The sequence below is a fragment of the Anabrus simplex genome, chromosome 10 (genome assembly GCF_040414725.1).
Source record: "Anabrus simplex isolate iqAnaSimp1 chromosome 10, ASM4041472v1, whole genome shotgun sequence".
Classification (NCBI taxonomy): domain Eukaryota; kingdom Metazoa; phylum Arthropoda; class Insecta; order Orthoptera; family Tettigoniidae; genus Anabrus; species Anabrus simplex.
The window spans coordinates 31,090,606-31,344,513 of NC_090274.1; the positions used below are offsets into that span (position 1 = coordinate 31,090,606).

The 253,908-nt window shown below is 39.1% G+C and overlaps 5 protein-coding genes across 6 annotated transcripts; 3 read left to right on the forward strand and 2 right to left on the reverse strand.

Moving 5' to 3' along the window:
- Positions 1–10,114: 10,114 nt before the first annotated feature.
- On the reverse strand, positions 10,115–93,012 carry Ltn1 (E3 ubiquitin-protein ligase listerin). The gene is made up of 23 exons (XM_067154218.2): positions 92,829–93,012; positions 92,427–92,633; positions 89,611–89,877; positions 85,898–86,013; positions 84,320–84,506; positions 83,077–83,250; positions 77,822–78,018; positions 70,207–70,333; positions 61,383–62,021; positions 60,863–61,052; positions 57,889–58,225; positions 52,223–52,967; positions 49,740–49,861; positions 43,537–43,654; positions 38,466–38,650; positions 35,291–35,679; positions 33,093–33,306; positions 29,978–30,283; positions 26,653–26,821; positions 19,363–19,539; positions 15,664–15,855; positions 12,852–13,019; positions 10,115–10,276 (listed from the first exon to the last, which is right to left on the reverse strand). Exons 1-23 carry the CDS (start codon positions 92,874–92,876, stop codon positions 10,217–10,219), a joined length of 5,334 nt encoding a protein of 1,777 aa, XP_067010319.2. The 5' UTR covers positions 92,877–93,012; the 3' UTR covers positions 10,115–10,216.
- A 56-nt stretch (positions 93,013–93,068) lies between these two features.
- On the forward strand, positions 93,069–97,364 carry PIG-F (phosphatidylinositol glycan anchor biosynthesis class F). Its single transcript, XM_067154690.2, has one exon. The coding sequence runs from the start codon at positions 93,429–93,431 to the stop codon at positions 94,161–94,163; it is 735 nt and encodes a 244-aa protein (XP_067010791.1). The 5' UTR covers positions 93,069–93,428; the 3' UTR covers positions 94,164–97,364.
- Positions 97,365–113,680: 16,316 nt separating this feature from the next.
- Positions 113,681–126,490, forward strand: LOC136882242 (UPF0389 protein GA21628). The gene is made up of 4 exons (XM_067154795.2): positions 113,681–113,889; positions 114,454–114,641; positions 116,175–116,268; positions 120,761–126,490. Exons 2-4 carry the CDS (start codon positions 114,476–114,478, stop codon positions 120,951–120,953), a joined length of 453 nt encoding a protein of 150 aa, XP_067010896.2. The 5' UTR covers positions 113,681–113,889; positions 114,454–114,475; the 3' UTR covers positions 120,954–126,490.
- Positions 126,491–131,269: 4,779 nt separating this feature from the next.
- Ccdc58 (Coiled-coil domain-containing 58) lies at positions 131,270–159,455 on the reverse strand. The gene is made up of 4 exons (XM_067154766.2): positions 159,389–159,455; positions 156,759–156,884; positions 156,517–156,663; positions 131,270–137,006 (listed from the first exon to the last, which is right to left on the reverse strand). The coding sequence occupies exons 1-4, from the start codon at positions 159,446–159,448 to the stop codon at positions 136,893–136,895; spliced, it is 447 nt and encodes a 148-aa protein (XP_067010867.1). The 5' UTR covers positions 159,449–159,455; the 3' UTR covers positions 131,270–136,892.
- A 50-nt stretch (positions 159,456–159,505) lies between these two features.
- Kap-alpha1 (karyopherin alpha1) lies at positions 159,506–225,842 on the forward strand. Of its 2 annotated transcripts, none has more exons than XM_067154763.2 (9): positions 159,506–159,588; positions 160,091–160,267; positions 183,384–183,599; positions 183,837–184,057; positions 185,347–185,610; positions 205,795–205,999; positions 211,132–211,275; positions 214,426–214,585; positions 221,989–225,841. In XM_067154763.2, exons 2-9 carry the CDS (start codon positions 160,091–160,093, stop codon positions 222,177–222,179), a joined length of 1,578 nt encoding a protein of 525 aa, XP_067010864.1. In that variant the 5' UTR covers positions 159,506–159,588; the 3' UTR covers positions 222,180–225,841. The 2 variants fall into 2 exon arrangements, with proteins under 2 accessions (XP_067010864.1, XP_068085483.1); XM_068229382.1 differs by lacking the exon at positions 159,506–159,588 and adding an exon at positions 159,776–159,919 and having other exon boundaries at positions 221,989–225,842.
- Positions 225,843–253,908: the final 28,066 nt, after the last annotated feature.

Genomic DNA, 253,908 nt, shown 5'->3' on the forward strand with positions numbered 1-253,908 from the left:
ACAGGAAACACACAGGAACAGAACTTATCAGCACACCACATATAACTCTTTGTTAGCATTGATATGAGTACGAAGACTCTCTGCACCTTATACTGCAATACATTGCGAAGGCAGGTTGATGCTACTATTATACTACATTATTTTTACGGTTTTCGGAGACGCCGAGGACCCAGAATTTTGTCCCGCGGGAGTTCTTTTACGTGCCGGCAAATCTACCGTCACGGGGCTGACGTTTTTTACACCTTCAAATACCACCGGACTGAGCCAGGATCGAACCTGCCAACTTGGGCTCAGAAAGCCAACGCTTCTGTCGGAGCCACTCAGTCCAGCGCCAACAATACCGATAGTTATGGATAGTTATGTACTACACGCGCGTCGTGAACATTCTAAAAATCATGTTTCATGATTAATGTAGCACCGACACATATAGATCTTAGGCGACGATCGGAGAGGAAAGGTCTAGGAGGGGGAAGGAAGCGACCGTGGCCTTAATGTACAGCCCCAGTATTTGCCTGGTATGAAAATAGGAAACCGCAGAAAACCGTCTTAAGGGTTGCCGACAGTGAGGTTCGAACCCACTATCTCCCGAATGCAAGCTGATAGCATTGTTTCTCTATCGCGTTTGGACAAAACGAGAAGAGACTTCTCATTAAGGAAGACGTTCAAAAAATCAAGAGACAGATACAATGAAACTGTGAAAAGAAACAGACATGTAATGTTTCGTTTGATTTGCGCAGTGTGTTACACATGTGTCTGTTTACTGTGGCAAATATATGGAACTATTACATCTCCTTGCTCAAACTCATTACAAATTCGACCCATCATTTGAAGATTTATTGACGTGTTCGTGGAAAAGGATCGACGAATTGAATTTAAGTACAAGTGGGTGCAACACAACTTCTGGCGGATCTTCAAATGCAGTAATTTCAGATATTTTTTCCACATTTATTATCATTATTATTATTATTATTATTATTATTATTATTATTATTATTATTATTATTATTATTCTATACCTTGGATACTGTATGAGGAAAATATACGGCCGCAAGAACTTCATTCATCCTCTCCTCGACTGCATCAGTTTCGAAACGGGAAGTGCCACGCCACGCCACTGTTAGGCTATTATTTTCTGTTGACATTAAAATCATGGCTTAGGTGGCAACACGTCGGCCTCTCACCGCTGGGTTCCGCGGTTCAAATCCCGGTTACTCCATGTGAGATTTGTGCTGGACAAAGCGGAGGCGGGACAGGCTTTTCTCCGGGTACTCGGGTTCCCCCCTGTCACCTTCCATTCCAGCAACATACTCCAATATAATTTCATTTCCTCTGTCAGTCATTAATCAGAGGAGTGCGACAGGCTTCGGCAGCAGGCACAGTTCCTATCCTCGCCGCTAGATGGGGCTTCATTCATTCCATTCCTGACCCGTTCGAATGACTGGAAACAGGCTGTGGATTTTTTTTTCTTTACGTCGCACCGACACAGATAGGTCTTATGGCGACGATAGGACAGGAAAGACCTAGAAAGGGGAAGGAAGCGGCCGTGGCCTTAATTAAGGTACAGCCCCAACGTTTGCCTGGTGTGAAAATGGAAAACCATCTTCAGGGCTGTCGATAGTGGGATTCGAACCCACTATCTCCCGGATGCGAGCTCACAGTTGCGCGCCCCTAACCGCACGGCAGGATTTGCATTAAAGTCATGCGCTAGCTTTCTTACAACGTTATAATAATGTTATTGGCTTTACGCCCTACTAACTAGCTTTGACTGTTTTTGGAGACGCCGAGGTGCCGGAATTTAGTCCCGCAGGAGTTCTTTTACGTGCCAGTAAATCTACTGACACGAGGTTGACGTATCTGAGCACCTTCAAATGCCACCGAACTGATTGTGAGCCAGGATCGAATCTACCAAGTTGGGGTCAGAAGGCCAGCGCCTCAACCGTCTGAGCCACTCAGCCCGTCTAACGTGCAGAGTTTTGCTATTGGAACATATAAATTAAATTATATCCGTTAAATCAGTATTAGAAAATCTGAAACAGTGTCGTTTAATAAAATTCAAACTTAATGATACCATAGGTCTGTAATGAGTGTAATGACAAAGCAGACCGCATGCCATTACGAAGACTTCGTTTTTAGCCACCTGAGTCCGAGAAAACGTTGTTCTAGATAACAAATTATTATTATTATTATTATTATTATTATTATTATTATTATTATTATTATTATTATTATTATTATTATTATTATGTCCGACTCGTTGGCTGAACGGTCAGCGTACTGGCCTTCGGTTCAGAGGGTCCCGGGTTCGATTCCCGGCTGGGTCGGGGATTTCAACCTTAATTGGTTAATTCCAATGGCACGGGGGCTGGACATCATCATCATTTCATCCTCATCACGACGCGCAGGTCGCCTACGGGTGTCAAATAGAAAGACCTGCACCTGGCGAGCCGAACCCGTCCTGGGATATCCCGGCACTTAAAGCCATACGACATTTAATTATAATTATTATTATTATTATTATTATTATTATTATTATTATTATTATTACGGTACTATTACTTAAGCGAAAGGTGTACATCATTTACAGAAACGACACTCAACATGAAGCAGAACATTCAGAACGATAAATTTCAAACTTGTCGCAGTAGCAGTGCCGGTATAGCACATAAACTTAACACATGGTGCCATGAGAACAGTACGACCATGTCTCAAAAACGATTCAAAAACCTAATTAACTGATAAAATTACACCTCTTTTCCAGGAAATCAATGGGGCATTATTGTTATTCACGCGTAAATAATCCTAAAGCAACTAAAGCGTTAATGGCATGCTGACAGCGTTGGACGGTCGCCAGACCAACTGCTCGGAGGCTCTTTTCTTTTCTTTTAAGAAGGGCCACAAAGCGCGGTCTGTGTTTACTGTATTGCGTTGTCAAAGGAACATTCCTCAATGTCCACGTCACGAGAGGTCGGAGCAGTTTATAAAGCATTCCTCTACGTAGGGTTGCCAGGTTTTTCAAATGCTAATAGGGTACAGATCATGTCGACACGACATAACGACACTGTTTTGCATTTGCTCAAGAAAACACGTAGATATAATTTACCAGTGTGTACACAGAACAGACATTTTTTAAATGTGCAAGTTGCCCCTGAGTCGGTTAATCCCCTAGAGTCCTGCACGGATGCAGATATCCGCGAAGTCAGTGTCTTGGCGGATACAAACTGTATGGCAGTGCGGATAATTTTGCTGATAACTTCTAAATAATGAAGTTTATTGATTTTCACTCAGGTATACCTTTACTTTTGCTTGTGGTTAGGCGAACGTTGACATTAATATGGGAGAATGGTGATATATAGAGCCCGGATTTCCATGCACTATCAAATCTCAAAATATGCGTTCATGCACTATCATATGGCAAAACATGCACAATAAACTGGAAAATATGCACTATCAAAATTCAGTTCCTTTTGAAACATGAACAAAAATTACCCTAATTTATTCAAATTGTCTTGATTTAAGCTCATCCGTTTATCATTCAGCACATACTTGAGCACAGAAAATTATCTTTTTACGTCACGAGAAATGATAGACGTATAATTTAATGAAGAAATTTGGACAAAGTGAGGTCAAATTGTACGTCTTTTGCATTTTCACCACAATACGTCTTTTATAAGCTTGACGAATTCAAAATCAGGATTTGAACGAATTAGTTTGTTCAACTTATCTCTATCTGCGGCAGCTGCTTCTCCATGCGATGATTGCAGATACATTTGAATGTCCTCAGTAAGTGGTAACGATTGCTTGCTGCGATAACACAGACGTGTGACGATTGAGAGTTCCGGGTAGGACATTCCCCAGGATAACAACGGTAGAGGGTTCAATGAAAAACCAGAATTTGTAAGCTGCTATCCCAGTAACGCGGCGCCACAGAAGTGCGATACAAGGTTTCTTTTGTTCGTCTAACAGACGAAAAATGAGCCGTCAATGATTAATGCACAATTTACGGTTCAATTTATAGCAATGTACAACTGTAAAACTGGGACACCTTATTCCTAAGAATTAGATTTCGACGTGGGGCCTTCCGACTTACGTCATTGTTTACTCAAGCAACAGATAAGAAAGTGTTTGGTTAATTGCATTATACTGTAGGACCTGTACCGTATGTAGGCTACTACTATGGTTGTCACATAGGATGCCAGGAATACATTCTCTCCGTCTCTCAGTAATAGACATAATGTAGCCTACAACGTGAAAAATTGTCCCAAATTCTGCAAACTAACATTCAGAAAATGCACTATGATGCAAGTTAACAATATATATGCGTCAAAGTCAGAATAAAAGTCGTATTATGCAATATTAAACGTCCAAATATGCGCTATTAAATTCAAAATCTTCCAAATATGCATTATGCATGAATTTTCTCCGAAAAATGCCAAAACATGCAAACATGCACGGAAAAAGAACGGTTATTTGGAATTGTTAAGCCGTAAAACGAGCATTTGCAAAGTTTGAGAAGTGTAGCTAGCTTATTTAAAAACATGCATTTGCATGCAAATCCGGGCTCTAGTGATATATAAAGACTCTTGAAATCATAAAGCCGTAAATGGACCTAAACCTAACTCGCTCTTGCTCGCAATTAGTGGAAGGAAGGAACAAAGCCCAATACGTCGATTGTTGTCGCAAGAGAAAATCCCTCATAAACCTGTTACAACACCGGGCGAGTTGGTCGTGCGGTTAGGGCCGCGCAGCTGTGAGCTTGCATCCGGGAGATAGTGGGTTCGAACCCCACTGTCGGCAGCCGTTAAGATGGTTTTCCGTAGTTTCCCATTTTCAAGCCAGGCAAATGCTGGGGCTGTACCTTAATTAAGACTTCTCTCTGTCGGTGCGATGTAAAAAAAAAACATGTTACTGGACGGGTTCTGGTGCCAGGTATCAGGCCTTTTGTGTTATGTTAACAGATCTATCCGTTTCAGTATACCTTGGGTGTAATATGCTGTAGTTAAATATTTACAATATCCGCGGATAAAGATTCGCGGATGCGGGTAATATTTTGTATATCCGCGCAGGCCTCTAGTTAACTGCAGCCCACTTAGTCTATATTGTGCTGTCAATAAAATTATATAGTAAACAGAAAAGAAAACTAATATGAAGTTAATATGCAAGAGACTTTTAGAAGCACAGTGCTGATCTAGTCTTCGGGAACTTGCTCCGTAGTACATTTGCGTATTTGATCGGCGACTTCTTCATAATTTTTTAATCCATCGACAGGCAGTGCTATTCCCTAAAATTATACAGTGTCTCATAAACGACAATTGAACTCTTCAAGAATTTGCTCAGTACTATATTTGGATTCGTATTTGATTATGGACTTCTTTCTGTACAGTGCTCTCTAACACTTATGTCTTACTAATGTACATGATTGACATGCAGTATCCTTAAAATTGTACAGTGCCTTATAAACTGCAGCTGATAAATACATGTTGTAGGGCTTCATAAACTGCATCTGACAGTATCATCTAAACTTCATATTTTTACCTGTGCATCTTTCAACGCACATTACTCCCTGAAGATTTTAGCGCTTCACTACCAGCAAACTACAGAATTCCATATACTTCGCAATTTATTTATCTGTGCATTGTTTTACACCTATTTGTGATCGGCTGATGATGACCAAAAATACTGGTCGAAACCAGTGCAAATTTTAATTAAATAGGAATGTAAACTTACATTTCTTATTTTAATAGTATTGAAAGGTTGTGCCATTTTATACTTTTTTTTAACTTATTACTAATGAGACTGATAAGAACAGCGCCATGCGGTTGGTCCATTAACCACTCTGTGGTAGTACCCCTGGCAGAGGGGGGAACGTGGGGATAAATCCCCCGCCCCCAAAATCTTGAAGTTTAGAACTAGTAATTAATTGTGGCAACCATGTAAATGAATACTTTAGGTAGCTCACTGTTTTGCTTTTAATTTGAACTACATGTAGCCAACAGTGTGTTGATGCTCCCATTAAAGCAATTATCCTGAACCGATGGACTTCATTTCTGCACTTGACATTTTGCGACAGTGATATTTTCCCAACAGTACACAGACTACTGGAACTGTTTGCTGCCTTACTATTAACCACTGCCACACTAGAACACTCTTTTTCATCCCCGAAATATTTAAAAGGTTATTTGCAGAATACGACTGCACAGGAAAGATTGAATATGTTAGCTCTTTCGTATTAGACACAAAGAAGAACATGGCACAGTAGAAAATATAATCCATGAGCTGGCCAAAAAATCCCGGAGACGTCTATTGTAATCAAGATGAATTCAAATGTTTTTTAATGAAATAATTGTGTTATTTTCAAAGTTTTAATTTAGTACTTCTAATTTCACATTATGCAGCCAACATTATTTAATAGAAGTCCTCAGATTTTAATATTTAATATCCCCTCACCCTCGAAAATGATATCTACGTAAGCCCCTGACCCCTGGCCCTGTGCCATACAACTGCCACATACTATGCAATACATGTTGCTATCTTTGGAATTTGAGAAGAACTTTAGAAAAAAAGCATTGGAAGCGGAACAGCATACCATGATCACACAGGAAATTGTGCTCATTATCGCTATACCCACAGTATTGCCCCTTGCCGGGCCGAGTGGCTGAGACGGTTGTGGCGCTGGCCTTCTGACCCCAATTTGGCAGGTTCGATCCTGGCTCAGTCCGGTGGTATTTGAAGCGTCGGCCTCATGTAGGTAGATTTACTGGCACGTAAAAGAACTCCTGCAGGACTAAATTCTGACACCTCGGCGTCTCCGAAAACCATAAATGTAGTTAGTGAGACGTAAGGCAAATAAAATTATTATTAGTATTGGCCTTCAAGCTCTAACTATGCAATTCCCGAACTTTGTGGTTCAAAAATTCAAAACGGGGCTGTGATCAGCTGGCGTGCGCGTGATTCCAGTGGAAACGGAAAGTGAATCGGCATTTAGAACAACTTCGGAGGAGCCAGTATGTTCTCAACGTATAAACATCTTGTTTTCATCAAACAATATCGTGTAAATGTCAATTGCCTGGTATTATCATTGTGTTCACGTGCTCATGTGATCCTTCACACGAACGCCCGTGTAATTTATTGTACTATAATTACACTGTAGGCACAAATTTTATTACAGTATTTTGCAGTTTCATTTTCTACATAAAAAGTTTAAAACCCGTATTTTACTTCACTTTTATCCTTTTTCAATAATGCTGAATCTCTCTTTATCAGCAGCAATGACACTATTGTCATCATTTCCCTTCTTAAATACAAATTTTGTTATTTTAGAAGCCACCGTTGTTTGCCTCAGGAAACTTTTATGTAGTGCGGTGGAAACATGCTTTTTTTCAAAAGGTGCAAGGTAAAAAATTCACTAGCAAATAAAGGACGTAGAAAATATAAACTTTTCACATGACGAAAGTTCAATATCACATAAGAAAGATGCACTGGGTCTTTTAAATCTTGATGTGGAGATAAATAATTATCTCAATGTTGGATCTTGTAGTCATATGTGTATTTCTCTTCACACTGGTGCTTAACTTCAACTTTTCTGCATAAAAACAATAACAACCAGCTATTTGCTTCTTAATCTACTAGGTATTACTGTCCTATTATACTATAATATGTAATTATCTTCAGTTAAAATATATAGGACTTACCTTTATGTATTTGTATTGGAAAGGAATCAACAAGTGTTAAATCAAGTCAGATATAGAGACTTGTCCTATCTTGATTGTACTCCAATCCTCCTGTCTAGATTCTCTGTTTTCAGAGTGGGCTTTGGTCTACAAGTGGCCACGGCTGGACTGTGGTGCGCCAGGTCTGCACTCCGACCGACCAACTGAGCAAACGACCGGTGGCTCCGGCTCTGCGCCTCTGCATTTGGGAGAAAGAGGGGCTGTTCCCCACCATCAGCTGTCCTGAGAATGATTTTGTGTGGTTTTTCATTCTCCTACACTAAGCCAAATGCCAGGAGAGCTCCTATGATAGGCCATGGCCACCAACATCCTCATCTTCTCCAAGCATCTCCTTGAATGTACAGGGTGTGGCAGAAATATCTGATGAATTTCAGATGTAAATAACTCAGCAATGCAGCAAGCCATTCACAATTTTGTTGCGCAGTTTAAAAGAGCAGGGTTTGCCATTTATGTCACAGACAGTAAATTGGAGTGAACTAAAGGTCGTATTGGCCACAGCTTTCAAACAGGTGTTATTGTCGTGGTGCGCGCGGTCTTGGCCTTGGAGAATACGTGCATCGTCTCGTCTGGGCTAGTCAGTCAACCAGCCAGTCGCTAGCATGGCGTGGAGTGGTGAACACCGAGGTTACGGGATTGAGACGTTTCAAAAATGCCGACTCTGTTACCACAACACAGCGTTTGTTTCGCAGACACTTTGGCTTAAGTCGACATGAGAAAGTTCTGAGCAGGAACACCAATCTGTTATGGGTGAACAGTTTGAGAAAAAGTGGTTCGAGTGTGAAACTGAAGCCTGGGGATAATTGAAGGATCGCGTCTTCCGACGTAAGCTGCGAACACTACATCACCTGAAAGCTGCCATCCGTGAAAAAAATCGAGGCAATACCAAAAGACATGCTCAAGCGAGTCATGTGGAACTTCATGGAGAGGCTTCAGAGGTGCATCGAACAGGACGGTCGGCATTTGGATGACATTATTTTCAAAACTTAGTGTGTATGTGACGTAAATGGGAAACACTACTCTTTCCAACTGTGCAGTAAATCTTTAAATGGCTTGTTGCGTTGCCGAGTTATTTCGTTTGAAATTCGTCAGGTATTGCTGCCGCACCCTGTACTAAATCTCCCTGGCCTGAGAGACAGAGTTACTGTCTAGTAGGCCCACTGTTCCCTGTCTGGGTATGGAATGAAAACGTTTACCTACCTACCTACCTGTTTTCAGCTGTAAATTGCAATAAATTTGTAGGGCTGTTACAAAGATCACCAAAATTTTGTCTACATTTCGATTTTAAGGCTCAACATTGACAACAAACCAAACCAAACTTGCCAAATTTGCACATGTACCATGCACCCTCGCATAAAAGACGTGCACCCAAGATTTACGAGACATATTCTAGGAAAAAATTTATGACAACATTTTCTTGGAACATGTATATATTTATAAAAAAACAATACATAGTCTTAAAAGTTTATACGCCATTTAGGAAGTACTGTACAAAGAAACAATGCCCACAAATATGGTCATCGTAGTACTGGTATACAAAAAATCCATCAGAATTCGATCTAATATTACATATTGGTAAAAGTGAAGAAATGAAGAATTTTCCTCACCTTTTAAAAACAGCCAACGATAATCTTCATCAGCACTGCTGTATTCACCTTCAGTAGCCTCGTCATGGCCGCTCTAAACCGGGTTATCTTACGCCCCAACCGCTACATTTTAAATGCTGCATTTCTTGAAGGATTTCTTGACGAGACCCTCAGGAATGCAATTCTATGCAACTTTAATCCATTCACAATCCAAGAAAAACATGCCCATTGGTGTTGCTTGAAAGTGTTGGCCTCCTTTCTCCAATATGTAACACACAATTCTGGAATGTCATATTTTCTTCCTGCTGAACGATTCCCTAACTGTTCAGCCTCTTATATAATTCTAAGCTTATCTGCGGGACTGAATGACCACAATTTTTTAACCACTCATATCTGCACACAAGCAGACCCGGCCAACAGCTGGAAACTGCAGATAATGACGACGATGATGATGATCTGTATATGTTTTGCGAACTGTACGCTACCACTCTTACACACTCAATATATGTGGTGTGGTGCAGCCCGTACACACGGAATAGACAGAAGTTCGCTAGAAGCACTATGCCAATCAAATACTGTAACATGACTGAAAGTATCGAGAGCAGACGTTTGCTGGAATTATATCGCCAGTCTAATAACACTGGTTGGAACGTGACCCAAATTAAATCTTCCTGTACGATGCGCACCCCACTTTGGGAAGGCACAAAAAAGCGCGTGGTACTCAAACAAATATGTAGTCTTCTGGAATGCCTGCACTCCATCCAAAGTAAACCGAGTGTATGAGAAGCTTGAGAGAAAAGCCTATTTCCTTAATACGTTTTATTTATTTAAGGTGAAAAATATATTTACATCTTTTAAGAAACTTAGAGTAATATATGAACACTAGATACAGGATAGAATTTTCTCCTAGAACATATTTCTGCAGATAGGACAAGTTGACTTGTTGCTTGTGCTGAACCATTTATACTGCAACAGAAAAAAATCATTCAAATAATTAACAAAACCTGAATTGAATTAAGAATACTGGAGAGATTTTCTTTATTCTGTCTATGATGACAAGGTTTAAAAAAGTTAGCATTTAACATCACATTTTTTTCAACTGCATATCTGAAGCAGTTTTTATCTTCATAGAGCACATTTTGTACTTTCTTCTTCATGGACCATACTTTAGATAATAATAATAATAATAATAATAAAAATCATCGTTATCATCACCTCAAGAAAAGCTTAAGTTGGAAACAAGAAAAGCAAGGTCAGAAAAAGAAACAACAGCAAGAACAAATGCAGGAATAGTGGGCAAATGTCAAAGCACAAAGAATGAAACAATTAAAAGGATATGGTTTATGGCTTGTAATAAATAAATAAATAAATAAATAAATAAATAAATAAATAAATAAATAAATAAATAAATAAATAAATAAATAAATAAATAAACAAACAAACAAATAAATAAATAAATAACAAAAATTTCAGCATCACCAATCTCAGAGAAATTCAGCAAACACTGTTTAACATATTGCTGACCGGATGCTTGAGCTTGTCACATACCCTGTGGACCGGACATTTTTCTTAAAGCATACTAGGGTGTACTTGATTATTAAAAAAAAAACATAAATATTAAACCAGTCAAGATTTTATCTTTAAAGTTGCTGGATCTGCCTTTACAAAACCATCTTCAGCGTCAATTCCTAACACATCATTAATGTTTACATCATTGTCGTCGTCAGAGTCACTTGAATAAATAAGCACACTAGGCAAATTACGGCTAGTAGAGGTTTGAATATCACTTCCACTGTCACTCAAACATTCAGTTTCTACTAATTCATTATCACTTTATCCATTTGAACGATCATCGGCATATAATTCTTCTAAAATATCGTCGTCAGCTAACACCGTATTCCGCGGGCGCTCCATCTTGTCATTGACTGAACCGGCAGAAAGACAGTCGACGTTTCTAAACTAAATCAAAGAATAAAAGAGACCGTGAATAAAAGAAAAGTGGCAGATATACATCTACGATTTATTCTACTCAATGTGCAAGTCCGAAATAGTTCAGTATATGGTCAAGAGATGTCACAGGAAGACCGAAAACAATGTCGCGAATAAAACCGAGATTTCTCGGGGCCCGTCACCTACTGCTGGCGAGCGTACTACGAGATTTCTCGGGGTCCGTCACCCATGTGTTAAGATGGTTCGGTCAACTTCAATGACATCCAAAGGATGTAAAGAGAGTCCAGGATAAGATGCTCAATGAGGGCAACCGGAAAAACTTTTTTTTGCTAGTTGATTTACGTCGCACCGACACAGATAGGTCTTATGGCGACGATGGGATAGGAAAGGGCTAGGAGTGGGAAGGAAGCGGCCGTGGCCTTAATTAAGGTACAGCCCCAGTATTTGCCTGGTGTGAAAATGGGAAACCACGGAAAAGAATTTTCAGGGCTGCCGACAGTGGGGTTCTAACCTACTATCTCCCGAATACTGGACACTGGCCGCACCTTAAGCGACTGCAGCTATCGAGCTTGGTAACAGAAAAAACTGACCCAACGTGAGTGGGAAACGGTGAACAAAACAATAATACTGTATATTTTAACATCCCCTTGATTGTTAAGAATTTTAAGAGCCAGAATTTTATCCCGAAATAGGGGTTCTTTATTATACCAGAAAATCTACCGACTAGCTACAGTCAAGGTTAGTATATACTTCTGTTAGTCTTGGTGATAGCACAACAGATGCATATGTTATGAAGAGACTGAATTTTTTTTTTTGCTTTACATCGCACCGACACAGATATATCTTATGGCGACGATGGATAGGAAAGGCCTAGGAATTGGAAGGAAGCGGCCGTGGTCTTAATCAAGGTACAGCCCTGGCATTTGCCTGGTGTGAAAATGGGAAACCATGGAAAACCATCTTCAGGGCTGCCGACAGTGGGGCTCGAACCCACTATCTCCCGATTACTGGATACTGGCCGCACTTAAGCGACTGCAGCTATCGAGCTCGGTAGAATGAATACAACTTGGACTAAGTGGCGTACTCTCAGTGGGAGTGCTATGTGATAGAAGAATACCCATAAGAGCCATGAAGTTGGTGTTCAGGCAGCCATGCTCAATGGTAAAGAACACAGCAGTTCAGAAATCACACTCCTGAAAATCTACATAACTGAGAGGAGTATGCTGCACTGGTCAGCAGGAACAGAGGGAAGTGAAGAGAACTAGCTTAATTAAAACTACCATCATGTCACTGCACTTGATATCGTCCCTGCTCTGGCAAACTAACGAATCTGAAAATTGTCAAAAGGTTAGGAGAGCTGAAAGAAGTTGCGATTACTCCTGTCAAATCAATGTTTATATTTAATTATTGGTTTTATGTGTTAGGCATACAGAATGAGCTGCAGATGTGAGACTTTGTCAGAGAGTAGACAATATATAAATAACAAAATCTAGACCAGAACTTCAGAACTACAGATTCCTTAGTTTGTCAGTTTCGCTAGTTTGCCAGAGCAGGGACGATATATGGAGGTGTTGAGCAAGCATATACTCACCAAACAAGGCGAATGGAATTTCTTCTTGCATGTCTTGCAACACAACTTTGGGATCTGGAAGTTAGTCCCATGCAGAATCGAGAAACAGATGTAGCATTCTTCCACACCCTCAAAACGCTTGTCCAGATTACTCTTCCACAACAGGAGACCATCCCACACGGAACCATTCTGTAACATTTACAAATCAAATGACTCTTCGTTCCAGTACTCGTCTGCATGCTTGCTTCCTGTTCATGAGAACGCATTAAGTTAACACTATGCGACAAATACGAATCAGTCGTCAATAGTGCTTGGATTTTTATGACACAGTACGCTCTCAATTATGTGGATTTGTGGATTAACCAGAGTGGTTCGGAAAAAGTTAAGGCAAGTTTCAAGCACAATAAAACTTGTGCACTTGAATGTACTATCCGCAAAAATTCTAGTGACACATCATTTTACAGGGGTGAGGGGCAAGGAGGAAGCTTCAACACGTGCGCGCTCATGCACACACACACCCACACCCACCACCCTGTCTCATTGTCACATTTTTATTTAGCATCCGTAATAATATCAATCTAATTAAAGTAGACTGGCCTACCACTTCTTACCACAGGTGCACGGAGATTCACAAGGGTGTAAAGCAGAAAATATTTTAATCCTCTTAATAGTCGAAACAGATTTTTCCGTATATGCGGTGGCTCGTTCAATCAACTTACTCAGTGAGAAGAGCAGCAACTGTTTATTTTCTTTTCCTACAGTACATCACAGGAATCTCTTACTTTAGCTATTATTTTTCTGCCCTTGCTGTGTACAACCCGTGATGTTGGTTTCCAATTTAAAGAGTTCTACAGTGTACATGCCATGTATTTGGATATTCCTCAGCCACTGCAATAGTTTGCAAAAGTTCAGTTTTCACCTATATTTCTTTGCTTTTCTGTATAAATAACAATACTCGAAGTTTTGCAATTACATCACCAGACGTCTCACGGCAGCGCATAATAGATTCATTTTTGGCGCCATGGGTTGCCAATCTGTATCTCGAAGATAACCGAAGTCTACTGATTCAGCAATAGGGAGCCGAAGTGTCACTAAACATTTCTCAGATCATCACAATGGCCTTGACTGGAGTTCAGTTCAGTTCCCTGCAGCTATAACAAACACGCTACTGCCACCAGTGTTTCTTTTATACAGGAAGACAACCTTCGCCCCGAGTGTCAAGCAAATGGATCGATATCTTACTGTTAATACCTGACTGCCTGAATGATATTCTTCTTGGAGCTAAACTAAACTTCAAAGCATTCCTATCCACGTACTTGACTAGGTGCCACCAAGTTGACGTCGACTCTTGATGACTGAATGGACAGAGTGTCCCCAGATGCTTCTGTTTTCTACAAGGCTTTTCAGATCTTGCACAGACATATTCATTGCAAGTTTGATGATATCTATCCATCTCAATGAAGGATTATTTCAGGTAGTTTGAGGCCAACCCCCACCAATACAGTGAACTATCTGGCTGGGATTGCTCCATCTGATATCAGAAGAGACATGGCCGTCAAGTTGCCATGTGGAAGGACAGAACTAGTAATTTGTCTGAATGGATGGAACCGAAGGGATCTCTACCTCCTGGCCACACAGAGTACTGGCTAATCTGGAAGTCCCTGAACAGGCTGCGTGCTGAAGTTGCAAGAACAAGGGAAAACTTATATAAATGTCATATTCCGTGATTGTGATGAATTTCAAACAACACAACATCTCTTATGTTGTCCGTTGTGCCCATCCATTTGTACGAGCGATTTGACTCAAGCTAATTCAAGTACTCTTGAAGTGGCTAAGTGTTGGGTGGGAACTGTTCGAAGTCACATGATGAACACATCTGTGTACCTGTGTCCATTTCATGCTTTTGTGTGTGTGTGTGTTTTCATGTTTCATATTTTGCATTTCTGAAACAAACAAACAAACAAACAAAATCAATCATGCAATCAATCAAACAAACAAATCAATCAATCAATCAATCAATCAATCAATCAATCAATCTCAATGCCCGCCGTTCTCACCTTCGAGTCCCTTCCACTATTTCAAACACGATTGCCTTTTCCAAGGATCCAGACTGCCTCACAATATGCCCAAATTATGATAGCTGTAACCTTGTAATGAATATCTCAAGAGATTGATGTTTTGAATGACCCGTTTGTTTGTCTTCTTGTCTGCCCAGGTTTCTGCAGACACAAAGCTCATCTGATGTTATAAAGCCCCACCATTTTTTAGGTTGGTTTTAATAAAAAATCACACAAGTCCTGAGTCTATTCAGCACCTTCCACGTTGTATATGTGAGGTTATAACCAGAAGCAGGTTCCTCTCTGATATTCCGCCAGTCACCTTCGTGCACGGAAATGCGTCACAATTCTACTCTGCGAACCCTACGTGATGATGGAATTGGCTGTTTACTGCAGAAAGCTCTTTCTCAATCTCAGTCTCTCAGCATTTTGTACAGATGAGTCCATCCTCAACGAGCTGAGGATCAGTTACCAGGCTATTGGTGGTTTGCCAACAAAGAAATCTCCAATTCTTTGGTCATATCATGTGAAACGGAGGACGTAGTCTCGGAAAAGACACAATCCTAGGAAATGCACCTGGTAAGAGGGAACATGGACGAGCTCTTACACGTTGGACACACTACAGGATATCGCTGGTACAAGAAACCTGCTTGGCAATGAGAATTATTATTTCTCAGAGGTCAGAAAATATGAAGTGTATCAGTTCGTGGAGTGGATAGCCACTCTGTGAGGTAAGAGGTTTGGAGTTCAAGGAAGGAATCATCTCAATATCTTACCTGATGTGTAAGAAATATGCTGAGGTGACGAACCCAATTGCGCCACTGATTGGTGCCGACTAATGGAGCGTTACTGTTGACTTGCACCATTCCCAGAGGGTAAACGTCAGGTAGGGTGATCACCAGCTCCATCCTCGTTTCATCCACGGCGTACGTGGCCACCACTTCTCGGGCCCGCATGTGCACCTTTATCTGCAAAATGGCAATAGCTTGGATAACACATGATGCAAGATACAGAGGGGACACACAGGACAGAGAAACCTTTCTAAAAGGAGGATTTGAAATCAACACAGGAAATAAATCTCATAACATAATTTGTCTGATCACTGAGCGAGTGTGAACATCCATGTCACAGGTGCTGGAGCGGTTTGCAAAGCAAAGGAACCAGCATGAACTCTCATTTTAAATCGCTATTTGCTGCTCTCAGCAAGATGGCAATGCAGAATACAGTTCGAATGCTATTATGCCAAAGATATTAATATTATAATCTATTTGAATATACAATGTCACAAAGACACACTACAGTGTTCTATTATGATGCAGCATCAGAAGTAAAACATTCTACATTAACATCTCGTAAGTCATTTCTGTCAATTTACTGTTAATGTGGATAACCCATATGGTTTTAAAATTTTGTAAAGAATGAAAGAGGGAAAGTTCCAAGGTTGTGGAAAGGCAGAATGGAGAAGACAGTGCACAACACTGGTAGGCACTGTGAATAAGCAGTTCACTGCTTTCTAAAGCAACATTTATCACAATCCATACAAGGTCCTCATTCAATAATGTGTCAACAGCGCTGGAAGGAATTTCTTTCTGTACTGCATAATACTCCAAGATAGTAAAGTGCACAACACCTTTATCAAAACCTTCCAGTACTGTCTTCTTCATGCTTGGATGAGGTTTACCAGGAGTTAGGATCTGATTTCCATCCTTTTCCAAAATGACAACTGATCGATCATAGCAATTCACTGCACATATACAAAGACCATATTGTTCATCTTCGAAGGACGCCGTCTCCCTACGAAGGTTGGCGATCCAAATTATTAAGATTATTATTAAGGCCAACTTCGCCACCATTCACAGCTAATTAAGTGCTAAATGTTCTGCTGAATAATGATCCTACTGGTATCTCTTTTGTGAATTTGTTTATTCCAAGGTGCAAACAAACTGATCACATATTGATGTATCCACAAAGATGCACACAAAATGCTATCACTTGTGTAAACCGATTTATTTACAAGTTATTTACACAAATTCACACGCATAAACTAATAAGCTGCCATCATAAAACAAAACACTACTACAAAAATGCAACAGATGCATGTCAACTACCAACACAACAAAACCAATTCACATACTTGACTTCAAACACTCTGCTAACATGACTTCCACACAAGTCTCATCAAAACAACTCCACTCTACCATCAAGACTGCCTCTTTATATACCTCGGCTAGCCAGGCTTCTAGAAGAATATGACAATGAAATTTCTCATAAATTCGAGAGTTTTCAATAGCCTAGTTACAATGTAAGGAACTTTCTACATACTTCTCGTTGCACAGAGCATTGTTCTGGACTTATTATAGTACGTTGCACAATGTTACAATGGATTATACATCATATATACAGGTAATAATAAATTAAATACTATTAATTACATGTTTTTATATTAAATGAACTCATATTAATATATACAGTAGATGTTTCGAGACATAACCTCACAAATAATACGATCGTTTATACCAATTAGGGTTCGTACAGAACTACGTAAATAATACTAAATGGATGTGAACACTTCATAACCATACCTCACAAGTAATAATAATAATAATAATAATAATAATAATAATAATAATAATAATAATAATAATAATAATAATAATAATAATAATAATAATAATTTGCATTATTTACCCATGGGTTAAAGAATACGCCACTTCAACAATCACCATCGTGTACAGACGTGAAAGTCTCCCCAAAATGTCATACTTTCAAGTTAAATATCTTAGGAGAGTGATCACGAATATCCAATGATGTACAGCAGGAGTTTGAAACAGCACAGCATTTAAATGGCCAAGCTGATCATTTAAAGGGTGCTGACAATGGGGTATACGAGATCAAAACCACATAACCACTCGCTCGGTGTTCTGTACTGAACACCGCCTAATAAGACTGTTATTATTATTTCCACTAAATCCAGGATCTGTCAACTGATGACAAGTTTCACTCATTCTGTATGATCAAACCCAAACAGATCCCTTATTCTTCATCAACAACCTGAAATTATGGTTCAACTTGTAAGGCAGTTGTTATTTTGTTCCACTCTCATGCACCACTGGAGAGGAAATTTCCTCTGTGGATCTGTGGTAGAGTGTCGGGCTCTGGATCCCAAGATAGTGGGTTTAAACCCAGCAGAGGTAGTCAGATTTCTGAAGGTTCGAAAAAAGTCCTTTCGACACTCCATGTTGTATGATGTTTGCACATAAAAGATCTCTGGTGACACATTTGGTGTTTATCCAAAAAAATTAATTAAAACTCGGCCACAGTCGCCCAAGAGAGATTCGGTTTACTCTGCCATCTAGTAGGACTAGAGTAAAACAGAACGTCGAAATTGACGAGCAAGCAGCAGTTAAATGTTCGACTGAATCACAATTTTATTGATATGTCTTTTGTGAATTTGTTTATTTCGAAGGTGCAAACAAACTAATCATCACTTAGGTTTTCCAATTCTTCATTTCCAGATGACCTTGTTGTTTACATATTCAACTTGGTAGAGGTTGCCGAGCATTTCGTCCCAAGAAACAATTAATGCACTGTCATCAGGGTACCTCAAGTGTTTATTTTGATGCTGCTTTCTTTCCTAGGTTGACGCAAACCACTTGGATCATTTCTTATGAAGAAAGATATTTAAAAATAATAACTGAAAGAAGAATTTTACAAGAACAGAAACAAGAACCAAACACAAAACAAAAACACACATTAAACTTACAGGGTTTAAAAAAGTATTTTACTAACATAGGAGTATATTCAATTGACAGAAAGGTATCTCTACATATATATAACTCAACATCTGTGTTTGATTATAACTTGAAAAATTATAACTTGAAAACTGTTGTACAGATTTTTATGGGGGTTTTGCTGATGATCTCCCAAATAACGTTTCAATGTATTAAATATCAAACTGAGTTGAAAGAAAACTGAGCAGTAGATTTCTGTGAAACAGCTCAAACGAAATGACACCCCGTAAACAACTTTTGTGAACTGTATGTATCGCAATGTACAGTCACAATAAACAATATCCTCCCCTAGATCTATGATTTCTGAGATTATGGTAGACTGGTATTATCTCATCTTTAAAATATATCCACACACACATTTTTTTTTTAAATGCTGTTTGTTCGGGGCGTCGACCTATGAAGATCTTTTGCCCCTTCTTGCACCATATGAGAGGAACCTGCGTGTATTATGTAAATGGCGGAATTGTAAAGTGTTGAATGTGAAGAAAGGAACATTAAGGACGACACAAACACCCAGTCCCCAGGTCAGGGATATTAATCATTTACAATTAAAAACCCCTGACCCGGCGGGAGTCGAACCCGGGGCCGCCGGGTGACAGGCGGACACGTTGCCCCCTACACTGAGGGGTCGGACAGAGACATAGTTAATTAGCATCAGGAAATAAAAGTAGGAAATGTACCCACCTCCATATTCTTGAGTTTGGTGTTGTTGGTCTGTATGGCACTGAGCTCGTTCTGACAAAGCAGTGGAGACACGTAGTGATAGGTGACTCGCTGTACCACGGTGTTCACCTTGGGCTTAGTGTCTCCCCACCACTGGCGGACCACAGCTGGCAAGCGCCGCAAAGCACAGTGGAACACCTGTGTCCGATACAGTTACGTTATGAATCACTACACTGGTGTATTAAGCACTGAATAAAATAGAAAATATGAAGGAAATATAAAAACACTAAATGCAATTAACCCTTTGTGCTTGTAGGGTGGTACTCTTCCTACATCTGTTTATTCTTAGATGAGTACACCCCACATCTGCGTGATAACACAGAACCAAAGATGAATGATCAATATCCTGATGTTCTATACGAATGTTGTATAGATTACTAGCCTTAACTAACTAACTAACTAACTAACTAACTAACTAACTAACTAACTAACTAACTAACTAACTAACTAACTAACTAACTAACTAACTAACTAACTAACTAACTAACTAACTAACTAACTAACTAACTAACTAACTAACTAACTAACTAACTAACTAAATAAATAAATAAATAAATAAATAAATAAATAAATAAATAAATAAATAAATAAATAAATAAATAAATAAATAAATAAATAAATAAATATTTTTTTTTTTTTAACAGAACACTAGAGGAAAAGTAATTGTGTGATTAAATTCTATGGCAAGAGGGTGCAACAGGACAATGCATCCTACCAGAGTGTAAGAAACCTTGTCTGGAATAAGTAGGAAGAAAGTGTAAAGAGATAATGTATAAAGTGTATTATCTACTCATATTGAATTATGAGACCTGGACAATGGCAAGTGGGGAGGAGAGTAGAATTCAGGCCAGCGAAATGAAATACCTAAGAAGTATGACAGGAAAGACAAGCAAAAACAGACTGAGAAGCGAAGATATGAGAAAGGAGGTCGGAATGGAAAACCTAAATGAGAGAACTGATAGGAGTAAACTAAGATGGTTTGGAGATGTAACGAGGATGGAGGCGGAATATACACCTAAAGTGATGACTGAAATGGAGAGAAGAGATTGTTAGCTTGTGGATGCTATGGAAGGAAGAGTGAAAGGATAACATGGCAGACAACAGAGAAGTGGAAAGAATTTATGTGCTGATGAAGAGATCACCTAAGGAGGGATATGTGTGGAGAGCCAATACTATGTGAAGATCACACGTACCACATTTTCTCACCTACAGAAACGCCTTCCCCGCTAATTTTCAACTTCAAAAGTAAGGGAAGGTATAATAGGTGAAAATTTAAGATAATATAGTTCATAGGTTGGCATGGTTTACAAGTTGAATAAAGAACATTTAGCATCTTATACCAGCACACAAAATATGAGGGTTGGAACTTAAATAGTGGCAACACTGCTGTGGAGACACTATGCAACGGAATCTAATATTGTCGCTGATGGCACACGTTGGTTACATATCTACCTTACCTCAGAGCAAATAGACTCGCCCTTCCCACATCACCTGTGTGTGCACAAGCGAGAGAAACACAGTTACTTGTGAGCTAGCGGTCTAACGTAACGTTGTCACTATGTTTTCCAAACAGGAACAACGGAGTTGGATCAAGATTGAATGTGCCACAGGTCATACAGCACGACAGTGTCATCAAGGTCTTCAAGACGCTTGCGGGGAATCTGCATTGCCTTACAGAACAGTGGCACGTTGGGTAAGAGCCTTCAACGATGGTCGGCAAACTGTGGCGGACATTCATCGGGCAGGTCGTCCTACGAGCGTCAGTGAAGAAGAAGTGCATGGTCTTGCCGCCTTACTGGAAAATGATCAAAACCAGGCGATTCATGAGCTCGCCCAAGAAACCGGATTGGCGCATACGACTGTGCTTCACATCCTGAAGGAACGCCTGGGCATGTGAAAAATTGCATTATGATGGGTTCCGCATGATTCGACAGAAATGCACAAATGGTTGCGTTACGACGCTGCTAAGAGGCATTTGGAGCACTATGAGCGCTAAGGAGATATTTTCTTACACCGTATCATAACCCTGGTTGAGACATGGACCAAATCGTACGAGCCAAAACTGAAACGCCAATCGAACAAATGGCGTCATTATGGGTCACTACGAAAGTCAAAAGTTCGTCAGAGCCCCAGTACGGTGAAAGTTATGGTGATCCTCGTGTACGACTGGGATGGTGTTATCCTAACGCATTATATTCCTCCACGGCAGACTGTCAATGCACAGTATTACTGTTCGTTTTTGGAGCACCACCTGCAACCAGCTTTGAAAAAGAAGCGGTAACACTTTCTGCAGAATCCACCCATCATTTTGCATGACAATGCTCGGGCGCATAAAGCGCAAGCTGTGGCTGATTTGTTCGATCGATGGGACTGGGAAGTACAGTACCATCCACCATACTCCCCAGACTTAAGTCCTTGTGACTTCGATTTGATTCTGAAGATGAAGGAACCACTTCGTGGCATTCGCATCAGAACTGTTGCAGAGATTCAACAGGCAGTAGACCGCTCCATTTGCATCATCAATAGAACAGGCTCTGCTAAAGGTATACTACGACTTCCACATCACTGGCAATGGGTTATACACAACGCTGGTGACTACACTGAAGGACAGTAAAGGTTGCTAACATGTAACTCTTTTGTATCTGTTGTAAATAAATAGTTACCTAACGCCTTTTTTTGAGACATTTCTTTACGTCGCACCGACACAGATGTCTTATGGTGACGATGGGACAGGAAAGGCCTAAGAGCACAGGGAGGAAGTTGCCGTGGCCTTAATTAAGCCACAGCCCCAGCATTTGCCAAGTGTGAAAATGGGAACCTACAGAAAACCATACTCAGGGCTACCAACAGTAGGGTTTGAAACCGCTATCTCCCGAATGCAAGCTCACAGCTGCATGACCCTAACCGCATGGCCAACTTACTTGGTGAACCAATTTGTATCAGCCGCTCCAGCATTACGGCTAAATGCTGTGCTTGCACCAGAGCTGCACTGCGCCACGCACAATTCCAGGCAGCGCACGTCCAAAGTATTGCAACAAAGTGGTGAAATGCAACCATTTTGTCAGTATAATCTGATGGAAGCTGCTGGCACAGGGAGTCCTTCTCAGCAAACTTATTCCATTTCAGTGCATGAAGTGTTCTGACTTGGTTTAAAATACTTCCCCACTATATGAAGACTTCATGCAATTTCACACATTGTTTTGTGATTTACAGTGTTACCATTGCCTCTTGCTTCTCTAACCCACCCCAGAACTTCCATATTTTCCTTTTCTTCACAATGTGGAAAGAATCAAATAGTTTATTTTTTTCTCCCAATAATATATATGCCAATAACGAATCAAACGTGGCTGCACTTTGTATTACAAGTAATGAAAATCATAGCGAATCCGTATTGAAAACAATCTTATGAAAAATATGAGAAATTTATTTTTCTTCCACCTATTCAATACAACTCAATATTTAAGTTAGAGTTAAATCCTCATTAAAATAAGAATTGGTACATGTTTCGCCCTTTCCTATGGGGGCATCATCAGCCGTAGCATTACCTCAAACCATATCAGGTACCTGATCTAAAATATACAACAAAATCGAATACGTTAAAAATCTTCACTTAAAAAGCAGTCATTAAATGAGTACAGTAGAAGTCTGTTATAGCGAGAATTCACCACAGCAGAAAATTACTCGCTATAGCGGATTGTAGTTATATCCGATTTTTGTATAAAAGTCGCAAAACCCCCATACACATTAAAATAGGTATGAAACGGCAATCGGTTTCTGCGGATGATATCCACACTACGACTGACTTGTTTGTTACTTTTCAAAATCCGATACTACGTGAAAGTGTATGTTTAATTTCATTTTGAAATAATTACATTTTCGTATTTCTCCAAATCAAAGACGAACTCCACTTTTTCCTTCAAAAAATTTAAATCAGGCTCAAAAAGTGCTTTGTAGAATCATATAAATGCCTTTGTTGTACAGTAGCCTACGCATTTTTATACTATTTTTAGACGCCGAACATTGGCTTACGTTATGCCACATTTTTTTGCGGCTGCACAATTATTCTTTATTTCCGTGGGTTTAATGAGCATTAACTTAAAATTGGCATCATAATACCAAAGAGAACCCGTTGAAAATTTGCCGCCAATACCTATTCCATGCTTCTCTACAATACGGTGATCCATCAGGAAAATATTCTTGCTGTCTATAAAAACTGTTACGGTACTTTTATTCAGCGTCAGATATAATTGGCTATCGCTCGCACGTCTCGCTTGCCGGGTTCAGCCAACTTCAGCGGCTAGCGATGTATAGGCCTAATCACGGACCTTGAAGGTCAACGAATGAGTTTACTGCGCCACGTCATGGCCTTTCCGCCCTTGCGTTTTTCGTACACATGCCTCACAATTTCATTTTCAACTCCTTTAAAGCGTCCTTGTTGCGGACTACTGAATGCATTTTTTGTATCTTTGCCTTCGCGCTGACACCAAATATTTGCTTTAGTTAGGCCTACGCCATATTTTCTTGCGGCTGCACAATTATTCTACATTTCTGAGTGTTTAATAACCATTAACTTAAAATCGGCACAATATCGACAAGAACTAGTTGAAAATTTGCCGGCATTGCCTGCTCCACGTATATTTATGACTATCCATCACGAAAATATTCTTGCTGTCTATGAAACTTAATTTTACTAAGAGTCCGGTACAGTAGACGCGTCATAACTCTGCCACTGAGTAGCCGTGGCCTTTCTAAGAATTCGAAGGCTAGCATATTTTGATGCCATTCTGCAGATTTGAAAAATGGTTTTGTAGAGGCTAATAGAATGTAATTCTCTCTTCACTATTTCCCGAGATCCAGTGACGTTACACACAGGCACTGTACAACCGGTTATCATGGCTAGCGATGTATAATAAAGAGGCAGTCATTTTAATGTCAACAAATTTTGTGTGCGAGTGCGCGTGCGGGGGAGAAAAGAAGCAGCGTGGTTACTGCGAGAGTTGCCAGTGGTATTCATTACTGTTAGGCCGCGAATGCAAGACGACCCTTGATTTTTTGCGCGAGATTCTGAGGAAAAAACGTCGTCTTGGATTCAGACAAATACAGTGTCACTCCAGAGTTTTCTTCTTCAAAAGGCGTCACCTAAACTAACCGTATATGTGTGATGAAAACATATTTGAAACGCATGTAGAGAAATGAGTTATCCTCGCTAAAAATTTACATGTGAATAGCCTTTCGGAAATTTAACTAGACGCGAGAAAATATGAAGTATCCTCTGAAATCAGTGATGTACTCTGCCATATCTTGAGGTGTATCACATATGGTACTTACTTAATTTCAGTATATAACATTAAAATTAAGAGATCGTTTACTTCAGCCGTTATTTTTAATGAGTTAACAACTGCTATCGGCCACGTTATTTACGTATTTATTACGAAAACTTGTTATTCTCTTTCATTTCAAATTTTCTTTAGAGAATAGCAGTCGTTGGGTATTACTAATAGACTCCAACATCGCCTTCGAATGTCGACGAGAGAGCTCACAAACTATACAGTACCGAAGATGATCGATCGCATTTTGTGGCAAACGTTTCGGTTTCCTTATTCAAACAGCGTCACCTATCCTAACTTAACCGTACTATACATATGATAAAAACATACTTCAAGCACCACTAGAGAAATTATAAACTTCTCGCTATAAATTTACATGATAATAACATTTCCATAATTAAACCAAAAGCGAGAAAATATATACTAACCTGTGAAATCAATTATGCACTCTGCCATATCTCGAGGTGTATCCCATTTTCACTTAATTGCAGTATTTAGCATTAAAATTAAGCGATCGTTTAGTCAGCCTTTATTTTTAATGATTTAAGAACTGTTATCGGACATGTTATTTACGCATTTGTTATGAAAATAGTTCGCTTTCATTTCAAATTTTCTTTACGGAACAGCAGTCGACAGGTATTACTAATAGACTCTGATATCACCTTTGAATGTCGACGAGAGAACTCGCTAAAGGACATAGCGAGGAAGCGACATCGAAGATAATCGATTGCATGCATCATAATCGCTGGGATGCATAATTTTCGATACCGGAAAAAAATTGTACACGCGCTTAATCGCTCGTAATAACGGATGCGTCAGTGATAGGGCTCTCGCTGTAACCGAAGGATAATACACCGTTTAATATATGAATTTTGAAGGGACAGCAAAATATTGTTGGTATAACGGGGTTCTCGTTATAAGCTGTACTCGCTATAGCAGACTTCTACTGTAACTTGATTCAAATACAAGTGGAATTAACAATACTGATGGCCTTGAGCCATTGTCAATGTTGAATGTGAATGAAAATATAAAATATTGTTTACAAAATGATGAAAGGGAGTAGAAAACAAAGATAAAATTGATTATATAAAAACTTAGTAAGGAAATGCATTCCAACACTGTGCCATTTTTAACCAATATTAGACCTTGGCATTTGTACATGATAGTTTTATACAAAAGATATCGAATAAATTCTAAGTTTTTAGTTTGTAAACTGGCCCAGAAAGACGTTATATTTATGTCATAGTTCTACTTGAGCACCTATGTTGGACAGTTTATTAGAGAACAACTTAATGAGGCTGTTGGGCCATTTTCTTGAGTTAAGCAATATTCTGTGTTGATAGTGTGCCTAGCACAATGGGACGTTGCTTTCATGTCATAATTCTACTTGAGAAATTATGTTGAACAATTAAATAACAACTTATGAGAACTGTTGAAGTGTCATTAGGTCGTCTTCTTCTGTGGAACAATATTCCACGTTGATGGTGTGGTTCACTGTTGTTAGTGTTCAGATGTTTGTTTACCAGTTGAAAGTTGGCCGTTGCCAACATTCTGCTCCTCGTAAGTGTAACACTTACAGTATTCCAAAAACCTCTCACATGACAAGATAACACTCCAGCAATTTAAAAGAGTTTGCACATATAGAACAGATTAACATCAAACTTATACCATAGTTTAACAGCCCCCTTTCAACTAGTAAACCAATATCTGAACACTAACAACAGTGAAGCATCTACTTCCGTTAAGACTTCATTGCCCAATCTAAATTTTCCTGCATCACCTAACTTTGCTTAACTGCACTCCATTACTTTTGTTTCGGACTTGCCAAGACTTTGTCTGTACCATTCAGGATGTTATACGCGTGCAAATATGGTGTGAAAACCGACTTGACAGTAGTTACCATGCTGACTCAAGGAACACTTACCCAACAAGCCCAGTGCTGCAGTTCATGGCCAGTACAAGAGTCTCCTGCCATCATGGGAGGAGCAGCTTGAAACAAGTGTGCCATGCTTTTACACGATGTAGTCTCCAGTACCTCTTCTGGCATCAGAAAGAACAGGTGGTGAAGCAGGGAATGTAGCAACCCGCTATCTCTAGAAACAACAGAGATGTTTCACGTTACATATCAATATAGGCAAATACAGTACAGAAAATACAGGACCCTTCTGGATTTAACCTCGTTAAAATGGGAGACAATTCACAAGTGGCACTCGTAGTGGTGTGGCCTGGAAACTCGCACCGAATTCAAGTATCAATGGAAATTCATATACGGAAATGGATAAATAAATTACGTCTAGAAAGAAAGTGCTGTTAAGATATTAACTTCAAAAATGCCAAAGCAATTCTGGATAAATAAAAAAAGAATTACTCAGCAGGTTATTAGTTAAAGACAGAGTAGATATATATTCAAAATATGAAATGCTAGATCTTTCATTAATGCATGACTTTTTTTGCTTTAGCATTGTCTACAGTTTAATTGGAGTGTATTGTTTGATTAACACCGTGCCATAGCATTTTAACGGCACTGCAATTTACAAGCATCATTAGCTGGTTACAACCCTACTTTAGGCCAGTCGCAACCCTCAGCAACCTGTTTCAAGTACGTAATGATGTGTAAGCTGGGAGCTCCTGATCTGCTGGATTACTCCAGCCTGGTCAGAATAATGTCACCGCCATGGGGAAAAAAACTTGTGCTGAAAAGTTTAAGTGCAAATGAAAAAATAAAAGTTGATTAGAGAAGTGGAAAAAGGAGGGAGAAAGCAGAAAAACATCGTAGTGGAATTTGGCGTTCCAGTTAAAATGCTGTCAATCTCTGAAAGGAAGCAGCACAAGGTTTTTTTTTTTTTTTTTTAATGTGGAGTTGAAGTAGTATGCACGTTTTTCTATACCTGAAATGTTCAATAATTCACAGAATTTTCAATCTCCGCAAGGACTACGAGATATCGAAGTTCAATTGTAGCTACTAGTAGAGTCACAAGATGTCTGGACGATCAGTTAGAATGTAAGGGTTTGAGTGACCTTTGCGTTTGGCATTTGCCGTGTAATTGCTGTACATTGCCAATATATTTGCAATTCTACAGGTTGCTTTCATGCTACTGTGGTACTGTATTTCTAATACATAAGCAACTGAATACCGTGGACGAAGCTTTTATCCACATATTAGGTAGTAACTTTGAAGAAAATGAAGATGAAGGAAAAGATTTAACTCTGCCATTGCTCTGTCTATTTAAAATTTGAAAATTTTTACATGTTATGGCCCCCTTCGTTTTGCTACACTATTCAATACTACTTTTAAAATATATAGCCTGGTACACAACCCAGCTATTCATGAAGAGAAAGTCTGTTAAGCCATTTTCACACGATGATGTAAAAAACAGACAAATTTAATAATAATAATAATACACTGGCATGAAAAAATATCCAAACACAAAAAAGGGGCTGTGCTAGATTAATGAATGTTGGTAGGCATGTTTATACATCTGAACGATGACTCTGATTCAAATTTCCTGCAAATCGTTAGTAGCAGCCCCATGTCGTTGCACATCAGGTTTGCTTTAAATACGGACTGTACTGTGCCAGAGCATTAGTTACCTGTGAGATTGGACGGAGTGACTGTGAGTGGGTCAAGAATGCCTTTACAACGAAGAGGCCAGTACAAACAGCTCACTGCGGTTGAACGATGGCTACATGGAGGTGGATTTTCCTTCCGCGCTATTGCGGAACGACTTGGCAGGAATGTCTCCACTGTGAATGCATGCTGGCAGCAGTGGTCGCGAGAAGTTATGCTCGCAAGAAGACCGGGCTCCAGACGTCCCCATGGTACCACCAAGAGGGAGGACCGCCGTATTTGGCGTATGGCTGTGGCGCAGTGGACTGCGTCTGCAGCAGCAATTTGAGTGGCAGCTGGTAAAATAGTGACACAACAAACTGTTCCAAATCGGTTACCTGAAGCACAGCTCCAAGCCAGACGCTCTGCATCATGCATTCCACTTACCCCAAACCACCGGCCTCTGCGACTTGAGTGGTATCAAGAGAGAGCTCATTGGAGGATGGAAGGAAAGTCCATTGTGTTTTCTGATGATAGCTGGTTCTTCCTTGGTGCCAGAGATGGCCGTGTGCTGGTTAGGGGGAGGCCAGGTGAACGCCTGCATTCCACCTGTCTGCGGAGTCGACACACTGGACCTACACCGGGAGTTCTGGTATGGGGAGCAATTTCCTATTTCAGCAGAAGCACTCTCGTGGTTATCCCATGCACCCTGACTGCAGATGTGTACGCCTGTCTGGTGATTCGACCTGTTGTAGTGCCTTTCATGTACAGCATTCCTGGGCGTAATTTCCAACAGGATAATGCACGCCCCCATGCCCCTGTTGTAACCCAACGTGCTCTACAGAGTGTTGACATGTTGCCTTGGCCTGCTCGATCCCCCGATCTGTCCCAATCGAACACGTATGAGACATCACGGGACGGCAACTCCAGCGTCATCCGCAAACGGCATTAACTGTCATGGAACTCCATTCCACAAGCTAACATCTGACACCTGTACGACACAATGCATGCATGTTTGCATGCCTGCACTGAACAAGCAGGACACATTTGCGATGGCTTTTCTCGCGCGGATATTAACCTGTAGTCTTGTACCTTTAATCAATTAAATATGTTACCTCGACAAATACATTGCCAGAATTTCTGTATTCAACATTCCTTATTTCATGGTGTTTGGATTTTTTTCCGGCAGTGTAATAATAATAATAATAATAATAATAATAATAATAATAATAATAATAATAATAATAATAATAATAATAATAACAATAACAACAACAACAACAACAACAACGGTATCAGTTTTACATCCCCTGAACTACTTTTACAGTTTCCAGAGACAATGATTTGCCGGTGGCTGGGGTATTTCAGCACCTTCAAATAACACCAGACTGAGCCAGGATTGAACTTGCCAACTAGGAGTCAGAAGGCCAGCACCCTACTGTCCGAGTTACTCAGCCCGGCCCAAAGACAAATTTTGTATCGAACCTATTTTCAACTTTTGTATAAAAACTCGAGAGACAAAAAAACAGATTATGAGGCAAAAATGTGAAGTGTTCAGACAAAATTATTTTTTTAACATCTATTCCTATCTTCATGTATGGTTTGCCACTCAGGTTGTTCTTTCAGAATCAGGGTAAGGCAAGTTGCAACATTAGAAAGTTTATCTAAGGAAGAAGAAGAAATTCTCTTTAGTACAACCCACCTGAAGATACTGGCATAATGGTATCGCAGCTCCGATCCTGCTAAGCCGCACGCATCCAACAACAGATCCCACAACAGCAGGTAGGCAGCAGTGTAGTAATGCGAGTCTGTGTGCGGCTCAACGAGACACGAATCGCCAAATGTGAAATCTGCCAGCATGATGTCGACAACAACTTTGGTCTGCATCATCTGATTCAGCAGTGGGTGCATCTTGAAGTCAGAGGCTTTTACGTCAATCTCGCCAGCATCATCTACCTCCAGAGAGCTGGCAAATGAAGCATCCGCATCAACCAGCAGCGGCAATGACCTGTTTACACACACACCAACAGCAACTTTTTAAAGGCACTGACGTCAACTAGTAATAGCAATAACCTGTTCACATCCAACATCAACTTTTTAGTCACATATTACAAAGTCATTTTGCAACTAAAGTTCTAACCATCTGAACATCACAAAGGATTGCCCTTTATTCTCTCAACAGAAACATTGACACTGACAAAAGTTTGTATGTTAGATATTATTTATCTACTAAAGTTAGAATAATGCAGAAACATTCATATAGGGATTCAAAATACATCATTTCACCGATGACAGTTCTGATTTTATGAATTTCATTCCAGTGTCTCAACCAAGTCCAAATGGGATGCATATCATCCAGTTTTTCATTGGAGTATAAATATCTAATGCATAATTTTTAAATTCCCACCCTCTCCTGGCCTTGTCCAGCTTTAGTATCATAGCTACATTCTAAACTATGTAATTGCTGGTAGTTCCACGTGAACACATCTGCTTCTGTGCCTCTCATCTGCATTCCAGCTGATGTAACGTGTTGTTATTTGATGTCGTATCACTGAATACAACCCACGTATTCAACGTTATTGTTTGTGATGCGCATACTTCAATTAAACAGGTGTTTTCACTGGATGTTAACATTTCTCATTTAATTCAAAACAGGTATACACATGCAAAAAAAAAAAAAATATAGTTTTTATTTTATCTGAAAGATCAATACCCATATATTCATGAGTCTGTCTGGTAGGTTTACACATGCAAAAAAAAAAAAAAAAAAAAGATAAGTGTTTTGAATGACCTTACGAGCATTACTTGTACTCCACATATCATTACTCAGTACTAACCCCAGCAGCTTCCATGGATGAGACTGGCCTGTGCCGAGAAACACATGCGAAAGTACTGCACCCATCAAGAAATGGCAGCAGGCAGGCATTCGTAAGCTGAGCGCATGCTTTGTCTTGCAGTGTTCAGTATTAGCCATAGTGGCAGAAATGACATTGAAAATCATGAAAAGACTTGGAAATGTAAAGAAGCAGCTATTGCAAAGGCAACAGGTCAGTAATTACAATCTTTAAAAACAAAACAAAAACAGGCACATTTGAACAGGAATGTGAAAGTGTAGAGTTAGCAGGTTAGGAAAATACATTTTAAAAAATCACCATTCAAAGGTCTGTACCTAAGGATATCTAGCCACTAAAATTAACCCACTGGCATACTAATTTCCAAGGAGTTTGTATGCCAATAATAATAATAATAATAATAATAATAATAATAATAATAATAATAATAATAATAATAATAATAATAATAATAATAATAATAATAATAATAATAATAATAATAATGTGTGTTGTGATGATAATAATAATAATAATAATAATAATAATAATAATAATAATAATAATAATAATAATGATGATGCTTTCACAGTCCATAATTGTAGACATAATATTGGCTTTTTGGGCTAATGCTGTGTCAAGAAAATAAGGCAAAATTCTTTATGTTTCGTAGAGAACTTTGCTCTGCGTTTTCAGAAGAAAATCTCTGACTGTTCATGAGGACAATTTTTATAATGATGAAGGTTTGAATTTAGCCATTAGTAATACGAAGTGATACGTTCCTTTGTCACCAGATGGCTCCCTATATGCTGGCACAGCACTAGCATTCCAAGTGGCAGCTGATGGTACCATCAGAGTCGGTCTGGGAGAGGGCATAACAGGTGTACATACGTATGAAAGTATGACAGTAATTTTTTTTTTTTTTGCTAGGGCCTTTATGTCGCACCGACACAGATAGGTCTTATGGCGACGATGGGATAGGAAAGGCCTAGGAGTGGGAAGGAAGCGGCCGTGGCCTTAATTAAGGTACAGCCCCAGCATTTGCCTGGTGTGAAAATGAAAAAACCACGGAAAACCATCTTCAGGGGTGCCGACAGTGGGATTCAAACCCACGATCTCCCGGATGCAAGCTCACAGCCGCGTGCCTCTATGCGCACGACCAACTCGCCCGGTAACAGTAACACAAGACTGGAATGAAACATCTGGTGATGAGGAACGTACGAATTTGGGGAAACACCGAAACGAAATAACAATAGTGAAAATACAAAGAAGCGAAGTACCTATGTAAATCCTTAACAACTGGTAACCACGTATTACTTAATTTTACATCCGTAAAAACATAGTAGTCTTTGGTGACAACAGACTTAGCATCGGCAGTCCAGATAATTACGCAAGTTTGTAAATTTATTTTTTGTCATTACTGATTCATGTTAACACTAAACTCTCTATCATTGACAAGTTTGCGCAACGTAAACAATACTCTACATATATACGCATGTTTTAAGTGATTTGATAGAATCTGAGGATGTTCTTGTAGAACGAAACCTGTCATTCTTTGTATAACAGTGTGTATTTTTACAGGTATGTTTATAGTGTTATAATTTATATTGTAATTGCTGTGTGTTTGAAAAGTTTTTGTTACATTTAACTAAGTCAACACTAAAAAATATTGCTTCTTTCTTAACAAGGAAAAAAAAGATCACAAGCCACAAATTTGAATAAACATGCCAATATTCAAGAAATTTTGTAACCCTGAAACTCAGCCATGATACATGCGGTGACTCACACTGCACAAGCCAGAACAGTTTGGGAATGATACCAATGTACCTTCAAGAAAATGAGTCCCTTTGAATGTTAGGTTCACATGAGACAAGCATGGTTTTTACAAGTAAATTTTAACCTTAAAAAAAACCATCATCTTATATTCAGGCCAATATGGTATTTGCATTAGCTATCACAGAGACAGAAATAACATCAGTAACTCACTTCTTGAGCAGGTGGTAGGCTGCAACCTGCAGTGGCTGTACTGGGGAATGGATGAGATGACAGGCAGCTTTGATGACCTCTTGATGAGTAACAGGCTCCTTCACCATCTCTGACTTAGACGTCATGTGATCTGGATCCAAATCTACTAAGGCAGACGACAGACTCTGCAGTAAACGATGACCAATCAGTGATGGCTTGTTCTTTCTCATGAAATCTGCAGGACCAATTGAACATCATGGATGAAAAGCTCAAATAAATCAAAAAGTGGTCTGAAGCAGGTACATATAAAACTGCAAGGAACAAAGGAACCATCCATAATTACCTTCTATAAATACAAACTAAATACCCACGAAAACATAGATATATTCCTGGCGCAGATAATTGAACCTGATAAAATTTTAAATTAAACAGTCGCAAGCAACATGTTGTTCACAACCTTGAGGTGACATATTATCATGTGCTTCCAGCATGCCCCATACTTAAAGCTTAACGTTTGTCTAGTACTAGATCAACAGCCTGAGCACAAGAATAAGCCAGCCCTTCCTATCTTCATCTCAACAGGGCTCCATTTTAACTGTTTAAAACATACTTTAACTCACTGTGACAATTCCACTTTCTAATTATGTCTGATACACAGTGCAGTAATAACATTTTGAGCAATTTCCTATCCTCTCCGAAATTCCTTCCTTGATGTTTCCTTTCCCAGTCAGCTTATTTCCTAGGTACAGTGAAACCTCGTTAGTGCGTTTCCTCGTGAACATGTTTGCCCGCTTAGCACGTCGTAAATTCGAAGTCCCAATTCTCATCGTAATAAATCTTCTTCTTGCGTTACGGCCTCTGTAGGACCACGGACATAATAAATCTATATAAAAATACCTCACTTATCGCGTTACAAAATTTTCGTGATTACCGCTTAGTACGATCACATTTTTCCTAGCCCTGAAAAATGTTACTTGTCATGACTTATGAAAGAAACGTGATTTACAACTCGGGTAAGAGTACTCATCACAGTTGCGTGATTACGGGAAAAGTGAGCCTATTTGTGCTTGTATTTTGTATTCCATTCAAAAGTTGGAAATGTATTTTGTGTTGAGTGGTACAGTGAAGTTTTGTCGTGTGATATCTGGATTAGGAACATAATTGTATGAAATTGACAAGTTGACAAGCGTGGTGTATATTTGTCCTGTGATGGCCTAGTTATGGATATGGGAAAAGGCATGGAATTCCTTACTAATGAAGACAAAATTAAAATCTTTCAGAAAGCGAGCTGGCATCCGCATCTTCAAACACGCAAAGCACACCTTCGAGTTTCGACTCCATCATTCAACTTGGTCAAAGTTTTTCAAAGTCATTCCTCCTGATTAGTCTTGGTTGCACAGGGTCGAGTGTAACCTCCAATTCATTGTCTAAGAGTGTGACCAGCAAATAATGTTTAATGACCCACTTCTCTGAAACAGAAGACTTCCCTTAACATTTGTTTTAGAAGAGTGTGATCTGCAATTACACCTGGATATTCTTATTGGTCCTCGTGCATATGTTGTCATATTTGTTGTTTAATGTTTCTCACACCTTTCAGTGTACTTGTTATTTCATAAGCCCCAGCAGAAAATTGTTCTCTTGTATTTTTCACACCTTTTAATACTTACTTCTCATCTTTATAAATGGTAGATACAGTTTTCTCTGTACCCATGGATACACCACGTAAAATGTCCTCATGTCGGGAAAAACCTTATCTAGAGTTTCCATATCCCTGTTGGATAGTTTTTATTCGAATATTCAGTGGTATGTTTTCTTGCTTAACACGTTCATTTTTGTTGTCTCCTGCAGAAATGTCTAAACGAGTTTTTACTGTATTTAAAAGAAGCATCTTTAAGAAATTTTTTTTTTCCATTACACCTAACATCCTTCACTTTTCTGTTTTCTCTACTGATTGTTTATTAGAATAAAATAGTATCAATAATAATAAGCATATTGCAAACAGTTATGTAAAGTTAATAAAACAATAACTTCCAAGTTTAACCCTTTAGTGGATACTTGGGATAAGCAAAAGTATGGTACCTCTAAGAAGAGAGTTAAATTAAATTACAAATAAAAATATTGACATGTTTTATAAAAAAGTATTCTAAACTTATCTCGAAAACTGTTAAAAAATTACAATAATTTATTAATATGCTCCACGTGAAAGTACCACCACTCACTTGAAGTTCGCACAAACAACGCTAAGAACGCCTGGTGAACGTCGCCAGAAAACACATCGTTCCACTCTCGAGCGTGCTCCAGGAAAGCAGCATCCTGCTCCTGTACCACTCTGTGGATGTGTCTTGCCAGGCTGGAGTACAGGTTACAGACTGCAATGGTGAACACCGCCAGGTTGTGGACCGGCTGCAGAGATGTGGCGAGCAATGCATCCGGGAAGAGGTTCGGTTGGTTGTTGGTCAGGCTTAGAACGTAGTAAGGAGTGGACACGAGAATGAAGTCCCAGAGATGTGCTGTTAGCAAGTGAGGGCACTCCGTAATGCAGGCAGCTACTGTGTGGATCATCTCGGTTACTTTCTCCACCTCTGAAGACTCTCTGCTGGATACATCACTGTAACAAAAAGCCCAAAGATAAGAGTTAATGCTTTTTAGCATTTGTGATAAAGAATATAAAGAAAATATGTCATTTCAGTAGACCACGTAGGCCAATATATTTAATGGATTAAATGGTGATTAAAAACACATTAAAGGTAAATGTTTTGGCCCTATTCAGCCTTCTTAAATCTTGAAAAAGAATATAAAGTTTATAGAAATGCTCTAGAAAACCAAAACACTAAAAGGCCATAAGAAAGAATTGATCTTGTCATAAAATAAAAACAAAAACATAATCAAAAATCATAATTAGAATATATTTTAAAAAAAACACTTATCTTGAAGGTTTGTAGAAAAGTATCAATAGCATTAGAAATCATAATTTATGGTTTTTCACGATTTCTGTGCTGATTTCCCAGTTTCAATAGCATTCATTCACGTATGACATTTATAGAAAACCAACACAAACTTTCAATATTGTAAGAAATGATTCTCAACATCCAGGCACCCAAAAGAAAGCAGTCATTTTACAGCCTAATTACAGCCCTTAACATCCCTCGTATCATCCAGTAATTTCAAAAAATGAGTGAAAGCAGTCAGTCATCTTTTAACACACCAGCAGAAAGGTCAACACAAGAAAGAAAAAATTCCTTTCACAAAATTCATTTTTGGAAAAACCAAATGATAAAACGTGGTTTGTTTTCCCAATTTCATGTTGGTGCATTTGACTCAAGAAACAACAAGATATTTCTCGAGGACATCTACCTTTGACAACACTCAACTGCTACCATTTAAAACTAATGCAACCAAATCAAAACAAGGTTATAGGGGAGATTATTGCCTGTTACATGTTTTAGATAATTGTTTTTACACATTCTCAATTATCCATCAGCAACATTACAGCGTAAACAAGAGGCTACTTTCATTTGAAGAAACAACTGAGTAGCGCAAAACTTTAACAGTCAATATTAAAATTTGTGTAAAACATTGAGTGAAGATTGAGGTTTTAAATTGTATTTTAATGTGTTTCCACAAATTTGCAGGACACCAACAAAGATTTTTTAATGTTATAAAATGGACATTTAAATTGTGTATTTAATTCTTGAAGACATCACCAAGAAAAGGAATGTAAACTTTACAATATGGATTATTTATCATTGTTTTTAGTTTTTAATGTATGGTTCTTAAGTTTATCACTGTAGCTGAAGATGGTCTAATAAATAGACCAAAACTAGTTCTACATTAAATGAGAGAGAATAACGTTGTATAACACAATTTGAAAATGTTGATTAGGTGGGAGTGTCCAAAACAAAGTTAAAGCTACTGAAGCATCAGAAATATCGTGGTTGAAGAAAAGTGAGTATATTGACAATTAGAAAAAATGAAAATGAAATATGTTGTCAATATGGAAAAAGAAACTTAGCAAAAACATGAAAAATAAACTACCAAGACTATCAGCTGCTGATCGTGGCAAGGGAGGGGGAAAGGAAATCGTGGGCGGAAGAACTTTTATGAAATGACAAGAAGAGTTGTGACTAGGTTTTTATCAAGAAGGATTATTAATGTCTCGATAAGAACATTAGTTAGTTTAGTAATTAAATTTAAATTGAAAATGGGGTTAATCCTTTGAACTAAATGGATGGAAAAGTTTTCATAGATGTGCAGTAATTTACCCTTATTTTCTATCTGTGGAGAATTAATAGTCCCCGAAATTTCTACCAGTTTGGCCAATGTACCTTGAAGTGCTGTTTGTAAACACCTGAATTGGAATATATGTTTAGTATAGTATCAAAAGACAACCTTGCAAAATATGAGGTGGACAGTCGAATTAGCAAGGCAATTCTACCGTCAAGTAAGAACTGTTGTGGGATAAGCAAGTACCATTGAAAGCTAAGATGACATTATATAAATCATACTATGCACCCATCCTCACGTATAGCTTGGAAACCACCATATAAATGGGACAGGACAACTCAAAACTCCAAGCAGAAATGAAATTCCTAAGCATCATGATATAGAAGACCAGGAAGGACAAGTTCAGGAATGAAAAAGTCTGAGAGGAGGTAGAATACGAGACTCCCTACTACAAAGTATTCAGAAAGCAAGACTGAAGTGGTTTGGCCATGAAGATGGATAAGTGCAAGCAGGACTGCAAGAAGAGAATATGAAAGAGAAGTAAAAGGAAAAATATCAGTGGACAGCCCCAGAGGAAAATGAACCGATCTTGTGAAGAAAGATGTCAAGGAGAGAGGACAAGATTGGGAGAACATTACGAGAGAACAGTGGTGGTTCATGGACAGACTAAAATGAAAGGGGCTCGTACATTACACCCAGGCAACTGTAGATGGTCAGCGATGATGATGGTGATAATTTTAGATGAAAAAGAAGTATTTCTTTTTTTCTTTTTGGTTCCTTAGTAAGGGAAGTGGACGATTTATTTTTTAGTTTATGAACAAATTGCTTTTCATAACCCTTATTTAGTGCTATTGACTTCTTTTTTTGAAATGACTGGCTGACAGAGGGATGTTAAGAGCTCTATAAATTAGGCTGTAAAAAACACTGCTTTCTTTTGGGTGCTTGGATGTTCAGAATCTTTTCTTATAATACTGAAAGTTTATGGTTTTCTATAAATGTCATACATGAGTGAATTGTTTTTTCTAGTGAATCTGAAGTGAACAATTCTTTAAATTTTTTTGATCTCACCATCTACAGCATTCACTTATTCACTTATTATTGACAAGGTGGACACCATTTGAAATTTTCTGCACCACAGGTACGTAGGATGATTGAAGAAGGAAGTCATACCATTCTCGTAAAAGCTGGTCGTTGTTCAGTTGTGGCCATGCCTCCAACGATCCCACAATGAGTCCACCAAGTACATCTGTAGGGCTACCTTTAAGGTGACGTAGCCAGGTGGCCAGCGTAGTGAGGTGAGGACGGTCGTCTAGCTGAGAAGGTGAAAGTGTAGTCTCAGTGAAGGATGCCAGTACCTGAAAATGAACAGAACAAGTCATTTCTCCAGTAGCTCAGGCCTTAGCTAGTGCCCCAGCCAAATGGGATCATGTGGTATCCTGTCAAATATTATTAAACAGAATAGCGCACAAATGTGCAAAGTTTATTCCTTGCTGTAGTCTATCAGTGACTTTACTCTTTTTGCACAACTGCTGAAACGATATCATTCACACTGTTTACCTCACAGGACACACATACAGTCTATAGAGGGCTCATGGGAACTTTTTCGAGTGCATCATTTATGATGAGAGCCGTGAATTGCCAGTCTGTTTATTGGGCTCCTTAAGTTGTTCGGACCGGTCCAACTCCTACTGATCATGGCTTCAGTAGAGTAGAAACTTAGATCTATTCTTCTTTAATGGGACCCATAATCCTTCTGAGGACCTTCTGCTCTTTCTTTCCAGTTTTCTGAGTTGTCCTTTCTAGGTGGTTGTTGTTATTATTATATTTACATGACAAAAAATGCCCAAATACAGTATCCATATTTTATTATTTTGCTTTCCCCTATTTTATATGTCACCCACATTTATAGTTTTCCGCATCCATCTTCATTTTCCCCCTCCCCCTTGGAAAACGATGCATCGAGGTTTTACTGTACTTGCACAATTTGGGAAAAGAAACAAAGAAATTGGAAAGAGAACCCAACAAGCAAATGGGTTTTACCAATGTGAGAGAGGTATGGTGTGCAACGGAGACATCCCACAGAAATGAAACAGAATTCTGTACTCAATGCAATACACACCAATTTTGACAGACATGGCGGGCACATGGACAACAACTAAACTTGATGAAAGCATAATCCAAGCAGCCAAGATGAAATTCCTTAGAGGAATAATTGGGAAGAGACAAAGGGATAAAATCAGAAGCACAGAAATCAGAAAGAGAATTGGATTCCCTAAATAGCATGACAAGATATATGAGACCAGTAAGCTGAAATGGCATGGGCAGATGATGAGAATGGAAAAAAGGATAGAGTTCCAAAATAAAGTATTTATGGAGAAAATAACAGGGGGAAGACAATGGGGAAGGCCCAGAAAGAGGTGGATGGATACGTTGAAGGAGAGTAGAGGAGGGGGGAGCAAAAGTAGAAGCAATATTGGAGGGAGGAAGGAAGGGAGTAGTGGAGAGATAGAGAACTGTGGAGGTCCTTGATTTACAACCTGACCGAGAAGAAGAAGAAGAAGAAGAAGATGAAGATAATTAAAGATACCACCTATTCCCACAATGACCTGCCTTTGTATGCATCTTCTTATATGTTCCTATCTCTCTATATACGAGTTAAATTGATACTTGTTTGTTCCTTTCCAATACTAACATACAAATAACACCCAACCTGTATATATTAGGCTATCTATACAATATTTTTACATTTAATTTGCTGATACAGTTGACTGCATATGGTATAAGAACAAGTGTGAGGACTCCTCCAGTTCAAGTGCGCCCCGCCATGTAGCACTAGAAAGGGCAAGCTCCACAGTACCGATCAGCTGGTCTTAGCAATGATGCCAGAGGAAACGGATTACTCCATAACTGATAAGTATATACGCTGTCTTTTAAAAATAATGAGAGGTTACAATTAAAGTAGCATGGCAAGGTACAATGGAAAAAAGTCATATGCAAATAAGAGCTGCGGCCTTCATCATATGCTGCGGAAAGCACAGGTTACTTGAGTGTACATATACAGATAAATAACACATGACTCCCAGCATATTAAAACAAACACCCATGAAATATTTAAAGGTAATACTCTACTTAGAAACTCAACTTGTCGGTTACTGGACTTTCAAAAGCTTGCGTGAAGATTTGGCGGATGTTCCAGATTGTAACTCTTGCCAGATTTCCTTCCTTATCAAGAAAAACTGGCGCTTCAGATAATGATAAACAAGTCTGGGGATTATATCCATAACATGTTGAAGAAAACAGCCAGTTCCTGAAGGATCAACTGAAATTTCTTCTATGGAATCGATACAATCAAAATATATTTCACCCAACATCGATTTTGAGTTCACTTTTCTATTAATTACTTTCTCGCCTTGAAAAGAAAGTCACATACACTTTTCGAACGACGGGTTAAAAAATTTCATTGTTGCTTGAAACATAGTCCTTTATTGCGGGGAGAACTGAAAATTTACTTTGGTTATTCTCGCATAGAGAATGGGCACAGGGTGAAAACTTAATAAATTTAGAAGAGTGATTAACAACGTACGCAACCAAATGGTACACTAGACACTTTTCAATCGAAGAGTTTGGAACTGCGCTATCAAATTCAGGGTCAGAGCTTTCCCAGTCTTTGATATTCACTGCATCTTGAGCCACAATTTTCTGCTTAATGGAAGTTTCCACTGATTGTTTCACTGTCTTGTTATGCATTTCCACTTTCCAGACTAACATACGCATCTTATTAACATACAACCGATATTGTCTTTTCGGCAATCGAAGTACACTAGAATGACCCAAATTTTAAACAACATTAGACTGACCCTTTAATTCTCCATTGGCTACTGCACGTCCGTCTTAAATCATCTTTATTCTTTTTCTGATGGTGTCTAGGTTCCTTTTCCTGTTGGGAGTTACAAGGGACTTCATCTCACTTGAAAGGTGTTTCGGCAAATTAGGGAAAATGCAAGGCACTGCTCCTGGACGTAATTTCCATCCAACACGAGAGATACCCACTTTTCCCCCATTCACTATTAAATGACCTGATTTTACTACGAAATAATCAGAGAAATGAACACGACAAATTCTGCTGTTATGCGTTAACTCAGTAGCCATTTGTGGAATAGCTCAGGCCCATTTTTCAAATTGATTTCTATCCTACGGTGGTGAAAAAAATCGCATATCATCAACTACTCTACCATAGCCTGTCATACAGCCAGGCACAATTAATCAAGCCAGAAAGGATACATGCTTGAAGTACACAACGCACATGAACTGAGTTTAAGAACTGAAAGCCAAGAGAATTCAACTTAGGCCTATTCACAGAAATATCTTGCACGGCAACGTCTCCCGCACTTTTCAATACCCGGCTTGCCCGAACTACTGGAGCATGTGTTGGATATAATCGCTTGCAGGGGTTGCAGTGGCGGGACCGCAAACTACCATGCTATAACGGCCGTGTCCTTGCACTTGGTCTTATATTCATCACTGTATTAGCAAAATGAACGGCACTGCCACAACACTCCCTCGCTTTGTATAGAAGCAAAACTTAAGTATTTAAAAATTACATTTTAGGAGTCTCCCCCTAAACTACAATTTCATCGAGCACAAATAAAATTATTTATAGCCTAGATTGTAGTAGCTTATTCCCAGACTTTACATACCGATTTTCATTAAAATCTGTTCTCCCATTTTCTCATGGTTTGATGTTGATATGGAGTTGGCAACAAAAATTCATTAATACCTCTGTTATCATAGCCGGTACGGTAAAGATGTACAAGACATAAATGATCACAAATTTAATTATATATAACTTTAGTTATGTAATATTTACCTGATAATTAAATTCTAGGTCTTTCCCTCAACTACGATTTCACTCAGCGTGAATACAATTATTTATAGCCGCAATCCCCGACTATACATACTGATTTATGTCAAATTGTCTTCAGCCACTTTGCCGTGATGCGTGTACATACATATATCCATAATAGAAAATTAAAAAGTGTATTTCTTTGTATTACGGACACGACCAATACAATTCTATTTTAAATTCTGAGCAATGTAAAGACAAAACTCTTATTTTTTATATATTAGACATAAATAAACAATTCTACCACATAGACGTGAATAAGCAATTGTATTATAAACTCTAACATAAAAATGCTTATTAATGGCTACTTTCACAGATAAATATATTCCATTGCAGAGATTTTTTTGTAGAAAATTATACATTCAACAATTCTTCAGTGCATACTTGGGGTCTGTTGTTGACAGTTTAGGCAGCATAGGACATGAAAATGCTCAGGCAGTGTTTTTCCTTAGACTTTCTTCACTATAATACCATCACTACAGGGCTCCTTTACATCACAGATTATGATGTATATCTTAATCCTCTTTGGTAAGTTTTTATACAACGATGAAAACAACATCAAAATCTGTTTGGTGGCTCTCAATATTAGCCCGCATAAACACAGGCAAATGCCTACAGAGGACTTCATTCTATAATATGTATAGATGTATTACAAAGCAGCTGTAAACGGCCATATTGGTTGCTTGTTCCAAGACTGATTGTGGTGAACAATGGGGAAAATAAATACAAAATGTATTATGCACCAATACTGACTTATGTAGCTGAGACCTAGACAATGACAAGTAGGGAGGAGAGTAGAATTCAATCCAGCAAAATGAAATACCTAAGTAGTACAATAGGGAAGACGAAGAAAGACAGATTGTGAAACAAAGATGTGAGAAAGGCAATCTAAATGAGAGAACTGATAAGAGTCAACTAAAAGGTTTGGACATGTAAAGAGGATGGAGAAGGAAAGAATACCAAAACAGATGACAGAGATGAAGTTAAAGGGAAGGAGAGCAAGAGGGAGATCTAGAATAAGGTGGATCAATTCAATAAAGAGGAGTGCAAGAAGAAAAACAAACCTGGACTGGGACAAAATGGTGGAAGGAGAGTGGAAGATGGAGAAGTGCCATAAATGTCCCAACCTGGCAGGAAATGGATAAGGGGAAAGAAGGATGAAAGAGAAAATAATGTTTAGTCAAATTTTAAATATTATCGGTGAAGGGATTTTAAATAATCTACAATACCACATCATCAAAGCCAGATTCACTGGTTCTTCACGAATCTGAGCTTTGAATGCCCCCGACGCCAAAAGTCAGTAACAGGTTAAAAATCATTAAGTCAGGTAGTAATTACCTGAGCACCATAATCGCATCTATCCGAGTCTTTCAGTGCTGCATACGCTACAGACAGCCGGCTGGGTCCACTCAGCAGGTATCGAACCCACACCCATAATCCTCCGTAGTCCTTAGCCCTGAAAACACAACGTATTATGATGAGACAAGCCTTCAGTTTATTATAATAATAATAATCTTTATATGGCCTCAGCTAATATGTGCAGGCATTTTTATTTGATACTTTCTAGGCTGCTGGCAACTCAATTTTGATGTTCTGCTTTACTCTACCAGACATCAAAGAAACTGCTGTGCTGGGCAATGTATGGCCCAATTTTAATTGATTTTCAGAAGTAAACACGAAATGTGTCACCAGAAGTCATTTTAGATGCTGACATCATATGAAATTCATAAAATGCACCTCTAACAAAGCCGCTGGAAAAAAGACCCACAAGGAACTGAGGGACTAAGTTTAAAACTTAACATTCACAACCTTTAATTTTAAATTTACATCTGACACGGCATTCTTTAACACCAACCTTTTCTTTTTTTCAGATACCCACGCTTTCAACTGAAACCATAATTTGCAATAGATACAGTAATGACAATACTCTAATGCACAATTCTACAAATCATCAACAACCACCACAGTGACCAAGGATTATCCCTTATTATCAAACTTTATAATTCTACAATAACACCTAGCAAATGAGTTTATCAAAAAATATTATCCTATGTATTATCCAAGATAACACGCTTACATAAATAAGTGGTGCACAGTAAGTCTTAAAAAAAAAATTTCCATGAAGAAGACATTTTAAGGCAATAACAGTAAGATACTGTACATCAAGTGAACAGTACTATTTTAGAATTTAAGATCATAATAATATTCAGCTGAAGATGGCCCATTATAAGGCCGAAACTAGCACTGTGACTTGAAATATAAATACATAATTTTTACGTGTTTAGTGTATTGATTAGGTGGAAACATCCCCTCCTTACATTTTATGAATTAAGGGTTCATCAATACAGGAAAAATTGAAGCTAATATCATATGAGATCATTTGAAATGGAGAACCAAATGATCTTTCTTCTGCCCTTCAAAATTCCAACCACCTTTAACAAGTTTGTATCCATGTTCTTGGAATCCGGAGGCTGACACTCCACCACTCATTCATGGAAGAAGTTACGTTAATATTATTATTGTTGTTATTATTATTATTATTTTATCAGGAGCTTTCCTGATCAATCATGAGTCTTAAGTTGATAACGGACTATAACAGGAGAAGAAACAGAAATGGTGATAACATTTGTAGATTTCAAGAAAGCTAATGAGTGAATCCATAGAGAATCTCTGTTTAAAATTTTAAGATACTTGGGACTACACCCCAAATTAATAAACATGATAAAACTGACTCTCACTAACACCAAATCAAAAGTGAAGTTTAGGGGTGAAACATCAGAGTAATTTGAAATTAAAACTGGACTATGCCAGGGAGTTGGGGTCTCACTACTATTATTTAATTGTACTCTGGAAATGGTAATGAGGGAAAGGTTTAGGAAATGTCCCCCAAAAATAAAGATTGGCCAAAAAATCAAAACAAATTGCCTTGGTTTTGCCAAATTTAGCATCACTAGCAGTGGACATAAAATAAGCAAAAACTTCCAAACATTGCAAACAAAATTGGCCTCAAAATATCATTTGAAAAAAAAAAAAAACAGAAATTATGCCCCAAAAACTCACAACTAAAAGAAGTTACCATAAATGGTAATAAAATCAAAATAGTAACTCAATTTAAATATCCTGGAGAAGTAATAATACATAATCTAAATGAAAAAATCTCAATCCAAACAAAAACAGATAGATTAGGTAAAGCACAAAAATTAACATGGGATATCTACAAAAAGAAATGTTTATGAATAAATGCAAAAATAAAACACTGCAACACAGTCATAAAACCGGAAGCTACATATGTAGCAGAAACACTTTTTCACCCGAATAAACAATCAAAGACTTGACAGACTTCAGAAAATTGAAAGGAGGATTGGAAGAACCTGCAACAAAAAATACCAGAAAGATGGACATTGGCGGATAATACCTAACGAAGTCATATACAAAGAGCTAGAACCCATTACAGATACTATGCATAAGAGGAGACTGGGATTCTTTGGACATATGAGGATGCATGATTCGAGACTTCTGAAACAACTAGTACAACACAATCTCGTCTCAAAAAATACCACAACAGGATGTAAATAGATCAGAGAAGTAAGAGAGGATCTGAAGGAAATAGGTCTTACAACAGAAGACACCACCAATAAGATAAAATTGAATACAAAACTCAATACAAACCTCCGCTTTACCCTTACGCAAAACAAACCAACAACATGCATATTTTCAACCGAGGAAAGGACACAAAGATCGGAGCATCTGAAGAAGTACTACGAGGACCGCAAAGCACAAACAATTCCTTCAAAGAGACCTGAATGATGGACTGACTAAAGTGATCCTATGCGGTCATAAAAGAAAAGGCAGATTATTATTATTATTTAGTGTAGGCCAAACAGGCAGTAAAGGAAATAAAAGAGGAATTTGGAAAGGGAATCACAATCCAACAAGAGGAAACCAAAACCCTGAGATATGCTGATGATATAGTTATTTTATCTGAGTCTGCAATGGATCTGGAGAAATTGCTGACAAGATGAATATAAATAAGTCCAAAACAAATGTAATGGAGTGCAGTCGAACAAGGTCAGGTGAAAAATTCTAAATTCCCATGGAGGTAAACAGATATAAGTTCATCTGCATACACCCCAGCGTCAGTGGGTAGGGTGTGACACATCCCACTCTGATGAGTCTAGTGTCAGACCTAAGACGAAACGCTGGTTAATAGAGCAATCGCCTGAAAAGCCTTATATCTGATATGTTTTTGGCATTTAAGGTCAGGTGATGCGGGAAATATTAGATTAGGAAATGAAGTCTTAAAGGAAGTAGATGATTATTATTGTTACTTGGGTAATAAAATAACTAACAATGGCAGAAGTAAGGACATAAAATGTAGACTAGCACAACCAAGGAAGGCTTTTAAGAAAATACATTTGCTCTTTAAATATTGATATAGGAATTAGAAAGATGCTTTTGAAGACTTTCGTCTGGAGCGTGGCATTGTATGGAAGTGAAACATGGACAATGACTCACTCGGAAAGAAAGAGAATAGAAGCTTTTGAAATGTTGTGTTAAAGAAAAATACCGAAGGTGAGATCACTGAATCATGAATGAAGAGATACGGAACTGAAGTGGTGCGATGAGATCGATTTGGCTAAACTTGACAAGAAAAGAAGATAGAATGATAGGACACATCTTACGACCCCTTACGACGACAACCTGTTCAGTTGGTTTTTGAGGGAAGTGTAGGCAGTAAGAACGGTAGGAGTAGACCAAGGTATGAATATGACAAGCAGATTAGAGCAGATGTAGGATGTAGTAGTTACAAACAAATGGAAAGATTAGCACAGGATAGGATGGTATAGAGGGCTGCATCAAACCTATGGACTGCGTACGCTACTTGGAGCCACCGGCAGTGCTAATGAGCTACGAGACACGTTGTCTCTCTACCAAAAATTGATGCCTGCCTGGCCATCAGATGATAATAGATCTATGTAGTGGCCTCCACAGTATGCACTAGCCATACGTCTTGGTGGGTGTGCTATTTACCAACTGATGAGCCCAACTTAGCACACTGGGGTGACACGCTGGCAACCAGTAATGAGTTAGCTGGAAAATTTATAATGTCCAATAACGGACCATTTATATTGGTATTATACATTTTTTTTTCTGTAAGGCTTCCCATACATTGTCATATCGATCAATGAATTTCTCATTTTCAATCATTATATTGTATTATTAGTGATTATGAATTATAAAGTAAGCAGGAAAGTGATTTACAACCAAGTTTTGTGGATATAAAATAAATGTAGTTTTTTATGTTAGTGGTGTGCCTTGTGCCACTTCTACATGAAAGGAAGCATGTAAGTATTTATTTCTTCAAGAATAAATGGAAAGCTGCAATCTATTCTGATGAAATTAGGTATGAATGACTTATTCATGCTTAACTACTCATGTTTGCAGTGTGTTCGCGTATGTTAGCAATAAAAATAAAATCACAAAAATGAACTACGCTCAGAAGCAAAACAGTGATCTCGCTCGACAGGGGTTAATACTAACAATGATTGCAAATGACTTCAAAATGTAATTTTCTGAACACACTGAAAAAAAAAAAAAAAAAAAAAAATCAAAAATAGCAATAAGAATAACTCAAAATTCAACTCGCAGATAAAATGTGGCAATCCCTCTGCAATGCTGCCATCCAAGGGAATAGAAACAGAAAATTTGAAAAAAAATATTTGTTCAGTAGTTTCACAAGCACGCGGAAAAGAACAACTAAAGGAATGCATTAGGTTCTGCGTCTGGTGAGGGGGTGTTTCGGACCAGGTGTTTCATAACATCCAGGTTAGGGTTGGTGTTTAGAATACTGGCTGATGACAACTTCACAGGAACCCAGAAAATGATTAGCATTATCACAGTCATCGTTCTGGAGATCGTTTTTACTGTCACTACTGGTGTCAGAATTCCCATCAGCATGCGGTAGCCTATCTATGTAATGATCACTAGCATCATTCAAATTATGACTTTAAATTTCCTCCTCCACCTCATCTGTTGGAGGAATGAAATCTTCATCCAAATCAATATAATCTTTGCACACACTTTTAGTATTCGCAAAATGAACCAAATCATCATCAACAAAATCACTCTTACTACCAGTCACCATTTAGCATAAAAGCTAATTATCATCTGGCCAGAGAAACACTGAAATTCAGAAATTAATTGTGCATAAATATTTCTTTTTTCACAAGTTGCTCTACCTTGCACCGACACAGATAGATCTCATGGCGACGATGGGATAGGAAAGGGCTAGGAGTGGAAAGGAAGCGACTGCGGCCTTCATCAGTAGATAGGAGTAAGCGGCGGGCAGCAGGTAGAGGTGGGGAAGTAATGTGTGCAAGAAAGAAAGAGCGAGTGTGTGAAACATGAACTGGCCGGCCACCCCGCCTCTACCTGTTTCCCGCTGCTACTCCTGTCTATGCGGTGCTTAAATTAGTAAAATTTGACACCTCAAAACAGATGCTAAGTATACAAATGAGCATTTAATTTTGTTTTGGCTGAATAAAGTATTCCTACTGAAGTCGTCGTACCAAATCTCAATCAGATCGGAGCCTTCCAGATGGAAGGGTTTCCTTCTTCGACTCTTAATGATTTGACTTTGAAATACAATATTGCGGTGCGCACAACCATGGCATGGTGCAGTCTGAACAAAAGAGAAGTAATTAAGATCAATAAATCAGAAGAAAACAGCACAACACCAGACTGAACTGAGCAAAGTGAGTGTTGTCACATAACATACGGAATGAGAGGGCATGGTGCGTGCAACCAAGTAATGGACGACGAAACACACCAAAGTACATGCCCTCTTTCTTATGGAACAATCGTCCCATTGTGAGATTTGTACTTACGAATCCTTGAACTATTTTTCCCCGTTCTTCCGTTCAAAGTTTCCAATGCAACGATTATGCTAGTTTTCAAAGCATTGAAAAACAACCCATGCAAATACAAGAACGGCACTTTCATTCCATATAAAATAGGGAAGGTCTATTCTCCAATACTACATTATAAGGTAAATATAATGTCAAATAATGTAAACATAAAACATAATTCTTCGAGTCTCTACAGTAAACATTTGAAAATAATTTGAGCTAAACTGCTGTAACCGTGAATATTTAAAGATATATCTGCATTTTCTTCGTGCTCACATCTGAATCACCCGGATCGGTAAAGTGGCACTGAAATGTACCCTGTCGCCAAGGTGTTAAAGTGAAGATAATTTATGTTTGCTGGGGTTCAACCATCGGTTGTAGGCGTGCCGTCCAAATAAGCATTTTGTGGCAGCCGATATCTATAGTATGGGGAACACAAGAGAGATGTCAGCAGTGCTTGGCCCTATTTCCCCTTTGATCTACCTGTAGCTTCAAATTTATAATCTCTACCCCAACTACACTGGCTACTGGTCAAACCCTCTCAGACCATTTTCATTACACTGCAGATTCGGGTCACTTGCAAATCTCTTCTCTGTGCACCATGGTCAATGCATTCTACCTTTCCCTACTTACATTTCAGTGGCAGAGTCCACCAGTACAGAATCCACTCCAGACGACTGCAGTAGGGCAATAATCTCTTCACACTGCTTCTGGATGGTGCTAATGTGAGGGAAGATTTTACTGTAATGTTTTGTCTGAAAGGAAGAGAGAAAGAGAAAGTTTTAGGTAATGGATTTATTCAAGTCTAATCTGCATCCTAAATCTCAAAGCCTTGGAAAAAAGTAACTTACAAGGAGAAACACACTAAAACTAGAAATTAAAATATATGGTATGTACAGCAGAAACAAAGGCTCGTGAACAGTCGAGATTTTCTTCTGATGACGCAGAGCAAAGTTCTCTGTGAAACGTAAAGAATTTCACCTTATTTTCTTGACACGGCATAAGCCCAGGAGCCTATATCATGTCTATAAATACGGGCCATGAAAGCATCGATGGCAAAACTCGTGGACTGAGAAGAAATGGAAGTAGAGAAACTATGTTAGTTGAGGAGAGAGACCATATTTCAAAATAGCAGTGTATGAAGATGTGGAGATTGCCCTTTAGCGTTTCCATATTTATCCTTGTCTCCTCTTTCCATACTGACCAGTCATTGTGTTTATCCTATTAAGAGTTCCTTTTAATAATAATAATAATAATAATAATAATAATAATAATAATAATAATAATAATAATAATATTTGTTTTACGTCCCACTAACTACTCTTTTATGGTTTTTGGAGACACCAAGGTGCCGGAATTTAGTCCCGCAGGAGTTCTTTTACGTGCCAGTAAATCTACCGACACGAGGCTGACGTATTTGAGCACCTTCAAATACCACCGGACTGAGCCAGGATCGAACCTGCCAAGTTGGGGTCAGAAGGCCAGCGCCTTAACCGTCTGAGCCACTCAGCCCGGCTAGAGTTCCTTTTAAAAATCCTTTTAAAGTTCCTATCCCTATCTATTTAAATTGATTTTTAATCTTGTTTATTCCTTTCCATTACTCATTTGTTCAACATTCATTCTGACAGCTGACAAAATTTTGTGCCAACCGAGTTCCTTAATGTATCAGAGGCCAACAACATGCAATAGTCTCCAACAAACACACTTGAATGCCATCGGTTTATTTTTTTAATAATTGGCTTTACGTCGCACCGACACAGAGAGGTCATTACATGTTATGGTCTGTATTGAATTGTACTACAAAGTCAAAGAAATATTAAAGTTTATTTATTCCACCTATTCAATACATAAAAAAGTGATTTTAAATAAGAATTAAAATCTGTGAATAAAATTATAGGGACATGTTTCGCCCTTTATTTACGGGCATCTTCAGCCTTAATCTCAATCTGAAAGATAAAAAAATCAGGATTCTGATTGTTCTTAATTGTGGTCGATTAAAAAAAAAAAATTACAAATGAATGTGAGGATGATTTAGGAAATATGAGAGAGATGGTTGACAGTAGTTAAGATATTCTTAAAAATAAAGTCTTAATAAAGTCGTAATTTAGGCAAGGACATTCAAGAAAGTGTATAAATTACGACTTTATTAAGACTTTATTTTTAAGAATATCTTAACTACTGTCAATCATCTCGCTCATATTTCCTACATCATCCTCACATTCATTTGTAATTTATTTTTTTAAAAATCAACCACAATTAAGAACAATCAGGATCCCGATTTTTTATCTTTCTGATTGAGATTAAGGCTAAAGATGCCCTTAAATAAAGGGCGAAACATGTCCCTATAATTTTATTCACAGATTTTAATTCTTAATTAAAATCACTTTTTATGTATTGAATAGGTGGAATAAATAAACTTTAATATTTCTTTGACTTTACAGATAGGTCATACGGTGACTATGGGAAAGGAAAGGGCTGGGAGTGGGAAGGAAGTGACCATGACCTTAATTAAGGTACAGCCCCAGCATTTGCTTGACGGAAAACCATCTTCAGGCCTGCCTTCAGTGAGGTTCTAACCCACTATATCCTGAATGCAAGCTCAAGGCTGCGCGCCCCTAACCGCACAAGTTTATGGTAGGCTGTGATAGTGCTACACAAGCGGCACATTCCTGGGTGAAGATCACCATCTAACCTCAGACATTTCATTATCCGGGCCGAGTGGCTCAGATGGTCGCTGACCTTCTGACCCCAACTTGGCTGGTTCAATCCTGGCTCAGTCCGGTGATATTTGAAGGGGCTCAAATACGCCAGCCTTGTGTTGGTAGATTTACTGATACGTAAAAGAACTCCTGCGGGACTAAATTTCGGCACCTCGGCGTCACCATAAACCGTAAAAGTAGTTAGTGGGACGTAAAGCCAATAACGTTACAATTATACAATTGGAAAATAAATAAAATGTAAGATTTATTTACTGTATTGTACATTACTGCTTCCAACTCGAATGAATGAATGAATGAATGAATGAATGAATGAATGAATGAATGAATCAATCAATCAATCAATCAATCAATCAAGCAAATCAATCCTCTACCATCCTATGAGAATACTACACTTACACTCTGATAGTGTCTCCTGAAGACTTTGCAGATAGCCACACAGCGCACAGCATGCAGAAGACTGTCTTGCATATGCATCACAGTTTCTGCTTTAGGAGCTCTGGTATCCTGCTCCTCAGCCATCAGATCATCGTCATCATCGAGCACTTCACATACTACTTCCTCCTCTTCTGGTTCAGATCCACTCTGGAGCACATCACCAGAAGTATCTGATGGACGAGTCGTTTCTGCTGGAGCAGAACTGTCTTCAGGTTTATCAGTAGCTGTCTGAGGTTCACTAGCATCTTCCACAGACTTAGAGCAGCCTTCATCTTCATTAGCATTTTCTGTGGGATCTACAACCTCTTCCAATTTGGACTTGATTATTTTCCCATCAGGATTGAAATTAGCTTGGTTAAATTTTGAAGTCAAGTCATCATCCTCCTCATCAATGGTGAATACTGCCTGTGCTATGAGTTGGAGAGAGAACAGAGAGAAATTGATGTACTGAATCAACTCGACACTGGGATAATGTTGTTGCTGCTGCACGGCTGGGAGAGGCTCTAACCCGGTAGCTCCCGCCAGCTTCTCCGAGTCCAGACACAATGCCATCAACTGGTTCTCCCAGTCACTGAACTCCGGATCCAGTCCCATCAGGAAGATCATGGTGAGAGAAGATGTGGTGGTATCGTCTGCCGCCATGGTCATGATGGCATCACAGGAAACGTTCACCAGGTGGCGAACAACTCGAGGAGACAACACCTCACTGTGAATTAAAGATATTAGAAAGGAATAATAATAATAATAATAATAATAATAATAATAATAATAATAATAATAATAATAATAATAATAATAATAATAATAATAATAATAAGCAGAAGAAGAAGAAGAACAAGAAATACCATGAAAGAATCTCTAAATCACAAAAACTCTCCAGAATGTCCAATGATTATTTTTGAGTAATGTACTTGGAAACCGCTGTTAACAACATACAGCCTATATTCAAACTCTTTTTTTTCAGTAGAGTGTAGATTTCAAATCAATCTGTCTGTTAAATAGTCAAGACAACCATCGCTGTGAAGATGTCGTAAAAAGGAACATACCGTATTTACGCGAATAATCCCTGCCACCGAATAATCCCCGCACCCTAACTTTAGGTAGGTTTATTTTGAAGAAAAGAAATGCCAACTTTGACGCAAAAAACTGCATCCCAATTTCGTGCCTCAAAGTTTTTAAAAATGTGTGGATATTATTCGCGTAAATACGGGTATTTACGCGAATAATACCCACCACCGAATAATCCTGCACTCTAAATTTAGGAAGGCATATTTTGAAAAAAAATGCCAACATTGACGCAAATAAAACCCGCACCCCAATTTCGTGCCCCCATTTTTTTTTAAAAATGTGCGGGTATTATTCGCGTAAATACGGTAAATAGTTTAATAATGAAGAAAAATCACTCATAATATGGCAATTAGAAAATGGGGAAACAAGCTAAAGCTTAGCAAAGGAATAGTTTGTATCACACTCAATGATTTCTAAGATTTTGAAGGACAAAAAGAACATCTAATTTATTAGCCAAGATCGTGTGTCATATTACCGATCAATTTACATTATTGCTACTTCTCTCCTCAGTTATTGTATATTTTGCTGGCACATTATTCCTGACGTACTGTGTGAAAATTGGAAGAAAAATTCCTCTCAGCCCCAGTCCACAAATACTGTATTGCAAATATAGGTTAATTAACCCACGTGTAAATGTGCAGCCTAGAACTTACAGATATGACATTTTTAGCAACAACAGACCGGTTTGTACGACTATCACCTATTGTAAGTGTTAATTGGTGGTTTCTTCGGACTCGTTATAACCGGTTTCGACTGTATATCCCACAACACAAAACCAAGACAATAAATAAATCCACGGCCTGTTTCCAGTCATTCAACCGGGTCAGGCATGGAATGAAGCAAGCCCCATGTAGTGGTGAGGATAGGAATTGTGCTGGCTGCCAAAGCCTGTTGCACTCCCCTGGGGTAATGATTAATGACTGGCAGATGAAAGGAAATGACATTGGAAAGTGTTGTTGGAATGAATGATGACAGGAAAAACCGGAGTACCCGGAGATGCACCTCCACTTTGTTGAGCACAAATCTCACATGGAGTGACCAGGATTTGAACAACGGAACCCCGCTGGTGAGAGGTCGGCATGCACCCCCCTGAATCACGGAGGATCTACAAAACTAAGATACTACATGACTTATACTAATTTCCTCCTGGCAGCCTATAATTGACTCCTAAGTACTTTCTTGCAACATACTGGGGAAGGAAACCATATTCTATAACAACAACAAAACTGACAAAAACATTTTCGTAACACTACTCTTTTGTTTGAAATCACCAAGAGCAAATCAGACTGCTTTTCTTGGATTTTTCCAGTTCTCAAATTAGGCAATCCTGGTACGAGTCCCACACTGGAACAATACTCTAACTGGGGTCTTACTAGAGACTTATATGCCTTCTCCTTTACATCCTTACTACAAGCCCTAAATGCTCTCATAACCATTTGAAGAGATACGTAACTTCTATTTCCAACTTCGTTTATGTGATTTCCCCAATGAAATATTTCCTTATACAGTGAAACCTCGATTCTCCGTTGTTGGTGGGACCTGGGGAAAAAAACGTACGATACGGGAAATCGGAAAATCCGGGAACGAATTAAAACCGTCAACAGTTTGACTGTACTTCACAGTAATGAAATATATATATCATTTTATTTGTACAAAAATGCCTGCATTAAATACATTAGTTTAAAAACTTTATATTTTAAATTCAGTTTTACCGAGAAACTTCGTCACTTTCCCGTGAAAACGTCTTTCAGGCCAGCAACTTTCATCAGTCAAGCTCATCGAAAAATATTCTACTAAATACGTTATCAGAATTATATTGATATGTAAGAAATTTAAAACCACATCTGAGACTCCAGTTTCACTATTGCTGCAAGGAGAGTGTATCGGAGTTATTATGCCGATCGGGAAAACATTATAATACAGTCACTTAAAACGTCTACGGTAGCTACCTCTGTTTTTTTCACCTTAAATAAATCTAACTGGAACAGGTACAGTTATTTACAGTAATCGTTATCTAACGACAGTCTCATGTAAATTAGAAGACTTTGTTTTAATAACCTAAAAAAGAACAATGTAACTTATTTATCAGTAAAGGTTTTTGTGCTGTATTACGAACTTACGGCGCGAAATTTAACTTCGAGTTCACCCATGTTTTAGGCCTCGGTACTTTCCATTAATGATTTTTTTTTTACTGATAAACAGGCGAGAAATGTGGCTTGCATGATAGGCATAATTACTGGTGCAGTTCACATGAACCTACCTGTGGTATTATAGTTAGGAAAGATAGCTGAAAACACGTAAATAAGCATAGGTTGTAACACGTCCAGTCACATAATCAAGTAAGCTAATCTCAACGCACAAATACAAAAATGATACCAAAATACATTAAATCCCAGAAGATGTAATGAAACACTCTCACACTCACAAAAATAAAGTGTCACGTCGCACACATCTAGGTTACGCACTGCACACACAACACTTAAATTGTCATTTCTTCAGTCACAGAATACAGTAGTCACTTTGTAGTGAAAAAGTCTTTAATCGTCAGTTGTTTTTTTGTTTTGACATGCCTTAACACGGTACAGTGCTCCCTCAATATTTAAAACGTTCTGTAGTTCGCTGCTGTCTGTGTCATACGCAGTAATATAGTCGCGAATTTTGTCAAAGGCGGCTAATGCTACTGCAAACGTTGGCAGGGGTTCAATTTCATCTTCGTCTTCCCCCTCGCTCGCGATCTCATGCACGGCGCTTGCACTGGATGTGGCAGTAGCATCATCACACAGCTGTTCTATGCTCTTTACACCACAAGTGGCGAGCTCACTATCGACTGTACCGTACGTCTCGAAGTTAACATCTCTCGGCGCGAGCTTCTCCCAGTCCTCACTGAAAAGTTGTTCTTTGCTGCCGGTGTTGGTGTCGTTCGTGTCTCTGCTTTCGCCAAAGCCACATTTATGAAAACAATTTTGAATGGTGGAGGGCGAAACGTGGAACCATGCTGACACAACAAAGTGGATTGCCTGCAGAATACTGAACTTCGTCTTCACTTCTTTCCCGGCGTCCAACATACACACAGCCCTTTCCACCAGCTGCTTGCGGTAGTACCCTTTAAAGCACTTTATCACCCCCGCATCCAGAGGCTGAAGGACACTGGTACAGTCGGGGGATAGAAAATAACTTTCACATTTCGTAAGAAAGAAAGTTCCTGCGGGTGGGCGGCACAGTTATCTACAAACAAAACTATTTTTCTCGCTTGAGCACCCATAGAAGCATCCAGTCCGTGAAGAAAATCCAAAAAAATGTCTGTGGTCATCCAAGCTTTACCGTTCGCATAGTATCGCACTGGTAACTTCACGTTCTTAAAGCATCTCGGTTTCGCTGCTTTGCCTATAACGATAGGGATACATTTGTCTGACCCGTCACTGTTACAGCACAACAAAACAGTTATGCGGTCCTTCGCATTTTTGCCTCCATGACAAGATTCTCCTTTAAGAGCCAGCGTGCGATCCGGTAAACAGTTGAAAAATAGGCCGGTTTAATCCGCGTTATAGATGTCCTTCGGTTCGTATCCTTCAAGCAGCTCTGGGAGATTTTTCCCCCAATCTTCCACAGCCGAACCGTCAACTGCAGCACTCTTGCCGGCGAGCTTTTTATACACCAGCCCGTGACGCTCCTTAAACCGGGAAATCCATCCATTCGAAGCAGAAAAATTTTTGATACCCATTCTTGCAGCGATGCTTCGAGCTTTTACGCGCAAAATGTTACCATCCACAGGAATTCTCGACGCCCGAGCTTGCTGATACCAAGAAAAGAGAACTGCTTCCATTTTAGAATATCTCGATTCCTTCCCCGTTTTTCTATTCTTTGTGGAGGATCCACAATTTTTTACTTGTTCACGTATCTCTTGTTTTTTCCCTATTATTGTATTCAGTGTCGAAGCAGGTAAGCCTAAACGTTTCGCGATGTCAACTTTTTTTTCTGTTGGATTTCTTTCAACTTCTTCTATAATCTGAAGTTTTTCTTCCAGGGTTTTCACATGCTTTACAGGTCGCGCCATTTCAATACTGTACTGTGTAAGCAAACCGAAAATCGACTGCATAAATTGTTGGTTTTCACCAGCTAGTAACACAGCCAACTGAACGAAACATTCAACAGAAAGCTCTTAACAAAGCGCAAGTTGGCGGAGGCCTTCATTGTTAGCCTGGTACAGAATGTTCCGTAAGTATCATCGCGCAAGATATCCGACGAAATTAAAATACGCTAGACTCGCAAATTCGATTCCTGCCGTCCATTCTCGAAATCTTGAAAAACGCTTGATCGAGGATTTAGCGTTGATGGGACTGAAATTTCTGGACGGTTGATGCGGGAAATTGTTTCTTCGAGGAACGGATAACGCGGGATTTTTAATACAGGTTTTAAATGGGATGCTCATGGACCGCGTCATTTGAACGAATATTACGGGAAAACGTAGTTTCGGGGAACGGATAATCGAGGTTTCACTGTATACCAATAAATCTGTACACCCCCCATAAAGAAGCAAAGTGTAGAGGAGATGTACTAACTTGACAGACAGGTGTTTCTTAGCTGTGCTGCAGAAGTGTCTCAAGAGAGGAACAACGAGACCTTCGTCTTCCATACCCACGAGCGCATTTAAGCCTTCCTGCCAGGCAGAAGGCATCTTGGACGACTTCGAGCGGCCTTTGCTGGATGGATCGCAGCATATGTCGAACAGAGTGGTCACCAGACGTCGCAAACTATCTTTGATGTCTGCGCACTGAAAGCTGAGGCACACAGCGAGTCCCAGTTCAGCCACAAACTCTGCTAGGCTTGTGTCCTGAGAAAGCATTGAACAGAGCTCGTCCAAGATGGCAGACACTGTCTCTCCACCAACAAGCAGATCTGTGGGCAATACAGTAAAACTAGAGTTGTGTACCTTAACCCTCTTGCACTCAGCCTTTATGCAGGGGTTTGCTCGAAGCAGCTCAAACTAATTTTTGTGATTTTGCAAATAAATTACAAAAAATCAACACATAAACAGTTTAATTTATACCAAAATAAAATAAATCACACTAATATACCAAATTATAAACATTTTAGAAATGAATATACCTTAGATGTATTATTACTGGTAAAGCCGAAAAAATTATTAAACTAAGAAAATTATTTTTGAAAAATAAATAATGGTTTCCAATGAAAGAAATACCGGATGTTATTGCATCCTTTCTTTACTCTTAAACATGAAAGAAAGAATATTTCATTCTGAATAATTTGATATCAGTATGATGTGGTGCAATTCACCCATGGAGTATGGCACAAAGTTATTCACTGTACACGTAACACTTATCGACGTCAGGTTCTTCATGGTCCGATGCACATTGAGCAGCTGTGATTGTACAAAAATCTTCAGGGGTAAAACAGTCACTTCCCACATTATGGGAATCACTTTTGACAAATCAAGTCACTATTACTTTCTAAATAATCTGAAAATTCAAGGATATCGGAATCATTTGGCCTTGAACATGACCCAGCCATTACAAGAAAAAGATGACGCAAGCAGGTGCAACATCGGAGTAATGGGAAGTTGTATAATTATAGTTTGGGAAGTGCAACAAACGCACGATATACTAAAGAAAGTAAATAAACTCTAAACTAAACTGATAGCAAGATCAAATTGTTGTATTTGCAAGCCAACCAAAAACGGATTGATGCAATAACAACTTCAAACAACCACAACATAAACATTCACAGTCAACAGATTTCATTGATCAAAAATAAAAATATTTCGTAGGGCTGGTGGATGTATCTGCTCAGTAAAATGCAAATTCAATGTTTTAAGTTACTGTCACTATCATCTGTTACCATTTAACAGCCACACAAATGACCAAAATCCCTTTTAAAAAAAAAGAGCCGATGTTTCGGCGCCATGAGCGTTCTCACCATAACCTCTCGCTCAGACAGATTGGCGCACTGAGTGCAAGAGGAATAACCCTGAAGAAGAAAAACATACATCTTAAGACATAGCCTTTCACAACTATTAAATGACATTATAATATATAATTTTGGGGATGTTGGGTCATGTAATACTTATAAAATGCTGACGTGTTTCAAACCTGCAACCAGGATCATCTTCAAAGCAACAACAGAGATTTTACTGCCAACTATCACTCCACTGAAAGCAGACTCAAGATATGGACCCTGTTTGAAATGTACTTCATTCCAGAGCCTCCAGAGTCAAGGAGAAAGATGTTAAGAGTTGACTATGGAGGGTAGCCCTGATCTACTCAGTATACAGCTGTTCCCTCTGTTAAAACTATGCAGGTGTTTAGCAATTTATATCGCCTCATGAATGATTCTAGGTATAAAATGTTTCCCTTTACAAATGACAGAATTTGTATCAAACAAAATTTGATGGTCTTATTTATGGATGGTAATATAGTAAGCGAGATTGAATCAAGGTGCAATAAAGCTAATGCAGTGAGATCGCAGTTGTGATCAACAGTATTCTGTAAGAAGGAAGTCAGCTCCCAGACGAAACTATCTTTACATTGGGCCGTTTTCAGACCGACTTCGCTTTATGGGAACGAAAGCTGGGTAGACTCAGGATATCTTATTCATAAGTTAGAAGTAAAAGACATGAAAATAGCGAGAATGATTGCTGGTACAAACAGGTGGGAACAATAGCAGGAGGGTTCTTGGAATGAGGAGATAATGACCAAGTTAGGTACGAACTTGATGGATGAAGCTGTGCGCATAACAGGCTTCGGTGGTGGGGTCATGTGAAGCGAATAGGAGGAGGATAGGTTAGCTAGGAGAATAATGGACTCTGTTATGGAGGGTAAGAGAAGTAAAAGGAGACCAGGACGACGATGGTTAGACTCAGTTTCTAATGATTTAAAGATGAGAGGTATAGAACTAAATGAGGCCACAGTACTAGCTGCAAATAGAGGATTGTGGTGACATTTAGTAAATTCATAGAGGCTTGCAGACTGAATGCTGAAAGGCATTAAAGTCTATAATACTGATGTATGTATGTATGTATGTACGTATGTATGTATGTATGTATGGCACGTTCTACCACAGCACACATCTCTCGCTGGCAAAGATGCAAGTGCGATGTTCATGATGGGACAAAAGGTTGGCCCATTACTAGAAAACAAGAATGGGAAAGTCTATGTCACAGAAATGAGGATGCTACATTGGACACTAGGTCATACCAGAGTTGGTCACACAAGAAAGAAAGATATTAGAGAACAATTTGGTGTAGTCCCCATACTGGACAATATGCGAGAATGTCGCCTACAATGGTACAGCCAGATAATCCCGGGTGCCAACAATTCCGTTGTTAAAATTGAGTCCAGCATCTCACCTCCAGGGCACTGACCAAGGGGATGTCATCAAAGAAGATATGATTGCAGTGATCGCAGTCAGGGTAACAGCCCAGGACACTGAAGATCCTATGAAGCAGCGATTCACGTGTGTTACAGCGGACACAGCCACGCGGGACAAACACAAAAAAAAAGTAACTATATAATTTACCTCCATCTTCGGTAGAAGACACACATTCTGTAAGGACTTTCTTGGCGTATTCAGCTACAGGTGCTGATAGTTGTCGTGTCAATGATAGGAGATGATCCTTCATCCTGGTGCTCTTCAGCCACTCGCAAACATCGGGCTGAAAGCTCTGGGCTTTGGACACATGTACTGTCCATAGCAACATGTCTTCATCCTGCAACAGTGAATCGCTGTAAATATCACATCTTTTTTCTTGAAATACACTTTCAACTTATTAGGTCATGTTCAATATATAAAGTACATGTTTTAGAGATGTTACGTGCAGAACAAAACTGGCCAACCAGACACCAATGGAACCCAAACCCACAACCTTCCAATTCTGCATCGGTTGCTCTTTCCAAATGAGCTAAAGTGGCCTAGATCATATTTCTTCGGTTGGAAAGTGCTCTTCATCATAGCCAACGGACTTGTATCCAAGTGCCTGGCTGAAAAATTAAAATTAAAAAAAGGATAAACATAAGATCACAGAGTTTTTTAAACATACCTCACTTAGCTTCCAGAGCAGGGGAACTTTCTCCTCTGGTCTCAGATGATGCACCCAGCACAACACCATTTCCAGAGCACTTTTCTTGTTAGCATCCCCATAGCTCGGCCATGACTGCTGGATGAAGTTCAGCATATCACTCAAATCATGACCTGGGTTCAGTATGTTGAACATCTCTGGACTATTAAATGAAGTCACCAACTTCGATAGAGGAACGATGAAACAGGATCGTTTAGTCTCCTTCAGTTCAGTTATGTATAGAGAGCATATTTGATGGACCAAATTCTGTAGCTCAGTCTTAAAATCTTCACTAGGTGATTCTTCAGAGGGGGTCTGAAGCAACTTCTTTCCATCATCACCTTTCTCTCCAAAATGCACTTTCTTACGATGCTTACCAGAAGATTTTAAGCAGAGACACAATTCTACTTGCTGGGATGTAGTATTATTGACCGATATTTTAACAGATCTTGTGTAAACGTTGGCAAGACCTTGCCAGAAGTATTGAAGCATTGATGCATAAGAACTATTTGTTCGATTGCGACTCCAATACTGTGTGAGGGAGGAGATGTGCTCATATAGCGCCTTTGAAAGAAGAGTCAGCTCATCATTGTTGAAGGTCAGCTCAACAGCAGGAAGGAGCTGCAATAAAAAGAACCAGAGATTTTAGTTCTTGGAGATATATAACTACATTTGCAGAAATACAAGACAGATTTCAACCAAAAATATCGATCCAATGTGATGTTACATGTAAATACTCTTACACAGGGTGGTCAATGCAACAATTTGATCTCAAATATCTTTTTTCTAGCTGAAGGAAGAAAGGGGAGGATTTCACCAAGTAAATAACAATAAGGATCACGTGAAGGAATGAGCGATGTGTCTCATGCTTTAACAGGTACCAAGGCGGTAATACGATTTAAAAAAACAGAACTACACTCCGCACGGCTTTTCTTCTACACAGAGAGTTGGCAAACTCGTGAGCATCACCTTACCTATATTGCCGGCTGTCTACCGCTGCGAGAACAGCCGACACAATACGACCACGGCAAACAACCCTCGTAAAATATAATACCGTAGTCAGAACACCACACTACTCACATCAAGAGTGGAAACATATTCATAAAAACTTCAAAGATGCTGTACCTCAAAAGCACAATCTCCATAGATAACAATGTCAAGCAGAAAATACTCCGCAGGACACAGAAAGCATCAAACTTTTACAATCAAGTCAAATCTACTCTGGGACTGCAAAATACCACAAAAAGTACACACACCTACTTCGTACAGAATTCTCTCATATGGTTTAGAGGCATGTACTCTAACTAAGCAATGACTACAGCAGAATGCAGGCAACAGAAATCGAATTCATTAGAACTATGAATCGAACTACTCAAAAGGACAAAATTAGGAATGAAGTAAACAGGAAGGTAGCTCGCACTGAGGTCCCCATTACCAGTGTAATTATCACATTATTCTCACATTATGAGAATGAAGAGCGAGAGACCTGTCAGAAAACACTTCGATCTTACTGTTCAAGGAAAAAGACCAAGAGGAAGGCCGAGAAAATGCTCGATAGACACAGTGAAATCAGATGTGGAGGGGAGAGGTCTGAAATGGGAAGATGCCCTGGAACAGATGTATGCAGACAGGAAGATATGGTGGGCGCTTGTATACCACACCCGGGAAATTGGAGTTGGAAAATGATCATGATTAAAATGAGAATACAATATTAAGAATAAAATAAATAAATTACTCTCAGCTAATGGCTGACACAGCAAGGAAGTTATGGCCTGCAAAGGGAACACTCCACTGATCTCAGAGTCACATTCTTGCCACTTGTCCTTCCCAAACTACACTGGGGCATGGTATACATAGACGGACTATACACTAACCAACATATGGACGTATGTAAAACTACAGCAACATTGGACTATTAAACCTACACAAAACTAAGTATCTTGGTATAATATTAGACTCAACACTTTCCTGGAAAAGCCATATTGATTATGTAATCAGCAAAATTACCCCTTTGATAGGAATAATGCACAGATTAAGATACAGTAATTTTTCTCATCAACAATTGAAGTGTATATATTATGCAATGATCCACCCACATCTAACATACGCAAGCTTTATTTGGGGAAGATGTAGGAAAGATTACATTAATAATTTGGAAATCCTACAAAAAAGAGCCATCAAAATCATGTATGGATTCCCCTTCCTCAAACCATCACATGAAGTTTTTTCAGAGTCAAATATTCTGCCATTCCATAAACAAATTGCATTTTCATCAGCAGTCTTTATGTATAAGCTAGACAGGAAATTAACCCATTCTACTGTTAACTTCTCCCATTTTAGTGAAATTCATGGATATGAAACTAGAGGATCATTAAGGATATATCCCTCTCATTCTAATTCAGTAAAGTACGGAGTGAAAGGCATAGAATCATCAATGTTTAGGGAATATAATGTGTTGCCTCCTGATATAAAGAACTGTAAATCGGTTATATGTTTTAAGAAAAAACTGAAGGAATATTACTCTTTTACAGATATCTTAATATAATCTCTATATAACTTGCTTTAATTAATACAATAATATATATATTGTCCATATTTAGTATATTACAGCCATGCAATATTTGAATATACTTCTGAAAAATTATGATCCTAACATGTAAAAAAAAAAAAAAAGTACTTGTCACTTTACAGAAAAGCCATTGTATATGAAATGTAATTATTGTGTTGCCTTAAAAAAGTATGTACTGTATTGTCCCTATCACGAGCCAGAGGCTCATGGGACCTTTTGTCACCAATAAATAAATAAATAAATAAACTAGAAGCTATTTTACTAATTTATGCTAAACTGAAAACTACACTATACTATACTAGAGAGATAAAGACTAGATATAATATGAAAAACACAATTTACTGAAGAAAATGCTAAAGATTGTGTTTCCTAACACAACCACCAGATAAAAGCCAAAATGTCAATTTAGCAGCTACAGTATAATGTTCAGAGTATCTCTGCAAATAACTTCCAATAAGTAAGAATCTGAACCCTACAGAGCATGTCCCCAGGTGGCAGATAGCGGGACCCTACTATTCAGTAGGGCTGGTTGTAATGCCCGATAAAACCCACGGACCAACAGGTAGCCCAATTCCTGGGGTCTTTAAAATACTGGGACACCCTCTCTCTGGGGATCATAAATATGGAGGGGCCTTGCCCTGGGTTATGGGTGAAGACCTCAACAGCATCTATGGCGGAAAAGATAGACTTCGGTACGGTGGAGATGGCGGAAGGGGCAAACCCGTAGCGTCTGTACCCCAGAAGAGCGGCTACAAAAGGCGCCCGACTCCATGTTAGGGGCGGCCTAATTTGAACCTGGCAGAGGGTAATAAAATGCCTTTGGGAGTGGTGAACCCATCGTACAAAGAGCCTATAAAATTAGTGCGACTGAATTGAGACCTCAGAAAATGCTAGGGCGTCACCCTGAAGTGACCCGCAGTTCCCGGTGCTCTGGGGGAACTGTGAGAAGTAGGCTACCCGACATCACAAGAATCGGTATCAGCAGTGTCGTGACTTTCAATGGCAAGGTAAAAGAACTGATAGAGTATTTGGAGAAGAAAGACATAGCTTTTTTTTTTTTTGCTAGGGGCTTTATGTCGCACCGACACAGACAGGTCTTATGGCGACGATGGGATAGGAAAGGCCTAGGAGTTGGAAGGAATCAGCCGTGGCCTTAATTAAGGTATAGCCCCAGCATTTGCCTGGTGTGAAAATGGGAAACCACGGAAAACCATCGTCAGGGCTTCCGATAGTGGAATTCGAACCTACTATCTCCCGGATGCAAGCTCACAGCCGCACGCCTCTACGCACATGGCCAACTCGCCTGGTGAAAGACATAGCAATGATGGGAATGAGCGAGACAAAATGGAAGGGGAAAGGTCAAAAAGAATTGAAGAAAGTAACCTAACCCCATGGCACTACAGCCCTTGAAAGGCCTTGGACTACCAAGCGACCGCTGTTCAGCCCGAAGTCCTGCATATTACGATGTGTCGTGTGGTCAGCACAACGAATCCTCTCGGCCATTATTCTTGGTTTTCTAGACCGGGGCCACTATCTCACCGTCAGATGGCTCCTCAATTCTAATCACGTAGGCTGAGTGGACCTCGAACCAGCCCTTAGGTCGAGGTAAAAATCCCTGACCTGGCCGGGAATCGAACCCGGGGCCTCCCGGTAAGAGGCAGGCACGCTACCCCCACACTACAGGGCCAGCAAGAATTGAAGAAAGGGTACAGATTATACTAGAGTGGAGGAAAGATGGCAACAAATGGTGTTGGTGTTATTTTGAGAGAAGATCTAGCGCAATATGTGGACAAAATTGACCGGATCAGTGACAGATACTTAAAGTTGGACTTGGACTTGAGAGTGGAATCAAGGATTTTATACAGGTTTATGCACCCCAATCGGGGAATGAAGATAAATGTTTAGAAGAGTTTCTAGAAGAAGTGGAAAGTTGTAGTGAAGACAAAGACGTTGTAATAAGGGAGACCTGAATGCACATGTTGGAACATACAGACAGGGAAAAGAAAAGATAATCAGTCCCTATAGTTATGGAAACCAAGATGAAGAAGGAGATTAGGTAATAGATTTTTATAGAAGGAATGGAATAATCGTTGGCAATACGTGATTTAGAAAAAAGAACTCACAAAAAAATAACTAGATCTAGTTGGGGAGATAGAAAGACAAAGGCAATGACTGATCTTATTCTGGTGGAGGAATAGAAACGTAGACAACTGGAAGATGTGACAGCAATGCCAAGAGGAGATTTCAAAGGAGACTATAAAGTGGTGATAGCCAAATTAAGAATTGGTAAAATAACGAAGTTAATAGAAAAAAGGGAAAGAAAAATAAAGGGATGGAAGTTAAAAGCGAAAGAAATAAGGGAAAAGTTTCAAGAGGATCTGCAGAAAGAAATTCCCAAAGATGACTTGAACAGCGTGGAAGAGGAATTGACATGTTTCAGAAATGGATTTGTAAAGTGTCCAATAAACACCTGTGGAAGACTATCAGGGAGAAAAAAGGAAAAGACGACTCCTTGGTGGAACAGGAGGGTAAAGGAAGCAGTTAAAGAGAAAAAAAAAAAAAGACTTGGAGGAAGTGGATAGGCAGCAACAGTAGAAAGAATTGGCAGAAATATGAAAAAGCCAAAGAGGTATGTAAGAAAATAGTACAAGAAGAGAAACGGAAGAGCTGGAAAAGTTTCACACAAACATTACAGAAAGATATAAAGGAAAGTAAAAAGTTTTGTATGGTTTGATGAATAGTTCATGAAATAGGGAAGATATAAAATTTGTAAAAACTGAAACAGGGCAGATATTGACGCAAAGGGATGACATTAAAGTCAAAAATATTAATTTATTTATTCCACCTATTCAATACAATTTTTATGTACTCCTCAGAATTGCTAAATATTAAATACAGTGAACTGGTAGATGAGGAGCACGAAGAAACAATGGGGAAAGAAGAAGAACAAGAAATGGAGATATTGATGTTAGAAATAGAGGAAGCCATACAAAAGATGAAGAGCGGTAAAACAGCAGGAGTGGATGAGGTAACTACGGATATGATAAAAGCAGCAGGACCAATAGGGCTACAGTGGCTGCATAGATTATTTAGAATAATCTGGAGGAAGAAAGAGATCCCAAAAGAGTGGGGAAAGGGTTTAATTATCCCGATATTTTAAAAAGCTGATGAAGAGGAATGCAATAACTACAGAGGGATCACCCTTACTGCGCATGTAGCTAAGATATTTGAGAGAGCATTGGAAGGAAGACTGAGGAGAAAGCTAGAAGGAGAAATGGAAGAACAGTATGGTTTCAGAAAAGACAGATCAACGTTTGACCTGATCTTTACATTAAGACATATGATGGAGAAAACATGGGAGTTTGGTAAAGACATAGTGATGACATTTATTGACATTGAGAAGGCTTATGGCAGTGTATCCAGATATTTGGTATGGACCACATTAAGGAAAAAACAAGTTAACAGAGTGGAAGTGCAAATGATAAAAGCTAGTACAAAAATTGTGTTAGTAGTGTGAAGACTAGTAGAGGAAAAACAAAATGGTTTAAAGTTGAAACTGGACTCTGATAGGGAAGTGTACAATCCCTGATACTATTCGTCACAGTCATGGATGAAATTCATAAGAACATTAACTCTTTCACTGCGCTATTTTTAAACAGAACACTTACAGAAAAATATAATTTTTTTCGTATTTTCCAAATGAACTGAAATTTAATTTTTGATAAAGGTTAGTGACATTAAACACCATTGCACCATTTTTAACTCAACTTTTGGCAAACAAGCAGTGACATTTGACCTTGAAACACACATTACTGTGATACATCACCGAACATGGAACTGGACACATTGCAGGCTGTCCTGGGTAATTCTTACAAAAAAAATACTGTCTTTTTTCTCTTGCACAGTCCCTTTCCTTTCTCTGAACATTTTGCTGGTAATATGGAACAAACAACACAGTCAGGTTTGTGACTCTTGTCCTGTTGCTCCCCAAGAAAGTGTGTCTCCGTAAGGCGCGCTTGAGGTATGTAATCAGAAGGTCTTCCTCGTTTCGCCAGCAGACAGCGCTGATACTCTCGTAGAAGTCCGATTATGACAGAATTTCTGAAGTCAGGAGCACTAATTGCCCTATTTTGAAGCTTATTGTACAATATTCTTCCTCTCATTAGTGAAGTTTCAATGCCATCACTAATATCCCGCTAGTCCGAAACAAAATGAAGATCTTCCTCGTTGGCACTTTCTTCCAAAGAATCACTATGCACATCACTTGTTTCATTGTCCAAATTTACTGAACAGACTGAATCAGAATCGGCCAATAAAAGATTAAAGATTTCGTCACTGTCATTACTAATGTTTTTCCGCTCGCTCATAGCTGCTGAGTGAAGCCTGCTATTGGCCAGACAGCTGACAGGAATGTTGGCGGGCAGGAGGGTGAAAGATAACAAGTAAACATAGGCCCAGTATTTGCGGCAACATTTTCAAACAATGCTTAGTACATAGTCAGTACATGACTACAGATGTTTGTATTATTAAATCCCCCTTTATTAATGAAGCCCGTGGAAAATATAGCAGGAAAATACCAAGTTGACAAAAGTCTATTTCCGCAGCGAATGCTATAGGGAAGTAAGTCGACAAAAGTTGACTTCGGCAGCGAAAGAGTTAAACAGAGATTAGGAAGACAGGCAACAAAAGCCATGTTGTTTGCAGATGATATAGTGATATGGGGTGAGGATGAAACGGAAGTGCAAAAGCAAGTAAATGTATGGAATCAAGAGATAGAAAAATTTGGGATGAAAGTAAGCACAGCGAAAAGTAAAACAACAGTGATGACAAGGGGATGGAAGGAAGAGGAAAGGTAAAATTGAATGGTAAAATTCTGGAAGTGGTTAAAAGTTTCAAGTACTTGGGAAGTGTGATCACAGAAGATGGAAAGATTACCAAGGAAATTGGGAAAAGAATACAAGCAAACAGCTTCTACCAGAGTGTAGGGGGTATTTTGTGGAACCAAGATGTCCTGAACAAATGTAAGAAAGTTTCATATTCAACCTATTATGAACCCATACTAACCTATGCAGATGAATCGTGGACTACAACGAAATGAGAGGAGTAGAATACAGGCAGCGGAGATGAAATTCCTAAGAGATATCGAGGGCAAGACCAGAAAAGATAGAATTAGACATGAAGAGATAAGGAAAAGGACAGGAATCTTGAAACTTCAAGACAGGATAGAAACAACAAAGCTAAAGTGATATGGGCATATGATGAGAAAGGGAGAAGAGAGTGTGCCAAAAAAGCTTTTTCAGAGAAGTTAACAGGAAAGATACCACGAGGAAGACCCCGAAAGAGGTGGACAGATTAAGTGTGAGAGTGCATAGAGAAGAGGAGAGGAAAACCACAAGATGTACTTAAAAAGGAGAAGAGTGGTGGAGAGGCAAGCAGTGATGGAGGTCCTTGATTCACAACTCGACCCGGGAAGCTGGAAACGGGAAATGAAGATGATGATGAATGTACAGAGTATATCCTCATTTCTATGACATACATATTTGGATGTAGGCAGTCACAGTCAGGGATGCAATTATTTCCACAGACATGTAGCCGTGGTGATAAGGAGTACTGACATGTGCAAGTTTTCGAATGTGGTGCCACCATTCTAAATGTTGAAGACATGGTGAGGGTGATACATGACTCTCCCCGGAGACATCAACACGGGGCCCTGTATTCTTGACCTACAATACTCACAGCCATACTGAATGTGGTTCCCTAAAACCAACTACGTAATTGATGTAAATGGATGTAGTTCCACGATACTGCTATCTCTGTGCTTATAAAGGCACAGGGTCCCGGGTTCGAATCCCGGCTCAAAGTACAGGGACTTGCGTTTTTTATTTATTATTATTTCAAATGAAATTATGTACCACAGTCAGCAGTCATTCAAGAAATGAAGTATGAGTAAATCATAAATTTCATTGGCAAAATATGAGTGAATTACCTTCATCAGTATTTTATTATACACGTTTTTGTGTGACAGGAGCACTCAAACTACTGGTAGGCAAGTTAAATCTGATTCCAAAGTCAACAACATGGCCATTTATTGTGACTAAGTATATGAATAAACAGAGAAACTAAAAGCAACATCCAAAATTACAAACTGAAGGAAAGAGTCCTTGGAAGACCCAGTTTACAATGGGCAGACCGGACATACGATGAAGAATTACGCAAGCATAGTCAAAGAATACTTACATGATTTTCAACAAGTTGTTGAGGAGAACACTCATCACTGCTCGAAACGTAGCGTACACACTCGATGTAGCACTGGGCTACTGCTTCACTCTCAGCTCGACTTTGTACAACACTCTTCTTAGTAAAACTGAAACAAAACCACATCCTCATTTTACACTTGCAGCACAACATGGAAGGACAGAAATATTGCCTTAGCCGTTCGAGACAAGAGTGACCATGGACATTTATTTTTGTACAACATGCTTTGAACCTAATGGTTATATTCTGTTCGGAAATATTAGATGTTTTTCTAATGTTTTCTGAACAAGAATCTACAGCATATGGTGTCCTTGGTGAGAGTACTCTGAACCATACTGGTTAGACAAGACGGACGCACACATGGCGTTACCATATTTCTTTTAATATGGCATTAAACAGTTTCTGTGATTTTTGTTTGAATGCAGAGGGTGATTCAGAATGAATGTGACAACACTTATCATATTGTGTGGGACGGCAAATTGATCGTTCCTCAAGCGGGGATCCATGTTTGGAAATGCAAGGTTTGAGCACTGTGAGGCGTCAAAGTTTGAAAACACGTTGGACATGATAATGGGAGTGTGTTTGATAATGTACCAAGAAACATCCACCAACACATCCAGGGCATCGTAACATGTATTAATTTAGAAAAGGAGTTTGAAGTGTCAACGTCCTACTTGATAACAGAGCCTACATTGCCGCTGAAGAGTTCGGGCATGTTTTTGCCCACGTGCAGTTTATGAAGATGCGGAGATTGTCCTTGTCCTTTTGTGTTTCCATGTCTATCTTTGTGTCCTCTTTCTGTTGTCCCCCTCCCCCCCCCCCCTTCTTCTTACACTGACCAACCATTGCGTTCGTCCTATTGTGTGTCCTCTTCCTTCTTCCTATCTCTCTGTATATAACTTAACCTAATTGATAGGGCAAAACTGTTGAAAAAATTGGAAACGATAAAAGGAAAGGAACAAACAAGTGTCAAGTCAGAGAGAAAGAGAGAGGGGAATAAGAAAGGAACCCATATAATAGGACAAAAACAATGACGGGTTAGCATGGGAAGAAGCAGCAACAGAATTAGAACACGAGGACAAACATGGAAACAAATTATGATGTTTGTTGTTTAACAGGGCCTAACAGCTAGGCCATCGGCCCCTAATGGTATGAGGTGCAACGAATTGAAACTATAATTAAATCTTCAAAATGTATCCACTGAGTAGACTATAAAACAAATTATGATGAAAAAATGACCAGGAAACTAAAACAATCAGTGGACCCAATTTTCTGAGATGATCCTTTATCCAAAAGGGTCCAAACTCAAGGTCATCAGGCTCTCATAATGGTACTAATCACTGGTAAGGCAGACCCATGTTGGTTCTTACTTAGAGGGAGTGACCAAGGACGCCGGCTAGATCCTTTTTTTTTAATTTGCTTTACGTCGAACCGACACAGAAAGGTCTTATGGCAACGATGTAATACGGAAGGCCAGGAGTGGGAAGGAAGCGGCCATGGCCTTAATTAACGTACATCCCCAGCATTTACATGGTGTGAAAATAGGAAACCACGGAAAACCATCTTCGGGGCTGCCGACCATGGAGTTCGAACCCACTATCTCCCGGATGCAAGCTCACAATTGTGCGCCCCTAACCGCACGGCAATTCGCCCTGTCAGGCTAGATCCGCGGTGTTCCTCACATAGTGGTACTAATCACAGGCCACATGTACTCATGGTGTTGTTCACATAGTGGTACTGACTCATAGGCAATGTAGACCCATGGTGTATCCCACATAGTACCACCCACAGGCAACACAAACCCATAGAGTTCCTCATCTAGCAGTACGAATCACAAGTAATGTAGACTCATGGTGTTCCTCACATAATGGCACCACTTATACGTAATGCAGACCCCTGGTATTCTGCACATAGTGGTACCGTACTAATCATGGGCAACGTAGACCCACAGTGTCTCTCACATAGTGATACTAATCACAGGCAACGTCCAGACCCGTGGTTTTTCTCACCTAATGGTGTTAATCACAGGTGGCGCAGAGCCATGGTGCTCCGCATATAGTGGTACTAATCACGGGTGGGGTAAACCCATAGTGACCCAACCACAATGATCCTAACCACAGACCTATGGTGTTCCTCACATTACAGTACTAATCACAAGTAGTCTCATGATTCTAAGTCCATCATCCCTTAGCCCCCCCACCACCTTTTAGTCGCCTCTTACGACGGGTAAAGGATACGGTGGGTGTACTGTTCATCTGCATACCCCACACACGGGGGTCGGAGAGAGAAGATGGAAGGGATCCCACACTGCGGAAAATGAAGTACTGGACAAAGAAAGACAAGGGCCACAAGGGATGCGAAAATGAAAGACTTCCTAGGCCTCGAATGCTCTAATACCGTCGGGGTCAGAAAAGAACAAGAGTTGACCAAGGTAGGTTAGACAGGATATACGAAAGTGACAAGCCTGGTACAAATAAGTGGAAGCAATGCCAGGACTCAGCTAAGGGCTTCGTGGTTGCCAATCCAAGCTCTCAATTTGAGAGCTCCTGGGGCCCCTTTTAGTCGGCTCTTACGACAGACAAGGGATTTCGTGGGTGTATTTGTCTGCGTCCACCACCCACAGGGGGCAACATGGACACACAAAAGGACAATGAGAATCTTCACATCTTAAAATAGAAAGGCTCTCTACTCATCAATCCCAGTTCTACATCCATCTCTTCTCGGCTCCCAATGACCCTTGTTTCTGCTTTCCAGCTTCATCAGGAAGGGGGGTATCAACACTCACTGAAAGGTCATCTTGACAGATCTCCCATCTTCATGCGTGATAAGTGTAGGGCCTGAGAAGAGATGGACTGGTGACTAAGAGAGAGAGAGAGAGAGAGTGTGAGTGTGAGTGTGTGTGAGAGAGTGAGTGAGTGAGTGAGAGATGATGATCTGTAGTGGCACAGTTTGAATGAAAGTGACATAATTAAGTTGGAATAAATCAGACAGTAACATAATTACACCAGATTGAACTACTAAGTTTATCCGCACTAAGCAAAGTGAGAGCCGATGCTTAGCATGAGGAATGAGGATGCATTCAAGACCACGTGACGGACGATGAAACACGCCAGAGTACATATCCTCTTTCTCATGAATTTATTCTCCCACTAACCTGGGACTTGTGCTAGATTAATTTTTGAACTACTATTTCAGTTCTTCTGTTCAAAGTTTCTGAGGCATCGATTACACTAGTTTCCATTGCACTGTGAAACAACCTAAGTAAATACAAGAATATCACTATTATTCTGTCTAAAATATGACAGGTCACCTCTCCATTGGAGTCTCTACTGTGAATGCTTTAAACTAATCTGAGCTAAACTGCTGTAAAAGTGAATTTTTGGAAATATTGCAGCATTTTTTTAGTGCTCGCACTTGAATTATCTCTGTCTGATGATAATGCAGCACTCAAATGTTCCATGCCACTAAGGGGTTAACAGGATTGGCAGATATGAGGTGATAAACCAGACTGTACGTAGACCATCCAGAAATTAAGTTTGCTTACTTCATTTCTAGTAAAGTAAACATATTTAGCCAGGAAATATGAGCATGCGCGACAGATCTGGGACATAGCAATCATACGCTGGCCGGACAAGTCCCGCATTGTGTCAGTAGCGCAGCAGCAGTGGTGCAAAATGATGGCGCGTATTCCTCCTCCCGCTGCCAGCAAGATTCAGTCTGTGATAAAGTTTCCACAGAAATTGCAATGAGACATTGAAAACAAGAGGCGTGGAATGCTCAGTGGAGGTGTTGTGATGATCCATGGCAATGCTCACCCACATACACCTCAGCGCTCAGCAACTGCTCTACAGGAGTTCGGCTGGGAGGTGGTTGATCATCCATCGTACAGTCCTGATCTTTCTCCCAGTGAATTCCTTCTTTTCTTGCACCTCAAGAAATTCCTGTCCTCCTGTCGGCATTTTCACATGGACGAATGGACAAATGTCACACGCTGATTTCTCTCCCAGAGGGCAGACTTCTACGACACTGGCATAGAAAAGTTGATCCCACGATATGACAAGTGTGTCAATTCTGGTGGCGATTATGTCGAAAAATAGCTCCAACATTGCTGTATCGGAAGCCAATAAAGTTATTCAAGTAACTATGTTGTCTTATTTTTTCTTAACAGGGAAACTTAATTCCTGGATAGCCCTCGTACATTTGGAGGCATTGTAAGGAGCGACTGTAACCATGAGCCAGAGATATGAAGACTCGTACAATTGAGGTGTATTACTATGAATCAGCTGACCAAAATATGGCAGGACACTTCAATAACCAATGTGATAAAAATCAATCTCGTCAAAACCCTTGTCCTCCCTGTTATGTACTATGCATCAGAGACATGGATTTTACGTGCTGTTGACCACCACCGCATCAAGGCATCTGAGATGTAGTGCTGATGTTGTATGCTTCTCATTCCTTGGAAAGCACCCAGAGTTAAAGCATTTGTTCTCGAGAAAATCCGACCGTAACGAAGAGAATCCTTACATTCTTTGCGCATATCGCTCACAATCCCCACATTGTGAAGTGGTCGAGAGGAAGTCCAACGCAAAGTGTTGATGTGGTAGGCCACCAACCCTGTTGGAGTGACCTTGAAGAAACCCTGTTTAACACCAACCTGGAGCAAGTGACCCAGCTGGCTGAACACCCTACAGGTCATTCCATGTTAAGGAAACAGTATTGCTCTTATGTCAACAGGGCTGCTATATCGAACGGCTCTTCTCAACAGCATCACGGGGAAACGGCGGCACAATCTGCGGAACTCAGCATGCATTTTCAAGACAAAAGTAGGAGGGAACTAAATTGCTAATTATATTGGAACTCAAGGGGACTGGGGGTTTAGAGGGGGCTCATTTTGGTTTTTACAGCATAACATGAAAATGGTGGCACAAACATTAATTGGTGAAACTTAGTATTTAATTTAGAGATAAAAGGGGGAAGAAACTAAGCTGCAAATTTTGTATAGGCCCTACAAAATCTAGGATTCAGGGAATTTAGAGGGACTTGTATAGGTTTTTACAGCAACAAGGGTCCGCTCAGAAAAAAAAAAAAAAAAAAACTATTGCTTCAGCAGTTTCTTGTAATCACCTAGCTGAGACTTTTATCTGAATTCTTTCAAGAAAGATAAATAAGTATATTAAGCACAGTTTGATTTTTGTTTCTTCGTAAGTACCTGCTCCTGCTTAATTTTATGAACAGCCTCAGCCATAATGCAAATAAATCACAGTATTAAAGAAAGAAATCACACATGTTGTCTTCAACAGTGATAAGCTGCCGGTGATTCACAGAGTAGCAGATTACGCATTACACGTACTGGAGCAATTCAGTAGGAAAATGAAGGCGACAAAGTGATGGCTGTTACCGCCACTCTGCTTCCTCCCTGCGAATGTGTATATGAAATATATTTATTTCAATAACTCATAAGCAAAGAAATAAGGCCCATCCTCTTTTTCTTTCTTTCATTATACAATATAAAGAGCACTGTAATATTCCTTAATCAAGAGGAATTATGGGTGTCTAAGAGAGTATATGTGTACTCCTTGTATATCCATTAGAGCTGTACTGTTTTCTTAACATGGAATGATCTATAGTCGATGGAAGGAGTAAGACATGAACTATGTGCCAACATTACAGGTCGTCCATTTCATGACCGTATCAATGAGCATAATCAAGACGTTAATATAAAGAACCACCTAATCGATACTTTATTTCATTTTATTTTATTAAAAGTATTGATTAGGTGGTTCTTTATATTAACTTCTTGATTATGTGCCAACATATCACAATAAAAACATCACAGCCACAACATGTCTGTAAGGATGTTCAAAATATGATGACAAACCTTCGTGGACTTCTCTGTAGAGCTTTTAATATTCGGAATTTTTCTACACATATTCAATACATATCACAGATAATTTATGCAGTGTGAGCCAAGACAGCATTTGGATGGCTATTTCTTCTTTGACATGCTGAACTAAAATTACCACTGTGCAGCTCTTTTGTCATAGATTAATGTTTCATACGCCTAAACTTTCATCAATAAATGCTTTATACAATGGAGAAAAACATCAAAATATGTTAGGCAGTTCTCGAGATTAGTCCGCATAAACACACACCTAGTAGCGACTTCATTATATAATATATTATAGATATGCCTTCCTCCCATGAGTATATAATATACAGGATGACCCAAAAGTCCAATAACATTTGACAAGGCAATACTTCACGGAATATTGGAGTTGGAGAGGTAATAATTGACACGCATGATCGGCATGACATGGGATTTTATTGACACCAAAATAAAGTGCACAAAACGACCAACAGATGGTGTTTCATATGATACACAAGCAATAATTAGCATAACAATCCAGGTTTAGCACAGACAATGTTCTTTATAACACATGCTCATGTTGGCCATCATTCATCAGCAGCTCCTCTATAATTTGCATACAATTTTTATTTTTTATATTCACTTATTCAATACAATGGATTTTGTGTTATTAGAAATTCATTTTGCTACAACACTACATTAAAAGGGACATGTTTTTCTCGGTTTCTGAGCATCCTCAGCCTTTGTAACTTATCTCAAGGTTAAGACCTGTCATTGTTAATATGCTTATAATTAATTTGTACTTAATTATGATTCTAAAAACTGAGTGATAAAATACGTAAACAACTCCTCTAGTCGAGCGACAATGTTGTGAACAGCTCTGTACAGCATATCCATACGTATGGTGAGAAATTGCCATCAGGTGTTGTCGTTTAGCAACCCTAATAAGTTATAAGCTATAAATTTCATTTTTGTTCCGTATTGAAGAGCAATTATAAGAATAAACTGACAAATTATATTAAATAAGTCTTGGGACTAGATTCAGCCACTTAGTGGCCATCTTCAGCCAAATAAAAATTAAACAGATTATGCAATAACTAAAACATATGTATACCATACAAAGACAATGCTGTAGGAATAATTATAACATTAAAATATATATAATAGCAGTAACAAAAATTAAGGTTATGATTTTCTTGTCATAATATGATGTCTAAATTGACTTAGGACCTCAGGCAAAGAAGTAAATCTCTAATGTCTGATGTAGAACAAGCACTGGCTTGCTGGAGGAAGCAGGCAGGCCATGTAAAAGCTGGACCCTCTTGTCAATTTATTCTTATCCCTAATGAGGTCAGATAATCGCAGTAGACTTCAGATAACCCCACAATCTATAATCACACGGATTGAGGTCGGGGGACTGGGGAGGCCAAGCTTCTAATGAACTCTCTCATGACAGCTCCTTTTATACCGTACACAGGTCTCATGCAGCATCACTGACGTGTTGCTCTCCAGTGCCATCTGTTGACCTGTTGGTGCACTCTTTGTTTGTTTCAATAAAACCCCTATGTCATACCAATAGTGCATTAATTATTACCTCTCCACCTCCAATATTCCGTAAAGTATTGCCTCGTCAAAATGTTAAGGGATTTTTGGGTCACCCTGTATATACACACTTTTGTGGTCCTTTTACACAAACACACACAAATTATAATATGAAACAATATTCACCCTTCTCGCAAACTGGCAAAGAACTGATCGCACAAGGTATCTCGGTCAGCAGGTGTCTTGCAGGTTTTCAGCAAACAGCTGAGTACTGGCAGCAGGTTGGGGAAAATGGAAGCTGCAGTGCCGTGACCCGCTTCCTTTAGGATCTGCCATAATGGAGGCAATACTTGCTTGTCCAGGTTACCATGGCTCTCCCAGTCCTATCACATCACCACAATCAATCATTAGTATTGGAAAGGGAAAAACAAGTATCATATCAAATCACAAGGAAAGGAATATATATGAACATGGCAGAACAGTACGGGAAGAAGGAGTGATACAAAGAGGAGACATGGGCAAACAAAAAAATGTTTTAAAAAAAGGACAAGGACCCTCTCTTCATCTTCATATACTGCAGTCTTCAAATTGAGGGGCTTTTTCTTCTTCAATTCCAGTTGTTCTACATTCACCTCCTCTCAGTCTGCTACTAGCTCCTTTCCTCTTCCAGGAGAGTGGGCTCTCTCACTGAGGGAGTATTTTGGCAAATGGGAAGTGTAGGATAAGGATAAACTTAAGATAAAAACAGGAAAAAGGAGGAAATAAAAATATCAAGAGGAAAACCTAGTACAAGACTAGGAAAAGAGAACACACACAGGATAAAAGCATCCCATTGAGTCAATATACTGCAGTGATAAATCAAATCATGGACAGAATGATTGGAACATGAAAAGAAAGACACAACAGGATGAACACAATTACATGTCAGTGCAGAAAGAGGGAGGAACAGGAGGAGACAATCTCCTATCTTCATATACTACCCTGTTCAAAAAGATTATATTATATATGCATCAGATTTATTCAATGATTACTGCCGAAAGTATTTAGAAGTGAGAACACGATACTTATATGTAAATACAGAATGCCCCCCCCCCCACCAAAAAAAGTTCTCACTCTTGAAGTTACTATTAATGCAGTGTTCATTAATATAGATACAATGTTAATCATTTAATGTAAATTAATAAAGACCATGAAATGCAGGAATTTTTTTTTTTTTTTTGCTAGGGGCTTAACGTCGCACCGACACAGATAGGTCTTATGGCGACGATGGGATAGGAAAGGCCTAGGAGTTGGAAGGAAGTGGCCGTGGCCTTAATTAAGGTACAGCCCCAGCATTTGCCTGGTGTGAAAATGGGAAACTACGGAAAACCATCTTCAGGGCTGCCGATAGTGGGATTCGAACCTACTATCTCCCGGATGCAAGCTCACAGCCGCGCGCCTCTACGCGCACGGCCAACTCGCCCGGTGAAATGCAGGAAATTAAACTAACCATGTCCAGAAGAGAAAGAAAACAAATCTAGTGTCCCCTGCATGTTCACAAATGTTCAAAATTGCCTTGAGTGATGAGGCTACTTTAAGTTAAACTAGCAGTTTCCCGTTGGCTCCGCCCGCAATGTACAAGTATGATATTGTTCGTTACTATCCTCACGGATGTATTTGCAAAGTTTCGAGTTAATGAAACAAAGCACATGATCTGCTGTGGTAATAGAATGTAATATTATGTCAACAAAACACCTGAAAATACATCACACAAAGAAATTGAATTAAACGTTCCTTGCAACAACACTATGCGCCGAACTGTTAAAAATTCCTTCAAAGATCTTTGTCATGGAGACAAATGTACTCATAACGTTTCTCAGAATCTACCAATTTAAGTAGTTATTACCTCAAAAGAAAACGGTTGATCCAATGAGTGTTTTTAGACCAAAACAAAATGCGTACCTAAATTACAACGAAATATATGATTGCTTCAATGAGAAAAGAATGTTGAAGAAATGAGACATCAAATTGAATGTGCATTCGTAACTATCCTCACAATCAAACAATTTGAATAGTTAAGACCGGAAATGAAAGATGTTGATCCACTGAGTGTTCTTAGGCCAAAACGAACTCCGTACCTCAATTAGAACCAATGATATGACTGCTTCAAAGAGACAAAAAATTTAAAAAATGAAATAATTTGAGGAAGGTAGAAGTTAAGTGATTTATAGTACCTGATGACAAATCGGTGCATGAATACCTTTCAGTTTTTTTTAAATTAAGGAAATTGACTGGATGGAATGGCCGGACTGAATGACTTTAGTTTTCATAATTTTTTTAAATATATAGATGGTTCCATTAATTGACACATTTGCACCAACTGGGTTGGCTGAAAATCCAAACGTGAGGAACATCAATGAACAACATACAATTCAACCAGATGTAACATATTCAACGACTGGCATATACGCAGTGTATGATTCTTACCTACTAGAGGAACAGGTGATCTGCAGTACATATCTGAGTAGAGGTTGAAGGATCATTTCTTTTGTTGAGTACTGTAGTTGCCCCCTTAGCAGCTTGTAGTTCCTGTTTCATAAAGGTACACTGGTGACATGCTTTTTCTTTTGATATCATGTGCATACTCTGCACTAACAGATCACTGAACAGTTCCGTGTTCATATTAGCACGGAATTCAGTCCTGTTCTTCCTCACCAAACTAAACTCTTTCCACTGGAGCACTGCTATGGGGTACTAGAAGAACAGCCATCATTAGCTTACTCATTGAAGGGTACTTTCTCACACCTGAAGCATCAGTGATCTTCAATATTTTGAACCAAAGTCTGTTGGCCCTTTCATCCTTGTCAAAAGGAAGCGACTAAACTTGGTTTCCAAAGAATCAATTTCTTCTGATGACAGAAATTTAGGAAACCAGTCAATCATAAATTCTACTGATAAAAAACTCTTGGATTTCCTCTGGAAAACATCAGCAACTTCAGCATGCTCGAGAGACTTATCCCTAATTGGCCATTTGTTAAAAATGTACTCGCATGCTTTTGTATAGAACAGCCTCACATCAGAATGAAAGTTTTTAAATGTAGTTTAGTCTAGAGAAACTGCCCTTATATAAGCCCTTGTGTTTGCCCCAATGACCAATTCACTATCACTTTTCTGTAACTCAGCAGAACTAAATTTCACATCAAGCAAATTAGTATCGGACTCTGGAACAGAGCTCTCACAAAGCGAACTAAGGTCACTGAAAAATTAACTTTGAATTAAGTTTATGAATAAACGGTGTCTCTTGTTGGAGGAATACATTTAAGGAGTTGAAAAGTGGAAGAGCAGAGCTGAGAAACAAAAGGTAAAGCTTAGTAGATGGATTTTCAAATTGTTCCTTAACTTTCAGAAATTCTGAGTTGGCCTTGTCAGAATCCGATTCACAGAAGAGCATTTTTAAAGGTTCCACTGTTTTAAGACCCTTGATACACACTGTAGAAGAGATAACCACCTGGTAGAAACATATTTCAAAATTTTGTGAGGATTTTCACCAGACTTCCTGGCATACCTTTAAAGCATTTTGCCTCTTTGAACTCTTCAGCAAATAGTAATAAACATCAATTAAAAACTGTTCAATATTAATGTTTACAAGAATACTGCACCCCTCTTGAGCAGCTAAGTGCATAAGTTGACAAGCACAGCCTTGCACACGAATATTAGGATTTTCTTTACAAATGCCATTAGCATATATCCTAGAAGAGAAATATATGCAAATTTGGCAAACAAAATTACAATAAACACTTCTTCAACAGTCATGCACACATTATTCACAATGAAACAGAGTTTGCCACCACTTTGCCGCCAAAACAAAGACAAAAGAACTCGGATACTTGCATGGAAGTCTGATCATGTGACAAACAAAGACTACTCAGCAAGATATACCACTTCACAGGTGGCTGTTTTTCCGATACTGGAAGCATACACTGCTTAAATGAAGGACAGGAAAAAGGGCAGGGTATAAATGATTACTGAGAAAACCAAAAAGAATATTCTGAGAATTCAAGCTGAACACTTCATACACTTATATTTAAAAATCAACTAAAAATAGTAATTTGTGGTGTGTGATTCGTAAAGGTGTAATTATGAGGGGTAATTCGTAATTATTATGAACGAATCGTAATAGTTGGCATCTCTGCATTAGGCGTTCTATAGCTGGGCCCTCGAGAGTTGAAGTCTGACGTATGAGCGACAAAAGCAATAACTACGAAGTACGCTGCGTTGTCATAGTTACCTTAATCTACGGCATATTACCCTTTCATACAGGCTTAATATTTAATCAACTATGTTGGCCTAATGCAATTCAATAAACTTTGACCTGTTCCTAAGCTCGTGCTAATAATTCTGGAATTTAAGACAGAACACGTCATTGCTGATAAATATGAGATTTCATATTCACTAAACTGACAATAACCCCAATAAATTCATTTGTTAAATAGAGAATAGAACTGTACAACAAGCCACTGATTAACTTACACACAAAAAAAAAAAAACTAACGAAAATAATATTCAGGAAACAAACACGTAAATAATTACATAAACCAACAACAACTAACAAAGTGCCACTCCGAATAACATCACAAAAGTAGCTGAGAGCAAGCCAGCCCACGTGGCGATAACATCCTTCAATGTGGCATCTCTGTTATCGTTACCAAAGGAACAGACCATTTTCGTGCACCGTTAGTCAACTTTTTCTCACCGGTGGTGCTAAACGTCAGACTTCAACTCTCGTGGTCCCATCTATAGGGCCATTCGTTTTTGATTAAAATGTCATGGGAGATGTTTACCTAAATTTGCTGCAGGAATCCGTAGGTCCATGCATTGCAGAAACGTTTGGCAATGAGGAGTGTAACTTCTATCAAGATGGAGTCCCACCTCACTACCATTGTGATGTCAGGGCTTATTTCAATGCCACACTTCAGAATAGATAGATTGGATGAAGAGGTGGCATTGAATACCCTGGACGTACGGTACCCCCAACCTCAGGCTAATTAACTTTTTCTTAAGAGAATACATCAAAGATGAGGTTCGCAGTGCAGAACCCACAACGGTCGATGCCTTGAAAGAGGAAATTGCAAGACAATGTCTTGCAGTCCAAATACGTGGCTCATAACATTATTGACTTCACTGGTCCAAGTTAACAGCTATCATCAGTTTGAACACTTGCAAACCTGCAGCAGGTACTAGACTTGTTTTTTCTTTCTTTCCTGGACCTTGTTACTTTAATTTCCTGCATTTAACAGTCCTTAATTTAAGTGAAACCATTAACCTTGTGTCTATATTAACAAACACTGAATTTATCATCATTCCAGAAGTGACTACATTTTTTGAGGCACCCGGTATATTCAGAACTTGCAAATTACTCTAAAAAACATTGCACTGAAAGGAGCAGGTTCATCTTAACTAACCTGAATCGTGGAGAGGACATGCAGAGCGGCCTCCCACACATATGGTAATACGCTTGGTTCAGAGTCATTGAGTCTTGTGAGCACTGCCCCAATTACTTGAGCGTGCCACTTCTCCATCAACTGCGGTGTCCGCTCCAACACTGCTGTCAGGACACACATCCAGGCACTGCGCACCTGAAATAAGTACACAAGGTTAAAAGAAATGTGCTCCATACACGTAGTGACTGGTGTTTTAAGGATCAAACACACGAAGGACACCAAGCAGCAGCAATTAGCAAATAGAGTGGTCTGATCTCAAGAGCACATGCATTAATAGCATTATACATAAGACTAAGTGGTTGTCCAGCTTTGAAATTCCCCTGAGTGAAAGATAACAGATGAGGAAAATGATTTAACAACCTTCAAATGTAGTTGGTGGGACTGGCAAATTTTTGCATATACTCCTGCTTCTATGCATACGTCAGCTCTGAGGTCTACAGTAGAGTAATGAGATTTTCAAAACGGAAAAAAGGGACATTTCAAGATTTTCTTGACTAAAAGAAGGGACAAAACGGGACACATGTAATAAAAATTCAGCAGTACCTAATTAAAATTTAGTGTATCTGAATGTGTTATTTCCCACTTGAAACAAAGAACTGAAATGTATTATTGACTTTTGACACATTTTTAAGATTTTAATAGCGTTTCAACAATTATTTCTTCCTAAATATATCACTCGGGAGTATTATGAACTATAAACATTGCGATATTTGCCTTATAAGATGACAACTTGATCACAGAACTGAGAATGCCAGAATTCTTTTCCGGGAAGCTTTGATCTGAACTGAGTTTTTGTTTTGGTAAATATCCTAAAAAATACTCACGGTCGGCTCTGCTATGTGGAAATGATAAAATAAAAAGCATTACATTCGAGATTCTGTCATATTTAAGAACACCACCAGCTGATTGCATCTGTCTTGTCAGTGCCCACTGAACATCAATTCTCTACAACTACTTAAAGAACAAGGAAAATCCTGGGATTTTCAAAAACTACAGGAACACTAAATCTGCTTTTAATATCGGGAGATAAGTCTCTGCAATCAGGAGAGAGGGAGGAAAGACCAAAGTAGGGAGTCGCCCGCTTAAATCGTGGGAGTTGGCACGTTTGGAGATGGCTTCAGGTATTACAAAATATCAATGAACATGAGCATTTTGTCCTCAAAAAGTCATTGATCTAGGAAACACGCATCATGTTATAACTTACCGCAGGAAGTTTGTCAGAAGCAAGCTCCCAGAACCTTTTCGAGTCCACTAGATTCTCCACAATCGGTAGAGCAGCAACAGTAGAAAGCTGTTCTCCAGGCATGAGGCGCAAGAAGTGGGCGAAAGCTTGCAGGCAGCTCACTACAATACGTTGCTGTCGAGCCTTCAGCTTATCAGCACTAACGTTTCTGAGAAAATACAATCAGAATGCATGATAACGTCACGAACAAAAATTCATTATAAACTAATACAAAGTATAGTATTAAATAGTCAGCTTTTCAGCTTCTTCTTCCGCTCCCAAAACTTCATCCTGTCAGACTGGCTGCCCTTTGGTTGTCAGTAATGGTGTACTTCCTTCGTTCAAATGTTATGAGTTTGAATCGTAAGTGTTTATTCCTTAGAATCCCCTTCTCTGCCTTCAATTTGGAGCATTGATAAATTTAATTCTTCTAGATCATTCATGATCTCTGTGAACCTAGTGTTCCTCATTTTATTTTTCCAGAAGTAACTAAATAACTGCTTCATTAAATTAATTCATAATAAGGAACAGTCAAATAAAAACCGAACACCAGCCATAACACACATTCCACACGAAAAGTGGCAACACTATTGTTATGTATCGATACTGCCATCGTTGAGGTAGGAGAACTGCATAGCAAGAACTCGCAGGTGCATGCAATTGTTGGGTTACATCTTTGTTGATGCGCGGGCCGGTTTACTGTGTTCATCCAGATGAAGAAATGGGGGCAAGCAAAGAAGAGCAGAGAAGTGTGGTTCGTTTTCTGGTGGCGCAGCACTATGAAGGCATTTTGCAGAAACTGTGACGCACCATAAAGTCAAAATGAAATGCTGACGGACGACGTCACCCTGTTGCATGATGATGTTCGCCCCAATGCTTCCAATCTGGTGAAGGCTACACTTCAGCAATTTGGTTACAAAACACTTCAACATCCTCGGTACAGCCCAGATCTTTCACTTTGTGATTTTCAAATTTTAGGCGACCTGAAGAAAGACACGAGGCTGACGTACCTCAGTACCTTCAAGAACCTCCGGACTGAGCCAGAATTGAACCTGCAAGTTCGGGTCAGAAGGCCAGTGGCTCAACCATCTAAGCCACTCAGCCCGGCACAAATGAAACAAGACCTCATGGAACACCCAACGTCATTACACAACAATGGATTTGCCGTTTCTCACAAAATAGTGTAATTAAAGGACATGAAATAGCTGTAATGCATGGTATCTGTTTGACAAATCAAGATAAACTGAGGCAGAGTATTAAATTTTATGAAGAGTAATGACACCTCAGTTTGACAGAAGGAATGCCAAGGGATTATACACAAAAGTGTTTGATTTACATCAATTTGTCATAAAGAAGCATAAAGAAAAACTATTTGCTCTCTCAAATTGGCCCAATGAGTTGTTTGACAGACCTAGGAAGATCCAACTCCAATATTTGCATTCTACGTTCTACGTTACCTTCGCCAATAGTGATTATGTAATATGAAAGTCATTAACAGCAGTTTTATTAACGAATACAACTGCAGACAGATATAACAGGGAAACCTTCTTAATCACTCACTTGGCACTGTTGGTAGATTGGGAAACCTGTCCCAGTAGGCTGTCACTGATGAACTTGAGAATTTCATCCCGACAGAATATGAGAGCTTCCACCAATTTATTGGCTGGAAAAGCGTCCTGAAAAAGAAAGGCAGATTAGCAACATTGGTCACTCACAACTAAAAGTTGTCAAAAATGAAAATTAACAAGAAAATACTGCTAGATTCAAAAAATTCCAAAATTAGCTTCATCACATTTCAAGTACCATCCTATCCTTGTTCGTACATATTTTTACCAGCAATCATTCTTACTATTATCATATCCACATCCATATCCACATCCATATGGATCCAGTATGAAAAGAGACCAATCAATATAAAAATAGTTTTGTCTTTCTTACAGAATACTGTTGATCACAACTGCATGCTCACTACCTAAGCTCTGCTGCACCATGATTCAATTTCACTTAGGTCTGGTTTCATTAACAGTTGTTAAATGAATACTAACAAGTTGAATATTAACACCGTATTAAAAATTAAACATCCTGCTAAGATATTAGCATTACTCAATGGGAGCGCTACATACAATGGAATTCAGAAGACAGCACAGAAACATGAGTTGTTTCAGCATGTGCCGATGAATACAGCTATAAAACATGGCTCGTGAAGTCAGCATAAACAAGTTGTCTGACATCTGATTCACAACCAACCAACCAACCAACCAACCAACCAACCAACCAACCAAGCAACCAACCAACCAACCAATCGTCTGCATGTATGCCTGTCGCCCAGGTGGCAGATTCCCTATCAATTGTTTACCAAGCTTTTTCCTTAAAGATTTTCAAAGAACTTGCAAATGTATCAAACATCTCCCTTGGTAAGTTATTCCAACCCCTTACTCCTCATCCTGTAAATGAATATTTGTCCCAGTCTGTCTTCTTGAATTCCAAATTTATCTTCATATTATGATCTTTCTTACTTTTAAAAGCCCCGCTCAAGCTTATTCTTCATGTTCATGAGCGTCGCAGTTCTAAACTCAGGTGTACCCGATTACCTCTCATCAAACTTTAATTACCTCTCCTCCTATCATAACAATGATACACAAACTTGCTCCTCTTTAACTGTACCTCTCAGTCACTCCAGGGCTTACAACCGCTCCTTTGTAGTTACTGCCGCTAGGCTGTGGAATACCCTCCCTCCTAGCATTAGGGATTGGCATTCTCGTAGAAGATGTAAGATGGACTGCTGAAATCACTTGCTGAATACTTCTAGCTGACTTGTACGATGAATGAAGTGTGAATGAGTGCATGAATGAGCATATTTTCATACAAATTATAAATGTATTTGCTAGTTATAGGTTTTTACTGTGTTCCCTTCTTTTATTATTACTATTGTTAGTTTTACAATTATTATCATGTTCATTTATATCGTCTTGTTGTACATTCTATAATACTATCTCCAAACTTCTATATTTTAGGCCCATCTTTAAAAGCACTGTGATTCAAATACCTTGTTCTACATGCGATATGGCTGAAGATGACCTTTAAATAGATTGAAACTAGTCCCATTAAATATTCATTTAACAAATATTTTCATTCATTCATTTATTTAGCTTCCATAGACTGTAAAATTACATATTTTGAAATACTATTTAATTTGTATTGAAAAGGTGGAATAACTCGCTTATTACTTTAATTTAGCAATTTTAATCTTAAATATAGGAAATTGGCTGAAGATGTCTATAAAAGTTAGGTGAAATATGTCCCGCAATTAGACACTGTAATATTATGTATGTAATTAATAAAAATCACATAAAGTGTTGAAAAGATGGACTCTCAAGAGATATTCTTTCATAAAAACATTTGTAAAATTCGAATGACAAAACTATGTACCAACTTGTCAAGTATTACAAACTGACTATGAAACCAGGCCTTGGTATACTATCATCCTATATTCATAATACTGAAAGATCCGCTCTGACCATTCTTGCAGGGAGGTCCGTTTACTACCTGCCTGGGAGGGGAGAAGGGAGTAGGGGGTATGGTTGCCATAGAAATGTGGGCAGATCCGCTGTGGTTGCCATGGTGATAAGCCTGCTGATCGGCTCTTGTTGTATGGAGTTATGGCATCAACAAATTTAACCATATTGGTTCACTATTGGTCCGTATCGACAAGCTCTTGTGTTATTCTATTGTTTGGAGTTGACAAAGCTCTCACTTCTTAGTTATGTACAACAGAACACAGCGGTCTGAACGAATGAACAAGTGATCCGGAAGCGAAGGGAACATGAAAGGAATGCAGGAATGTGGCAACACTGTGCAATGGCACGTGCAATGCTTTTCCCTCCAGCCCGATCTGTCAAAACACTTCTTTTAATATTGAGAGTATATGAGAAAACATTTTAAATACTTCAAAAAATCAGCCTGTTCCAAGCAGTGAATCTTCTTAGGTTTCCTCCATACTGACATCACTTTAATCTTGGAAATACTTAATTTTCATATCATACTTGCTGTACCTCTCTGCAAACTCCAAGATAGACTGCACTCACCACATTTCCACCTAACTGAATCCCTCCCTGCCATTTTATACATTTTCATAAGTGATCCACGTATAACATAAACAAAGGTGAAAGATTACAACCTGTGTAACCTTTTTCTAACTACGGTCAAAACCGTTTATTGCAACATCGCTTTTAACGACGTATTGGACATAACAGCAAAATCTAGTGGTCCCGTCTAACTCCTGTATAAACATTGTATTTTAAAAAACGCTTAGTACGATGTCGCTTATTACAACATATAGTATAAAATGACTATTTTTGATCGCATTTTCAGATAAATGTATCGGCTATAAAGTCCAAAGCTGACTGTTGTTTGACAACAATGTAACACTTATTATTGCAGATTTCAAATCAGTCTGTTAAACTGTCAACGCAAGCATCGCTGTGAAGATGTTGAATGAGAAAACAAAATAAAAAGGTTTAATACTGAAGAAATATCGCACACATATTGCGATTAAAAAATGGGGAAACAAATATAAGTATCGGGAAGGATTAGGGTGTATCACACTGAACGATTTCCACAATTTGGAAGGACAGAGAGAAAATACAGCCTCTATTGCGAAGAAGATTCTTTAAAAATCAAGCGGGCCATATCATCCAAGCACAAAGATGTTAAAGAATCATTACTTCGATGGTTTAAGCAGCAAGGAATAAATGTACTGATCAATGTACCTACTCTTCAAGCAAAAACCAATAAAAGTCCCTGCAGCCCCACTTCACTAATGCTGTCCTGTAAAGTACAGTACTTATTTCAATTACTGGTACATATTTTGAAGTTATAACTTAACTCTGTTGTTTAAGTATTTTTTAGCAAAAATTTAAAAACTGGTTTGTGTGATTATTGCCTATAACAAACGTTAGTTGGTGGTCCCTTCGGGGTTGTTATAACTGATTTCGACTGTACTTTGAACCAAGAATTTATTCTACCATTTATTTTCACTCCAGCCCAATTGTCAATTATATTTTTATTTCTAGCTAACTTCAGTCCCATCATAATCGTACCATACTTGCTGCACCTCATTTCAAATTCAAAGACATTAGATTGCAAGTTTTCAATACCATCTACACTAAAACTTCCACCTGGGGTTCCCCAATTCCCTTGGTAAATAATGCTGCTAATTTTGGAAAAACGTGGCTGATCGGAGTTCTGTGATAAATAGCAAGAGCATTACGTACCTGGAAGGCACGTGTGGCTGCTGTTCCGACTGGAGGATAAGTGTCAAACTGTGCTGTGAACCAGGGTCCGGCAACCTGTCTCAAAAAGGGTGCCATGTTCCTCTTGGTGCGGACCACTATTGTCCTGTGGGCTTCTTGTGCTGCCTCTCGTACTCGATGCTCGATGTCACCCGCTAGCAAACAGTACAGTCTGGGCCAAAAGGGTAAAACTGCCTTCACAGCATCCAGCTCTGAACTACCCACCAGACTTGCAAATTCTTGGAGAGCCTAAAGAAATAATTTAAACATATAATATTAAGATTCCATTCATTTGTGCTGTAGTATCATCACTCTGTCCAGATCAAAATTTGCCTATGCTTCATATTGATTATCAGAATGCAAACCTCCTTTGTCAATGACATTTTTGGATCAAGACATGTACATATTCACAATTTTCGGTTACGGTACACAAGCCGGCTATCGCCAGTTCACTCGTAGGCGCCGACATATGCTGTTAAATATGTCCATTAGGGTACAAGGAAGGAGTAGAGGTGCAAAAATACTAGGTTTTTGTATTATTACCTGCCATATAGAACACTGAAGAAGACACTATATAGGACTGGTAGAGCACATGGTGACCATATTTACTTGGTGACGGAAGGGTGATGACGTCATACCTGACGTCACAGGGTGTAAGAGAGAGAGGGAATTAATATCCGAAAACTGAAAACTAAGTCCGAATTTTTGCTACTGCGCATGCGCCGCCAATTTAATTATTTAGCATTTCACCACCCCAATTTTCTGCTGAATCTGTAGCACAAACATCCTTTGTCAATTTCTCTCTCAACACTTCCTCATATCAGATAATATTGCTAGCTCCTATGTGAACTTTAAATTGTTTAATCCTGTCTGCTGTAAAGTTGACGATTTTTTAACACAGAAGGTTTGCATTCTGCCTCACATGTCTATGACCATTGATTTTAATGTATGATTAATCACCTCGTGTAATGGCGGTACTCCATGGCAGACTGTATTTGGTGCAGAAAAAATAAAATAGCCTATATTAAGACAAGCCATAACCTTCATTGTTGTCTAATTAGATTCAATACAAGAAATTTTGAGTATTTCCAGTCAAATATACCATAAATTTTCAAATTAATTGAAGAGTCCAAAGACAAAATCGGCTAACCCTCATAAAATACACAAAAGAGGTTTCAGTGTCACCTAGTAGCTTTTCTCAAGTACTGTAAATATTCTTAGTAAAAAGGAACGAAACAACTCAAATGATTGATTTACACTGCTCTGATATTTGCATCCAATGGATAAATCAGCAAGCTCGCAGCACTCCAGAGTCAAGTAAGGGCTATGACTGGGAAGGATGTGACCATGCCTTAACAAAGGTACAGCCCAAGAATTTTCCTGGTGTAAAAGTCAGAAACTACAGAAATCACCTTCAGGGCTACCAATAGTGAGATTCGAACCCACCAGCTTCCAAATGTTTTCAGACAGGTGCTGGAAATAGTCCCAAAGAACTTCTCTAAGGTGCCGGTTGTTGTACTTGAGCTATACAGCAACTGGTGTCTTCAGACAGCAAAATAAGAACTCTAATTGAGCATGTGGGCCGTGGCTACAATCACGATATCAACTGTCACGTAGAACTATAAGCTTCCGTATCTAACTGGCTGTGTACAGTGTTACAGGTGCTGCTTTACGGTCGAAGGATGGGCACTAAAGGTGTGAGGTTAATCCTTGTCCTTTGGCGTTTTCATATTTGTCGGTCTCCCATTTTCTCTAGCTCCCTCCGCCCATACTAGCCTGTCATTTTACCTGTCAATCTTGCTCCCATCCTCTTAAGTATACTTTGATCTATATTTGAACATCATAGTTCCCTTTTTTATGCCAGAATTTCTGACATTAAAAAGCATAGAGAAGGGTTCACCTATTCAATACTATTAGCTTGTATAATGTGTTATATAACTGGTACTAGTTTTGACGCCATATATATAGGGTCATGTTCAGCCACAATCCAATTGTAAAAACATACACACGCATACAACACATAATAAATCAGACAATCTGGTATGTTTCAATTTACAATCCAAATTTTAAAATATTGATGAAGTCAGAACAACACATCCAAAATTGAAATTAAATGACACTTTGAAACAGCTGCTGTTGGTGCCAGACTACGTTGTCGCTCCTACAGCGACCAAATGTTCCTGAGTTGATCTGGGAGTTGGCATTCCCCATCTGCATAAACGAGCCACTTGGTATTTAGATTATGTTTTGTACAGTAGTAATATGGGAAATGGTTTGTTGAAGGGGAACATTCATAACTTGAATAGGTATTCCTCATCAGATATAATGATTATTGTTTATTTGGTTTGAAGTGAATGTTTCTATGATGCTTGTAAAATGTGTGCATTTGGTACGGTTTAATTATTTGTTAAAAACACTGTTATGCCACCTAATAACAGAGGGACAAGATTGTATGTGTTCAAATCATAGTGCGTTCCTAAACGTTCTGGCAAAACCATAAATGAAGATGTGTATTAAGGTAATTGCAAATATTCAGGCCCTGAGCTAAAAGAATTAACTAAGCAAAATTAAAATGCTCGACCCGGCCGGGAATAGAACCTAGGGCCCAATGAATTTAAGGCCACTATGCTGACCATCCAGCCAAGGAGCCTCACTATTAGTCATCATCTTACATATAAAATTAATTAGGTAAGTAACAGAATTCATGTCATAATGCACAGACTTGAAATAACTATCTACAAGAATACAAATGTATCCAAATTTACACCAAGAAAAAGGAAAACAGGTGCTTTACTTACCTTCAATCTAGTTGTTGAATCCTTCTTGTTCATCTTCTTGAGTACCAGCTGGAAGTTTGAATCAATTCCTGCATCAAACTCTTCAGTAGGTGCAGTTGGGAGACATGGAAATATAGGAACATAACCACAGTCCTTTACTGCGGCGAAATTTGGTACAGGCGACGTTGCGTTTGCCAATAAAGCGGCACTCCTCCCACTACTGGAAGGCTGAAAAATCAGAGAAGAGGTAAATCATAACCTAACTTAGGCACTCTGCAAATTGACAACTCACATGAAGGTCAAAAGCCATCACTCTAGGTTTATTAACAGACAATATACAGGCAAGAATCAATCGTTTAACTGATGTACATAAATAAAGTAAATATATACATAAAATATATTAAAGCTTGTAGTATGTCACACCTTGGCATTGTCCTTAGTTCTTTGAGCCTGTTTGTGCTTTCCACCCATCACAGAAAGAGATGTAAGTAAAAATGAACACACGAAGAATTTTCAGGTAAATATTTTTTCAAGACTCTGTCACTCTGCCTCAAACACTTGACACATAGCAAGGAGACCACGGCGACATATTGAAGAATGTATCACGTCTTTAAAATATGGTACTAAATACAGTTTTACCAACAGTAATTTTGCATTGATCACCAAAGACTGCCAAAGAAAGACCGAACTGATCTCTAAATGTGGAACCTCTGGAACGAAGAATATAAATATATCACCACCACTGCACTGAGGTGGAGGAACTGAGATTCGTTTTGCTGAATCTAAATGCAATATGTTCAAGAAATATATCGTTATGTGCACATCCTATAAATGGAGATCAGTTCAAAATCTAGTTAATCTTAAAGCTTGAAGTGTCGGCTCTTGTGGAGATAAACCCATTTAAAACCTAACCTAACTGAAGCAGATCGTGATATACCCTCAAGGTATAGCCAGCGAACAGTTAAAGGAATGTTTTTGAAATCCAGTTATTATCCTTCGTAAAATAACATTCATTATTCGAAAATGTTTCTTTCCGCTGCAGAAGATATCCTCGGTTGCAAATTAGTAACGTTTTATAGTTCAGTTACTTGTTTATACTTTACAGTGCTTTTAAGTGCTTTGTATTACACAAATTACCTGTATTCGGTGGGAAAATTTTCCTTTTATCCTGTAATAGGAGTTATAATAATTGCTGAATGCACGAAATATTCATTAGGAACTTTCCATGTACTGAAGAAGCAACGTTTACCGGGAGGAAAATTTGAAGAAAGGTACATGAATACACCTTCCAAGAAAAGCAATATAAAGTACAAGATCAAAGAAATAGTGAAATGTTTTGTCTTGATGTTATTCATGACTGGTGTGTATTTCATTATCGCAATTTTATTTGGAGCACAACTGTTCAGTAATCACGAGGAAACTTTTATGCTGAGCGCTGTCCTTACTGCTTTGACTATATTCCCTCCCTGCCTTAATTTAGGCTCCAGCAGTGTGATAAACTTACTCTTTGGAATGAAATCCCCTGGAGATGCTGTATGGGATTCATTGTTATGTATTTTACAGTGTACTTTGTTTGGTGCTTGGTTAGGAGCATTTGTTATTCCACTGGACTGGGATAGACAATGGCAAGCTTGGCCTATTCCTTGTGCAACAGGAGCAATGGTAGGATATGTGGTGGGAAATCTTGCCATGCTTCTTAGTATGCTTCCAAAGTTTGTTAAAAAATATTACACCAAGTCAGGACGGAAGCAACGGTAGAGCAATGCAGATGGATTTCCCTTCAAGCATTTGATGTAGTTGGACAAGATATTGATTTGAAAAAAATTATACACTATGGTAATTTATTAATGTACAAAGACATGCCAAAAGTCATGGAATAACACAATGTAACTGAATGACTAGTGGTGCCACTGCCCCAAAACGATGTTGAGCTGGCTAAACCCATCCCAGTTGTTAAGAGGTAGTCTTGTTCTATGGAGTGACTGTTGTTTACATGCTCATGGTAAGGCGACGTGAGTTATCAGACTTTGAATGGGGGCATGATTATGCCAGAAGGTTGGCACATTAAATTTTTAAGTTGTGGGGAATTTTCTACATTCCTCGATCCATGGTGTCAAGTGTGTACCAGGATGATGCACTATAGATAACCCAGTGGTCCTCCAACGTTATTACTTGATGATTGTGACTGGCAGAAGTTGGGCTAACCGAACTGGAGCACATGCACAAATCACATTGCTGCATTCAGTGCAGGAGTTGTCAGACTTGTATGTAGCAGGTCAGTGCAACATTCTTTAGCTTCTACAGGATATAGAAGCAGAAGACCCACCCAAAGTGCCACACATTAATAGCACAACATAGGACACGCCGCCTCACTTGGGCTTGTGAGGTTGTTAATTGGACCCTGGAGGATGAAAATGTGTGGCCTGGTCCTATGAGTCACAATTCGGCTTGTTTCAGACAGATGGCAGGGTTCAGTTATGGTGCAAATCCCATGAGGCCATGGATCCTATTTGTCAGCAAGGCACAGTGCAGGCTGGTGGTGGTTCCGTAATGGTGTGGCTGGGGTGCACTTGTCTTTGTACCTGCAAAACGCAATAGTAACAGCTAGAGAACTCTCCTTCATGACCATTTACAGCCATTCAGGACTTCATGTTTTCTGACAAAGATGGAATGTTCCAAAGGATAATGCACTGTCTTATCAGGCTGTGTTTGTCCAGAACTGGTTTGATGAGAATTCTGGAGATATGCAGCAAATGGAGTGGCCAGTACGTTCTCCCATCATCAACCCAGTCGAGCATTTACGGGATGTGGCAGTGAGAACCATTTTCACGCAACATCCTGTACAGTACATTTAGCAGGAATGTTTGGGAAGCTATGCAGATAGCATTTCTTAATATTTCTCCAGAGATCTTCCGTACACTTGTGGAGTCCATGCCACATCAAGTTTCTGCACTTCTCCATGGAGGGGACCCTACACATAATTAATTGGGTATCCCATGACTTTTGGCATGTTAGTTCAAACATTGGGTGTACCAGGCTGTAGAATACAAGAGTTTATAAGTTTTTAATCATGTTTCGATATTCAGTCGATCATCATTGACATGCAGTAAGGGCTGTCGCCCAGGTGGCAGATTCTCTATCAGTTGTTTAACTAGTCTTTCTTTAATGATTTCAAAGAAATTTGGAAAATTATTGAACATTGCCCTTAATAAATAACAATTCCTCTTCCTATAGGCCTAAATGAATATTTGTCCTCTTGACTTCCTACTTTGTCTTCATAATATGATCTTTCCTACCTTTAAACGCTCCACTCATGTTTATTCACCTCTTTATGTTATTCCACGCCACCTCTCCAGTGACAGCTTGGAACCTTCTGCAAAGAAATACATGTCATAGATTGTCATAGAAGTGAGCTGAAAATTTTTACACTTAGGTGAAAAGGAGTAGGCCTATACTAAATTTCCATCTTTCCTATCTGACAATTCTTAGTGAACTCTTATCTTCGGACCCCGACAATATTAGGAATGCGAGGCGTAGAGAGTCTTTCGTTTTCAAATCCTTTGTGACTCGTCTCTTCCTTTTGTCAATGCACTAACTTAATTCTTTTTCAATTTTTCCGCCGATAATACGAGGGTAATCCCAAAAATAAGGTCTCCTATTTTTTTTATAAATACAGAACTCTGTTTGTGTGGCTGTTGTGAAGAGTGTTTCCTGTGCTCGCATATAAACATGCGCACGCCATGCTGAGGCACTCAGTCTTGGCTTGGCACCCCTGAGAATGGAGCTCCCATTGGATGTTACCGTGAAGTGTGTGCAGTTATTCGGTTTTTGAACGCAAAATGTACTGAACCGATTGAAATCCATCGCCAATTGACAGAAATGTATGGTGAGTTGTGCATGGGTGTCAAAAATGTTAGTAAGTGGTGTAGAGAGTTTGCAGCCGGTCGGACTGAAATTCACGACGAACGAACAAAGGAGTGGGAGACTGTCAGTTTCCGTCGAGACAGTCGTGAAGGTTGAGCAAATCGTGCGTGAAGATTGGTGGATCACCCTGGATGATCTCTGCACTTTGGTTCCTGAGGTTTCCCAAAGCGCCGCTCACAACTTCCTGAACAGCATGGCGGCGAGCTGGTATGACATGGGCATACAAAAACTGTCACAGAGTCTACAAAAATGCATCGACTGAAATGGTGATTATGTAGAAAAATAGGTAAATGTTGAAGCTGTAAAATGATGTAAACCATTGTAGAAATAAACAGGTCTATGTATTTATAAGCAAAAATAGGAGACCTTATTTTTGGGATTACCTTTGTGATTAAGAGGAGATGGTTGCCTAGTTGTACTGTTCCTTAGAATAGTAATCATCACCATTGCCATCCTCTGCAAGAGACAGCCTAATACCCTGGTCCACAATCCTTTCCTCGTTTACTTGCAATTTATTTTCTATTTTGATGGTTTTCTCTGGTTTCCCATTTTCACTTCCAGGAAAATGTTAGGACAGTTCCTATTCATAGGCCACTGCCAATTATTCCTTCCACTTCCTTACTCAGTTTCATTCACCATCGTTAATTTCATCTTCATTAGCATCCGACCATAAAAATATACCATATAAATTCATCTCACCTCCCCGATGCCACATCAAGAAACAGGACTAACGGATGCATACATACATCATTTTCTCTTCCAAGTAGCTGTAGGCACCAGAATAAACCCCTCCATATGCGCAGCTCCTCATGGGAAACCATGGGGGTTATTACATATGTTAAACTTAGTGATGCTAGTTAAACATTTTAAGGAAGACCATTAGAGTGGCCTTATTTGTGAATATTTTATTGATTTGTCTTTTTTCTCTGTGGCTAATACAGAATCAAATATACATTTTTATCATTTTTATGTTTCATGCTGTAATTTGTATAATTCATGCTAAAATTTATAAAATAAATGTATTGATTATGTTGCCATTGATGTTTTCATGGCCCGTACTTATAGACATGATATAGGCTTTTGGGCTTATACCATGTCAAGAAAATAAGGTGAAATTCTTTACGTTTCGCAGAGAACTATGCTCTGCGTCATCAGAAGAAAATCTCGACTGTCCTCGAGAAAGGCTTCTAAAACAATGAGCTTTGAATTTGGACGTTACCCAATAGAAGTGGAAATGGTACGTTCATTCGTCAGCAGATGGCTCCTTGGACGCAGTACAGCGCTAGCGTTTGAAGCGGAAGCTGGCGGAACCATCAGAATCAATCTGAGAGGGTCACATAACATAACAGGCATATGCACATATGAAGGTATGACATTGACACAAGTCTGGAATGAAACATCTGGCGATGAGGAACGTACGAATTTGGAAAACACCTAAGTCGAGGACAGTCGAGATTTTCTTCTGATGACGCAGAGCATAGTTCTCTGCGAAACGTAAAGATTTTCACTTTATTTTCTTGACACGGCATAAGCCCAAAAGCCTATATCATCTCTGTATTAATTATGTTCACATAAATGTCTCAGATGTCGTGCAGATGTACAGATAGAAAAGATAGTCGCATACCGACAGATAAGAACATGAAAAGGAGCACACAAGGTAATGGAAGTAAGCTCTTTTGAACCCATTTATTTGAAGACGGCAGAGTGTGAAGATGTGGAGATTGTTCTTGTCCGTTTGTGTTTTCATGTTCGTCCTTGTCTCCTATGTCTTCCCACTCTGACGTGTCATTTGTGTTTATCCATTTTTGTGTTCCTGTTTCTTGTTCCTATTCCTCTTATATGACTTAATTGGACACTTGTTTGTTCCTTTCCATTAATCAGATAATGTAGCCTATTTTAAACCTAATCAAAGTTCTATAAACATCAGAAATATTATTCTTCATTTTGGAAACAGGTTTAGATGTAATTTTCCTCCTGCTGTAGCTTCTTAATCAGCCCAGGTAGCAGATTTCCTATCAGTTCTTTACGTATTCTTTTCTTGAAAGAATTCAGTGAGATTGGAAATTTATCGATCATTTCTCATTAAAAGTTATTCCAATCTCTACTTCCCCTTTCTATAAATGAATATTTGCCTTAATTTATCCTCTTGAAATCCAGTTTCACTTTCATATTATTATCTTTCCTACCTATAAAAGTTCTGCTGAAGTTTTCTGGCTTCCTATGTCATTCCATGCTATCCCTCCACTGATACCTCGGAATATACCGCTTGTGATATAGACATTGATTCCCATAGGGAACCTGAAATATTTGTCCTGAATGAGTAAATTTATAATACCAATATAATTGGTCCGTTATTGGACATTATAATTTTTCCAGCTAACTCATTCGTGGTTGCCAGCATTTCGCCCCAGCATGCTAAGTTGGGCTCATCAGTTGGTAAATAGCACACCTATCAAGACGCATGGCTAGTATGTATACTGTGGAGGCCACTGCGTAGGCTACTTTGAGCCACCGGCAGTGCCAATGCTCTAAGAGAGACTTTGTCTCATTTTTTAAAAATTGATTCCTGCCTGGCCATCAGATGATATAGACATTGATTCAGATAGGGAACCTGAAATATCTGCAGGCATTGAAGGAATAATAAATAAAGTCAGATATCGACTGAGTGTTTTTCAAATCTTTACTTCTCTTACATTGAATTTCATGCTTGCTTCATATATTTTATCTATATTCATGTCTTGCCTTAACTTTGATTTTGAGATAGTGGGTTCCAACCCCACTGTCAGCAGCCCTGAAGATGGTTTTCCGTGGTTTCCCATTTTCACACCAGGTAAATGCTGGGGCTGTAGCTTAATTAAGGCCACGGCTGCTTCCTTCTCACTCCTGAACCTTTCCTATCCCATTGTCGCCATAAGACCTATCTGTGACGATATGACGTAAAGCAAATTGGGGAAAAAAAAGAACACAGTAATTAAAACTGAGAGGACTTCTCCTCTTGGTGAAACTTACAACCTAACTTTTCATCTCGTTTACAATCATACTATTGTCCACTTTCCATCTCACAACATAGTCAAGGTCTTTTTGTAATACCCAAGTGTTAACTGACACCTGCTGTATGTGAAGCTTTATGTGTACCAGCTGACTGATAATTGCTAATGTAGGACTAGTAATAGTTACATATTTTGCCAACTGAAAATGAAATTATTACTGAAAGTTGTCAAATCTTCTTGATCTGAAATATAACAAGAGGATACCATTTAGTTCATGGTTCTAGTGACCAATAAATTTATAAATTTGCTGTAGTAATGGTTTACGCAGGGAGGGAGTTAACCACCACCTGCTCCCTCCCATCGTTTCAACTTCTCCTTTGTTAATTGAAACATATGCAATCATCAGCAGCAGCAGCTTCGTCTTGTCTCGCTGGATTAGCGTCCAATTTTAGAATCCTCAATCGCCACTGTGCTCGGCCCTCGGCGTCGGTTGGTTGAATGCATATTCTTTGCTGATAGTGTCCTGCCGTCGTTGCATGGCTCTGCCACATACTCATTGGCCATTGATGGCAAGGTGATAGAATATATTGGCAATTGTTCTAGGTGTTGCCTGTTTATCTGGCCAGTCCATCGCAGTCGCCTGTCTCGCATTTTATCTTTGATGGCGGTGATACCAAACTTCTGCCTGAGTGTGTCGTTTTAACATGTGATCCTGCAGGGAGACACCCATTGTCCAGCAAGCCATGCGCATTTCCATGGCATAAAGTCGAATTTTGTTACTTTTGATTGTGGCCCAGTATTCCTTGCCATATATTGCCACTCAACATACAACAATTCAGCAGATATTTGTCCTAAGGTAGTTTGCCATTTTGCAGTACCACAAAGTACCTGCGACTTTCCTCCACTTTGACCATGTTGCTCTGATTCACAGTCGATTCCACCCTCACGTTGCAGGTACAAATCCAGGTATCTGAAACATAAAACAGTACAGTGTAAACATTATTAATTGAATCTCTTTGTTAGTTTTTCACATTCAGAGTAACACCTGTGACCAGAAATTTTTAAAAAACTAACAAAGATGGTAGCAATAATAATAATTATTATTAATAAGTAAGTGTAGTAGTTGTAGTAGTAGTAGTAATGATCATTGGCCAGCTCCTGTTGCCCAGGTGTGGTATTGGAGTACCCTTCATCTCAGTTTGCCCATGAAGCATTGTTCTTTCACAACCTCATCCCATTTGGTAAACTTTTTTATCCTAGGTTTGTTTTGTGATTTTCTTCTTCTCTTGTTAATTTAAAATTTAGTGTTTGACAATAATGTATTTTAGTGTACCATTTGCCACCAAGGTAGACACCTCATTTGCAAATAAAGAGATTTGATTTGACATTGGACTTCTATCGGGCACTGGTTTAAAGCGAGTTTCTATTAGGGATGAAGACAACAGGTTAGTTGAAACCTCACTGGGGAACCCGTTCTTAAACTCGGTGGAGCACATGAAAGTGACCAATTTTTCTGGACATCCCTACACGATCTGTAAACGATTACGAGAAGCCAGACTCAGTTGTAGAAAAGCTGCCGCCAAAATGTCTTCGATGAACAGATGGTCGATCGGTGTGTGTGTGTGCTGGATGGAGTTAAATCGTTATTGGGGTCATGTGCTCTTCTCGGACGAGAGTTCTTTCATTCGGGCCGGTTCATTTTTTTTTAGGCCACGGGGGAGCCCAATACATCAAAACTTTTTGGGTTGTGTCGAGTGTCCATTCGGTAGAGGCAACACTGGTCTCTCTTTTGTAGCTCATTTGAATATAATGAACATTCTGAGCCACAAAAGGGAAGGTTCTCTGATCATCTACCCAGTTTCTTGAACTAAAGAAGAAATGCCAGTCCAGTTGGGAATTCTAGCTGCATCAGTTTTGTTGGACAGACCAGCGATGGTTCGTTTCACCAGCAGAGACGTAAATTTCTGCTGTTACCGTTTAACCTCTCTCGGATGACGTTAGCGTTCCAACCTGATGACGACCTTTTCTGGCTATGAGTTTTTGATGGCCTTTAGGGTTCGCAATTAGCCCCAGTTCGTTACATTTGAAGATACTATTAGTGGTGAGCTTGTAAGAGTTGTAAGAGTCCATTACATGACAATGAAGATCATAGAACTGTATAACAGCTTTCTTATTTAAATACATTGCACAAGCTGCCTATGTAGCTTTACGTCTTCTTAGGCTTATATTAGGATGTCGTGTCATAAATTGTCTTGTCCAATCTATTCCTTCTTTTCCACTGTGAAATGTATAAAGGAGAATATTACGCTCGGCCAACTGGAATGCAAGTTCACGCAGTTCATAAGGTGTAAGTCCAAAAAGAACAACTTCAGTTTTGGTTAAATATTGCACATTTCAGCTTCCAGCTCCTAATAAAAAAAACGGGTGAAACATCCCATATTTTTCTGAACTTGCACGCCAAATTCTCCCTCATTTTCTTAACGCAGCGCTGCAATGTTATTTGGGCACGTGAAATTGAGTAGCCACAGTTTTGTACACGACGAGCCATCTGAACTCTGCCTCTCCTTCCTTTTATTGGTGTGGTGATTATTGTTTAAAGAGGAAGTACAACTAGGCAACTATCCTCTAATTAACATTAATCAGACGGAAAAAATTGAAGGGACTCAACCCATTCGAAAAATGAAGATATTGGCCAAAGGAAGACAAGGGCCACGAAGGGCGTGAAAATGAAAGACTCCCTAGCCCTCGCAAACCTAATAGCATCGGGGTCAGAAAAGAACGAGAGTTGACCAAGAGAGGTCGGATAGAATAGATGAAAGTGAGGAGCCTGGCTCAAGTAAGTGGAAGCAATGACAGGACTCAGCTAAGGGCCCCGTGGTCGCGAACCCACTCTCCAAAGTTATGAGGCCCCTTTTAGTCTCCTCTTACAACAGGCAGGGAATACTGTGGCTGTTATTCTACCGCCCCCACCCACAGGGGGATCTTTCCTTTTATATTTTCTTACAATACTGAAACAAAGAACAGAAGGAAGGATAGGAAATCAAAGAGGAATTTGAAAAAGGAATCGCAATCCAAGGAGAGGAAATAAAAGCTCTAAAATTTGCGAAGGAATTTTATCTGAGACTGCAGAAGATCTGGAGAAATTACTGAATGGTATGGAAAGGCTTAGAGAAGGAGTACAAGATGAAAATAAATAAATCCATAACAAAAGTAATGGAGTGCAGTCGAATGAATTCAGATGATGCATGTAATAGGAAATGAAGTTTTAAAGGAAGTATTCTTACTTGGGTAGTAGAATACGTAATGGTGGCAGACGTGAGGAGGACATAAAATGTAGACTAGGCCTAGCACAAACGATGAAGGCATTTAAGAAAATAAATTTGCTCACTTCGAACCTTGGTATAAGGAATTAGGAAGACTTTCGTCTGGAGTGTGGCTTTGTATGGAAATGAAACAGGGACGATAACTAGCTGTGAAAGAAAGAGAATAGAAGCTTTTGAAATGTGGCATTACAGGAAAATGCTCAAGGTTATGGGTAGATCGAATCACGAATGAAGAGATACTGAATCGAATTGGTGAGAGGAGAACGGTTTGGCGAAATTTGACCACAAGATAGGACACATGTAAGACACGTAGGACTTGTTCAGTTGGTTCTTTGAGGAAAGTGTTAGGCGGTAAAAAACGACATGGTATGAATATGATTATGCTTGTTGTTTAAAGGGGCCTAACATCTAAGATACCGAGCTCGATAGCTGCAGTCGCTTAAGTGCGGCCAGTATCCAGTAATCGGGAGATAGTGGGTTCGAGCCCCACTGTCGGCAGCCCTGAAGATGGTTTGCCGTGGTTTCCTATTTTCACACCAGGCAAATGCCAGGGCTGTACCTTAATTAAGGCCACGGCCGCTTCCTTCCAATTCCTAGGCCTTTCCTGTCCCATCGTCGCCATAAGACATATCTGTGTCGGTGCGACGTAAAGCAAATAGCAAAAAATAATAATAATAAATAATAATAATCTAAGGTCATCGATCCGGTATGAATATGGCATACAGATTAGAGTAGATGTAGAATGTAGTATTCACGTAGAGATGTCACAGGACAGGGTGGTATGGAAAGCTGCAGCAAACCAGTCTATGGACTGATGACCCAAAAAACATCATCTGGGCAATATGAATTTAGTTTTTAAAATGTTACAAAGTTCATTGAGGTATTCAAATGCGATTACCAAACTGTAATTACAAAATGTTTAAGTCAATTATCGTCAATGAAGCTCATAAAATTACAGATGCCACTGACTAAATTTATTTTTCTTTTTTTTAATAAGCCCGGGATAGCTGTTGGTGGTGATTCGTTCATCGTCACGTTCAGCCTTTGTTAGGTACTATTCGACACGAGTAGGCTATGTGCGTCACCGGGTTTCACCTACTCCCTTCCTACTATCATATTTATATCACGTCATTCATTTCATCTCATTAGCTCCTCTGATGAGATTGACGTCAGGAAGGGAATCCAGTCGTAAAAACTTGCTCTTCATATCCGAACCCGTACAGAAACCGCACAAGGGTTGAACGCGCACACTTCCCAGCCTTGTAGGCCTATATTAACTCGTAGGCAACAATCCTACCTTCGACACCGCCAATTGAAGTGAAAAGAGAAACAAAATCAAAACGTACCGAGTGAATTGGCTGTGCGGTTAGGGCAACGAAGCAGTGAGCTTGCATTTTGGGAGATGGTTGGATCGGATCCCACCGTCGGCAGCCCTGCTGATTTCCCATTTTCACAATAGGAAAATTCTGGGGCTGTACCCTAATTAAGGCCACGTCCGCTACCTTCCTAATCCTAACCCTTCCCCATCCTTCCATCGCCGAAAACTCTCGATGTGTTGGTGCGACGTTAAACTACTAGCATATCATAATACAATGATAATAAACACACTCGACTTCATTCTCAGTTCCTTTTTTATTATTACCCCCTGTCTGTCGTAAGGGGCGACCAAGAGATGATTGAATTAGAACCATAAAACTACACAGTTCAAAAATATTAGGGGAACATGTTTTTGAACGTATGTCGTATTCCACAAAACAATACCTCACACCGAGGTATATCACCAACTAAACCTTTATTCTTTACCATTGAAGTATACAAAAGAACATCGATGGATTCGCGTTATCTTCAGAACACAAACAGAAATGTCCAAATAGGGGCGAAAACAAAGTGATAACAGTCCTCCAAGGTGGATTTTTATCACAGTTGGAGAGCTTCAGTATGGTGTATGTCCTCCAAGAGCATTTATCACAGCTTGGCACCTACGTGGCATTCTCTGCATAAGTCGACGGAGGTCACGTTGCGGTATTAGGTCCCATTCTTCAATGAGAGCCTGTTCGAGGTCTTGGAGAGTCTATGGTGGAACAGGACGCCCACGAACACGTCTGTCAAGCCTATCCCACACATGCTCGATGGGATTAACGTCGAGACTCACTGCTGGCCATTCCATCTCTTGAATGTCCAGTTCTCGCAAGACAGCTCTGGTGATGCGCGCTACATGAGCCCTCACCTTGTCGTGCATGAGTACGAATTCAGGGCCAACACCGTGTACAACAACCAACGCATGCTGTAGCAGTATCTGCTCGATGTACCCCGCAGCGGTAAGATTACCACGGACGACGACAAGATCAGTACGGCCGTCAATACTGATGCCACCCCACACCATCACAGAACCTTGTCCGAATGGGTCGCCTTCCTGGACCACATTTGGCATGTACAGCTCACCACGGCGTCTCCATACACGTTGACGTCCATCACGCAGTGTCAGGGGAAATCTGGACTCGTCTGTGAACAACACAGATCTCATCCGAGAAGTTGCCAGTTGACGTGGGTACAGGCAAACATACGGTGAGCTGCGCGATGTTGCTGCGTTGAACGGGGCACTCGAACAGGACGTCTGGGTCGTAAGGACACTTCTCTTAAACTGTTCCTTATTGTCTGGTCAGACACCGTGACTCCAGTGACCCTCCTGAGGTCTTGTTGCGGTTCTCTCGCAGTTGCTGAACGACGCCGCAACACACAGATTGTCAAATATCGGTCATCCTGTGGGGTTGTCATGCGTCCACGACCTTGTACAAACCTCTTTGTGAACTGGTCTGTCTCATTGTAGCGATTCCACAGGCGTTGAATAACTGACGGAGAGACATTGAGATCCACAGCAAAACTACGAAAAGTCCATCCTTCCTAGATCAAACTGACGGCCCTTGCGACTTGCACCTCGTTAAGATGTCTCATGAAATGTGCTGGTTTACGCAGAGAGTTAGTTATAATACATGTATCATTTACTAACTCAGTGGGTTTACGTACAACGTGCTCAAATGACCGCATTAGTCTGTGTACCTCACAACGACACACGGGCGCACCACTATTCATTTTGTTTTGAGGGGTCACCTGACAGTTAAATGCATGGCTACGCCTACATATGGAGTATAACCAACTTCGATTTGACATACCCTGAGTAGCTAGGTCTCAAGGTATGCTCTACGACCATTGGAACCCCATGTACCAAATTAACGTTCACATACCAGATGTTACAAAACATGTTCCCCTAATTTTTTTGAACTGTGTACTTGTGATCAGTAGCCTACCATCACGCGGGGAAAACCATGGGTCGCCTCTACTTGCGAGTAGTACCACTATGTTAAGTATACAATAGGTTTGTGATTAATAACAACAGAGGGTGGGTCACTATGGGTTTACAGTACCCGTGCTTAACACCACCATATGCGGAACACTACGGGCTTGCGTTGCCTGTGGTTAGTATAAAGCAGATTGTAAAATACTGTGTGATAACATTCATGCTGAATATTGTGGTACTATTGTTCTTTTATGCTTTTTCTGGCGAGGCCTAGTATTTATCGTGCACTATGTCTTCTGGTACCTATGGGCTAGAACAATTTTGTTTCTTTCATTGGTGTGTCTCAGTCTTAAAATGTTATTTGCTTTACGTCCCACTAACTACTTTTACGATTTGTGGAGACGCCGAGGTGCCAGAATTTAGTCCCGCAGGAGTTCTTTAACGTGCCAGTAAATCTACCGACACGAGGCTGACGTATTTGAGCACCCTTTAATCCCACCGGACTGAGCCAGGTTAGAAGCTGCCAAATTGGGGTCAGAAGGCCAGCGCCTCAACCGTCTGAGCCACTCAGCCCGTGCTGTCACAGTCTTATCCTTGGCTTTGACGATATGAAAGTGACTGAGGGATGAGCGATGCTAGTAATGCCGTTCTTTATGCAGCCAGTCCCTGCTATGAATGATGTGAAGATGTTGCTCATAGGGTTCGTTGGTGCATACCTTTCAATGGGCTTAAGGTCGGGAAACTACCTCACTCATCATTTTTCTAGTACACCTCTTAAGTGATGCCAAGGTCATCTATAAAAGGTTGAGGATACAACCAGCCTTCAGGGCGAGGACTGCACACACATACATTGTTCTTCTGTCATTTTTCTTCAGAGCAATGTTTGTATATACCTCACGATGTCCTTACGATTTAAATGAGTGAAATAAGGAAAGAGTCCGCCTCTGTGGTGTGGTGGTTAGTGTGGTTAGCTGCCACCCCGGAGGTTCGGGTTCGATTCCCGGCTCTGGCACGAAATTTGAAAGTGGTACGAGGGCTGAAATGGGGTCCACTCAGCCTCGGGAGGTCAACTGAGTAGAGGGGGGTTCGATTCTCTTCACAGCCATACTGGAAGTGGTCTTCCGTGCTTTCCCACTTCTCTTCCAGGCAAATGCCAGGATGGTACCTAACTTAAGGCCACGGCCGCTTCCTTCCCTCTTCCTTGTCTATCCCTTCCAAACTTCCCAACCCCCCGCAAGGCCCCTGTTCAGCATAGCAGGTGAGGCTGCCTGGGGGAGGTACTGGTCATTCTCCCCAGGTGTATCCCCCGATCCAGAGTCTGAAGCTCCAGGACACTGCCCTTGAGGTTGTAAAGGTGGGATCCCTCGCTGAGTCCGAGGAAAAAACCGACCCTGGAGGGTAAACATGAAGAAGAAGAAGAAGAAAATAAAGAAAGGAAAGAAAATTATGAAGTGATTGTTTTTTATTGGGCCATAAATACGAGATTTTGGCTGTTTCGTATGGGGTTGATGTGGGACAAATGTGTATGGCTTCAAATATGAGACATTCCGTACAGTATGGACCACCTATTTTTAAACTGGATTTCTGGAATAATTACTCTTTTCAATCCAGACATTTCTGGTGAGCCTAAAACTAAGTTAGGCATTTGCACCAACAAGAAAAAGAATTTACCGCCATCTTTCAGCCTGTATCAGGAGAAAGGTTCCAGGCTACTCGTCGGGAAGGTCAGTTTCGCGATAGATCGGGGTTGAATCGTCGTGCGTCGGGCCATGGCGTCGGACCGCGGCGATCGATAACAGCTACTGGTTTCAATCCCCTACATGAAATATAAGCGGTTAAAAATAACTTTATAGGAACTGTAACATCCTGGATTCATGACAGCTATTATAATCCGCGGTAAGAATCCTTTTATAAAAGTTATTCACATGAATTACTTCTATTATTTCCATAATTTTCTTCAGAGTTCTGTCCTTCGTGCTCACACTAATACAACCATTGCATTTACGCACATATAAATATCAGAAGTTAGTCTGATTCAGTTAATGGTCATTGGGTAATGCACCGTCCCTTGCCATAGGGATAAGGTTGGTGCAAATTTTTGGCGGGTGTCTCAGCTTCTTGTATTCACCAGGTACAACCAGCTGGACTTCAGACCCGATTAAAAACATATATATTTAGAAATATATTTTTCAGTCCTAGGAATCATATATTGATGAATAATCACGGCAACACCTACAGGTTAATAAAAATAATTTGGGGCAACCTATACGGTACTTAAGTTTAATCTGTGGAGGGAAAGTATAAAGGCTGTACACCGAACAAATAATTATATAACCTGTGTCATCTTAATTATTGTATTTAATCTTATTTAGTACAACACACAATAGCGTACGCAAGGTTACTGCGTTTAACACCCTCCCCCCCCCCTCTCCAATCATTCTATTTACTCTTATCTCCCTGAAAATGGTTTTCCGTGGTTTCCCATTTTCACACCAGGCAAATGCTGGGGCTGTACCTTAATTAAGGGCACGGCCGCTTCCTTCCCATTCCTAGCCCTTTCCTGTACCATCGTCGCCATAAGACCTATCTGTGTCGGTGCGACGTAAAACAACTAGCAAAAAAAAAATTACTCTTATCTGGTACGACACACAGTGTTGTACTATTGAGTGGCGTACACAAGATTACCGCGTTTAACCCCCCCCCCCCCCTTTCGCGGACTTTTGGATGCCTACTACCCGAAAGTCCCGGGATCGATTCCCGGGCAGGTCAGGATTTTTTAAAACCTGGATCTGAGGGGTGGTTCGAGGTCCATTCGGCCTACGTGATTACAACTGAGAAGCTATCTACCGGGCAGATAGCGGCCCCGGCCTAGAAAGCCAAGAATAACGGCCGAGCGGATTCGTCGTGCTGACCACACAACACCTCGTAATCTGCAGGCCTTCGGGCTGAGCAGCGGTCGCTTGGTAGGTAATGGCCCTTCGGGGCTGTTCCACCATGGTGTTTGATTTGGTTTTATTAATGATAATAATAGGAAATAACCTAACCCCATGGCACTACAGCCCTGAAGGGCCTTGGTCTACCAAGCGGCCGCTGCTCATCCCGAAGGCCTGCAGATTACGAGGTGTCGTGTGGTCAGCACGACGAGCCCTCTCGGGCGTTATTCTTGGTTTTCTAGACCGCGGCCACTATCTCACGTCAGATAGATCCTCAATTGTAATCACGTAGACTGAGTGGACCTCGAACCAGCCCTCAGATCCAGGTAAAAAATCCCTAACCTGGCCGGGAATCGAATCGGAGCCTCTGAGTAAAAAAGAGGCACGCACGCTACCCCTACACCGCAGGGCCGGCAAATAATAGGAAATACTATTTAAAAATAAATATGTATATTTACAATTTGCTTTACGTTGTACCGGCAGAGATAGGTCTTACGGCGACGATGGGAAAGGAATGGAAAGGAATCGGCCGTGGCCTTAATTAAGTTACAGCCCCATCATTTGCCTGGTGTGAAAATGGGAAACCACAGCAAACCATCTTCAGGGCTGCCGGCAGTGGGGTTCCAACCCACTATCCAGTGGCGGCTGGTGCAGAAAATCAGTTCTTTGCTGTAGGCCTAACCCATCCCCCGTCCAAAAATAAAAATATTTAGAAATATATGCAGTTTTCAAGAGGCTCTCTACTGAGGGAGGGGGGTTATAGTTACAAAATGATGATAGAACACAGTGAAGGTGCTTGTGCGTATGTGGTGCGCGCATAAGTGAATTATGTTGATATTCAGATTGCAGTACACAACAAAATCTTACATTAAAATACAGAACAAGAACAGTACGATCAAGGTCAAACGTTTTTGAGCGAATGGTATGTTCAGTTTACACTAAAAAAATACAACTTTCGAGGCTTCTTAGAAAATGGTTCAACAGATCTGTTGGTTCTACAACCATGTCTCTGAATGTGTATTTATTGTATTGTTTATTGTCAGTTTATGTTCAGTTTCTTTTTGTAAAATTACCATGGCGGGGGTGGGGTCTAACCTCCCCCTGGCTACGCCCCTGGATTCAGGGCCGAGTCGGAGATTTTAATCTGAAATGGTTGGCTAATGGGCTGGGTGTTTGTGCCGTCCTAACATTCCTCCACCAGACTATATAACACGCAGTTACACATGGCAGATGCCAGCCACCTTCGTCGGAGGGTCTATTATTATTATTATTATTATTATTATTATTATTATTTTCAAGATGAATAAAGCATCATGTTCAAGCAACCGCAGAATCCCCGCTTCCAAAAGAGCTTCATGTGTGGTTCAGCTTTCGAGTCGCTACTATCTTAATGGTAGCCTTTTTAACGCCCATCCGTAAACATCCGTAAACACCATACAGAAATAGAAACCAGATGTGACATACAAAGCACTGCGGTCATTCTCTACACGACTTTCGTCTTCATGTTCGATGTCCAGTCGTCACAAAATTAGTGGTGGCAGGTGGTATCTGAAGCTGGGCGTTGCACGAGCATTTTCACTGTCACATTTTTATATGAGAAACTTACAGAAATAACAATACACTCTATTATCGTTAAGTAATGGACTAGATTCCTTTTAACACTGAAATATACCCGGCAATTAAAACAGAATTATTAGAACATTTATTCTTACCTCACAATAATTAGAAATTTTGCCCTCCTGTTTTTTCTTTCTTTCTTTCTTTCTTAATCCGTTTACCCCCCCCCCCCCGGTTGGTTCTTCCCTTCGGATTCAACGAGGGCCACCTCTATCATCTCAAGGGCAGTGTCCTGGAGCGTGAGACATCGGGTCGGGGATAAAACTGGGGAGGAGGACCTGTACCTCGCACAGACAGCCTCAGCTGCTATGCTGAACAGCGGCCGTGGTCTTAAGTTAGGTACCATCCCGGCATTTGCCTGGAGGAGAAGTGGGAAATCACGGAAAACCACTTCGAGGATAGCTGAGGAGGGAATCGATCCAAGGTTGAGTGGACCCCATTTCACCCCTCGTAGCATCTTTTCAAATTTCGTGGCAGAGCCGGCAATCGAACCCGAGCCTCCGGGGGTGCAGCTAATCACACTAACTACTACACCACAGAGGCGGACCCTCCTGTTTTTCACTGACACAAAATTTTATTAATATATTGGATGGTCGGGTATGGCGTACCCTAGTGGAGACGAAATTACCGTTTCGAGAGGAGAGAAAGCAATAATGAAGCAATCTCCTCAGAGTGGTACAATTTAACGGGGGCATTAGGAACTGCTTCTCGATAGGGGGTTTGCTGGTCTCGTGCAACATCCAAGGACCGATTCAGGCGAGCGTGCTACCTTATGCTACGTACGTGCTTAGGCTCGTTCCTGAAACCAAACTGCACCGCGTTGTCCGCTTGGGAGCTGCCATAGGAAAGCAAACCCCCTGAGTTTGATTCGAAGCCGGCAGCGTTTATTGTTCCATTGTGAAGCATTAGTACATGGAACGACCAAAGATGGTTGATATTAACATATTTTAGAATATATGTTAGGTTTTTTAAACTAAAAGAAAATAGAAGACTTGTGCAACACTGCAATGATGCCACGTATCGCCCCTGCACAAAGCCATAGTCGATGGCCCCAGCCCAAAACAGACAACTCAGACTTGCAACGGGACATGTTTAACAATGCAACTCTAAATAAATAAATAAATAAATAAATAAATAAATAAATAAATAAATAAATAAATAAATAAATAAATAAATAAATAAATAAATAAATACATTTTTGCTGCAGCCATCTGCTGTGCAGTCTGTCAGTTATTGTTTTTCTGTTCCCTATCTCCCTTCATATAGCTGGTTCAATACCAGTGTCTGTGGCAACGATAAGTAACGGAACTTATGTGGGGAAAACATCCGACACCTTGGCGTCTTTTAAAATAGAAAGTACCGGGCGAGTTGGCCGTGTGGTTAGGGGTGCGCAGCTGTGAGCTTGCATCCGGGAGATAGTGGGTTCGAATCCCACTGTGGCAGCCCTGAAGATGATTTTCCGTGGTTTCCCATTTTTACACCAGGCAAATGCTGGGCTGTACCTTCCACTCTAAGGCCTTTCCTATCCCATCGTCGTCATAAGACCTATCTGTGCCGATGCGACGTAAAGCTAATTGTAAAAGAAAAAATCGAAAGTAGTTAAACGTTAAACAAATAAGCCGGGCATTCATTATTAATTTCTAACGTTAATTAGTTCATAAATTGCACTAATTTTGATTTCGTAAGGCAATAATTTATTCGTATTACTTGTAAAACTATAGGAGCCTGTAAAAAAGAGGTACTGTAAAGAGATTTAAACACCAAATTTATTCAGCCTACAAAGAAATATTCTCTTCTTCTTCTTCTTCTTCTTCTTCTTCTTCTTCTTCTTCTTCTTCTTCTTCTTCTTCTTCTTCTTCATCATTCCTCTTTCCCATTTACATGGGTGTCGGCATTATACACGTGGATTTGGTCCAGTTTTTGCAGTCACGTTGTCATTAATATTAAATTACCACTGTCTTATAACAAGACATTAACTGAATATAAAATATTATTTATTTGAATTTCGCTGCACAACAACCGCGTACTTGATTAGAGAGATCTGGAAAATGAATAGAAAAGCAGCTCGAATTGTTAGGTGTGATTTCCGAAAAAAGAGTAGCGTTAAGAAAATGATGCAAACTTTGGGCTGGGAAAGCTTGGGAGAAAGAAGATGAGCTGGTCGCCTAAGCGGTATGTCCCGAGCTGTCTGTCAGTGGTGAGATGGCACGGATGACATTAGTGGACGAATACGATTGAGTGGTGTTTTTAAAAGTAGGAAAGATCACAATATGAAGATTACGTTGGAATTCAAGACGATAGATTGGGGCCAATACAGTATTCGTTTATAGAAAGAGAGATTAGGGATTGGCATAGTTTACCAAGGGAGGTATTGGACAAATTTGCAAATTCTTTTACATTATTTGTGAAAAGACTATCAAATGCAGATCAGTGGCTAAATGGTTAGCGTGCTGACCTTTGGTCACAGAGGTTCCGAGTTCGATTCCCGGCAGGGTCGGGTATTTTAACTATCATCGGTTAATTTCGCTGGCACGGGGGCTGGATGTATCTTCATCACGAAGCGCACGTCGCCTACGGATGTCAAATCAAAAGACCTGCGAGCCGAACTTGTCCTCGGACACTCCCGGCACTACACGCCATTTCACTTTTTTTCGGTGGTGATTGATTAATGTGGTATTTTTTAGATGGGTGGTGTGATTAGTTGTATGCAAATGATTGTGAAGGCGTGTATTAAGACGAATACAAACACCCAGAACCCAGCCTACCGCAGCAATTAATTAACCAGACGCGAGAAAATCCTCAGCCCGGCCGAGAATCGAACCTGGGGTCCACTGAATCTGAACCGAAGGCCACTACGCTGACCATTCGACCAAGGTGACTGAAAAGACAAATAAATAAACATTACATTGCTTAAAGTCATTACTGTGTAATGAATAGTTTACCGCATTCATATTGAAGTTGCCGCCTTGCTTAATCAGGGTGACTTGAAGCAAATCTTTAATCTTCGAGTACCTATGTATCCTGAACTTCTGCGATGGCGATAAAATAAACGTCATGATTACACACATCATATAAGGAGTGCTATCGCAGTGAAGTGAATGACAACTTGTGTGGTGGTGCTTAGTTCACAGAGATTCTGATTTGAACGCCGAACAAGAAGTTGTGATATGATTCCTATGTTGGTAGCCTGATGTTTCGTGAAGTTGTGATTGTGAAGGTCACATCGTAGATCGTAACCGAGGCCGAAGTAGGACTGATTGTGTTTTTATGAATCAGCTGTTGCATTAAATTATCGATTTTTCTGTGTATGAGAAACGATTTGTTTACTGTTCGGGTGGTACTGTTTGACGGAATTATTACAGTGGTGTATGCATGCAAGCTGAAAATACCTTCATATTTAGTGTAAGCATAAATGTTTTCAAATGTATATTTTTCGACTGTACATCATTATCTCGTCATCTCTTGTAAACAGTCGTCAGGAAAACGGGAAGAGGAAGTTTTTAGATGATGTCAATTGGGGAAAAGAGAATTATGTAATTTGAAAACATGTTTGGTAAACCTACAGAATTTGCTTTCTATGAAACAATTTTTGGCTATTAGAAAGAATGAGATTTTCGGAGAGGTTCTCTACCAAGTGAAGTGTTCATTAGAAAACACTCTAATTGAAAGTACCGTAATGTTTGGTGAATTGCTGGTTTAAGGCATTCCTTTATAATTAACGTGCTTAATTGACGCATCGAGTAAATACCGTATTTATCTTACTTTCTTGAAGTTAGTAATTATTAATCATAAATGGTTTTTATATAACTTTCCACTGGTAAGTTATTTAGAAGAGTGCTACAGTAGACCTACTGTGGGTATATAGGAAAATATGATTGTTGTTGTAGTTAATTATAGCTATGTTATCTCTTTCGTTTGTATAAATTATATATTTATTTTGTTTAAATTATATATTTCTTTTTTCAGTTGATCATTTGAAGCTCTGAAGATGTCTTTATTCTTTAGAAGAGTTCTTTTGCAAAGCAATTTTCCTTTCAAGCATGTTGGCAGCACACAATGTAATTTTTCTCACACATCACTTCGATTGGATAAACCAGCAGTAACATCTGACACCGAATCAAAGAAGCCAGATAATCCACTCAATGTTTTACATGGTGAGTACGTTTTTGAGCTTGACATGTACGTGTGAGTAGTTTTGAGAAGAATGAAATATTGGGGGACATCATCTTTTCCTTACATTAGAAAGGAGCTGTTCTTTGCAAAATATATCATATTTGTAACTTCCTCTTGAGGTTGTTTGGGTCATCAGTCTGTTGAATAGTCAGAAACAGCCTTGCTAGCCACCCTCTTCCTGTGCTTGTCTCTTCATCTCCATGAAAATATTGCATTCTACATCTATTCTAATCTGTGTGCATTAATCATGACTGGCCTTCCCATATCATTTTGACCCCCTAAACTTTACTCCTTTTTTTTTGCTAGTTGCTTTACGTCGCACCGACACAGATAGGTCTTACGGCGACGAAACTTTACTCCTAAAACCAACTGAAGAAGTCCTGGGTAGAGGTACCCAGGACTTCTTCAGGTCAGTTTTTGAAATTAATATTCCTCTCACCAACTTGATTCCTGTCATACCTTCAGGATTTTTTTGTAACACCACATTTCAAAGACCTTTATTCTCTTTCCCACTGCATTAGTTATTGTCCATACACACCCTGCACAATAGTTTTCACAGTAATACTTCAATATTACTCCCCTAGTTTGAAATATGCAATTAGGAATTTGAATCTTATAATTATTACCTCGTATCACATGCAGGAGGATAGCAGTATTCATTGATATTGCTGAGGACTGACCTGCTCACCCTAATAAGTATGTTTACTTTTATAGTAAAATATCACAAAACGAGCAATATTTTCCAAAGCAATAGGGTGAACAAACCTTTTTATTGTCTGAAATTAATTCATTGTGGTGACACACCATTTCTTGTCAGCAGCGAATGATTAGCCACGTCTAGCATAAATTATGGGTGATGAGAGACTCCCTCAGCAAATCCTATATGGTGAGCTAGACTAGTGACACCCCTCTGAAGTGCTACAAAGATCAGCTGAAAATGACCATGAAGAGCGCAGCCATCAACTTGAACACTCAGTGCTTTTGCAGAAGATCCTACTCTCTGACTCACAGCCACCTCAGCTGCCAGTTATGTTTGAACAAGAATGACGAAGGCAAACAGAGTTTCATCAAGAAAGGAAACTTCGACAAACCCAGCCATCTCTCCTCTTTTATTTAAATGTAACCTGGATTGGGCCTGTTAAACTACCAATGCCATCAATACAGAATGAATAAATAATGATGACAGGAACAGTAGGCACAAATCAGCCGATGTTGGCTCCTTCCCATTTCTTCTCTAGATATTGCAAATATCTGACATCCAACATTATCTGCACCTGAGAGCACATCACCATATATCATACTTTCTCAGTTCTTTGCTCTCCTGATTCTTTGGAGATAATTCTTAGTAGTTCGTATCCCTGTTTGTATGTAATAGCTGTTATAATTGACACAAAACTAGGCTACATCTTACAAAGGTAAATTCCCAACTTCCTCATCATCCTGTCACTCCCTGTCTTTTGTGGAGACAATACTTGATTTATATTAGACTTAACAGTTGCTTTCTCTATTTCTAGGAGGTAGGAATCACAAAGTTGATAATTTAGAGAAGAGGTTTCTTGTGTGGTCTGGCAAATATAAGAGAATGGAAGATGTACCTCCAACAGTATCGTAAGTTAACACTTTTATCTCGTTTAATTTTCAGTTCTTTATAGAAGAAAACATTTAATATGCTGGAAAAAGTTTTGCACAATATAGCAAATTATTTCAGTCTTTGGATATTTTTTATGACACCATAAATGTTAAGAATGGAGGGTAACTGGTGTTGTAACAGTGTTAATGTCATAGCGGTATACTACTCCCATTCCTCTTCCTCGGCATACTATGTCAAAGAGTACTGAGAAGGCTGCCAAGATACATTTACAGAAGCCAGTGGAGAAGATAATGCATAAACAAATAGTTAAATACTTGGAAAATCATTCTCTACTTGATCGCGTACAGTCTGGTATTAAGAAAGGACACAGAACTACAATGACAGTAATCAGAATTATAGATGACATCAGACGGGCAATGGACAAACGAAAACTGACTATACTTATCCTTCTAGCCTTCAGCAGTACATTTGACACTGTAAATATAGACATATTGTTTGCTAAGATACAAAAACTTCACAAGACACATTGTACTATTCAGCTCTTGGGTTCATACCTCAAAAATAGATGACAGCGAGTAGTATCAAACACGACGACTAAAGAATGGAGGACTAAGTTATCTGGCCTTGTCCAAGGGTTAATTCTTAGACCTCTTTTATTCTTAATCTATATTAATGACATTTCTTCTCATTTGAATGACTGCAACTACCATCTTTATGTCGACGATTTTCAGATATACTCACACTTTAAAGTCTCAGACGTTGACAGTGCAATCCACCAAATGAACTAGACTCTAAATTAAATTAGTTTGCATGCAAAAGAGAACTGCCTATTAATTAACCTGAAGAAAGCACACACAATCATAATAGGAGAGTCTAGGCTTTTAAATACACTAAACATCACACAAGTACCTATTCTGATGCTCTGTGGTGAAGCTATACCTTTTCAGAAGTCGGTAAAAACCTAGGCATTGTCATGAATGACACATTAAACTGGAATGACCACATAATAAGTGTCTGCAGAAAGGTGCCTACATCTCTTCACCGCTAAAAATGTAACAACCATTCTTCCACATAGTATGAAAATAAAACTTACTCTCGTTTTTCCAATCATTTATTACTGTGATGTTGTACTAACCAATGCAATTGTAGAACAAACAATGAAACTTCAAAGGGCAATGAACTCTTGCATATGATTTATATTTTCTTTGAACTTTAGGATACATATTTTCTCATATTATGATAAGCTCTCCTGGCTGAAAATCAATAAACTAAGAAACCTTCATACTGTGACACTAATTTTTCGACTTCTGATTGAATCTACACCTGAATACATATACTCACATTTTAACTTCCTTTCGTCTATGCGTGACGTAGTTCCAGATCAACTTGTACCCTTATGATACCGGTTAATCAGTCATCTGTGTACAGCCACTCATTGTAGGTGTCTGGGGCAAGGCCATGGAACACTTTGCCTGTCACTATACGTAATAGCACTTGAATAGCCTCATTTAAATGGTGTGGTCGAGATTCCTCTTAAATACGTGAACAGCTTGTATGAATATTGTATAGGCTTTTGGGCTTGTTTAAGAAGCCTTTCTCGTGGACAGTCGAGAATTCTTCTGAGGACGCAGAGCACAGTTTTCTGTGAAACGTTAAGAATTTCACGTTATTTTCTTGACACAGCACAAGCCCAAAAGCCTATACAATATCATGTCTATAAGTACGGGCCGTGAAAGCATTAATGGCAGCTTGTATGAATGTTAAGGGTGAATGGGTGCAAGTATGGTTTAGAGCTATTGTTAGGTAATGTAGATAGATGATAGAGGTACAGACAGCTACCAGTTCTGTATCTTCAGGTAAGCATAATTTATTGATGTCAAGAGATTTAATTTCAGCTAGTTTATCATCATGGGCCTCTGGCAGAGTCTGAATCTTCACTTGAGACTGCAAATAATCATCTGATTGATGTTTTGATGTATTTGTGGAAGAAACAAAATTAGAACTGGTAGCTGTCTGTACCTCTATCATAGATAATATTAATCATTAACAGAATAACTGTTACAATACTTTTTCAGTCCATTAATTTAGGTAGTTTCTAGAGATTGTATAGAGTGTTATTTTTCAAATTATGTGACTATGTACTGTATGTTGTGGTTCATAGCAGGAAATCTGTTAATGCCAAAGAATACTGTAGACTGATACTACCGGGCGAGTTGGCCGTGTGGTTAGGGGCGCGCGGCTGTGAGCTTGCATTTGGGAGATAGTAGGTTCGGATTCCACTGTCGGCAGCCCTGAAGATGGTTTCCATGGTTTCCCATGAACAGGATTGAACAACTATTTAACAAATATTTATTTATAGGGCGAGGAGTAAGTGATTGGAATAATTTATCAAGGGAAATGTTCAAAAAATTTTCAAGTTCTGTGAAAACGTGTGAGAAAAACTAGGTTATCAATTGATAGGGTATCTGCTACCTCGGTGACAGTCCTAAATGCAGATCATTGATGATTGATTGAACGAGCCACTCTCAACATTTTGACACTGCATTAAGGCTGCCGCACAGTGTAACCATATTCTAACATAACCCTGTAACTAACAGTGCTTACTGCTAAACCAAAACCTAGCCAGGCACTATGGGTAGTTTTGTCACACTATCAGTAACCTAATCATCCTATCAGTAATTTTGACACAATATTAAAGTCACTATGCGACCTAACCAAAGTTTAAGCTAATCTTGTCTCTAACGGTAACCATTGGGGGTTATGGGGGGCGGAGGGGATGGCCCCACTGGAGACATCATAATTAAAAATAATGTTCGTCCACAGCACAGGTGGTACACTATGCATTTGTTATATTGCCAGCCAGTCCGGCTCCTTGGCTAAATGGTTAGCGTGCTGCCCTTTGGTCACAGGGGTCCCGAGTGTGATTCCTGGCTGTGTCGGAATTATAACCATAGTTAGCTTATTCATGTTTTTGTCATCTTCATCATCATTTCATCCTCATCACAATGTGCAGGTCGCCTATGGGTGTCAAATCGAAAGACCTGCATCTTAAGTCATAAATTGTCATGAATGTTTATTGATAACCACGTATTCAATAAAACGTAAAGTTCTTACATTAAGATTTTTATCTTATCATAATAAATTTTAGGGACATGTTTCAACCATTGTATGGGCATCATCAGCCTTTATCTCGTACCTTTTGGTCATTGATCAGGATCCTGATTTACCTTTTTCTTTTTGCTTTGTGGGCTATATATTATCTTCTTCACTCAATTCCATAGCAGCAGGTAAATTAACTATTCAGTGAACAACCGGCATGTGTATACACAAAACAAATACGTTACTACATCTGGTATCTTTTAATGTATAACGACAATGAAAGGTATGGTAATTTTTTTTTTTACAAGTAGCTTTACGCTGCACTGACACAGATAGGTCTTGCGGCGACGATAGGGTAGAAAAGGGCTAAGAGTGGAAGGGAAGCAGCTGTGGTCTTAATTAAGGTACAGCCTCAGCATTTGCCTGGTATGAAAATAGGAAACCACGGAAAACCATCTTGAGGGCTGCCGACAGTGGGATTCTAATTCTCCGTCTCCTGGATGCAAGCTCAGTGCCGCGCGCCCCTGACGGTACGGTCAACTCGCCCAGTAAAGGACAGAGATTATCGTCAAGGTTGGCCCTAAGAACCCGTATAGTCGCATTCTATCTTTAGGATGTTGCACATCTGTTAAGAGATAATCAGCTGTCTAGGAACAATCTTAGTCTGTTGCCCAGGTGGCGCCTGGATGCGGCATTGCAGCTTTGAAATACACCCTACGCGAAAACTTCTCTCAGCTTAAAAGGCAATGTTTTTTCTATACCTTAAATTCCAATAAAGGTATTTTATTTTTTTGCTAGTTGCTTTATGTCGCACCGACACAGATAGGTCTTACAGCGATGATGGGATAGGAAAGGGCTAGGAGTGGGAAGGAAGTGCCGTGGACTTAATTAAGGTGCAGCCCCAGCATTTGTCTGGTGTGAAAATGGGAAACCACGGAAAACCATTTTCAGGGCTGTCGACAGTGGGGTTCGAACCTACTATCTCCCGAATACTGGATACTGGCTGCACTTAAGCGACTGCAGCTATCGGGCTCGATATGTATTTGTAACCACTTATAAGTTGACAGTATTGAATAGGTGGACTAATAAAATACCTTTATTGGATTTTAAGTTATAACAACTCTCAGTACGGAATAATTATGAAGTTTATATCATGTAATGTTTTTTCTGCCATTTTTTCATAAAAGATAGACAGAGGGATTATATATATGTTTGAGAGAGAGATGTTGAGGGGGTAAATAAAGTATACAGTATGGAATAATGATGAAATATTCCACAAAATCTGTTTTTTTTTTTCCTCCTGCTCTGTTTTATTTACTGAAATCTTGCTACCATCGACAATTTGCATATCTTTCTCATCCCTTGCTCATTGGCTTGTTTACTCTACTCTTTATTACCGTCTGTTCACAGGCAGGAAACCATGGAGAAAGCACGAAATAAGGCACGCATCAAGATATCCAATTACATGATGGTGGGAACGATACTGGCATGCGTAATATTTGTGTACAGTGGCAAACAGGCAGCCAAGCGTGGGGAGTCGGTTACGAAGATGAACCTTGACTGGCACCAGGAAGTTAATAAGGCTGAAGCAGAAACAAAATGAGATGTAATTTTAGTCCAACTTTTGAAATTAGTTGCGTTTGGTGGATGTTTACTGTACACGATTAGTGTATGGCACATATAGTCATAAGCTAATGGTTTAAGATGATGTTTTATGCAGTGCTGTTTTTGTTGCTTACTTATGTCCTGTGTAGTATTGTTATTTTGGTGCTAACAGTGGACCTCAAGCTACAGTTGTATGTTTTTAGCTTTACACATGATTGCAAAAATAGTCTAATCCTCAAGGTACGTAAATGAGTTAAGTGCTGTCATAGGTTGAACATATTCATCATCATTTCCCCTTATCCAGCTCCTGCTGGGTTGGGGTATTTATGGCACTTCTCCATCTTCCTCTTTCCTTCCACCATTCCTCTTCCACGATCCTGTCCCAGGCTAAATTTTGTCTTCTTACGCCGCTCTTCACTGATTCATTCCACCTTGTTCTCTTGCCCTCACACTTTGCCTCCAGCATCTGTCTTGGAATTTTATTCTCCTCCATCCTCTTTACATGTCCACACCACCTTAGTTTATTCTTTTCAACTCTCTCATTTAGTTTTCCTGTCCCAACTTCCTTCCTAACATCTTCATTTCTCACTCTGTCTTTCCTTGTCTTTCCTATCATACTTCTTAGGAATTTCATCTCACTGGCTTGAATTCTACTCTCTTGCCTGCTAATCAAAGTCCAACTGGGCGAGTTGGCCGTGCACTTAGAGGCGCGCGGCTGTGAGCTTGCATCCAGGAGATAGTAGATTCGAATCCCACTATCGGCAGCCCTGAAAATGGTTTTCTGTGGTTTCCCATTTTCACACCAGGCAAATGCTGGGGCTGTACCTTAATTAAAGCCACGGCCGCTTCCTTCCAACTCCTAGGCCTTTCCTATCCCATCGTCGCCATAAGACCTATCTGTGTCGGTGCGACGTGAAGCCCCTAGCAAAAAAAAAATCAAAGTCCAAGTCAGCTGCATAAGTCAGTATGGGTACATAGTACATTTTGTACATTATATCTTTACTTTCCCTTGGTACTTTTTAGTTCCAAGCAAGTATTCTTACACTTTGGTAGAATGCATTACTCTGCTGTACCCTCCTGCTAATCTCCATGTCCACCCTAGCATTTTGCATTAATTCTCTTCTTAGGTATTTAAAGCTGTCTACAGCTTCCAGATTCTGTCTTCCAATTTTAACAGTGCCCTTTCCTTGCCTTTCCCCTCTCGACATCACCATAGTCTTGGTTTCCTCTGTACTGATTTTCATGCCATACTTCTAAATTTTTTCGTTCAGAACATCTTGTTGTTCTTTCCCCAGATCACATCATCATCTGCAAATAGCAGTATCTCCGTCTCTTTATCTCCATAGGCTTCCTTTGTTTCCTTTACAATTTTGTCCATGACCATAATAAACCAAAGAGGTGACAGCACACTCCCCTGTCTTAGTCTCTTATTCCTAAACCATTTTGTCTTTTCAACTGGGGTCAGTACTCTGCTAGCACAGTTGTTGTACATTGCTTGCAGCATTTCTAACATTTCTCTTCCGAGTCTCTTTTTAACCATGGTTTCCCAAACCTTCTCTCCAGGGACACTATCATATGCCTTTACTATATCTATGAAAGTCATGACCAGATCCTTTCCATCAGCTGTCTCATGCTAAAGATTGGGTCCACTGTAGATCATCCACTCCTGAAGCCATATTGTTCCTCTTTTTTTTTTTTTTGTTAGGGGCTTTATGTCGCACCGACACCGACAAGTCTTATGGCGACGATGGGATAGGAAAGGCCTAGGAGTTGGAAGGAATCGGCCGTGGCCTTAATTAAGGTACAGCCCCAGCATTTGCCTGGTGTGAAAATGGGAAACCACGGAAAACCATCTTCAGGGCTGCCGATAGTGGGATTCGAACCTACTATCTCCCGGATGCAAGCTCACAGCCACACGCCTCTACGCGCACGGCTAACTCGCCCGGTGTTCCTCTTGTAACTCTCCTTCAATCTTTCTTCTCATTCTTCTTTCTAATATCCTTTCCAGTATTTTAACTACCTGCGATATAAGTGTGATTCCTCTATAGTTATCACAAACTTTTTTGTCCCCTTCTTAAACACTGGTATTATTACATTATTTTGTGTTTCCACATGCACTTTAGTAGTAACCACGTACTTCTATTTATGCCGGTAGGGTGTACGAGTCCTACTACAGGAGCGATTAGTTCTCATGAATGTGTTCTTTGATTTCATATATATTGCAGGTTGCGCATGAATATCATTTACGTGGTTTTCTTTCTTCTCCTTTGAAGCCAAGCAAGGGTTAGACTGTTTTTGCAACTGTAATAATTAATATATATTTCTGACACCGTACTTCTTCCATTTATCATATTCCCCTAGTCTGAATGTATATAAATTGCAGTTTGAGGTTCTCGAATATTGGTTATGTATTGTAGTGAACTTGAGGGGATTACTTTGTCAGTATTCTACTATCATCTCACTTCAGTATTGGAGCATTAATGACAAAGCAAATTGCTGCTTGGGTTCTGTACGTTCGTGTGTTGAGCGAGAAGAGAGAAATTCCACAAGGGATGGCTGCCTTAGAACAAGATGTACTGTATAGGTACAGCCTCATACACTTATCCTGATCATTTTAACATTCGCGAACACTGAATACTGCGCCGCTATTCCTGATGACGGATGAGGGATTTTTGTTTACAAATTCCACGCATACGATGAGTGTTCTCCCCAGAAGTCTTCGTCAGCAAGGTGGTAGGAATGAGTAGCCAGATGAGGAATCCAACCCCCCACAAGCCCGATGGTGCAACAGCCCCGGGGGCCTTAGCCTACAAAGCAACCGCTGCTCAGCCCAAAGGCCTGCAGCTTATGAGGTGTCGTGTGGTCAGCATGACGACTGAATCCTCATGGCCGTTATTCTTGGCTTTCTAGACCGGGGTCGTTATATCACCGTCAGATAGCTCCTCAATTGTAATCGCGTAAGCTGGGTAGATCTTGAACCAGCCCTCAGAACCAGGTAAAAATTCCTGACTTGGCTGGTAATTGAACCCAGGGCCTCCGGGTAAGAGACAAGACTGCTGCCCCTACACTCTGGGGCTGGCCGATTGGGGAATAATATGTAAAAAATTAACATTATAAAATTTCAATTTATTCACCTCAGCACATTAACAATATCAGACAAGCAAACATTAACTGCAAAATTGAACTATTTTAGTGTTTATTAAGTAAATGAATAAATCTGGGATTAAAGCCACTTTATATTAACGAATCTAACAAAAAAGCAGAGCTTTCTGTTAAGTTTCATTGGCTTTCGTCAGGTCAAAGCATTTGTAGGTCTGCTACTGACACTAAGCATAGAAATTCTTGAAGGAATGTGGAAGTCAGGGCCGTATTATTCACGGTCCCCTACTAACTGGACTCGGGGATCGTCGTGCTGTGCTTTGGTGGTCGGGGGAAGATATTGACTCGCCACCCTCTGCCGACAATTCCTGGAGTGCGTCGTGCTGTGTCATGGTGGTGTTACCAATGTATTTCTGGAGTACACGTCTCCTTGTAAAGTATTTGATGACTTGAAGCCATCTTCCTTGATGAAAGCCAATGAAACTTGACAGAAACCTTCGCTATTTTGTTAGACTCTGTTAATATAAAGTGGCTTTAATCCAGATATAATATTTATTTTAATAAATGACAATGAGGCACGAATACTATGTTTATTATTTTAGTGTTATGAACAAGACATAACAGAGTATTTTGAACTTCTAGTGGTCTATTGCTCATTAATCATGTAATACTGAGGATTACCACTTGGATGCTGTGGAATGCCATACGGGTTTGCGACGTCATGCAAACTCGACTGCTCGCATGAGATTCCATGCTAGTCCAGGCACTGCTCGCGCACACTACGTGACAGTCAAGTTAAACATTTAAACTCTAATGTAATTATACTGACAATAATGATTTATCATTTAAGTAAACAGTTTTACAGTATTTATGTTTTAATTAGGTACACTTAGTGACTCAAATATGTATCAATATTATATAATTACCACACATCTAGGTTATGTTAGGCAGGTAGCAGTGGCGTATGCTGGGATCAAGATGTGGGCTACCACTAGACTTAGGTTACCTCTTCTCGATAGTTTGTTTAGTGAAAGTCAAGCCTTCAGCGTTTTGAGCTCCATCCAATAGCCAACAGAGTAGCCTGTTGTATTGTCAAGGGTGCTTCACAAGCTACTGCCCTGGCCTCTCCCACTGCCAATACTCGACACCTGATCAGTGGAGATGGTAGCCTAAGGTTTAGCAAATGTCCGGCTTTGTGGCTAAATGGATAGAACGCTTGCCTTTGCTCCGATTGCCCAGTTCAATTTTCAGAATCAATCCCTTCGTGCTGTTAATTCCCCTGGCTTGGGGACTGGGTGTTTATGACATCTTCGCCATTCATTTTATCCTCATTAAGTCACCACCAAGCCTATGCAGATGCCATACACCATTATTATTATTATTATTATAATTATTATAATTATAATATTAAATAAACATGTTGAATTTTGCAGCGGTCGTACCCATTGTTCACTGGTTAATTAGCTTCCTTGAGAGGTCAGTGGTAGTGTCCAACCCATGATCATGGGTTTGATTCCAACCAACAAAAAAAGAACACTAAACCTGAAAGAGTGTATTTCATTTTAGCAGATCTACCTATGAAAAGAAAACTATATTACTCCTATAGCAGCAGCCCTGCAGTGTTCTTCCTACAAGGATGTAGAAGTAAATGGGAGTGAAATACCAGCACTCGGTTATCTATATAATTAAGTCAGAAGTATGAGGTGAGGAAGTATATATGTTGAGTAACGCATGGTTGATAGTTAGCAGTGGCGATCTGACGGACCAAAGCCTAGTACAGCTATCAGCCCGGTTCTAGCACCTACCAGACATACATCAGCAAGCCGCGTGAAGTGGTTCGAGGGGAGAGGGACGAGAGTCTGGGCTGCAACATCAGTCTCCGACGCCTTACTCTTAGAAATATGGGCGATGTTTTTTCTCACTGCTTTCAAGTTGTGTAAATGGAACAAAGTGTCCGATGCTTACATTATAATGTGCTTTAGACTTCCATAATTCTGAATTGAGGTTTAGGCTTCACCGATAGCCTTGGTAGCCCTCAGTATATGCCACTGCCAGACAGTAAAAACTGCAGGATGGTGCGCCCATTAAAAAGTTCCTAAGAACACCATATGATTCACTGTTGACAGTGCATTTCTTAAAATATTTAGATTCATTTAAATCCAAAACGGAGGAAAAAATTAACTAAAAATATTGTGATATCTAGCAAAATGTTCCCCCCCCCCCCTTCTTTATTCATCAGTCGTGTTGTGGTATTTGGTTAATTTTGTTATGCATAGCATACTTCAAACATCAGATGTGTATAAGCTAGTGTAACCAAGTGGTTATGCTGGAAGATAAACAGTATAATGTATTTGTAGCCGTTTGTATAAGTAAATGCTCTCAAAGTTGCTTGCATTGTTTTATAGTGGAATATATTAAAATGTTTTTGATAATGTTGTTTTGTTTTTTATTTTTCTCCATGCATGTCCCTTACTCTATCCACAACTATGCCAAAATACACAATGAACATTAGGAGGTAGGGATGGGAGTTGTTCTTGTTCCAGAGTTGCAAGGCCAGCAGCGAAAATCATGAGAATCTCAATAATTCATCCCAAGTCGAAGTGCTGTTTACATTTCTCTCAAAGCATGAGACTGGAGTGGTTTTAAAGCATCAAATTTTTGGTTAATCCTATCATGACACGTGCATTCTTTTAGAATTTCTTGCCTTCAGGGTACTCTATGTTTGATTTTCTTTGTTAATAATTACACGACTGAAATAACAATAATAATGTTATTGCTTTTACGTCCCGGTACTACTTTTATGGTTTTCAGAGACGCCAACGTGCCGGAAGTTTGTCCTGCAGAAATTCTTTCTGTGTGTCAATAAATGTACTGACAAGAAGCTGACATACTTGAGCATCTTCAAATACCACCAGAGTGAGCCAGGATCGAACCTGCCAACTTGGGCTTAGAAAGCCAGCGCCTGAAACGTCAGAGGCACTCAGCCTGGCCAGAATGAAATGAAATAAAACAAAATCTAGATTAGGATGTCCTCATAAACAAATAAAATATTATTTGCAAGTAAATAAAAATAGTGTGAATTATGCTTTCCAACATTTTTAATAAAAACTTTGTATTCAACTGCATACTAATTTGAGGCTGCAAAGTAGAAGGTTTGACTGCCTTGTAATATCTTACGGCTTGTCCAATGTAAATTGTGCTCGTATTTTTGCTTCCAAAACTAATACTCTGGGAATAAATATTACTTTGTAAACATGATATGGGCTTGTGCCATGTGAAGAAAACAAGGTGAAACTCTGTACATTCTGCGGAGAACTTGGCTCCATGTCTTCAGAAGAAAATCTCTACTATTCACGAGGAAGACTACCTAGGAAGGCCATATCCTATGCTTGGTGAATTCCAGTTAGACCCTGTTGCTATAGCATGGCACATCATATGGACATACAGAACGTCAAGATATTACGAGGAACTAACATAGACTCGGATCACTACCTTTCACTTGTAAAGATTAATATGCAACCCTTAAGGAAGACACCAAATCTCCAAAGTAGTCATAAGTAGTGATGGGCAACGCTCTCGCTCGAGACCGATCCTTCTGTAGCGCAAGCTGTGCGATGTACCAGTAACTACGACTGTAAACTTGATAGTATATCATTGGCAGTTATTGCGTGAAATAAAGTTCTCATATGAAAACTTGTGAGCAAATACATTTTGTCAAAAGCCTGGAAAAGTAGCCTACTGCATGTTCAACTATGAACCCCTTAATACCATTAACAAAAGTGGAAACAGAATTTCAGTATCTTAAACTGTTCACGACTTATTTGGGGTGGACATCTTAGATGAATACCAATGCATAATTTGTGAATAACTGTAGGTAGGATGTACTGTACACCTACTTAGATACTAGAGGCGTGCATTATTCGAACCTGAGACTGGGAAGATGTGCTTTGCTACATACGCAACCCCCATTACACATGAGTGGGACGTGTAATCTAGAATGCCCGCCTTTGCTCCAATTCTTTCAGCAGGGGTGATGTGCAATGCTCACGAGACCGATTCTCGTGAGCTGCAAGTTGTGCGACGTCCCAATAGTTATCATCAGCAGTTCTCACATGAAAACGTGTGTGACGATAAATTTTGTCAAAATTCTAGGAAAGCACTGCATGTTGAACTATAAGCTCCTTACCATTAACGAAAGTGAAGACAGAATGCCAGTATCTTAAACTGTTCACGAGTTATGTCAGGTGGACTTCTTAGCTGAATAACCCGTATAATTTGTTAATAGTTATTATTAGATGTAAACCTATCTGGATGCCTCACAATCGTTGTCGGCAGGGTAGTTTCTTGTGATTCAGACCGGACCGGAGGTGTTCTGTGACGATTCCTCTTCATTGATATTATGCGTTTGTAAGTACCGGATCATCCCACAAGAATTTCTGCCGATGTATTTTACTTCTTTTAAATAAGCAACACAGTGGGCTGTGCTATGTGACATCTCTTAAAAATAACCGACATCCACGACTTACGTTAGGTTTGGACATCGTCTTCAAGTTGTCGCGTACAATTAGACACAGTTCACATTGCATCGTCATATATCGAAGTACCTACCTAATTATGACGCGAATACTCTATAGCATTGTAAGTAATTATTTCCTTCGTCACCAAAAATATCGGTAAACACAAGCAGTGGTCATATGTTATTGAATGTGGGGTCTGATAACGATGTACACCTGCCTGTCGAAAGGCATAGGCGCACCTTGCTTCGTTTTGAGTTCGAATAATGCCCGCCTCTAGTATCCAGTTATGTGTACTTACAGTAGCCGTCGGGCTCTGTACTTAAACCACTCATTCGTGTACGTACCAGTGCATGCAATGCCCGAACGTGTATCCTTTATAATTATGTTATACTACGTCAAAATAGACCTCGGTAGAAATGAACGCCCTAATCGCTTGTTGTCAGTATTTACGAAAATGAGAAGGCCCGTAGTTGGCTATTCGCATATTCGGAACAAACAACATTCAGCTCCGACTACCTGTAGGCCTACGACACGCTGCTCGCCGCACAATGTGGGGACAACGCTCGAAATTTCTCGCGAGAAATAATGCCTGTGCTAGTCTATAGAAATCTCGAGACCTCGTCTCAGACGGAAAACTTCACCTCGTCTCGTATCATAAGATACCCAGGCTCAACATTCTGCGACTGCGCGATGAGGATTGTGATTTTCAGGATACCCTCAGGAAGAATAGAGAGAAAGAAGGATAGCCTGCCTTATAAACGGCCTTTCTGGATGCCACTCAGGAAACTATCCCTGCCTCATCAACCAAATGAAAACACCCATGGTGGAGTACAAAGTGTGATGAGGTTATAGGAGAAAAGCATAAAGCCTGGACTAGCTGGACTAGGTGGAACGAATATAAAATTGAAGCCAATTATGAAGCCTTCCTTTTGCAAAGAAAAGCTACAGCTAACACCATCCGCAGAGTCAAGGGAAATTACCTCACGACCCTAATGCAACAGGCTGAAAATAATTTTCAGAGAAATAGCTCAAGAGACCTGTACAAAGGACTTAAGAAACAGAGGACCCAGTACATAGCTCCTACCCTCATCCTTCATGGGCCAGACGGAAAACTTCACCTGAACAATAAAGACTGCACCAAAACTCTTGCAGATTATTTCCAGAAGCTACTAAACGTGGAGGAACCTAAAGAAAAGCTTATTTTCCATGAGCTTTCACAAAGAAACCCTGATTCTCAGCCACCTTCGAAAGAAGTAACGGACATCATCAGTGGTCTCAAGAACAAGGCTACAGGTGAAGATGGCATAGTTGCCGAGATGTGGAAACATGCAGATGACCAGTCCTTGCAGAGCATCTATCAAATCATAAAGGACACATGGAAAACAGAGTCCCTACCCGAAGGATGGACATCTGCTGTGATTCATTCCCTCCACAAGAAGGGAGGTAAGACAGACCTCAACAATTATAGAGGTATTCGTTACAAATTACCTACAAGGATCCTCTCGGTAGCCCTGCTCAATAGTCATCACACAGCTAGACTCACAATTAGGTGAATACCAAACTGGTTTCCGTACGACTAGTTCTTACAAAGCTTTTAAAAGTTTTAGGGTCCACCTTATTCAATACTATACAATTTGTTGTGTAGATGTAATTACAAAATATGTTTATTCAGAAGTAGTTTCGATGCTATACTGCGTCATCATCAGCTGAATGGAGGCATTGGAAAACTGGCAAACACATAAATATTATCAACATTAAACAAATTAAAATCTTATAATATTACAATTAAAATGAATATATATTTAAAAAGATATAGTGTTTGTCCTTCCTCTCTCAGCAAGTTGAAGACTTGCAGGTCTGTTGTACCAAATTAACAAAACCATATGCAATCAGGTTCGCTATAATTATTGTAATTTTAAGGTGAATTCAAATCCACACACAAATTTATTAAAATAGTTCCGCTCAGAAAACACTTTGTGCTTAATTAAATACACTTCGTAATTCTGCATATAGTGCAATCATAAAAATAGATTCCAGGAAGTTATGCAGTGGCCTTTTTTGACAGTATTGTTCAGTGAAACGAGCCGGATGAGGTGGGAACGTACAAATAAAGTCCTTAAGCTATTAACAAGAACTATGTTTCCCAGTTCAAATGCAGAACCTGTGAATAATAAATATAATAGTTATAATGTCTCAGAGGGAAGGCAAGATATAAGATCGTGTCAATAACGTAAATGTTTATATGACTCACCTCAGAAAGTCGTTGACTGAGCAAAGTGTAATAAGCACTACGAGCAGTGATATGATTGAGTTCAAGTGCCCACGGTGGTTTGGGCCAGGAGAGGAAGAATAGGGGTAAGTGTGAGGAGAGATTGAGGAGCGACAGTGTGAGGGGGAACTGGGAATAACGAATGGAAGAAAGGAATAACGAGCGAAACTATTACGCATAGCACGAAAAACCAAACTATTGACTGGAACTTTTACGTTTAAAAAAAATGCAATAAGAAAATCAAATAGAACAAACGGCCATGACCACTACTTTCCCAAATCTTTGATGGGTTAGACTGACGTTAAACCATTCACAACAAGGTACAATGCAATTATGCAAATGAAATATACTATTGTAGTTTCAGAATTATGATGTTGCCAGCTGGTGAACTTGAGGTGAGGGGATTTTATTTTATTTTAAAGAAACACATATAAGAGCAAATATAAAATTTTTATTTACGTTTTCTTTTTTGTGAATACGAAATATATATAGGAAATGCATTAAAATAACAATTATACAATGTGTGTGATATCTTGGCTTACCACAGACAACAGAAACCTCATACTACTTGGAATTACAGGCTCTCCTCATTCTATTTTTGTACCACAATGTTTTGTTAGGCAAGAGTCAACAACAATACAAAGTCAGTCTCATTCAAAGGGTTCATTTACTGTATAGAAAAGCCTTGCTGCAGAAGGATTACAAATATATATAGATATATACAGTATATATTTCAATTTCTTTGTATCAACAAATTTTACCAAAATTGTACCCAGAGTGTCCACAAAGACAGTGATCAGACAAATTATCACCAATGCGAGGGAGTGGAGGGCATCATATGCATTTCTGTACATATAACTATATGGCCTCAGCTACCGTGTGCAGACATGTCAATTTTGATGTTCCGTTTTACTCTAGGCCCACTAGATGGCAGACCGAGTACACCGAAATTCTCTTGGACGTCTATGGCCGAGGTTTAATTAATTTTGTCGGTTATACACCGAATGTGTCACCAGAGACCTTTTACATGCCGACATCGTATGACATGGAGTGTCGAATGGACTTTTTCCGCCCTTCAAAAATCCGACTACCTCTGCCGGTTTTGAACCCGCTATTTTGGGATTCGGAGGCTGACACTCTACCACAGAGGCAACTACCTCAGTTAACAATCATCAATCAGTCAACCATAAGTTTACAAGAAAAATGACATCACATGTCTACTTAGCTGGTAAATGAGTTGTGGCAGGCAGAGAGTAGAGTTACCAACTGCAGACTCAGTGCTGAACTGTGAGGGAGTCTATCACTGACAGCAGAACATAAGCTCCATAGAACATAATTTGCTCCATTATTTTACCCAGGAAATACAATTTCCTTGCATCTTATGGTCTGAGGGTCCACAGATATTTGGCTCTAACTACACAGAAATGCACTTGTTATAATATGGCCTTGGACAAGCTATGTAACAGTAAACAGTGGAAGCGGTGGAAACCAGCAAAGAAGGTGGGGAGAAAGGAATGTTCTGCAGTCTCAGCTATATTGCTGGGTCTCAGACACAATGTTGTAATCTGTTTTGAATAATGACAAAATGCAATCTGTAAGAGATGTTTGTATAGTGTAGCCTTTCCATTAGAAGCTGCAGAATATACAACAGAACATAACGGTACGGCAGAAAGACAGTGTAGACTGCCACCTATGGGAAAATCACTCAGGAAATTAATGTGGTATCAGCAATGCACTTGATGGTACTGAAGATAGTGTGTGTTTTTGAAGAGAAATTGAAAATGGAAGTGAAAATTCAGACGATAGCAAATCTGAGTGATACTGGGGAATAAAAATCTGTTACTGTGATATCATGTGATATTTTGTGCCTGTGCTTAAAATATGTTTCTTGAGTTGGTTGAGAAATATGTATGAATATCTTTCCCCCACCTTAAATTCTGAACCCAAAATTAAGGTTGTCTTATGGTCTGAAAAAGACTACAAAAATGTTTTGAACAGACATTATACAAAAAATAATACTCAAACGTAAAAAGAGTACACGTACACTGAGGGCTCAGTGATGGTCAGTGGTGAGAGATACCTGCAGAATGGGTGGAGCAAGGAAGCTTAGTGACTTCAAATGTGTACTGGTTACTGGTGGCCACATCAGTAAGCAATTAGCCAGGGCCATTTCCCGTCATTCTCAAGTTGCCCAAGTAGATATTCGGGAACTAGATTTTGAAGTGGAAATGAGAAAATACAACTACAGCTGGGTAAGCTAGAAACAACAGGAACCGTCAAGCATTGTACCCATAGAAGGTGGTATGGGAAAATGGAATTGCATCGTGTGATACAGTCGCCTGTTACCTCAGTGCCACTAATTGTGCAGAGCCATAATTGTCTGTTGAGAGATACAAGAAGTGTGGTTCAACGCTCAGGCACCTGCTAATAAACCGCCCACTTTCCAGTAAATGCTAAACGTCATGTAAGGTGGTGTAAATAGAGCTGCCACTGGTCCATAGATAATTGGAGATGTGATTTGGAGTGATGAAGCACGCTTTACCACGTGACAGTCTGGGTGTACTGAATGTCAAATGATACATGCTAGCCTGCAAAGAGTTCACAGTGAAATTTAGTGAAAGTGATAAAGCATAAGGATGTTTTTCATAGAAGGATAAACTTCCTCTTATAATACTACAGACCAACAAATAATAAGGGTATTCTGACAGTAGAAAATAGGTTCACAGATTATCATTGTGTGATTCAGCATGACAACACTCTATACCATAAAGCAGGGACTGTTCGTTGTGTGGTTAGTGGCCAATAATGTTCCGGCCCAAACCTCAATCCTATCAAACATCCACAGGATGAACTAGAACACTAACATCGCTTCAGACCCCAATGACCTTCATCAATAACTACGTCTAGAAGAATGGTGTGTGCACCCTCTATTAAGTCCAGTACTGGGTAATATATCCTAGAAATAATTAGAGAACAGTTTAGAGTACACGTGAGTGTACTTTTGATCACATAGTGCTCCTGGATGGGTAGTCGTCAAATGTGAAGTCTGGTCAATTCTCTATGATGGTGTAACAAACAATGAAATATGAAGGAGAAGAAAAAAAAAAAAAAACCACCTCGCAACCAAATGCCCAAACAGTAAACGCCTCAACAATTTTATATAGATTTATGGGAAAAGTTGGAAAACTTCTTATGTACATACATGAAAATGAAAATCCACAGCCTGTTTCCGGTGATTCGACCGGGTCAGAAATGGAATGAATGAAGCCTCCATCTAGCGACGACGACAGGAATTATGCCGGCTTTTGAAGCCTGTCACACTTCTCTGGGGCAATGATTAATGACTGACAGATGAAATGAAATTATACTGGAGAGTGTCGCTGGAATAAAAGATGACAGGGAAAACAGTAGTACCCAGATAAAAACCTGTCCTGCCTCTGCTTTGTCCAGCACAAATCTCACATGGAGTGACCAGGATTTGAACCACAGAACCCAGCAGTGAGAGACCGGTGCGCTGCCGCCTGAGCCATGAAGGCTCAGTTCATTTACATATATACCATTTAATAAAATTAAAAAAAAAAAAAAACAACATTTTGGTATTTTGTACAATATAAAGTAACAAGCAGTTAAGAATGAACAGCAAAATCTCCGCCTGTCTGTTAGGTCATCAGCTCAGAGGCTGGTTGGATCCTCAAATGGCACCACCAAAGGCTATGCAGTTATAAGGAAACTGCAAAAACCAATGGCAGACCCCAGATGAAGTGTACTACGCAAGATGAGGAGTGAGGTAGTTTGCCATTGCCTTCCACACTAGGCCAGAATATGCCACTGCAGCACGACTGACCCTTACATGAACAAAATGCCAAAGAAAATTAAAAAAAGAAAAGGTGCCAAATTTCCCTTTGAGAAAATCAAATGATCTTAAATATCTCTTTCAATAAATGTAACTCAAATCGATAACGATTAATTTATTTGCATCTAACGAAATTATTTTGAGAGACATCTGTATGGAATTTGGAGTCGACAGCTGCAGATTCAGGGCACTGAAAGGGGGAAACTCACTCAAAGCCTATGAAACTACCACAGAATGAAATAACCCATTCTCTGGAGTGTGATGAGATGAGGCCCTTTGATAAAAGAGCCTTCAATATGTGTCTCTGTCATGGCCATCTATCAATACTTCACATCACAGCCTGCACAGTTGCTAGGTAACACCGCACCACATATTTTGTATCGCTAATTTAGTGATGCAAATTTTCAGATGAGCCCCAGCCAAAAGACATTTAAAGATGGTGCTCAGTTTGTGTTCAAATCTCATTAAAACTACTACTACTCTTGGAGAACACTGAGATTCGAATACATTAACCTGAATCTGGCAAGTTTTAATTTTTAAGTGTTTGTATAATCAGTCCCTAGATCTTCATGATTTTTGTGACATGTCGCTGAAACCTACATCGTCTTCTTGAGATCAGCGTCTGATGCCCAACCCCAAGGTAAAAATGTTCATATCTTTGGGTTGTACGATGGTTTATGAAAGTATAAAGAGAACCCTTACTACTTTCAGTCTATATGGGGTATTATCAAAATGTTCCTGGAAACATTTGACAAGATGAAAATGTGCAGAGAGCTGGTGACTTTGCTTCCGCACACTAGACCCATGAAGGTACAGCATGACTCAGTTTGATAGGGGAATAGGTGTGTCGAATGTGTCTGGTGGAACATTGCAATTCAAGCAGAGATGCAACATCAAGTTCATGTGTAGGCTGTGGAAAACTGTTGTAGGGACACGAATGGCATTGCAGCAGGTTTACAGAAATGAAGATATGAAAAAGACACTTGTATACGAATGGTACAACAGGTTGCGGTCTGCTTCGACTTAAACTGACAAATGCTTATTCAACTAAGGCTGGCCTTGAGAGAAAAAGAAGAAGAAAAAAAAAAGACCAACAAATTGATTTATGGCACTTTTTGATCCATGAATTATAATTCATTTCAGAAACTTATTACTATAAGCAGCGAGTGCCTAATCTAATCAAAATTATACCAGTATTATTACTGTTTACTTCCCTTTTTTAACGATACTGTTATAAATTTAATAATATTAACGTCTACACTACCATTTGCACAATAATATATTTTTTTAAAATACTTTTTTGGAAAAGCAGGCCAAGCTGGTTGGTAGTTTATAATCTATATTCAAGCTCAGTTGAGATCAGGCCAAGCCCGTGCAGACCTCTAATAGGAGATTCCAAAGCGGACAGGAAATGGCTGAAGATGAACCACAGTGGAATACATTCCACGTCTGTGCATGAAGTGGAATGAAGTGTTGTTATTTCTGTAAATGAAGTGCAATGAAGTCTAATTTCCATGAACATTTTGATACTACCTCGTATAAATGACAGACATACTATGTAAGGACAGATAATATTTGCATGGACCAGGCTGTGTTTGCTTCGAACTTTAACCAATTAAATATTTTACAGTTGTTTTTGATAAGTTTTTTCAATCATATGTTCCATTACCAGTTTATCCCTAGGGCAGAATGATATTAAAATTTAACCTATTTCTTTAAAAAATATATATTAATATTATTTCAGAACCACAGACATACATAAATCAACTGTACTGATTGAAGAATTACTGGTAATAAGCTATTATTCCATTACATAGATAACTCAACAGTCAGTTTCTTATGCCTAATAGCAGCAAACATGTGTACTGCCAAGACTGTAATAGTTGTTTGCGGCATTGAGGATGGCTTAAGACTGCTGGATTGGTTACTCTGCTAGTGGAGTAGTATGGCACTTCTCTCACCAATACATGCTTTTCTCTCTCGCCCCGTTGAGCAATATTAAACAGATGATTGACCAAATTCCTTTACAGTATCTGTATTATACTTCCTCAGCCTTAAATTGCACCATTAAAAAATACCTGAATCTTTCCATTTCAGTATCCACGCCACATTCATTATATCCACTACATTCTTCACTTCTTCCTTTTCATGCTAAACTACTACCGGTACTTCTTCTCCAAATCAAACTCGTAACCATTCCTACAAATCTAGATCTGGAGGTTTATAAAAAGCTCTACACCGTTCATAGTAAATCTTATTTGTCTGTTCTCTCACCACTTCTTCTACGCTCAGTTCTGTCTGCAATAACCTGAGCTGCAACAGAAAGGAAGAAAAACGGATAAATTATCACATACAGGTACAAGAATAAATAAGTCTTAAAATTATTCCTTTGAATAATTCACCCAAGGATATTCTGCAAAGTTGAAGAACATATAAGCAACACACAGTTTGGATTCTGAAACAATCTTAGTACAAGAGATGCACTCTTCAGTATACAGGCATTTGTGTTAACCTTTAGCGACCCAATGGCCCAGTTTATTCCATCTTCGTTAAAAGAACACGCGTGCAATGTTTGTTAACATAGGATTAAAAATTTAGCAGCATGTTAATATTCTTGCATTTATCTCAACGTTTCCTAACATGGAGTTAACTCTCACAAGTGTCACGATCAGTGAGAATCTTGAAGGCAGTGGCAGAAGCATGCAGTTTTAAGTGCGCTCCAATGTACTTTTGTTTGTATACAGCCGTAAACCCAGGCGTGTGAAGTCAACGTTTATTAGAATTTTTTTTTATCTTGACCGTAAATTTTCTGTTGCTCTAGAGACCAATATGGAAGAAAGCCAAGAAGAGAATGTGTGGTTCAGATTTCTCTTCTTTCGCAAATTATTCCCAAGTTATTATAGAAAGCAAGCAAACTAATGGATCCGTGCACAAATCTAAAAGTGACACTTGGCAGAAAATTTGTAGTGAATCAATGTGCATACTGATGATCAAGTAACTGAAACAACGGTATGAAAATGATCTCTTCTGTTCCTAACTTTTTCTGGAAAAGACCTATCATATTCCAAATATTCAAGATACAGAAGTTCTGCATCTAATGCACCTGCCAAAAGAGATGTTCAATAAATTTCCAATTTCTTTGCAATCATTTAAGAAAAGGCTAGGAAAACAACAGATAGGGAATCTGCCACCTGGATGACTGCCCTAAATGCAGATCATTGGTGACTGATTTGATTGAGCTAACAGAGAATTTAACGCTTGAACCTGGGCAGTTAAGTTAACTGAGAATTTAACAGATTGTTAGTCTTAACCAATGTTGATTAAATGCTAATTTGGTTAAGTTCACTGTTAAATTATTTTATCATGGAGTTAAATATTAACTGAGGTTAAATAATCCAGGCCCATGTATTATACATCAGGCGTTATAACTTTTTCTGGTTCAGACAATGAGTGTAACTTGTGGTGACCTATTGTATCATATCACTTAATACATTCCGCATTTTATGTTTGTAATTTTTGTGTTGTTTCTATTGCAAGGTATAGGTGGTAGCACTGTGCAAATGTTAAAACCTTGCTATAATCCCGGATATAGGCCCTATCATATGTGATACATCCCAAAAATAACCCTAGATTCTGCCTCCAGAAAATTCCAAAACTACTGTTTTTTACAGGTGTCATATTTTGCCCCTTAAAATCAAACTAAATAACAACAACAACAACAACAACAACAAAAATGTCTAAATCTCCCCTCAGAATCCCCAAAAGGCCCCCTGGCCAAAATTTTGCCTCCCACCAGAACATTATTTTTGCAGATTTGTCATATTTTGTTTGCTTGGAGGCCATTAAACTCAAAAAAAATTTTTTACAATGTCCAAATTTAGCCTTCGGTTTTCTAGAGGTTAATAAAAAGATTTATACAAGTTCCATCGACTTTGATAAAAGCATTTAACAGGGTATGGCACTGTAAACTACAATACTGTACAGTGTTCTCCCTAGGACCTTTCTAATGGGGCACACAGCCGTTTTCACTGACCACCCGGCTATCATAATCCAGATATCTGCCAGTTACATATTTCAAGTTGCTTTACTTCGCACCGACACAGATAGGTCTTATGACGACGATGTGATAGGAAAGTGCTAGGAGTGGGAAGAAAGCAGCCGTGGCCTTAAGTTACAGCCCCAGCATTTACCAGCTGTGAAAATGGGAAACCATGGAAAACCATCTCTAGCGCTGAACTCCAATGTAACTCGAGCAATTATGCTGAAAATAATGAAGATTTTTCATTTAGATAAACAGTTTTAGAGTTTAGATTTTAATTGTAGCCTCCGTGGCTCAGGCAGCAGCGTGCCTGCCTCTCCCCGTTGGGTTCCGTAATTCAAATCCTGATCACTCCATGTGAGATTTGTGCTGGGCAAATCAGAGGTGGGACAGGTTTTTCTCCGGGTACTCTGGAGGATAGGAATTGTGCCGGCTGCTGAAGCCTGTTGCACTCCTCTGGGGCAATGATTAACGACTGACAGATGAAATGATAGTGGAGAGTGTTGCTGGAATGAAAGAAATGAAATATGACAGGGAAAACCGGCATTGTCGTGCGCTATCAGGGTCTGGATTAGCATAGAATTGCATGCGAGCACTCGATTCCGCGGGATGTAACAAACCCATCTGGCTCCCCACAGCAACCAAGTGATTATGAACGACCAGTAGAACACTAGAAGTTCAAAATACTCTGTTATGTCTTCTTCGTGATAACACTAAAATGGTTCATTTTTGCAGTAAATGTTTATCTATCTAATATTATTGTTGTCCGACTCGTTGGCTGAACGGTCAGCGTACTGGCCTTCGGTTCAGAGGGTCCCGGGTTCGATCCCCGGCCGGGTCGGGGATTTTAACCTTAATTGGTTAATTCCAATGGCACGGGGGCTGGGTGTATGTGTTGTCTTCATCATCATTTCACCCTCATCATGACGCGCAGGTCGCCTACGGGAGTCAAATAGAAAGACCTGCACCTGGCGAGCCGAACCCGTCATGGGATATCCCGGCACTAAAAGCCATACGACATTTCATTTCATATTATTGTTAATGGCTTGAAGGGAATAAGTTCAAATTTTATCATATTCATTTCTATGTAGTATTCCCTGCCCGGCTACTCATTCCTGCCACCCAGCTAATGAAAATTTCTGGGGAGAACACTGCTGTAAATTCTGAATTGTGTTATTCCAGAAGTCAGGGGCCTCCAAATAATGAAGCTGTTTTACTGGTACCAAAAGGCTAATGTCAAAACAGGACAAAAGTTGTCAGATGATGCTGAAATACTAAGAGGTGTTAGGCAGGGTTGCAGCTTGTCTCCTGTTGTATTCAACATAATATATGCTCTGGAGAAAATCTTCAAGGAGGCTTTGGAAACTGCAGAAATTGACTTCAAGGTGAATGCTGTACCAATCAACAATTTGAGATACGCCAATGAACCTGCAGGCCTAAGAAACTACAACTGCTCATGAAGAGAATCATGGCAGGATGTCAAAAAAGATCATGGTCATCAGTGAACAACCCATGGAAATACCATGGATAACAGAAAATTATGTAAGAAAAGATTAGGTACATAACAGATAAGGAATATTCCACCTAAATGCACATCAATGGCGATTCTGTGTGTGATCACACAGTGGTCTGTATCATCAAAAAATTCCTGGAATACCTGCTCATTCCTAACAGATTTCCTGTATTCAAAGTCAGTTTTTTTGGTACATATTTATTTATCAAATAAGCCAATTACAGAACTTTGAATGTTACATCTTCAAATAAATATTGTAAATTTGGTAAGGACTTGATTGTCTTTTCCATGCTATTTACATTTTACTAATTATTGACTGTCATTCAAATATCAGACATACCTTGGAAGTGATACAAACTAGTTTCACAGAGTATTCTAGACAAAGACATTACTGTACTGTGTTTAAATTTCTCTCTGTTGAGGTTTTAGAGTCTGTAATGTGTTTGAAATTCCTGTTGCACTTTCGCAACTCCTGTAACAAAACCAAACAAAAACACCAACAACAAAATACTACTTATTACAAAGCACTTAGATAATGTCCACACACGTCGTTGACTCGGGAAGCAACAAACTTCCATCTTGTTCTCTTCAGGTAGACACCGTAAATTTCCTTGTCCAGCTGTCCATCAGTAGTCATTATAAAACGGACAGTGTGTCCAATTATCCAGAGTGTAGAATTGTGTTTTGTCCATGGGGAAAGGAGGTAATCTGGTCTTATGAATTAGTCCTCTCTATTGATTGTGAAGTTCATTTGTTGAAGAAATGCTTTTGCTTGCATATACACCGACCTGACCCTCAGACAAGTGGTCAGTCTGTGAAGCATTGAGTCACCTTGAGCACAATATGAGAAGGAGTCCGAATCAGTCATTCATATTCAATATAGCTGTTCCTTTGTTGGTACAATATCATGGACTACCATATACCATGCAGATCACACTTTAGCAGGGAGACAAAGAGCACTAATGTTTTACCAAAGTTGTTGAAAGTCGGTGTGTGAAGGGACTTGTTGAAATAAACACCATGTGTAGGTGTTAGATGAAATAAATCAGCATAAGCCAGACGTGTTAATTGTACTTTTGGTACGAACTCGCCTTCCGTCATTAAACACCATTCTTGCAAATAAATGTGGAGATACTTCAGGGCAGACGGAACAAACCGAAAATCAGGTGGATTGTGCAAGTCCGTCACAGTAGACCATTTTTTCAGCCAAGCAGATGAGAAGCTCCGTTGGTTCATTTCTATTTTTCTTCCACGACTCAAGAAGAGGGCTTGACATTTAATGACGAGGTGTACCAACCCAAGGCCACCAGCTTTTGGCGGAAGACACAAGGTAGTTAATGGTACTCGGAAGATATTTCCACGCCAAATGTACCAGGAACTAGCACATATTATCTGTCTAGCAAACGTTGCAGGCAGTGGTAGTATTTGTGCAAGATACCAGCATTGTGATAGAAGGTACGTGTGGACAGTCCAGATCCTTTGGATTAGAGAGAGGTCACGGCAGTACAGTTCTTTTGCATACACTTTTATCTTGTTGACAACAGGTCCCCAGTTTTGTTGATTCATATCACGGGTCTTTCGAGCCCAATATATTCCAAATATCTTGCGTGTCTCTACCGTTTACAGCGGTGGAAGTTGAAGTAATGATGCCCAGTCGCCTAAGGGAATCACTTTGGATTTACGATTACTGATAGACAACCCAAATACTGCACTGAACTACTGAACTGTGTGAGAGCATTTCGCATTTAAAGATAAAAATTTCATTGTTCCGTATTGAAAAGTATCACAGTTAAATTGAAATAATAAATATGGTAGTTCCACCTATTCAATACAAGTAAATAAGAGATGTAGAGATTACATTCATATTTAATTAAAAGTGGAAATGGTACCGGTTTCGACCCCAGTCTGGGTCATCATCAGCCGATTATAACTCGAAAAACAATGTATAAGTAAGAAAGAAGTTAACGGTCAAGTCCACACAATATCAGTTGAAGAGGCGATATAAAAATGACAGGGGTAGGCACTGTAAAATTTAGATGAAGTGGAATGTAAGTCACTTAAAAGAAGTAATGCGTGTGCCGTGCTGATGCTCGGAAGATTACTCTTCTCTAAGCGGTGGAGGCTTACAGTCAGCAAAAAATTAATTTCATTGTCTTGGGTTGGCTCGGCATCAAAACGTTGTCAACAAAATGAATCGCAAGTCTTACTTATAGTCGGTTCTGTTGTGTATTCTTGTCCTTCTGGGTCTTGACGTTTCAATATGAGAGATCATCTGCGGCGCTTGAAGTCCTTCATTAAATGATAAAAATCAATCCGTTCATTTTCGATTGGTTCATTGACCCGACTGTGTACTTTGAGTCCTTGAAGTTGTTCATGATATATAGCAAGTATTTTTGCTTTATAGCGGCTGATTTCACTTCTTCTCTCTGGTGAATGAATGAATGAATGAATGAATGAATGAATGAATGAATGAATGAATGAATGAATGAATGAATGAATGAATGGCATTTGGGTTTTAGTGCCGAGATGTGTCCGAGGACTTCGGCTCGTCGGGTGCAGATCTTTTGATTTGACACCCGTAGGCGACCTGCGCGTCGGGATGAGGATGAAATGATGATGAAGACGACACATACACCCAGTCCACGAGCCACGGGAATGAACCAATTATGGTTAAAATTCCCGACCCTGCCGGGAATCAAACCTGGGACCCCTGTGGCCAAAAGCCAGCACGCTAACCATTTAGCCATGGAGTGGGACATAATATTAATAGAAAGACCCTACAAATAACTCTGAAGAAAAGAGTCGAAAGAATTATTACTATTACATTGACCAGAGAGACTGCAATTAGTTCACCCATAAAGCTCCAGAAGAATCTTGTCACAGAAAGACATTTCAATCCACATGCACGCCACTGACTCTATTGAAAAATGGATTTTCAAACTAGCTATTCCCATGGTCTGAATCAATGATGACTTACATATATTAAAATTTGACTTGTAAAAATAAGGCATTTTAATGAGAGTTCATAATTTCACTGACTTCAGAATGCCAGTCCATGAAGGTGTATACTTTAGTTCATAGACATAATAATTATAAACTTATCAATACTACTGCAGCTATGTCAGTTTCTATTTTTAAGGAGAAAAGAAAAATGTACTGCAGCCACTGAGAATCAAAATAAAAGATTTGAAGTACTTTCAGAACAAAGACTCAAACATAAAATCACACACTTCTTTCACCATAATTAAGTGAAGAAACAAATACCAGCTTAAACCCAATGACCAGTTCATCATATAACGTAAAGAAATTTTTTTTTGCTAGTTGCTTTACGTCGCACCGACACAGATAAGTCTTATGGCGATGATGGGACAGGGAAGGGCTAGGAGTGGGAAGGAAGCGGCCGTGGCCTTAATTAAGGTACAGCCCCAGCATTTGCCTGGTGTGAAAATGGGAAACCACGGAAAACCATTTTCAGGGCTGCCGACAGTGGGGTTCGAACCTACTATCTCCCGAATACTGGATACTGGCCGCACTTAAGCGACTGCAGCTATCGAGCTCTGTAACGTAAAGAAATATTAACTTGCTGATTTGCAGCCTTTTGAAATCCCTGCATTAACTTCAAGTTAACCATTCAACCAAGGCTCATTGAGAAAGATTACAGCAAGGGTTATGAGAGCCATCATTGGGTGAACCGTGGTGGACAGTAGATGGCACAATGCAGCACTACGCAGAAGAATGTCTGAAACATCTTCACGACCCAAATCTTGGAGAGTTTTAATCATCAGTCCTACTCCTGAATTCTTATCTTTGGCCCAATCATCAAGTAGCCTAGCAGTTCTACTTGATGATACGTTGTTCCCAGTATCAAGTGCAGCGATCTTATCAGCTAATCCTAGCTTAAGAGCTAGTAAGCACCAATCCTTGCCCAAAGGATCTGGAGGTTTCAACAGACGACACAGCTGTTGTCGGCACACAGTTGACAGAGCTGTGACAGGGAGTTTGTCTCCTGTTAATACCAAATCTCTCACCTCAGGACAACCAAATTTTTATCTGAGAATTTTTCAGATAAAAATTCTCTCTGGTGATGGCTGGTAGTTTTCTTCTTAAGTCATAAATACATCTAAAATAAAGGTTTATTAGACGCTCTTTGTCTTGATAAAGTTTGTAAGATTTTTGCTTAAAGAAATATTTAATTTGCGGCTTTACATACCGATCCCACCAATCAGCACAATCTTGATATCTAATCTTTCTTTTACTCCATTCTGACGAAAGCAATTTCAACTCTTCAAGGATACTAGTATTTTGAAGACAGGTTATATTCATCTTCCAGCAAGAGCATCCTCTAGGTATAAAATTTATCTTATACGTAGGATAACAGCTGCATGATCAGAAAATGTGACTGGTACTACTTCTACACGACTTATTTCATTAGCTAAATTTTGAGGAATATAAAATCGATCCCGTCTTGCTGCTGAATTTGAAGAAAAGAAAGTAAATCCTGAGGTATTACCTATGTTTTAGCACCCAAGCATCAAGCGCCTGCTCGGCTTAAAGGGACCTGTGCAGTCTACACAGTTAAATTCACCCCCCATCACATAATGCGTATGCAAGGAGCGAAGTAAATATGTAAAGTCTGACTGAAAGAATGTGTTCCTTTCCTGGAGTTTATTACTCCCAGATGGTGCATAAACATTGTAAAACGGGTAATCTTGAAATCTGCCACTCAGTCCACAACACCAGAGGGAAGCTTTTCTATTGACTGCAGTTCAGTACTTGACTTAGTAAGGATAGCAGTACCTCGGTTATCACTTCCAGTGTTTACATAGGCACTGTAGTTTAATACCAAAGGAAAATCACTGACGGAGACCACCTGTAGCATTGCAAGATCTATATCATGACACTGGAAATTTCAGTAGAGCATGCATTTTATTTGGTGATGAATTATTGTTGAAGTTGAGTGTCCTCACTGTTAGTGTGAGGATCATGACACTACAACAGAGAGAAAAATAGAATGCAGTCCACATATCGATATTCTGTCAAACTATTTCTTCGTAGTTGGGGGAGGTAATCCTTGGTTACTTACCCTTGTCTTATACGGATGATTTGTTGTTTACTAGCTAACTCTCCTACTTTTTGCTGACCGGGGTTACATTTTGTTACTTCAAGCGATATTTCTGCTACTGGGTCCTCCCTCCACAATACTTCCCTCTCTAGGTCCACCTGACTGTTCCACGATCTGAGAGTGGGAGGATTCTGTTCAGTGTTCACAGACCTATTCATATCAGACGAAGATAAAGTACTTTCTGGAGGGTGCTGGCTGTCAGCCTCAGACCTTGTCGAAGGTTGAAGAGTGATGACCATTGTATCAAGTTGTTGGTCTTCCTGTCTCAGTGTATTTGTGATCACTTTATTTTCTTCTATGGTTCCTTGATCTGATACGTGTATGTCCCTGGTATCTAATGTTTCTTCTACTGACTCTGAATTGTCATCTGAATCTAATGCACGTTGGTCCCCTGCAGGTACGTTAGCTATGTCCTGTGAACTGGCGTTTAACAATGGTGTGTTTACTATGTCCATGTGTTTTAACTTATTGTCATGACTTGTGCCAGGTGTTGTAGGGTTGACGTTGCTATCTATGCTACTTTCCACTGCACCGTTTGCTACCCTGCTCTGTATGGATGTTGGTTTGTTTACCTCTGTGAGAGCGGGTTCTGTATCTGACCGTAGGCTGTCAAAGGAGGGAGGTTTAAATAGATCGCTCAATGTGAAGCGTGATCTAGATGCCGTCAATGTTTTGATGTTGTAACTGTTCCCTCCTCACCGAAAACAACACTTGGGGAGATGAAAGTTATTATCTTGGGACACATGAATATTAAATAAACTATTTGTGGCTTGCCCGCAAATTGCCACGCAAATAGAAACAATTAACATTTCATGGTTCCCCATTTCTCTATGTAATGTTTGGGCGCCATGGTTACAGTTTTAAACAAAACTGTAAACCAAAATTTATATTTACTAGCATAGAGACTTACACTTAAATCACAGGGGGTAGGATTTTAAATAATTAACCATTAAGTATCGCTTAAGAAAGAAAATTAATGCAATATAAAATACAAATGAATTTATTATACAAAAAAAAATGAGATGAATCGGAAAGTTTCCTTAAAGCGTGGAGGAATTTATAATTTACTGAATTTACTATTGCTTGGTTTATCTAATTGAAGCTCACCAATTGCAGCTTCCGTTGAAGTCATCTGGTTTCTGTGGTTACTCGTTCTCTCCTTCTCGATGTAGACTTTGCTCCATGGACATCCTTCCTTCCTTCTCTGATATGGTACGGTCTATCTGGACTAGCACTCCCTATTTGCCTTGTCTTTAAATTACACATTGACCCTATACTTGTAAAAACTGATCAGCGTTGATCGTGTGAGGAGAAAATTCAGAGATATGAATTTTTCCATATTAGTAGAAATCTCAATCCAACTGAGCTATACTATTTATATGGTACAGACTTGTACCAAAATTCCGTAGACTTGAACTAAAACATAGTTCTTCGTCCACAATATTTACTGAATATAACACAAGCCGTAAGCTTGTTTCGTTTCACGCAGATCCGATAACATTACCGCAACTAAGTACTGTATTGAAGTGACAACACATTGTACAAAATAACTATGTCGCGGAGCGACCACACACTGTTTCACATATCACATAACGTCGTACCAAGTCGATGTTCACAGAAGAAGTAGTAGTAATGGAGTATCTCGTAGTTAGGTTGTAAGCTTGTAAGGTCGTAAGGCTGTAAGGTTGTTAGGTCCCGTTCTCGTGTTGAGAATCAGTATATATCCGGGCTCACCCCCACTCTTGGTAACAGTTCAATCTCAAAACTCATATACAACGAAGTATCGGATTCGATAGATCGAAGCATCAACTCCCTTTCTCTTCTTCCTCGACAAGTCCAGAAGGCGTGGCGATGATATAGCTGACCAGCTTGCAAGCCTCGCGCACGGGTCGCTGTTTACTAGCCTTGGTCATAAAATAAACCCATGACTCACGCAAAATCCCAAGCTTCAAGAATAACCCTCCGTATACACAAACATGAGATGAAATGAAAACAACTATGTCACAACATATTGACCGTATTTACAACATAATGAATTCTTATCCTACATAATATGATAATTTAAATAATAAAACGATGTTATCATATATACAATATGATTCCAGAAAGCCTTGATTACAAATGATTGACGTTGAATAAATATGTTATTACAAATAATTGCCGATGGCGGATAAACTTGATATCAAATGATATCGCGTAAAATGATATTATATTAAATTAGTAGGGCTGGAGAAGCCTGGACGATTACAATGTTAGTAAATCTAGTGGGACAATTAGTCCCAAAAGGAGAAGAACTTCCACATGAAAAACAGTGTTCGTTCTGTCCGGGATAGGTTACATATGCCTCATAACGCGCTACAGTGAGGGTTGAAGGAATGGGCTTTTCAATTATCGACAACTTAACTACCTTTATTCCTGTATCGACTTGACAGCGGTATCTATTTGACCACTTCTCCTTTTTTATTTGTTGTACCTTGCCATAATTCTGCAGAACGTACTGTACCCGCTCGTTCGGTACTGCCGGCGGTATATTCATTATGATACCAATATAAATAGTCTGTTATTAATCGTACAGTGGTAAGTTCTATTTCACCGGGCATGATTGTAACTGTCACTGAATCACCGTTCATTAATGTAAGAGAATTTGTATCTCTAAAGGAATGTAAGTACTTCTGGTAGCTTCTGTCATTATTAAATTTGAGATAGGCTGCATTCTGTTTTCCAACTAGTTGAATTGTTTGTAGTTCATCATCACAAACCTTTAGAACGTCTTCTATCCACTGGTGAATTTCGTGGGCTGTTGGTCTCTGTTGCTCCTTGCTGGATACAACTTTCAGTGTGTTTTGCCATGTAATTTTGGATGCCATTTTGCCTAACTGTACTCGTTCAATAACTTCGATTTCAAATAAACAAATACTCACACTACTGCCCTTGTCAAGTTAGCAGTGGACCGGCCAGACAACCTCTTGGCTGGCTGTACAAGCAAGACTCTGTTATGATACAGTCTATTATGGATTGGTGCCTCTACCCTCCATGTGTAACAGTGAACAGCCTTATGCATGCATACATACATACATACATATCTTTATTGCCCACCCTAGTGTACACCATCGGCTTACAAGCAATAAAGACAGACAGAGCGAAACAAAGGAAAACAAGCAATAATAGCAACTACATCTCTCTTAAAACTACTTAACTACATTAACTACCTCTACATCTACTCAGTATCATCCCACACGTACGCGGATAGCCAGCACACATGCAGGACGATACCGCACTACTAACTACCCTAAGCCCAACCCCTGACTACCACAAAAAAAAATTAGACTGCAACAGCCCTGGTATGGAACACATGCCCACCAACCCGTCTACAGCAGCCACCAGCCTTGCCACGTGAGAACTGGTATCGTATCTCACCGACACTCACTGCCAAACACTGTGTTCCTTCCCTTATCATGTGTTACAAGCCACCCTGGCTGAAACCAGACCCAACAGGTGGTCTGCCACACACTTCCGCTATGTACGTCACACATACTCTTGTCCACTGTCAGCACACTACCTTCCCTTTCCTTTTCCTTTCCGTGCAGACATGCTCAAGTCTAACTTCTTTGGAGTGGGGTCAAGTCCCCACTCCTCCCTCTTCCCTTGATACGTCACCCTCACCTCTCACGCACTACTCCCGCTCACTACATCTCACCTTATAAAACTTAAGATTTAAACATCAGCTAACAACCATTTAACATTCCTCATCAACGCACCTAAAACAATTAACTTTTTTAAAAAATTTTTACACAGACACACAGTTTTCATTCGTAGTCCATTAGTTCACTCAGTCTTCTCCACCTACCGCACCACACTTCACATATCGAACCGTCTCACCTTATTAAGCTTCAGTCTTAAACATCACCTAACAATCATTTTACATCCCTCATCATCGCACTTAAAACAATTTAACTTTTTTTTTTTAACATTTCACTTACACACAAACAAACAGTTTCCATTCCAAATCCATTAGTTCACTCCGTCTTCTCAGTCTACAGCACCTCAATTACATCAAACTGTTAGACTTATCCCATTTCTTCCATCCTATTAAACTTAATACATAAACATCAAGAATCCCTCAATTTTACACCCCTCGTCAAGGCATCTACACCATTTAACATTTTTTTTTTTTCATATGACCTACTTTCATAATTTCCATACTGCCAACATTTTCTCCTTAACTACATTCCCACTTAATCTATCTCAATTCTATCACATACACCTTCTTTATACTCCCTCCTCACACAAATACACTTAAACAATCCATTTTTTTTTTCCACTCCTCATTTACACACCAACAGACAGTACTCCATTCCAAGTCCATTAGTTCACTCAGTCAACTCACTTTTTTTTTTTTTTGCTTCCACCTAAGCTTCATTTCAACTATCCACGATAAACTTAAACTATATACCAACTTCTTAAATTTACACTACCCTCAAACCTACTCAACCTCCCCTTTTCTCAACTCTTACCTAATTTTCTCAGGCTTTCCCTTGGCCCCAGGCGGATCACCTTTCTACAGGGCAAGGTGCTCTCCCCATTTCCCCTAACACTACAGCCCCCTCTTCTGATATCATGATTACCATGATACCCTTCCCGCATCTGCTCAGGGCGGAGATCCATTCCTCTGAGCAGAATGCCTTCCCCCTTTCTCCCTCGGCACGAACCACATTATCTGCACAATCCCTGTTACTCCCTCAATTTCTTTATAAATATAGCTCTGGCCACATTTAAGAATTTCGCTATATTCGTTCCTTTCTCCCACTCTCTACATAACCAAGATGTTATCTTATAGCTTTTCCCTACCATATGCAGCTCCTTCTTACTTAGTAGTTTGATCTTTATCTCCGCCAATGGTCGGCATTGATTAAAAATATGCAGGTCCTCCCACTTCTCTCCACATAACACACATCTATCCCTATTCTCACTACCTACCCATCCCCTATTCCTTGGAACACCCAATATCCACCAATACAAACCTCCCTTATCCCTTCTACCCTCAAACTCCGTTTTCGGGTTTATTACTTCGACCAATTTACTTAATACTGATAAAGAGACTCTCTTTCTACATTCCCCTATTAAGCTCTGTCTTTTAATATCTAGCAGTCTTCCCTTTATCCTTTCCCATACCCATTTATTCCTACCATCCCCCCAGACCTCTCCATATACCCCCAATCCAATCTTTTGTAACCATTTTTTGCACTTATTCACCCAGTAACCTTCATTCGTCATACCTTTCTGAAAACTGAACGTTTCTTGTACTAACGCCCCACCCTTCCCTTCCTCCAATCTAATCCAGTACTTGAACACCCTCTTAGCTATTTCAACCTCTATAGATTCTTTACAGACTAATCTGGCCCCGGCATTGGCTGTACAATTCGGGAGGTCCATCATGATCTTGCTAAATTTCGCCACCACCTGGTTTAGTTCACTCCTGCCCTCCTCCATTCCCCATACTTCAACCCCAAATAGCATTTTGCCCATTACCAGTGATTTAAACACCGTTTTCTGAATTTTGTATTTAACATCTGGAAATTTCTTTTCTAATACCCCCACTGCCGCAAGCGCTCCTCTTCCTTTAAATTTTGCACTCTTACACTGATTTTTCCAAGAAGCATTCTTACTAATTATTACACCTAGGTACTCAATTTTTTCCCCTGGTTTAATTTCTTCCTGATCTAGCCTCCAGACTTCATTATTCTTTCTCCCACCCCTTTTCCTACACACCATTATCTGAGTCTTTCTTACATTTACTCTGAGAGACCATTTCCTAGTATATTCAACTACCTTGTCCAAGCCTTCTTGCAACCCACTTGCCGTCAAAGCCAAAATCAATAGGTCATCCGCGAATAGCAACCCCGAAACCTCCATTTTCCCTACCCAAGGGCATTGCCATGCGTCTCCACCATGACCCTCTAAAATATTATTTATGAATAATATAAATAATATAAATAATATCGGGGATAACTTACATCCCTGTCTCACCCTGCTTTTCGATTCAAAACACTTACTCAACCTTCCATCCTGCAATTTAATAATCACAAACACTTCCTCATAAATAGTTTCTATTGCCACCCTCATTTTTTTCGACATTCCAACCTCCCCTAATCTCAAAAATAGCGCCTCCCAACTGACCGTATCAAAGGCTTTTTCTAAGTCAATCGCTGCTATAAATAATTTACGCCCTGCTATCCTCACATACTTTGTAATCAAAGTGTCCAGAATCCAAACATTATCGACTGTATTACGTCCTTTCCTAAATCCATTTTGGAACTCAGATATCCTACCGTACTGTTCCGCCCAATTTGTTATCCTATTCGCCAAAACCCCTGTGTACACCTTTGACAGCGAGTCTAGGAGTGTAATTCCTCTATAGTTGTTTGGATCACTACTAGCTCCTTTATTTTTATAAATAGGGCATAATACCCCCTTCCTCCAATCTCTAGGAAATTTCCCCGTTTCCAGCAACCTATTAAAGAATTTCACAATCCCTCTCAACATCGGTTCATTTGCCCCAACCTCCTTCCATACACTATTGGAAATACCATTCACACCTCCTGCAGCCTTGGGTCTAGCATTTTTAATACTGTAATTACCTCCTGCCTTGTTATCTCCCCATCCAATATTGTAATGCCTACTTCCAGTTCCCTTCCAATTTGTGACTTGTCTATTTCTCTACCCAATTTCCCATCCCCTTCTAAAAGCCTTTTAAAATGCCTAACCCACTCGTTTTCTCCTATTTTATCCCCCTTCCCCACCGGTTTCGTTCTTCTGATCTTGTTTATTGACTCCCAAATCCTCTCAAATTTTTTCTCTCTACAATATATATTTATTTTTTCAGCTTCCGCCTCCTTCCATCCTTTTTTCTTCTCATTCAATACCTCCTTATATTCCCTTCTCAATTTACAATATTCCTTCATTTTTTCTTGCACACCCTCCTTCCTAAACTCCGCTAGGGCTCTCATTACAACCTCACGTTTTCTCTTACAGTCTTCATCAAACCATCCATTCATTTTATTCTTTTTTCCCTCTACCCTTCTCCTCACTTTCTTTCCCACCCTCCATACAGGGAGTTCTATTAATTTTAGCACGTTATCCATATCATTCCCTTCTACCGCCCTTTCAATTCCTACCCTTAATATATCTCCCTCCTCTTTCAAATGCCATCTTAATTTCTCTTTAGTATTATCATCCCATACATACTTCCATCCTCCATTCCTATATCTCTCCTTACTTTCCTCCATCTTTCCCTTCTCATCAGCAACCAAAGTTCTCAATTTTATTTTGATAGGCATATGTTCCGTCAACCCACATTCTAACACCTCAAAACTCATTATTCTCCTTAACGCTATCTCTGAGCTTATTCCTATATCCACTACACTCTCTCCATTTGTTGTAATGTACGTCAAATCTTCCACACTATCGCCCTTCATCCACCCATTTAAAATAAATAAATGTTCTATAGCACATAACTCTAATAACCTTTCTCCATAACTATTTACAACATTATCCTTACTCTTCTTTTGCAGTACCCTGTCTACTTTTACTTCTTTCCCGTACACCGGTACTCTATTGCTCACTCTCGCATTCCAATCCCCCAATAAAATCATCCCATCTTCTACATACATTCCTTTAATTGTGTTTATTTCTTCAATCAGTTCGTCAAAAAAATGTTTATTTGCATAAACTGAATCGCTCGGATGGTTATAAAGCAGTGCCAGACAAATTGCTTCTGCTGCTCCCTTCCCCATTTTTACTCTCAACCACACTACCCCTTCTACCCTAGTCTGTAACGTCTCCACCCATTCAGCTATCTCATTTCTTATTAAAACTACTATGCCCCCTGGGTTTCGGCCCCTCTTCCCTATTTTTTTCCTTAACACGTTAACTACTCTATAACCGTGCCATGTAATTTCAGCCCCCTTCCCTAACCACGTCTCTACTAGAGCAATAATCTCAAAATCTTTCACTGAATCCACAATTTCCTTATTCCCTAACTTCCCCATTAATCCCTCAATATTCAGCATCCCTATCACCATATCTAGTTATTTATTTCCTCCCCCTCCCTCCCTATTATTCTGCATTTCACCACTTCCCCCCCTTACTTCTCGTGATTCCTACTTTTGACTCCACCCCATCCCTCTCTTTCTTTTCCCCCCCATCCTTCCCCTTTTCCGTTCCAGAGTCTTTTTTCCCACCCCATAGATCTTTTAAACTTAACGATCTTGCCTTATTTAACGCCTGCTTTCTCTCCAGGTTTATTTCTGCATTTCTCCTATTCGGGGAGGTTGAGTCACTACCCTGACTCCTTTTCCTTCCCGTCCCCTCTTCACTACCTGTATCCACTTCACTTCGGTCTAGTGTCCTACTTGTTGATTCACTTCTTCCTGGGCTGTTCTGACTCACCAAGGACTCTGCTGTCTTCTCTACCTGCCCGCTGACACCGCAGTCCCGTCTTCTCTCTTCCTTCTCCGTACTGATGTCGCCCTGCTCTCGATTTCTGCAACTCATTTCCTCCTCACATTTTTCCATCCTCAGCAGTTCCTCCTGTGTCCACGATCGCGACCAATTTCTGCCTGAAGTTACCAGACACCTCCCCACTATCTTGACTCGCAATCCCTGCGCTCTAGCACACCACATATGCCGCTTATAGACATCCAACCGCATCCTGTCTTCTTTCTCTATCTCAGCTTTCAAATAAATGTTCGATCCTTTCAAATTTCCAGCATTCCTCAGAATTATATCAGCCATCAGGGTTGATATTAATCTTAACTTCACCGGCCTATGTCCCTTGTTCCTTCCCACTCTATATATATCATCTTTATCAACTTCAGAAAAGTTTATCTTCATTTTGTTTGAAACTATGTCCACCACTTTCAATACTAATTCCACTTTTGATTCTGTTCCTTCCTCAGTTACACCATACACAAACACATTTTTCCTTGCTGATTCGTTCCTTGCTAACCTCACTTCTCTCTTCATTGCTGTTAATTCCTCTTCCAGTACCACCACCTTCTTTTTCAAGCTCCCTACCTCATCTTCTATCTCCGCTAACTTGTCATTTACATCTCCAATTTCTTCTTTTATAAAAATTTATAAAAAAGTCCTTCATCTCCTTCATTTGGGTTGCCCGGTGTTCCTGCATCATTTCCTTAATTTCTTCTCCTTTGCTTGCTTCCTTCACCACTCTCTTGATCTCTTCAAGCTCCTCCCAACCGAACGGTCCCTGGTTTGGACCCGGGTTCTTTTCTATACCTCCTACCACCAGCAGCGTCGCAATAATCGTCGCACACAACATAATCTCCAACAGTCCTTTATAACCACTAATTTCTCTTCCTCTCTCAACTCCACCTTCCTTCCAACACTGCCTTGCACCATGCCATCTTCCAATTCTTAGCCTGTATTGCTGTAGCGTTATTCCCATATTGCGCACCTCAGCTCACTCACACGTCCGCACTTCCCGATGTCTCGCTCGTGACTGAACAGCCTTATGCTTGAAGAATGTATTCATAACTGCTAACTCCATACTAGCACAGGAGTCTAGTAAATGCTTCCCATTCATGTTGGCTTCCGAATCTTCCCCACATTTACCCACCACTGTCTCATGCCCTTCAGTTCTATTTCCAATTCTTGCATAAAAATCATCCATTACCACAATCCTTTTCTTGTTGTTGACACTTATTATATCACACAGTGCTTCATAAAACAGGTCACTTCATCCTAATTTGCTCTCTCCTTCAGTGTATACACTAACATGATTCTCATCCTTATTCCTCCAACCAATAAATCTATCCAGACCAATTTTTCATTTAGGTGCTTAAAACAAACAGCCCCACCCAGCACTCTGCCCTTCCTTTTCTGACACCTGTTTAGAAGGGCTTGTAATAACCTACTTCAACTCACCTTACCTGAGCATTATTAAGTCATATTCCTAAATATTTAAAATAACTAACATAGCTTAGAGGTTCTTCATTCAGGAACAGGAATGGCTATAAATACCTAGGGATCACATAGGTAACTCGAGTAACCTTCTCAATGCATCTAGGAGAGAGAATCGTAACAGCTGTATGGTTGATTAATGAGAAGCATCTGACACACCTCTTGCCAGAGATGATAATGAGGCTGTTTGGTGTGAAGGTGATACCAACAGCATAGAATTAATATGAGTATGCGTATTGAAAAGATGACTGAAGGAACTAGAAAACTTGAAGACAATGTTTCTTAAGCAAGCTCTCAGTATGTCAAAATACACTACATCCTGACTAGCCTACTGCCAGCCCCGCGGTGTGGGAGTAGCGTGCCTGCCTCACATCCGCAGGCCCCGTTCAATTCCCGGCCAGGTTAGGGATTTTTACCTAGATCTGAGGGCTGGTTCGAGGTCAACTCAGCCAACGTGAGGAGCTATCAGACGGTGAGATGGTGGCCCCGGTCTAGAAAGCCAAGAATAACGGCCGAGAGGATTTGTCGTGTTGACCACATGACGTCTCATAATCTGGAGGTCTTCAGGCTGAGCAGCGGTAGCTTGGTAGGCCTTGGCCCTTCGGGGCTGTTGTGCCATGGTTTTTTTTAAAAATTTTTTTTTACTAGCCTACTTACAAGGAAAATGTTCCTAGTGGAAGATAGAGACTCTAACTTCTACTACTAGCCACAAGAGTTATAAGAAGCTGTGGGGGGTATAACAAGGATATGTCAAGTGTTCTACGCAAGCACTGTGATGGTAAACCTGGAGCAGACATGTGGAGAATATGATTCAAGGCATGCAGTCACCATTTGCCATACAAAGATTTCATCATAAAGTACGTAGAACTGTGGAACCCTACAAGCTAGGTCTGGAGTACGTATACAAATACTGTAAACAACTATGCAAGAGATACTATGCAAGAATGGGAATATTCAGGCAAGAAAGTCTCACACAGTTGTTCCAATGAGTGTCTTAAATAAACACATACACTGTGTGCATTTCTTTATTAAGGTACAGATCCAGAATATGCCTGGTATGAAAATGGGGAAATCACAAAAGAAACACCTTCAGGAGTGTACAAGGTGAGGTTTGAATCCACATTATCCCGTAAGCTTATAATATAAAATTAAGAACCATTAAATGTACCTGGGTTTGTTCCTTTCTTAACGCTTTTAAAAGTACAGGATCATTAGCATTCTTCTCTCTCTGTTCCTTGAGTTGTTTCACCTTTTCAGCTGTGTAACTGATGCATCTCTTAATAGCTGCATCTCTTTTCTTGTAGCTGGATTTCAACTGCACAGTACAATTACATATCAAATGCATTATTCATTTAATAAGAAGATAATAAAGATATCTATAGGACCTACCCAATGTACAATTAAGCCTACCTGATCATGGAGCTGTTTACATGTTGAAGATGGATCAACTTGCCCTTTAAATGATTCTGTTGGTATGGATGTATTAAGAGCATAAACAATTTTATCATCAAGACTTCTCATCTTTTTTAAAGAATCCTGCAATATAGAGGTTCTAGTTGAAGTTATTTTGGCAATAAAAGGTCTATTCCACAAGTTCACATATTAATACACACCAATTATAAAACACTACTGATATTGGAAAGAAAATTTTAACTTCTTTACAAGAAAAAAGCTTTTTTAAGTTTTTTGCTAGTGGCTTTAAGTCGCACTGACTCAGATAGGTCTTATGGCGACGATGGGATAGGAAAGGCCTAGGAGTTGGTGCAGACTGGAAAGAAATAGAGTTAGAAATGGCTGTGGAAGTAAGGAGAAATTGAAGGAACTTACTAGAAAATTGAATCTAGCAAAGAAGGCAGCTAAGGATAATATGATGGCAAGCATAATTGGCAGTCATACGAATTTTAGTGAAAAATGGAAGGGTATGTATAGGTATTTTAAGGCAGAAACAGGTTCCAAGAAGGACATTCCAGGAATAATTAATGAACAAGGGGAGTGTGTATGTGAGGATCTTCAAAAGGCAGAAGTATTCAGTCAGCAGTATGTAAAGATTGTTGGTTACAAGGATAATGTCGGGATAGAGGAGGAGACTAAGGCCAAAGAAGTAATAAAATTTACATATGATAACAATGACATTTACAATAAGATACAAAAGTTCAAAACTAGAAAAGCGACTGGAATTGATCAGATTTCTGGGGATATACTAAAGACAATGCGTTGGGATATAGTACCATATCTGAAGTACTTATTTGATTATTGTTTGGTCGGAGGAGCTATACCAGATGAATGGAGAGTTGCTATAGTTGCCCCTGTGTATAAAGGAAAGGGTGATAGACACAAAGCTGAAAATTACAGGCCAGTAAGTTTGACATGCATTATATGTAAGCTTTGGGAAGGCATTCTTTCTGATTATATTAGACATGTTTGTGAAAGTAATAACTGGTTCGATAGAAGGCAATTCGGTTTTAGGAAAGGTTATTCCACTGAAGCTCAACTTGTAGGATTCCAGCAAGATATAGCAGATATCTTGGATTCTGGAGGTCAAATGGACTGTATCGCGATTGATCTGTCTAAAGCATTTGATAGAGTGGATCATGGGAGACTACTGGCAAAAATGAGTGCAATTGGACTAGACAAAAGAGTGACTGAATGGGTTGCTAAATAGATCTCAGAGAATTAGAGTAGGTGAAGCTTTATCTGACCCTGTAATAATTAAGAGGGGAATTCCTCAAGGCAGTATTATCGGAACTTTATGTTTTTTTATATATATAAATGATATGAGTAAAGGAGTGGAATCGGAGGTAAGGCTTTTTGCGGATGATGTTATTCTCTATAGAGTGAGAAATAAGTTACAAGATTGTGAGCAACTGCAACGTGACCTCGAAAATGTTGTGAGATGGACAGCAGGCAATGGTATGTTGGTAAACGGGGTTAAAAGTCAGGTTGTGAGTTTTACAAGTAGGAAAAGTCCTCTCAGTTTTAATTACTGCGTTGATGGGGTGAAAGTTCCTTTTGGGGATCATTGTAAGTATCTAGGTGTTAATATAAGGAAAGATCTTCATTGGGGTAAACACATAAATGGGATTGTAAATAAAGGGTACAGATGTCTGCATATGGTTATGAGAGTATTTAGGGGTTGTAGTAAGGATGTAAAGGAGAGAGCATATTTGTCTCTGGTAAGACCCCAACTAGAGTATGGTTCCAGTGTATGGGACCCTCACCAGGATTACTTGATTCCGGAACTGGAAAAAATCAAAAGAAAAGCAGCTCTATTTGTTCTGGGCGATTTCTGACAAAAGAGTAGCGTTACAAAAATATTGCAAAGTTTGGCCTGGGAAGACTTGGGAGAAAGGAGACGAGCTGCTCGACTAAGTGGTATGTTCCGAGCTGTCAGTGGAGAGATGGCATGGGAGGACATCAGTAGACGATTAAGTTTGAATGGTGTCTTTAAAAGTAGGAAAGATCACAATATAAAGTTGGAATTCAAGAGGACAAATTGGGGCAAATATTCGTTTATAGGAAGGGGAGTTAGCGATTGGAATAACTTACCAAGAGAGATGTTCAATAAATTTCCAATTTCTTTGAAATCTTTTAGGAAAAGGCTAGGAAAACAACAAATAGGGAATCTGCCACCTGGGCGACTGCCCTAAATGCAGATCAGTATTGAATGATTGATTGATTGATTGAAGGAAGCGGCCGTGGCCTTAATTAATGTACAGCCACAGCATTTGTCTGGTGTGAAAATGGGAAACCACGGAAAACCATATTCAGGGCTGCCGACAGTGGGATTCAAACCCGCTATCTCCCGGGTGGAAGCTCACAGCCGTGCGCCTCTAACCGCACAGCCAACTCGCCTGGTAACTTTTTAAGTAAAACAGTACAGTGTTCCAGGAGTGAAATCTCCTTGGAATATTTGGGACTATAGGTTAGGTCTACCCATACATGTGATTTTAAAAAAATCATAATAAAACAAAAAGTGTTAAATATTATAATATACATTCATACAAGTGCATTAAATTCAACATATCCCAAAATTTCTCTACCTGAAATTCAAGAAAGTCGACACATTCCGGTATCACTTCAGTACTTACGGCCGCAGCCATTTTTAAATAAATCTCGAACCCAAATCTATTACCCATGATACCCTAAAAACGAAAGGCCTTGAAGTTGAAAGCTACGGGAGAAGGAGAAGTTTCCATGAAATTTTCATTTTAAAAACGAATTTAAATCATTATTTATAAAGGTAATTGCTAAATATCCATATCAGTTTGTTGTTAACTTCCAATTGAGGTGCTATTTCATGAGCTTAGTGCAGCTTGAGTCTTAAAGTGCGGAAAATGTATGGGTTTGTTACTGTGTGAATGTCAGATGCAAAGCACTGACAAAATCTATCGCCTCATGTGACCCGTCTCGTTGAGTGATATATCCGTTGATTACGCAAATTTTACGAATTTTCAGTTGAGCAGAGCTGTTTCCTCACAGCAGTTTCTTGCCCTGTGGCCGAAAATATTAGGTGCAGTGATTGGAAAAAGACTAATCAATAATTGTGTTGACCGTATGAGTCATCAGTCATCGTACGAAACTTTGGTTAAATTTATTGAAATACTCCTTCGTGTTATCATAGTGTTCAGTGTTGTATATAGTCTGTTAATTATAATTAACCACTGTGAATAGTGAGGAGATGCCTTTTACCTTTGGATGAGAAGGGTTATGTGGTAGTGCTAAGTGAAATATTTCCATTTTAGATGTCGGGGCCTACTCATAAATATCGTTACAAAAATGCTGGTCTGGATTCTCAAGAACTGCGAAGGCGAAGGGAAGAAGAAGGAGTTCAATTACGGAAACAAAAGCGAGAACAGCAACTCTTTAAGCGTCGAAATGTGTTCATGCCAGCTTTGCCTGATGATGATGGGAGTATGCAGGTATGTCTAAAATCATATACAGATATGTTCTTTGCTAAGATGTTCATTGTGAGAACGCTAGATTAAGGTGTGATTGAATTATATTTTTGAGGCATACAGAATCGTATGCCGTTTTATTTAGGCTGTACTCTGTCTTCGTGACACTGACTAATTTAATGAACAACGTAATGCTCAGTATAGGCCAAGTTGAAATATACTAGTCCAATTGATATATTGACCAGGTCTTAATTCCTTAAATCTCATTTCGTTCGGCACGGAAACTAGTCTGTAAACAAATCAGCGGTGAGAAAATTAACGTGTAGGCCTATACAATTTAACAAAGTCAAACTCCATACTTACACCTACATGTCGGGAGCAGGTAATCTGACATTTTATACAAAATTCACCGCTGTAGTTTTAATAACATATTACTTGGCGTTCATAGAGACATTGAATTGGTATATCTGAGTGTGTTTCTATCGTGTTGCACTTGAGCTACAGTATGTTTACATTTGGATAATTATGTTAGTCACTTGATCCAGAGACTAGCACGTTTACTGTATACTTTCCCACAAGAAGTACTATTGTTATTGGATGGCATACAGAAGCATAATATTTACAATAATATTGTCATTGGGAGAGCGCATAAATGTGCAAAGTACATTTTGAGATCAACCTTCCTTACTAATCCGTGTATGGGACTGAAGTTGAGTCTTTTCTCACACCGCATGATATGATATGTATCACATTTTTTTGACATAGCATGCATATATAGTAGAAATTCAGTAAGATTTACATTAGGGCCTACTTTTATAGCATGATAAGGATGTTGGAAATCTTAAGTGGAATACCTTGTAGAGGAGGGATGTGTTCACAGCGAGAGTAAAGAACCCACTCGCCATCCCCCAGAAGTAATTTTGCTTTTATAACCTAATAGAATTTATCACGCGCCATAGTCCATCGCCTAACTACGTACCAGCATTTCCATTGGGTGAGACACAATGGGATATGACGTCACTCCCAGCAATGAAGTAAAATTCTGTTACCAACCCGCGCACAAGAAATACACAACTACCCAGACCAATGGAGGTGTCACGCGGAATACTATACTCCGCACGGCCTTACTTCTAAATTGAAGTTTCGCAAAACAAATGAGCATCGCCTTACTTCTGTTGCCAGCACGCTACGCCCGCGAGAACAGCTGGTGCAATATGACCGCGGTAAACAGCCCTTTTAAATTGTAATACATACTCAGAAAAACGAATGAATATGGATTGAAAACAAATTCACAAGAACTACACTTTCTAACAATATCTGGCACTGAAAGACAATATATTATTAACAATAAAAAAAGAGAATGGGGAAATAACACATCACTAACGGCTAATGGCTGGCACAGAAAGGAGGTTATGGCCTACAAAGGGAACACTACTGATCTCAGAGTCGCTGGAACCCTCCAACAATATGACAAACACACTGAATATTGAAGGAAAATGCAAAGGATCGCGAACTGTACCGAATACCACACATCGCTGAGCGAGATAGGTTAACCATGTGGCGAATGTAAATATTGGAGTTGGCAACTAGGTTTCGAGATCGTTCTCAGCCGATATAAATCGATATGAATGGCAGCTTGGGATTGGTTGGATGTCTGTGCTTCAGCGCATAACCACCAGACAGAGCCAAAATCTGGTAAAACGTCAATTTAGAAGTAGAGCCGTACGGAGTATAGAGATCTAGGGCCTCATTGCGGCTTCTAACCTGACCCCCTTTGCTTCATCCAGACCAATGGCCTAACCAATCCAGACCAATAGTTTTGTCACGACATTCGTAAATTCAAAAGTAGCGCAGCTCTGTCCACCGCATGATCAAGCCCTTCGCGACACACGAGCGAGAGAGAAACAAATGACTGTGCAGTCGCGCCTAGATGCGTGCGCTGGAAAATGTAAGTTGTTCTGAATTTTTGCCGCATATACTGTACACTGAGAATCATCTTACCCCATCACAGGACATAAGATGCCTGCATCAATTTCTGTGAGATGATTGCGTCAGTGCAGAAGAAGTTACTTCATATTTCTTTTTGTGTTTTACTCGTCATTGTCATTAGTTCTTCAAATCCTGGTGTAAATGTTATCAGCAGCTAGAGTCTCAATTCATCAGCTAAAGAGATCTCTCTTGTTAAGGCATAGGCTAGGCGTGAAGACTCGAGTTTTGAAAAAGACTGCTTTTTGAGAACGTTGAATTAATGATGCAGCCATATGTTGCCTGGCCCACATCAGGCACTGGAGTAACTTTCAGGCAAAATAGTCTGATTGTCTTTTCCAGTGAGGGGGTTCTAACATGCCTTATGTCACTCTTCATTCTTATTGCAACATTCTCTCTCTCATGGAGGTAGTTTGTGAAGAAGTTAGTTGATATCAGTAACGTCACCTCTAGACACTCGGAAGTATGAGACATACAAGAAGTGCCTGCCTTTAAAGTGAATATCTCCAAATTTACCCCCTTTTCTGCCAGCCCCACGGTGTAGAGATAGTGTGCCGCCTCCTTATCCAGAGGCCCTGGGTTTGATTTCCAGCCAGGTCAGGAATTTTTACGTGGATTTGAGGGCTGGTTTGAGGTTCACTCAGCCTTTGTGATTACAGTTGAGAACCCTTCTGACAGTGAGATAGCGGCGCCTGTCTAGAAAGCGAAGAATAATGCTTGATAGGATTTGTTGCGCTGACCACATGGCACCTCATAATCTACTTGGTAGGCTATGGCTCTTCGTGACTGTTGCATTATGGGGTTTGGTTTTGGTTTGCCTCCTTTTTTTTAGAAGTTACCATCACTGTATTAGCCTCATTCAGATGCATTTAGTTTCCTCCTGCCCATTAAGTCGCTCAGTTAAAGGCTTGCTGAACATTTTCATCCTCATACAGGTTCAGTTTGACAGGTTTTGATATTCTCACATCTTCTGATGTGGTCTTAGTAAATAGAATGGGGCTCATTGGATCCCCTTGAAGGACTCCTGTCCTCTTTTATGTGGAGTTGGATCTTACATTGCTGCTCTCGGTTTGCTCTCAGTTCCTGCTGAATATATTCGTTGTTAGCCTGGCTTAGAAGCGGTTCTCTTATATATTTGAGTTTCTCTTTTAATAGTGCCAAAAGCCTTGGAATAGTCTAGGAAGACTACGTGTACTTTCCTAACTGGCGATGATGGAGCATCTTTTATGTTCTTCTGCAGCCACTGGGTGGCTGGCCTGTGGATCTGCTTCCTCTGAACCCAAATTGTTCTTCTGAAATGTGTACTCTTATTAATTCTGTCAGTCATTGAGATACTAGCTTGGTAAGAATTTTGAACGAAATATATACAATAATATAGGTACAACATTACGTTCAAGTATAAATATAGCCTATACAGCACATTAAAATGGAATGTTCAACTTCGACGGCCTGTTTGTTGCATTTGGTGTCATCCAGCTTGTAATCCATCCTTAGAGGCTATCAGTGGACAGTTCTCAACAAAAAATTAAGACCAACACCATGTCAGTCTCTGAGATGCAACCATTTCCTGCGTTCTATTGGCTGCGGGGCATTTCGTATTTTCTTCGATAGAGCTTGCATCATGTGTGGCCCACTGCTACAACATTCCACGGAAATAATGAAACCGCGGAGTTTTGCAGATGATGTATCCTGTCGTCAAATTCTCTCGTGTTCTTGTCACTTGCCAATACTGTCACAGGAGTTACTGCAGGCTTGTGGGCCGTTTTGAAACTTATGCCCCCAGACTCACTTTGCTTGCCCCCAGCCCAATGGTCTTGTCACTAGTGAGATCTAAGTTCATAATATGGCAACCTTGAGTTGCACGCTGTGACGTCATGTGAGGCACGTCATGTTGGATTCTTAATCTTTCTTTTGCTAATATGGTAACTTTTTACCATGAACATTAAACCATTTGTGTGTCATAGACATAATCTCCAAAGTACTAAAAAATGTGCCTTTTTAAATGTATGCAGAGCTTTGTGCACAGAATTAAACATTAGCTGATTGAGGATGAAATGTGCTTATCTATAAGGGAGTGGATAATTTATTTAGAAGAATAGCACAAAATATGCATGAAATTCACTTTGAACATATATGTTTAAATCCATATGTTAGTACAGTATTAGGGTTATTTTGGCTCAGAATATCTGCATGGCTGATTTGAGAGATAGTCTGTTTATGTACTGAATGTTGTGCATTGAGCTTTTATAATCCTGTCATTTATGTGAAGGCTGAAAATGTTCTCATGTGTTTGGAAGGTCATTCCTTGATATTTAAAGTGATTCACTTTCATGATCGGTATTTCATTTAGATATATAATTTCTTCAGAAGCCCACTTCCCTCCTTTCCTAAATACCGTATATACTGTTTTGGGTGAGTTTATGCACGTCATTTTCTTTAGCCCGTATCGATAGTTTAAGTTTGTCTTGTATGCATTATCTCAAGGTAGACTCCAGCGCCATGTCTTCTGCATAGATGTACAGTTGTGTTCCTTCCATGCTTATGGCATTGGCCACATCGGCCATGGCTATACTGAATAGTATGGGACTTGGAGAGAATCCCCTTGAAGGATGCCGTTCATTTGCTTTATTCGGTCCGATTTTGTGATGTTGTCGTTAATCTCTACATAATTTACGCGGAGAATGTCACGCACAACTCTTGTTATGTAGAGACCATCACCACAGACATATTAAAGAAATACATAGCAAATAACGGAATAACAGGTAACATTGAATGCGAGGAGGTCCGCACAGTAAGCAGTAACAAAGCCTTCAGAGTGGGGGTCTCTTTCCAACACCTGGATGAAATAAACAACCCAGAATTTTGGCCAAAAGGGATCTTGGTCAGACAATTTTGTTTTCGAAGGCTACCGCAAAACAACAAGATTCCCCTTGAATCACAATAATGAAGATCAGACTACTGTACATACAGAGAACCAAAGACAATAGCAATTCACAGGTAATCACTACACTATTATGGAACATAGAAGGCATCGTAAACGCTCTTATACTAGTGTCAGAGAACTATGAGAAGTATGATATTGTGATTCTAAATGAAACTTTCCCCACGAAAGACTGGAGCCATGAAGGGTACTATTGTATACACAGCTATGCCACCAAGGGTAACGTAGGAAGACCAAAAGGAGGAATTACATGTCTTGTCAAACCAACACTATCCCCCTTCACAGTCCAGCTTAAAACCGTAAACATACTACTTGTCAAAACAAAGATCTGCTCAATAATCTGTGTATACTTCCAACCTGATTATAAAGAGGAGTACATCATCGAAGAAATTAATGATGCCGTAAACAAAATACCAAAGTCAGAACCACTGATCCTAGCAGGATACTTAAATTGCTGCTTAGACAAACATTCTTATAAGGCAAATACAGCGATTGAATATCTGGAAGAGGAAGGCCTATTCATAACAAACAAGAAAGAACGAATGAACTAACTTACTTAGGACATAACGGCAGCAGCACAATAAGATCTCATATATGTGAACTCTGGATTGAAGCTAATATACCAACAAGTGCTAAGTGTAGTTGCACGAAAACACCTGCCCATGGAAACGAAACTATGCACAGTAAAAGGAAACAATAATAGGCTATATGAAACACAAGTCAACACGTATCAAGAAGATTAGACATCAAAAGCACTACATTTGGTAAGAAGAGGAAACATAGGCTAAATGTTGCTTTTTCAAGCCTAGAAGAGTATATCAGAAATGCCACTCAGCCTCTACACACCCATGAAAGGAATCCAAACCTTGGTTCAACGCACTGTGCTGTAGTAAACGAAAAGAAGCTATCAGCGCTGCAACATGCAAGGTCTTATAAGACTGAGGAGGCATTAAAGTATTATGCAGAGAAAAGGAAGCAATACAGATATACTGTTAAATGAGCAAAGGAGAATTTCCAACTTGAGCGGGAAAAGAAACTAATTGCGGAAGCCACCCATGACCCTTACAAAGCTTTGAAACCAAAAAACCCTCGCTTTCCTAGGGATATACTCATGGACACATCACTTCTCCAAGGTACTGCAAATGAAAGACACCAGACCATTGGAGGAACGCATCGTATCAGAAGAGTACACCTCAGTATCGACAGAAGAAGTAATGGATGCATTCAAATCACTGAAGAACAACAAAGCACCAGGTCCAGATCAGATATGCAATGAGCAACTAAAAGAAGCCTTCCTCACCGTAGGACGAACCTGGGCGACCTTGTTTAATGAATGTTTCCGCCGAGGACGATTCCCAGAAAGATGGAGAATCTCCACAATTAAACTACTATATAAAGGTAAGGGGGACATCAGTGATCTGGATGTCTACAGAGGCATCGTGCTGGAATTTACTTTTTTTAAAGTACTCACTGCCATACTTGTGAAGCGCTTAGCAAAGATGATAGACGACAGAATACCATATTTACAATTTGGTTTCTGTCGGAGAAGATCGACTATGCAAGCTATTTGAATGTCTTCAGAATGAAATTCAAGAGGCCCACAGACTGAAAAGAGGCAAACTACATGCAGTGTTTATTGATTACACCAAAGCTTTTGACAGGGTAAACAGACAAGACAGAATTAAGGGAGTGGATAAGAAACTGGATTAGAAGCAGAGGAAACGTAGCCTATCAAGAGAATTTTTAGTTGTCATTGAAACAATATTGACATCACACCATCTTCCCTCTCACTCTCTCCTCACACTGTTGTTCTTCACTTGTTACTGTTGCCAATATAACAAATGCATAGTGCATTAACTGTGGTGTGAACAAACATTGCTGTTGGTCGTGATGTCTTTAGGGGTACCGTAAGCCCCTGTGGTTACTGTTAGCAGCTGGTTAGATTCTGGTTTTATTACAAGTTAAAAACATCCTTGTTCCATATTGACTCCGAAATTTAAATTATAACGGTGGAGGGAGATCTACCACATACACCAAAGGCTGTATTAATTTGGTGGATCTCCCCAGCCGTTATATTTTAATTTAGATTCTGGTTTACCATAATGCACCATTAATGACAGGATTAATTATAGTAACTATTAGATTACTGTTTGCGACAAAATAGCTGATATGACGAATAGTCAGTAGACCTCGACATCTGTTTTACGAGGGATGTTGGCCTGTTTTATTGTGTTGAAAAGTGAAGATTCTGGTTGTTGTGCCTTTATTTTATTGTTTTCATTCTATTTATTATAATATTTATCTTTGTGTATTTTTAATGCTCTCTTTTTTAACTTTTAATTTTGATTGAATTATACGATTTCACTTGATAATTTTATTACATTTTATCTATTTTTAAATAATAGATCCATTATTATTTTAAATTCACCATCATTTTCATCATAATTTTTTAAATAATAGCCAGTAAGCAATTTTAAATTTTTAATTATAATTTCATTTTGTACCATTAGGGGCGGTGACCTAGATGTTAGATCCCTTTAAACAACAATCATCACAATCATCATCGTCAAAATTGCTGATAGACTTACTCATTGACGGCTCACTTGTTCGTCTATGTTAGTCAAACAAAACAAAAGTTGTATCACACTTCACTTCACGCTTTACTGAGATAGCAGCTTACAAATCTTGGTTTTGCACTGAACCCTCTTCCGTTGTTATCCTGGAATTTCCTACCCAGATCTCTCACCTGGCACACATCTTTGTTATCGCAGCCGGCAATCCTTAACAGTTATTGAGGACATTCAAAAGCGTCTAGTCATTACGCAGAGAAGCAGCTGTGGCAACTAAAGATGGTTGAAAGAAGATACACGATGGTAACCTTCAAATAAATATATGTTTTACATTTCTACTTAATTATAATTGGTACCGGTTTAGACTATTATTCTTGGTCATCGTCAGCCAGTCACAAATAAGTATAAAAGACAATGCACAGGAAAATAAAATCGAGGTTTAAATAATTCTGTCAGTTGCTGTTTGTGAATAATGGTTGAAACCGGTACCAATTATAATTAAGTAGGAATGTAAAACTTACATTTCTTATTTTAATAGTATTGAAAGGTTGAACCATCATATATCTTCTTTCAACTTAATAGTAAACTCTCTTCAATACGGAACACTATAAAATTCTTATCTCTTAACTAGAGATAGGTCGAACGAAGTGATTCGTTCAAATTCTGACTTTGAATTCGTCAAACGTATATAATACCAGTATAGTTCATCCATTATTGGACATTATAAATTTTCCAGCTAACTCATTCCTGGTTGCCAGCGTTTCGCTCCAGTGTGCTAAGTTGAGCTCATCAGTTGGTAAATAGCACACTTACCAAGATGCATGACTAGTGCATACCGTGGCTGCCACTGAATAGGCTACATGGAGCTAGCGGCAGTGCCAGTGCACTATGAGAGACTTTCTCATTTTCAGAAATTGATGCGTGTCTGGCCATCGGATGATGGGGAAACGTTAGTGTTTACACAAGTAACAGATAAGTGCTAGGTTAATTGGATTATAGGTGCTTTACCGTATGTACTAACTTCGGTTGTAACATAGGATGTCAGAAATACATTCTCTCTGTCTCTCAGTATTTTTTTACATACTGTAATACATGAAAAAATTGTCGCAAGTTCTGCAGACCAACATTCATAAAAGGCACTGTCATAAAAGTTAACATTATATATGTGCCCAGGTCAGAAGAAAAGTCGTATTATGCAATATTAAACATCCAAATATTTGCTGTTAAATCCAAAATCTTCAAAATATGCATTATGCATGAATTTTCTCCTAAAAAAGCCAAAACATGCAAACATGCAGTGAAAAAGAACTCGTTTGGAATGGTTAAACCATAAAACGAATATTTGCAAAGTTGGTGAAGTGTAACCAGTTTATTTAAAAACATGCATTTGCATGAAAATCAGGGCTCTACTTTTGACTTCTACATTGGTCTTTTTCGTGTTTTTATATGCCGACTTGCTGAAGCACGGTGTTCTCTAAATAAAACATTTAAATATCATCTCACATGCATTTTTACTCATAATATCTACATATCTACATCTCCTGGTTAGATGGAAGAGAAGGCCTGAAGGCCTTAATCTTGCCAGGTAAAATAAAACATTACTACTACTACATTAATTACTTTTGAAGTCTTTTAGCATACACTTAGTAAACAGCAGAATTTTGCATGAAGGCGAACTGACACACTTAGTGGTAATATAAAACAAATAGAAAGAATTCTAAACAATTGTTAAATTATTAAATAAAGAATGGATTAGACTGGGAAGAATAGCAGAATTTTTTGTTGTATTTTAAACAATTTGTGACAAAAGGAAATTAAAAAATTATGCACTAAGTAAAAGTATTAAGGGTAAGAAAGTTAAAAGAAAAGAAAAAAAGGGACGATAATCCGTGGAATCAATAAATACATACATACGTCATCATTATAGACCGTTATACCTTTAAGCGTTAAGTCTGCAAGCCTCTGTGAATTTACTAATCGTCGCCACAATCCTCTGTTTGCAACTAGTGATGTGGCCTCATTTAGTTCTATACCTCGTATCTTTAAATCGTTAGAAACTGAGTCGAACCATCGTCGTCTTGGTCTTCCTCTACTTCTCTTACCCTCCATAGCAGAGTCCATTATTATCCTAGGTAACATATCCTCCTCCATTTGCATCACATGATCCCACCACCGAAGCCGGTTTATGCGTCCAGCTTCATCCATCAAGTGCATTCCTAACTTAGCCTTTATCTCCTCATTCCGGGTACCCTCCTGCCATTGTTCCCACCTGTTTGTACGAGCAATCATTCTCGCTACTTTCATGTCTGTTACTTCTAACTTATAAGATATCCTGAGTCCGCCCAGCTTTTGCTCCTGTAAAGCAAAGTTGGTCTGAAAACAGACCGATGTAAAGATAGTTTCGTCTGGGAGCTGACTTCCTTCTTACAGAATACCGCTGATCGCAACTGCGAGCTCACTGCATTAGCTTTACTACACCTTGATTCAGTCTCACTATATTACCATCCTGGGAGAACACACACCTAAATACTTGAAATTATCTACCTGTTCCAGCTTTGTATCACCAATCTGACATTCAGTTCTGTTGAATTTCTTATCTGCTGACATCATTTTAGTCTAATTAGGCTAATTTTCATACCGGGGCCTCGATGTTAGGCCCCTTTAAACAACAAGCATCATCATCATCATCAATTTTCATACCATACTCATTGCACCTATTTTCAAGTTCCAAGATATTAGACTGCAGGCTTTTGCCACAGTCTGCCATAAAGACCAAATCATCAGCATAGGCCAGACTACTTACCGTACTACATTTCCACTTAACTGAATCCCTCCCTGCCACTTTATACCTTTCAGCAGATGATCCATGTAAACTACGAACAAGAGGTGAGAGATTACAGCCTTGTCTAACCCCTGTAAGTACCCTGAAGCAAGAACTCATTCTACTGTACCATCAATTCTCACTGAAGCCCAATTGGCAACATAAATGCCTTTGATGGATTTTAATAATCTACCTTTAATTCCATAGTTCCCCAGTATAGCGAACATCTTTTCCCTCGGTACCCTGTCATATGCTTTCTCTAGATCTACCAAACAGAAACACAGCTGTTTATTCCTCTAATAACACTTTTAAGTTACCTGGCGCATACTGAAAATTGATCCTGACAGCCCTTCTGTGGACTGAAACCACGCTGGTTTTCATCCAACTTCCTCTAAACTACTGATCGCATGCTCCCTTCCAATATCCCATTGAATACTTTCCCTGGCATACTGATCAATGAGATACCTCGATAGTTGTTGCAATCCTTCCTGTTCCCTTGCTTAGAGATAGGTACAATTACTGCTTTTGTCCAATCTGAAGGTACCTTACCAACCCGGCATGCTAATCTTGCTACTCTATGAAGCCATTTCATCCTTGTCTTCCCACTATACTTCACCATTTCAGGTCTAATTTCATCTATTCCTGCTGCTTTATAACAATGGAGTTTATTTACCATCCTTTCCGCTTCCTCAAGCGTAATTTCACCATCATTTTCCTCCTTCCCATGAGCTTGGTTGTTCACAACACCACCAGGAAGATTTCCTTTTACGTTGAGATGATGTTCAAAATATTCCCTTCACTCTCCATTGATTCCCTGGGATCTATTATGAGTTCACCTAAATTACCCAAAACACTGTTCATTTCCTTTTACACTCCCTTCCTAAGGTTCTTTATTACTGTCAGAAAGGTTTCCCTGCTGCTTGACCTAGCCTTACCAGGTTATTACCAAAATCTTCCCATGACTTCTTTTTGGATTCAACAAGTATTTGTTTCGTTCGGTTTCTTTCATCTACAATTCCCTGTCTGCATCGGTCCTTGTTTGGAGCCATTTCTGATAAGCCTTCTTTTTACGTTTACAAGCTGCTCTCACTTCTTCATTCCACAAAGATATTTTCTTTTTCCCATCTTTACACACAGTTGTTCCTCGGGATTCCCTTGCTGTTTCTACTACAGCATCCCTGTATGTCACCCATTCTCTTTCTATACCCTGAACCTGCTTCCTGTCTACTGTTTGAAACTTCTCACTAATCTTATCCATGTACTTATGTCTAATTTCCTCATTCTGAAGATTTTCTACCCTTATTCATTTGCAGACAGATTTCACTTTCTCTATCCTAGGCCTAGCGATACTTAGTTCACTACAGATCAGATAGTGGTCTGTATATTTAAAAATCCCTGGAAAACTCGTCCGTTCCTAACAGACTTCCTGAATTCGAAGTCGGTTAAGATATAGTATGTCATCGATCTGGTACCCTTAGCCTCCCATGTGTAGCGGTGAATAGCTTGAATAGCTTTATGCTTGAAGAATGTATTCGTAACTGCTAAACCCATACTGACACAGAAGTCCAGCAAACGCTTCCCATTCCCATTGGCTTCCATATCTTCCCCACATTTACCAATCGCCCTTTCGGATCCTTCAGTTCTATTTCCAACTCTCGCATTGAAATTGCCCATTAGCACTATCCTATCCTTGCTGTTGACTCTGACTACGATGTCACTCAGTGCTTCATAAAACTTGTCAAGCATCCGGGAGATAGTAGGTTCGAATCCCACTATCGGCAGTCCTGAAGATGGTTTTCCGTGGTTTCCCATTTTCACACCAGGCAAATGCTGGGGCTGTACCTTAATTAAGGCCACGGCCGCTTCCTTCCAACTCCTAGGCCTTTCCCATCCCATCGTCGCCATAAGACCTATCTGTGTCGGTGCGACGTAAAGCCCCTAGCAAAAAAAAAAAAAACTTGTCAACTTCATTCTCATCTGTACCCTCACATGGTGAATACAGTGAGACAATTCTCTTCCTAAATCTTCCATCTGCCAGATCTACCCACATCATTCGCTCATTTACGTGCCTAACATAAACTATGTTGCGCGCAATGGTATTTTTGTTAAACAGCCCTACCCCATACTCTACCCTTCCCTTTCTAACACCCGTCATATACACTTTATAATCTCCTATCTCTTCCTCGTTATCTCCCCTTAACCGAATATCACTTACTGCTAGCTCATCCAGATGCATCCTCTTTGCTGACTCAGCCAGTTCTACTTTCTTTCTTCTGTAAGCCCCATTAATATTGATAGCTCCCCATTGAATTCCATTTCATTTGCCAAGTTGTTTCCAAGGAGTCCCTCGCCTGTCAAATGGGAGTGGGACTCTGTTACTGCCATAGGTCTGAGGTTTGCTTAAAATGTTCTGAGCTCTGTAAGTTCATGAAGCAGGATGCTACCCTACTTACACATAGTCCAAGTGAGGATCTCCTTTAAATTGTTATGGACCACCGGTGGATTGTATAGCCCTAGCCGCCTGAGCACAAGGAAGGTCATGACTCAGAATATGTCCGAGATGCCCATTCCTATTCCATAGCAACTGGTATCCCGACTCTCAGGACCACTTTCTAGGCCACTAAGCCGCTGCCCATGGTTCACGAACTAGGATGTGACTACAGTAACCCATACCATGAACCATCTGTGGAATGAATGTAAATGTATATATATTTTTTTTTGCTAGTTGCTTTACGTCGCACCGACACAGATAGGTCTTATGGCGACGATGGGATAGGAAAGGTCTAGGAGTTGGAAGGAAGCGGCCGTGGCCTTTATTAAGGTACAGCCCCCAGCGTTTGTCTGGTGTGAAAATGGGAAACCACGGAAAACCATCTTCAGAGCTGCCGACAGTGGGGCTTGAACCCACGATCTCCCAGATGCAAGCCACGCACCTCTACGCGCACGGCCAAAATATAAATATTATTACGATAGCTTGAGTATAATATTTAGTGTAGTAACAGCTAAATAATTGTAAGAAAGATAATTTAATGCATGTATCGAATAAATTAATAAACGAATGCTCTCTCCCGAGTTTCGCACAGTCTGGATGTAGGGGCTGGGAATATTCTATACTAGCAATATTTCGCTAGTGGTCATTTATTTGCTAATTCATTCCTATGAGTTGCATAATCATTTACTGTGATTGGACGTTACAAGAATACATATTATTGGCTAATTAATGTGCATAGTTTATTGTATTGTTCATAATAAGAATGCGTGCTATTGGCAAATTAATATTTATAAGTTATTGTCATGTGTTATAATGTGAAATATGTTATTTCTGTTATAAAATTTGTGCAGTCATCTTTAAACTGACCCCAATTTATGATTTAAATTTGCCACTTTTATTAGCAGAGTGACCTCAATAATGTTTAGATTGCAATGTACTCCATATGTATCAAATTCCATTATCGTTACATTTCTTGTGTACCAGTTAGATATTCTGGGGATTAATAGAGAATTGTTATATATTTTCAGAATTGTTTTAGATGATATGTTTTGAGTAATTCAAGGTCAAAGATTAAATCATATTAATTGAAAGATAAAAATTTGCATAAATACAGTCAAAAACTATGTCGTGAATTAGTGAAATATGGTTGAGATTTTTCAGTTTCATTTTAATATGTTATAGAGACGTGTTACATTTTGCATCAATCTGTCTTCAAAATGTCCACCATTAGCACACACACACAGGCTTGGAGACACCTTGGCCAGTCATCTTTCACAGAACGGATTGTATAAATTAAGGAAATCTGCCACTGCTGCCACCAAGGAATCCTAACTTTCGAACGAAGGGTGTCTTTCCTTGCAGATCTTCCTTCTAGCACTGATCACAGTTTGATATCCAGGGGTTTAAGTTCAGGTCTACCAGAATTCCCCTCAACAGTGGAGATGAAGTATAGTACATTGGCCTGCAACCACAGTTGAGTCATCTTTGTCTTACGAGACGACGTAGGATCGTGCTGGAATGTCCAAATGTTGAAACTCGTATGTTACATTCTTGAAGTTATGTCATATGTTTCAATAACTTCAAGAATCTAACATATGAGTTTCTTTAACTTAAATATATTTCTTTCAATAAATAATATACAACTATATTGTACTATATCACTCATATCAGCATTTTAAGGCTTGATACTTGGAACGTTTTAAAATTTTTCATTGGGTTTCCACAAACCTTTGGAAGCACAGTGCTGATCGGCACATGTCTTGTTACTCTTCAAGAACTTGCTCCGTACTACATTTACGTATTTGTTCTATGACTTCTTCATGATTTTTGGAACTACCAACATGCAGTGCTGATCCCTAAAATTATACAGTGCCTCATGAACTGCAACTTAAAAATATGTATTTGATCATAGACTTCTTCATAACATTGAAATTTCAACACGCAGTGCTCCCTAAAGTGTTATAGTGCTTCATAACCCTTTCAGACCTGAAAGAAAACTGGAGGCGTGAATTTTTGTTTGTATGTCAAAAACTGACTAAAATGCTCCTCAATACACATATTGATAGTTTATTTTACAAAATAAAAGCTAACATCCGAAAAAAAGGACCCACACAATTGTGCGTATCAAAATTCAAAACCTCGTATCACATACGATGATGTATCTTCAAAATTTACGTTCATTAACCAATGTACACACTTCATTGAATATATTCCAGTATTCAGTAAAGCTTCTAGATTAATATAAACGCAATAAATAAATACTTACTTTTGGCACTACTGCTTCTCGCCATCTCGCCGATCAACTGTGCTTTTTAAACTCTTCTTCCTTCGCCCTGGCGGTCAAGCGCATACTAAAAACAATTGAAATAGACGCCACGTGTCCCGCACAATCACTGCAGTCCGGTCTAGCGCCGAAAAAACATCAAATACCGTCAGGGATAAACAAAATACGTACCCGCACAATTGTGCGTACTCGGTCTGAAAGGGATAAACAATATCTGATGGAATTATTTAAACTTCAAATTTTGTTTACCTGCGCATTGTCTTTTATACTTATTTGTGATCGGCTGAAATTTCAACACACATTGCTCCGTAAAGTGTTTTAGTGTTTCACAAACAGCAACTGACGGGATTATTTAAACTTCACATTTTATTTACCTGTGCATTGTCTTTTATACTTAAATGAACCTACTATGCTGGCGTAGTAGCGGGAGAGGTGATAGTCCCACTGGCTTGCCGGTGGACTTGAGGGAAATAAAATACCTCTCGCCGACCAAACACACAATCCCCTGTGGGTGGGGGACGCAGACGAAGAATACACCCACGGTATCCCCTGCCAGTTGTAAGAGATGACTAAAAGGGGCTACCAAGGGATGATCAACTTAGAACCATGAGATTACTTGTGATTAACACCACGCGGGGAACACTATGGGTCGCTTTTACTTGTGCATAGTACCACTATGTTAGGTACCAAATAGGTTTGTGATTAGTAGTAATAGAGTAAGGTGCTGGCTTCTACAGTACCTGTGATTCGTACCCCTATATGCACAACACCATGGGATGAGCGACACCATGGTTCTGCCTGGCCTATGCTTAGTACCCACTATGTGAGGAACACCCCGGGATAGTGCAGGTCCCTGTGGTTACTCCACTTTTGTGAGGAGCGTCATTGGTTTGCATTACCTGTATAGGTTTGCATTTCCTGAAAACAGTGCCGCAGTGTGCGAAACACCATGGGTCTGTATTCCATGTGCGAATTTCATTACCAGTGAGTAGTACCATACTGTGTGGAATGCCGTGAGCCTACGCTACTTTTGATTAGTACCGCAGCTTGAAAAATACCATGGTTCTACTTTCCTAACGATAAATACCATTATGTGAGGCCGATGACTTTGATTTTGGACCCTTTTAGACTCAAAGCATCATTGATTCAGTATTATGCTATAGACGCAGTCCCGTGGTCAGTAATACTATTGTTTCACGTCAGTTTCTGTGAATGCGAGACATTGCGGGTCGGATCCACTGATTCTTTTAAATTCATATCCATCCATTCATTCTTCATCCTCACGTTTTGAATTCTGGTCAGTGGAGGCTTTTGGACTTTCAATTTGTCATTCCATTTTGTACCATTAGGGGCCGATTGCCTTGATGTTAGGCCCCTTTAAACAAAAGCATCATCGTCATCTTTTATACTTATTTGTGATCAGCTGACGATGACCAAGAATAATGGTCGAAACCGGTACCAATTATAATTAAGTAGGAATGTAAAACTTACCTTTCTTATTTCAATAGTATTGAAAGGTTGAACCATCATATATCTTCTTTGAACTTAATAGTGAACTCACTTCAATTCGGAACACGATGAAATTCTTATCTCTTAGCTGTCATCAGGGCGATCTGGTTCTTGTTCTCAGCAACTCTGAAAAGACTGGGGGTGCTGAGCCCATACCGTTCTCGTAGATTCCGTAGCCAGGATATTCTCCTTCTTCCTCTACTTCTCATTCCTTCATTTTTACCTTGTAAGATAAGCTGAAGGAGACTATGGTGTGGTTATAGTACACAAGTTTCTTCCTGTTGATGTCTTTGTTCAGGCGTTGGAGTGCTTCAGTGTTACATATTTTGTCAAGCCATGATGAGTAGGTGTTGGTAGCACCACATCTGAAAGGATCTAAGTTTTTCGGTGGTGTTCTCTGTTAGGGTCCAAGTCTCTGCACCACAAAGTAAGACAGAAAATCCTCAACACTGACGTAAACGGAGACGGAGATTGATCTTGAACTCCCTGTTACCGAGAAATTTGCTCGTTCTCTTGAATGCAGTTCTTGCTTGTTCACTCCGGGAGCTAATTTTAACACCATTATTCTAGCTGTGATCAAGTTCACTGCCGAGATACGTAAAGTGTTGGACTTGCTCCACTGATACGCCAGCTACTGTCTTACTTCGTCCACATCAGGTTACTCACACTCTGGTAGAATGCATTTCCCTGTTGAGTCCTATTACTGTTCTCCAAGTCCAGCCCTGCATCCTGTATCAGTTCACTTCCAGGGTACCCTTCTTCTGGAAAGATAGGGAAATAAAAATTCTGAAAATATACAGGAAAAACACAGGGAAATGACTTGTCACGTCAAAAGCTTTCAACCTGAGACTGGACCCGAACGGAATGACTGAACAAGATTTATATGTAGACTAGATGCGCGTCATGTGCAGCGAGTAGTACTTTGAAAGAGACTGATAAGAGTGCGGGTGGTAGTGAAAGAATAAAAGAAAATAGATATGCTTGTGCTAACTGTTCAAAGATGACAGTACACAAGGCGTGCAACATTCGTCGCTGCCGGGACAAAACCTCCTATGTGAAATATTTTAGCTTAGAACTGTGGCCGGCAAGGTTCTGTCATCTAAGGTGCAATATTGTGTGCGTATTGTCAAGACATTCTCGCTCTTTGTAATGTATGTGCTATGGGTCAGTATATCTCCAAAAATATTTTCACATTGGAGGTTTTGTTCTAGTATTGCATTAGTTTGAGTGTGGTGTGGCTTACAATTCGCTCTTAACGATAACATAAAATCCAGGTCTTCACTTTGATAGCAAAATTAAATGTTTATAGATAATTACTTCCCCCATTAATTTGTAATTGCCTTGTTCTCATTAAACTAACTCTTATCTTCTTTATGTTCTTTTCAAAATAAACAGTGTTTCAAAAGCTACTCATGTACTTTACATAACATAGAGGAGGTAACTATTACTGATTGCCCGTAATTTTTACGAATTTTGCCTCTTTATTAAGGAGAAATTATTCCAGGAAAGCAAAATTATCACAGAAAAAAATTCTAGAAAGAAAGATTGTGTCAGTGGTGCTTGTATCCATGCACACTTGTTGACCAGCATACGTATTCGAACGGTAATTCCATTTGCCACAGGAAATGGGATCTTATTCCCGAGTTTCAGAACACTAACCCATATGTTTCTGTTATGAGCGTGTTTAGAAACTGGAATGCTCATTCATGCTTGCCATTTGCAAGAATAAGGTCCCTGATGAACGTAGGCGTTAGTTTGATGCGTGATTGACTGATGGCTTACTATGAACAGTGTAGTTCATTTTCATTGGTTGTAGGGTGTCTTATAGCAGGCTGTTTATAGTGGGATTGCTGATAATGCACTTCACAGATTGGCACTTCATGATAACATGTAGCTTGTTTGACTTTCATATATTTCAAGTTCTTTGTGCAATTGTAAGTGTTCGTGCAAAATATATTTCAAGATATGATTCCAGAATATGATAAACATACTTAAGCGTAACTCTTATCTATCTATCTATCTATCTATCTATCTATCTATCTAGGTGTTCTGCCTTATGGCAGGTCTTGTCATGGGATGAACCTCTTCCACTGTTGCCTGTCCTGTGCCAAGTTTTTCATGTCCGAATATTTATTTCCTTGTATATTGTCCAACATTTGATTTTTTTTTTTTAATTCAGAGAAAATGGGGATATCCTAGGGAAAATGCAGGGAAAAGAGATTTAGGTTACTGTACTCTGTACTGGTTTATTTCTGAATTGATCTTTCACAAAACACATGAGCATCGTCTTTCCTCTGTTGCCAGCACGCTACTGCCGCGATAACAGCTGATGCAATATGACTGTAGTAAACAGCCCTCATAAAATGTAATACCGTACTCAGAAAAGCTAAAGAATCTGGATTGAAAACAAATTCACAAAAACTACACTTACTAACACATCCGACACTAAAGACACTATTAAGAGTGAAAGAGAATGGAGAGATAACACATTACTCAACACTTATGGCAGGCACAGGAAGAAGTTCATGGCCTACAAAGGTAACACATCACCGATTTCAGTATCAGTGGAACCCGCCAGCGATGAGTCATTGTCACCAGCTTCCGAAGATATTTTAAACTTTCGGTGCAGTTTCTCACTACACCTTCATTTTCCCATGCCTCTTTGTGTACTGCCTACAACGTTCCTCCACTTATCGGCACTTGACGTTTGCCACAGATAATAAATGGTAGTCTACTATTATATTGTTTTTTAATAACTTATCCAATACGTTTCAGTAAAAGTAGCACTTCAAGCACAATTAATAAATGAAAAAATAAACAGCACACAGCTACAAATAACTTCAATGTCACACCACCCCTGCTACTATAATGACTCGGCAATATTATGCTGCCCCTTTGTAATTCTGTGTTATATAACTCCTAACATTCCTGCATTTTCAGTGTTTTTGATATTGCGGTTAATTGCAAGCTGTCCACTTCATGACTGTATCAGTGAATTCAATCAACAAATTATTAAACAAATTAATTTAAAACACCACCCAATCGATACTTTATTTCTTGCCTTTTAGCAGAATTATAAAAACATTATCATATAAAGGATATTTTTCGACCACTTAGCGGTCATCATCAGCTGCCTTTAAATAGCTTAGATGAAACAATTTGATTAGTAAGTACATTAAAATCTTAAATTACTCTCCCATGGGAACTTATAATTTTGGGGGGGGGGGGATTTTAGTGATGTGGTGTTAAAAGGTACTTAAATATCAATTTGCATCTACGGTAATATTTAAAAACTTATTTTCTAATTGAACAAATTTAAAAAATCTTAAAAGGTCTGCAATTAGGCACTTTTTGTAAAAACACTAGGTGGCTTGATCTTGCTTATGTTAAAATCGATGTGTATAACAGTCTTCAAGTTTCTTATTAATTGGCTGTTGTGTTGATTATCTTCCTTGAAAGTTGCTTTTTATTTTTAGTTACAGGTTGTGTTGAACTGTTAATTTACAACGGTCCTATGGTGACTTCTCTATTAAGTTGCGTGAAATGGCAGTTCTCAGATTTGGGCAGCTTGCCTCACAATCTTTCTGGAATGGTGTTTATACTCCGCTGCCTTGGGACTGTTTTCGTGTGCATGACCTAGTGTTATCGCATGGGAAAGTAATTTAAGATTTTAAAGTACTTGCTAATCAAATTGTTTCTTCTAAGCTGTTTAAAGACAGGACCACTAAGTGGTCGAAACATGTCCTGTTTTTATAATTCTGCCAAAAGGCAAGAAATAAAGTATCGATTAGGTGGTGCTTTAAATTAATTTGTTTAATAATTTGTTGATTGTGGTTAAGCCGCAACGCGGTTGACCCGATTACGGTAAATCGAGAGTTGAGTGTAATGTACTATACTAGAGAGATAAAGACTAGTATGAAAAACAATAATTACTAAAGAAAAATGCAAAAGATTGCAAACTGTACTGAATACCATAGACGCTGAATGAGATAGGAAGTTTTTTTAACACACGATCAAATCTTCATCGCAACAGTTCAAGAATAATAATATGTAGACCTTACTTGAATTTTCATCCAGGCACCAAGGGAAGACTGACAACATTACTTACAAATTACAATCTAGAAATTAAAAATCATAATACAAACATCATGGCATATTGCCGGATGGTGATTTGATCACCCAGGATGAAAATCAGGTACCATCTCCCCTTTATTAATCTTGAAAGGTAAGTAAAACTTCGGAGCTGTAGCAGACGTATGATGTTTCTCCTACACAGAAGGGTCAAACAGTCGACGGTCAGTTCATTGTCACGAACCGTTGAACTTGATAAGTGACTGTACTTGAAGTATTGCGACTAACCTCTAGATAATGCCAAAGTACGGTGAGTGGAGAACATGCACTGTCGTTTAGCGCTCCACGTAAATTGCATGTAGTAATAACAAGAGTCACACAGTTTTTTAAGTCCTGTAGACTGAAATTACAAGGAAATGAAATGGGACCTTAAGAGCCAACCATATAATAACATATATATTAATGTTTATAGAGACAAATTTCAACCAGTGCTTTATAGGCAAACATATCATTTCCAAAACACGTTATAGCGTATAACGAAAATCGGCCGAAACGTCGATTTAGAAGTAAAGCAGTGCGGAATATAGTGGGCACCTGACTTCCCAAGTACTTAAAGCTCTCCACAATTTCAAGGTTTCGTCTCTTTATTTGTATAATTCATTTCTTCTGTGGTCAATACCATTGTCTTTCTCTTTTCCCTGCTGATTTTAATTCCATAATTTTCAATAATCTCATTCAATTTGTAGAATTCTCCTTGTACTTCCTCTGTGTTTACGTATCAGTTGAAAAGTATCTGGCTTCTTGGTTGAATGGTCGCCACAGTGACCTTTGGTTCAGAGAGCCCCAGGTTCGATTCCTGGCCATATCGGTGATTTTAACCTCGAATGGTTATTTGGGACTCGGGAACATCCCTGCAGCCAATACACAACACACTAGCCACATCCATTTCTTCTTCTTGGTTCAAATGGGCCTACTTTAGACTACGCTTGTTCAACTGTTGGGCTTTGGTCTTTGCTCAGTATTCTCGCATTTTCTGCCGGTGTAACTTCTTTCTTTCATTTGTCCTGGGGGAACCTTTCTTCTGGGTTTTTTCCTGAAATCCATGGATTTCTTTCAGGGTACATCGTACAGATCGTCTATCTTGAAGATCTGATATTCCCGGTTCTTTAATGTCCTCCTGAGTTTCTTTCAGCCAGGTGGTATGATTCTTCTTGTCCTGCCAGAAGATGAACAGGAGATTCGTCAGTCTTTTGGGAGGCAGTCGTACTGTATGGTCATAGAAAGCTACTCTTCTTTTCCTAGCACAATCAAAGTGCCTCTCTACATGTTCGTAAAGCTCGGAATTGTGCCGTCTATGGAATTCTTCATCTTCCTTTACCGGACCTAAGATCCATTTATTATATATATTGGTTAATCCTGTTCGGCAGCTGAGAACCAACTGAACTAGGGACGGGAGAAGAATGATGGGGAAGAGGTACAGTTGAGAAGGACATCTAGCCGGAAAGGGGGGCAAAGTCTACATGTTCATCACAGTTGACACCTGTGTATGAGAAAAGGGGAAGAAGTAGTTAATACAAATCTTGCTATTGCCCATTTTAACATTTTTAATGGCTTTTTAGGCTGCCTAAAACAGGATTTTTAATATCTAGATGTTCTCAGCATAGTCATAACATTTAATTTTCTTCTGGCTGTGTGATATTAGAGCATTTGAGACCTAGCCTCTCAACCCCCACCCAACCCTACTTTTATGATTTTCCCCCCTCGTTCTTCAAGTGATTGTCTCTTCACATTTTTCGTTTTTCGATCTACCTGATCGCTAGCGGTCAATGACCACGCAGTTTTGCTGCTTGTAAAAACAATCATAACAATGACCACTATTGCCACTTAGTTGGTTGTCAGAATGACTGAACATTAACCTGCGTCGGCAATGATCGCAAAAATGTATCAGATACAGAAGGTGTTGAACTTGATTTTCTGCACTTAATTTATTGTTGTGTACTGTTTTACGATGATAGTAATAATTCCAGAGATATTTGGAAGTTTGTGAAAAATGTGATATCTCCATTATTGCTCCTCATATGGTAAAGACGAATGAAACAAAAAATGCCATTTTGTGTATCTTGGGTAATGTACAGATTTTTGAATAAGCTAATTTTTATGGTGAATTTTACATTTTCTGTTTTGATCCCAGTTCTATTGCTAAGCCACTAAATACAAGTCAGATAATACATAGCTTAGTGCATTAGTGGACTTGAATACCAACTGTCAAGAAATTATTTTTTGCGTTGATGTCGTAACAATTTTTATTTGAATCTGCCTTTGAAGCTTGTGTGGCTAATATGAGATAAAAATGATGCTGAATCATACAGACAAAATTCTCATTTATATAGATATTGAGTGCTTTCATGTGTATTTACAGCTAAATGCTTTTTATCTGTTTGTGTAACCAGTTGTTTATTTCTTCCAGGAGGATATCTTGTCTCTTGTCAATGCGCCAGGCATTACTCCAGCAATGGTACAAGCCTTATATAGCACTAATGTGGATGATCAGTTAGCCGCTACCCAGAAGTTCCGCAAGCTGCTGTCTCGAGAACCGAACCCGCCTATAGATGAAGTTATACAAACTGGTATAGTGCCAAAATTTGTGGAATTCCTCCAGAACAATACCAATTGCAGCCTTCAGGTAAGGGCCCCATGGACGTAACACAACCTTTTCTTTGCCTCCTTCAGCTGATACTGATTATATAAAGCCTTGTAAACCAAAATAGTTTCTTGTGCGTAAGTATTACTGGCTTATATGACCTCCATTATGGCACCCACTTCGTGTCACATTTCCTGATAATTGTTGTAGCCTTTTGTTTCTTTAAAAATGCTTCATTATTACACATTGATTTTCATTCTATACCATTTGTATTAACAGTTTGAAGCGGCTTGGGCTCTCACCAACATCGCATCAGGAACGTCGTTACAGACACGGATAGTGATCGAAGCTGGTGCCGTTCCCATCTTCATCCAACTCCTCGGATCAGAGTTTGAGGACGTGCAAGAACAGGCTGTATGGGCTCTAGGAAACATTGCTGGAGATTCACCTGAGTGTCGAGACCATGTTCTCGACTCTGGCATCCTCGTTCCTTTGCTTCAGTATGTACTGTTCATATCATGATCACGAGTTGTGTTTGGGGTTGTCCTTAGGTGTGTTAATGCGCTACGGCTATGGAGCCAAGCTCTCCATTCATTAGACGTGTGGGTTCAAACCCAACCGTCAACTGTCCTAAGAATGGTTTTCTGTAGTTTCCCATTGTCACTTCTAGACAAATGCCAGGGCAGTTCCTGTTCATAGGCCACAGGTGATTCCTTCCACATGCCTACCCAATTTCATTCACCATCATTCATTTCATCTTCATTGGCTCCTCTACTGAGGAGGTTGACAACAGGACGGGCATCCGGCCATGAAAGCATTCTTCTTACCTCATCCCCGACCCCATATTAAGAAACAGGACTAAGTAGTAGACATACATACATTCCTAGTATGGCAGTGTATTTACTGTTTTAAACATATTTATTCAACATAGTTATATAAATACAAAATGAAGTAAAAATTCCCCTTCCTAAAATTAACATGGAGGGATTATTCATGTAAATACAGTAGTTAACTGCTTTGCAAGACTAGCAGTATTCCTCCTTGTTATTTTGTGAAAAGGATTGTTTGGGTATCAGGAAGGTATCAGGAGGCTGAGATGTGTGCTATGTGCTTAATTATATGGATAAGAAAGAAACCATTTTCATTTGCTTAGTGTAGAGTTATATGGTTTCGAACTTCAAAATACATTTTCTGTAAAAGTAACACAATGTGACATTCCCTCTATCTACAGCAATTCTTCATATGCTTGGCTGGGATCACTAATTGCTACTGCAAATAGAGTAAACAATACAGCCAATGACTTCTTGTGTGGAATTGGATAATGGCAAATACCTTGAGTTCCTGGAGGAGCTAGCAGTGTTTGCCCCTTTAGATGGAGTGATGGGCCTCAGTGGAAAAAAAATCCTTGAAGCACTATTTATTCTCCAGGTTAGGAGCAGCTGTGATAAATGTGTGGGTCTCCATGTTAGAAATATGTTTACTAAAACTTGTATAAATGGCATCGTGTAATATTGGTCCCTAAGGGAGAAAGCCTCTGATTGCCTCCCCATAACTACCGAAGCTAACAATTTATAGTTTTTTTTTCTTTCTTATGGTTGGGTTACATTCTGCATTATGTTGAGTTTCTCCTTTTCCTTTTATATCTCCATATTTGACTTCACCTTTCCTTTTCGTTGCTCCTCATATTCCCAAGAAACCAGTCTATGTGTTGTCCTCCATCCTAGCACTGTACCTTTTGTGATTCCTAATTTATACCTTTTATGATTCTGGAAATTATTGATATTTACAGGCTGCTGAGCAAATCGACACGTCTCTCAATGACTCGGAATGCAGTGTGGGCACTGTCAAACCTGTGTCGTGGGAAGAACCCAGCGCCTGAGTTCAGTAAAGTGTGTCCCTGCCTGCCCGTCCTATCTCGTCTGCTCTTCCACACGGATGGAGACGTGTTGGCCGATGCCTGTTGGGCCCTGAGCTACCTGTCTGATGGACCCAACGACAAGATACAAGCAGTGATCGATGCTGGCGTCTGTCGTCGACTTGTCGAACTACTTATGTAAGTCCCGTTCTGTTGCCAGGAAATGCGACGTATTCATTGTTATGCATGAGCCATGTTCCTATATTTCTTCTTCACAAGAACATCTTCAGTTGTGATGGTTATTTCAATGATAAATTGTCTTGAATGTTCTGAACCTTACAAATGAACTGTCCTATTGGACCGTATATACCATATTACTATAAAACGAAGTAATTATATTGCCTGATTTTTATATAGTAACCGGGTTGGTAATAGCCATTTATGTTACTCTTTTTGTTTGTTTGTTATTTACCTCTGATGATTTTGAGGTCATCCTAGAGTTCTTTTGCCAGTGATCATTTTCCTGAAGGCTTTCTTTAAATCGTCTTGTTTTGCAAACCACCTTAGCTATTCTTTTGCAGATAACTTACGGCTACTCTTTTTCATATCACCTTATTTCATATTATTTCTCATCTGGCCACTGTTCCAATCTTGCTCTTGTTTCAGTCAAAGTCCTGGTTATTGGAGCATATTTTAATATTGCATGTCATTGTTACATGTCATTTATGTTCTGGTAGAATCTTGCTGTATACTTATTTCTTGAATAAATTCCTTTTTCTAATCCTCCATCGTGTGATGTCATGCTGCCAAGGTATCTAAAACTGTCTAGTACTTACAAGGATTCATTTCTCACCATACTAAATGAGTTAGCTATGTGGTCTGGGCCATATTGCTGTCAGCTTATATTTGGGGATTCGAATACCATTGTCGATAGCCCCGAAGGTGGTTTTTCATGGTTTTCCACTTTTTACACTAGGCAAATGCAGGGGCTGTTCCTAAATTAAAGCCACATTGCTTCCTTCCCAGTCCTAACCTTGTGCTATCCCATTGTTGCCATAAGACCTGCTCGTGTAGGTGTGACATAAAGCAGAATAGGAAAAAAACATTTCTACCTTTCTCTCTCCCCTGGTTGTTCTATTTCTTCTATTTGTGATCAAGAACTTGTGTTTTGTTGCATTAATCTTCATTCCAAAATTTTCCATTTCCTGTTGCTGACTGTCTCAGAACTCTGTGGGTGCAAACCAGTACAAAATTTTAATTTTAAATTGAATAGGTTATATGTTTCCAGCTATTCATTGTTATGATGTGAATCGTAATAACATATGGCCTCAGCAGGCATTTTTCTTCAAGGTTATTTAGGCTGCCTGCTGGTCAGTTTTGACTTTCCATTCCACTCCAGTGGAGGGCGGAGAAATGGATCTGTGGTGGACATATATTACTGATTAAGGCTTTCACGTCCGCAGATAAAGAAATAACGGCAAAAGAATGGGTTATTAGGCCATGTGTGGGTAGCATTTCCCTCAGGGCATGCTGTTTCAGTTTTTCTTGCAGTTAACCTACACCTACTCTTTTCCATCTGGTGTGTTATGCTCCTTACAAACTTCTTGAATCTTTCCAAGGCAATATCCATTACTGAGCTTTAATAATTTTTTTCAGTTTTTTAAATCTATGCCTGAGTTTTAATGAATTTTGTCAGGTAAACACCAAAGGTGTTTCTAGAGATATTGTACAGCTGGGCTGAGTGGTTCAGACAGTTGAGGCGCTGGTCTTCTGACCCCCCTCAACTCGGCAGGATCGTTGCTCATTCCAGTGATGTGTGAAGGTGCTCAAATATGTCGGCCTCAAGTCAGTAGATTTACTGGATCGTGAAAGAATTTCTTTTGCACAAAATTTGGTACCTTGGCGTCTCCATAAACCATAAAAGTTGTTACTGGAACTTAAAACAAATAATATTATTATTATTATTATTATTATTATTATTATTATTATTATTATTATTATTATTATTATTATTAGATCCAGAGGTGCCAACTGTTACGGATTGTCCATAATTATTGCGGATTTCACCTCACGATTACGAAATATGATCAAAGGGGAAATTATTACGGAATATGTGACATTATCAGCAAAAAATAATTTTATGCGGAAAAAAAGGAAAAGGGCTTAAAAGGATTGAACACTTCATTGTCCTCGTTTCAATGCTTGTGAGTTGGCAACGATACTTATTCGATCGTGACTTCCTTTTGCCTCCCGTAAGCGCTGTAAAATTCATCATAAATGAAGGAGCTCAGGTGCTGCTGTTCTCCACTATAAATCCTTCAGTAATGTTGTGTACCTGCCAATTATTTTGGTTTTACTGTAAAATGTACGGATTTTGAGTGTTTTACGGTTGTACGGATGAATAGTGTTATTGTACGGATTTTGAATATGCGCGCTTGGTTTCGCTTTCTGCGGTCAAATCAGATTTGTTTGACTTTCGATAGTAGCTGGTAATACGAGATGCAGAGTTTGAAATTCGACCAGTAAATGTATCAATAATCACATTATCGATTATCACCGTGCTTTTGTCACCTGTTCTACCTCAATTGCTACATCATTCAATGAGCTGTTCCAAACAACTAGCAGGCTGCGATTTTGAAGAAAAGAAATCTGTGAAAAGTAGCAGGCTGTGAATTTATATAAAACAACTTTAGTAACTGTGTCGTGCTTCATAGCAGCTGAAAGGCTTTGTTTGTGTGCGTGTGTAACATTGGCGGTAGTTCTGAAAGTCATGGAATTGTGTGATGAATTTCTAAGCGATTTAGTATTTTTAGTGGTGTTCGTAATGAGTTCAACTAAGAAACAATATTATCAGTCTTTTTGGGAGGCATATTTTGCTTAATTTCCTTGTTTTATACGACCACGGAAAGTGTTCCCAGTGTTAATTGAAAACAGATGAGGATTCATCAAGATGTAACTTAGTGTATTTAATTTCAGGGGCTATCATAACATATACAGTAAAACCTCGATGCATTGTTTTTCAGGGGGCAGGGGAAAAATGATGAAGGATGCGGGCACATAAAAAATAGGGGGAGAGAAAAATAATAAAATATGGGTACTGGGACATTTTGCACTATGTAAATATATTATTATTATTATTATTATTATTATTATTATTATTATTATTATTATTATTATTATAAAAACAATAATGGCTCGTGGCCTCCGGAGCCAGGTGCAGGTCTTTTCGAGTTGTAGCGTGATAGACGACCTACGCGCATATGAAATTGCGGCCCTACCTAAGATGAATTCTAACGTTTAATTTGGCAAACAGACAGCCACCAAACCGTTGGAATTAACCTAGGAAAGTTAAAATCCTCGACCCTACACATTTCGTAATAATTGAAAACCTTTATGTTCAGTTCTCTTATTGCAAATTAAATATATTCGTGGATATTATGACGATAACCTGTATTTAGAAAAGTTTCCGTAGACCCTTTGCGAATGATAGATTAGATACCCAACACGGCGTGGCTCCCGCAGCTCAGCTCAGACAGTGTCACAGAGTTTTAGAAATTCAACGCGACGTGCCTCGAACAACGTCGCAGCGGCTTGTGCGAAGCAGCCAAGTAAGGAACTAACAACACTAGGCTATGAGAAAAGATTATTGGTCTGGCTTGTAACAAGACTATTGGGCAGAGGGCAACAAAGCGATTAACAGGCCTCTAGCATCCCACACACTCCACAAGGTACGCCGTGATTAATCACCCTTTGACTAAGTAAAACGTATCTGGCGCACTGCGCGATTTTCTCTTTTTTTCAACAAAGTTTGCAGCAATAGCCAGCGTATACCAACACACAAAATGGTGGCATATTTGAGTTTTACGCTGTCTACGTTGTAATTCTTGTAATTAAAAATACTTTTAGGGGTCGGATAGTGGGTCGAGGAGAAGCGTTGGCACCAGGAGGCTCGTAGTGAGGTTGCGCTTGAATAACCTGTGCATAGCACTCCAGCCTACAAGATCCTTGTTCAGGACTAGCAACTCCAAATCGCTCGTACATTCTCACGTAACAGGTTGCCGCTATTATATGCTATGAGTATTGAGTGGTCCCTCTAAATTTAAAAAAAGTTTGCGTATATTTTTCTTGCGTACAATCGATCAATGCAGGAAAATTGGGACCGAGAACAAATAATTTTTCGACGATGGATGCGATAAAACAATAGTTTGAGAAACGATAGATGCGGGGATATTTAACATTTGTTTATATGGAACATTTTTGGGACCGAATAAATTCAGCGATGAATATGGGAAAATGACACTTCTGGGAACGATCCATCGAGGTTCTACTGTATTTTACTTGTATTAGTATTGTTTATAATCTCTCTCCCCTCCTTGCCGTCCCTTTTCATTTTATCTCAAGACTGTTACGCATGCGCTTGTTGTTAACAATTTTCCACTTAAGGGTCTTCTGGATTTCTCTTTTCGAAAGTTGGCAGGTATGTTAGATCTTTTACATGCCGAGATCATACAATATGAACTGCTGCCCATCAAATATCCGACTACCTATGTAGGTTTTGAGCCCACGATCTTGTGGAGCAGTAGAAAATTTATTCTGTTTAAGTGATAATGGTAATCCACAGCCTATTTCCCGTCATTCGATCAGACCAGGAATGATTAATTTAACTTAATTGAAGAGATTGCAGTGGTATGGTCTCTTTGTCTTTAGAGCAATAGAAAGTTCTATTCATTAAGTAAATTAACTTCATTGACTGGTATAGTCACATGAAGAGAATGGCAGCAAGTAGCATATTTTGAATGGTCTGTCATAGGCAAAAACAAATTTTCAGGGACATTGAAAAGCCATCTGGGAATTGTCTTGATGTAATAGATCATCAACTGTGGATGAACAGAACATACCGGAACAGGTTCTTGTATAACAGCACTCAGCTTGCCGGAGCCATGAATCGATGGTGGTGGTGGTGGTTATGATCGTAATCATGACAATGATGTAAATTAGCTTGTACTGCTAGAAGTGTCACAGTTTGGTTATGGATGAGTTTTAGAATGCATGTGCTGGAGAGGAACACACAAGTGCAGTTTAGAAAGGCAGAAGGAAGGAATATATAACGGGTAGAACACAGTGACATGTTAGAGTGGGAAGAGGGAGAAATAGGAGGAAAATGCAGGACAAGGAGAGTCCCCACATTTTCATACTCTGCCATCTACTGATAAATCGGCTCTCTCCTCATCAATCGCAAATCTTCTCATCCCCTTATTAGGTAATTTCTGTTTCCCAGCTTCATCAGGAGGGCAGGCATCAACACCCATTAAGGGGCCATCTGGACAGATCTTCAGTCTTGATGTGGGAAGTGCGTGAAGGCGTACCTCTGTTTAATTTTGAGTCTGCGGCAGTTCGTTCCAGTCTCTGTGTTTGGTCCTGCATGTCACATTTCTTATGTGCCGCAGGACAAGACTCAGAGGTCATAGTGTGTGGGTCACTTCTTGGCAAGCAGAGATCCACCCAAATCAAATTCATGTCAGTGGCACTTCTTCCTTATGACACTTTACAAGGTCCAACGGCGATGCAATATGGGGGCAAGTTACGGATATGGTAATATACCTCACGTAATAAAAGGCTAACAGTGTCACACTGAACTCATATCGATGGCAGTGTGTGAAGATGTGGAGACTGCCTTTGTCCTTTTGTCTTTTCTTTCTATTTCTCCCACTTTCCACCCTGACCTGTCATTGTGTTTTTCCTGTTACTTGTTCATTGTCGTCTCTCTGTATTTGACTTGAATTGCACATTTCTTCCTTTCCTCTTTGTGTTCCTATTCTCTTCACCATCTTTATTTTAAATTTTTTTAAGTTGCCTAACTTTCTTCTTTACACCATACAATCCATAGCTCGTTCACACATTGCCGTAGGAGGTCTGTACTCCAAATGACACAGTTGTGCTTATCCACATTGCTGCTGACATGAAATGTGAGTTCATCCGATATAAAGAACACATTTGGGTTTACGTGAATTATCTCTATTAACACCTCTGCAGCTTGTACACAAGCACTTTTTTCAGCGTCAGAAAGGTCCTGTATGATCGGACTGTGGTACGGCTTCATTCCCAGGTCGAGGTGGAGAAATCTTAAGACACTTGTCAATGCAATGCTTGTTTCCAATGCTAATACCTTACTTGACTTTCTTGGGCTCCCAATCAGTTTACCTTGAACATTTATGATGTTATCTTCCGTTTGAATACTTCTTGGATGTTCACTCTTTCCTGTACAGTCATTGGCCTCAGACCTGGTGGGTACAAATTTCTCATGCAGTCGACGGATAGTTAGACTGCTTGGAGGATCCTTTTCAAACCATTTCTTAAATGTTTTCCATACTAGTGAGGGTGATCCAAACACTTCTCTCTTCCTATGTGAGTCAGGTGTGGCCAAATTTTGTCTACAAAAAAAAAGGAAAAAAATGAAAGATCATGGACCATATGTGGTTAACATCTTTTTGGAGAACCCTGTATATGGAAATTAGGAGGAGGATACAACTGGGGGGTGCCTTTTACAACCAGGTACGGGGATCAATATGGAATAATGATGGACCAATGAAGGCTAAATAGGTAATACACAATGGATATTACTTACCTATAATATGTTCAGCAGAAACTTGGACAATGACTTGGATAGAAGAAAGTAGTGTACAGGCAGCTGAAATGAAATTCCTGAGGAGTATGGTACTGAAGACAAGGAGGCACAGAGTGAGAAATGAAGATGTACAAAGGAGCTAAAAGTGCAAAAACTATATGACAAATTCAAACAGATCAGATATAAGTGATTTGGACATGTCAAGCGGATGAAAGAAGAAAGGATTGCCAAGGTAAGCACTGGAAAGACATGACAGGGAAGTGAGGACAAGGAAGACCAAGAGTACGATGGATGGACTCTGTGAAGAACAGCAGAGGACAACAGAAGCTGGGTTGGAACCACGGTGTTGCATGAGGAATGGCGGAGAGACAGGACGAAGTGGAGAGGACTATACTTGCCCCACCCAGTGTCAACTGGAAAAGGGAAAATGATAGTGAGGATGTGGGGAACTTAATTTCGAAGAAGGAACAGGGTAAGAAAAGAGGATGTCAGGAAGGAAATGGGTATAGGAAAAATTACGGACAGAATGGAGAGAAATAAACTGTGACGTTAAGAGAATGGAAGCAGGAAGGATATCGAAGCAAGTGATGGGGCTTATGGTTGAAGGAAGGGGAACAAGAAATAGATCCAAAATAAGGGAGGTTGGACTTGATAAAGAAAAGTGTAATAAGAAGGAACCTGCGCAGTTGAGGAGCAGCAGTGGTGGTTGGATGCAGGAAGATGGAAAGGTGTCATTAAGGTCCCAGTCTGGCCAGAGCTGGAAGAGGGAAATTGATAATGTTAACAGGTGACAGTTATTGATCAGAGAAGGGAAACTTAGACCAGGGCAGAGGCATGGAACAATCGATTCGACATCCATGTTACGGCAAAAGGGAAACAAAGTGTGTCAGCTCCTGAAAAGCCAAGGCATTCAAGAATTTTCATGTGAGCAAGGAGGTGGTGATAGCATTAATAGTATTATTATTATTATTACTATTATTATTATTATTATCATATAATCATTATTATGATTACAAGTTGCTTTACGTCGTAGCGACATAGATAGGTCTTATGGCGCCGGAGGGAGAGGAAAGGGCTAGGGGTGGGAAGGAAGCGGCCGTGACCTTAATTAAATTATCATTATTATTAAGGACTGTAATATAATTATGATACTTGCCACATGCTTGAGCATCATTTGTAACAGTACTATGTTAAAATACATATACCTGCTACGAGGGCTATTTATTAATTACGGAACGTTTGCCAATGAAATAAGCACTATTAGATATTACTGGATAATTATTTGCATTTGTATGCCTCTTTTCATACCTTCAGCTACTTTTCCACGTAATTTTATGCTTATTGAAATGTTTGTCATAGTGTGGAACAAGTTTTTGTAGACCCACATCGTAGAAATCTGCCGCCTGTGAGGAAAGCGTCTTCTGAATCGTTTTATTTCGTTGTCGGCATGAAAATGTTTGCCACTGAGGAAATTATTCAGAAACAGGAAGAGGTGGTCAATAGGTGGAAGATCAAGGCTGTAGGGAGACTGCTCGAAATGCTGCTAGCCAAAAGACTCGGGGAGTGTTTGCGTTTGAACAGTACCTAGAGACTACCATGTCTGTCTTTTTCTACCTGAAGAAGTTTCTAAACGGCAAGCGTTCTTATACCAATGGCGAAGTAAAACGATAATTCAGAAATGATGTTCCTCTCGGACGGGTGACTGCTATGACGAGGGTCTACAGAAACGTGTCCCATGCAACGGCAAATGTTTCAATAAGCATATAATTATGTGGAAACTTAGCTGAAGGTATGTAAAGAGGCATAAAAAGGAAATTAGCCCAAAATATATTGTGATTTATGTTTTATTGACAAGTTGGTGGAGGAAGAATGGTACAAGGATAGGATGAGATGGAGGAGGCTCATATACCACACCCGGGAAACTGGAGATGGTTTAGGATGATGATGATGATTATATTTTATTGACAAATGGCCCTTAGTTAAAAAATAAGCTTCGTACATATGAGCTTTGTTTGTAATTTTACTGATTCTACTTTGCCTTGAAGTTGAAATAATTAACTGATGTGTCCATGATTGGAGTCAGAATGGGTCTATTGAATTTTGATGGAACATGATAATTCTGTCCGTCTCTCAGGGTGCGTACATAAGGTTCTGTAGTGATACCTAATCCACTGAAAACTGTTAAGCGGGTAGAACTTTACCTGGATTCCCCAGTAACTTCACCACACTTTATATTTTCTGATATAACCTTAATCAGTGCATGAGCACATCGACACACAGTAAATTTTTGTTGCTCTTGCAAAATCGATTATGTGAAATATTTCAGCTTTGAACTTTGGCCGGTAAGGTTCAATATTGTGTGAATATTTCAAAGAATTCTCGCTGTTGATATATGAGCTATGGGTCAGTGTTTCTCCCAAAACATTATCACACAGTGGTTTTCCCAGGCGTAATGATGAAATATAACATAGAAACACACTAAATAAACCTTCACAAATGCTGGATGATATACAATAAAATGGTCCTTTAATAATAACATATAGGAAATACAGTGAGAAATGAATTCATATATATATATATAGAGAGAGAGAGAGAGAGAGAGAGAGAGAGAGAGAGAGAGAGATGAACATTAATTTATATTGTAACATGTTGGCAGGGTAAGTAAATGAATACACTGGAACCTCGATTCTCCGTTTTTGGAGGGACCACAGTAAAAAAACGTACAACACGGGAAAACGAAAAATCCGGGAATGAATGAACCATGAACAATTTGGCTAAACATCTCAAAAAAAAAAAAAAAAAAAAAAAAGATACTTAAAATCTTACAAACACCCTAAACCAAACCAAACTACACCCCCAATGGGCCTTCCGCCTACCAAGCGACCGCTGCTCGGTCTGAACGCCTGCAGATTAGAGGTGACGCATGGTCAGCATGACGAATCCTCTTGGCCATTATTCCTGGCTCTCTAGACCGGGGTCGCCATCTCACCATTAAATAGCGTCTCAATTAAAGGTAATCGTAGAATGAGTGAACCTGGAACCAGCCCTCATATCCAGGTAAAAATGCCTGACCTGGCCGGGAATTGAACTTGGGTCCTGCGTGTGAGAGGCAGGAAAGTTTGACTCCGGGGCAGGTTTCAAACATTAATTACCGGTACGGGACTTAAGTCTCGCAACTTTACATTCAGTTTTACCAGGGAAACTTCGTCAGTTTCCTCTGAAAATTTCTCTCAGTTCAACAACTTTGATTGGTCAAACTGTTTGAAAAACCTAATAACATCAAGCCAAACAATCGACCACAAGTATTTTTTAATTCTCTAATCTAATAAAATAAAGCACATTGGATACAAAAGCGCCCAACATGATGGCGAAATCCCTTTTTCTTTAAATCTTCCATTGTAATTTGATCACCGGTATACTGTTCGTAGTGAGTTTGTGGAAATCTTGTGCCGCACAAATTAGGCCTATAGCCTAGACCGACTTTTAAAGGTTATGTTGAAAAATGGCCTAATTGTAGGCGACTATGTTCAACGAGTGCAAGAAAAGAGTGTGTAGAATCCTACAAAGAATTCCTGCTGCAATTGAAGCATTAACAAGGCACTACATTATTTTCCCCGCATTAAAAGAATGTCCGAAAATCATTCAAAGCATATCAATTATCACATTTTCCCGGTGATGTAGGAACCTTAGATTGCACTCCTACAAGAATAGGCTATATCGAATGTTGTAATATAACAGTCCGTTATGTCATTTTTTAAGCACACTTGCATAATTTTAAATTAAAACTATAACAACATTTGTCTCGCATTCATCATAATAACGCTTTTGTTGCCTCTTACTTGACATGTTTTACTTCTTAGCGGTCTCCGCTAACCATAACCTATAATAATGTCAACCATGTGTCTGTGTGACAAAATACTATTTCAGCACGTCACTAGGAGCGCTATATGTAAAGAAACAAAAGACGCTCACTGCCAAATGCATTCAGAAATCTTACGGAAATGTGTTAATTTGACTTTAACAATTGTTTCGTAACAAATGTTGGAAATGTGTTCGTGAAACAGGGTACTTTTAAACTTTTAAACGAAGTGTTAAATTAATAACAATTGTTAGTTAACATTTGTTAAGCAAAATTTAACATAGAGTTGAAGAAACTGGGCCTAAGAGTCTCCTGGATAAAGTACGTCTCTAACAAACAAATATTACAGAGAGCAAACTCTAAAAGAGAACTGCTGAGCATCATCAAATGCGGGAAAATTGCGTACTTGGGGCATGTGTTACATGGTGAAAGATATGCAGTATTGCACCTCGTTTAAAGGGCATAATCGAAGGGCAGCGAGGAGAAGGCAGAAAAAGAACATCATGTCTCATGAACATTCAAGACTTTACTGGAATACGAACCGTCGCACAACCCTGCCATGTTGCTCAAGATCGAAGAACACTGTACATACTGATCGTCAATGTCCGGGATACTGGGCAAGGCATATAGAAGAAGAAGAAGAGAAGTTTTTGTCCTGCAATTTTGTGAAAAACATATTAAATACAATAAAATACAATTTTAATAATCTTGATCTCGTGAAACTTTACACCATCTTTAATAAAGACTATTAAAACTTTCGTGCTACCCAGTTGTATCTTCCTATGAGGGTAGCCTCTTGTTTACTATGTAATGCTGTTGGTGAATAAGTATGAATATATGCAACACACAATTATTTAAATTATCAGGTATTTGAGAGGCAATTAACACCGTATGTATCCTTGTTTTGATTTAGCTTCATTAATTTGAATGGAAGCAGCTGAATGTTGTCAAAATTCTTGTTGTTTTTGTGAGTCAAATGCACCAACTTGAAATTGGGGGGGGGAGAAGAAAAAAAAGGACATTTTATCGTTGTGTAATGTAGCTGAAATGAAAATGCTGCGATGGATGTGTGGTGTTACTATACTCCGCACGGCTCTACTTCTAAATTGACATTGTGGCTCTGTCTGATGCTTATGCGCTGAAGCATAGACATCCAACTAATCCCAAGCTGCCATTCATAGCGATTTATATCGGCAGAGCACGATCTCGAAACCTAGTTGCCAACTCTAATACTGTATTTACAATCACCACGTGCTTAACCTTTCTCGCTCAGCGAGTCTGGTATTTGGCACGGTTTGCGATCTTTTACATTTTCCTTCAGTAATTAGTGTGTTTTTCATGTTGTTGGAGGGTTCCAGTGACTCTGAGATCAGTGGAGTGCTCACTTTGTAGGCCATAACCTCCTCCCTGTGCCAGCCATTCGCGGTGACTGACGTTTTATTTCCTCATTCTCTTTTATTCTTAATAATATTCTCTTATTAGTGTCCGAAGTTGTTAGTAAGTGTAGTTTTTTAAAATTTGTTTTTAATTCATATTCATTAGTTTTTCTGAGTATGGTATAACATTTTACAAGTGCTGATTACCGCGGTCGTATTGCATCGTCCGTTCTTGCGGGCGCAGCACGCTGGCAACAGAGAAAAGGCGATGTTCACTTGTTTCGCAAAACTTCAATTTAGAGGTAAGACCGTGCAGAGTATAGGAAAGACCACATCAAGAACAGCTTCATGCGAGGCAGTGTTAAGGTAACTCAAGCATCACAGAAAGTTCAAGAAAGGTGGTTGCTCTGGTATGGTCACATTAAGCGCAGGGATGAGAACTCTGTAGCAAGAAGAGTGCTTGACTTGGAGGTGAAGGGCAGGAGGGAGAAAGGCAGACCTAGAAGAAGATGGACGGATTGCATGCGAGAAGACTTCGCAGAAAAGCAGTTAACTGAAAACACCATTTGGGACCGAGGGAAATGGAAAAGACTTGTCAAAAACGTCGACCCTGCATGGGTGGGAAAGACGAAGAAGGTGAAGAAGTAATGTGAAAAGGAAACTGTGGAATCTTGAGCGCGACATGTACTATATTTTGTACTTCCCTCTTCTCTTTCGTGTTGACTTTCTTGCCGAATTGCAATTCAACTTTTCATGCACAATCACCACGTTTTCCTTTGGTGGGGACGTGGATGGACAACTACTACTTCCTGCATCGTTAATTAGACGTGTCGGTAACTTGGAGTGCAATTTTTCATTGTGACCTGATGGATTGTGGCATTTCTTCCACCGTCTCTGAACAAGTAAAATGGAATTCCGTACTTCATGGCGTACAGCAACCTGTACTCACTCCCGAATAGACAGATGGTCTGCCATCTTTGCTATTATTACTCTCTGTGCTCTGACTCCTGGCCTGCACCTTCACAACCGATGCACAAATGTTACAATCGTATTTAAGGATGTATATGTAGAATGCATAAGAGGAGACTGGGATTCTTTGGACATATCATCAGGATGCAGTATTTGAGACTTCCGAAACAAATAGTACAAGACAATCTCGTCTCAAAAAATTCCGCAACAGGATGTAAAGGTATCAGAGAAGTAAGAGAGGATCTGAAGAAAATAGGCCTTACAACAGAAGACACCACAAATAAGATAAAATTGAATACAAAACTCAAGAATACAGATCTCCGCTATGCCCTTACACAAAACAAACCAACAACACGCATATTTTCAACTGAGGAAAGGGCACGAAGATTGGAGCGTCTGAAGAAGTACTGGGAGGACCACAAAGCCCAACAATCCCTTCAAAAAGAGACCCGAATGATGGACTAACTAAAGTGATCCTATGTAGTCATGAAAGAAGACGTATATGTACACACTGTTCCCATTATCAAGTTGTGTATGGAACAGGTGTACTTTGGAAGAAGAAAATAGGATTAACACAATGAAGGTCAGTGTAGAAAGAGAAGACAAGGGCAATCTCTACATCTTCAAATAGATAGGCTCTCTCTTCATCAGTCCCTGTTTTCTACGTTCTCTTTTCATTCCCCGGCGAGCTTGTTTCTGCTTTCTGTCTCCATCAGGAGGGTGGGCATATGGCAATGCAACAAATGTTGTGGTCCTTCTCTGTTTTCATGTTCGTCCTTGTCTTCTGTTTCTCCCTTTTCGTACACTGGTCTGTCATTGGTTATTCAAATATGCATTCCTTTTTATCTACTGTGCGACAGAAGTCTAAGCTTGGAGACATGTCATAACTTCGTCAGATGCTATGTATGTTCATTGCTTCTGTATGGCGCTAAAACACGGACTCTGAAATGTAACACCATTAAGAGAATAAATGCCTTCGAGATGTGGGTGTTCCAAAGGATATTGCGGAACTCGTGGACTGACCACGTCTTCAATTCTTTCATACTCGGACACATGAGGAGGGAACAAATGTGTGCAATCAAGAAAAGAAACACAAGCCTGAGAGGTATGAAAAGTACAACCTACCTAAAGTGATCATGCAGAGTAAAAATGATGGACCCCTGTGGGTGGGGGACGCAAACGAAGAATACACCCCGGTATCCCCTGCCTGTCGTATGAGGTGACTAAAAGGGGCAGCAGTGGGATGATTGAATTAGAACTGTGAAACTACTTGTAATTAGTACCATTATGCAGGGAACACCATTACACCTTTACTTGAAAATAGTACCACTGTGTTAAGTCCACAGTATTTTTGTGGTTAGTAGCAGCAGACAGCGGTTCGCTGTGGGTTTCCAGTACCTGTGATTAGTACCACTATGTCCGACTCGTTGGCTGAATGGTCAGCGTACTGGCCTTCGGTTCAGAAGGTCCCGGGTTTGATTCCCGGCCGGGTCGGGGATTTTAACCTTCATTGGTTAATTCCAATGGCCTGGGGGCTGGTTGTTTGTGCTGTCCCCAACATCCCTGCAACTCACACACCACACATAACACTATCCTCCACCACAATAACACACAGTTACCTACACGTGGCAGATGCCGCCCACCCTCATCGGAGGGTCTGCCTTATAAGGGCTGCACTTGGCTAGAAATAGCCACACACAATTATTATTATTATTATTATTATTATTATTATTATTATTATTCTTAGTACCACTATATGTGAATCATCACAGGCTTTTAAAGATAAAAACTTCATTGTTCCGTATTGAAATTATTGATGTTAAAAATTAAATAATTGAAAAGGAGGTTCAACCTATTCAATACTTAAAAGAAAGAAATGCAGTAATCACATTCCTATTTAAATGGGACCGGTTTCGACCTTAGTCCAGGTCATCATCAGCCGTAAAAACATGTACAATGTTGATGAATATTGGAGGTCAGTTTCACACTTTGATAGGCACAAAGACACGACACCACATTCTGTCATGCACAAAGTCACAACACTGTCAACTAATATACGAAGATAAAAAATAACTTGAAGTCGCAGACGAATAGATTTGTAGTAGAAAGCCGCCAGCTCCTGGTGATCAGCGCGGCACATTCAAGGTCATGCGCTGCGGTCGAACGCCAAAGTAGAGTGGAGAATATTTTGAAGGTCTAGAATTTGTCACTGTTGCGAGAAGTTAAGTACGTATATAAAAATATACGACGCAAATCAGTATAATTGAATGAGTACTTGTACTCCTGCTAAGTTCTTGGAAAACAGTTGACTTGAAAAAACAATTGTAGAGAGAAGAAAAAATGTAGTAAAAAGCGCAATATCGGAAAACAAATGAAAACTTATATGCACAGTGCGCTATTTTTTAAATGAAAAATTTTTAGGTTATGATTGAAGTAGTCGAAGTTGGCGCAAGACAAGAGTTAAAATTTGAAAGAGGAGAACCGAAATGAAGGTCGTGGTTTTTTTTTTTAAATTTATAAATAGAGAAGGAAGAATAAATTAAACGAGGAAAAGTGATAGTGAAATAAGAGAAAGAATAAAATAAATTGAAGTTAGATGGTAATGAGGAAGGATAAGATAGGGAAATGAAGGAGGGGTAGTTTAGGGTGGGTTAGGAGGGTGGGTTATTGGAGGTAGAGAATGTGGGTGGGAACTATGTAAGGCATGGAAAATAGAATTGGGGTTTTGGAATTTGGAATTTTTGAGAAGAAGAATTAGGAAGTCAAAAAGGATATTGGGTTTTTCAGAAATGTCGTTTAAATTGAAATTAGGGTTGAAGTACTGGTCAAGGTGGATAAAGCAATTTTCAGTAATGTTTAAGAGGGGGCCTTTGTTAATGATTTTAAGTATATTTATGTCATTGTCAATACTGGTGAAACTATGCTTGGAGTCTTGTATGTGCTGTCCTATGGCAGAGAATCTGTTGTATTTAATGGCGTTGACATGTTCAGAGTACCTGATATTGAAGTTGCGGCCAGTTTGTCCGACGTAGGAGGAATTGCAGTTGTTGCATTTAAATCTGTATACACCAGATTTAGAAAAAGCATTAGACTTATTTAGAGATTTAGAGTTGTGTAAGATATCAAGACTTTTATTGTTAGTTCTAAAAGAAATTTTCATATTATGTTTTTTAAAAATATTAGTTATTTTATAAGCATCCTGAGTGAAAGTGAAGGTGGAAAAAGCAGTTGGTTTAATTGTGTCTTTAGATAAAGTGGTTTTTGGACGGTGTTTGAATTTGTTGATGATGCGGTTAATGAAGGATTTGTTAAAGCCATTAAATTTAGCAATGTTGCGGATGGTGTTTAAATCATAATTTAAATCTTTTTTGGACATAGGGGTGTTGAAAGCACGAAAAATTAAGCTGTTATAAGTAGCATGTTTATGAGCTTGGGGGTGCGAAGAATCTTGTCTTATTGTAGTTGCTGTTTGGGTTGGTTTTCTGAAAATTTTGTAAGATAAAGAAGAAGGATGTCTAGTAATAGTTAGGTCTAGAAAATTAAGAGTTGGTTGATTCCTCATTTAATATTACTAATATGTCATCGACATATCTCGCCCAAAAGAGGATGTTGGAGAAATTATTATTATTATTAATTCTTGTGTTTTCTAAGAAGTCGAGGTAAATTTCAGCAAGAATGCCAGAAGCAGGTGAGCCCATAGCCAAGCCATCTTGTTGATAAATGGTGTTGTCAAAAGTAAAATAATTATTGTTGAGAACTAATTTTAAAATAGACATGAAGTCTTGAATTTCAAGTTTACTTAGGTTACTGAATTTGTTAAGGTTGTTGTTTATAATGGGGAATAATTTTGGAATTGGAATACTAGGGTACATGTTGACAATGTCAAAAGAATGGAGAGAAAAATTTGGTTGGATTTCAAAATTCTTTAATTTGTTGATTAGATCAGAAGTGTTTTTGATAGATTTGTTGGATAAAAATCGATAATTTTTTAGTAAAAATGTTTGGATGAATTTAGAAGTGTTGTATAGGGGACTGGGTCTGTAATTGATAATTGGACGTATAGGAATGTTAGTTTTGTGAATTTTAGGGAGGGCTTTGGCGTTTCATGTTTATTAGTTTAGTTTTTTCTTGATCTGTGAGGAGAAAGGAAGTGTTTTTTAAAGTATGTTTGAGTAGGCGTTGGATTTTTGTGGTTGGGTCTTTTTTTATTATAGAAAAAGAAGGGTCACTGAAAAAGTTTTTGGTTTTATCTAAGTAGTCAGTTTTATCCATTATGACAGTAGTGTTGCCTTTATCAGATTTGGTGATAATGAGATTATTGTCATTGATTTTCTTTTTAAGATCTGAAATGGTTTTATTATCTTTAATTAAATTAATATTATTATTATTATTATTATTATTAATAAGAGAAGTGTTTTTGTTATTGTTAATGAAGATTTTTTCAAGTTTCCTTTTTACTTCATATCTGATTTCATCTTGTTCATCTGTTGGCATTTTGTTAATGGCTATTTCAGATTCAATAATTAAATTGGTGGCTACATTGAAAGTGTTGAGATTGGGCCAATTGTGTTTGAAGCCCTTCGAAAGAATTGAGTTTTCATCATCACTCAGAGTTGTTTTAGATAGATTTACGATGGGAGGGTGGAATTGTTCAATAGTTTTGGAGGGTGTGTTACGGTTCTTAAACTGGAATTTATGTGAAGAAGAGTTGTTCTTAAGAATTTTGAGTTTTTTCTCTAGGGTTTGTTGTTTGATTGACAGTACATGAAATAATTTATTGTCTACTTGAGTTAGGAAGAGGTTCCATTGTGCACTCGGGAGAAGATTAGCAATTTCTAGATGTGTTTCGTATAATCTATTGTTTAAAAATGATTTTTTCTTGTATAAGAAACGAATTTTGTTTTTTAACCAAATTTTGTTGGTTATTTTTTGGGTTTTTAACATGTGAGGAGAAGAAATGTTTTTTCTGGTACAACTTTGAAGAAATTTGGGGGTAAGATTGTAGGATATGCATTGTTTCAGGAAGTCGATGTCTTTTCCTAATTTAGCGATCTTGATCTTAAGGCCCATGTAAGAGAAGGCTTTTTGTTTAGCTTGGTTAGCTTGTGCATTTAAAGATAAAAACTTCATTGTTCCGTATTGAAATTATTGATGTTAACAATTAAATAATTGAAAAGGAGGTTCAACCTATTCAATACTTAAAAGAAAGAAATGCAGTAATCACATTCCTATTTAAATGGGACCGGTTTCGACCTTAGTCCAGGTCATCATCAGCCGTAAAAACATGTACAATGTTGATGAATATTGGAGGTCAGTTTCACACTTTGATAGGCACAAAGACACGACACCACATTCTGTCATGCACAAAGTCACAACACTATCAACTAATATACGAAGATAAAAAATAACTTAAAGTCGCAGACGAATAGATTTGTAGTAGAAAGCCGCCAGCTCCTGGTGATCAGCGCGGCACATTCAAGGTCATGCGCTGCGGTCGAACGCCAAAGTAGAGTGGAGAATATTTTGAAGGTCTAGAATTTGTCACTGTTGCGGGAAGTTAAGTACGTATATAAAAATATACGACGCAAATCAGTATAATTGAATGAGTACTTGTACTCCTGCTAAGTTCTTGGAAAACAGTTGACTTGAAAAAAACAATTGTAGAGAGAAGAAAAAATGTAGTAAAAAGCGCAATATCGGAAAACAAATGAAAACTTATATGCACAGTATATTAGTATATTAGTTGATAGTGTTGTGACTTTGTGCATGACAGAATGTGGTGTCGTGTCTTTGTGCCTATCAAAGTGTGAAACTGACCTCCAATATTCATAAACATTGTACATGTTTTTACGGCTGATGATGACTTGGACTAAGGTCGAAACCGGTCCCATTTAAATAGGTATGTGATTACTGCGTTTCTTTCTTTTAAGTATTGAATAGGTTGAACCTCCTTTTCAATTATTTAATTTTTAACATCATCACAGGCTTACGTTGCCTGTTACTAGTACCACTATATGAGTGACACCGTGTGTCTGCGTTTTCTGTGATTTGTTCCCACTATGTGAGGAACACCACAGGGTAGTAAGAGTCCCTGTGATTAGTACACGCTGAGGTGCACCATGGGTTTGCATTGCCTGTGAATGGCGCCATTATGTGAAAAACATCATAGGTCTACGTTACCTGTGCGACGTACAATACTTGGGAGTAGTACCATAATGTATGGAATACAGTGTGTCTACGCTACTTTTGATTAGTACAGCAACATGACAAATACCATGGTTCTACTTAACTAGTGGTAAGTACAATTATGAGGAGCCATTAACCTGGATTTTGAACCTCTTTAGGCAACAAACATCAAAAATGATGGTTGTAGGGTTCACGGTCGAAGGAAACACTCTTGGGATTGAAGAGGAGTAGATTGACGAGGACAGCCGAACATCATACAGACTTTGCTGTGATTGTGGCCAAACTTCAGTGATGGAGAAGGCACAAGAAGAAGAAGAAGAAGAAGAAGAAAATCTTCACATAAGACTGCATTCGACACTTCTTTGTTCCTTTCCAGTACTTAACAATGACTGCTCTGTATGGGAAGAGGAAAGAGCACTAGAGATAAAATACAAAAGTACAAGGGCAAGGACAGTGAAATTCCACACTTTGTAGGATGAAGCGGTCTGTACGCATTGCTGAACAGATAATCCTTGTCCTTTCGTTTTTTCTCCCTGTTTTTCCCCTTCTCCCATACTGACCCACCATTGTGTATATCCTTTCAATGTTCATCGTTCTATGTATATGACTTGATTTGCACGTGCTTTTCCATTTCTACTATCCCTGCAAGCGCCCGGACGGATTTCTCCTTCCCAGACATTACTGGACTACACTAAACAAAGTTAGGACTGGCCAAGGTAGATGTAGAGCTAGCCTGTTCAGATTGGGATGAGAGACATCACCACAATGTGATTGCGGAGAAGAGGAACAGACAATCGACCATGTTGCACTTGAGTGTCGTTTACATTGTTACAGTTCTGTCTGAAGCGAAGCTCTTCTTTGGCTCTCAAACGGTGATGAGCTTTAGTTGTGAACTTGATTTGGATGTTATACATATTGGATATAGTATTGTATTCATTATACAGTATGCTAAATAATAAATAACTACCATTTTCATTATGATTCCATTGATATGAAAAGAATCAATGCTTTGTTTTCCTGCCCATGTTGTAGATTGATATATGAATATTATTTGATCTCAAATTTAGGATGTAAACTTGTCTCCTGAGGCTAGTTTTAAGATACAGGTCGCTTCTGTTCATCTCTTCTGCTGGTTTTCATCTCGACCTGTGTGTTTGGTGGTAAACATATGATGAAAACTGACCTTGTTTTCTTTTGTCAAATGGAAGACAGAAAGGGGGAAGAGATGCTGTGGGCTACAGCTTGATTTTCTCGCTGTTACGAGAGTCGACTGCTCGTCGCTGGTGAGTTGCTACACGAGTGGCTCGACTTTTAGCCCTGCTAGTGCATGGCAATTCCTTGCTCGTGATCATGAGGGCTTGTTGCAGGCACAACCAGCACAACGTTGTGTCGGCTGCACTGCGGGCGGTGGGGAACATCGTGACTGGCGACGACGTCCAGACGCAAGTCATCCTCAACTGCTCTGCCTTGCCCTGCCTGCTTCACCTTCTCGCTTCACCTAAGGAGTCAATCCGTAAGGAGGCTTGTTGGACCATATCCAATATCACGGCTGGCAATAGGCAACAAATTCAGGTAAGACCGCCTTTTCTTTTTTTCTGTCAGTTTAGTTGTAGCTTTAACCTTTTACAGTAAAACCCCTATTTAGCATTGTTGCAAGGATCTCCCTTTTCTTTTTTCTTCTTCCCTTAAAAAAAGTTTACCTTAAGTCAGGGTTTAAGCAGAAAACACATCTTTTATTTTTGCCTGTATTAACATAATTGGCACCAACATACATAATTTACTCAATGACAGCAATAAGGAGATACTTAACTTATTTCACTGCATAATCATCACCACCGTGTAACAGTTGCATCCTTTGTTTTCAATAAAAAAAGTTCTGATTTTAAAATTACATCAGAATCATAATTGATGCATGTTCAAATTTTGCCCATCTAGCTGCTTAAAAGGTAATTGGAACTGCATATGAATGCACAATTTAAATACATATGTGGCTTATGGGCAGTTCAGCAACACAGTCATGTTTGCAACATATCACACAGAGTATAAATAAATAACGGATATACCTACGACACATCATTTATCGGTAGTTTGACAACATGTTCGCAAGATAGTGTACAGTTTATTCACCAGTGACCTTACGAATTCTCGTTTGAAATACGTAAGGCTGTAAGTTTCATAGTTTTTGCATGCAGCCCATCATAAATGTCAGCTGATCATATTCAATTTTATTGTCTTCACAACATACATTAACATTAATTGTCTGTTCGTCTGGTTTCAACAACGGCACTTTTACACGTTTTGACAACGTTTTTGAAGTGTCAATACAAATGTGTGTTTTAACATATTGGCCAGACTCACAGTAAATGTGTGTGTCAAACTAATCTATGTTATCATCTCAACTCATCCACCTTCACAGGTCCACAAATATGACACTGCTATTTTGCTGGAACTTTACAAGAACTGTATTCACAACTGTCATATAACATTTTAAGGCAAACTTTGATTAATGAATTGTGCATGAAGGTTTACAACACTGTGTTAACTTTAAGGAAGTTATGTCAAGGTTAACATGTTTTTAGTGACAGAATGTTGGCTATTTCATCTGTATTTTTCTGTGTATCCTTTTTTTATGTGTGTTATTTAAACATCTATCTTAATTCATGTATTGTTTGAGCTGAGGAGGCTTCTAGGCAAACTGAAACCAGTACTCATTTATTCAATTTTGTAAAAGTACCTTTTACAGTGTTGATTGGTGGAACATCCTTTGAGTAATTCCTATTATATAAGGCTGTAAGTTACCAGTTATCGACAGCCTCACCAGGAAATACTGGCACCGTACAGCTTTCAGAGCCTTAAAGCTAGGGGCACACTGATATCGGAACGTGTAAGCAACCCTATACCAGCCATCCTGCTAATTTTAAATCTCTGACAGCACCGGTAATCGAACCCTGGTCTCTGAGGACAACAGCTAATAGTGCTGTCACACTATGGAGGGGGACGTTTCGTAAATCATAGCAGCGGTATTATATATTTCAAAACGCACAACAGCACAGTGACTAAAATATATACGATTCAAAATTTGTGTCGCTCTGTATTAAATGCAACCGACAGATTTGATCTGTGCACATTGGTAACTAGTTAATAATGTTTGAGTCACCGTACCACACTCTAGGATGGGTGTAATTGAAGTTAAACGGTGGTCATCATGAAAATTGCAGTTTTCTCTGGCAGAAATCCACGTCTGTATTGTGCAGAGCTTAGAGAGGTTTTACGTGATAATACTTTGCTATATCGAACTGTTGCACATTAGGTTCAGTCCTTCAAACTGGAACATGTCGACTGTCAGGCAGTGGACAGTGTCAGTGGCTGTTATCGAATAGTTCTGAGTGGAAGGAAGACAGGTGTAGGACTGTGCAGGAACTATCCACGCATGCGAGTATTTCCATGTTGAACAATAATAAAAAAGGTGTTTTAATTTGTTCCACCTATTCAATACTTATATCTTCACTTACAGTGGTTACATAAATAGATTCTTAGTTACATGGGACATGTTTCGCCCTCAATTAAGGGCATCTTCAGCCTAAACACAATCATCAACAATACAACTAAATTAAAAGTGGAAGTTAAAAATTTAGTCAGTTATTAAAATTCGGAACATAAAAATGTGAAAAGTGATACAATATATAAAGATGCTAATGGAAAACTGTCTTACGATTAAACCATAATCTTGTCGGAGACTAAAACTTCTTCTATTAAAATTCTAATTAAAAACAGTTCATATAAAATATTAGTGGAAAACCAAAGTGGTAATAATATAAAGCCAACGACATGAGGGCGTGAACACAAGCATAAACTTGATAGTCATGAATACAATCTTTCCAAGGCCGCTGATGAAATTCGTCAGCAAGTGAGACAGAAGCATCTGTTGAAAAATTGTAAGTGTCGTATACGACACCAGACTCAGAGCCAACAGACGGGCAGCAACCAACACAACAGTAGATAACAAATAACAACTTCCACTTACATAAAACATTATTTCTGCATCTACTGACATTTTCTGGCATGGTTTCAGCCATTTTTATTACCTACCGGTGCTAAGGGCCACTTACAGTTTTTCAACAGATGCTTCTGTCTCACTTGCTGACGAATTTCATCAGCGGCCTTGGAAAGATTGTATTCATGAGAATCAAGTTTATGCTTGTGTTCACGCCCTCATGTCGTTGGCTTTATATTATTACCACTTTGGTTTTCCACTAATATTTTATATGAACTGTTTTTAATTAGAATTTTAATAGAAGAAGTTTTAGTCTCCGACAAGATTATGGTTTGATCATAAGACAATTTTCCATTAGCATCTTTATATATTGTATCACTTTTCACATTTTTATGTTCCGAATTTTAATAACTGTCTAAATTTTTAACTTCCACTTTTAATTTAGTTGTATTGTTGATGATTGTGTTTAGGCTGAAGATGCCCTTAATTGAGGGCGAAACATGTCCCATGTAACTAAGAATCTATTTATGTAACCACTATAAGTGAAAACATAAGTATTGAATAGGTGGAACAAATTAAAACACCTTTATTATTGTTGAACTGTAAAAATTTTCAATACGGACCTAAAATGAGGTTTATAACATGTAATATTTCCATGTTGTCGAAAAGGTACGTCCAGTTCACCTGCCATTGGGGGTGTGTTAGAAAATAGCTGCTCTACTTCGAGGTATATGAGGACACGAGTTCACTTTTTTAAAAAAAAAACTTACCACACTTCCTCTGTATGTATATATGAGAGTTGATCAAATATGATGAGGCTTTTTAAGAAACTCTTTATTACATTCTCAAGTGTTATTTGTTCCTCTTTACAATACTTACATTATCACGTTTGGATACTTTCCTCCTGTAGTGTTTGTCCTGTGTTCGTAGTCTTTTACCACTTTGCTCATGTTTCTTCCCTTTTCCTGTACTTATCTTTTGTCTCCTTTACAAAAAAAATTGATGCCAGCTAGGCCATCAGATGATACAGAAATTGATTGCCATAGACAAAGTCTTTGACAGTGCATTGGATTGGGAAAGAAAATTTTTCTTTTCGAGAAAATGAGGTTACAAAGAAAGTTTACCTTGTTCGATATTGATGACAGTATAATTCTAGATAAATGAGGTAATTCACCTAATCAATACAATACAAAATTAGTACTTCAATTTATTTTAATCATGGCACTAGTTTCGGCCTATTGATATTAGGTCATCATCAGCCATATCAATGTAATAGAACTGGGCATGGAATAGACTAAAGATTTCTGAAGGGTTAGAACAGCTGAAATACGTGTTCATATCTGATCATGTAGATAAATGGAATGAAATACTTAAAGTAGGAAACAATACGTCGAGTGCTTTGATTACAGCAGACATTCAGTATGCCCTCCTCCTACTTCGATGCACAGTTCACAACGGTCTAATAGTGATGTTTGGACTCTGTCGCGAACGATCCGGAAAGCTGCCTGTATTTTTGGTACAAGTTCATCTTCTCGTTCTATGGGGTTTGCACAGTAGTCAGTTTGTACAGAACAAACTGTACACTGCCTACTCAGGCTGGGAATCGACTGTGCGAAATGAACGAGAAACTTCTGCATTCGCACCGAGCATTACCTGCGTCCCCTTCCCTTCCGACATACAGGCAGTGGCTGGCTCTTTCAACTGTGCACACAATCTGCACAAAAATTTCTGCAGGTTTAACATATCCCCATGCTAAAAACCAAATAATAGTGCGATATACCCGTGTATCTCCTGTTCGCTTATCGTAATGGCAACTAGAGAAGCAAGTGTACAGCGTGTCTTAAGTGTTCCTACCAACTCTTCACTATTGCCACCTTAATAATTGTCAACATACAACATACCAGTTTTTCTAAAGTTCCTTTCATATGACTTGATTTATGACTCATTTGTTCCATTACTTAGAATAAAGTGAAATTTTGATGAATATTGAATTTTCACGACCGCATTGTAATCGAAACAGACTTTCAACGTATTAGGTCGTGTTACGTACATGTAGTACGTGTTGAAGAGATGTTAAGTACAGAACAAAAATGGCCAGCCGGACACCAGTGGGATCCGAACCTACAACCTCCCGATTTCGCGTCGGTTGCTCTACCAATTGAGCTATGGTGGCCCAGGTCATCTTTGTTCTGTTTGAAAGGATCTGAGCTACAGGTCTGGCACTGCTGCTAGCACACTGTAGAGTGCGTTTAAGTCGCCCGTTGTTACTTAACATCTCTTCAACACGTACTACATGTACGTAACACGACCTAATACGTTGAAAGTCTGTTTCGATTACAATGCGGTCGTGAAAATTCAATATTCATTGACATGCCCCACAATGGGCGACTTAAACGCACTCTACAGTGTGCTAGCAGCAGTGCCAGACCTTTAGCTCAGATCCTTTCAAACAGAACAAAGATGGCCTGGGCCACCATAGCTCAATTGGTAGAGCAACCGACGCGAAATTGGGAGGTTGTGGGTTCGGATCCCACTGGTGTCCGGCTGGCCATTTTTGTTCTGTACTCAACATCTCTTCAACACGTACTACATGTACGTAACACGACCTAATACGTTGAAAGTCTGTTTCGAAAGTGAAATTTTGTTCATTTCATGATATTCTGACAGGTAATTATATGAATGGATTTTTTACTACTTCCTTTTACTTCAGGCCGTCATCGACGCCAACATCTTCCCAGTATTGATTGATATCCTGGGCAAAGCAGAATTCAAGACGCGGAAAGAAGCTGCATGGGCCATCACGAACGCCACGTCTGGTGGCACACCTGAACAGATTCGATACCTTGTGGATCAGGTAGGTGAACACATAGTTGCTGTTTGTCTGTGCCTTAATGCACGACAACTTGTGTGCTTGTATAGAAGCGTTGCGATTTTCGAACCAAACTACTGCTCTCCCAATTCAGTTTACAATCTCAAAACAAAAAACAAAAAATACTTCCTAAAAAATCTGCCTCTTTATGAGTTACACATTCTAATAGGATCTATTTGATTACTAAGAATATTATTTAGAATGCCTACTATTTATTTACATTTTATGACCTTCATTGGACCACTCTAGCCAACTCTATACAAAGAATTTTTCAGTTTCCTATCAACCCAGTACTTCTTCATTCTCTCAGATCTTATCTTTCTTTCTTAATCAGAAATCACCCTTCCTATTGTCTGTTGATTCTGGTTTGTTTGTGAGTTTCCTGATTGTGTTGGTTTTGTTTCTTAAGTTTTTCACTCTATAGTTCATCCATATCTTCCTTGATTTCTACTTGATACCTTCTGATATGCCAGATGAATCGGGTAAAATGTTCACCTCAAATAATTCATCATCGTAGTCATTTTCTTGTTACTTTCATTGCCCTGTCTGTCTCGTCCTTTGCTTTGACAGTATGAAAGTGACCGAGGTATGAGCAAAGTTATTAATACCATTCCTTATGCAGTCAGTTCCCGTTATGAACTGTGTGAAAATATCACTCATAGGGTCGGTTGGTGCATGCAATTTCAGTGGGCTTGACAGACTAATATGTAATAGCAAATGCTGGCTTGGTGAGGAAAGCAACCTGAAACTACCTCACTCCTCATTTCTCTAGTATGCCTGTTCAGTGATGCCTAGGCTAACTATGACAGCTGTTGGCAGAACTGTGGAGGATCAAACCAGCCTTCGGGCTGAATACCCAACATACTACGTGCAGTCATTTTCTTAACACACGGCTTCTTCACTACAACCCTTCTTCTCTTTGAACTGTCCTTGTCATTTCTTTGTAGTTTCGGCATCCTGTGTGCTGCATAACATCTTCCATTATCTTCTTCTGAGGTCTTCCTTTTCCTTTCTTTCCTGAAACTTTGCCTCTTTTAAGCTTTTTAGTCTTTGATAAATTAAAAACTATTGCTTATCTAATGAGCTAAAGAGGGGGGAAGGAGTTCTTTGTGGGAGAATTAATCGTGTTAGTGTCTGTTGACTTTACATTCTTTCTTTTTTTTAAAACTGTGGCGGTTCTTCATAATGTTCATCAACAGTTCATAAATTTGATTTAATAACTAATAATTTTTAAGCCTTTATGCATGTTTTTAAACAATTTTAGAAAAGCTGTGTCTTAGTACATTTTTACTGTTCTCACCTAAGCAAGGACACTTGTAGCTTATGTTGTTTGTATAAAAACGAAACATGTACTAAACTACTAACTGAAGAAATTGCTTGAGGCAATAAATATATAGTATCAATAAGGTGAAATAAATATTTATCAGATACTTTAGACATTGATATGGATCATGAAGTTGATTGCCTGCAGCTTTTCAGTCTGTCAATCTCAAATGCAGAACTATAAAATACCTATTAAAAAATGAACAATTATTATTTCCAGGTATTTTGTAATGTAGTGTGTTCCAAGTTCATTCATGTTCGACAGACTGTAATGCTTACAAGTTAAACTGATTAAACACTGGAAAAGAATAGTTTCATTCTTTAAAAAAACACATACACCCCTCCACCACACTTCCCTCTTTTACGATTCAGCTGTCACAAACACACAGCACATTCCAAATAAATGTCTTTTACAAACTGTTCCCTTTTATTTTAATAGAAAGAGATTTGTTAATTTATATTTTCTTTTTAAAAATCTCTGTGCATGCTTTTTTTTAGTCATTGCTATTCGTGTCAGAAAGTTGTTAATATTAGCTGTCTGTTCTTTCCACAAATGGGAAAAATGCCAAATTGTTTACATGAGTGCTTAATGTATAAACAGGGAAATTTATTAATTACCAATAAATTAGGCATAGGAAATTCCTAACAGAGGTGTGATTTTTTTGTAGGATTGCTACACTGCGTTTCTTTTGATTCTATAGATAATTCCATGTTAAGAAAACTGTACGGCTCTCGTTGACCTACAAGGCGCGAATACACTCCCCCTTAGGCACCGTTAATTCCTCGTGATTAAGGAATGTTATAATTTATTTTATATTGTATAATGAAATAAATTAAAATGGATGGGGCATTTTTGTCCTTGCATTATTAGAATAGCTACTGAAGCTTTTCATAAATACATTCGCAGGAAAGAAAAACAATGGCGGCAACAGCCATCACTTTGTTACCGTGCTTTATTTTGCATCTGTGTTGCTTTGGTGCATGTAATGCGTTACTCTGTGAATCCTGGCAGCTTATTACTGTTTTAGATAAGTCGTCTATTTATGTGTTGCGTACCTTTCTTAGTCTTTGTCAGTGCGTACTTGTCTTGTGTTCGGTGAGTGTTATGTGATTAATTAGCCTACGTGTGCAGTTACTTTCTTTAACATTAATGCAGTGATTTATTTACTGTATGGATGAGGCTGAGGAAGAAATAAAAGTAAACTGTGCCTAATTTGCAGCTTATTTTCTTCCCCCTTTTATCTTGAACATAAAAACTGAGTTTCACAAATTTATATTCCTCCATTTACCCGTTATGCTGTGAACATCAAAATGTCTCCTATAAACACCCCCATCCCCTAGAATTCAAAAATATAATTTTCCACTTCATTCCTACTACTTTTTATCTGTGTTTCACCAACATATGTGCTGTTGTTTTCCCATGATGTAGTAAATCCCCAGTCCCCTTGAGTTCATAAAAATAATTTTTGGCCTAGTTTCTTCCCCCTTTTATTTTAAACTTCACAAATTTACGTTCCACCATTTCGTGATATGGTGTTGAGTGTAGCCATTCGATATGGCAGTCCTGTTGTAATAAGAGTAATATTGTTTCCTTGGAATGATTTATAGGAGAGATCTCTTGATTTAATTTTTTTTTTTTTTTCTTTTTTTTTTTTTTCTTTTCAGAAGTGGTTATGACTCTTATGAGTTGTAGTATCCTAGTATTATGTGTATTATTCATGCATGCTGTTGTTTTTAGGAGAGGTAGGCTATATATATTTTTTTTTCACCTTGATTTATTATAACAATTCTTGTATTTGCTGTTGTTTTCAGGGCTGCATCCCTCCATTGTGTGATCTGCTGACTGTAATGGATGCCAAGATTGTACAGGTGGCTTTGAATGGCTTGGAGAATATTCTAAGGCTAGGGGACCAGGATGCCAAAACACATGGTGGCATCAACCCTTACGCTGTGCTCATTGAAGAGTGTTTTGGTAAGGCATACATTTGATCATAGATAATTCGTAGAAAAATGAGAATTCATAACAGCGCAAACGCAATGACAGATTAGTAGGGACCTCTTATTTCCGTGAATCGTAAGGTACATGTAACACGGATGTTTGGGTGTTTTTTTTTTAAATGTCTATTGCGCTATTTGCCAACATCTTACAGGTTTATCATATCACAAATTTGTCATTTTACCATGATTTTTCACAAATTGTTAAGTAATTCTTGATTTTTTGTGACTTTTCATGTATTTCACATTTCTCTTGACTTTTCATGTATTTCACATTTCTCTTTTGTAATGTTGGCCAAATTTTGTATTGAAAACTGCAATACGTGGTAGGACAATCATCCACCAATCTGTCATATAGAGTAGGGCTGAGATTTTTAGGTTTTAACCTATTTTTTTCCCTTGCTATTTAATTTAAAAATTTGAATATATATCAATTGTAAATTACGCAGTTATTTGTGGAACTAGAGGAAATGGCAGCAAAAATTGGCTTATGGGTCATCAAATCTATCAAGAAAATGGACAGTGAACCAAACGCCCTGGTATTTGCTGATGATGTGCTTTTATGGGGAGAGACAAAAGCTGAAGTTCAGAATAAAATGAATGGAACAACACATTCAAAAATTTTGGACTGAAGATGAGCAAAACAAAGACAGTGGTAATGACCATCAACAGGGAAAAAACAAGCTCAAATATATTTCTGGACAGAGCAAAAATCGAATCAGCTTCCCACTTCAAGTACCTCAGAAGCACAATATCGAAAGACAACGCTGTTAGGCAGAAAATACTTAGCAGGACACAGAAAGCATCAAACTTCTACAGTCAAGTCAAGGAATCTCCTCTGGGACTGCAAAATACCACAGAAAGTGAAAACAATCATGTACCACACTTACTTCGTACCAATCCTCACGTACGGTTTAGAGACATGTACCCTACTAAACAAAGACTTCAGTAGAATCCAAGCAACTGAAATGAGATTCATTAGAACCATGAACCAAACAACCAGAAAGGCCAAGATTGGAAATGAAGTGAATAGGAAAGTAGCTGGTATTGAGGTTCCTATTATCAGTGTCATAAAGAAACGCAGACTTCAGTGGTATGGGCACGTAATGAGAATGAACAGGGAAGACCTGCCAGAAAATATTTCGACCTTAATCTCGTAGGAAGAAGACCACAGGAAAGACCAAGAAAACGTTGGATAGAGACTGTAAGATCAGATGTGGAGGAGAGAGGATACAAATGGGAGGATGTACTGGATCAGAAGATGTATGAAGACAGGAGGAGATGGCGAGCGCTTGTACACTACACCCGGGAAACTGGAGTTGGGAAATGATGTTGATGGCACCCTCTCTCAAGAACACACTATAATGGATGTGATAGAATCCATCAGACTGCGCTGGGGTGGGTATGTACTGAGGATGCAGAATAACAGAGCACCAGTAGATCTATACAAGGGATCCCTTAATGGGAAAAGACCTTCAGGAAGATCCTTCAACACCTGGAAGAAGGAGATCAACATGGTATGTTGGGCCCTCCAAATTGATAACTGGGAAGCGCGGGCTTAAGATTGAAAAGGATGGAAGACGATTGTGAGATCGGTACGGGAACATCATGTCCCTCAGAAGCCTATAAATTGAAGTGAATATATACCGTATAATCCCGAATACCACCCAAACTTTTTTCCCCAAAATATTGGTTCTAAATCTTGGGTGCGGGTTGTATTCAAGCTGTTCATTCTCGTAAATATTTACTACGTTTACATGGAGTATTGTTATAGATTTGAATATGGTTACCATACTCACTATACCACATGTAAACAGGCATTCAGGTCTTATTGTGTTTTAGTTGTGTTCTAGAAAACAAGATTAATTTTTTCTCATTACGGTTACAGTGGCATGTAAACATGAATTGTAAGGTAGTGAAACAGGGTAAATCAAAGAATATGGGTAAATGTGCAGTAAAGATGAAAGTTGCTGCTGCGGATGCTCGATCGTCATTTGTTTCACAAGTGTTGCTGGCATGCTGGGTGCTCGAATAGCTGATCTCGCGGGTTATCGTACTTTGCGAGAGTAGAGACGGTTGGTTATGGAAGTCTACCTCGCTCACATTCAAGTTCCATATCTGTCCCGTGAAAGTGCTGTCTCGATAGTAAGCGGTGGATTCAAAATGGCGTCTGTCTGTCAGAAACTTAAAGTTGTAAGCGAAGCTGAAATATACGGAAATCGTGCTGTTGGCAGAAAGTACGATATTGATGAATCGTATATTCGTGATTGGCAGAAAAAGAAAGAAATACCTTCTAAAAAGTAATTGGCGATCGCAGAACGTTCCGCGAGCGGAGTGCAGTGTTTCTGGAAATTGAAGAACGACTCCACAAATTTGTGATAGAAAAACGTGATTTAGGATATGGTGTTTCTAGTAAAATGTGTCAGTTGAAAGCAGTAGAGATCTCAAAAGAACTCGAAACAGGGTTTTACTGCAAGCTGCAAATGGATTTGAAACTTTTATTGGAGAAAGGGATTGTGCATTCTGAGACGTACGTCTATTTCACGTCTCCCTGGGGCGTATGAAGAAAAATTAACGGCCTTTCAGTATCACATTATTCATTTGAGGAAACAAAATTCTTGTTTGCTGTCCCAAATTGGGAATGCTGACCAGACACCTGTCTATTTTGAAATGCCATTGGAAAATACAGTGGATACGAAGGGTTCTAAAAGCGTAACCATCAGAACAGGTGGTAACGAAAAGCAACGTGCACGGTAATGTTGTGCGTATTAGCGGATGGAACCAAACTCCCTCCATATGTGGTTCGGAAAAGGAAAACACTTCCGAGAGGAAACTTGCCGTCCGGTGTTATTGTTAGAACACATGAGTCCGGCTGGATGGACAGTGCATTAGTTGAGAACTGGGTGGAGTGTGTTTGGCAACGTCGCCCGGGAGCTTTGTTACAAAAACGAAACATGCTTGTATTGGACAGTTACTGAGGACATACAACTGACGCTGTAAAAGATATGATGAGGAAAGAAAAAATCGATCATGCCATAATTCCCGGAGGACTCGCTTCTATTCTATATCCGGGAGAATTAAATTTTAGGCCTTCCCCTAAACTACCATTTCAATTGCCGTGAATACACTTATTTATGGCCGAGATTATAGCGACTTATTCTCCGACTTTGCCTACCGATTTTCATTAAGATACGACCACCAATAACATAAATATTTGAGAATTAACTTTTAGGCTTTCCCCTAAACTACCATTTCACTCACATCGCAACACGCAGTTACCTACAAATGGCAGATGCCGCCCACCCTCATTGGAGGGTCTGCCTTACAAGGGTTGCACCCGGCTAGAAATAGCCATACGAAATTACACTCACATCGTGACTAAAATTATTTATAGCCTAGATTGTAGCGACTTTGCATACCGATTTTCATTAAATTCTATTCAGCCGCTTTCTCATGATGCGTGTACATACAGACAGACAGAAATTACGGAAAATTAAAATGTGCATTTCCTTGTTACTGTGGACACGACTGATACAGAAATACCATTCTTTTTAAATTCTGAGCAATGAACAGACAAAACTCTTATTTTATATATATATATAGATTACTGACTGCATCCACGAAGTGAAACCTAAAAAAAAAAACCTATTTTAAGCATAAAGAAACTAAAACTATGGTTTATACCACCTAAAAATCCGGGCCCCAGTTATAATCGATATATTCATTAGCAACATATCGGTTATAGATAGTTTGCAGTTGAAGATTCTTCTTCTTCTTCCTCTTGTCCCCTATTGAAGGCTGTTGATCACCATGGCTATGCTAGTGGTTGAGTCTGCCACATAGAAAAGCGACATCGTGTTCATCTTGAACCAATCTCTCACGTTCTTCAGCCAGGAGATTCTTCTTCAGCCAGGTCTCCATTGTCCTGAGGTCTTCCCCTGCATCACCGAATGTAGGATCCTGTACTTTTCATTCCACATCACATGTCCAAAATATTATGGTTTCCACTTCTTGAGGGAAAGGAGTATTTCAGTCTTCTTTTTTAGTCTTTCCATCGCCTCAGTATTCCTTACACTTCCAGTCCACAAGATAAGTATCATCTGCCGACAGACCCAAATTTTGAAGGCTTCTTGCACAGGGAGTCCACACTTCCTCTCCATGCAGTAGTGTGAGAAATACATGGTCCCTGACCACTCGCAGCCTCAGATCTAGATTGAGATTGCTGAGGAGCTTCTTCATTTTAATTAAGGTGTTTCGCACATGCTCAATTCTTGCCTTGACCTGTTGGCTGAACTTCCTTGTTCATTCAGGTTACAACTAAGGTACTGTTGAACACGCTTTATCTCCTGGGTGCCTAGCGCGAGTCTAGCCTGGATGGGCCTCCACTTGCTCACTATCATTAACTTGGTATTTTAATGTTCTCAGCCATGATGATTGTACAAGGAAAAAGTAATGTTGTTTTCCATTGCCATTGCCTTATATTTCTATGTGCTCTACCTGTCCAGATCTATCTCTGGTGAGATAAAGTTTGCAGACTGTACTGTTCTCGCATTATATCTCTGCCGCTGAGTGACCATTGCATTTCTAAGAAAGTGAAGGGCCTAGTCGCTGTCTGCGTTTCTATTCCTATTCGAATGACATTCTTCCACGTTGTGGGGCTCGGAAGTACTTAATGACGGGCAACTTAGCCTAGTAGTGACTCTGACTGGATCATGATGGATGAGCTTGGCTGGCGCTCCAGCCGGGGTTCACATACTTAGGACTACTTGTTAGTGTTTGTCGTACCATTGCCGGTGTATGAGCTGTAGTACCGGTAATTGTGTTAAGCTGATATTATACATTTTATAGTTAGTTCTAAGTAAAATGCCACCATCATCTCTAAAATTACGGGCTTGTAGTATGACTGTCAGATAAACAGCCAGATATGTAGGCTGCCGTTTTGCAAACTAGAAGTTAAATATTTTCATGTGTACTACCAACGGATTTTAACAACATTATTGTTATGCAGAAGATGAAGTAATATTTTTATTGTGTTGGTAATAAGGTTACTGAAAATATAGTGAAATTTCGCACGGTGGTATATGTTTTTCCCTGCTGTTTTTATCTGTTTAGCGAAATTCGTCTCAAAATTCTATTAATAAAGTCCAGTATCAGTGTCTTATTAAGCTATAATGTGGAAGTTCAGGTCTAAAACAGAATTAGGATTGAAATCTACACAGACAAAGAAATGTTAAAATTAACTAACTATGTAATGAAACTCGGAAATTGTTGCAGAAAATAAAAAGACTAAAAATGTAATCTGGACGCAAAAGTTAAGATTCAGGTTATGTATCTAATCAAATAATTCCTACCACATGGTATAATTTAGTTTTTTGTCTAATACTATTTACGAGGATGCGCGTTACGGCAAAATTAGTTTATTTTAGTAATTAACCCCTGTGCACCCTTAAGTGGACTGGTACGCACTCGAGCGGCTGGGCCAGGACTCCACAAGTGGACTGGTACGCCGGGATGCAAGGTCGCATATTGGAGACGTTTGTGTCATCTGTTGGCTTTTTCTGGAAACATTTCTAATTGAAATCTGTTCTTGGTGTCTCAAAGTGTCACCAGAGTGCTCTGGTATGCTTCTTTGGCAAAGAGAATTGATTAAAATTTTGATCGAGAAATCTGTATTCTGTTGTTGACAAGATGGCTGAGAAGGAAATTGCTTGCTCGCTTGAAATGCTCAGTAATAGCGAAATTCAAAGCATATTTGATGTTTTAGGCTCTGATTTCAGCAGCGTTAGTGAGGAAGAAGTTATTAGTGATCCTGTGCATGAATGAACACTAAATATATCACCAGAGATCTTTTGCGAAGTAATATTGTACGACATGGAATGCCGAATGAACTCTCTCCCGCCCCTCAAGATCCGATTGCGACTGCCGGATTTGAACCAACGATCTTGGTACCTGGATGTGAACACTTTACCACTGATCCTCAGACTGAATCTTAATGATGATAATAATAATAGTTGGATTATTGGGACTCTTACCCATAAATAATGACGTAGCAGCATCAAACAGTGTTGCCGTAACGACTACGGCCACCTAGGAAGCTTGCTGATGAATTGCTTGCGTGCAACTCATGTAGTCGGTAGCAACAACTTGCTAGCTTGGGAAATCTTTAAAAATTCAGAAAGCATATATTTTTGAAATATATACAGTACATATATTACATTATAACAACTTATTTTTCGTATAACATAATGCAGATGTAGATTCATCTTGATGTGCAGCCATCTTGATTCTTACAGTAGCGACCCCGATATGAGCAAAGTACGGGATAAGAGTGTTAACTGCCTCTCCAACTTTGGCATAACTAAACTTGAGAATATTCTCCCAGATTGCACATAAACGAAAGTCGTAGTACGCCTTTTCAACCAAATCCAGATAAATGTGGAAATTGCCACATAATTTTAAACTGCACTTTTATCTGGCTGTCGTAGTACAGGCCCTAAAGCAAGAAATTGAACAGCGGAAGTAGGGAGATAATGGCTAATGTGGAAAATGAAGCAGCTTGTTGTGATTACAATTTTCCTGTCCGCCAAGCACGAGCTAGGACCTCGGCAGCCACAGGTGTATCTAAATGAATAGTGCACAACATAAAGAAAGAGTTGACCCATATTATGAAAGAATTGTGCTCGTTTGCCATTCCTGATAAAATTCATGCGCGACAGTTACTAATTTGGATGACCAACCAGTGCGTTGTAAGGAGGACATTTCATGAATTTTACATCCGGGACAAGTGTGTGCTCACCATAATGAAACTAAAATCCAAGCTAGAAGAGAGTATTGGTTTTAAGGGGGGGTATTCAAATCTCAGGATTATATAATGGAGTTGGGTTTCAGATGGTCAAAACCAAAAAATAATAGGAAAATTTTGATGGAAAAAAAGTCACATAAGGAACATAAGAAATAATTATTTAATACAGCTGCAACATTTTAAAACAGATGTACATCCCATTGTATTCATGGATGAGAGTTACATTCCTCAATCCATGTAAATAACAAAGGGTGGAATGACGATTCTAGCAAAGAAATGTTTTTGCAGAGGATAGTACCTGTCGTTAGACCTTTCCCAGAAGTTGTGATGTAGCTTAGCGGCAAGCTTATAGCGCAACCACAGTACTGTACCTTCTGGTAGGGATTAGATCAGGTTTTTTACTTTAATTGAGCTGTCACTCTGATCCTAGGCTTTGGCTGAGGAATGGACAATGCTAGTTATGCCATTTGATGAATGATTAGATCGTTTTTTTCCATCTCCCCCTCTTATTTAGATTCCGGAGACTGTGTGGTTACGGTCTGAGAGGTTGACTTTAAAAAGTGTATTTTGTTTTCCAGGCCTGGACAAGATAGAGTTCCTTCAATCCCACGAGAACATGGAGATCTACCAGAAAGCGTTCGACATCATCGAACACTACTTCGGCAGTGAAGAGGAAGACGCGCGGGTGGCGCCTGCCGTGGACCAAGACGCCCAGCAGTTCCAGTTTAATGCAGACCAGAATGTGCCCATGGGAGGTTTTCACTTCTAACTGTTAGGCAGGTTGTCAGTGAGTAGACAACTAGGTTATTTCAGGCTTCCTGTGGACTCGTGTGCAAGTCAAATTTGGAACCAAGAAACGATATATGCAAGAGAATTCTTATTGATGCTTGTTCCCTGTTAAAAAGTTTCTTTGTATTACGTTTTGGAAGGTAAGTTCTGTTCTCATGAGATAAAAAGGAGACAACTAATTTTTTTTCCCCCTAGTGACCGAGATAATTAATTGAGCATTTGTAAGTAGTTCCTTTGGCACGTGTCACACTGTGTTCATAGTTACCAGTTCATAAACCCCTCACATTTATAAGTGTATATAGGCTACATGTAGCTCTTTATATTGTTTGTTTACATGTTTTCTTGGACATTTATTGGTAATATTTTATTATTTTTTTAAAAAAAGAAAAAAAGCAGACATGCCAACTCTCCCAATTGTTCTTTCTCCTTCTCCTTCTGATTGCTGAGACCGATCTTCCGATTTTGAGTGCAGATTTAGTATTCCTGTGTTTTCTAACATCGCTGTACTTTTTCGTGTTCTGTCAGTATGTGGCAAGTTGATAATAGTTCAGTAACTAATGCATAATGTGTTTCATTCTTATGAAGTAACAGCAGAATGAAAATTCATTTCGTTCCTATGAGGTGTGAATAATTATTGTCAGTTGTGCGATAACTAAACATAGCTTCAGTGTTTTCTTTATTTTATTTTTTTTCCTCTGCTTATCTGGCCAGTAATAATACCCTTGTTTTTGAACTTGATGCTGCTTGGTAATATTTTTCAGCTATCTAGACTACTAAAATGTCTAAGAAATGTGAAGAGTGTTAAGAAGCATTTATAAAGTGGAGGTTCTGTGTTTGAGCGGGTCAAGAAAGGGGCTATCTTTAGTGTTTAAATAATCGAAATAATAATGTTATCAAGTAGTAAAATGTGAAAAATTGTCTTGAATTGGTGCAGTTTATGTTATCAGTGGTGAGTCGTAATATGTAACGTTGTGGTGTAAAAAGAAAATATATCTTCCGGCTTGATTTTTGAAAGTTGGCATGTCTGGAAAAAGTAATCTCGGTTATCCTTTTGGTTGTATTTAGGGAGCCTGAAAAGAAAAACGAAAAGGAAAAAAAATCAGGTAGAATATTGTTGTACTAATAATTGTTTTGTTGTGAATCAGGGGAATACCTGTTTCAGTTGTAAAGTAGCGAATTGGTGGATGCTCACGAAGTATTACGTGGGGGTTGCTGAAGTTGTGGTTAAAACTCTTTATTAATTTTGTGTGGATATCTGTTAAACATTATACTAACTGCAGGAAGAAATGAAGATGCTTAGTTGTCTATTCAGCAAGATTTTTTTCTTGAGCCAGTGTTTTTGCACATAGCTGTGGAAAATATTCTTCTCCAGTTCTGCTAGACTAGGATACAGCATTCACAGAAGACTCTTTGTTGATCCTGTATTTATCCATGCAGTGGAGAAGTACAGAATAATGTTTAAAAGAAGTTATATTTTCTTGTTTCGATTTGAAATGGTAGAAAAGAAAAGTGAAAAAAGTGAATTTACTCCATCCTTCGTGTGCGGGACTTCTGGAAATTTCTGAAAGCAGCAGCAAGTTATGATGTAATATAAAGTTTAGTAATTGTTTACATCCCATCAACACCTTGCCCTTCTTTAAGGGTTGTGTACTGTAGTTTTACCAATACTGCTGAAGGTGAAGAGGCCAGTTGTTTTTTGCTGAGCTTAACGTATTAAATAAAAAAATCTGCCTTTTCCACCCCCTTACAGCCTTGTGTATCGTACTTCAACGGAAAACAAATTTTATTAGTTTAATACACATCGAGAAGGAAACATGCAAGCGGCAGACAAGTGTATAGACTGACAATCTGCTGGAAGTAGTGAAAACAATATCTCCCTTCGAAGAATTGTTTATTAAAAAAGTCGAGAATACACTCCCCACTAGAACCAAGCAAATACCTGCCCTTTTTTGGGTTTTGTTAACAAGTTGTGTGTAGCATTAACCCGTTCTTTAGTCATAGACTATGTTGTTAAATATTGTCTTTTGAGTTTATTCCCTCACCCTCATACATGTATAAAAATCTCCTCACAGGGTACATTTATAACATGATTTGAAATTTGAAATTTTTGTCTCCTTTTTTGTGTGCAGTGGAAAATTTTTGTTGTTTATTGTTTGCTTACTTGTTAATATGAGACCTTGGCCCTGAAATTGCTTAGTACGTTAGAAAAGAGTGTAAAGATATATGAAACTGAGTTTTTTAAATAATACAGTTGACTGATTATTTCTGAAACATCTACCTATTATGGTAAGTTAGGTGAAAAGTAGGAAGTATATAATTTGTTGATTAGGTTGTTCTGCTGTGAAACTGCAATAAAAATCAGAAATGATGAGACTGATGCCCTAATTGTAATTCTTACCCATCAATATGTCAGTTATGTTCGTGCAGATAATACTCCGAAACTGGGAGTGTTATGTGTGAAGCTTTAGATTCATTGTAATGTACCGGGTACAGTGTAAATGGCATTAATGTTATGTCTACATTAGATGTCATGGAGTTGCCTATTCTGATAGTTCAGGGAAAGTGGTGGGATTGGATAGTAAGTAGAATGGAGGTTTTGTTTTATTCTCACAGTCTTTTGGCATGTAGTTGATCATGTATTTGACTTCATATTATGGTTAGTAAAGTAAAAAAATTTGGGTTACTTATTTAGTTGGACCTCTATGAAGATTTAATAAAAATTGAAAAGGATGAGGTGGAGAGATTCATTTTGAGTGCTACGTATTGAAATATCAGTGATGTTAATGTAAATGACAGTGTGTAGAATTGCTTTGGGGGAGGAGCAAAAGGATGTAATGTAAAAGTGTTTTGTACCTCTCAGTATTATGGTTCAAAATATGATCCTAGTACAATAATTCAATATCTTAATTCATCTGTGATGTTAAGAAGGTTCTTTCTGAAGTTTTTTAATCAAAAGAGTTCAGTTTTGAAGTCTCCGTTGTTAAGTCACAGGTATTATTTCAAGATTAGGATATACACAAGTCTTTGGGTGTGGCAAGCCCATCATAGTAATTGCCTATATGAATTGTCAAAGTGGATCAGAACAAAGATCTAAGAAGTACCCCAGAAGCAATGCATGTCTCTTGTTCCTCTGGGGAGGTGCGATAAGTCGATACAGGTCAGTGATCCACAGGCCGACCCAGTAGCTCGCTGGATGAAGGTGATGGAAGAAAGAAATATATGATCCAATTTACCTAAATGCCATGATTTCAACAATGCATTATTTGTTGTCTTGTTAAATTCTTATTTTTGTCTCCTTGAAGTTATAAGTTAAAAACTTCATTTTCCCGTATTGAACCGAGATTCACAATTGGTAGAAGCCTACTTCATTGCTCTTATCACTGCATTGGTTTGACATTGTAATAACAGCAAAGTTAAGAAGGGTAAAAGAATAGAAATGATTTAAAGGTGAAATTATGATAAAGTGCATATAATTCTTTATTACAAAAAAAGCGACCCTCAGCAGGCTTGCCATAACGCACGGTATAGTTAAACAAATGTATTACCGACTCTCTTATTGTTGCCTCATCTGTTGTTGATAGGAAGCACTTCCTTAATGAAATTTCTTCCAGATCTCAAACTCTTCTCGTGTTCCCTAATAAACCATAAACAGTAACGGATTTCACTGGATATTTTTTGTTGATCTACGAGGACACTGTTTAGTAAACTGATTTGTTTTTCAGGTTCATATCTTCTGACTGTTAATTGCTTAATTCTAGCCATATTATTAGGCTGAAAATGAACGTATGGTGTCTTTTCTTATCATTCAACAGCTAGAATATCAGCTCATTTTGTACTTATTCTTGATGCCAGGCCATGAACTTCCTCTTAATCCTTCCAGCTTTCATAATGGAAAACCTTCCAGCTTTCATAATGGAAAACTCTTACGTGGAAAGGATAAGTCGCTAGTGTTTATTAGATTATGTTAAGGTTGTTATTACACTGCTGAACACTCCTGCAAAATCAAAGGTCCAACATATTCAGCATTGTCCAGTTCCTGGATAGATTCTTCCAACCCCTTTCTGTGCACACTCCACTCCACTCCACTAAGAAGAGATAAGGGTGTGGAGGAAAAGCAACGAAAATCTATGATCTAGATGTTAGATTCTTTAAAGCACATCTTTACTGTCATTTTAAAGAAACAATGTCAGAAGGAAAATGGTAACATAGAAAAAGTACTAGGTAGTTTGGAGTCCCTCGATGCATACATTCTACAGTACTACATCAAATGCTTATTGTGTGAATGCCAAAGCTGTTTCTCAGCATCTCTGCTTTTGAGGAATACTCCCAAACAACTTACATTGATAGAACAGCTGCAGTTATAATAATAATAATAATAATAATAATAATAATTATTATTATTATTATTATGCAAATAGTTCAGATAAGATTTTTCTTATGTCAAATGCAATTTAAAGGGGCTTACAAATTCTTGGCCACGTCCAAACACAGCAATTACTGCTATACAATATATTTAAATCACTCGATCATGACTAATGATCTTCAAAAAGAGCTACACACCACATGTTGGTGGATGTTCTCTGCATTGTAGCCTGGCCCTAGTATTTATTGCATCCCGCTTTTTATCCAACTTCTGAGTTCATTTTCAAATTCTTCAGCTTGAACGTGAACCTTGTGTCCTCATTGAGCGCTCGCTTGCTAAATACTGAAGTTCAACACACACAGCTTGCAGCGACTCTTGTTCTGTTTCAGGACATTTTTATAATGGATTTTTTGTCTTCCAACCTTTCTTTTCCCTTTTTGCAGTTCACTGTAGAAGGTCTTCTTTGGCAGATGATCATTTTTTAATTGAACCACATATCCTACCCATTGTAGTAGATTCTTCAAGAGTTTACCTGTGGAATTTGTCTGCCACAGTACATAAGTATTCCTCACATAATCACTCCAATTATTGTGAAGAATCGACCCAAGGCATCTCAGATGGAAGTGGTTTAACTTCTTGATGTAACATTTATATGGGCACCAAGTCTCTGAGGCACGCAGGAGAGTTGGGAGAGCGACAGCCTTGTATACATCCAGTTTGATATGTACCTGGATATCATGAGACAAGTAAACACGCTGACTTAGTTTTTCAAATACAGCAGCTGCTGTTCCAGTGCAGCTATTAATTTCCATATCAGGCTGATGTTTTGACATCACAGTACTACCCAGATAGCTGAATTTAAGACTTCATATCTTCACCAGTGTTGATTTCAAGAGGTTTATGTTCGTTGGGAATGAACTCCCATGCGATCACTTTGGTTTTTTAAAAGCTACTTTTGAAACCGAACCTGTTGCACATGGAAGAAAGAAAAACATCCCAATTTTCGAATTTGAAAAGCTGGATAAGCCTCCGTAGCTCAGGCGGCAGCCTCTCACCACTCACTCACTCCACATGGAAAAAGCCGAGGTAAGACAGGTTTTTCTCTGGGTACTCCGCTTTTCCCTGTCATCTTTCATTCCAGCAACATTCTTAATTAACATTTAATATCATCTATCAGTCATTTATCATTGCCCCAGAGGATTGCAACAGGCTTCGGCAGCCAGCACTTTTCCTATCCTTGCCGCTAGATCGGGGCTTCATTCATTCCATTCCTGGTTTGGTTTAATCAAAGTTCAATATGGACCCATAAAACAAAATTCATTTCTCTAGATTCCTGACCTGATTGAATGACTGGAAACAGGCTGTGGATTTTCATTTTTCAAAAAGCTAGGATGCATGAATTATGCATATGAATACAATATCTGGAAATGTTTGACTTTGTCAAACTTTCAGAAAGATTAGATCTAGCCTTCTAATACTGTAACAGTAAATTTTAGTAAACAACAGAATAGAAAAAATGTGAAGGTGAAAATATAATTCTTTATTACAGAAACCGATTCTCAGCGAACTGGCCATAAGACACAGTATAGTTAAACAAATGTATTATTGAGAATGAAGGTGGTGTTTTAGGAGGACTATTATTATTGTTATTATTATTAACAAATACATTGCAATTGGGAAATACCCTGGTGGAACATCGCGTTGCTCTTTGCTGAGTTGTAGCCGTATCACGTTGAAAGTGTCTGTATAGTGTGTTTCCTTATCAGTAGCTAGAATATCAGCTCTTTCTGTACTTCCTGCTGATGCCAGGTAATGAAGTTTCTCATAAATCTCCCAGCCTTCGTAATGGAAAACATTGCTAATATGACATCATATTGTGTAATGAGCCAATGTTCTATTATCTCCAGAGGTTGTCCCCTTGAGTCCTGCCAAACAAGCTTTACCATTAAGGAAATAAACTAAAAACTACCTCACTCTTCATTTTCCTAGTACTTCTCTTTGGTGATGCCTGATGGTCAGACTGTTGAGGATCCAACCAGCCTACTACACAAGACTTATGCTTTGATTTCTTCAATATCATCATCATCATCATCATTTCCCTTTATCCAGCTGTAGCCGGGTAGGGGCAAATATGGTTCCTCTCCACTTTCTTCGGTCTTTCCACCACTCCTCCTCCAACACAGTGTCCCAGTCCAGGTTTCTTTCTATAATGCTACGTTAAATGGTATCCTTCCATCTCAGTCGTGGTTGTCCACGGCCTCTCCTTCCTTGGATTTGCATTTCCATCACCTTTTTTGGCATTCTTTCGTCACTCATTCGTTTTATGTGCCCAAACCATCGTAGTCGGCTATTCTCTATTCTATCATTCATTTTTTCCACTCCAATTTCTTCCCGGATTTTCTCATTCCTTATTTCGTCTGTTCTACTCTTCTGTATCATACTCCTCAAGAACTTCATTTCGGCTGCCTGTATTCAACTCTCATCCTTCTTTGTCATTGTCCAAGTTTCTGCTCCGTAAGTTGTTATGGGTACGTAATACATCTTGTACATAATATCCTTTGCTTCCATTGGCACATCTTTGTCCCATAACATGTTTCTTACACTATGATAAACAACTTCCAGCTTGAATCCTTCTACTAATCTCAACATCCAGTCGAGCATTCTCCATTAATTCACTCCCCAGGTATTCAAACGTTTCCACTACTTCCAGGGGCTTGTCTGCAAGTCTAATCTGACCTTTCCCTTCTTTCTCCCCTCTAGTCATAACAAGAGTTTTACTCTTTTCTACACTTATTTTCAATCCACATTCTTCAATCTTCCCATTCACCACATTCAACTGTTCTTGAACCTTCCTGTCGTCTTCTCCCCAAATCACAATATCTTCTGCAAATAACATCATGTTCATCTCTCTTCCTCCATATGCTGCTTTTGCTGTTCTCGTGATGTCATCCATTACTATTGTAAACAGGATTGGTGATAGAACACTTCCCTGTCTCAGCCCACTAGTTATTTTGAACCAACTTGTCCTGCCAACTTGTGTTTGCACGCAACTACAACATTCCTTATACAATGCCATGATCATTTTTGTTAATCCCTGTCCAATTCCTTTTTGCACCAGACTGTCCCAAACTTTCGTCCTGGGTGTTAAATAAACACTTCCCATTGATCTTACAAACCTTGAATGAAGAACAATACAAAATCATTTACAAAACATGGCATGAGTACATACTGTCTTAGAGTTTGAACATTATTATAATACGACTAACGTTTCTGCATAATTAAAGTGGAAAAGTAAGACTTAAAAAATTAGTTTTGGATTTTTCAACCTTTGCATCTCAGGCCTTGAAGATTTGAAGAACAGATGCAGGATAATTATATTTCTGAGACTGATTATAAATAAAGTGTTGGATCGACAGAAGACTGAAGTCATGCTGACCATTAAAAGGCAGATGCTGGAAGACTTCGGCCATATAATGCGGAATGATAAGTACAGAATCCTGCAGCTTGTTATACAAGGAAGAATAGAAGGACGTAGGAGTCCTCGTAGACGACGAACTCTATGGATGAAGAAGATTAAGTTTAGAAGTACAGTACACTGTGTATTGTGACAGCTCTGTATGTTTTAATTGCTTCTTCCTGTTGAGTGCCAGGCGTTGTAGAGAAAGGCTGACGGATGAGGTGAATATGTTGTCAGTTGGTATTTACCTGTCGGAGCACCTTACAGGAAGCAATCGCATTGTGAATATTTTATCAATCCTTCCTTCACAACATTCTTACAAAGCATCTGCTAGGGAACACATAATTTCATGGAGTCCTCAGTTGAATTTATATTGTATTGTCACAAGGAGCAGTGCGCTAGTTATCTATAAATGGTCAAAAACATTGTCAATATTAGCCTATATGTTTTATTATTATTGCAATAATTGAACGGCACTTCCACATCCAAAGTCAGGTGAGTCCCAGTACGTGAAAAGTTTGGACGGCCCTGCTTGTGGAAACAGTGAAAACATTCAGGCTACTTTTTTTTCCATTACTACTACTACATACACTGAGCAAGTACCTGTGCGGTTTGGGTCACGTACCCATCAGCTTATATTCGGGAAATAGTGGGTTCCAACCCCACTGTCAGCATTTTCACACCTGAAAAATGCCAGGGATGTACCTTAATTCAGGCCACGGTCGCTTACTTCCCACTCCTAACTTATAGTGAAAGAAATAAAATGGACCAAAAAGTGGAGCTGTTTGATTCTTGCACAGAGTTCTTTGATTGCTCTGCTTCTTTAAAAATTCTTCATCTATGTTTATATAGTATTATAGATGAGGTCAGTCTGAAGAAGTACTGGGAGGACCGCAAAGCCCGAACAATCCCTTCAAAGAGACCTGAACGACAGACTGACTAAAGTGATCCTATGTGGTCATAAAAGAAGAAGAAGAAGATGATGTTAGTATGTGTTTACGTCTTGTGGTATAAAGAGGAACAGTGCCATGTTATAGTTCAAATGCAGAACTACTTTGTTGTGTCCTTTTTATCGTAGTCACAGGGAAATATTTTTCTCATACCTTAGAAGATTTTTAGGTACATTCTTTTGGACAAGTTAGTATTGTCTGCATAAGAGTAAGATCGTAGCTTATATTAAGCTCATGTTAAATTGGTTCAAGGTTTATTTTAGTTCCCATTTTTATAAACATATTTCTTATCTTAGAAACCATATGCCACCAAAAATAGTGGATTATGTGTAATTTAAGTGCGATTAATCAGTCGCAGCTGTGAGTAGCAACTGTTTCCTTTTTTAATACGTAAAATGGTGAGCCATTGATTCTATTTGTGCTAGAAATTGGATGAAGAACTGACTTTGTCCATTCTTCCAAAATTGAACTGCTCAGTGTCAAAGGTGCCAACAATCTCACTTGATGTGAGAAGATTCCATTATTTTTATCGGTCTCCCATTCTACATAATAAATTTGTGTGAAAATCTCGTCACTATATGGATGACGAGTTCTGTCATGGAATGTATTACTTCAAAGTAGTAGTTGTAGTAAATGTGTTACGATACCTGTAATCATTTCAGCCAAAACCTTGCAAAATATGCCAACTGCACACTTTTCTCAGTAAAGCCAAGTGCAAATGAGACATCATGGTGGTTTTGAATCATTTAAGGGTTGCTAATTTTCTCAGGTGACCAATTAAGACTGTTGTAAGTTTTCAGATTACATTGTATTCACAACTATAAAGTCCATTGTATTGGATTTCCTACTTATGATGTACAAGAAATTTTGTGAATTTCTACTTTAAGAAGCTGATATGTGTAATATTTAATAGTTACTGGATTTTTTAAATTAACAACTCCAGGAATGTTGAAGAATAAATTTACTTGGGTAGCTGCTATGATTTTGCTTTGAAGATACGAGGTCTATTAAAAATAACCTTACCTGCTTCGTAGTTAGCGTTATCTCCTTTGAAGTACTCCCCTCCCCTCCTCTTATTATTACAACACTCTTATTGCTCTTTCCACTTAAGTAAATAGTCCTGGTAGTTGAGGGATCATGCACAGTTATGCCTGCGGCATCAGTTTGATCGCTTCAGTTGACTGAAATCATCTGGCGTACTGGTCTACAGTTCAGAGGGCCCTGGGTTCAATTCCCGGCTGAGCTGGAGATTTTAACTGCATATGGTTAATTCCTATGTGTTGGAGACTGGTTGTTTGGGTTTTCCTCCCACGCATTCCTCTTCATATTCACGCAACACAGCAAACTACCAACCACTACAGAAACACGCAATAGTGAATACATCCCTCCGCATACGGTTGGCAGCAGCAAGGGTCCGGCCATAAAACTAGTCCAATTCCACATTGCGACACAGTTCGCACACGCGACCCTACCAGTATGGGAAAAGCGATAAAAGGAGGAGTTGACTAGAATCATCTTTTCAGGCTGAATTTCATGTTGGGCATAGAAAATGTCTGTTGGGACTATGTCAGTTAAGTAGGGCAGACGGGGAAGCAATGTTGTCTTTTTGTTTGTTTAAACTTCATAAATCAATAGCCTTGCGTGAACTGACTGAACTGACATCTTGTCATGGTGGAGGCACCAATGGCTGTTTCTCTTCAAGTCTGGTCTTCTTCTCCCGACAGTTTCTCTCAGATGTTCCAAGATTTTGAGATAATATCAGGGGTTCACCACTTGACCCACGCTGGACTTGACGTGTTCTGCTCTGTTTATGTCCATATAAATCTTTTGCTCAGTTTGAAGCACAAGCAAACGTTGATGCCCTGCTCGTAATATTCCGATTTTTCGCCAGTTGCGACTCGTACTTGAACCACTTGCAAAGTAACAGCTGCTGAGCAGTAAGTAATTGTTTCAGAAATGGACAGCAAATATCTGCGGACATAGTTAAGACACCACTATAAGTGCGCCTTAACGGAAACCACAAAGACTTATCATTCACACGGTACTTTCAAAGTTAATTACTTTTTTTGGATAGCCATTGATTTTGTTTTGAAGATACAGGGTATATTGAGTGATAGTTACGGGTATGTACTTCCATAAAAGGGCTAAGTATGCAAAGTTTCATTTAGTTCCCAGTTTGTGCCATGAACCAGACAAATGTGATTTAATGGAAAATTATGGCACTTGTGTGAAGATCTTCATTAACTTCTTATGTCTGGTTCTCATCTAGTACCTGTTGGAGATTTGTCATAAATGTACTACTGTGTGGAGATCTTATGTTAGGTTTAAAGAAAATATGTTCTGTATTCTGCATGTAACTGTAGTGTGTACTCCAGTGTATTCACACAACTGCTACATAGCTGTTAGGTACTGACCCATGTATACATGTAGCAGAGAATTCACACACAACTGGTCTTTAAAAAATGTATTATTATTATTATTATTATTATTATTATTACTGATTCTCTTAAGTTTGGTGATACTCTTACCCTGTGCAGCAGTTGTGCGATGGAATTTAGGATTGTTTAAAAAAAAAGGAACAAAGGAAAAACGTACCTTTGTGAAAACTTAAAATCTTTGTATTAATTTCATGTTACCATATTTACTTTTTTATAGCATGCTCCCTTATTTTGAATGTTTTTTTGTCAAATAGAAATACTGATGCAGGACACCAGGTTTTAGTGGGACCATTTCATGAGAATCATGATCTTTATTACCAAGTCCAATTGTCCATTTTCCATTTCAGTTTGTTTTACCTCTGTATGTGGTGGAAACACTATATTCAAATCTTATTTTTTGTTCACATTTTGCTTGCTATATTTAGAAGAGAAGAAAATTGGTGGTGTTTCGTAGTGAGTTGGCCAGTTTTTTATATGAAATTGTTTCAAGAGCTTTTGCCACCTATAATAATTTAGATGCTGTCTGTCTCAAAGTGTATGTGAAGAATTACCAGTTATCAACATTCTCTTAATAGATATTAACATGCAAACCAAATTCCATGGTGCTCCAGTCCTAATGGACTTTGACCTACTAACCGATCACTGCTCAGCCAGAAATTCTGCTGATTACGAGATGATGCATGGACAGCATGATAAATCCTCTTGGCCATTCTGGGACCACCGTCTCACCACCTCGGTTGAGCTCATGTGGATTGAGTGTACCTCATTAACACACAGAGTCAAGTTTGTCAACTAAAGGCAGACTAACATTATTCTTCTCAAGCAGCATGATAAATTTAATGATCACAAGCATTTTCTCGCAGGAGCAAGGTCTGCTGTCCAGATCGAGTGCCATTTTAACAGTTGTACACTACATTCGGTTCATGTCTGTGACTAGTATGCCTTGCTATAGTTTTCTTGGTCTTTCGCAGGGGCTTTTAGACTTGACAGTGATGTAGGTACCATAAGCTAAAATACTGGTCACTGCTCTCAGGACATAGCCGTTCCACCTGCGGCACCCCTCCCGGATTTTCCCTTTGTTGGTTGTGTAATCACGGCGAGACACTCAAGGATTAGCATAACGTGTATCTTCCTGGTGTGCAGAGGACACTTGGCCTTTTTGTGCACTCCTCTAACACCCATTTTCTAATCAATGCCATCATTCTGCAGGTGGGACATAAGAACTTATAAGCAGCTAGTTTTTACTAAATTTAAAGTTATACTTTGAATGCAAAAACTGTTACTATGACAAAATATTTTTATCGCCAGTTAAAATATGGACCTTTTGGACTCTTTAATTTGTGTCGAGACATCCGATCATATCAGAACCTTTCAGAGGATGACTAATCAAAAACAGGAAATTACATAATTTTGTTTGTTGGTAAAAATGTATAGTTTTAGTAATGTTTTTCGAATGATGCAAAAAATTAACAAGTAATAATAGTATAATGTTAAATTTAAATGCATAAAATAAATACATTCATCGGAGGGTATTCAGGATGAAGTTTCGCGTATTACAGATTCATTTCTATATTGTTACTTTTTTTAATGTCTAGCTTTATTTGGTGTTTGTCCACATTTTCTATTGACAGAAAAAATCGGCATGCTAGACTGGAATAAATATGGTATTTAAGTGGAGGGAAACCACTTACATATGCCCATTTTGCTGAGTTGTCATGTATTATGTTGGGATTATCATCATCATCATCATCATCATTGTCTATAACTTGCTGAAATTTCTCTTCACTAGTACATTGTAATTATAATAATAATTGTTTACTTCTAAGATATTGTGAAGTTACACCGCTACTGTACACCTCATCGTAGGACGAGAAAGGTGAGTGACTCTCACACGTGTAAAAGATATATATATATAGTATATATTTTGTTTTCTTTTAAACGAAATACCAGAATATGAGACTTACTGAGAAAAGTGAATGGAAAACTTTTAGCACAAAGAACAATCAGGTCTCTTTTGTTTTTGTTTGCCTAATCCTCTTTAAAAGACTGCATCTGTACCTCAGACTGTATTTCTTCGTCGACATTAAAGGATTATCGATTTGAAATATTGGAATACGAAAAAGATGATGATAAAGTGCGTGTGAAAATAAAGAGTCTTGGTACAGTGATGCTGCCACTGTTGTTTTTTTTTTTTTTTAGTGTACGACGAACGACTGATGACTGACGCTATATGTACTATATTCGTACTGTTCCTTTAAAAGTGATGTCACTGAAATAAAGTTTTGGTTTCTATTTATTGCATGGTGCACTAGAAACCATGGCTGGTTTGCTGATCTTTACTTAGCTTATTGTTTTTAATAACAATGATATTCTGAACTTTTTTATTTATGAAGTACACAGTTGAGTCTCTGTAGAACAACTTCCACACTAATAGTTGTTCATTATGGTTACTTGGAATACATACAGGTTCAAATTATTTGAAATTTTGAACATTCAGAAAGCTTTTCTGATATACCCGTTTGATTTAAGCTAACCTCTCCTCCCACTGCAGTTTTGTATGCTTTGAATTTTCGTTTTCCATGCAAAATATCTGATGTATGACACAAACTTTTTTAGAGTTGCATTTGGATGCATTATAATATATGTTTCTTTTAAGAGATAGTCCCATCCTTATTTGTACATATCTATATTTTCTTTATGGGCTCTTTTTATAAGTCATGACAACTGTGTTATAGCTTTCAATAAAACCGAACCAATGGAAATCTATTATACGTGTTTTAAGGCTGCTGGAATGTGTTGCTCAATGCTAGCATTAAATTGGATCAGGGTATATGAGCTAATGCAGGGGGCAATCAAAAGATACATAAATGGGATTTGATCTTTTATTATGCATAAAATGAACATTATAGCAAGTTTCATCAATTGCAATAATTTTATGTTTTTTCCTGCATGATAAGAGATGGCTTCAGGTAGACATGATATGTCTCCCATTGAGACCAATTATGCATTTATAAGTCCTACCATCATCATAATAGTCATCGTCCAAACAGGTATCAGGCCAAGTGGGCTGTTATTCTTTATCTTATCAGTCTGTTGACATAGCTCTTCCTGTATCTTCGTAGGCATTTCAACACTGGTTTTATCTTCTGTTCTTTTATCACATTTTCCTTCATGCGTATCCTGCTTGTCCTTGTGAATCTCATCTCCACTGCGATGATTCTGGTTTAGTCTCTCTGCCTGATGGTCCATGTGTTCACCACAAGATAGGACAACAGCTGGTCTGGCCACTGTAAATGCATAGTCTTGTGTTCCTGTGGATAGAGATGCTTTCATTACCAAATTGATAATACCAATAGTCTGTTTTACTTGTGCCAGGCTCCTGACTTTCATCTTTTGTATGCGACCCCTTCCAACCCCTTTCTTTATGGGGTCTTTTCATGTCTTTTCTTTCTTTTACCATTACTTCCATTTTTAAGTCCTGTCATCAAATTCAGATGATTCCTTCACAGCCAGTCTGTCTTTCATTAAAAACAGTTCAATAATGGGCCACAGACACCTCACATGGGATGTCAACAGTTGCTACGCATCTACATTTGAAGGCCTCAGCAGTTTGATATTGCAAAACTTTTATCTCCATGGAGAAAATAATGAATTTCTCAGTATGTAAAGAAACTAAAACAATTTTCACATATGATCACTGTTCAGCTTGAATCCTGCCCAGCAGCAAATGATATTTTTTGTGCATATTTCACTAACCATCAATGCAGTCAGAGTCCAAGACATTCAGTAGAGAATGACACAGGTTTTCAAACATATGTACTGGACCTACCGTGCTCCCTCATGTTCACAAGATACAACATGGTTGCCATGACCTATGAAACAGTCTCAATATGTTTTAGTTATATCTATTTTGCTTCCGTTCCAGAGTTGTCAAAAGCCACAGGGGGAATGCTTTTTAAGTCTCCGTTCCCATATTGGAGTAAACCTGTCAATAGAAACTTTTTTTTTTTTACGTGAAGTTATTTCATCGTCTCAGATGTAGTGTCATTAATATGTTCATTGAGAAGTGTTGGTAGCTTGTAAAGGGAAATAAGCTACAAGAAAAATAGAATTTCAGATATTTTAATGGTCTTTGCCTATGGTTGACTTGTCCTAAAGAAGACTGCCTTATATTTGGCCTAGAGTTTTGATTTAAGTAATTTGCAAGGTAGTGTCGAAGTAAGCTCAGTCACCAAATAATGACCCTCATCCTCTGCCCTGTGAAAGTTGTTGAGTAGAGACTCAACTGTATTGAAAAAAAAAAACTATATTAAACCTTAAACGGTGACAAACTATCTTAAAATAGAATCCATTTCGTTGGTTTATTTTCTTTGTATATTGTTTTGATATCAGATGGTGCTTTGAAGAAAGGAATACATTTTTTATCTGTACATAAAAAAGGATACGTAAATTTGCAATGAAGTGAATAGTATCCAAAAATTAAATAAAAATCGAAAGCTACCTAATGGCTATACTTAATTTATTAATCAGTATGTGTCATTACTCGGGGGAGGAGTCATACACACTAAACAAACAGCCAAAGAGACCAAAAAGGATGTGTAACATATATTATCTTATTTCAAGACATTTTTATTTATTACTAATCTAATTTATGCAGTAATTTATATTTAACTTTGTTGATTGTAATAAGATGTTGAATCCATAAAATAAAATAAAAACCTCAAGAATATGAAAATATATGCCATTCCTTTTTGGTTGCAGTTCCCAATTCTCAGGTAAAATGTGTTTTGTAATGCCCAAATGAATGGTGTAGGACAGGCCTGGCCAACTTGATTTATGGTGTGATCTACCTTTTCCCGTTAAGATCTTCTCAGAACTACATTTACAGTAATATTCACACATTTTAACTACTACAAAGTCCTGATTTGGATCTACGAGTGAGATACCAATTACTTTTGAAGACAATCGTGGTTTCAGGCGTATATTTCGACTGAGCCAGTCGTGAGGAACTTCCCAAATGCAGATCCTTTAAACTGGAGTGATGTTTTGTTTTCATCACTTTCAAGTATGTTAATCCAAAGAAAGGATGTGGCATTTTGTTATATTTTCTAATTTACTTCCACAAGAATTATTCTGCTTTGATTATTTTTTATATTTGTTTACTCATATCAGGAACCAGCACTAGTTTTCAAATGGTTAAATGACCTCCAAACAATCCAGTCCTCCATCCATCCTGGATGATATAAGTTCCATGTGGTAAAAGTACTTTTTCTAAAATCTGAAGCTCCTTCCAAGGGCCTAGCAGTACAGCAGAAAGTTTTTCTGGAATTTAGCCTAGAGTGAGGCAGTTGATAACCATATAATTAGTGGGTTTCATTATTGTTAGCCTTAAGATGTTCATGGCCAGGAGCATGGAGGTACAATGTCAGCAAGACAGGAGTTGGTTTTAAACAACCAGATCTTATAAGCACAGATCACACCAAAGCGTTATAAACTCATTCTCCATGGAGAAGGCACAATGATTTTCTCTGTGATGTTTTTGCCTGAATGGGAAGGAAAGATAATGAACAAAGCATTTAGCTGTCAACAGGTTGATCTCGATCGGCAGTTTGGCCAGGCTTGGTATATGACAATAAATTAAATATTTTTAATATTCAGATTTTCTCTGGTCTCAATTTTGATTTAGGTTGCAGAAACATGCATTTCAAAACTGTCTCGATGCATAAAACTTGCAAAAGTATTGCATATTATTTAAAACTAAGAAATACAATGTGAAAATATGCTCCTCCCCCTAGTCGTTGCAACAAGCCATACATATTTCCATTGCTCATTGTGTGAAATTTGATAGTGCTCTCTTTTTTGGCGCTTTTGGATTATGCCAAGAGAAAAGACTCTGGGCCGACAGGAAAAGTGTAGTCGGCCAATAATGTCATATTTCTTTTGGGGTATTAAGTAATAATCTCTCCACATATCTGCAGTTTGTGAAGAGCACTTAAAATACAAGAAAACAAATATGTAACATCTTTCGCTCTTTTTATTTTAGAAATGTTATTAATACACTTTATTTATAATAAATTCATCTGTGATACATTTTACTAACACGTATAACAAATTGACTATGTAGTTGTTCTTTATCCCTTTTTTGGAGAAGAAAAATGAAAAAATTCTAGGCAACATACAAAGCCCATTGTAAAATAAGATGACATTTATGAAATCCACCTTGTAATTTTGAAGGATAAAAGATTTGATGTTTGTCTACAGAAATTACATTTTTTGACAGAAGGTGGTTTTCAAAAACTGGCAAAAAAGAGTAACAAAGGATATCGTTCTTTGTATTGGAAAATATATTTAATTAAATTACTGATTTTAAAAAACAATGGTTGTTATAATCAGTTTTTAAATGTATTGTTTACCACTCCTATATTTGTTAACACCGTACCTTCTGACTCTCCTGATTTTGGTGGGAGAGACTCAAATTGTTGCATTACCTCCCAGTCTGAGAGAGAGAGTGTGTGAGAGAGAGAATCCACAAGGGATAGCTGCCCTAGAACAAGGGGTACCGTACGGTAACAGCATCAGATAGATAAAAATTTTTGCACTATTTATCTTAAGATAAAATGAGCTTATATATACCATTTTGAATTTCCCCTGTTGTAGCCCTACAGCTATCCCCGATCAGGAAAACTTTATTTTTCTTTACACATACTGAACAAATGATAATTTACCATTGCCAATGAATCTCTTAAAACATCTAAACAAATATCTTTTAGATACGAAATGAGAATACCAAAATGAAGGAAGAAATTTATTGAAAATTTTGTCAAGCCAGTTTCAAGATATTGCTTCAGTGCCTATAATTCCTTCTGTTATTGGTCGCTCTGAGTGGCTGAAGATGCTTCTCTTATTGGTGTGGCATCTCCGAAAACCATAAAAGTAGTGAGAAGGTGCTAACATTGGGGCCAAGGAAAAACCCACCCAGAGGAGAAGCGAGGCGGACCAAGGTTAGGGAGTTTTCCATCCGTAAATTCATGTGTCATTTATTCAAAGGTAACAAAATATATACAATATCATAACTGAAGCACCCTTCCGATAATAAACCAATAAACTTCTATTGGCCTCATACATTCATCAACAGAACAGAAAATCTATAACAAAAAGGTAATATAAAAGAAATAAAAGTATTACCAGAATGTAACATTAAAGAAATACATATTACAAAAATGAAACGGCCTTCAACTGGCCCATATGTCCCTGGGCTTCGAGGCCCGCACATCCACACAGCACAGCACACACAGAAGCACAACTCTTACCAAATTACATGCCCATTCGCTGCCACAAGCTTAAACCTTTCACTCAATATACACATGCAACATACACTCACGACTTACACTCCGATGCTCGCAGCCCAGCAGCTCAGATCAAGCGACAGATAAAAAATGAGACTCAAATGCTTGACACAACCAGCAAGACTACGCTTGAGAAGGGAAAAAGGGAGAACAACCGATGTTGAAACAGAAAATCACATACCAATAAGATACTCTCAAATCATAGCGCAGGTGCACTTCAGGTGTCTGTAAGCCTCTTTTGAGTCTGAGATAATTCAAAGTTTCTTGTTACACAATTTTTTTTAAAATAAATGAAAAACATCTGTGATATCCTCCCTGCCTGAGACTGGGCCAAGCCCAATACAATTCACTTCACACAGTTTTACCCTGGTCCATTGCAGATACACTAAACACATGTGCGTGGCACTGAATATAATGCTAACACTTCATACTGTAGGTGTCGATATCACACGTACCGTGGATTGTAGTAATGAACTGACGAGGTCAGTCACCCAACCGGTTTTCCAGCACGCGACACACACACACACAATGCCAGGTGTGCCGACTGCTGATACGAGTTCATAGAAGGTCAGGTAAACAGAGCGGGTAGCGCACTCTGCACAGAGGAGACTTAAGTCTCCAACAGCTGGACATCAGACTAGATCACACTGGTGACGAGCAGTGTCTCAGGACAGCACACAACATATTCCCAATGAGGCAGCAGATAACAGGTATAGAATAATGATGCCCCAACATCACATAGCACAGCACCAAGCACCAAACTTCTAGTGGATTGACTGGCTATCTCGAACAATTAGGATTGTATTTCAGGATTCTCCAAAGTCTTGTTAACACCACGATTACTCCCAGAGGAATTCCTGCGACATAAATCAAACAGCAGAAAAGCGGCACCAAAATGACGTAAAAGGATTGGGGACGAAGGAATACTTCTCAAACATAGTAAACTAGTGAACGACAGGACATTACACACACAGTACATATACTTAACCTAATATGAGGCCTCAAAACAAAGAACCGACATGTCAAACTCAGAAGAAATATATATATATAAAATAATTAGTAACCTGGAAATAACCTTTACAATATCCTAAATATGACCTGATAAATAATAGTTCCAGGCATAAATTTAGGGGAACAGAATAACACACATCCTAATATCGACCTGACATACAGTGAGCGGTCCAAACATTTACCATATCAGTCATCAATTTCTGAATAAGTTACTATATTAAAAGGCAGAACACCTCAAAACTAAGACTTTTCCAAGAGACCAATAGTACATTACCAAAACTTGGCAAGAACAACAGTTACCAAAACATTCTCTTAATAAAGCATTAAGTGGCCTTTACCTGTGAAAGATGTACACGGATCAATTTCCCATTTGAATTATCCCGAATCAAAAGAGTGACGGGTGTCAAATACTTCACAATTTCCCACGGACGACAATATCGAGGAGCTAGTTTAGCAGCCTGACGATTGGCCTTAGAACTTACAGGATAATTCCTAATGAAGACAAAATGTGCAACCTTGAAATTACCAGCTTTGAGGCCCTTATTATAATAACGACCCACATGAGCGTGAGAAGCAAGAAGATTAAGACGGGTTATAGTCCAAGTTTCACGGATGGAAGAGGGTTCAATAACTTCCGGCAAAGGGTCATTAATTGACCAGAGATTGGCTAATGGAGAATTAGGAGAAAACGCAAACATGAATTTGATAGGAGTTTGCCCATGCGATTCATGCTGAGTTGAAAGCCAAGGACAACAATTCCAAATTAGAGTCCCAACAAGAGTGATCATTTGAGTGATAGGCAATGAAGGCTGATCTCAAATTGTGGTTAAAACGTTCTGCGTATGAAGAATTTGGATGAATGAATGAATTGCTGATCTGCATTTAGGGCAGTCGCCCAGGTGGCAGATTCCCTATCTGTTGCTTTCCTAGCCTTTTCCTAAATGATTTCAAAGAAATTGGAAATTTATTGAACGTCTCCCTTGGTAAGTTATTCCAATCCCTAACTCCCCTTCCTATAAATGAATATTTGCCCCAGTTTGTCCTCTTGAATTCCAACTTTATCTTCATATTGTGATCGTTCCTACTTTTATAAACGCCACTCAAACTTATTCATCTACTAATGTCATTCCACGCCATCTCTCCGCTGACAGCTCGGAACATACCACTTAGTCGAGCAGCTCTTCTTCTTTCTCTCAATTCTTCCCAACCCAAACTTTGCAACATTTTTGTAACGCTACTCTTTTGTCGGAAATCACCCAGAACAAATCGAGCTGCTTTTCTTTGGATTTTTTCCAGTTCTTGAATCAGGTAATCCTGGTGAGGGTCCCATACACTGGAACCATACTCTAGTTGGGGTCTTACCAGAGACTTATATGCCCTCTCCTTTACATCCTTACTACAACCCCTAAACACCCTCATAACCATGTGCAGAGATCTGTACCCTTTATTTACAATCCCATTTATGTGATTACCCCAATGAAGATCTTTCCGTATATTAACACCCAGATACCTACAATGATCCCCAAAAGGAACTTTCACCCCATCAACGCAGTAATTAAAACTGAGAGGACTTTTCCTATTTGTGAAACTCGCAACCTGACTTTTAACCCCGTTTATCAACATACCATTGCCTGCTGTCCATCTCACAACATTTTTGAGGTCACGTTGTAGTTGCTCACAATCTTGTAACTTATTTATCACTCTATAGAGAATAACATCATCCGCAAAAAGCCTTACCTCCGATTCCACTCCTTTACATATATAATTTATATATATAAGAAAACATAAAGGTCCGATAATACTGCCTTGAGGAATTCCCCTCTTAATTATTACAGGGTCAGATAAAGCTTCACCTACTCTAATTCTCTGAGATCTATTTTCTAGAAATATAGCAACCCATTCGGTCACTCTTTTGTCTAGTCCAATTGCACTCATTTTTGCCAGTAGTCTCCCATGATCCACCCTATCAAATGCTTTAGACAGGTCAGTCACGATACAGTCCATTTGACCTCCAGAATCCAAGATATCTGCTATATCTTGCTGGAATCCTACAAGTTGAGCTTCAGTGGAATAACCTTTCCTAAAACCGAATTGCCTTCTATCGAACCAGGTATTAATTTCACAAACATGTCTAATATAATCAGAAAGAATGCCTTCCCAAAGCTTACATACAATGCATGTCAAACTTACGGGCCTGTAATTTTCAGCTTTATGTCTATCACCCTTTCCTTTATACACAGGGGCTACAATAGCAACTCTCCATTCATCTGGTATAGCTCCTCCGACCAAACAATAATCAAATAAGTACTTCAGATATGGTACTATATCCCAACCCATTGTCTTTAGTATATCCCCAGATATCTGATAAATTCCAGCCGCTTTTCTAGTTTTCAACTTTTGTATCTTTCTGTAAATGTCATTGTTATCATATGTAAATTTTATTACTTTTTTGGCCTTAGTCTCCTCCTCTATCTTGACATTATCCTTGTAACCAACGATCTTTACATACTGCTGACTGAATACTTCCGCCTTTTGAAGATCCTCACATACACACTCCCCCTGTTCATTAATTATTCCTGGAATGTCCTTCTTGGAACCTGTTTCTGCCTTAAAATACCTATACATACCCTTCCATTTTTCACTAAAATTTGTATGACTGCCAGTTATGCTTGCCATCATGTTATCCTTAGCTGCCTTCTTTGCTAGATTCAATTTTCTAGTAAGTTCCTTCAATTTCTCCGTACTTCCACAGCCATTTCTAACTCTATTTCTTTCCATTCTGCACCTCCTTCTTAGTCTCTTTATTTCTCTATTATAATAAGATGGGTCTTTACCATTCCTTACCACCCTTAAAGGTACAAACCTGCTTTCGCATTCCTCAACAATTTCTTTAAACCCATCCCAGAGTCTGTTGGGAGAAGTAATAATATGGGTTATTCTTAACCCAAAGCAGAACTTCTTAAATACATGAGAAGTGAACACTGAAGCGTTGTCCGACACCAGATACTGACAAGGACCAAACATTCGAAAAATCTGTTTCAAACATAAGACAATACTATTTGTTGTGGAATCACGTGTGGGAAATGACCAAACGAAATGGGAAAATGCATCAACACACACTAGCACACATCTACGGCCTGACCGGGAATGTGGAAAAGGTCCTAAATGGTCCAAAAACAGCTTCTCCATAGAGCGATTAGCTTGTTCAGCGGCAAGGAAACCTAATCGGGTGTTCTGAGCTGGCTTACTTAAGGAACAGACAGTACAAGATCGAATGTACTTACGAATATCTCCATTCATACCCTTCCATATAAAATGACTTCTAATCTTTGCTCATGTTTTGAAGATGCCAAGGTGACCACCCAAAGGGGAAACGTGGAAATATTTGAAAATCATAGGGACCATGACAGATGAACGACTTTCAACTTACGATCATAATGAAATGAAATGGCGTATGACTTTTAGTACCGGGAGTGTCCGAGGACATGTTCGGCTCGCCAAGTGCAGGTCTTTCGATTTGACACCCGTAGGTGACCTGCGCGTCGTGATGAGGATGAAATGATGATGAAGACGTCACATACACCCAGCCCCAGTGCCAGTGAAATTAACCAATGATGGTTAAAATTCCCGACCCTGCCGGGAATCGAACCCGGGACCCCTGTGACCAAAGGCCAGCACGCTAACCATTTAGACATGGAGCCGGATACGATCATAATGAGAACTACAAAACAGCACACCATCCTTGATGACATATAGCTTGACTTCTTCTCCCTCAGAAATTATTTGGATAATGCCAGCTAGAGTTTCATCTTTACCTTGATGCTCACACAATCCCTGAAACAATTTGGGAATTTCTAGAACAGAATTAGCAATTGCAACCTTTTCTCTTCTGCCAGATCATCAGCACCAGGATAAGACATACGACTCAAAGCGTCAGCAACAACATTCTCGGAGCCCTTAATATGCTTCACAGAGAACTTAAAAGCAGAAATATGGACGGCCCAGCGAGTGAGTCTACCAGTCGAACGAGGCTTCCGTAAAACCCAAGAGAGAGCCTGATTTTCAGTCTGAAGGTCGAACTCGGAGTGCTTGAGGTAAAAACGGAATTTTTCCAAAGCGAACAAGATGGCGAGCGTGAGGGCACAATCAATGTTGAAACAGAAAATTGCATACGAATAAGATACTCTCAAATCATAGCGCAGGTGTAGTTCAAGTGTCTGTGTGTTTTAAGTCTGAGAGAATAATTAGAAGTTTCTTGTTATACATTTTTTTAAATAAATGAAAAACATCTGTGTGGCCGGAAGTCCTGTTCTAATTACCAGCTTAAAAATTAATATAATGATGCTCAAATTCTGATGTCTTCTTCACCCTTGCGTTGCATTGTGTTATAGTTTGCTGTTGTCGTAATTTGTTTTCAGGGGGTTCATTAGTTCGGTGTTTTGGATAAAGTGTTACCTTTTATTTTCTCTCATTTTACACATTTTGTGTTTTGGCTTATGAAGGTTGGTAGGCCATCGTCATAATTTCCCCTTTTCCAGCTGACACCAGATGGGGGCAAATGTGGCTCTTCGCCACTTTGTCCTGTTTCTTCACCATTCCTCATCCAACACTGTGTTCCATTCCAGGCACCGATGTCCTGTGCTGTTCTTCAGTGTCCATCCATCGTAATCTTGGTCTCCCTCGTCCTGTCTTCCTTGTCTTCTGTCTTTCTAGTGCTCGTCTTGGCAATCTTTCTTCTTGCATCCGCTTGACATCTCCAAATCACCTCAATCTGTTCTGTTCCATCTTGACATTTAGCTCTTTTCATATATCTTCATCGTGATCGTCACTTTTAGACACTTTGCTGTAATCGGAATGTACATAAGACCCGACGTTTCTGCAGAAGTTGTCATAGAAACCATTTTGCATGCTTTACAGAAACTGAGTAATAACATGCCAATACTACTAACAGGCGACTCCAATTGCCGTCTGGACAAACCCGACCGTAAAGGTCTAACTGTTTTCAAAGCTCTTGAAGAAGAAGGATTTTCCCTGGTCAACCAAGAACAACTCCCAACGTACATAGGTTATAATGGCTCGAGTGTCATAGACTTAATAATCTTCAAAGGCAACGAATTTCACATACTACAACAGAAACACATTTGGTTACCAATCAGAAAGCACATTCCTACATACTAATTTAAAAATAGATGACTTGGAAATCATTGACATTAAGCAACAATGGGTCCCATGGCACATCAACACAGCATTACTGGAAAAATCACTAGAGAAAGACGCAATAACCTCATGTCTATCTAGATGGAATATCGATAGGGCCTTAGACCTACTAGAAAATACTTTACTTAACTCAGCGGGAAAGATACCTCCCGAAAAGAATAAGCAAGCCCTGGTTTGACAAGGATTGTTACACCTAAAGGAAAGTAACCTTGGAGAAACTCTACAGATGGAGAGAACACAAAACAGAAATAATGCTGGAAGAATATTCAGAAGAAAGGAGGAAATACAAGGAATTAATCAGAAAGAAGCGACAAGATTTCATTGTAAAGCAAGAGTTGGAGACAATAGCAGTCGCAGAATCAAAACCGCATAGAATACTTGAATCCTACAGAACGAAAGTGAATCCCACTATACCGATGAAAATATGGGAGGAGCATTTTTCAAGTATATATCAAAGGACACAAATGGCCGACATACAGACTCGAACCATGCATCAGGATCCAAACGTGCCAATCGCAGTGGAAGAAGTATGGAATGCATTTCAAAGATGTAAACAAGGAAAAGCACCAGGTCCGGACAACCTCACAAACAAGCTTCTAAAATAATCAGTTTCTCTAACTGTAGTTATATGGCCAGCAATATTCAATGAATGCATCGTACAGAGGAAAGTCCCTAGGAGGTGGCGGGAATCTACTATCCAGGTGCTATATAAAAGAGAAGGGCCAAAGGGCTCACCAGATTCTTATTGTGGGATAACCCTGGAATGTGCTCCTTTTAAAGTATGTACCAAGTTAATATTAGATCGCATCCTACCACAAGCCATGATGTAAGTACCAGAAGAACAATATGGATTTACTGCCGGTAGATCAAGAATCCAATCAATTGAGAGGGTACTTAGCATCATATGGGATGCTACAAGCGTAACTGGAGGCTTCGTTTATGCTATCTTCGTGGATTATACTAAAGCGTTCGATGGAGTTAATAAGACAATTCTATTTAGGAAACTATCTTTTATCTTAGGACCAGGAATCCACTATTGCAATTATTGGAAGATATACTAAGTTCTAACTGGCTTACGGTTAGTGATAAAGTAGGCCGGTCTGGACTTATAACCCAGACTAATGGCGTACTCCAAGGGAACCCTCTCAGCCCAATGCTTTTTAATCTGTTGACTCACGATATCATCAGTGAGGTGGCCTCGGAAGCTATTGCAATGTTCCTGTACGTTGATGACATGATATTGCTATCAAAAAACAGAAAATCCCTGCAGCAAGGACTCAATAAGCTAAACAAATGATCTAGAGATAAATACCAGCAAAACAAAAGTTATGAGGAGGCGAGGAGGAAATATCTCCACAGAAGATGTCTTTGAGTGCGGCAATAACAAACTAAAGCTGATAGATAGATAAATAGATAGATAGCTTAGATAATGCCTTTATTGGTGGCGAAGTTAGGGCTCAAGGCCCTCTCTTACACTTAACCACTAGATGAGTATACATATACATAACTTATAATTTCGAATACAAATAAAACAAATAATACTGGTAAAGCTGGTAAACTCATATCGTTATTTAGGCTTAACCTTGCAAGTAACTGGGAAGACGTTTACTAAACACTTACAGGAACGATCAAATCCATATTTGAAATAAAGAGCATTGAAAAACTATCAGTAAGAACCGCCCTCATTCTCTTTAAGATAGCACCAATAGCCTGCTATGCTATCAGCAAAATATGGACACACCTCACTATGGCTAACCTGAGGAGACTGGAAGCTATGAAACCCACCTACTTGAAAAGAGCCTTACTGCTACACAGAACAGTTTGGACATGGTTAGTGTACAAACTGGCAGACACGGACTTTTTCATCAGGGAGATAATGATAAGTAATAATCTAGAATCCACCCCAGCATATGAGGCCCACATCGAACAAAGACAGCAAAAGCTTGCAGCAATAGAAACAGACTTCTACGAAACTCCTGCAATTAACACAGATGAATGGAAAGAGCCCAACTTTGAACTCCGACATGCCTTCACGCGGACTGCAGCGCATGGCTTTCACCACAGAATTTGTCACCAACGAGGTTACCATCATGCTTCAACCCAGTGTTCCTGTATGCTCTGCGGCTTGTATTGTCCACAGTACCACTTGATTGATTGTAAGGAGAGGATAAATTCCCTGAATTTCTATGCAAACGATAAAATCTTTCAAGGGACCTTATAACCATTCTTTGTTAAAAGTACACAGTGTGTTTAATAAATCGATATATATATTTCTCACTCTGTTCCTCTTTGTCTTCTATACCATACTCCTTAGGAATTTCATTTCAGCTGCCTGTATTCTACTCCCATCTCTCTGAGTGTCCGGCTCCATGGCTGAATGGTTAGCATGATGGCCTTTGGTCACAGGGTCCCGGGTTCGATTCCCAGCAGGGTCGGGAATTTTAACCATCATCGGTTAATTCCCCTAGCACAGGGACTGGATGTATGTGCCGTCTTCTTCATGATTTCATCCTCATCACGACGCATCAAAAGACCTGCATCTGGTGAGCCGAACTTGTCCTCGGACACTCCCGGCACTAAAAGCCATGCCATTTCATTTTTTTCTTTGTCAAAATTTCTGCTGTATGTCATTATAGGTAAGTAATATCCCTTGTACACTACTACTTTAGCCTTCACTGATACATCTTTATTCCATATTAAGCTCTGTACCTGATGGTAAAAGGCACTCCCCAGTTGTATCCTACTAATTTCCATACCCAGTCTTACATTTTCTGTCTCTCACTTCGCAAGTATTTGAAGTGTTTTACTATTTTAATTTCCTTATCTCCAATTTTGATAGCTCCCTTTCCTTCTTTACTTCGTCTACTCATCACTACTGTGTTGCTCTTCTCCATGTTTATCCTCAATCCCCTTTGTTCAATCCTTCTATTCAGTCAATACATTCAGGTATTGTGCCTCCACATCTCCCCAGATTGCAACATCATTACATTAATACTTTCCACTCCATTATCTTCCCTTGCTGCCTTTTCAATGTCGTCCATCACCATAATAAACAGTAAAAGTGACAGCACAGTCCCTTGTTTTAGGCCATTGTCAGTTCCAAACCATTCTGATCTACCTGCTGTTGTCTTCGCACAGCTGCAACAGTTATCATATATTGCTTTTGATCATTGTTATTAGCTCCTTGCCAATGGTCCTGTGTGTCAGGCTTTCCCAAACTTGTGTTCTGGAGATGCTGTCGTATGCCTTTTCTAAGTCTATTATAATCATTACTATATCCTTCCCATATTCCCAAACCTTTAGCATGATCTGTCTGAGAATGAAAATGGGTTAAGTAGGTTCCACTGTTGATCTTCCACTTCTGAATCCAAATTGTTTCTTTCCACTTTTTCTCTAATTCTTCTTTCCAATATCCTTTCTGGCAACATGGCAGAGAATGGTGATTCCTTGGTATTTACTGCACATCTTCTTATCTCCTTTGTTGAAGATTGTTATAATAACCCCTTTTTCTGAATTCTCTGGCACTTTTTTCTCTCTACATACACACTTCAGTATTCTAAAAGTCCACTGGAGTATTGCTGTTCCTGCAGCTTTGATCATTTCTATGGCTAATTCATCATTTTAACTGCCCACTCCACCTCTGTAATGCCTAATTCCTTCTATACCTTCTCCACGTCTGGTTTCTCAAGATCAGCAATTCACTGAATTATTCCTTCCATATGTTCATTTTTTCTGGTTTTGTCTGTGTTATTCCTTCATTATTCTCCACAAACCCTCTTTCACCATTTCATTCCTACAGTTTCGTATAATTTCAAAAAAAAAAAAATTTCTCCACAGTTCAAATCTTCCTTTACTTCCTGGGTGAATGTTTCTGAACTCTCGTTCTTTTCTTTGGCTACTATCTTTTTTGGCAAACTTTTTGCTTCCACGTATCTGGCTCTATTCTTTTCAGTCTTTTGTGTTTTCCATTCCTTCCAAGTTTTCTTCTTTTACTTTACGTTATCTTTCACTCTATAATTCAATAATTTTGTCTGTTTCTCTCTTAGGTTGGCAGGTATGCTTAACAAAACACATCATGAGAAGACCAGCAGAAAGTTTTATTCATTGAATTGTACCTGCAAGAGTGTTTGGTGGTCATCCGGAATTTGGTTAATCCTTTCACCAGATATAATCCAAGAAGTTGTTGGTACGGTATGTACAGGTTCTGTTCCAAATTAATTACCTTTACAACAGTAGGCTACAGAAATTTGAAAGCATTTACTTTTGCAGATAAGGCGATGTGAGGAAGCACAGAAGTGCAACAAAAATTTAAACTCCTGGAATCATCAATTCCTACTTGGATACCTAAAAATTAGTCATATAAAAACAGTTTATGCCAGTCAGCAGGCAAAGATTATACAAATGCATTGAATTGTAGTCAAAATGGAAGAAATTAACCATGTCCAGAATTTTGGCAGTACAGCAAACAAGATACTGCTGGTCCTGTGCTGAAATAATCAACAGGCATCAGAAAAGACGCTCAATTTCACCAACAAATCAGGAATCTCCTTTGAAACAACTCAATTCCTATGACATCTAAATGAACTTCTAATAATGTACAATCTATAGGCTTGCACCAAGCAGTAGAGGTTCCAAGCAGCAGCAATTAAGTTTCTGGAGTAAGTGCTCAAGTAAATAAGAAAAGAGGAGACTTAAAATATAAAAATCTGTCAAGAAGTCAAAGTGAAACACTTTCGCTGTGAAACCGCTGACACACTCATTTGGACCACTTTTCAAATTACCAGTATATTTTTGTTCTCAATACACATAGTTTTTATCATCATCATAGTTTTTCCTGTTTCTGGACATTGTTTTGTGTTTTTCATTATTAATTAATCAATAAAAAGACTCTTACACAGTCGTCAGAAACTGTCACTTTAAATTCAGTATAGGTCCTGGATTTTCATGCAAGATACACAGTTCAAAAAAATTAGGGGAACATGTTTTGTAACATCTGGTATGTGAACGTTAATTCGGTAGATTGAAGTTCCAATGGTCGTACAGCATACCTTGAGACCTTAGCTACTCAGGGTATGTCAAATCGAAGTTATACTCCATCTGTAGGCATAGCCATGCATTAAACTGTCAGGTAACCCATCAAACAAAGAGAATAGTGGTGCGTCCGTGTGTCGTGAGGTACACAGACTACTGCGGTCATTTGAGCACATTGTACATAAATCAGCACATCCCTTGAGATATCTCAATGAGGTTCAAGTCGCAAGGGCCGTCACATTGATACAGAAAGGATGGAACTTTCGTCATGTTGCTGTGGATCTCAATGTCTCTTCGTCAGTTACTCACCGCTTCTGAAATCGCTACAGTGAGACAGGTCAGTTCACAAGAAGGGTTGCACAAGGTCGTGGACGCATGACAGCGCCACAGGATGACCGATATCTGTCATTTGTGCGTTGCGGCGTCGTTCAGCAACTGCCAGAGAACCGCAACATTACCTCAGGAGGGTCACTGGAGTCATGGTGTCTGACCAGACAGTAAGGAACAGGTTAAGAGAAGTATCCTTACAAACCAGACGTCCTGTTTGAGTGCCCCGTTTAAGGCAACAACATCGCGCAGCTTGCCTTCTGTTTGCCTGTACCCACGTCAACTCACAACTTCGCGAATGGAGACCTGTGTTGTTCACAGACGAGTCCAGATTTCTGGACACAGCGTGATGGATGTCAACGTGTATGGAGATGCCGTGATGAGCAGTTCATGCCATATGTTGTCCAGGAAGGCGACTGATTCGGACAAGGTTCTGTGATGGTGTGGGGTGGCATCAGTATTGTTGGCCGTACAGATCTTTTGTCGTCCGTAGTAATCTTACCGCTGCGGGGTACACCGAGCAGATACTGCTACAGCATGTGTTGGTTGCTGCATACGGTGTTGACCCTGAATTCGTACTCATGCACGACAATGCCAGGGCTCATTTAGCGCACATCACCAGAGCTGTCTTGCGAGAACTGTACATTCAAGAGATGGAATGGCCAGCGGTGAGTCCCGACCTTAATCCCATCCAGCATGTGTGGGATAGGCTTGACAAGTGTTTTTGGGCGTCTTGTTCCACTATACACTCTCCAAGACCTCGAACAGGTTCTCATTGAAGAATGGGATCTGATACTGCAACATGACCTCCGTCGACTTATACGAAGCATGCCACGTAGGTGCCAAACTGTGATAAATGCTCGTGGAGGACATACACTATACTAAAACTCTCCAACTGTGATAAAAATCCACCCTGGAGGACTGTTCTTACTTTGTTTTCGCCCCTATTTGGTCATTTCTGTTTGTGTTCTGAAAATGAACGCAAATCCATTGATGTTCTTTTGTATACTTCAACGGTAAAGAATAAAGGTTTAGTTGGTAATATACCTGGGTGTGAGGTATTGTTTTGTGGAGTATGGCATATGTTCAAAAACTTGTTCCCCTAATTTTTTTGAACTGTGTATTATGCCGAGTAAACGTACCAGGTGCCATATTCCCAGTTGCTACAGTCCGCCTTGCGATGCCATCTGTACCTAGCAACATATTACCTGGCCCTGGGGCTCTTACCTTGGTTGATGCGTTCCTTCTGATACCGTGCTTTGTGGTTGACAATTTCTGTGGGTGTAATGAGAATAATTGAAAACTCATCACTAATCAGCCTAGGAGAGGCGTCATGAATATGGTATAAATCAAGGAATTTCATCAATGTTGGTATGCTGATAATTACAACTTATCTTCAGTTTGAACAATCTAGTTTTCAGCATGATCTGAATCATTGTTTTACATGTGATCTTCGTCTGCAGTTTCTCCTCTTAGATCCTGTATATCCGGACTACATTCTACATCAGACATATCTTCTAACATGTCATGAAATAGACTCAGCAACTCTTCATCATCGGCGAGAGGTGG

Excerpts from the sequence above, each read along its gene's own strand:
- Kap-alpha1 (XM_067154763.2), top strand. The coding sequence starts at position 160,091 with ATGTCGGGGCCTACTCATAAATATCGTTACAAAAATGCTGGTCTGGAT. Across the intron at positions 184,058-185,346 it reads ATCCTCGTTCCTTTGCTTCA|GCTGCTGAGCAAATCGACAC; the intron begins GTATGTACTGTT and ends TGATATTTACAG. Across the intron at positions 206,000-211,131 it reads GCAATAGGCAACAAATTCAG|GCCGTCATCGACGCCAACAT; the intron begins GTAAGACCGCCT and ends CTTTTACTTCAG.
- Ltn1 (XM_067154218.2), bottom strand. The coding sequence starts at position 92,876 with ATGGGTGGAAAGCACAAACAGGCTCAAAGAACTAAGGACAATGCCAAG. Across the intron at positions 86,014-89,610 it reads CAGCCACACGTGCCTTCCAG|GACGCTTTTCCAGCCAATAA; the intron begins GTACGTAATGCT and ends TTTCTTTTTCAG. Across the intron at positions 83,251-84,319 it reads CTTCTGACAAACTTCCTGCG|GTGCGCAGTGCCTGGATGTG; the intron begins GTAAGTTATAAC and ends TACTTATTTCAG.
- PIG-F (XM_067154690.2), top strand. The coding sequence starts at position 93,429 with ATGTTTCTTTCCGCTGCAGAAGATATCCTCGGTTGCAAATTAGTAACG.
- LOC136882242 (XM_067154795.2), top strand. The coding sequence starts at position 114,476 with ATGTCTTTATTCTTTAGAAGAGTTCTTTTGCAAAGCAATTTTCCTTTC. Across the intron at positions 114,642-116,174 it reads TCCACTCAATGTTTTACATG|GAGGTAGGAATCACAAAGTT; the intron begins GTGAGTACGTTT and ends CTCTATTTCTAG. Across the intron at positions 116,269-120,760 it reads GATGTACCTCCAACAGTATC|GCAGGAAACCATGGAGAAAG; the intron begins GTAAGTTAACAC and ends GTCTGTTCACAG.
- Ccdc58 (XM_067154766.2), bottom strand. The coding sequence starts at position 159,448 with ATGGCTGCGGCCGTAAGTACTGAAGTGATACCGGAATGTGTCGACTTT. Across the intron at positions 156,885-159,388 it reads TCGACTTTCTTGAATTTCAG|GATTCTTTAAAAAAGATGAG; the intron begins GTAGAGAAATTT and ends TCTATATTGCAG. Across the intron at positions 156,664-156,758 it reads GTAAACAGCTCCATGATCAG|TTGAAATCCAGCTACAAGAA; the intron begins GTAGGCTTAATT and ends TGTACTGTGCAG.